Raw genomic sequence first — 286670 nt, 5'->3', positions numbered from 1 at the left:
GGCTGCCGCTCACAGGTCACCGGCTCAACTCTCACATTCACAGCGGCACATTTGTTACTGCTGAAACATTGGAGCATACTCTCACCTTTATAGATTATGATATATTATTCTTTTGATTCTATACTTTTAGGAAAATAGATCATCTGAAACAGAGTTTTAACCTGATTGCATACAGTAACAGGTGGATATAAATCTGCGCACGTTTGCGACCATTGCGTGCTGTCTGCGCGTGGGCGTCGTGCGTGGGCCGGTCCCGCTAGTGAACCGCCTGCGGCGCCCGTCGTTAAGGTGTCGGCCGGGCCCGCGGCCGCCAGCGGCGCTCCATAGCTCGCATGACACCATCGTATTCCGCCTCCCCTAGTCAGTCCTGAGTCAGAGTGGTTTCCTGGCTGAGTCACAGTCAACAGTCAGTGTTTCCATCGTCAATGCTAATTACTGTCGACAAAACTACCGACGATGATCCGCCACTTTGAAATACTCATCTATTTGTGTTGCTGCCATGCAGTTGCATTTTACGTGTCGGATGACCATATAACCAACACCACCTCGAGAAAGGGCACTGTCGGGCATGACAGGCCGACATGGCCAGGCCGTGCCGGGCGGGCGGACAGTGGTCGGCCGTCCCGCCTAATTGGGCGAGCCGACAGTAGCCAGCCGCCCAGCCCCACCGACGCCACTCGAGTTGCTCACCATGCACCACACTGTTCCTGGGCCGGCTGACAGGCCGTTCCCAGCCCCGCCAACCGATGTCGACAGCCCAGATTAGGTGCTAATGCGGCCTTGCTATTATTGGGTCGGCTGCTCTAATTGATTCACTTTAGTTTGTTTGCGGAAGGTGTAAGCGTGTCGGTCAACTTTAAGAAGGCTGACTTTTATAGACGTGCGACCGTGATTTGGAGGGGAAAACGACCGCTTGGTGCCATATTAGCTGTAATCTGTCTAAATAGAAACACATTGTGCAATTTTGTAGTCTGATGAGTGAAATGACCATGCTAAGTCATGTTCAGTACCTAATGCCGACACATCGGGTCAGATTCTCCAACCGGTGACCGGTCCAATGTTTTTACAGATGGCCAACGGATCTCAGCAGCGTCAGTTTGCCACCGCTGGCGGTCAAAGTGAGTACATTGAGCGCGGCTCCTCGGCCGACCCCGCCGCCCGCTGTCCTGTCCCGGCCCATCCTGCGGGCGTCGTCCCGGCGCGGGTGCGCGCTCCACGGCCCCGCGGCCCCGGCCCCGGCCAGCGACCGCCGCGGCCCCGGCTGGCGGGGCCGCGCGGCGCCCGGCCGCGGCTCCGGCAGCCCCGGCCGGCCGGTCCGCCGCCGCACCTGGCTGCCGCTCACCAGGACGGGTCGCAGCGCTGGCCTGGCCCACCGCCAGCAGCGGCACCGATCCCCGGCGCCGAGCAGACCGCTGGGAGGCCGGCAGCCGGACACCAGCCCGGTCCGCCGCAGCAGCACGGCGGCCAGCCCGGCCCTCAGCAGTCGCCGTCTCCTGGAGCGGCGCATCAGCTCGGAAACTCACCATCCTCTCAGCTGGCTCCGGACCCCGCCAGAACACAGCCCTCGCCTTCCCAGATCAACGCCAACCACCCCGCTGCGCCGCCCACCTCCCAGCCGGACCTCAATCAAAACAGCACCCAGCACTCCCACCCTCCGACCAGCTTGTTTCCGCAAAACGCTCAACAGGACAGCCCACCGGCGGCTCCGTTCCCGGCGGTGTCAGCGGCGCCGGGATTCCTATCGAACGGCCAGCCGCAGCACTGTCAGTCCACGACGGCTCCTCACGGCCCGCAGCCGCCGAGTTCTCACACAGTCGTGGGGCCCGGCGGCTCACCGCACGCGGCCGTCACGCTCGGCCAAAGCGGCACTGCCCCGCCTGCCGCTCCGCAGACGTCAACACCTAACCAGCCCAGAGCTCCAAGTCGATCGGAACAGTCACCTTCCCCTGGCGCCGCGAAAAAGCCCCAGATCAGCAAGGTGGAACGGACGTTGGACAGCTTCTTCGGGAAGACTGACAAGCTGCTAGCCAAGTTTGACAAGACGCTGACCGAGAAACTGCTGGACCCGTCGCACGTGTCGCCATCACCCCCGGTAACCAGTTCCGGTCCTGCCACTGCTGTCACTACAACCGCCGCAAAGTCACCGGCTTCACTTCAGCAGCAGCAGCAGCAACAACAGCAACAGCAGTTCCAGAATCAGCAGCAACAGCAACAACAGCTTCAGCAGCAGCAACAACAACGACAGCAGCAACAGATACAGGAGCTACAACAGCAGCTGCAGCAGCAGCAACAACAGCAGCAGCTCCAGAATCAGCAGCAGCAGCTTCAAAATCAGCAGCAGCTTCAAAGTCAGCAGCAGCAGCCGCAGCCGCAGCCGCAGCAGCAGCAGCAGCAGCAGCAGCAGCGACAGCCGTCTGACCGAGGCCTGTTGAGCAGTCTGCAGCTCAGTCTGAAGGGTAAGGTGTCGGAGGGTCTCGGTGGTCTGAAGCCGTCCGTCCAGCCCCCGGCGGCTCTCCGCAATCTGCACACGGACGTCAGTCAGTCCATCAGCCTGTCGGCGCAGGCTCTGCGCGCTGCCGAGGCGCGCACCGCCACCCCCGGGCGGGACCAAGTACAAATGGCCGGTCAGACCGCCGTATCGGCGGCCACATCCAGCCCGTCTTCCTTGTCGGCACAGCTGAGCAGTCAGCAGCAGGAGCAGCTGATGCAGCAGCAGCGCCTTCTGCAGCAGCAGCAGGAGGAGATCGCGCGCCTGCAGCAGCTGCAGAAGGAGCGCGAGCGCGAGCTGGAGTTGAAGGCCGAGCAGCAGAAGCAGGAGTACCAGCGCCAGCTGCAGCTCAGTCGGGATCAGCAGCAGGCTGCTCAGACGCAGGTCGCCGCACAGATTTCGACGGCGTCGTCCGGGACCAAAATTTATGTGCCAACGCCGCTGGTTGCGGTCGCCGCCAGTGGGAAGCAGCAGACTGCCGCCGACCCTCTATCGCTACTGAGGCCTTCCGTGAGCTCCAGCTCGAGCGCACCGCCCGCCGGAGAGACGATACCGCCTTCCACCTCCGCAGGCAAGGGTCCGCCCTCCTCCTCAGAGTTCGTCGGTAGCGACCCAGACTTCGAGAACCGCATGTCGCGTCGGAAGCGGTTCCTGCAGCACCTGGCGTCACTGGGAGCCGAGACGGACTCGCCGCCGAGTCCGGGCGAGTCACCGCTGCTGGCGCTCGAGTCGTGCTCCGATCGACTGGCCACACCGTCTCCCATGAGCAGTGTCGGTAGGATCGACGACGAGACGCCGTTCTCGGAGCGCGAGCGGCCCAGCTCGGCGCCAGAGATCAAGGCGCGCTCGCAGTTCTCCAGTCGGTTCGGTGTGCACATACCAGCCGGCTTCCTGGACATGGCTGAGGACGACCTGGAGCTGCGGCCGCCGGCGCCTTCCCCACTCGACCGGTTCCGGAACGGGCCGAGAGACATGTCACCGGCGCGGACCAAGGACGCGCAGCCAGACATACAGAGAGAAACATCACCAGCGCGGACCCGGGACCCGCTGCGGGATATACCCGCAGACTCGCCGCGGGAGGCGCCGCGAGCCGCGGTTAGGGACGGGCCGCGGGAGAACACGCGGGACGGCGCCCCTGTCCTGCCCACCTCCTTGAAATCTCCCCGGGCTCGGACCACCCTGCAGGCGTCCCCGATCCCGCACCCGCCGCCGGCGGTCACGCCGGCCCTGTCCCCGCCGCTGCCGGAGCGTGACCCGAGCCACGTGCTGCGCTACTGTGACGTCGAGAGTGACGAGGAGAGCGACGAGTCGTCGGGGCCGTGCTCGGTGGTGCTGGAGGCCAGCCCCGGCGCCGTCTACACCATTGAGGAGGATGAGGAGGAGGCGGGCACGCCCACCGCTGCCGACGGCGTCTCCCGGCGCAGAACCTCAGGTGAGCAGAGCCGGCCGCCGCCCCCCCCCCCCCCGCTGCCCCGCGACTATCGCGCCCAGCTACCACTGGCTGCTTATCGAGCCGTCCTATATGGGCCGCCGCCGCCTCTCTTTACGGACATTTTCCATAAAACTTTTACCATAGAAGCTTTCAGTGGCCATTCTGCAGTATGTGCACCGAAATGTAATACCCAGAGTTTTTCCAGACGTTCTTTCTATCCGCCTTTGCTTTAGTGGCGCTCTTTAGTGGCGTTTTGCAGTCACTCGGATGGCTTGAATGCGGAGCTAGCTTCTGTCAGTGAGGGTGCTGGTGGGCGTCGAAGCACCACCGGCCAGGGCGCGGCACGGCACCGGCTGGGCAGGGGACACCTCCGTCCTGCGTCCGACCCTCGCCGCCGTCGGGACTGCCCGCACCTCCCCACCTCCTGCCTGCCACCTCCACACCTCCTAAACTCCACAGCCGCGTCCCGTGTCCAGCGGCAGCACGATCCCTGTCAGACATCTGGCCGGACCTTGAATCGAACACTCGTCAGGATGTAACGCTGTTATGAGCGTAAGCTGGAGAATATGATCTGAGTTCGATTACAGCTGCATTGTTTTGAAAAAAAAACGACTTTTCAGCTTCCTTTAGAGGTACAATGCGAAAAATTAAATATGCGCAGTGCAAGTAAACATATCTTGTTAAATTAATGCCTATGTTGAAGGTTTCAACTATATATCAAACAGCTTTAGAAGATAAAAATACAAAAATGCCCTACCTCGAAAACGGAAGTACTACTTATCATCAACTGACGAGCTTTTATGGTGACAACAATAACAAAGGGACAGTACTTGTTCGAAGTATTGTAAAAATGCCGTTTAGAGTGTTCAGATTTCGCAATGGTTTGACCCACTTTAGCTGGATGACACAGTGAGCCTGAAATCTGCATTACTAATCGATACCAGCAGACTGGTCGTTTTAGGTCATTGCCAGATCGAACGGTCCACTGGAACGTTGCTGGTAGCAATTGTCCTTCAACCGGCAGCCATGTGCCCTACAATCGGCAGTTTGGCCATGGTGCTCAGTGCTCACCTAATACCGCTGTAGGGAAGCATTAGGAACCCATGCCGAACGGTGAACATACCGCACATACATACAACTGAAACTCTGCTGTTGAACAAGTGGGGCAGCCTACAACCGGTTCAACTAAAAGAAACAAAAATTAGGAGAAAGCTTTTCAATGTAGCAGTGGTGTTTTTCTTCGATTTATTTCTGTTTTAGTAGGCTGAATGTCACTTATAAATCTGTTCTTTGCGAGGTTTAGGTGCCGGTTTTAAATACATTTGCTTAGCGCCCACATATGTATTTGCATTTGCGATGCTGGTCAACAGAACGTAATATTTTAGTGCATCCGAGAGTGTGTTTACATGATTATCGTATGCAGAAATATCATCCTGAATTAATTTATATAAAATGCACCTACATCGCGGTCAGTTTAGCTGAATGGCTATAAGTAACGCATACACACCGCAGACACTTACACGAACCGAAAAGCATGCACAATGCACGCCCAAATGTGGTTACACATAAGTGTGCGTTAGTCTGTTTGTACGTGTCTTGCGGAATGCTGTGTAGCATGGGCGCGCTGACCGGCTATCCATACCAGTCTGTAGCATGAACGTATGGAAAAACTCTGGAGGCATCGCTAAACGGCGATGAATATCTGGCTAGTGCTGCGTGCAAACAAAATGTTCAGCTGTGGGACATAAAAACTCATCGACATAAATAGTGGGTGCATATGCTAAGCGGTATTTGAATGTCTAAGACAAAGCAGCATACCTACAAAATGCCTTTAATTGGTGGGAAAACACCGCTGTATGACTGTTTAGTTAGATTTTGGAGGAGACACCTTTGAGAATTAGAGATGACGACTAAGTGGAGTTTAACCCAAAACTGAGCAAGTCTACGTAACTTAAATCATTGTCCAGGGCTCCCATGTTCAGCAAAGTCTTTATCATACGAAACATTCATTCTAGACATGTCCAGCGTAATTGCGATGCATTGAAATATGTTGAGATTGGAGCGAGGAAGCTCCGGGACATTCCGTCGTCGCCGCCGGTGGTTATGACTCTGACCTGATTAAAATCGAGGATGAAGAGGCACTTTTTCGGGAATTATGGGGCTGTTTTAAAATGTGCCTCGCCGACCGGGATAGCTGCCGTTTCCGGTGTTAATATATACGGGGGCGTCGTGTAGGTGATGGAAGCCATGCTGGGCATCCCGACTCGCAACAGGCAGAAGGGCACATGAGCAGGCAGGCGACGCGGAGCAGACAACTGTGCCGGCCGGCGCGGGCCGGTCGTCGGCTCGGCAGCCGCTCCGGAGCGGCCGGGCTGATCAATACGAGGAGACCCCTGGCGGCGGCCGGCGCTGCCGCCGCCGCCCACCGCCCACCGCCGCCCACCGCCCACCGCCCACCGCCCGCTGCCCGCCGCCCGCCGCCCATGGCCCGCCCTTGGCCCGCGGTAGGTGAACGGGCCGGGCAGGGACGGGCTGCCAACACGCGCGGGGTCAACTGCCGGCCTCACACATCGGTCTGTTTACCGAACACAAATCGGACCAGTCACTGTTCAGTGACTGGTATATAATAAAGGCTTCAAAGCCTTTATTTTCACTTCATGAAATATGCATTTTTTTCCATGGAAAGCAACGCGCGGTGTACCTATGACCCTCGCATTTTTTTTTTCCGGTGTTCATGGATTTATGTTGTAAATGATGAAAACCGGGCCAAAAAACTTACACCTACTTTGTCATCACTCATTCAGTTGACTATTTCATTCCCCTAAAGATATTAGTACGGTTATTTACACCACCACTATTGTCCACTTCATTCAAGTCCGTTACTATCCTATTAAATAAATTTGATATATCGCTCTACGCTCCACTGGGCTACTTATAGAGGTTCTATATCCGTTGCTCTATTTAAGCCGAGGCTCTATAGTGGCGATATTGTGCATTAACTGCTTCTTTCAAAGTCGCGTGATCGATTCACTGGAGGCGCGGTCCCCGGGGGCCGGGCGGCGGCTGTCTTCTTTCACTGCGCGCCTCTCCGTGCAGCTGTATGCAGCGCCACGGTTCAATGAGGTAAGTTGATTGCATAGTTACCAGATTTAGCTGGCTCCGGCTGGCTCCGAGGCCGGCGATCGCTCCGGCCGGTCTGACTGACCCGTCCTGCCGATCCCGCCCGGTCCTTCCCGACCCGTCCCGCCCCTGGCCCAGCCGATGGCCGTAGTGACGTCTAAACAGACTCTAGCTCTGATCTAGCTCTCCGAGTGCCGGCGGCCGTTCAGTCCGAGTCACGCTGTAGTGATGTTTACCGAACAGTGCTGATGTGAGTCTGTCTGATGACCCCTCGATCGCTGACCTCCTGCCACGGCGGGGCCGCTTTCCAGGGGACCTATCCGAGCAGCTGTCGGTAGCTGGCGTCCAGAGGTCGCAGTTCACCACCCAGCGCTCTCTGGACGGCGGCTCCAGGACACTGGAACCGCTGCCCCTGTCCGCTCCAGGCAGCAACGGTGAGCGACATTGGCAATCACAACGGGTCGGTCTCAAATGTAAAGGCTGTCGGGCGTATAAGGCGTTTCGCCTTGTGCTCAACAGTTATGCATAACATGCGACTGTTAAAGTGCATACGAGTTTGTACAGCTGCCTAAAGGAATGAACTTTCACTAGCACTTTACATCTGTTTCCATTCAATTTCATTCCCATTTTTAACTGAAAGACTGATGTTCTTATAAGAAAGCAATTTGACATGTGAGGAACTGCTGAGATCTTCGAGGCTTTTTCCGTTGGCTTAAATATGAGTTTCACTAAGGCATAGAACGATGGCTCCTGGCTGATGGCGTGGGCAAAATGGATTTTTAACGTTGTCCAGGAAAGTTATTAGATAATCAGGTAAAGAGCTTATTAAACAATACATGTTATTTACAGATTTCATTTATGACATTGCGTCACTGTTGACTAGCGTGATGTGCAGTGGGTCTGCCAATTTACCATAATTATTAATTACCCACTCTCGTCTATCTAAATCAACGTTATTGTGGTGAATGCAATGCACACAATAGACACTCGGGACTGTGCTCTTCTGTCGCAGTCGATTCCCGACTGGTTATGAGTGGCCACTGACCACCGCTGTCACCTGCCGCTTCTTTGTTCTCCGTCAGGGACGGCCCCGCCAGCGTCCAGCGGTCCACTGAGCAGCGTCAGCTCGTCTCTGTCAACACAACATGGAACGACGGCGTCACATAACACCGATCCAGGGACACGGTGAGTAGAGGGTGGCAGCGGGGCGCAGACGGCGCGGGTACAAACGGCAACGGGGCTCAACCGGCGCCGAGACACATGACTCGGAGCCACAAAGGCACCGGGGCGCAACCAGAACCAGGGCGAGGTTGCTGGGGTAACACTGGCGGTGGGGCACTCGAGCGACACGAGCCACGGTGGGTGGGATGATACGGGCCCGCGTTGGCCGCAGCGTGTCAGGGCTCCGCCATACTGGGACGCGTCAGACGGCCGCCGAATGACCACCATAAAGGCCCAGTATCGGAGGGTCAGCGCGCGGCTCCTGCGGCCCCAACGAGGCCATCACCGGCCGGGCGGGACGGAGCCCACGAGATGACGCGCCGCGCCGGCACCGCGCCATTGAGATGTGGGACGCCGAGCGGTGTGCCGCCGCGATTGACGATTACATTTCTATGCTGAGAAAGGAGATATAGCTGCTGCATCGTAAGTGGACGGCGGCAAGCAATCTCAGCATAAGCTGCATTCATCAGACTGTCTCGAATTTCTGTCTTATGAACGTAAATATTTCATTTTGACTTTTTAGTCACGAATAATCATATGCATTATAATATGATAATTACAGTGTTTTATACCAGTCAAACATTTTATTTGCCCCCTATTCCATAAGTTTCATATTTACAGTTATGCTAACTTTTTAAAGCATTTCTAAGTAAGTTTTTATGCTATAACATTTTCTATCGGCGAAACGCTAAATTTGCACATAAAATGCATGCGAAGCTGAGACAATTTCTTGCTCATAAATGCATTTGTATTATAAGTTTACCTGTGCTAAGCGGATGATTGTAGTGTTCCTCCTTTACCTTTCAGTCGACGCCCTATAATCGACCCCCCCCCCCCCGTCAACCCGCCTCTTGACGGCGTTGCATTTAGACAGTGAACCACTCTGCGTGAAGTCGTGCGGCACAGTCTATCACTTCAGGCGCTCACTACTGGTGACACCTAGCGGCGAATTTATAAGTAGACTCATATATGTCTGTTGCAATGATGGGCCTTTGCGCACGGGGCACACCCATTGTCAGACGGTTCTGACACGTTCATGGGTATTGGGTGATAATGGTGATAATGGTGAGCGATGGAATTATTATTTTTTTTTTGCACGTAAGTTAAATTTATATTCACCAGCTGCGCATTTGCACTGGAAGCATAACTGGCCCACGACTATCGATCGAAAATAGATTTGTTAGTCACATAATTGTTGACCTATGAAACCTAGGTATCCACTATCAATGAACCTTCCGCGTTGGTATGCCTTTTTCAGAAATTTAAAATTTGAGCAATGATTGCAACATTATGACAGTACTGCTCTCAAAATGCAACTGGTCCTATATCAATATGTATTCTCATAATCAGCGTAAGTAATTGTTTCCGACACTGCCGTTGGTATCATTGGGGCCACCAACATGACTGAACTCCCCAGACTCTCAGGACTGTTCTATCTGCAGTCCTCATCCTTGAGACCACCTCTTGTCAACTGTGCCTTCCAGAGCCGCGAAGTGTCAGCATTCAGCGTGCCTTTAGCGGTAGCCCATAAGACAGGTCCCGAAAACCATGACGAGATGGTGTGCGGTACAGCATACCACTTCAGGCGTCCACTACTAGTGACATCTAGCGGCTAATCTCTAAGTAGAGATGCCTGTAACTGAGATGGCACTCGCCGCTGTATGGTTAGATAGCTACTCTGAATAACTTGCGCGAATCACAGACCTTTTTTTCGAAAATACATGGGTATATGGCATTTTAAGACATTTTACCTTGACCTTTTCATCTTTGGTTAGGTCTTTTCGATTTCATGCAACCATTGCACTTTGCAGGCCCACATGGGAAGAAAGGAGAGGTTGACCCATAGGTAGGTATTAAGCTTGTTTGGCCGCCTGCCGATGCTCCGCAGTGGCTGGGTCTGTCCCTTTGAGATGGAAATGTGCCGATGGGACAGGGCACCCAGCCACTCCAGTGGTCATGCCACCAGAAGGACTATCATTGGTTTGCCCTATACTGGTGTATAGGAGGCCGTTAGCATACACAAGCCCGTGTATGTAAATGTTTTGAACAGAGGTAAGGATGTGCTGGCTCTAAAGGTAGGCAGCAAGGATAATCATGACTGGCGCATGGGGGGGGGGTGTGTGAGTCATGCTCATTCGCGCATATGACTGGCGGTGGGGGACTCTACAGAGCCCCCTCCCGTTTTTCTGCAATATCTTCTAAACCGCTTGCCGTATCAACACGAAACTTGCAGTACCTTCAGCGGAATTAATTTGACACATTTTGATTAAATGTAAACTTTCTTCCTATTATAGATCGGCCGAAAATGACATCACTCTGACGTCATGTCGGCCGAGTTTGATGCAAAACATTGAACTAGGGTAATCGCTCTCCAAAGTTCAGTTTTTAAGCTAGATGCAATTTCTTTGCATGAGTCGACTGCGAATACACGTGGAGATAACAATCAAATTATCTCAGATTTTCAAAATTTTGAAAATTTCGGAAAATACAATAGACATTAAAATTTAAAAATATATTTTTTACTTTTTTCAAAAATTGTTTTACTTAACCCTATTAGTGGCAGGCTCCTGGCTACCCCATATTAGTGGCAGGGGGGGCTGTTTACGACCCCCCCTTGATATCTCGAGATCTAACCGGCCGATTTTCAAAATTCAAACGGCATTCGATTTGGCTCAACGAGATCTACATTTCTAAAAAAAAAAACAAATTAAAAAATGTCAATAGGGGGTAGAGGGGGGTAAAAACGGGCAAATTGCAGATACATTTTAGACTGTTTATCACGGCCAGGTTTCTGAACCAATCTTAACGCAACTTTTGCCGATCGATAGAGAATGAACCAGGAATTCACATGAATCCTAAAAATATGCATTTTCAAAAATCATAGGCGGATACAGATCATTGAGATTGGGGGTACACAAAAAGTATAGTAAATAAGGTTTTTGTTGGTACTGTTTCTAAAAAGGGTGGCAATGGTCTTGTTATGTTACAATTTTCTTATGAGAGAACGACTAAAATTGTATTGGTCATGCATAGGCGGTGTCAGGGCACCTATGTTGGGAGGTAAAAAATAACCCCCCTTTTTGGACACCTGGATCCGCCTATTATAGCAAAAACGTGTCAAAAGAGGATGCACAATAACTTTGTATATGTTATCACATGATACCTTTCATTCACTGTTCGTAAAACTGGTGCAGCATCGTGATCTTCGCCCAAATGACTCGCTTCACGAATAGGACCCCCCAATTCCCAGTGCTCTGGAGCCGCCCCTGGTAAAGTTATGAACTTGAAATTTTCAGGGAATGTGCCCAATTTAGTTTTAGGAAAAGTCAGAAAATTTCAGCATCGTAGCTTCAGCGGTTTCGGAGATATTCCCGAAAAACCTGAGGGGTGGATAAAAACAACCCCCCCCCTGCCACTAATAGGGTTAAAAAATGGAACATAGGTAGGGGAGAGTGGGGTAAGATGCCCAGGGTGGGAAAGACGCCCCACCCCCTCTAGCGGCGAAACAAAGAATCGGACCTGGAAATTTATGTTCTTAGCGTAAGGCGGAAGCCTGCCTTGTTAACTGCACACAAATTTGCGAAGCTCAGTTGGGCAACGGCTGGCTGATGATTGCATGTTTTTTATTTGCTGCTTTCAAAAAATATTTTGGTGTCAAAACATTGTAAATATCAAAGAAGGTAAATAATTTTTGCGTCCCTTGCTATAGTCGTGATACATTAGCATGCGTGTACTGTGTCCCAAACAGTTTGTTTCAGGGTGTAGTTTTATGGCTAACAAATTGTACTGATTTAATGTTACTTCGGTACCTTGGGGTAAGATGCCCCCTGTCCTGATGGGGAAAGACGCCCCCCTAAATCCGTAGGCTGTCCTTCAAACAGCCCGTCAAATCATTTATTACATTCTTGTGATGTAGACAAAAGCCGATCTGGGACTTTCCAGAGTCCAGTACGGTCGGGTGCTCCCCATGCCGGTCTCTTGGCCCACATAGCGACTATTTGGGCGGCATCTGACTCTGAGAGCCCTCACGACGGCCTCTGTGGGCCCCATTATTGGCTCCAGGGCCCCTCACGACATCCTTTGAGGGCTCCCACGTTGGCCCCACGGGCCGCGCTGGCATCGGAGGTCCCAACGATGGGCTCGAGGGCCCTCAAGCATCATGAAGACCTATAAGAGCCCCACAGTGGTCTCCGAACGCCACCACGGAGGCTTGTTTGGCCGCGCTGGACTATGATGGCCCTAACGATGACCTCTGAAGCCCCTTACGACTACTTTCAAGGGCCCTTATGATGACGTTTGGTGTCTACTGCAGGCTGGAATATCAAAGCGACTTTTTTGGCATTTTCATTTTCATACGGAAATTTCATACTGATTCGTTCAGGTGATTCACGTGCCCATTTATGTCATTTATAGTGCAGGGGGCATCTTTCCCAACGTCAGGGGGCGTCTTTCCCACCCTGTGGGGTAAGATGCCCCCTTTCACTTCTTCAGGAAAATGCTTAATAGCAAAAAAAGTTATAATATTTCAGGCACGAAAGTGTGATATTTATGGAGAAAAATGATGTCGGCTTCCGTTGAAACTCCAAGTTTTTGCTTTTCCATCGTCATTTTCGAATAATATATGACATAGCAAAACCCTGGGCATCTTTCCCCACTCTCCCCTATGTGATAGTACACCCACTGATAAACTACTGTAGAAAGTTGTAGGGCAATATTCTAAACAATGACTGAGTTATACGCGTTATAGCAAAATTTCACAAATGCAGATTTTTCGAATCCATTTTTTTCAATACGTTTTTGACATCATACAGTAATATAGGTACCTAAGTAACACAATCGTGTTTCTGAGCTCAAACTGCATCTGATAGACACCTTTTTGTTGAAAAATTTCAGTTTCAAAATTTGATGTTCTTTGACCTGAAAGTGACCTGACCTCAGCAAATTGCAGCTGAATAATGACCTCAAATGACTCAGACGATACTGTTTTCGAAAACTATGAGTGAAATGAACCATAGAACATGCGTCACGTGACCGATACATGATATGCGATTTCCGTGACCTAGGATGACCTGGCCTTGACCTGAAAATAAATCGAAGCAAAAGAACGGTACCCTCAGTGTATTTTAACCCTCGCCGGCACAGGGGGGGGGGGGGTTGATGCAACCCCCCTAAGGTTTTTCGCGAATAACTCGCGTAAAAAGCGGCCGATCGCGACGAAACTTTCAGTACCCTCGCATTGATCAATTTTACACCTACCCTGAAAATTTCATGATCCTGACCCCAATGACCTTTGACCTGTGACCTCTTTTCTGTGACCATGTTTGGCCGAAATCGCGGTTCGGCGCATGTCGGCTCGCATTAGCCGCGCGTTTGCAAGCTTTTCGTGGTTTCAAACGTTCAAACATGTTATTTGATGTTGCTCCCATGCATTAGGGTGGGTGTCAAGGTCACCTGAAGGTCAGGTCAGGTCATTGACCTTTGGTGACCTGGGGTGACCTCGGTTCACTTTTTCGAGTTTTACATGTTTTTAGGCTATTTTTTCGAGCTGAATTCGAATTTAGCAACCATTTGAACATTTACGAAGTAGTTTTGGTGCCTTCGTAACATGTTATGAAGCTGTCCGAGGCGGTTGACACGTATTACGAATACCCGTCACAGCCCCTACCGGTTGACCTGACCTGACCTGACCCGACCTGGTCTAAATGCTTAAAGACATCATCTCTGATCAAAACTAACACGATATTCGTGATCAGCACCCCGGAAAACCACACAGCAGCCACACTTTACGACTTTCTAACAGGTCCCGATTTTCCCGGTTTTCGGGTCATTGACCTGACCTGGAAGGTCACCCGATGACCTAGGACCTTAAAATTGGGTATCATCGGCTTCCTCTCGTGACGGGCAACACGTTCGTTTTTTTCGCGAAGCTCTAGCTCAATCAGGGGCCAAACGCGAGGGGGGGGGGGTCGTACCAACCCCCTTGTGCCGTCGAAGGACTCAAAATGGCCTGTGCCGGCGAGGGTTAAGGCACATATCAAGGAGTGCGTAAACCAAAAAGGAACCTGATCGGATTTGTAAGCCGGCTGCCAGAGCCTAAATGGTGAACTAGCCGAAATGCTGATAATTTTTACGTTGACCTGACCTGTGAAGTCATTGATGAAATCGAGGTCAATGAAAATAGGTTTCACGCGACAGTTTTTCCAGGGCTATCAGACGTCGTTTGAATTTGGACGATCGCCCCAGTAGTTTCGGAGATAGGAGGAGGCTCTCTAGAGCCCCCCCCCCCAGTCGCTCGTGTTATGGAAAATACCTCAGTCATGCGCGGGTTAATACAACATGTGTCACCAATCAAAGTGTTTACTTTAATGTGCAGCTACCTTGCAATTTTCAGCGGGATAACATTGCAGTATAGCCTACATACATATGTACATATGTACCTATTTATTTAGAAATACTTGTCAAGCTGGCATATCCCGAATATTCCCGTCCATCCAGAGTTTTGAACATCCTTCGAAAATATACAGTCGAATATTACCTACAGATCACCCTTCGGTAATGTTCCGCGCGGCATTCTCATGGTGGCAGAGAACCTAACGTGTAGTTCGGAAATTCAGCGCTAGGTGGCCAGTTGGTCGCCTCGTAGCGATCAATGCTGGGTAACGTGTGTCGGGTGATAAACGGCAATGCCAAAATTCGTCAACAAAAGCTGCAATTGTATAAGAATGCGTATGAAGCCATCACGTCAAAACAATTTTCAATTGTTTCCAATTTCTATGGTCTCAAATTTCAAATTTCACCCCTTCTCCCTTAAAATTAAACTTAAAAACTCCCAGCCAAAAGCTTTAAAGACGGTGGTCACGGCCAACCGCGTCACATGCATCTTCCAATATCGACACATGTGCAATAATAATAAGGGACGGACGGTATCCGCAAGCAGCTCGGTAAAGGGCAAACCTTCCAGGATTGACCTTTTGACCTGCTGCATGTGATTTGTCCCATCGAAGCCAGCTTCACGAGATGAGCTTAGTGCCATGGTGGCGCGGCGACACACCAATTGGTAGTCGAGTGAGCCAATGACTCTGCTCTTTCTCTCATCTCAAATAGTCTGACAAGTACAATTAGACCAAAAGGGACTAGCCAAGCTACAAGCATCCTAAAAGATATACTATGTTGTAGGCAACCTTGCTACTGGTTGGAGATTGAACGATTCGGCCCCTGCTAGTGTTTTCTGTTCCGTACAACAAAAACGGCTTGAGCTAGCGACATGAAATTTTGTGAATTTTCATAAACAATGAACATCCTTTGGGGTGTTGTACCAGGATTTGGTGTTTCTTTTTTGCTCAGAGGCATCTCCAGAATAAGTTTCTCGGGAACGTGTGGACCTCGATTCTCAGCGATATCGACGCTTTTTACATCCGTATAAATATTTGCCTGGCGTCATCTTCACGCTTGCTGAACTGTGTGCCCTCACTTTCGATGGAAAATTTGCGTAGACGGATGTCAGTAGAAGGAGGGTTGCGAGTTTAATTTGGGTAATAACAATTAACACTAGGGGTAAATAAGCGGTAATTTCAGTGTAAATTCTGAAGGTAGGTTTTGAATAAAACTGTCAGATTTTACAATGTTACACAATGACCTATATTGACATGAGATAATGCGTTTTCCGCATGTATGAAACATGTTCCAGGACAGATGTAGGTGAGGAAATTTGACGGAATTCATTCTCACCTTCTTAAAAGCGCTTTTGATTTTTGAAAACGTAACCATCGGAATACCTATGTGTGAAAGAGGCGTTCCTAAAGATCTATCCTTTGATCTGGACTCAGTCGACTCACAGAAACAGCAAAGTTATGTTAGTCCTATGCAATTAATAGAAAATGCTGTTTTTGACATTTCTTCCCTCCAATTCTCAAATTAACGGATTTTATGAATATCCAAAAATTGACACTGTAGTTTACTTTGAAAGCAAACGCATGCCGTTTGTCCCATCAAAGTCGGCCTTGCAGTTTTTGACTCCCGAGATGCCCACATTTCAAAAGGGGAGGGGTAGAAAGCTCACCAGTATGTTATAGGGTTAACCCGATCTCTAAGCTGTACCCTTTGCTGCCCGACTTAACTATTCGATGAAAGAGCCGGCTGTCGTATCCTGGACGATCCGCGCCGGATATGTCATGTGTCGGGGGAGATGGGACGGCGGCAGCGCTGCTCGGAATGCGTGAGTGGGATGAGGCTCGTCGGCGCCGGACGGGTGTGGCCATATCGATTCGGCGGTGGCAGCTGCAGGATCCGGCGGCGACTGGCAGGCTGGGCCGCAGCGCCGCCGCTCTGCCGGCCGGCCGGTCCAGACACATGGCTCTGGAGGCCGGACCGGGCGGCGGCGGCGGCGCGCTCCCCACCATCGATCCAGCCCAGAGTGTCGGTCGGACCGGGCCGACCCGGCGCTCCGGTCAGCCCGGACCGATGACCGGCCGGCTGTCTAGGAGCGTGGCTGCGTGTGGCCCGCGGTCGCAGCTGTTCCCAGACGGCCGCCCACCGGCGCCTGCTGTGACATGGCGGCGGCTCAGCTGTCGGACTCGGCGGCTGCGCGGCGCCGCCGGCGGTGGTGGGCCGCGGTGGGGGGCAGGGCGGAGGGGGGGGGGGGCGCATTGCAGCCGTCGGTGGCGGCGCCGACCGCCGTGCCGTCGGTCAGTCGATCACGACGCGCGCGCACGCCGGCCGTGTGGTGCGAGAGACGGCGACGCCGTCACCCGCTCGGCCAACATGAAGGCTCTCTTCTCCAAGCTGCTGTGAGTGCTGTGTGGAGAGTGTGAGCGGTGATCCAGCAGGCTGCGTGGGTGATTAGAAGTGGTGGATTCACTTTATAGCCATCCAGTGCGTTTGATTCCGGCGGCCATCGCGGGAGGAGCGGCAAGGAGTTCACCGATCGGCTAAGTTCAACTGGCCCATAGTTACACATCGGCCCAAGATTAACTACCCCGGGACTTACCATCGGCCAGCTTCCAGTCCAGTCCAGAGTTACTCATCGTTAAAGGCCCGCTAGCCCGGTGTGTCGACCTGTCGGTCTGCTGGCCTGTCGGACTGCCTACCCGTGTATTTCACTTCTTAACCCGGCCGGACCCGCGGGTTATTCCAACCACCTCAGTCGGGGGGAGGAATTTCGACCATGTCGAACTCCACGAATACAGAGGCTACGGAAACAAAAGCGGCTAATTCAGGAATTCAAACCAGTCATTGTAATTCAGCAAGTCTTGAAATCACGAGACTCAAAATGTATGCTTAGCGCAGTATGGATGCCAGATTCGTGATCAGTGGTTACGAATACACCTTAAATGACCTATTATGTGGCAAGGTCATCCAAAGACCATTCGAGGTCACATGAGGTCAACATAAAATTGACCGTTTCCAAACAAAATACACGTCATTCGACGCATCTTTACGGGACGAATCCGTTGCTACAACCACTGTCATATATCTAAGACCATTTTTGTTAAAGTTATTTGCGAAAAGCTAAAGCCCGGGATCCTTGAACTCAGGTTCAATTTTTTTGTGGCTACGTAGCGAGCGAAGCAAGCGGACTGCGGAGTCTTTCGTAGATTAACGGAAATTTCTAAGCATGAGCGACCGGCCGGCCGGACGCTTTTGCGAGGCTTATATCTCAGCAACCACTTGATCGATTTACATGCGGTAATTTTTGTAGGGTAGCTTCATTCCTTCTACCAAGTATTAGACTATTCACGATGCATATGGGTGACTCCTTATGCACGTGCCACGTGCAAAACAAAGAGGTGTCCGTTCTGTAACAATTGCAATATCCGTCGGTAACTAATGGGCCGATTACGCTGAAAGCTGGCATGTAGGTAGGCACCTACATACTAGGCAATGCATATCCAGGTGCCACAGTTGGGGTGCTGGTGTACGTGCACACGTGCAGGTGTCGATTCCAGATCTCGAGAACGGCTGAACCGATTGCGCTGACATTGGGTACATGGCTAGGGACCGGTTAGTAGGGTGCCGTGCAAAAGTCAGTTGGGACCCATTTTGCACGTGCGCACGTGCAGAGTGCCGCTTCCAGATCTCGAGAACGGCTGGGCCGATTGCGCTCAAATTTGGCACATCGCTAGAGACCGGTTAGTAAGGTGCAGTGCACAAGTTATTTGGAGGTACTCCCTCGTAATTTCGCACGTGCAAGGCCCACCCTCCTGCTCGCTCCGTTGGTCGCCCCAAAAGGCGCTCTACTGGTTTTATAGTTCACATGCTATACAACGTTCCTCGTAATTTGTCTTGATCCCTAGCAACCTATCATTTGCTGCTGTTTAAAATTTACGTCTGTGACAACGAACTTTGCCGTGCAAGCGCTTAGCAAAATAAGCCCATGTGACACCATCAGGAGGGGTAGGTTCAAAATTTCTATATTTCAAAAGATGTCAAGCTGATGGGCCAAAACTAATTTAAATTTTTCGCACTCTAGTTTACGTCTCAAGCGTTCGGGAGCTAATATCAGTCAAGGTGGGAGGTGGGCGAAAAACGTCCCCCTCGGGCCGTGATGACCAATTAAACTTATTCCACAAATATTTATACGAGGTGTTCTAAAAGTATTCAGTGCTTTTAAGACGGGTTATCTGTTTACCATGGTGAAGGCTTGATCTGCTTTGGTCAGATTATGTGCGAATAGCTCTTAATTGCTTCCAAGTAGTTAAGCCCGCGCCGAGCTGGTGCTCAGCGCCAACCGCGCCGAGCCGTAAGGCTGTTTGAAAAAAAAAACACGTCTACATAGCTCGGCTCCTGGACTACGTAGCGACACGGATTAAGCGGCATTCGAAAGAGCGTCAAAATCATGAAGAAGTTATTTCGGTCAATTTTTAGAACATGTCACTAGAGGTCATCGAAGGTAAAACCTTTCTTTTTAGCTTTTTGAATAAATCGGCACGTAACACGAAAATAAATAATGCTACAGCGCCGCGGAAAAGCGTGTTCGATACCCCTTTTCACGTTCTGTCTGTCAACGGTGTTCATATACCTATAAATCGCAGAAAACAAGACTTTCAACCTAGAGATTCAAAAGTTGCACCGTAGATACAAAAAGCATGGCAAACAAAGTAACATTCTCAAAATTTTCAAAAACAGAAATATTTCAAGACCTAGATATTTTCTAACTCAAATTTGAATTTCTTGAGATTCTTTTTTTAATTTGGAGAAGTCTCAAAAACCGGAATATCATAGAAGCCGTTACTGGCCTTACACCTGCCAAAAGCAACAAAATATCTCTAAAACTGCCAGAGATATAGCCATTTGAATGACCAAAAACATAGTGCCTGTTCTTATGACGTCACATTATTTTAGTATTTGTGCTTATATTCAGCTTAGCGTAATATGTATGATACTTAATTACTTATCCACCTCTTCTTGACCGAAAATGATCTTTTACGCGCTAAAAGTCACTTTTACGTAATAACTTTTTTCTTTGTAAACCGGTACAATTTGACCTTTGTTGACCTTCTTGTGACGTCATACGTCCCCAAGCTAAGTGGTCAAGGAGGTTTCTGTGGCTGCATATATGTATATGACATGCCTTCGTAAAGACTCGATTATTCACAATTCAGCATGCCATTCCCTACGATTCATGCAGTGTTTTCTGATTGGTCGAGGATGATTGCTCTTGTGACGTCACAGGTCACCATGCTTCTAGGTGACTATCTACATGTAAGGTCTATCACATAGTAGTAGTAGTAGTAGTAGTTTATTGACACAGTCTTAGGTACTAGATGGATAAAACCCAGAAGACAAGTGTCCATTAAAACAGATCATATACAAAACATATTAAAACCGTCAAACATTTCATACAGAGAACCAGCGTCCATTAACCCGCGCCCCGTAGGGCTACCGGCGGACCCTACCACCCGTAGGGGGGGGGGGGCCGTTTCGGCCCCCCCCTAAGATCTCGGAAAGTTACCGGCCGATTTTCAAAATTCAAACGGCGTTCGATAGCCCCACCCGGGAACTACCTTGTGACCAAATTTCATTGACCTAGGTCAAACCGATGACGTCACAGGTCAGGTCAAAGGTCAGATTTTCACCGTTCACAGGCAATTCAAGAAATGTGCTGTGAAAGCGAGTAAATTGGTAATTTATTGAAAACCATCGATGGTACATTGTTCGTCAAACACATACTTTGCTATCTGAGGTCACTGATACCAGGTCAGGTCACAGCGAGGTCAGGTCACCGGGGGTCACAATATGAATGTGTCGTGTGATACATGTTTTATGGTCCATTTTACATGACAAATGCGATTATGTGGGTTAGGCAGCCTTTGGGGCCAGCCTAGGTCACGTTTTTGTGAAGGTCAGGTCAAGGTCAGGTCAAATTAGGTCAAATTTCAAAGTTGATATTTTTGCATAAAATGGGTATCGATTCGATGCAGCTCGTCACGGGGAGTCTAATGGTGGTCTTCGTTTTGCTCTACGAGTTCTAGAATTGCCAAAAATTGAGTTTGAAAATTTGACGTCATCATTTTTGAACAGTTTTTTCGCTATAACTTGGCCAAAAAACGAGGTATCGATCTGAAATTTGGTATGTAGATAGAAGACGGTAGGCACTATCACATATATTCCGGTTTTTTCGAAACTCAAAAAACTTTTTGGATTTTTTGGCGAATATATCCAAAAAAATGCTTTTTTGATTTTTGGGGGTCAAAACTCAAAAATTTCAAAAATTCGAGATAGCAGCTTTGTAGCCCTGTCAATTCTACACCTTTTATGTCTTGATCATTTTTCTGTATCTTCAAAGCTGTAGTCCTGACAGGTCTTCTCGCGAAGGTCTTTTTTCGGTCGAAAATGACAGAACATGACGTCACTCTGACGTCATTTGTGGCCAACCTATCATAGCCTCTGGAGAAAATTTTTGGTCACAATGTGTAAAATTGATGCCCGGAGGGGTCCTGAAAGTTTGGTGGCGATATCTCTAGCCGTTTAGGAGATATCGACCGAAAAGGACAGGGAGGGGCCGTTTCGGCCCCCCCCCCCTACGGGGCGCGGGTTAAAACTATACCTAAACACCACGTTAAAATCCGTCGCGTCATACGTTCTCACATGCCAGCAAAACTCTCTGAGAGTATATGGCCAAATCCTTTGGACTACTTTTCATCAAGCTTGCCAAACTATCAAAGCTCAGCATTGTAAAATTTATCCTAAGTGGCTCAGTGATTGGGCAGTCTAAAAGTACATGCGCCTCTGTTTGCACACCGAGCCGACAGGAGCATAGCCTCTCTTCTGTTGGGATTCTAGCCCACCTCCCTGTCTCTATTCTAAGGCGGTGTGAGCATAGCCTTAGTCGTGTAAGTGCTGTACGAGCCCGTTCTGAAACATTGTTAGTATATATCGGGTGAACCGTAAAATCAGCATTAAAATCGATGTATGTTTTTCTCCTGGAAGATTCAGACCCTGTTATTTTCATGTGTATGTTTTGAAGGCTCCGCTCGCGAATGGACCCTGGTGTTTCTTTCATAATATTACCGATATATGAGCTCGCGGCTGTGTTTGCCTGCCTGTTCAGTTGCATGGCAAAGTGAGCTGGGCTGCCTATACAAAATCAGATCGGCTTGTGAGCTTCCTCAGAAAGGAAATTGGAATTTCTTGGACCACTGCTTTGCCGTCTGGGGAAGCTAACTCTGCATGTACTAAATCGTTGCAGGTTTGGCTTCTTACAGATAATAATTGCTTTTGAGCCGTTAATATTGGGGAGATCACTGCTTGGAGGTTGTTGCACAACCAGCTCTCGCAGCCATACAAAACTGTGCTGCTCAAAGCACTCTCAAAAACTAATCTTTTTACTGAAAACGGAGCTTCACTGTTTTTCTTTAAAAAGGAACCGAACTTGATCAAGTGACTCCGTTTCATGTCTATGTTTGTTTTCACTTGATCAGACAATCGGGCATTCATTATTTGAGAGCCTAAATACACGTACTTTTCCACATGTCCTATAACAATGTGATCGTAATAAAACGGAACATCATCGTTGCTATTTACTGTCATAAACTTTGATTTTTCGGGATGAATCTCCATATCGATATCCTTCGCTGCCCGAATCAAAAGCGATAGTTTTTTGTCTAAAGCTTTTCTGGACGTTGCTAGGACGACTGTGTCGTCCATGAATAATAGACAATGCAGGTTTTTTAAATACGTGTCGTTACCAAATTCTTTCAAAGCCCTGATGGTGCTGTTAATGTAAAAAGTAAACATAGAGCAGCTGTTTGCCGCTCCCTGTTTTACTCCCGTAGTTGATTTGAAGCAAACGTTTCCTAACACGTTCTTGGTGTCTGTTAAACTAATCGCAATAGCTCGGAGATACCTTTTGCCACAGCCGTGATCTACTAGTTTCTGAAGAAGGGTCTTTCGATTTACCTTGTCGTAGGCTTTTACATAGTCTATGTAGGCTATATACAGCACTTGCTTTGTTTTTCTTGCATATTCAATAAGTAGCCGTAGTGTAAACAACTGTTCAGCACAGCCCTTGCCTACACAGCCTCCCGCTTGTTCATCATCAGGTCTGAACCAGCTATTGAATCGGCTGTTAAGTACACTTTCATAGATTTTTACTAGAGCCCCTTGTATGCTAATACCACGGTAATTATTTGTATCACTCGGGCTGCCTTTTTTAAAAATCGTAAAAATCTTTGCATATGACCATTGATCGGGGTATTCACCTGAGAAAACTAAATTGAACAAAACCGTTAAAATATCCAACCATTCGCTTGATAGGAGTTTGAAAATCCCCGGAGGTACACCATCGATTCCTGCTGCTTTATTTCTATGCAATTTTCTAATCGCTGCATTGACCTCGGCCGGTGTGATTGGGTCGTCCAGAACGGGCACGTACATATTTGAATTTGGAATTTCCATGTCAGTATACCCGATGGGTGGGTTCAGTAGCTTCTCGAAATGTTGCCGAAAATCTTCATCGCTTGGTTTGTTCCTTTGGTCTCCTTTATACTCGAAATCTCCTTTCCAGTTAATTGAGGACCAAATTAACTTTGGATCATTCTTAGCGACTAATACCTGCCACCGCGCATGTGCATTGCTAATGGCTGTTGCTGGAGCACGATTGTCCACATGATTAGTCTGCCCCGCACGTTTACAAGCGTTGTACAGTACCTCGCTGAGTCTATTACTCAGTTCGCTAGCTGGGTTGTCCCCGCCAGCCAGCCCCGCTCCGTTCTGGTTCCACCAGGAAACCGGGTCCGGTAGGGCTGCTTTTACATCCTCTGAGCTTAAGGAATAAACATGCATGGGCCTATTTGCGATACTTTGTTCCGTACTGCTCTGGTACCTTCCCAGTAGCTTAGCTCTTTCTGAAATATAGTCTACGGGCAGTGCTGGACACTCGAGCGTGGCGATCAAAGCAGCGTGGTCACTCATAAACGGCGCATTTTGTGCTATATCAAAGTGCTGCATCAGCTGCAAAAGCTGTGACGAACAAAATAACCAATCCAGTTGAGAAATCCAAGTTTCTCCTAATCGCTGCATTGACCTCTATCCAGTTAATAGAAATTGCGAGAGGTGATTGAAATAATACATCATATCCGGACTCATTTTAGAAACCTAGATTTCTTGTTTATGACCAACTTCTCGTCATTATAAATTGGACTGATTTGACCTTGTTTGACCTCCCTCGGCTTCCTGTGACGGCACAGGTCAAATATCGAGGTCATCGATATCCTATCTTACGCATCTTGATAAGCTCTTTCGAATGCCGTTTGGATTTTTCCGATCCGGCTATTTGGTTCCGGAGATACGACGTGGCCCTTTCTTTGGGCCCCCCTCAACAGTACGTGGAACATGCCAGACCTCAAGGGGGCGCGGGTTAAGGTCTAAGATCAACAGTGACCTCAAAGGTTAGGTCGATGATCCTGTAAGACAGGTTAAGCTTTCTTTTCTGAGTTTCGGCAAACATGGTCTTTGAATAGTGGTAACAGTGGTGAAATGCGTCGATCAATTTACGAGTACATGAAGCTTTGTTTAGAAACGGTCGTGTTTTATACTGATCTCTTTGGACCTGAGATGACCTTGGATATGTTTGACTCAGAATGGGTCAAATATGATTTAATAGAGGACACTGATCACGAATTTGGCATCCGTTTCGTTCTTAAAAATTACACCGAGAGGCGCACGGTGAGTGAAATAATTGCGCCACGATAACTTAGATACTTGAATCCGTAAAATAACCCCAAGCAGGGGTAGCCTTGCTTAACCTTGACCTCGAGGAACCTCGAGGTAGTCAATTATCTACCATGGTGACTCAGTTTCATTGACATTGGTCCTAGGCATGACGTCACACGTCAGGTCAAATGCTTTTTTACCTTTTGAGAGTCCTCAAATTTGTATGTCGGTGCACTGAAAAGCCAATGAATATAATGATCTATCGATAAAAATCATAGAAAGCCACGCATTGCTATTTGACGTCATTGCTACAAGGATAAGTCACACAGGGTAGGCTACAAAAGAACACATTGCTACAAAAGCATGCTGGGGATGTGTAACACTAACACATGTTTTATGGCCAATTGTGTATTCCGAATTTATAATCAATGCTTCTTTGATCGTTAGGGACGGTTGAGACTTTAGTTGCAGGATTTGCATATAGCAAGATTTACTCTTTTCTAAAATTGATCTTTTGGCATAAAAAGGGTATCTAATAGTGATGTCAATTACAGAAAATTGGAATACCGATACCAAACCAAATACCAACCAAAACCGTGAGGATATACCGAAACCGAACCAACTTGGGAACGTGAGGGAAATACCAACTTTTTACCGATTTCTAAACATCTTATACATTAGTAAGGGTTCATAATGCCAATAAAATACCAAAAACATTTAGATTGAAATACCAAATACCAAGATGGTATCGGTTTGGTATCGGTATACCAAAAAGTTGGTATCCGATTGACATCTCCAGTATCTAATTGATGTGGTTCGTCACGAAGAATGCGATATTGGCCTTTGGTGCGTGCTTAAATGTCGAGAACGGCTACATAACTAGCTTTAAAATATGGTGTCATCAGTTTTTTGGACGATAAAATTTTTCACTATGCTCAAAGCTGTCGGCGTGAGAGTTATTCGCGCAGATTCTGTTCTGTGAGCAAAAAAATCCCGAACATGGCGTGACTGTTGGGTCATTTCCGGCAGAGGCCTATCCTATCACAGTCTTTGACTTGATTTCAGTCACCAATGCCATATGTAAAATTGATGGGCATAGAAGATTTGCTGACGATATCGCCAGCACTTTCGGAGATACCGAGGAAAGGAGACAGGGGCCGTTTCCCTCTCCCTCCGTACCTGCGGGCTGACAATAAGTTGAGCCGGAAAAGGTGAAGTTTTCTTTATTGGGGATTTTCAATGAGAACGAAACACGGGATTCGCGGCGTCACCCTAGCCGTAGATGTCCGATCGATTATTGGTAATATCTGCACAGACACGGGCGCCGACAGTGGGGGATGAGAACACTGACGTGGGAACGGACACCGACAAACGATCGTCTGGCCTGCTGACACGTTTTGTCGCTCTTCTCTTTTTCAGGCCGAATCCCGGTGGCCCCAATGATGGCATGGGATCATCCCCACTGGGTGGCGCTCAGGGGATGCAGCGTAACAACCCAAGGGTAAGTGACCACTGCTGGCCAGCCAGGCTCGTTTGCTAGCCTTTATGGAACAAACCGACAGTTGATGCAGTGTTCATGTAGAAAGGCTGGGAAGTGACATGCCATGTTAGTTTGTAGTATATGTATGATCTTTCACTGGCGGATTCAAGGGGATAATATGAGGCACGCGCCTAACACCACTGCCGAAGTTGATGCAAAGATATGGTTTACCTTGCACGTACTAAACTGGCCAGAGTTGTCCAGAAAAGGTTCAGTGAAAATCCCGAAACAGCTCATAGCGATGCTAAAGTTGATGATATGGGCACTGAAAAAAACTTTCGGGGAGTACCTACCTCCTTGCTGCGTTGAGTGGCAAATGCCTTTTTCTTTAGATCCATAACTGTAAGTTGAATTCATGGTGACTTGCACAAGATTACCTATTTTACAGGGTGTTTCACTAAAAGTGTCAAAAAGTAAATGCCTATTAAAGATATAATGCAAAGTACGTGGTTGCGCACGTGGCTTTGTTGCAAATTTTTGGACATTTATGCTTAAGCCATTTAAGTTATATTTTACACTCATACGGAGCGAGGGCAGGAGGCCAAAGTTACTAGTCGTTTTTTATCCTTATACAGAACAAGAACAGGTTCTGTTAACACCGCAACAGGAGCGGTGGATTACACTTACGTTTGGTGCTATCAGAAACATTGAAACCGTACGCCGACTTTTCAGGAAACGTTTCACTCTCTCACCTTGCTACGATCCAGATTATACAAGTTTCAAATGGCTCCCTGAGAGGTTTAAAAGGGTTCCTTTGATGCCGGTACCAGTCCAAAAAAGGCGGGTCGCCCCCACGTCTCGGCAGAAATCGTTGAAAAGGTCAGGGTCTTTTTTAGGACCTTTTAAGATAACAAGAAGCTTATTTCAGCATCATAAATAGCCAAGCCCTTACAAGTTATCAAAAACAACCACTGTAACGGCTGTAGCCACCAAGAACTGGCTGGAACAGAAGTTCTCGGGCCGAATAATCAGCTGCCTCACCACTCGCCCCTGGCCAGCGCGAAGACCCGATCTGTCACCGCTTTACTTCTGGTTTTGGTTAGTAGCTCTCGCAGAGCTGAGGAAGACTCAAGTCGCATCACTTCGGGAGCTGAAGAGCACAATGCAAGGCTTTGCCGACAGTCTGGACGCTGAAGATGAAACGGGCTGTGAGGCACCTCCGGATACGTGCCGAAACGGTGCATCAAAAGAAGGGGCGGATATGTGGAATAGGTTTGAGTGACGGTGATATCATTTTTATATATTCAAATGTCCAACAATCGCGAATGAAATGATGTGCAAATGTCCTTAGAAAACATTGTTATTATGTGCATTAGGACCTTTTACTTTTTGACACTTTTAGTGAAACACCCTGTTGATGTAAGTGCATCAACTGTTGAACTGCTTTTCCAGAAGCATTTTACATGATAATGGTGTAACAAATTATAACGCGGTATGATTCATGATAATTTTTTATGTATATACTGGTAGATTCACATGGTCTGGTTAAAAAAAAATTGCGGCATACCTAACTACATATGCTTTATGTACTTAATGATATGCATACGTGTATATCGTTCCATCTGTTCACTACTTATGACAACAGCGATGTTTATGCATTAGTTATAGACAAGGCCAAGCATGATTGTATCACCCTGCTTCATAGTAATGCACGATTGATTGTATGGGTGTTAGCACTTAGCAGTAGCTATTTGTCATACAAACGAGGTTTATATATACGAGCATTCAAATAATGCGGTACCAACCTAACGGAGGCCACCGGGGTCCAATCAACTGGTAAATTTATGTCGGTATCCAATTCATAGGTAAGAGATTGGATTTGCCAGATATGTCAAGTAAGATATTTTCCGACTAATAGAATACGTTTAAAGTTACCTAAAACTGATCTTGACTTGACATTTCATCTCACCTACTGGTCAATCTTTGGGCCGTGGAGAGCTCGATCTGGGAACCATATATAGAGCTGGGTAGGGGTGATGTGAGGCCTGCGGGAACCGATGAGACTCAGCTCAATTGAGAGCCGTGGAAATCTCAGCGCGGCGGTCAAGTGGAGCCTGGAGGGCTTGCCAGCTGTTGATTTGAGCGAACTGTGGCGAGGTCTGTGCAGTCTGTGGAGATCTCTATTCGGTGGTCTGAGGAACACCTCCGCCCGGCCCTCTGCGAGAATTCGGTCTGGTGATCTGAATGAGCTGTGGTCCGGCCCCGCGGTCTGGCGGAGCTGTTGGTCCGTGGTGAGAGGTGGAGGACTATTATATATTGTATTATACCTACATATTTCCGGTGCACTGCATCACGAGAGTTGGCACCGAGACTTAAGCCCTTTGACTTTTGTGCCTCCTCTTATTTTACTATATATTATGCGTTTAATTTGTATTACCAATAAACAGTTGGATGGATGGATGGATGGATTGGACTAGGCCCGATGGAATAATCGGCACCGTGGTTTGTGGGTGATCTCGTTCCGAGAAGTACGAAGAGCTCTGTCCATTGGAGACTCCGTCACTATGGTCTGATGAGGACGGGTCCGGCGGCTCGAGGGAGAGCTCTGTCTGGGAGCCCGTTGCTACGTGAACTGCGATCTGATGGCGCGGTGGAGAGCTCGACTCAGAGAAGCTCGGCTCGGTGAAGAGCTCGGCTCCGTGGAGAGCAGCTCCGGCCGGTGGAGAGGCCGGCCCTGCGGTCTGAGGGGCGGCCTCCGGCCGGCGGGGCACCGTTCGACTGCCAGCTATCGACCGACGTGGAGAGCGGACCGCGGCGGAGCGCGCCGCCCGGCTCTGCCCAGTGAGCGGCGGCCGGCGGCGCTGCGTGGGCCCGCCGACTCTGCTCTCCTCCTCTCACCAACCCACTCTCTCACACGTACTTCACATCGAGCCAACTCGCAGCCCCCGAGTCGTCCAGGATGCACTGACTTTCCTCCTGACCCCAGGTAGTTCCTATCTTCTCTTGAGATTGACTACTGCCAGCTCTCCGCCATTTTACTCCGTCTTTTTAAAAGTGCACGTTTCTCTCAGACTCCTATACCACCTATGTTTCCCATTTCCTCTTTTCAGTTTCTTAACCCTCGCCCGTAAACGGCGATCTGCCACCTTCGCCCATGCAGGGGGGGGGTTGGTGCGACCCCCCCCCTGGCGTTTGAAAACGGAGCGTCGTAGAGCTTAGCGGAAAAGACCAACGGATTGCTCTCGCCAAGATCTCGCGATTGGTGGTATATTTTTTGGTCCTAGGTCAACATTTGACCTACTTTTGACCGGTCAAAGGTCAAATTTTCGGAAAAATAGACTTTTTCAACTTTCCGCGGCGATTGCGGCAAAACGGTGGGAGATATCGACTTGAAACTTTCACTATCGTGTTCCTTGATCAATTCTCTATCGTTTGGTATGTATTTCGTTTCCCTAGCTCTAAAAATGGCGCGTTGGGAGCGCCGGAAGTCGGCAAGGTCACAGTCGGCGGCAGAAATTCGAAAAATCAAAATTTAAATTTTTGAAATCTGATTGTATTTTTTGATTTGGAAGGTCCATTTGCTCCCTATAGAAGCTAATATTGCTGCATATTCCCATTGAGGTGACAAGAATTAGCAAAATAGTGGTTCGGGCGCTTTTCAAAAATAGTACCGGACGCTGTTCCTCTTGTGACGTCATAGCTCCGTGACCTGACCTGACCCGGTCAAGTTTCTTATACCATATGATAGCCAATACTTGCCCCAACATGCATGGGAAGTTTCATCACGATCCATCAACCGATGTCCGTACCACCGGCAGGAAACCTCGGGCGTTGGCACTCAGTTTGTGAAAATCCGGCCGGAGGCTGTTCCCTTTGTGACGTCATAACTCCGTGACCTGACATGACCCGGTCAAATTTTTTTTATCAAAAGATGCGCAAGGTTTGCCCCATAAGGTACCCAAAATTTGGCGGCGCTGCGCGCCGCCGTTTTTGCACTATTTCCGAAAAACCTCAGGGGGGGGGTTGCACCAACCCCCCCCCTACATGGGCGAGGGTTAATGTGGTGTGAAGTCCTTCAACTCCTTGCAGTTGGCTTCTCCGTCCCTGGAGCTGCCCACACGCACCGGTCCCTGAAGCTACCCACGCACCTGTCCCTGACACCCTTTATCGGTCCCAGAAGCCTTCATCGGCCTGTGTAGTCATGCATATCATCAGTGGTTTCTGGTATCACCCGCTATTAATCCTCTTATGCATAGGGCCCTCAGCCCAATCACCATCCCATTCGTCCCTGAAGCGGTGAACCCATCGGTCCCTCGGCCTCAACCCTCCATCGGCTCCTGCAACTACTGGTCCCTCAGCCTCCAGTCGGTCCCTCGAGTTATTGGTCTCTCATGCCCTTCCGAACGGTCCCACAGCTCCTCTCTGCATCGGTCTTTGAAGCGGCGAAGCCACCGATACCTTAATCTTATATCGGTGCATAAAGCCACCGATTCCTCAGACCAATTGGTCAATGAAACCACTGGTCCCTGAGCTTCTCATCGCTCCCTTGAGTCATCGGTTGATGGATCCACTGGTTCCCGAAGTTACCAACCATTGATCCTTGGAGCCACTTACCACTGGTCCCTTTGTTCACCCACCACGGGTTCCTTTGCCCACCCACCACTGCGCCGGTCGTTTTGATCACTAACCACTGCGCCCGTCCCCAGGGCTCTCTCTAGTCTCTACCCTTCCTTTTGGCCACCCGCCGCCATCGGTCCCGGTACCCCTCCGCCGATCCCTTTGGAGATCCACCATCGAACCTTTTGGCCACCCACCACGGTCTCTTTTGGTCACCTACCGCCGGTCCCTTACGTCATCGGTATGTGGGACCCTATCGGGTCCTTCGACCGCCCACTTCCAGTCCTGGGCGCAAAACGACCCCAGCAGTCGGCGCGCCCTAAAGCTCCAATAAGCAAACCACTTCCAGCCCCTGGAATTCCCTCAACCCACCCCTTTGACCACCCACCATGTCGGTCCCTTTCACCATCCACCACCGGTCCCTTTCACCACCCACCACCGGTCCCTGGGACACCCTCCACTGGTCCCTGGGACACCCTCCACAGGTCCCTTTCACCACCCACCACCGGTCCCTTTCACCACCCACCACCGGTCCCTGGGACGCCCTCTACCTGTCCCTTTCACCACCCACCATCGGTCCTTTTGACCGCCCACCACCGGTCCCTTTCACCACCCACCACCGGTCCCTGGGACGCCCTCCGTGGCCGCCGCCGCGTATTGATCCGGGTGCGGTGCCGGGTCCGACTCGGCGGACGGCGCGGCGGACGGCCGTGCCCGGCGGCGGCGGCGGCGGCGGCGGCGGCGGCGCTCCATCTGCCGTGTTGTCACGCCGCTGCCTTGGCGACGCGACCCGGCCGGCCTGGCGTGACAGCCAGCACCGGCTGTCGTGTCCCACACGGCTACTACACACTACCGGGAACGTGTGACCGCGCCCGGGGAGGGGCGAATACATGCCGACGAACAGCCGGTGAACGGGGTCAGTGCAGGTTCTGGGCAGGGCGAGTCGGTGCGGTAGTGATGTTCGACAGGTCTTGGATGGGGAGGGGAGAATGTGCTTGGTCAACAATAGACTGGGCACTGGGCACTGGGCAGGGTCAGCAGTTACCATGATGGCACTATCAGTGGGCAGAGTAAACACTCGGTAGTCGCACGGTCGTGGTGCGCTGGACACTCATGGACAAGTGAGCGGGATTCGCAGTCAGCACGGCGGCATAGCCAGCCTGGGGCAATGAATGGTATTGGAGTAGATATTTGTTCCTCTCCTATTGATAAAACTCTCACCAATAAATGGCTTTAGCAGGCCTCCATAGTTACCTTTAACGTATGACGAAACGCTACTAAATCCTTAGAATTTCATTCACCAAAAAAAAGAAGAAGAAATAAACACTAAACAGCATATTTAGCTAGCTCATCACCTGTTAGATTTAGTGTGTGTTGTTTGTGTTCTTTGTTTTATCGTTCTTAGCGTCTATAGACTCCCGTCCAGGCTCAGTGGCTTCTTCATTGCATGTTTCGTGTTGGTGTCGCAGTCAACGCTTATTTAGGTATGTCCTTCCTCACTCGATACCTTTATTGATAGTGGCCCTATCTGCTGATTAGATCGGATAAAACTATGCCGTCCGTATGTATAGAGGCACACGCTGGGTGACACCCTGGTACTTCCGTCGCAGCATGTATGTGTTGCTACTGCACTATTCTATATCGATGTCGCATGGTCTGTTCCTCTCCGATTGCCTCCAGAAGCACCGCTGAAGATCGATGTTCAACTAGTTGTGACCACTGTCTCTAGTCGTAGCGATAGTTGCATGCCTCTCAGTGTGGTCTGCTTCCGCTCGACGTGGCCTCAGGACCGGTGGGCAGGTGACGACTGCTCTGGAGATCTCTGAGCAGCTGCAGCAGTCGGTGGGACGGGCCAGTCGACCAGTCGCGCCGTTCCCCTGACGTCGTGTATCGCCCCTTTCAGTTCGGCATGCCGGTCGGCGGCGGCCAGTTTGGTGCCGGCGGCGGGCCGCAACCGAGCCCATTCACTGCTCGGATGGCCAGTCCGGTACCACCCGTCCAGCACCACCAGCAGCAGCCGCAGCACCAGCAGCACCAGCAGCACCAGCAGCTGCAGCAGCAGCCGCGGCTGGCGCTGTCGGGCCAGCAGCCCTCCGCGTTTGCCTCCGTTCCGGCGCCGGCGACGGTCGGCGGTGGCTTGATGCGAGGCGCCACTGGCGTACCCAACCGGCCGGCGCTCACTACCGGGCACAACGGCTCTCTGGGACCAGGGGCAGGTCTGCGAGGCTACCCTGGCGAACCCCCGAGACAGCCGGGCGTCCGTGCGGCGGGCCCCGGCCAGGGTTACCCGCCGGTCAGCCAGCCCCCAGCCGCTCAGGGTTACCCGGGCAGCCAGAGTGGCTACCCGAACACCTCTGACGGCTACACGGCGGCCAACCACCAGGGCTACCCGGGTTCTCAGCAGGGGGCCGGCTACCCTCCGACGGACGGTGGGCAGTGGCCGGGCCAGGCCGGTGTCGACAGCGTGCCGGCTATGAACGGCCCCGTCCTGGCGCCGTCGAGCGCCGACGTGTCGCTCGTCAGCGCTGGCCAGGTGAGCGGACTCCAGCAAATCAGCGCGCCAGTGCAGTCCGTCGGAAGTGGGGGGACTGGGCTTGACTCGGGTCTCTGTAGGACTGGGCCCGGCCGGTGACTTCGCACGTATACGTCCCAGGCTATGTAGAGGCTCGAAATGAGGAAGATACATCTAATGCACTTTTGATGATAGATATTTGAGTATGATTTTATGACGAGAAGGCAAGGGCGGTAGCAGCGATAGGGATTACTTCCGATGACATATAAAACCACCGAAACATAAGAGCGTGCAGTGATGAAATCATGTGAAGTTAGCCTCCGGGAAATCATACAAATTGAAACAAAACTGTGATGAGTACCCCTGGCTGATAAACCTGTGACCGCTTGTCTGGTCCTGCTTATCTGAAATTAATAGAATAGTTAGGTATACTTTATAGACCTGTTACACTACATTTTAATGATGATATTTAATTGTACCTATGTATAAAAATTAAGTATTTTCAGGTGTAGGTATTATATCTTATCTTCACAGTAATGTTGGTTGATTTTACGGCATTTCAGCCAATGATGTACGGGATTCTATTTTAAATTGAGCGCTTATACACATTTTGACAATGAAAGTGTTGTTTTTTGACCTGCCATTTTCTTTTCTTCATGACTTCATTGCTGACACATTCTAAAACTATAATATTTAATTAGTTCCAAATGCCTATAAATAAGGGCCGGCATTTATATCTGGTGTTCAAGCTACACTATATGGGTACAAATATAAGAGAATTAGACTACAAAGAAAGTATAAATCTAATTAAATCAGAAAATAAGCAGCGATTATTGAATTCGGCCGCCATTTTACAGGGCCTTCAGCCGTCGTCCATGATCGACCAGACAATGTCGTCAGCAATCGGAGCTCCATTCTCACAACCGCAGCAGCAATACCAGCAGCAACTTCAGCAGCAACAACAGCTACAATCGCAGCAGCAGCAGCACCTCCAGCAACAGCAACAGCTCCAACAACAACAGCAACAACAACAGCAACAGCAACAGCAGCAGCAGCAGCAGTACCTTCAGCAGCAGCAGCACCAGCTGCAGCAGCAGCAACAGCAGCACCTCCAACAGCAGCAGCAGCCGCAGCAGCCGCAGGCGATGGGCACGTTTCAGCAGCAGCAGGCGGCGTCTCTGGGCCTGTCCAACGCCACTGGTGCCGTACCAAACAGCTCGTACCCGGGCCAGCTGCCGGCGGACCAGGTCCTCTCCGGCCCGATGGTCTCTGCTCAGATGGCGGCCGCGCAGACCATGCCCGGCCACATGATGACGGCCCAGCCGCTGCCCGGCCAGCTGGGCCCGGGTCAGCAGAGCGTCCCGACCTACCCGCCGGTGACGGGTCCGCACCAGCTGTACCAGCAGCCGCAGCAGCAGCAGCCGACCAGCATGGCCGGCGGCGTGCGTCCGACCGGCGGCCAGGGCTCCTCCATCAGCGGCATGCTGGCCGACTTCAGCAGGGCGCTGGGTGAGTACACGCTCAGCAGGGGAATAGCCATCGACCATACCAGCGCTGTAACTCACGCCGATATGCGCTTCGAAAGGACATCATAGCTACGCTTTGACGCCTTTTTTGCCAATTATATGGGGTTAGGTAATTAATATTTGTAAAACATCGTTGGTCAAATGGACCCCGTAGAAATTCCGCTGCTTCACCTAATCGAACGACATGTATGCGATGCGTCCTCTAGCGCTCGTTTATAATCATTTCCGCTTCATATTTACCTAAAATACTCATTAATTTCATCCATAGGACCCTTTTTTCTTTATGCACGTTCTCGATAGGCAGCGACGGCAGCGTGGTGTCTGTGCGACTCTGTCCGGTCCGTCGGCGTCTATTTGTCTATCTGTCTGTCTGTCTGTCTGTCTGTCTGTCTGTCTGACGAGTCGACAGGCGGTAACGAGCAACCTTGTTAGGGTCACTGGGAGCGCAACACGATCCGGCCCTCCGCGGGCTGCATCAATACGCGCGGCTGATTGAGCCAAATTACGCCCGTAGGCACCCCGCACCACCCCTTCGATATGTAAATGTTAACGCTATATCTTTTAAAGGTAGTGTGCCACCTTTGAAAGATTTCCCATCTTATTTTTCCTAGGATAAGAAGCTTCTGTTTTTACCTAATATCGCAAAAAAATCAAAAATGGGCCTGGAATAGTGCCTTTTTCGCCTAAAAGTTTTTCGGTTTTTAGATATGTATAACAACTGTAGTGGCCTCACCTGCAAACAGGCGTCGGGCAACAATCGCGAATGCGGCGCACTTGTGACAATAAGCAAAGGTCATTATAGTGTTACGACCATACGACGTACGGGAATGAGTTATCAGCTGTCTAATCGTAGACAACACAATGTCGAGCCTTGAAACTGTAAGCCCGTATTGGTATTGTTTCTTTTATTTGGCTGTCGAACATTATTTATGGTTTGAAATATGATTTTATGTAAAATAATTGATATGAAAAAGCCGTCTTATAAGTTATGACCCCATTTCACCACACGCAAGTGGCAGAAATGACAATGATCAGCTGACGCATTTTTCTTGGCCGAAGTCAGAGCGCGCGGCCCGACGCACCACGCGTATTGGGAAATTCCGACCTCGACGAGCATCAGAAGCCACCTAACAGGCGTGTTCGAAACCGCAGGAGATGATGATGAACGGGTTTATCGAAACTTGATTGGATGAGCATATCGGTAATAGCGATTTCAGTGTGTGCATTTATTGTTCATAGTGGTGTGAAATGTGGTTGGGGTACGACCGACAACCCGTCGGGGCGAATTTCGCACTGGGGTACTCAAAATTTGAAGAATTTAAGACGTTTCCATGAGTTTTGAAGGTATGGATAAGTTCTAAAAATCCGGTTCTCCTTATCTGGGCCATTAACTCCATACGGTCCAAGAAAGCTGGCACACTACCTTTAAAGCATTGCGTGCTAGTTTTCGAATAATTAAGAACACCATGAACTAATTGAATGTTTGACAAATTCAATGGGTCTATGGGTCAAGGTCTGCCCCACACCAAACGTAGACTATGGGTCACTTGACGGCGTTTCGGCTGTGTTATTGTCGTCTGTTGGCCAATGACGATCTTACGGCCTGAGCTGATGTTGTCTGGCTCACCTCTGACCGTATCTCACCTCTGACGCTATCCCACTGGGCTCTCCCTGCAGGTCTAGGCGGTCAGACGGACAAGTCTGTACCTCGCTCGACGGCTCCGGTCTCGGCCGCCGGCTACATGAGGCCCCAGGCGAGCTACGGCCGACCGCCAGTGTCGATGGCGGCACCGATGGCGGCGCCGGCGGACCCGGCGGCCGCCCTGGACCCGGCCTACGGCTACCCGTCCGGCCTGACCGCCGAGCAGGTCATGTACCACCAGCAGATGGCGGCGCACCACCAGGCGCAGCACCAGCGCAAACAGCGCCTGCTGCAGCACCAGCAACCGAACACGGCCGGCGCGGCACGACTCTACCAGGCCGTGCCGACCGCCTCGCTGCTGCCGGGGTCGACAGTCACAGGTGAGTCCGAGACAGTCTGAGACAGAGATAAACCGCCCGAGACAGACAGTGCCGACCGCCTCATTGCTGCCGGGGTCGACGGTTACATGTGAGTCGGAGACAGTCTGAGACAGAGATAAACCGCCCGAGACAGACAGTGCCGACCGCCTCGCTGCTGCCGGGGTCGACCGTCACAGGTGAGTCGGAGACAGTCTGAGGCAGAAACAAACGCCCCGAGACAGACAGTGCCGACCGCCTCCGTGCTGCCGGGATCGACAACCACAGGGGAGAAGTGCTCCGGACAGACCATTCGAGGTAGAGTGTCACAAACTGGGACGGTCTGATACATACAGTCTAAGACATAGAGCCTGAGACACACAGCAAGGCTGGCAATCGAGAGACAGTCCGGGAACTACAGTGCTGGTAGCAGCTAGACAGCTAGCGCCGTTTAGCGACAGTCTTCTAACCGAGCCAGACAATACTGGCGGCATACTTACTCTCAAGATAAGGGTCCATATCTCCAGTTGTTAAGGCACAATGCGCCGATACCTAAGCTCGCCCGATCCCTAGACCCTGTTTCCTCGTAATGGGCTAGCAAGAGACACTATTAGGGCTACAGACGCGTACGTTATCTTACATTTGCCCGTCAGGAGGACTCACAGGAACCAGCTTGAGCTTTTAGCCTTAACAATTAATTTACGGTCTTGGAGCCTCTTATGGTAGGAAAATGTATAACAGTGAACGTTTTTGTTTGGTGTTTGCAACGTTTTCAGGGGCATTCAATGAGCTAACTTTTGTTTGCTTTTATTCTCAAAGTATTCCGCTGCCACAACAAAAACTTTCTAGCACATTTAGAGCTCTGCAAATAGTTCAGCCGATCCCCAACGTAAACTTTCGTGACGTCGCTACAGTTCTAAATACAGCCCGGCCGTCATATGCTCGGGCTTAATTTACCGTGGCTGGGCCTTTAATAAACCGCATCATTTGTTCTCAGCGAGCGCTCAAATGAAGACGACCACGCCCATCGTGCTGGTGGCCAATCAAACGCCTGCTGTCATGGCAACGCAGATGACGTCTCACGTGGAGCCGATTGTGAGGTAATGAGGCCGGCGGCTGGCGGGGCGCCCTCCCCTCCCCCGCACCCACCTCCGCCCGCGGGACGGGGCAGCGGTCAGTGTTGGTGACGTCAGCCGAGAGATGTGTTGGTGATATGGGGCGCGGCTGAAGCCTTGTGCCCATAAAAATTCCAGGGTTTGTAAGTGCTGGCGACTTTTCAGTTTTTCATCTACCCACAAATTAATTATGCTCACTTTATGTGGATACCGTATGTGTCATCGTATTTGTGAGACTAATGATATACTGACAACACATTGTGCTTTGCTGAGATTCAGTGAGGAGTGTACCGTGACAAAGTTGACGTCTGACGACATCTATAGTAACAGAGTCGTGTTATTTGTTCCAGGCGACATCCAATCACCGGGGACCTAATTTATACCAGTCCGGTATTTATACAAGGTATGCGCCTGAGCCGAGCAATCACAACGTTTTTTAGGCGTGGTAACTTGCACGCAGTGTTTCTGATTATCTACTGTGATAGCTTGCGTACCTGTCTCAAAAATGACTCAGTGATTGCATGTTATGACGTCTTAGCTGGTGCCTTTCTTTCTAAACATGGCTGAGCAAATATGACGGATAAATGATGCTTCGTCTTAGCATTAGGTATCGGAATGTCATACCGTTCCTCGCATCCTCTCTGAGCACTCTATGTAAGTACTTCTTAGCTACCTCATCGCCTCTTCTAACTCTTCATTTACCTCCTCATACACTTCTTGACCTCTCTGATTCCGGTCTCACCCTCTAGGCACTCCTGTGGGCACTCCGGTCACCCCTGCCGGCACTCCCCGCGGCCTGCGCGATGACTCATCAGACACGATGAGCGAAACGGACAGCCAAAAGTCCCTGCGAATCCGTCGAAAGCTTCCATACCTGCCCATGGATCAGGAGGCTGCGCCGCTCCCCGTCGCCAGAAAACGCGACAAACACAAACTGCTCGGCAAAAGGTGAGTGTGATCGCTTCTCCTGTGGTCGAGAGCGACTCAGGTCTCCTGTATCTGCCCCGTGGCGCTGCCCAGAGACGTTCACGTCAACGATTACTTACAGTCGACCGAGTCTTTATAGTCTGGTATAATTAGCTACTGCGCTCTCACGCTAAAATTAGGCATGTTTCTGTCTTCAGAGAAAAGGTTCATTAGATTCTATATTCTATTGCAGTAGCGTGACACTTTCTATTTATAGATGTAGTGAAAAGGCTCATTGATGCCTACTGCTCAGCACAAGACGTATTGATTTCTTGTAACTCGTTAGTCTTTCGATAGCGAGTAAATTTTTTCATAAGTGTCCATGATAAGTGCTTATTACGAGCGAGCGAGCGCAGCGAGCGAAGTGAGTCTTTTCAATATAACGGAAAATCTCAGTATGAGCGGCCCGACCCGGCCCGGCCCGGCCCGGCCTGTAACGCTTTTGAGAGGCTTATATCTCAGCAACAGCTGGACCGATTGGCCTGCGGTCTTTTTTGTTGGGTAGCCCCATCCCTTCTACCCCGTAATTGACTACTTTTGATGCATCTCAGTGACCGTCGTGGCACGTGCCACGTGAAAAGTCAAGGGTGTTCAAGCTGTTTTGCAAAAGTAGTGATTTTGAGAGGCTCATATCTCAGCAGCCGCTTGGGCGATTGTCTTGCGGTAATTTTTGTAGGGTAGCAGCATCCCTTCTACCAAAAATAGGATACTCTCGATGCATGTGGGTCACCCCCAGTGCACGTGCAAAATACAATAATAAGAGGTGTCAAATTTGTTCCCATTTTAATAACTTGGTAATTACAGTGGGGCGATTTCGCTGAAACTTGGCATACAGGTAGGCACCCACCAGACAATGCATTCCCATGTGTTGCGGTTAAGGTGCTACTGCACGTGCGCACGTGCAGGGGGCGTTTCCAGATCTCGAGAACGGCTGGGTCGATTGCGCTCAAATTTGGTACACGGTTGGGGACCGGTTAGTACTTAGTAGGGTGCCGTGCAAAAGTCATTTTGGACCCCGTTTGCACGTGCGCACGTGCAGAATGCCGCTTCCAGATCTAAGGAACGGCTGGGCCGATTGCGTTCAAATTTGGTACACCACTAGCGACCGGTTAGAAGGGTGCTTTGCACAAGCCCGTTGGAAGTACCCTCTCGCCCTTCTGCACGTGCAGGGCTCACTATCTCGCTCGCTCGTTCTTCGCCCAAAAGGCGTTTTACTGGTACTTTGTTCGACCTGGCACGGCTCCCCTTCTTTAACGATATCTATAGAAGAGACTCAGCTGTGCTCGGGCTGAGGCGAGTTAACCCTGAGAAGTTGAGCATGCAACTCGGCGCTCTTCGTACTGACCAGCTAACTTTTCTTAATCGGTATCGTGGGAAGAATGTCTGGCCTGCAAAGTTAGCGCCGCGGAATGACGCCCTCACCCTGCTCGGCCAGGGGGCACGGCGGCCTGTACCGCCAGACGTCGCTGGACAGCGCGGACCTGCGGGAGCCCACCTCGCTCAACAGCCTGGCCATGGCGCGTCCGAGCACCAGCATGACGAACTTGGCGGCTGCCGCCAAGACGCCGCTGCCGGAGCTGCCGGCCCGACCCGGCTCGGCGCTGGGCATCATGAGCGAGACCAGTCGGCTGGCATCGCTGGGTGAGTGTAGGGAGTGGACAGGAGACCTCGGAATTCCGCGGATTCCTCAGACCTTCGGAATAGGGAACAGCTGTGGTGGCCCTGCCTGCAGCCTGGGGTCACCGTTCCCAGCTACCAGAAGAAGGTCAAAACGATCTCTGATATCTTTGGCTGTAAAAAAGAAGAAGAAGAAAAGCAGTCGACCATTTATCTGTGCCTACTTAGGTTATCATATTTATGCTAGCCATTCCATAAAACGAAGGATAAATCAAAGTGATTAAAAAAATATGTTATGCAGTTCGCCTTGCCTTGAGGTGTCCTGTTCCCTATTGTGCCTTGATTGGTATGTGTGTCCTCCCGCCTGGAGCAGAGGCGGCCCGGGAGAACCTGAACGCCAGCATCGCGTCCGTTCTGCCGCCGGACCTGCAGCACCTGGTCTACAGCCGGCCCGGCGTCTCGTCCTCCTTCTCCGAGACGTTCGCCAATCAGGTGAGACAATTGGATAAGCTTAGCTTATTGACCAAACATCCACGGACTCATTTATGGACACCGTCCAATGTCAAGAGCACGGGTATCGTATGGGTGCTCGTTTGTATTCCAATTCACCTTAAAATAACCCTTTATGAGCCCTTATGATAATTCCGACTTCATTTCGACTGCACCCGGATCCCTCCCCCGTGTGCACTGACATTTCCCATCCATGCCTCGTCTGTTCCACATCTGTACCCGTTCGTTCACTGCAGTAGGTCCCTCTGGTATTCCATTCGCGCTCTGTCCGTCTCTATCCTACCGCCACAGCTCGGTCCGCTGTGACCCATCCGTACCAGCACCCATTCGGTGCCGTTGCCGCATTTTATCACCGTCGCTACAGGCGTCGGCCAGCACCGGTATATCGGCCGCCGCCGCCGCCCGCCGACCCTCGTATCGACTGCTGAACGACGGGGCACCGGAATGGCGGCGCTGCGCCCGGGGTGAGAGGGGAGGGGTGGGGAGAGGGACAGTGGGCGGTGGCGACGGGGATGGAGAGGGAGGGGCAGTGGGCGGTGGCAACGGGGAAGAGGAGGCGCAGTGGGCGGTGGGCGGTGGTTGACGGCGCCCTTGGCGCAGTGGGTGGCGGCGACGGTGGCAGTGGGCGGCAGAGACCGCACTTTGGTAGACCGGACGAGTGGGTGGATGAGGCGAGACTGGCGATCTGAAGGTGATGCGAAAGGGCATCGGTCTCTGCCAGAGAGGTGACCACCCACCCCGCCCCGCTCTGTCTCAGCTGACGTACGCAAACAGCCTGAAGAACGAGCTGCGGACCGCCTCAGACGACAAGCGCCGCCTCCTGGAGGCCGAGCTGTCTGCGCTGAATGAGGAGCGTCGGCGCACACTGCGCCAGACCAACCTGTCACCAGCCACCCGCCAGAGGTGAGCGTCCTGACTTTATCGTTTGTTCGTCAACGAAGGTAGTCAGGCCATCAAACAAGCTCGACTGAATTTGGAACTTGTGATGGAAACAGACGGTTATGTGATGTCGGTTGTCGCGGAGGTCTTCCCTGTGAGACGGACCGAGCTGCTGCCCTTCCAGAATTGAGCAGCGGATGGGTCTGACGTCCTTCAGCCCGACGCTGCGCCGGCGCCGGTTTCCAGTCGGTCGCCGTCACCTCAGCGATCCGAAGCTGTTCAGCGCCAACGTCTCTCCAATCAGGGACGACGAGGATATGCTCATGGTAAGGAACGGCAGAACACCACTGAACATTGCTAGAAATAGTTAAGGATAACTGCAGTGTCTTTCCTTATGTACGAGTATAACAGCTCAAAAACAACTATTTTACAAGACGGTCTACACAGCCGTCTAGCTAGAATCCTAGCTACAACACAGTTTACTTCATTCAATACTTCAATTGCCGGATCGACACACATCCGAAGACTTAGGATAGGACATGATCAGTTTAACATTCGTGGCCGTGCTCGCCTCTCTTCTTCCCTTCCACCGCATTGATCACCTGTCGACTGCGTGTGACCCGTGTCCCCGCCGTCCCGCCGCAGAGCTACGGCGGTGTGCTGGGCTCACGGCTCAAGTCGCTCGAGTACGAGAGTCTGGACGGCGGTCGTCTGGACCGGAGCGGCGCCGGCGGCTGGGGTGACCCGTCCCAGCCGTATATCGGCTCGTACCCGTACGGCGGCGGTCTGCGCGATACGGCTATCAGCGCCTACCTGGGCGGCGAGGACGGTCTGGAGCGGCGGCTGGCCGGCGCCGGCGCCAGGTGAGAGCGTCTCAGCGCGCCCACTCCGCCGTCACCGCTTCTCTGTCTCTCGCTCTCGCTCTCTGGCTCTGTCTATCTCTCCCCACGTAGTCCTGAATGTCACGTGTTGCAGCGGCCGGCGATGGAGCCCGATCGCCGGCCCTAGTCTGTAGAGGAGTGTGTGTGCGTGTTTCGTGTAGCACTCCCTGCCGACTGCCCTTACTCACCGGTACGCGCTCTCCGCTCCCTTTAGCTCGTGTATTTCTTCGAAAAGTTTAGGTGTGTGAGGATGCGTCGGATGAGACGTGGAACGAGATTAATTAATGGCGTTGAGAAGCGTGTGTGTTTCTGTAGTGAGTGTTTTCACCCATGTTTCCTATATATAAGCAACATCTCCTGAATATTGGTTTGTCGCAGAAGATATAGAACTATCGTGCCTAATCCTCTCCCTTTCATTTCTATCAGATTTGCTTTTCGATCTGTGTTGGTAATAATTCGTAAGTTTAATCTGATTCATCTGTTTTTAATGCGTTGTGTTCATATGCCTCATTTGAAACACCTCCGCCGAGCTCTTTTCCATATCAGGCTTTATATAACGGCATCCGTTGATAATTTTCAAGCTCACAATGGCAAATGGAATTCCCGGTTTCATAGGGAAAAGTTAGCTGTCAATGATACACATTTGAGTCTTGTAAGGTGATGTGAGCACCGATTTAGTTCATGATTGTATCATGTTTGAGTTTTATCATGCTCGTATTTATCTTTCCTTGAGCTAAAGTTATCCGAGCTGATTCCATATCTTATCTGGCTTATATCGTCGGACCTTTGCTGTCGGACAACTGCAACTATAGGAGGAGCCTCTATAGTCTACCTCCTCACCATTCCTGCCCTGATCGCAATAACCGCCTAGCCGAGAGGCGGCGCCTGTGTCAGATCAGCCGCTCTCCTATACCCACTCAGCAGCTGTGCCCTCGGTAGCAGTTTGTTTTTCTGTCTCTCGCACAGGTCCAATGAGGGCAGAGGGGTTTGGGATGACGAGTTCACCATGTAAAGACTGTCTTCTGTTAAGGTACTCTCTCGGCGGTGTTTGACCGGTTTTGCCTGCTAGCTGCATCCCCCGGCTTGGCGCTGTTCCGGGCGCCGGGTCGGTCGGCCGGCCCCCCACCCCCGCTGTCGTGGTGCTTGCCTGCCTGCCTGCCGCCCCTGCTCGCGTCGGCGTCCCCTCTGCCGTGCTCGTGGAGTATGTGTATGGTTTGTCTGCGCTTACTGAGGTCATTGACCGCGCGAAGACGCTCAGGGGATTGACTAGAGAAGTTCGCCTGGAAGCTGCATCCATCGCCAGGCTGATGCAGCTCCTTTGTCTACTTTTTCCGCCTGTCCGATTTTTTGTAGTTTGGAATTTCATTATCAACTATGTAAATCGTAAACTGTCATGCGATGATTCCAAAATTATGTACGTTTTGATTATCGCTTGTATTGTGCATTTGGACAATGTCTGCGTCGTACGTTTCAAGTTCTACGACCGTTTAGGCTGTATATTATGAGCTAATGTACAATTAAGCGATTTTTGACAATGAACTATTCATGATATACTTTGACATATGCATTGCTGTAATGTATATTCTGCATTTGATTTATCATTAAGCTTATCTATAAGCATTTTATCATGTGAATCACTTGCCGAATGGAAGTGTGTCGTCCTAAATTTTCGATCATTTTATTTTCGGTGAAGTGAAAGCCATTGAAACTGTATACCGCTGTTTCCCATTTCTAGTGTGCATCGCTCGTTATGGTTGCTGAATCTAGGGCGCTTTGTTTGAGCAATTTTGGAAGTACTTCACCACATCGGTTGATTATATTTTAAGAGAAAGTTAATTCCATATGAATGTGGTGCAGAATATCTCAACTATAGTGTAGAGTGGTTTCACCTAACCGATTTGAGGAGGAAACCAGATCCACCGGGAAGCTGTTACCTGTTTCTAATGGCGACCAGTTGTGGCGGTGGTCTGGTCTGCTGGTCGGCCGCTGCGCCGGCTGCGCGTGTGTCAGACCTGCTGGGTCGCTCGGTGCGGTGACGCTGTCCGTATCTTTGGTCCGGTAGGTCGCTTCAGCGTCGGCTCAGTGACGGCGGCCTGCAGCCGTCCGATCTGTCGCGCGGCTACCCCGGCGGCGACTCCAGTCCGCGCCACCGGCTGTCGCGGCGCGCGCGCAAGCCCCGCTCGTGGCACCCGTCGCCGTACGGCAGCGATGACGAGGACGAGCTGATCGGCCGCGACGAGCGGCGCCACAAGATCAAACAGGAGATCTCGCGGCGCCGGCACCACATCGAGGAGAACTCGAGCCTGCACGACGAGCTGCTGCGGCTGGCGCGACTGCGGGAGAGCGCCGAGCTGAGCCTGAGCGACCGCTCCGAGCCGGCCGGCGCGCCGGGACGACCCTCCGGCGGCCACTCGGTGCTCAAATCCATTGACGAGATCATGCGCGACGAGGGCTACGGTCGGCGTGTGCCCGACCCGGGCCTGAGCTACTACAGCTCACCGCCGGCGCGCCGGCCCGACCTGGACGGCCGCGTGGGCCGCAAGTTCTCCAGCTCGGACGAGGAGCGCAGCATGAACCGTCTGGCAGCTACCTTCAACGCAAACGAACTGTACTATGACCCCATGCCCGAGTATTCGTCTTACAGCAAACAGAGAGTGGACGCTACGGGCGCACTTGGCATGGACTCTGCGGCCCGGTCGCGTCACACACAAAGAGCCGATGATCCCAGCGCGCGCAAATTATACAAAGGCAAGTATGACCGGAGGTGGCATTGATGTATCTAGTGTTGTGCGAGCAACGCTGTTTGGAATGGTTGTTGGACCTCCACCCTCTCTATCCTCGTCAGTCTTGAGCATTGGAGTTCGGTGTGATATGGTTTCTCTCTCACCGCTTAGCTTGTCTAGTGGCCTGGCCTGTGTATCCAACGCTTCAGGTGTTTTTTGGCTTCATTTGTTGTCGTGCCATACCTTTTTGAGGGCGGCCACACTGCTCGCGGCCTGTCCGTCACCCGCGCCTGCTTCTTTGTCACACGCCGTAACCGCAGCGTGCAACTGCTCTGTGAATGGCTGGCTTCACTCTGCAGCACCCGGCCCGCGAGCGGATGGGACTCGACTCGGCCGAATGTGACCCTATACCCACACGTCGGTTTGGTTTGTGCCTTACATGGGCTCCAGATTTGTACAGTATTGTATGGTGATTGGTTTTGTGGCATTCCTGTCATATCATGAACGAAAAGCAAGGAAGCACAAATCGCTGCCACTGAGCCGCACGCTTTTGCTTGTGTTGTACAGGTATCACTGTAAGTTATTGCTGCCATATGTGTTATAGTGACGGACGATGACAACGTACCTTTGTAGAATGATATAGGGTTCGTCTGTGCCCCTTTTTAACTGCTTGATTTGATCGACATGTTAAGGATTCGCGTCAGCAATTCACGTGTATATGATCTCAGATATCTGAGATTCTTGCGTACATATATTTGCCCGTATATGTATTTATGATTTGTATTGACGGGAACACACTCAATGGCTGGTCGTTTATTTTGACAGAAACTGTTTCGCCTTTTGCAATAGAATCGTTGGTAATTGCGCCCATGTTGCAACTTCCACACATGAATTTTAGCTAGTGGCTTGCGCTAAATAAATGAATTGTAAAATGTCCTGTAAAGTTTTTCTTCTTTGAATCAAAATTACTCACGATAGACGCACGAACGCTATCAACGCCGAAGAACAACGACCGCCGAATACCCTCGACTGTTAACACAGGGACTCCAGGGTGGGAAACAGCCTGCTACATATAAGAACAGGTACAGGGCCTGCTACACGATTTGACGTTATCGCAATGTCGACACTGAGCTCAAAACGATTGTCCGTACTGCAATTAAGCAAAGCTCTGGAATTAGTAGGCATACAAATATGCTTCTAGATGATATTTAAGAAAGTTTGTGTGCTGTCTTATCTATACCGATTATTCGTGACTCACGACTGTTATCAAAACGGCCACAGAACGTTTATATTTTCTTATGCACTTGCAAATATTACGCAACTATCACTACATAAAACGGATTGCATGGCTCTCAAGCAGCAGCACTGTATACTTAAACACATTCCAGTGGCAGAATTACATATATGCTATTTGGCTGTGGGAATTATTGGGCCCAAAAATAGTTACGACTTTGTTGACACTGCATCATGACGCACTGTGTAGACAAAACTATGTTTCATGTGCTCAAACTAAACGCATGTATGTATTTGATGTCACTGTGCCTAAAAGCTCATCCATGTTGCATCCTGGCAATCTGAAGAAAAGCAATTCAGCCATATAAGTTGAAGCATGATGCAATAGTTTAAAACGAGACATTCCGTGCCATATTTTAAAATGACTTTTAGGAGACTTCAAAGCACAATGAAATCATTACTTGAGTCGATACTTTTTGAATAGTGACCTTGTATGTATCTTGTCCATTCCATCAGAGCCGCTTTACTTGACCGTTTCCATCACGGAAACATTGAACAAACCATAGGCGGCGGAACGGGGAGGGCACCGGGGCACCGTGCCCCCCTTTGATTTTGGCATTTTAACATTAGCCCTATAGGCGTTGCATGGAAAGAATGGGACCAAAAGCCGGCAGTGCCCCCCCCCTTAATTGAAGGTGTTCCGCCGCTACTGGAACAAACGGCATTTAACCCTTGCCGGACCTACTGGCTTTCTGTAGGTATACGCTCCGGCCTAGGGGAGGGTTGGTGCAGCCCCCCCCCCCCCCCCCCCGCCGTTTCGCCGTAATGGAGCTAGAGCCTCGCGGAAAAAACGAGCGTGTGCGCCGTTACGAGGCGCAGCGATTGCCACCCGATTTTAAGGTCTCAGGTCAACCGGCAACCTTTGAGGTCAGGTCAAGTGGCTCATGTCACGGGTTCGGTTTGTGGGAAATAACTTTGCAAAAATGGCCACAGAGACGCGATTTTGGCATCATCGTGTTCGCCTTGCTCAGGCGCGTCGAATGGTTTACTTTTTGTTTAGGTGAGGTTAACTTTGGGTGTTGAACTTGGGTCAAGGTCAGGTCAGAGTCCCTCAGGTCACGAACCTGGTCGAATGAGGTCAGTTCACATATCATTCGATTAGGCAGATCTTTCTGAGTCCATTGGTGGTTTTTCGACTCTTTAGCTTAATTTGATCATCGTGAGTTCATGACGAAAAACTCTTACGACCTTAGTGACGCTATAAATGACGTCACGCAAGGTCAACAACGCAAAGGTGAAGCATCGGACCTTCCAAGGAGTACATGAAATCACGATTCCATGTTCTTGAGGATTGAGATACTCGTAGTTTAGATCATACCAGGCGCAAAAACAATAATTTCCATACTTCCCCATTGGCTTATAATGGTGATTGGTGAAGTCACGTGACCGACCTGACCTCATGTGACCTTTAAGAAAAATCCGAGGCCTACAAGTTGTGAGACCCCTGGAGGACACTACGTCCTGTAAGTTTCATCTCCCTGTGAAAATTCCTCTGGCACTGAGGTGAGGGCGTTGTCAAGTTGCGACATCTAAGGACCGTGCAGAGGCTCACTTATGACATCAAAGGTCAGTGACCTGATCTGACCTGAAAATGCGGTTGGTGTCAAAAGATACGGCTTGAATTAAAGGTCAGCTCTCTATCGCCCGAGTGTTTTGAGCTACCGCGAAAAAACTATGAGCCGGGAGCCCTCTCCCTCCCCTCGGACGAGATATGACGGTGACGTTTAAATTTATTGTGCAAGGATCTAGAAAAAACGACCCTATGATGTCATTAAGCAGACTCTTTTTACTCAAGAATATGTCAAAATGGATTGGGTAAGGTTTTAAAGTCTCGCACTGCTATCTCTAAGCGTTCGGGGACTATTACCGCAAAACGTTCATAGCTGGTTTGTAAATGAGACCTCATATTTGAGGTCAGGTCAACAAGTGGACTCCTCAATGTCAATGGTACATGTCAAGATTGGCATTTCTCTTAAAAAAAACGTTTTATGCAATGTCTTTTCACATGAGGATTTCAGGAGATAAATTTTAACCAGGATCCTGGTTTTCTTGTCAAGATGTGGCGAATAAACTTAAGTTTAACCTTAACAAGTCAACTTTATAATGTGACCTAAAGCTAAGATCAGACCTGACAGAAAAAGGTGAAACCGGAACATAGTCAAACTAACACTTGACCCTCGCCGGACCTATTAGTTTTCTACATGCGTCCCGATGGACGGAGTTCTACCCTTTTGCTCTTTCGCCCTCAGCTGAGCTAGAGCTTCGCGGATTAAAAAAAAAAACGATCGTATGCGTTATTACGAGACGCAGAGACTGGTACTCGATTTTAAAATCTCAGGTCAACCGGTGACCTCTGAGGTCAGATCAAATGACCCAAGGTACGGGTTCGGGTTACGCTAAATAACCTCTCGAAAATGGTTTCAGAGTCGCGATTTTGGCACCATCGTGCTTTCCATGCGCAGGCACATCAAATTTTTTTTTTTTTTTACTTCTTGTTTAGGTACGGTCAACTTAACCTGTTGACCTCGGGTCAAGGTCAGGTCAGAAGCTGGTCGGAGGAGATCAAAACGCATATCATTCGATTTGGCAGTTCTTGCTAAGTTCATTAGTGGCTTTTCCGACTCGCTAGCTTAAGATCAGGAGTTATTAACGAAAAACTCCTATGACCTTAGCGACGTCATAAATGACGTCACGCAAGGTCAATGATGAAAAAGTAAGACACAAAACTTTGCAAGGGGTGCATAAAATCATTATTCCATTGGCTCAAGGTAGTTTTAGATCATTCTCGGCTCCAAAATAGCAGCTTTCATTTTCTCCCTCCCCCATTGACCTATAATGGCAAGTTCACGCACGAGCGACCTAGATTTGGGTGACCCTTGGAAAAATCAGAGATATACCAGCTGTAAAGCCTTGAAAGGATACTAAGTTATGTATGTGTCATCTCCCTGGAAAGCTCCTCTGCCACTCGGAGCGTTACGAAGTTACATAATTTTAGGACTGCGCAAATGTTTACTTATGATGTAATATAAGGGCAGTGAACTGACCTGACCTGAAAATTCGATTGATGCCACAAGACCTGGCTCGAATTAAAGGTAAGGTGTGCCAACGTTCAGCTCTCTATCACGAGCGTGTTCCCAAGTAATCGCGAAAAAAAAAAACGTCAGAAGGCAGCACCGACCCTCCTCGGCCGGTTAGGGTTTAGAGTTAAAGTTTATCTTAAATCCATTGTTCAAGAAGAGCTTAAACGAGTGCTAGCCAAAATTCACCGATAAAAATTTCACTGATAAATTTTTAAAACAAAATTCACAGTTCTCATGCGCCACCAGTCATAAGCACTTTGCTTTACGTAGACCTGGAAACAGTAGCTTGGAATCCCGTGGAGTGCGACAGATATTGTGCTAAGTTTCAGTATATACCCATATATAGCTTTGACCAAAGTTTTACTAATATCTTTGAAAATCACTAAATCTGTGCTGGCTTTCAAATTTGCGCATAACTAGTCATCCAAATGGATTAGCCCCTTAGAATTCGAGTGCTGTAAACTTTAAAATTAAACATTTCCGAAAAAGGTATTTCTCGATGTTGCCAGTACCCAGATCGGTAATTGAGAGCCAGTGGCCTCAATTTGGCTATGTCAAATCAAAACCATGTGTGAGGGTGGGGTAGTTACCTTAATCCAATCACATGTATGTATCTAAGACTTTTTGTGAGCAACAGAACAGCAGCATATTCGACCGTTTATTGTAGATTACGTAGAGACTAGACCGGCAGTGTTTGTGTTAAGCGGAGAGACCTGCGTTGTTTCCAATATGTTGTGCCCTTACCTGATAGTGTACCGTCGCTCCCTCCGGTGTGGTCGTAGCTGCGTGGCTGTGCCCGGCCGGCCGTGCGGTCGCGCCGGGCCCCTGTATGTAGTGTCCGTCCGTAGCTGCCGTCTCGGCGGCGCGGTGCGCGGCGGCGGGCCCCCTGCCCCGTATACTGACAGCTGCTCTCACCCCCTGCGGCCCGGTAGAGCCCCGTGCTCACCAGCTAGACTCTAGTTACCATAGCCAGCCGGCGGCGGCCGTCTCCGTGCCGGACGACTATGGCGTCATGGGCGGGCACACGCGGCGCTCGCGGCCCGGCCAGCCGGCCGCCTCCGCCGCCGACCTGGCTCGGAACAAGAAAACACAAGTAAGAACGTAAGCTATTTTTCATATTATCGATGTTGTGGTCGTGCCGCATGCTAGCTCAGTTCAGCCCCCGGAAACGCCAGAGGGCTCTGTTCTCCGCTCGATGGATAGAGACTAAACAACTGATTGCTCTAATCTTCATTCATCTGCTCGCTACTCCGGTACCGATAATCTCAACTTAACAATAGAGTGATGATGCTTGATTAAAATCACCAGGGCCTGGTTTGGGGCACTGCGAGGATGGGACGGGCTGGGATGGGATCTCTGTTCCAGGGATATGGCGTGTTGCTTTGGGTGGAACGTCTGGTATAAAGTGTCAATGACTTCATCGTCACCTCGCAGCACTTAAAAATATAGGTTTGCACGGCACATGGAGTCGTTGCTTACTCGTCTGTGTATGCGGTCCCAGTCCAAAGTGATTGTGTAAGGTAAAGGTATATGCAAATACGTTTGGTGTGGTCCCGGCTGGTATTTGTAGGAAGTCCCCCTTCATGCCTTGTTACATGTTCGGCTCCCAGTCCTGACTTGTTTGTGGCCAGCCCCTGAGCTGCTCGGTATGTAAACGGTTCCAGTTCCAGTTGGGTGTATGTGTTACAATGTGTCCACGAAATCCGTGGGATGTAAGATGGTCCTGTCCCGCAGTCCCAGATTGTCGCACTTGACTGCAGTCCCGTTTGGTGTTTATGTCTGCGTCCACATATATGTACTCTGTTCAAATGGAATTCATGTCAAATTTCTGCCAATGTTTCATAGTAAATAACATGCTTCTACTCCCCAACTGAGTGCGCGATAGTGATAATTGTCAGCTGAAGAGGATATCGCAATAGTTATGAACTTCATCAACACTTCTGCATGACTTCTCGCAAAAGTACGACGAAATATTCTAAGGACGTCTAAGCGATCAACACCACCATTATTAGTGAAATTACATCAGCCCAAACATCGGTATGCATGGCGCCAGAGGGGCAACATGATGCAGTCAGGGCCCGACATTAGCATAGATCGTGACAGAGACCTTCTTATGATACAGCACTATGACTGAGATTTGATCGTTTTGTAACAGATTCTGCACACCAGATGAATATGCCACTCGAAGTAAAGCTCATTTCGATTGCGTGAGAATTGGGGCGTGTATGCCAAGAAGAAGTCATCTTCAGAAATTGTAATGGTTGTTGAAACGGCAATTCCAAAGTTAGTTCGTCGTCCCTACCTATGAAATGCCGGATTATTGACCGGGCCACTGTGTTAGCACCGCCGAAATACGGCATCTCGTAGTGGATATTGGGTCCGCTGTTTTTTTTTGTACCAAGATCTAACCGCGAAGAGCCAGCTGGACCATCTGGCTGCACTTGAAACAACGGCTGTGTCAACGAAAATGTATTTCCAAATACTTTTGAGCAAGTAGTTGTAAATGTGGCTTGGATGCGAAAAATAGCCGCCAAATTTATGTGTTATTATAGCATTCAGCCTTAGCATGTGGAGAGTGTTGCATGTTTTAGCGTTTTCCATAGCTTGTAACATAGTAGGTAGTAGGTAGGTACTGTAACTCGGGTAAAAACCGTACCTAGTCCATTATACGTAAAGATAGCTGACACTTTTGTGATAGTAAAGAAATTAGAGTGAGTCAATGATCTCGTATATGTTGCTGTCTGTTTAGATATTGCTGAATTGCTAATAGTGTGAAATGTAGTAATATGTTTAGGTGTGCATATTGTTAATTCCCGAATTTAAATGCCTCATTTATTGCGTTCATAACGGTACTAAATTCACCTTTTCCTGGCAACGTAAACTTGATTTGCATTATGTATGGACGGCCATCAGCTAGGCAATCACAAAGTATATTAAAAACATGCCTTTAGCCTTATCTAATGGGGAACATACGGTGCAGCGGCTGATCCCTCACAGCGTACCAATACCCTTTTCAAGATCAATTCAAATAATGCTGGATCGGTGTTTGGTGGACGCTGGTCAGCGAAATGTTTCCGCGAATAAGTACCGATGAATGTATTTTCAGTTTCCTACCATTTTGTGGTGTAGAGCCTGTAACATCTGTGTTTGACCAAGTGTTTTGGCCCTCAGATGGCCTCCAGATTGTATGTTTCTCACCGTGTCTGTCGCTGCTCTGTGTCCGTGGGCTTTGATATCTGTTCAGTAACCGTTGTCTCCTCAGACATCCGATCATCAGTACCACAAGGAAATCCAGAGCGACCAGTCTGCTATGAAACGTTTATTTGTCACAAGAGAAAAACATCGGTCAGGTACGATACTGGGGCTCTGTGAAGCTATGAGTGAAACACACTTTTCCATATGCTTAGAAGTTGTCACTATTTTCGCTTTGGTAACGTGCTGGGTGATTTTTTATTTGATTTTAAGTGTTCCCCGCAGTTCAGGTAATAAAGTGCATGCTGAAAAATACTAGCCTGGCTGACACAGCACCCACAATATTTAGGTAGATACTAACAAACCGAACTATGATGATATTGCATGTATGATATATATATATATATATATATATATATATATATATATATATATATATATATATATATATATATATATATATATATATATATATATATATATATTGAATCAGCTGATATTTATATGTAAATTGACTTCTAAAATGCTTACGTTCTAAATTCAACAGCCTTCTTGAAGTAAATACTGTTGCAGCATTTTTAAGTCATTATTTTTATGAGTTCAATTGATCAGAAAGCGATTTAGTAAATAAAATGCTGATAAATCTATGCAATAATTGGAAGAGGTGAAATGGGCTGCAATATTTAGTCTTGTTTTTGGCGAATTGATAGTCAGTAGGATTAGTAATGAGCACTGTGCAGAGTTACAGCTATGAGGATTCATTTTCATCAATCGCTCAAATAAATATTTTGGGTAGTAACACAACCAATTACTTTCAGTTTAACTATTCCGTTTCTATCATTAAAGGGACCCTCCCACCTTCAAAAAAGTTTATGAATTGGCATGAAAGTGATGTCGCTCGGTTCAGAAAGAGCGTAAACGAATATCTACCAAATTTCACCGAAAAATATTCACCGGTTTTCAAGATATTAGACTTTTACTTTTGTTTACTTTTTGGGATCTCCGCTGTTCCTAGCGACTTCATTTGAAAGTGCGGCATTTGTTGCGCGCAAAGCAGCATATACCACCGCGTGCTACAAAACGTTTTAGTCAAACATTTAAAAATCGTTAGATATCTGCGCTGACGTCACACATTCAGAGGGGTATTCCTCAGCATTAGCCCCTCTGAATCAAAATGCTGCAATTTTGAAATTCAATATTTCCGATTTAAGGCATTTCTCGATGTTGTGAGTGCCGAAACCGGTAATTGTGAGCCAGGGACCCCATTTTGGCTATCTCAACTCAAATCTAATGTTAAGGTGGGAGGGTCCCTTTAATGAACAAGATTAACATTTCTTATATAATTACGTTTGGTCGACGATGAACGAAATACATAGTTGTTAATCAAAATCACCTTAGGTCGGGCATGAATACGTGTTGAATAAAAAATGTAGTAATGCCATATAGTATGTATGTCTAAGGCATTACTTTGAAATATACATATTTCTAGTGTAAGCATATAGTTCGTATTAAGGGATGATACTATTTTTTAGTGCTGCTTTTTATGTTTAGCGCTTCAGGAATTATACTCGTACATATTGGGTCAACAGCTACCCTTTAAGATCTTTCGTCCCCATTTTCTTTAATCATACCAAGCAATGTTTAGGCCTTGCGACCAATTTTCACCGTTTGTTTTATATAATTGTTTTATTATCACTCGTATAGCTAAGCCCTTTCATCCTTTGGAATGTAGCGTCAAATACAAGGAGCCAACGGAGCAATAAGAAAATGGAAAAACACAGTGCAACACTCGTTTCAAATAGCGCGTTCAACAACAACAGCCGCCAGTCGTTCATCAAAGCATGAAACACATGCAAAACGGCCATGCACTTGCACAAAGTTCCACAATTGAGTACCCGCTGGCACGGCTGTCCGCTTCCGCGAGAAGATTTTAAGTTCAGCACCAAAGCACACTAAAGCTAAGCCACAACACGTGTCATAGACAGAACAGATGTATAAATGTTAGAACACTTAATGGGACGGTATCTGACATTTTCTAACCGGCAGGTGAGGGCGGTATTGGCATGAAGCTTGTTGGTGGAAAATTAACTCCAAGTGGCGAAACTGGAGCATTTGTTGGGAAAATATTTAAAGGGGGAGTGATGGACAATCTTGGACAGCTAAAAGAAGGTGAGCATTTAAGAGCTGAGACACGTTATGAATAAAGTCTGTTTAAAGCCTTCTGTATTTTCATTAAATAATATCCTTGAAAAATGCTTTAAAACAATGCGTTGACAACTTCTGGTAAACGTTTTGGAAGAGCGTTTTTACAGAACTCTTAGATCTTACCGTCAATCTCCCTCGTTAACTTGGTGATCTTTGGATTTCCTCAACGATAGGAAGGACAGTCTATCACTGTAAAAGAGACTCCCGAATCAATCTCCGTATCAATCATAGTTTCATTAACCCGCGCCCCGTAGGGTGGGGGGCCGAAACGGCCCCCCTGTCCTTTTCGGTCGATATCTCCTGAACGGCTGGAGATATCGCCACCAAACTTTCAGGACCCCTCCGGGCATCAATTTTACACATTGTGACCAAAACTTTTTCCAGAGGCTATGATAGGTTGGCCACAAATGACGTCAGAGTGACGTCATGTTCTGTCATTTTCGACCGTAAAAAGACCTTCGCGAGAAGACCTGTCAGGACTACAGCTTTGAAGATACAGAAAAATGATCAAGACATAAAAGGTGTAGAATTGACAGGGCTACAAAACTGCTATCTCGAATTTCTGAAATTTTTGAGTTTTGACCCCCAAAAATCAAAAAAGCATTTTTTTGGATATATTCGCCAAAAAATCCAAAAAGTTTTTGAGTTTCGAAAAAACCGGAATATATGTGATAGTGCCTACCGTCTTCTATCTACATACCAAATTTCAGATCGATACCTCGTTTTTTGGCCAAGTTATAGCGAAAAAGCTGTTCAAAAATGATGACGTCAAATTTTCAAACTCAATTTTTGGCAATTCTAGAACTCGTCTAGCAAAAAGAAGACCACCATTAGACTCCCCGTGACGAGCTGCATCGAATCAATACCCATTTTATGCAAAAATATCAACCTTGAAATTTGACCTAATTTGACCTGACCTTGACCTGACCTTCACAAAAACGTGACCTAGGCTGGCCCCAAAGGCTGCCTAACCCACATAATCGCATTTGTCATGTAAAATGGACCATAAAACATGTATCACACGACACATTCATATTGTGACCCCCGGTGACCTGACCTCGCTGTGACCTGACCTGGTATCAGTGACCTCAGATAGCAAAGTATGTGTTTGACGAACAATGTACCATCGATGGTTTTCAATAAATTACCAATTTACTCGCTTTCACAGCACATTTCTTGAATTGCCTGTGAACGGTGAAAATCTGACATTTGACCTGACCTGTGACGTCATCGGTTTGACCTAGGTCAATGAAATTTGGTCAAAAGGTAGTTCCCGGTTGGGGCTATCGAACGCCGTTTAAATTTTGAAAATCGGCTGGTAACTTTCCGAGATCTTAGGGGGGGGGGCCGAAACGCCCCCCCCCCCCCCCTACGGGTGGTAGGGTCCGCCGGTAGCCCTACGGGGTGCGGGTTAACGTTGAAATCTAAAAGTGCAAAAATCTTATGCTAGATCCAAAAAGATCCAAAGCTCCACACAGTCGCTCACATTCTTTGGATGGTAGTGATGAAAAAAGAGGTAGTATTTCGGCACCTCCTAACGTCTAACGGCAGGCCCTGGATGTTGAAGTTATTGCCGTTTAGGTGGCACACTGGGCCTCCCTGAAGTCGACGCTGCCTTTAGGACACTGCTGTAATGTCCTGTATATGATGTAAATTAAGTACGCTATACTATAGTGGCTTGGTTTAAATGCAATTGTTCGTCATTATTTAAACGTTTATACCACGCTCAAAGGATAGCATGTGCTGTGTTTTCGTAGCATCGTCTTACAGTGTGTTAATATTTTAGTTTTATAATTTCTGTGCTCAAAGTAGTGTTCAAAGTAGTCTTGGTAGGTGACCGCAAGACAGGCTAAAAACTGCCGAAATTATAGAAGATGGAGCATTGATAGTTCTGACTGACATTCAGCTGATTGCCACTGCAAATTACCACTGCAAAGGCCACTGAAGGAGTGAAAATAGCACAGCTTTTGAAACTGTCTAAACGATCTATTTTGCACCCCAAGCTTATACAAAACTGTTTATTTCAATGAATATTATAATAACTCAATGTCCCCAACAATTTGCACTTAAGTACACATGCGCTTCGCATTCTTGCAGCATTGAAAGAAATTCATTTAGTATTATACCCAACAGTTCTCTCTGAAAGGGCGACCTGTCTTACAGGATGAGCTAGGGTAGAATGTTACTAACTTGAGCCCGTATCCCGTAACCCGTATCACCGAAAGCGAAATTCATCGAAAACATAAGCATGTTCTTTCAATGCACCAGCTTAAGAGCAGCGCATCAGCTAATTCTTAGCACCGCATCACCACGAAGACATCGAGACGTTTGAAAACAATTAACCATGTTTTCTCACATGACTTTTCCAGAAATTCTTGGTTACAACACGTGAATTTGTATGCAGGTGATGAAATTGTTGAATGGAACGGCACTTGCCTGCGTGGTAAAACATATGAAGAAGTTCAAAAAATTCTCAGCGAATCGACTGAAGAGATCGAGATCCTAGCCGACTGTAACCCGCGGCGTCAGACGGAGCGCTCGCCGCCGGCGCGGTCTGGCGGCGGGGCCGGGAGCAGCGGCGACCGGGCGCCGGTCAACAGCAGTCCGCCGACCGGCTCGTGGGCCGACCCCGGCCGCCAGCAGCGCAGCCGGCGGTCGGCGGACGGCAGCAGCCGGCGCCGCCGCCCCCCGGCCAGTCGCGGCAACACCACCCACTCCGGCGAGCACAACGGTCCGCTGACCCACCACCGGACCGGCAACGGCAACGTGGCAGACGAGGAGGGTGAGTGGGTGGCCCGCGAGACTCGCTGCTCGCCGATAAAGAGATATTACCTGCTTGTATATGAATGATTCCCGAAGCGGGTGGTCAACATTGCAGTTTTTTTATATCATTTATGAATTCACTTTTACCTGTGTTGTCTAAATTTAGAGCTAACTTAGTAGTATGGCAATGTCATTATTGCCCGAATAGCTGAATCGGGGGATCTGACCGTCAATAGGACGACACGTTCTTGAGTGGCGAAAAAAAGCGCGATATAAGAAACTTATAACCATGGATTCAATGCCAAAAACGCAACCAGTTCATTCCCATCGGTGTTTCCTTGAATTGCTATTGCTGTGATCAGCAGAGCCATGTTCGACAGATCGGCGCGAGAACAACTCAAGCATCGATCCGATGGACAGTGTGAGCAACTGCGGTCGGCCGGCGGTGGGCGAATCCATCCAGCGACACCCAGCCCCCGACTCCGGCCGGCCTGGGTCCGGCACAGCCGCTGCCAAACGGCCCAGCATCATACGGGTGAGAGGAGCCGCGTCTTACCCTATGAGTGAGATCTACTGGTAGGCGGGTGATACAGACCGTTTGTGGACTGGATGAGGGGAGTTATAGGCGTCGTTGGGGTGAAAAATATCACACGGCATGCGGGACATTGCGTTCCGAGAACGAATGAAAGCTAGTTTATTCGGAAACGATGGAAACGATTCACTTATCTGCCAGCTGTGCCTACTTATTCGGCCAGCATCGTAAAAAGGCATCGCTTCTTTTTCAGCACCTGCCACCAAACATATCCCTTGGTCAGATCCAGCTCCAGATGTGTCACGACGTGGCGGCTCATATTCTCTACGTAAGCGTGTTGCGGGCCAAGAACCTGAAGACCCGAAGGCCGAACGGTGACACACGACCAGATCCGTTCGTTGAAGTTATCCTTCTGCCAGATAACAGGTCAGTTATCTTTTAATATCCATCTAAAGTATACGTTCTGCTTTGCTTGGCAGTTGGCTCTTCAAGTTATTTATCGCTGGATTTGTGCTCCGGGCCGCCTGGGCTGCTTAGCGAGTGAGCGCCTGGCGTGGTATGCTGTGCCGCAGCGCTGATCGGTAGTGCGGTACAGTCTACCAGCGCAGGCCCGCAGTGCCGAGCGGTAGTGCGGTACAGTCTACCAGTGCAGGCCCGGAGCGCAGCCGCGCCGCGCGCCTGCATGAGTGGGCTATGGGAGCCGCGGCGCAGCGACTACGCTTGTAGAGCTGAACATCATGCCAGAATATCTCTACACAGTGCAACCTGCACACTTGCACAGTCAACGCTATGAACTCCGTGGCTTTACGTGAAATAGAATTTCATAGATCATACGCATCTAACTCGACAGCAACAAGCGCTGTCGAAATCACATTAAGCTGATTCCGAAGATATCCTAGTTACATATGTTGCTTCTCGTTTAATTTACGCAATTCCATCACAAGCGTGTCTTGTGTCGTAGTGTGAACTGACGTCTTTTAGCTTCACCAGATCACCTTTCTCACCTAAGGCCCTGTCCCACCAGCACAACATCTGAGAATGTGCGCACGACGCGCCACTTTTCGTACGAGTCGGTGCCGGAGTGGAACCAGACGATGGTGTACCCCAAGGTGCAGCTGGACACGCTGCATCTCTCCAGCCTGCAGGTCTGCGTGTGGAACCACGACGCCTACAAGGGCAACGAGCACCTGGGACAGGTGTCCATCGATCTGGCAGGTAGGTACTTAAGACATGGTGCTGCCGGAGACGGATGCTTGCAGATGCGATGCACTTGTCCTTCCTATGCCTAAGCTGACGCCTTTTAATGCTGGAGGCGAGCCTCACACTATCCTTGTCAGCCCATCTTTCACGTTGGCATTGATTGCAGATCCGCACAGTGTGGACGAGCAGGCTCACTGGTACCAGCTGCAGCCGATAGATGGCAGTGGAGGTCGAAAGTCGGAGCGCCGCCGCTCGGACCGACACTTCCTACCCAGAAAGTCGCGGGCGAAGCGTCCTGATGTCCTGCCTATGGACACTGAGCAAGGAGGTGAGATATTGACACTAAAAAGTCAACATGTGAGTTGTAAAACACGCAACATTTGCCTATGATTAGTCATGGAGTTAGTTGGGAACATTAGTCCTGTTGAGCATGCGTCTATGACTGTTTTTCTTCTCTGTTTCAGCGACACAACGACAGACCAAGTACATCTTTGCCACCTCGGGTCTGTCTGCCACCTCTATGCTGCCGGGACGGTGTCATGACAACATGTGCTCTATCGTCTGACCCGGTCCCAGCAGCCACAATCGGCGGACCGCGGCTCTGCTACACCCGCACCATGGCTGAACGGAGCTCCATGGGCTCCGGGCCCCGGGTCAACAGCTCCCTAGATCAATCCGTTCAGTGCGATCATGGAACCACAGCTCTGCAGTCATATAACCAGAGCGGAACAGTCATATCACCTCTTGTGATGTATGCCCGACAGCGGCAGGATCGTGCAAATAAGCCAACAGCTATCAGTCCAGCTTAGCTGGCTCAGGAACCGCTCACCTCGCTCAGGTCAGCTCAGTCTCGTTAAACTCGACTCAGCTGACTCAGTTCACTCTGACTCAGTGAGTCCAGCTCAGCTCAGCTGACTCAGTCTGTCGCGGTGTAAGCCGTGTTCCTCGTAAGTCGTAACTACCGCGATATAGTGTTCCAGAGAATACCTGACAGAGGAAGACTCGGATGAGTCCGTATCAGAGTTCCTTGATTGGGGAAGTGCCGTTCCACATTCACGAAAAACAAATGTTATGGGTAGGTAGTAAATGGGCGGGCAAGCCCGCCCAGTTACCACGTACCAAGGATTAGGAAGCATGATGTAAGGATAATTATATGGGTATCAGCAATGTTTGATAACACATTGCAGCCAAGTAGTTTCCATAACTTGCCTCTGCCCGCTATCACTGAATAGTTTTGGAATGTAACATCGAAATTCATACCCTTTCCAAAAACTACGATAGATAGATATGTAACAAAAAAAATGTATTGGTAAATATACAAAAACAAGCAATTATCATGTCAAAATTTCATTTGTGATTGGCCTAAAATACCTTACATTATCAATATATCCAGCATACAAATGAATATTTAGCAAACCTTCAGCGTTATAAACAGGGTTGTATACGACTCAATCAATAGCAATCAATTCAATCACGACAAATTTGGGAAACCAATCAAATCAATCAAGTCAGAGCAGTTTTCGGGAATTGATTCAATCGACTCAAACGCGACAATGAAAGGAATCAATCAACTCAATCAAACGACTCAAACCAAGATATACATTAGGTTTTTTGCCCCACCAACTTGGAAAAGTGTCCATAGCAGTCTGGTGTACCTACCTACCTACCTACCTACAGAAGAAACAAAAATATTGTCATTTAAAATTATAAATTGCCATGCCATTCAAAGTTTCTATGTAATAAGGAAGGATACCTAGTGATGGACAGGTGGATCATGATATTGAGGTTCAATGGGTAGAATTGGAGCAGAAGTTTCATTTAATGGGTGCAAAATAACCCAGTAGTTGACTTCAACAAACGCCCCTTAACCCAAATCACCACCTTTCACCTAAAAGTTGTCAATTTAATTTTGGCCATATTCCAGCTAAGTCATCAGGCCATCTACCCCATGTAAAGCCCCCGTCTGTCTCTTATGTGAGTTATGCGGAGCTCTTCTGAATTGAACCCTGAACATAATGAACCTAGCTAGGTTACATGCCACACTGACACCATATTGATATGAAAGTGTTGAAAATGTGCTATAAATTTGACAACTTCATTAGGTATGCTTTATGAAGACAGCAGGAAATCAGGTAGGTACCTTCTTACCTGCCTAGATGTGTCACTGGCTACCAACAGTACCAACGAAGGTAGATAGGTTATATGTGAAGAATTCAAAACATTTTATTGCAATACAATTTGAAACTGTTAGGACTGGGGGATAGGGATGAGCATTAAAAATATATTTAAAAGGAAATGGAAAGGACAGGGACTCTGGAACCACAGGATAAGTTAAGGACAAAGGAAGAAGAACAAGGAAAATTAAACGCCGTTGGTGCGAGGCGACGGGTGCGACTGCGAAAAAACAAAGAAAACGTTTTGCCAAGAAGTATGCTAAGCTTTTATAAATCCTTATTCTACGTCTTTTGATTTTTTGGTAAGTTGACGTCATTGATTATCATGTAGTATGGATAGATCATCATAAAATAAATCGGTTGTACAACACCAATTTCGTTTTAATTATTATTTCATTTGAAATAAAACCACTTAATAATATTCGGTAAAATATTTTAAGGAAAATGAAATATATTAAATACATATGTTATGCCTAGGCTCTCAGGAGAAAAGGATCAACAAACGTTCTGCTGCAAATTAAACAATGCAGCAAATTAGCTATTAATGTAAACGTAATTAGCGAGACGAAAACGGCGCTTTTGTTTCAGTTATTTTTGTAGGGGTTTCAGATATTTATAGAGTTCAGTGGGTTGTTTCTGAGGAGATGTGGAGATGTGAATTAGTAATGAATCACACTTTATTAGTATATAGGGCTGTCGCCACGTGTCCTCTGGTATTTCACACGCCAACGACACTTATTTAGCCGGATGATAGACAAGGACTGTAGGAGAGCGATGGGTAGATCAGGATGGTGAGGAAGACGCCAGCCGCTGCCCGATTTCAGCCTCTCGATGGCGAGACCACTGTAATCGGACAGATCAACCGATACTCCGGCGCCTCGATGGCAAGGTTAGCCGGAGCCGACTTGTCGCACCCCTGTCTGAGCGGAGACCCCGCACCCGAGCCTCGATGGCAAGACCCGGGGAACGAGTTTAAGCTCAGTGACTCGATGGCGAGACACTGTGGCCGCCTCCCTCACACACCCCGTAAGAGGCCGTGTTATGAGTCCCGGATGAAAGGAAATGATCGGCTACTCGCACGCTATGAAGACTCGCTGCTGTTCACTGTCCCGTCCCCTTTTCCACTGGTCCAGCTCCTCTCCACACCAGTTAAGATATTTTCACTTGCTGTATTGTGCACCACCACCACACCACAGCCAGAGCACCACTTCCACCCACACAGCGAGCACTTCTCCGCCGAGCATCCAGAACGAACTCCCTCGAGCCCCGTGCGCCGACCCGAGGTCACCTCGCCGGCGCCCTGAGGGCAGGAGCCCAAGCAGCCAATCACCGGGCTGCCTGCTATGGGGTCAGCTCAGTGCCGGCATAGCCCCAGGCGCCACGTGGTCGGCCGGCCGCCGCATGGCCCGCTCGGTGGTCCGGGCGGCCCGGCCTGCAGCCGCCGGTGCTAACATCCCCCCGCACCGTGTTGCACTGCAGGGCAACACTCACGAAAGGTAACCGGCGTGCTGCCGCACACCTCGCGTTGCTAACACATATCACATATTTTATATTCCAACAAATGCGATGCTATTTCTTCAAACACCGGCAAAATACAACATGACACAGGAGAAAGAAAACACACTTCAACTTCGTTAAGCAACGATTAATGATGGGGATCAGTGGCATATCCCCACCGACGTACCAAGGCGACTGGCGACGTCGTCGCTGCTAGATGAATCGCTGCCGCCCAAGCAGAAACCGCCACATCCAAGGAAGCTACCGCCCGAGCTGGTGTAGCCGACGAGGTTGCCGCCACCCGTGCTGAGGCGGCCGAGGAGGCCACCGCCGCCTGCGCCGAGGCCGCTGCAGCGCTCGCGGAGGCTAATGCCTCCCACGCTGGAGATGGAGAGACGCTGGAGAGCCTCCAGACTCCAGAGGACCCTTGGTCCTACAGTGCTTGATAGCGATTTGTCAGGATCGTGTAAACCCCGCTGGTTTATCTCACGGTTGCGGAGATGCCGATGTGTTTTGTCTCTCCCAGCCCCTCGATGGCGAGGCCACTGGGAGCAGACGGAAGGGTCGATGGTTCGGCCTCTCGTTGGCGAGCTGACCTGGGCGTCATTTGACTCCGACGCCAGCACGCGTTGCAGGTCAGCTCGTAAATCTCTGCAAGTCTATTGGCCACGAAGGTCTTGAACCGTCGGGTTTCATAGCCAAGGTACTGCTGGATTGCCTTGCTGTCCGTCCAGCAGAAGATGTCATCCGGTGGCTGAGTGATCTCCCCGAGGACGGTAGCCACCAGACGCGCTCCAAGAACGGCTGCTTGCAGCTCCAGACGGACAATTGATGGTCGCTTCAGTGGAGCGACTCGGCATTTGCCGATCAGGAAGCGACAGTGGTGTAATCCATCGCTCGAAGTTGTCCTGAAGTATGCCACAGCGCCGAACGCACTCTCTGACGCATCGCAGAACACATAAAGTTGGCGTCGCAGCGTCCCTGGGCCGCTGGGGTTCACGCAGCGTTGCATCACGACTTCATTCAGCTTCTCTGCTTCACTCAGCCACTCCAACCATTGGCTCAGCTCAGGTTCGGGTAGTGGCTCGTCCCACTCCAGATGTTTCCACCAGAGTCGCTGCATCATCATCTTTGCTCTCACGGTAACAGGAGCAGCAATCCCCAGAGGGTCAAAGATTGTTGACACTTTGCTGAGCACACCACGCTTGGTTGCACTCACTTCTTTGGCTTGGAGACGAAACCCCAATGTGTCCTCGTCTTCCTCCCATGCGATGCCCAGCGTCTTTTCAGCGGTGTGCGAGCTCCTGAGACATAGGCTCGCAGAGGCGCTGGCTCTCTCCCTCTCTGGAACCCCTTCCAGCACTGCGGGGGAACTGCTTCTCCATTTCGTGAGGTGAAAACCTCCTCTCTCCAGTGCCTCCTTCACGTCAGCGTACAGCTGTTTGGCGGCGTCTTCCGTCATGCAAGAGAACAGGCAATCGTCCATGTATAACGACTTTGCCAGTTGCTCGGGACTTCTGCTGAGAACCTTGTCTGTCTCCGCTCCATGGTCCAGAAGTGCTTTTCTCAGCACGTAGTTGGCCGTTGCCGGTGATGACTTTGCGCCAAAGATGACCACCTCCATCTGATAGACGTCAGGCTTGCGGTGTCGCTCCATATCTCGCCATAGAAAGCTCGATGCAGGCTGGTCTTCTGTCCGGATCCTCACCTGATGATACATCTGTTTGATGTCCGCTGTCACAGCGACCAGACCTTCCCTGAAGCGCATGATCACCCCAGGAAGGCTTTGTAGTAGATCTGGACCTGTGATAAGCTTCGAGTTCAGTGATACGCCTTGGTATGTTGCCGCAGCGTCGAAGACGATTCTCAGCTTCCCTAGCTTGTTCGGGTTCACTACTGCGTGGTGTGGCAGATACCAACGCTTCTCCTTCGGTTCGTGCGCTTCTTCTGCTGAAAGCTTCCTTGCGTGACCATCCTTCACATATCCGTCGATGATGGCTTGGTACCTTGTAGCCAGTTCTGGCTGCTTGTCGAGTTTCCTCTCGATGGACTGAAGACGTCGGTACGCTTGGTTCCAGTTGTCCGGCAACATCGGTTCGTCTTGACCCCACAGAAGTCCAGCTTCATATCTGTCCCCCACCTTCCTGGTCTGCTGATCCAAGATTCGCATAGCTCTGAGATCTTCTTGAGATCGTGCATCAGAGCTGTTGATCATGGTGCCGAAGGCCTCGGTCGTCCACCAGTCTTGGACCAACTCTTGCAGACCCTCCAGAGCGTCTTCGGGAGCACGTTGACGCACGAACATGACTTGCCGCATTGTGCTTGGAATCAGGGTGGATATCGATCCCGTCAGGGTCCAGCCAAAGTCTGTCCGGATAGCGACGGGCATTCCGGGGCCTCCCACCCGGACCTCTCGCTGCAGCACAGCTTCCAGAATGTTGGCACCAAGTAGAAGCTCGACGTGTGCGCCGTTGTACTGCTGTAGGTCCAGGTCCTGCAAGTGCTTCCAGCTGCGAAGCTGCTTGCTACTCATGCTGGGTGGGGCCACGTTCAACCTTGGCACAGACCACACCTCGGGCACGACGATTCGATTTCTGCTGGTCGCTGTGCTCAGAGGACTGACTGTCAGCTGAACTCGAAGAGACGACTGTCTGGTACCGCTTCCTTCGATGTTCTGTAGCTGCAGATTCTCTCGGACTCCTGGAACCCCAATCTCTTCCAGGACATCTTCACAGCAGAGCGATGTCTGCGCTCCCGGGTCCAGCAGTGCTACTACGTCTCTCTCCCCGTTTGGGCCGTGAATCCGCACCGGCACCAACTGCAGCAGTGTGTCTGTCGTCTCTGTGAGAGCCGTGCCGACGATGCGACTTCCTTCTCGTGCCACTGTTTTTGGTTCTGTTTGGCTTTCTTCATTACAAGCGGCGCTTCTGTCCACATGTATGAGTCGGTGATGAGATGCATTACATCCATTCAAGTTGCATCGTCTTGCAGAGCGGCAATCCCTCATGAAGTGGCCCTTGTTCAGGCAGCCCCAACACAGCCGTTCCTTGCTCACTACGACCAGCCTCTCCTCCACCGTCTTCGACTTGAACTCCGTGCAATCCTGAAGCTTGTGCTGTTCCTTGCACAGGACACAGAACCAGCGACGTCGGTTGTTTTCCGTCTGGGAAGACGTGGCCGACGTAGTCAGAGTTGTTCGTCGTGCCGAGGTCTCCCGTGCACTCGCGGATGGCCTTTTTCTTTCTGGATCGCGGTTGTGGTTGGCCGAGTTTCTCAATATGGCAGTCTCTGTCTCCAGCCACTTGCTGAAGATCTCCAGATCGGGCTGCTTGGGATGCATCTGATGCACCTCTCGTCCCCACTGATAGGACAACTCCGCAGGAAGCTTCAATACCACTCGACGCAGGTTCTCGATAGCTCTCAGATCATTGTAGTGGTTCAGAGCGCGCAGCGTCAGCACAGTGTTGCTGACAGCTGAACTGAACCTCTCCACTGAGGCGATGTTGTTGATTGAAGGAGCTGGAGTTGCAAACATGGAGCTGAGATATGCTTGGCTGATGTCACCTTCTCGACCAAAACGCTCGTGCAGCCTTGCCAACGCCTGGTGATACATCTTGCCATCGAACAAGAATCCCTCGATGGCTTGATGGGCGACTCCATCTACTGCTTGTTGTAGATGCGCCATCCGCTCCGTGTCAGAGAGAGATGCCTGATCGTGAACCAGTGCTCTGAAGAGACTGATCCAGCGCGGCCACTCACTTGGTTCGCCTGTGAACCGCGGCAAATTAAGACGTGGAACACTGTTGGTAAAAGCTGACATTCCAAGAGGTGGATGCCCGTGCTTCTCCTGCCCTTTGCTGTTTGATGGCCAGTTGTCTGGGTTCAGAGATGAGCCATCCACCTCCACTTCCGGAGCAGCCTTAGGTCCTTGTGGTCTTGGACCAGGCACATTGTCGGGTACGCTCGTGCAATGCGGTGGTTCGGCGGCTTGATCTACCCCCGCACCTTCAGCAGATCCCTTTCTTCCTTTGGCAGCTGCTTCGTCGAAATCATGCCGACGATCCCAGTTCAATTCGTCTTCCGCAGCCTGATACATGCGCAGCTTCCGAGCTGCTCTGTCGCGGGCCTCTTCGGCTATTCTGAGCTGTAGCACCCTGTTCCGCTCCTCCAGAAGACGGCTTTCTTCCAGCTGAGCTCTGATGTCATGCAGCTTCCGATCAGCATCCTCCAGCTCCACAGCAGCCTCTCTGGATCGAACTGACACAGCGGTGCCTGCTGACGTGTGTGACTTGGCACGACTTCGAGTGTGACGGGAGGTGGCAGCTGATGACTTGGCTTCATCCAACTCTTGAAGGTACAGCTGGATCTTCCCCTGGATCAACAATTCCTCTTCTTCAAGGCGATCGGCATATTCTTGGGCTTCTTGGAGTTCGTCGTCTCCAAGTTTGCTTTCATAAGTCTGATGCACCTTTCTCAGGTCGGCGAAGGCTTCTTCCAGCCTCGTGCTGATGTGCTCAATACGATCGCGGGTCGCTTTTCTTGATAACTCGATCTCAACCGCTTTGCTGACCCTGGTCGCAGCAGCCCTCTTGCAACCACGCTGCCGGCGCAGATCAGCAAGCTCCTGCTCTCTGATATCCATAGAAGATCCACCAAGAGCGGAATCCATTCCTTTTTCGTCACGAGCCTCTTGCTTGTCTATGCCCATCCTCTCCCCTTGGGCTCACTAGTCGTGATCCGGCCCGCGGAGGACCAGAAATGTCGCCACGTGTCCTCTGGTATTTCACACGCCAACGACACTTATTTAGCCGGATGATAGACAAGGACTGTAGGAGAGCGATGGGTAGATCAGGATGGTGAGGAAGACGCCAGCCGCTGCCCGATTCCAGCCTCTCGATGGCGAGACCACTGTAATCGGACAGATCAACCGATACTCCGGCGCCTCGATGGCAAGGTTAGCCGGAGCCGACTTGTCGCACCCCTGTCTGAGCGGAGACCCCGCACCCGAGCCTCGATGGCAAGACCCGGGGAACGAGTTTAAGCTCAGTGACTCGATGGCGAGACACTGTGGCCGCCTCCCTCACACACCCCGTAAGAGGCCGTGTTATGAGTCCCGGATGAAAGGAAATGATCGGCTACTCGCACGCTATGAAGACTCGCTGCTGTTCACTGTCCCGTCCCCTTTTCCACTGGTCCAGCTCCACACCAGTTAAGATATTTTCACTTGCTGTATTGTGCACCACCACCACACCACAGCCAGAGCACCACTTCCACCCACACAGCGAGCACTTCTCCGCCGAGCATCCAGAACGAACTCCCTCGAGCCCCGTGCGCCGACCCGAGGTCACCTCGCCGGCGCCCTGAGGGCAGGAGCCCAAGCAGCCAATCACCGGGCTGCCTGCTATGGGGTCAGCTCAGTGCCGGCATAGCCCCAGGCGCCACGTGGTCGGCCGGCCGCCGCATGGCCCGCTCGGTGGTCCGGGCGGCCCGGCCTGCAGCCGCCGGTGCTAACAAGGGCCTTGCACTTTATCATCTGGATTAAAAAAAAGTTTCCTGCTGAGTGCAGAAAGGTAGGTAGGTGCATCGCCAGGTTCTATCACAGGATTGGAGCAGTTATTGCAGTTGAAAGTCAAAATTGGCTGTTCATGTTTAGGCCCTGTTCTTTATTTGGCCATCTACCCCATATTGCAGTTGTGATGACAAGCAGTTTTCAGTGTAGTTTTGTGATCTTTGATGTCATCAATTGGTGTCATTATTTTTCGTCAACTAAAACTTATTTCAACTTTCCATTCAATCGACTCAATCATACGAGTCACTCTAATTTTCGGGAATCAAATCAGTCAACCAGTCGCTAAAGTCAAACGAGTCAGTCAACCAGTCATCTCGAAAAGTCAATCGACTCAATCCAATCAACTCAAAATACGCGTTGAATCAAATCAATCAATTCAATCGACTTGATTGGTATACAACCCTGGTTATAAAGAAGCGTATTAATAACCTAAATGACAGTTTCACCAGCCACGAGAAACGTAAATTCCAACAACAAATTGTGATGAAGATAGCTGCAAGATGTGTCCATACTGCCACTCCTAACTCGTTTGTAGCCGATGTTCAGTGTAGCTAGCATTCAGCTGACTGAAGTCAGCTGATCGGTTTACGATAACTCCTCTTATTATCTCTTGTCCCGTCATGTACACGTACAGTGTGAATGTATACGCATTAACCAGCCGTTTGTGCTGCAGCTATTAGATAGACGTCTTCTGATATCCGATCTTCACTTCTCAATGTCTATAAAATCAAACATGGTTTACCAAGAAATGTTTTTTGACATTTTACGTTTTTGTGTTGCACAAATAGTGCTTAATCATGTACTGTCATTAGATGACGGTGGAATTGGTGCATTTAGTCATGTCGAAGGTGAAGTGTTCACGTATTTTAGTGATATGTATGTTCGGCGGCTCACTTCTGGTTAAGGTTGATCGTGCAGTACGGCCAATGTGATTTTAATCATATCGTCGCCCGAAAATGTGTCATACAATGTACATAACCATGGTGGATTACGAGCGTCTGTGGCGGGAGAGCCATTTCCCTTCGGCTATCCCAGCTCCATGTAGCGAGTGGTGTAACGTCTCGTGCTGCATGACACGCTGAGCCGTAACAAACGGCACCGATTTTCGTGTTAATTAATTACCTGTCGCGTGCTGACGTCTTACAGGTCTGTGCCGTATGTTATATCCGTTCACACGTCATGAAGCACTGTTGTTGGTTGTTTCGACTGCGGGCGTCTTTATCGATTATTTAGCAGTCTGTTTTCTACAGTTGGCTTCCGTGCAGAGGTGGCTGAGCACTGCGCGGTGCGCGGGCGGCCGGCGCCGCTCCCAGGCGGGCTGCCACCGGGCGTTGGCACGCCGCTGTCTGTGTAGTGTACCGTTCGCTAGGCCGGTAGATGTCTCTGTCAGTGCCTGGTGGTCAGCAAGTGCTTTCACGAACAATACACACATCATCATAACTGCGCCTCTGTTACCTGCGGAACTTCAGGTGTCACCTTACGTGGAAGCAGGCACTGGGTAAAGTGTTCACCAAATATCTCCTTGTTTTGGCTAAGTCAAAGTTAGTACAAGTCCATAATTCGCTCAAACCTAACTCATAGCTAACACATGGCGAGCTCCCTGTCATGCGGCTTCTGGGCGCATGACAGGGAGCACCAAAGCTTCCAAGAAGCCATTGACCTTGCTACGGAGCCCCAAAGCTGCTTAAGTGCGAGGCCCCCTAAGTCACCGTGAGGTCACCTCAACCTGGATCATCGAAGGATTCTTGAGCGCGTGGCAGGTTTCTTTGGGTTACAGAGAGGCCTCTAGAGTTACCAAGAGGTTCCTGAGCTACCGAGGGGCACTATCAGCACACGATTACCTCAAAAGAGCGTGGCAAAGCCTCCTGGGTAGTAAGTTCACTTCGCAAAAACCATTTGAGCCACGGACGTATGACCGGGTCACACAGATATCGAAGGACGCTCAGAACGTTTGACGAAAGGCTGGACTCCTACTAACGCTGTGACATCCCATGAACGGATACGAAACGCTCGCTCCATAAGACCTATCTTGTATTCACGGCCGTTTGGTGCTGTCAGGGTGCCTTATAGATATATAGCGGTGCAACTTATTGATCCGACTTGGTGCACAAAGCATAAAAATATAGGATGAAAAGGGAAAGAGAAAGCAGCAGGGCCTCCTTTAAGGATTTTTCACTGGGTGGGCAATTTTTTTTCGCCGCTCCCCTGCCTGAGGGCGGATCCAGCCACTTGTTTTGGGGTTCAACCAATTTCAAAACCTGTGCCGGGGGGTGAGGCGAAATAAGCTGTGCCATTATTGGAAACAAGATGATAGTTTGCAAAGATAACGTTTGTCGTGTGTTTTATTTTATCCCTCGCCGGCACAGGCCATTTTGCGTCCTTCGACGGCGCAAGGGGGGGGGGGCGAACCCCTCGTGTTAGGCCCCTAATTAAGCTAGAGCCTCGCGGAAAAAACATCGTGTAGGTCATCACGAGACGAAGCCAACGGTACCCAGTTTTAAGGTCATAGTTCAAATGGTGACCTCTGAGGTGAGGTCAGGTCGTCAATGAACCAAAAGTCGAGAAAATCAGGACCTGTTAGAACGTCGTAGTGTGGCTGCTATGGGTTTTTTCGGGGTGCTGATCACGAATATCATGCTATTTGTGACCACAGATGATATTGTAGCACGCTACATCTTGAACATTTAACGTAATATCTTTTCGCCACGGCTCGGTCCGGCAGTCCCTCTCCCTCGCAGTCCGGTCACAGGCCCCTCCATTCACTCACCCATCGCTGCTACCGGGTGACGCACAGCTGAGCGGAGCGCTGCTGCTGCGCTCCCCTCCCCTCTCATTATTCACCCCCCCCCCCCAGTCACCAGGCCCACCATCCCCACACATCACTTTTCTCCATCTCCCGCAACGAGCACTGTCCGTGGGAATAGCCGCAGTAGACACATCTGCGGGAAGACGATGCCGCCTACATCAGTACGAACCGTCGAGGCACAGCTGAGTCAACAAGCTACGTCAGGACCGCGGCCGGCGGCGGCGGCGAGCGAGCACGTTAAGGTACTCTGTCACTTGTCACGTACTCTGTCAGGTACCACAACAGCTGCACCGCGCTGAGTCCCACGGAGGGAATGGCAAAACCAGAAAGATCCTACGGCAAGCAAAAACGCTGTAGTTCCAGAGGTCTTCGCAATGGGCAGCCGTTAAACTCTCATTACGACGCTCGCCTATGGAGACAGCTACCGCAGGATGAGCGATCCGAGCCTCCTCAAATAACGCTGGATCAGTAAGATATGTCAACAGATCATGGAGCAGTGTCAAGGATGGATGCCGGCTGGAGCACACAGCCTCCTTTGTCGGGCACAGCAACCCAGGGTGAGTGAACCTGGCAAAACAGCCGGGTGACCGACCTCACAATGGCCTCATGAGGTAGTTCCAGAGATCTCCGCAGAGGAAGAAGGCGCTGACTTACGGCCACGCCCCGGTACGGTGGGCGGAGCAAGAGTGACGTCACAGGGGCGTTGGCGGCAGACGAAACGGAAGGAAACAAAAGTTTGAATAAAATGAAATTGAAGAATCAAAATTAAAACTCGAAAATCACAAACCTTTCGGGGATTGTTTTATGCCAGCGATTACTAAAATGATAAAGCACTCAACACGAAGACGATTCGACGGCCAAAAATTGCAGGCACAGAGGAGCAAGGTGACTAAACAGGACAGAGGGCGCCATCTTACGGCCCCACCCACCAGAAGAAGGCAGAGGAAGATGACGTCGCAAGGGCGTGGCAGTCACCCCTCCCCCCCCCCAACTATAAAAGGGTGCGCCACCCAACCAGAGGGGGAATCACAGTCGAGCAGCCGAGAGTCACAGTCTGCAGCTGGAGCCGGGGACGCCTTCTGGGAGCCGCCGTCAGTCCGGGGTCACCCGCGAGAAGCCTCTTCAGCTCGAGCGATCAGAACCGAGGACAGCCGCCGACGCTTGCGACCACACTGAGAAGCGGAAGCACAGAGAAACTCCAGAATGTGAGTGTTGTTGAAAAGTCTGCTCAATCCCGATCCTTGACCCCCCCCCCCTCTACCCAGCCTGCCGTGCCGTGACGACTGCCAAACATTTTCGGTTGCCATAAAATGCACTCTCAATTGGAATTGGAAAACTTAAATTACTTTGAACTTATTGGTCCAGACACCCTAGTAGCACGTTAGGATCTGAATTGTGAGGTCATGTCAGAGCCGCCAGTAAATACGTTATTGTCAGTTGGAGTACGGAATACATCGCGATTCGGTCGAGAACGGGATGCTAAAATTTGAATAAGCAGCTCAGTGTCTCGAACGCTGAAATTGATGACAGGATGCGTGACAGCGTTGAAATGTCTTTGTCTTTGGTTAAACTGGTTCGTTCGATTTATTATCGGCGGATGCGATTTGAGATTGGAACGTTTGTGAAATTGAGGGTTTAGATTCGTGCTGTACTCACTAAAAGTTGCATTGCGAAATCATTGGTAATATTGCTGTAGGAATTAATTGCGAAGTCGAAATCATTCGGTTATAGAACAGGTAAATACGGTTGAAAGAATGTAATGGTTTAAGGTGGCGACTGATTCATGCAATCGATCTATGAATATGGCTATGAGTTATGATTTTCGACAGATACGAATGCTTGAGCTTACGGCGGAATTTCTCTGTTACTTAGGTGCAGAGTTGAGAGTAGTGGTTTGAGGTCGACGGTTTTACACTTTGCAACTTTAGATGGTCCTTGTACTTTGCGTCATTGAAGTGGCGAAATGTCGAGTAAGAGGTAGATGTAGAATTGTTTGTGGTTAGGACTAATATGCGACTAATATAGGTACCGATCGTTGTGCTTTTGTAGAATAAATACTAGAAAAGACTATCTTTGTTGGGAAAGATTAAATGGGACAGGAATTTAATTCTTAACCACTTACGTTGAACGGAGCTGATGAAATGTCGAACAGGAAAATATTGCAGCGATATTTTACCAGATTCACACTCACTGACATATCCGGTGAATCTACCCGGCCAGAAGAGACAACACGTACGAGCACTGCACCGCGAGTGATGGCGCGCCCATCGCGGCGTGGCCTTGACTGACTGTCGACGCGACGCCAGCCGGCGGCCGTGGTATTCGTCGTTCCCGACGCGGGCGTTGAGCCGCCAGAGGGCGCGAGGAGCAGCCACAACAGGGGCAGTGGGTTAGCCGTAATTGGGGCGCGTGCGGTAGATGAAGGTCACGTATGGGAGCATGGTTAGTTGTGGAAAGTTGCAACGGGATAAGAACGTAAACAGTTAATGCATAATTTTAAATATGACATGCTATTTGATATTTAGGACTGCACTTCGTTTGATGTGCATTGTTTACTGCTAATAGGATGATTTAAATTATATTTTCTATGAAAGGCTAGGGACCCCTATGACAATATTCTGGCACTCTATAAAGATAATTTGTATAGGTAACTAGTAGCCCATCAGAAGCTATCGAACGAGTTTCAAGGAGTCATTTCCGTTGAGCATTCAGTAATTCACTATGATACGGTGGATCACAACCAGACGACAGATCGGTGCGTACTAATTGGTTCTAGATCATCTGATTAAATCAAGAGCGGTTCAAGGTCTGCTAGGAGTGTATACGAGAACTAGTGATTAGGTTCATGCGTGCAGCAGCAATTATGGACTTGAGATTACGATTAGGTTGGATCAATAATGCGTTTCTGTTATTCGCGTTCTTACGAGTTAGCGCCAATAATTACTCCACCAATATTGGCACAGGGCATTGTGAGGCGCAGACGGCTTGTTTGCCCGTCTCCTATGGCGTAATGTTTACCAGCATGACTGTATGAGACACAGATGCACTTCTCTAAACCCACGTCCAGACCGGAATAATAAGAGGGACACACCGTCACGTACGCAGGGCATATGCACGTTTTCCGCCAGTGGTACCGGCCACTGTTAATTTTCCCGCTTAGGTAACACTGGGTGAGAAGGCAGTGAGAGGTTTCTACGGCAGGGGGAAGGGGAAGATTGGCACAGTGTGCAGTGGAGAGTAAGTTATGCCAAAGGCAAGAAGCCGAGGGTCAGGGGTGAGTCACCCAAAAGTGCGGATAAGGCGAGCCGTAGTGTCCCGAATAAGTCCTCATACTTATTTTGTAAAGGTACCTTAATCGGTACTGGACAGCCTCAGGGGAGGGAAGAATGTACTCCAGGACACGTAAGGCCTTGAAGAGTAAATCCCATGGTTTAAGGAGAGTTCCTGAGGAGAGTTCCAGGATATGAACGGTGGTCCCTGGGTCGTGAACGGAGGTGTTACACGCGGACCGGAAGAGGGCATAGGTAATCTCTCCCGGATAGAGAGATAAGTCGGATGTAAACCGCGTATATGTGTACCATAAGTCTATCGGACGTGTAGTGGATCCCATAAATTAGCAGGGTGGATATTTGTGCAATTATTCTGGACGGCCCTGCGATAAGTATCTTAGTCGCCGGTTAGCGGAGCATGCATATGGATTTCGGAATGAGACATTTATCTCGCCGGGGAGACCCTGGTTTGTAAGACGCCTAACACTATCGGAGGGAATTTCGGGGGCTATCAATTAAATTTGGGTGAATACATGAAATGCAAACGTAATGCGAGCAAGGGTGTGAGAATGACGACGCATGAATCTTAGAATAAGGCCGATAGGAATTTGATAGAATTCGGTTACGGCAGTCGAACAAATGATTCTCGAGGGCAGTTAAAACTAGCAACGCTAATACGAATTAAGTGGGCAATTTTCTTAATGGGAAGGCCAGTATAGGAATGGGTGACTGGACAAATGATCACATTCAATTTATCAATGTAATTACCACCCATATGTTTGGCAGTGGTCATCGGGACTTCGAATGCCCTGTCCTTCACCTGCCCAACTGTGCCGCAAACCCAGCTGATCGGATCCCTCTATCCCAAATCCGAGCAGTGAAGAAGCATCTCGTGCATCATGGTCTATACAATGAACAGAATCATCAAGCCTCTAAATTAAAAAGCATCTTCCATCAGATGTATTTGTACGCAAGGTGGATCTATATCTACATCTCTCCCAGGTGGACGTCATCCCAAGATCTTTCTCAGGATCTCATCTTCATCTCTATCTGTATCCAGATCCCTATAAGGATACCTACATCTATCTCAGGATCTCATCACTATCTGGATCTCTCTATAGATCTATCTCGGGATCTCTTCAACGACTCTCAGGTTCCCCTGTATCACCAGCTCTACTACCGACAGCATTACAGCAGCGAATTATTCTCTCTGCTACAACCAGCTGAATGACAGAGGACCGCAGTATTTGATGAACCGCAAAGAAGATGCAGCTTTTTTTTATTCCTTCTTTTTTTCTTTCTTTTCTAAATCCCCTCGCTACAAATGGCGCCCAAAACGTGGGGATTTGATAATTCTCAAATTATGAAGCTGGTAGACTGGCACAAGCCGCCGAACCCGAAGTTGATGAATTGAAAGTCAACCGTATGGAGAAGAGGAAGAAGTTGAAGAATAGAGCAGGTGTTCGAAATACTGGCAGCAGTGGAAATGAACGTGCTGCAGGGGTCGATATGAAGAAAGAGGATGAGCTAAGGAAAGCTGTGTGAAGATGATGAAGCTTATGATGGTGGCTGATGACAGGAAAGTTGAAGAATTGAGCAGGTGTTCGAAATACTGACAGCAGTGGAAATGAACGTGCTGCAGGGGTCGACGTGAAGGAACTGATGAGAGGAAGCGGTCTTACGAATACTGAAAAGGACATAGAAGAAGTTGTTGAAGATAAGATAAGGAAATGAAGCTGTCTCATGAACAAAGGATCAGACTAATACAGAAGACAGGCCGAAGATGAAACTTGACAATTGTTTGCATCGGCATATCAATTCTTCTACGTTCTGCTGTACAACAAGTCCAAGTCACGGTCAGCTGCTGTATTGCAAAGGAGAGCTCGAACTTTCAAGAGTATTGAGGATAAAAGGACAGCAATATCAAAAGCAGAAGAGGAAGAACAGGCGGAATGCTCGTGTTGTACTGAATCAAAATCAAACACGGTCGTCTTCACAACACAGTCAAGGCGATGATCAAGTTGGTGAACGAGGAGAGGGTGCCAGGATGCTGCAAGACCAACTGCCAAACGATCCATTCAGATGGGCTGCTGCAGATCACCCACCTGGGCTGCTGCCAAGGCTGTCACCTGGTCCGCCGAAAGGTCGCTACCTGAGCTGCCACGGAGGATGCACTAACCACCCGTGCTACCACGAAGGCTGCCACCCGGGCTGCCGCGAAGGTTGTCACCTGGCCTGTCGCGGAGGTCGACACCTGGTCCGCCGCAGAGGTCACCAGAAGAGGTCACCTGGCCTGCCGCGGAGGTCGCCTACCCGGAATGCCAGGAAAGTCACCCACCTGAGCTGCCACGGAAGTCGCCTACCTGAGCTGCCGCGGAAGTCGCCTAGATGAGCTACCACGGAGCCTGTCACCGGGTCTGCCACGAAGGTCACCTACCTGGGCTGCCATGGAGGTCGCTCACCTGAGCTGCCACGGAGTCTGCCACCCGGTCGGCCACGGAGGTCGCGGCAGGGCCGGCCATGGAGGTCGCTTACCCGGACTGCCAAGGAGGTCATCCATCTGGGCTGCCACGTAGGCTGCCCACACGGGCCGCCGTGCAAGCTGCCCACCCGGGCTGCCATGGAGCCCGCCATCCGGGCTGCTGTGGAAGCTCCCACCCTGGTTGCCGTGGAGGCCGCCCCACCCAGGCTGCCATGGCAGGCTGCCACCCGGGCTGCCGTGAAGGCTGCCCACCCGGGCTGCCATGGAGGCTGCTACCCGAACTGCTGTGGAAGCTCCCCACCCTGGATGCCGTGGAGGCCGCCCCACCCAGGCTGCCATGGCAGGCTGCCACCCGGGCTCCCGTGAAGGCTGCCCACCCGGGCTGCCATGGAGCCCGCCATCCGGGCTGCTGTGGAAGCTCCCACCCTGGTTGCCGTGGAGGCCGCCCCACCCAGGCTGCCATGGCAGGCTGCCACCCGGGCTGCCGTGAAGGCTGCCCACCCGGGCTGCCATGGAGGCTGCTACCCGAACTGCTGTGGAAGCTCCCCACCCTGGATGCCGTGGAGGCCGCCCCACCCAGGCTGCCATGGCAGGCTGCCACCCGGGCTCCCGTGAAGGCTGCCCACCCGGGCTGCCATGGAGCCCGCCATCCGGGCTGCTGTGGAAGCTCCCACCCTGGTTGCCGTGGAGGCCGCCCCACCCAGGCTGCCATGGCAGGCTGCCACCCGGGCTGCCGTGAAGGCTGCCCACCCGGGCTGCCATGGAGGCTGCTACCCGAACTGCTGTGGAAGCTCCCCACCCTGGATGCCGTGGAGGCCGCCCCACCCAGGCTGCCATGGCAGGCTGCCACCCGGGCTCCCGTGAAGGCTGCCCACCCGGGCTGCCATGGAGCCCGCCATCCGGGCTGCTGTGGAAGCTCCCACCCTGGTTGCCGTGGAGGCCGCCCCACCCAGGCTGCCACCCGGGCTGCCGTGAAGGCTGCCCACCCGGGCTGCCATTGAGGCTGCTACCCGAACTGCTGTGGAGGCCGCCCACCTCGGCTGCCACAGAGATCTTCACCCTCCTGAGAAGCCGCTTACCGGACGGCCACCGACGACATCGGGCTAACCAAAGTGGTTGGTGCCCGTGACCCGGATCTGGTGAACGACAAACTGAGGTGGGGACGAGGAACAACAGGTGCGTGTGTGTACTGTACTAGGTATACGATGTCATGTTGTAGGCGTTGCTGAAGATCAGATGATTGTGTAGATTTAGATGAGTAAGGGGTGTGACTTTTTCGTATGAGTTGCGAGGACGCAACTAGGGTTGTTTGGACTGAAGATGTAGCACGCTACATCTTGAACATTTAACGTAATATCTTTTCGCCACGGCTCGGTCCGGCAGTCCCTCTCCCTCGCAGTCCGGTCACAGGCCCCTCCATTCACTCACCCATCGCTGCTACCGGGTGACGCACAGCTGAGCGGAGCGCTGCTGCTGCGCTCCCCTCCCCTCTCATTATTCACCCCCCCCCCCCCAGTCACCAGGCCCACCATCCCCACACATCACTTTTCTCCATCTCCCGCAACGAGCACTGTCCGTGGGAATAGCCGCAGTAGACACATCTGCGGGAAGACGATGCCGCCTACATCAGTACGAACCGTCGAGGCACAGCTGAGTCAACAAGCTACGTCAGGACCGCGGCCGGCGGCGGCGGCGAGCGAGCACGTTAAGGTACTCTGTCACTTGTCACGTACTCTGTCAGGTACCACAACAGCTGCACCGCGCTGAGTCCCACGGAGGGAATGGCAAAACCAGAAAGATCCTACGGCAAGCAAAAACGCTGTAGTTCCAGAGGTCTTCGCAATGGGCAGCCGTTAAACTCTCATTACGACGCTCGCCTATGGAGACAGCTACCGCAGGATGAGCGATCCGAGCCTCCTCAAATAACGCTGGATCAGTAAGATATGTCAACAGATCATGGAGCAGTGTCAAGGATGGATGCCGGCTGGAGCACACAGCCTCCTTTGTCGGGCACAGCAACCCAGGGTGAGTGAACCTGGCAAAACAGCCGGGTGACCGACCTCACAATGGCCTCATGAGGTAGTTCCAGAGATCTCCGCAGAGGAAGAAGGCGCTGACTTACGGCCACGCCCCGGTACGGTGGGCGGAGCAAGAGTGACGTCACAGGGGCGTTGGCGGCAGACGAAACGGAAGGAAACAAAAGTTTGAATAAAATGAAATTGAAGAATCAAAATTAAAACTCGAAAATCACAAACCTTTCGGGGATTGTTTTATGCCAGCGATTACTAAAATGATAAAGCACTCAACACGAAGACGATTCGACGGCCAAAAATTGCAGGCACAGAGGAGCAAGGTGACTAAACAGGACAGAGGGCGCCATCTTACGGCCCCACCCACCAGAAGAAGGCAGAGGAAGATGACGTCGCAAGGGCGTGGCAGTCACCCCTCCCCCCCCCCAACTATAAAAGGGTGCGCCACCCAACCAGAGGGGGAATCACAGTCGAGCAGCCGAGAGTCACAGTCTGCAGCTGGAGCCGGGGACGCCTTCTGGGAGCCGCCGTCAGTCCGGGGTCACCCGCGAGAAGCCTCTTCAGCTCGAGCGATCAGAACCGAGGACAGCCGCCGACGCTTGCGACCACACTGAGAAGCGGAAGCACAGAGAAACTCCAGAATGTGAGTGTTGTTGAAAAGTCTGCTCAATCCCGATCCTTGACCCCCCCCCCCTCTACCCAGCCTGCCGTGCCGTGACGACTGCCAAACATTTTCGGTTGCCATAAAATGCACTCTCAATTGGAATTGGAAAACTTAAATTACTTTGAACTTATTGGTCCAGACACCCTAGTAGCACGTTAGGATCTGAATTGTGAGGTCATGTCAGAGCCGCCAGTAAATACGTTATTGTCAGTTGGAGTACGGAATACATCGCGATTCGGTCGAGAACGGGATGCTAAAATTTGAATAAGCAGCTCAGTGTCTCGAACGCTGAAATTGATGACAGGATGCGTGACAGCGTTGAAATGTCTTTGTCTTTGGTTAAACTGGTTCGTTCGATTTATTATCGGCGGATGCGATTTGAGATTGGAACGTTTGTGAAATTGAGGGTTTAGATTCGTGCTGTACTCACTAAAAGTTGCATTGCGAAATCATTGGTAATATTGCTGTAGGAATTAATTGCGAAGTCGAAATCATTCGGTTATAGAACAGGTAAATACGGTTGAAAGAATGTAATGGTTTAAGGTGGCGACTGATTCATGCAATCGATCTATGAATATGGCTATGAGTTATGATTTTCGACAGATACGAATGCTTGAGCTTACGGCGGAATTTCTCTGTTACTTAGGTGCAGAGTTGAGAGTAGTGGTTTGAGGTCGACGGTTTTACACTTTGCAACTTTAGATGGTCCTTGTACTTTGCGTCATTGAAGTGGCGAAATGTCGAGTAAGAGGTAGATGTAGAATTGTTTGTGGTTAGGACTAATATGCGACTAATATAGGTACCGATCGTTGTGCTTTTGTAGAATAAATACTAGAAAAGACTATCTTTGTTGGGAAAGATTAAATGGGACAGGAATTTAATTCTTAACCACTTACGTTGAACGGAGCTGATGAAATGTCGAACAGGAAAATATTGCAGCGATATTTTACCAGATTCACACTCACTGACATATCCGGTGAATCTACCCGGCCAGAAGAGACAACACGTACGAGCACTGCACCGCGAGTGATGGCGCGCCCATCGCGGCGTGGCCTTGACTGACTGTCGACGCGACGCCAGCCGGCGGCCGTGGTATTCGTCGTTCCCGACGCGGGCGTTGAGCCGCCAGAGGGCGCGAGGAGCAGCCACAACAGGGGCAGTGGGTTAGCCGTAATTGGGGCGCGTGCGGTAGATGAAGGTCACGTATGGGAGCATGGTTAGTTGTGGAAAGTTGCAACGGGATAAGAACGTAAACAGTTAATGCATAATTTTAAATATGACATGCTATTTGATATTTAGGACTGCACTTCGTTTGATGTGCATTGTTTACTGCTAATAGGATGATTTAAATTATATTTTCTATGAAAGGCTAGGGACCCCTATGACAATATTCTGGCACTCTATAAAGATAATTTGTATAGGTAACTAGTAGCCCATCAGAAGCTATCGAACGAGTTTCAAGGAGTCATTTCCGTTGAGCATTCAGTAATTCACTATGATACGGTGGATCACAACCAGACGACAGATCGGTGCGTACTAATTGGTTCTAGATCATCTGATTAAATCAAGAGCGGTTCAAGGTCTGCTAGGAGTGTATACGAGAACTAGTGATTAGGTTCATGCGTGCAGCAGCAATTATGGACTTGAGATTACGATTAGGTTGGATCAATAATGCGTTTCTGTTATTCGCGTTCTTACGAGTTAGCGCCAATAATTACTCCACCAATATTGGCACAGGGCATTGTGAGGCGCAGACGGCTTGTTTGCCCGTCTCCTATGGCGTAATGTTTACCAGCATGACTGTATGAGACACAGATGCACTTCTCTAAACCCACGTCCAGACCGGAATAATAAGAGGGACACACCGTCACGTACGCAGGGCATATGCACGTTTTCCGCCAGTGGTACCGGCCACTGTTAATTTTCCCGCTTAGGTAACACTGGGTGAGAAGGCAGTGAGAGGTTTCTACGGCAGGGGGAAGGGGAAGATTGGCACAGTGTGCAGTGGAGAGTAAGTTATGCCAAAGGCAAGAAGCCGAGGGTCAGGGGTGAGTCACCCAAAAGTGCGGATAAGGCGAGCCGTAGTGTCCCGAATAAGTCCTCATACTTATTTTGTAAAGGTACCTTAATCGGTACTGGACAGCCTCAGGGGAGGGAAGAATGTACTCCAGGACACGTAAGGCCTTGAAGAGTAAATCCCATGGTTTAAGGAGAGTTCCTGAGGAGAGTTCCAGGATATGAACGGTGGTCCCTGGGTCGTGAACGGAGGTGTTACACGCGGACCGGAAGAGGGCATAGGTAATCTCTCCCGGATAGAGAGATAAGTCGGATGTAAACCGCGTATATGTGTACCATAAGTCTATCGGACGTGTAGTGGATCCCATAAATTAGCAGGGTGGATATTTGTGCAATTATTCTGGACGGCCCTGCGATAAGTATCTTAGTCGCCGGTTAGCGGAGCATGCATATGGATTTCGGAATGAGACATTTATCTCGCCGGGGAGACCCTGGTTTGTAAGACGCCTAACACTATCGGAGGGAATTTCGGGGGCTATCAATTAAATTTGGGTGAATACATGAAATGCAAACGTAATGCGAGCAAGGGTGTGAGAATGACGACGCATGAATCTTAGAATAAGGCCGATAGGAATTTGATAGAATTCGGTTACGGCAGTCGAACAAATGATTCTCGAGGGCAGTTAAAACTAGCAACGCTAATACGAATTAAGTGGGCAATTTTCTTAATGGGAAGGCCAGTATAGGAATGGGTGACTGGACAAATGATCACATTCAATTTATCAATGTAATTACCACCCATATGTTTGGCAGTGGTCATCGGGACTTCGAATGCCCTGTCCTTCACCTGCCCAACTGTGCCGCAAACCCAGCTGATCGGATCCCTCTATCCCAAATCCGAGCAGTGAAGAAGCATCTCGTGCATCATGGTCTATACAATGAACAGAATCATCAAGCCTCTAAATTAAAAAGCATCTTCCATCAGATGTATTTGTACGCAAGGTGGATCTATATCTACATCTCTCCCAGGTGGACGTCATCCCAAGATCTTTCTCAGGATCTCATCTTCATCTCTATCTGTATCCAGATCCCTATAAGGATACCTACATCTATCTCAGGATCTCATCACTATCTGGATCTCTCTATAGATCTATCTCGGGATCTCTTCAACGACTCTCAGGTTCCCCTGTATCACCAGCTCTACTACCGACAGCATTACAGCAGCGAATTATTCTCTCTGCTACAACCAGCTGAATGACAGAGGACCGCAGTATTTGATGAACCGCAAAGAAGATGCAGCTTTTTTTATTCCTTCTTTTTTTCTTTCTTTTCTAAATCCCCTCGCTACAATATCTTCATGCATTTAGGCCAGGTCGGGTCAGGTCAGTTCAGGTCAACCAGTAGGGGTCCTGCCGGGTATTCGTAGTACGTGTCAAAAGCCTCTGACAGCTTCGTAACATATTACGAAGGCACCAAAACTACTTCGTAAATGTTCAAATGGTTGCCTAATTCGAATTCAGCTCCAAAAACTAGCCGAGAAACATATAAAATTCGAAAAAGTGAACCGAGGTCATCAGAGGTCAATAACCTGACCTGACCTTCAGGTGACCTTGAGGCTTGACATCCAACCTAATGCATGAGACCAACATCATCACATGTTTGAAAGCCTGAAACCAAGAAAAGACTGCAAACGCGCGGTAATGCGAGCCGACATACGCCGAATCGCGATTCCGGCCAAAAATTGTCTCGAAAAGCAGGTCACAGGTCAAAGGTCATTTGGGTCAGGATCATGAAATTTTCAGGGTAGGTGTATGAATTGAATAACTCGAAGGTACTGCAAGTTTCGTCGCGATCGGCCGCTTTTTACGCGATTTATTTGCGAAAAAAGAAACATAGAGGGTTGCATCACCCCGCCCCCTGTGACGGCTAGGGTTATAGTTAGCGATGCTCGTGACGTCTATTCGTTCCATATTACATGTACATTGTACATATGCTGATCAAGACAGCCCATATTCAGCCCAGATTCGGGACACCTCCGATCAAGCTGAAACTCGCACACAATGTAGGCCATGACATGCCCAATCCACAGTCCAAGTCATTCGGCGGCACTCCCAGCCGTTTGACCTACAGAGGTCAGCAAAGGTCACGCGGCCCAAATTTGCACAGCAGATTGTGGCCCACCCAGTACAGCTAGAGCGCTCAAAATGGCACCAATCGACTCGCCTGCATCTAATCTTACTTCCCAAACACTCATTTGACCTCTCAAGGTCATGCGATGACCTAAGGTCATTTGTGGGCTATGTCGAAAATACACTTGCACATCTGTTTTTGAGTAGAGGGATTGACCGAATTCCAAATCAAAGCACATCATCGGGTAGCCCTTGGGCCGTAATAACTTTCCTTAAAAACCGCTTCTCGATAAAAGACCCCGTTTGACCTCGGCAGGTCAAAATGTACAAATAAACGAGACTCCATACGTCGCAGCCCGGATTCAGCCCAGATTCGGGACATCTCCGATCAAGCTGAAACTCGCATACAATGTAGGTTCTGACATGCCCAATCCACATTCCGAGTCATTCGGCGGCACTCCCAGCCGTTTGACCTACAGAGGTCAGCAAGGGTCACGTGGCCCAAATTTGCACAGCAGATTGTGGCCCACCCAGTAGAGCTAGAGCGCTACAAATGGCACCAATCGACTCGCCAGCATCTAATCATACTTTCCCAACACTCATTTGACCTCTCAAGGTCATGCGATGACCTAAGGTCATTTGTGGGCTATGTCGAAAATACATTTGCACAGCAGTTTTCGAGTAGAGGGATTGACCGAATTCCAAATCAAAGCACAATCTGGGTGGGCCACAATCTGCTGTGCAAATTTGGGCCATAGGCCGTAGTAACTTTCCTTAAAAACCGCTTCTCGATATGTGACCCCGTTTGACCTCGGCAGGTCAAAACGTACAAATAAACGACACTCCATACGTCGGTGCCATTTTTAGCGCTCTAGCTCTACTGGGTGGGCCACAATCTGCTGTGCAACCTTTGCTGACCTCTGTAGGTCAAACGGCTGGGAGTGCCACCGAATAACTCGGAATGTGGATTGGACATGTCATGGCCTACATTGTGTGCGAGTTTCAGCTTGATCGGAGATGTCCCGAATCTGGGCTGAATCCGGGCTGCGACGTATGGAGTGTCGTTTATTTGTACATTTTGACCTGCCGAGGTCAAACGGGGTCACATATCGAGAAGCGGTTTTGAAGGAAAGTTACTACGGCCCATGGGCCCATCAATGGGCCCATGGGCCAATGATGTGCTTTGATTTGGAATTCGGTCAATCCCTCTACTCGAAAACTGCTGTACAAGTGTATTTTTGACATAACCCACAAATGACCTTAGGTCATTGCATGACCTTGAGAGGTCAAATGAGTGTTGGGAAAGTAGGATGAGATGATGGCGAGTCGATTGGTGCCATGTTTAGCGCTCTAGCTGTACTGGGTGGGCCACAATCTGCTGTGCAAATTTGGGCCACGTGACCTTTGCTGACCTCTGTGGGTCAAACGGCTGGGAGTGCCGCCGAATGACTCGGAATGTGGATTGGGCATGTCAGGACCTATATCGTATGCGAGTTTCAGCTTGATCGGAGATGTCCCGAATCTGGGCTGAATCCGGGCTGCGACGTATGGAGTGTCGTTTATTTGTACATTTTGACCTGCGGAGGTCAAACGGAGTCACATATCGAGAAGCGGTTTTGAAGGAAAGTTACTACGGCCTATGGGCTACCCGATGATGTGCTTTGATTCGGAATTCGGTCAATCCCTCTACTCGAAAACTGCTGTGCAAATGTATTTTCGACATAGCCCACAAATGACCTTAGGTCATCGCATGACCTTGAGAGGTCAAATGACTGTTGGGAAAGTATGATTAGATGCTGGCGAGTCGATTGGTGCCATGTTTAGCGCTCTAGCTCTACTGGGTGGGCCACAATCTGCTGTGCAAATTTGGGCCACGTGACCTTTGCTGACCTCTGTAGGTCAAACAGCTGGGAGTGCCGCCTAATGACTCGGAATGTGGATTGGACATGTCATGACCTACATTGTATGCGAGTTTCAGCTTGATCGGAGGTGTCCCGAATCTGGGCTGAATATGGGCTGTCTTGACGGACATCATTGTACATGCCTATTCACTCACGAGACAATTACTTTTTTACAAATACCGATTAAAACCCAATGCCGTGAGAGGGATGCTACCTGGGCTTATAGATGCAACAGCGAGTTAGAGCTCCTAATTTACAAGCCTCACCGGTCGGACCTTTATTTTTACATTTGCTTCTGGGTGGGCAAATCGACACCACTGGGTGGGCAAATCGACGCCACTGGGTGGGCAATTGTGGTGACTGGGTGGGCATTTGCCCACCCAGTGGGTATGTTAGAGGAGGCCCTGAAAAGCAGGCCAATTATCTGCTAGAAGCATGAGAGAAAGCTGGACCATCCGATACACACTCCCTCTGAAGTAAAAATGTCAATATTACCTGATGTTAAGATGCTGCTGTCGGCATAGTGCAGTTAGCTATCTATGGCGAAACCAAACTGCTGGCATGACGTCGGCCATAAATGACGTCTTTATGACGTTATGGTAGGTCATATAGCTACCGTTCCATAACGTCAGTCGGTCGGTGGAGGAGAACCGACCCGCCGCGCCATCCGACAGCATACCTGGCACAGCGCTGCACCAGCCAGTAGTGCGGGACCGCCGGAACTGCTCTCCTGCCACAGCCCTGGCCTCACCCGGCGTACCGCGGTCACCCGGCCCCGGCTCCGGCGGCGGTCCCCCGGCTGTGAGCTGGCCGGCTCAGTGACGGTCCGGAGCGTGTCCGGCACGCGGAGCGCGCGGCCATCAAGGCTGACCCTGTGCCGGTGGTGCCGCGGCGGCCGGACACCGAGCGCCGAGCAGCGAACGCCGTCCCTGTCCGGCCACCCGCGTGGGACCGGCCACCTGTTTGAGACCGCCTCTCCGGCAGCCGAAAATGCGCCGAGGCCAAGCCGTCGCCGCCGCCGCAGTCGCCACCTGCACCATAAACAAATACAGGCAGGTGCCTAGAAGGCGCAAATGTTTGGCGTTGCCAGTGCCGATGTGCCGCGGGTGGCCGTGGCCGGTGTCCGTGATGGGGCGGCCGGCCGGCTATTTTTAGTTGCCGCGGTGCCGCTCGTGGCACCTGCGCGCGCTGCGGTACGGATGTGCGGGCCGGCCGCCAGATTCGTCACCGGACCGCGTCCGGTCAGAGCACGCACAGAGGCAGCCGAGAGCGCCACCTGCAGCCGGGATCGGCAGTCGCCGCCAGACGCCATAGCCGCTCGAGACATTGGCAAATACGGCACTGCAGTGACGCCAATCAATCGCGGCCGGCGAGCTGGTGCGCCGCCACGGCCGGCCGCCGACGCCGACGCGGCGCGGCGCGGCGCAGCCGACGGCGCCGTGACGTCGGTGGTGCTCAGTAGCCGACGGGCGCGTCAGGGCGGCGGAGTGCGCCGCGAGTAGCGAGTGGTCCCGGCCGTCCGACGAGCATGTAGGTCGAGTGCGTAGTGACACGTCGGTGACCGGTGACGACGCAGCGCGATGGCGTCCGTGGCAGCGTGGCTACCGTTCGCTCGGGCAGCGGCCATCGGATGGGTGCCGATTGCCAACAACCCGCTGCCAGCGCCGCCCATCCCCAAAGACAAGCGGCGCGCGGACGACGAGAAGCTGGTCATCAACGTGTCTGGCAGAAAGTTCGAGACGTGGCGCAACACGGTCGAGAAATACCCCGACACGCTGCTCGGATCAAATGAGCGAGACTTCTTCTACGATGAAGACACGAAGGAGTACTTTTTCGACCGGGATCCGGACATATTCCGGCACATCCTCAACTATTACCGCACCGGGAAGCTACACTACCCGAAACACGAGTGTCTCACGAGCTACGACGAGGAGCTCTCCTTCTTTGGCATTATTCCAGACGTGATCGGCGACTGCTGTTACGAGGACTACCGTGACAGGAAGCGCGAGAATGCTGAGCGTCTCCTAGACGACAAAATGTCGGAGAACGGGGACGGTAACCTCATCAAACTCACTAATTTGCGTGAAAAGATGTGGCGGGCGTTCGAGAACCCTCACACGTCTACTGCGGCGCTCGTGTTTTATTATGTGACCGGATTCTTTATCGCCGTGTCTGTGTTGGCCAACGTAGTAGAGACAGTCGAGTGCGGCAAACTGCCGGGCAAGAACGAGGTGCTGCCGTGCGGTGAGCGGTACGAGGTGATTTTCTTCTGCCTGGACACGGCGTGCGTGATGATCTTCACGGCCGAGTACCTGCTGCGACTGTTCGCCGCGCCCGATCGCTGCAAGTTCGTGCGCAGCGTGATGAGCATCATCGACGTGGTGGCCATCCTGCCCTACTACATCGGACTGGGCATCACCGATAACGACGACGTGTCGGGCGCGTTCGTCACGCTCCGGGTGTTCCGCGTCTGTCGGATCTTCAAATTCTCGCGTCATTCCCAGGGGCTGCGCATCCTCGGCTACACGCTCAAGTCGTGCGCCAAGGAGCTGGGCTTCCTGGTGTTCTCGCTCGCCATGGCCATCATCATTTTCGCCACCGTCATGTTCTACGCCGAGAAGAAGGTTAAGGGCTCGACGTTCACGTCCATTCCGGCGTCCTTCTGGTACACGATCGTCACAATGACCACTCTCGGGTGAGTACAATGCGTGGGCGCTGGCGCCTTCCCGCGGCTCCCACTTCGCTAAGTGGAGGCACATCCGAAAGCAGCAGCTCTTCTGTAGTTAATCCATTGCTGATCGCAGTCTGCTGGCAATGCCTATTTACGTAGGTTACATAACATACCTTATATCGTCCGTGCAGAAGTGGAATTCACCCGTCAATTTAGGCATTGCAAGCTTATTACAAGCCAGGCTTACAAGCAATTTTTAACTTGCTAAAATCATTGCCAGGGCATATATTCTAATTGATTTACTTTACTATATAATAAAAGACTAGACAAGCTGAAAGAAATTTAAGAAAAAATGGACATCAAGAACAGAAGAGGGATGTAGGAAGAGAGAGAGGGAGAGAGAGATAGAGAGATAGAGAGATAGAGAGGGAGAGAGATAGAGAGAGAGAGAGAGAGAGAGAGAGAGAGAGAGAGAGAGAGAGAGAGAGAGAGAGAGAGAGAGAGAGAGAGAGAGAGAGAGAGAGAGAGAGAGAGAGAGCGTGGGAGAGCGAGGAGATGAGGTACAGAGATGGAAGAGGAGGGGATGGTTGAGGCAGGGAGAAGAGCTCTGCTCTCGGAGACGTGCTCTGTCAGCACAGGATAAACAGTGTAGTCAGGCAGCAAACACTGGCAGCCGGCGGAGCGCGGCCCTCCGCTGGCGCAGGACGGCCTCCGGGGCCCAGCAGAGCCGCCACGGCCGCTCCAAGGACTGTATATTTAATCGCAGTTTAGTTGATACTAGATTCGCCATGTGATGTGAAACAGAAAGACAACATTTGTAGAGCAATAGACGACGGGAAACTCAACGTACCTACTAATCGCAATGAAACTGTTTAGTGTTACTTTTTCACGCATTCACCGGACAGGTTCTCTCGAATAGGTATGCCTAATTGAAAAAGGCTTGGTTTAGTATTTGCGAGCTATTGATGTTTCATGTTTGAAATTCTGCTTATAATCACTATAGCTGCTATTTGGCGTCAGCTGAATTGACTCAGAGGCGCTGTAATATATGGGCACTGGGCATTTAAGCACCGACAAAAAATATTTCGTAGGTGTTGTTAATTTGTAAAACAATGTCTTCTATTGAGTAATTCAGTAGGGAGATCTGATGAGTGATGGTCGTAATGGGCTACATTCAGGAATGGCTTGATTATTTGACATATAGTTACACAATGATAAAGCATAACGCCTCATTTTCAACGCATCCTCTCCATCATCTTTCCACATCTATATCTCCAAAACATTTGAAAAAAGCTTTTATCACATCATCGACTTCACGGACTGAGAACACCGACGCCAGACAACATGAGTCACGGACCACCAACCGTCTCTGTGTCACCGCGAACTTCGGACCACCAACCGACAGCGTCACCTCAGACCAGGGACCACCAACCGACAGCGTCACCTCAGACCAGGGACCACCAACCGACAGCGTCACCTCAGACCAGGGACCACCAACCGCGCAGTGTCACACGAGCTGGGCAGTTCCCCGCATCCCGCTGTCTCAGGGCACGCTGCTGCCATGTCCCCCTCTCCTTCCCCACCGTCACCAGGGGGCCGACCAGGCTGCTCCCCGGGCTAAGTGAAAAACAAATAGGCCCGCGTAATTTGGGCCAAATCAGTCTTGTTTACCATTGGGCTAATTCCAGGTTCATTACCGACCGCGTAGCGCGCGCTCAGTAATGCGGAAATGGGGGATGCTAGAGGGGGTTAGCGTCACGCATTAGATGTTATGGTATCGGTGGTCTTTTCATTGGGGCACAAGAGGATGAAAAACACGCAAATTTGGCTATAATAGCACTTGCGGCACTTGGAATACTTGCCTCAGAAAGGTTCGAGAAGCAGAACGAAAGCAGGTGTTAGCAATGGTGTTATTACCTATAATTTAAGTACGACGAAAATATGTCGGCTGAACATAATTTATAAACCCTTCTAATTTTTGTTCTGCAGTGGCCTGGTATTACTCGTATCATGGTCCTAATTCATTAGGATGCGTATGGACCGCGATGTATGCAATGCATGCCTTGGAACTTATGAAGTCCCTGCTCGATTATCAATATTTAATTCGTTGAATACATAATGAGGGGAAGGGTCGACCGGTTGGCCGGTTCCTTTCCTCAGGGCGGCACCAGTGTCAGGCCGGGAAGTCTTTTGCACCGTTCTCCGTTCCGGAAGATGAGTCAGATCGGTGTGGCCGTCTTTGGGAAACTGACTTCGAGTTCAACGTTATCTGCGCCATCCGTCAGAAATGTGGGGCGAGTAGCGAACCGGGGCTGTGGGCGCCGGCCGTGTGGATATTTGGGCGAGCTGTGGGCTGGACAGTTGGTATGTAGACCCAGGCGCTGGGCTGTGGTTGAGCCATGGACCGCGGACTGTTGTTAGGCGGTGGACGGACTACGGAGCCCTGCGTTATGTGGGCGGAAACCGGTCGATAGCGTCGGCCGCGCTGAGTTGAGCTGCTGTCTGTCGCCGGGGCTGACCCCGCTGTGCGCCGGTCGGCGGTGGAGGGCAGCTCTGCGCGGAGCGTCTCGGGTCGGGGCAGCGGGGCCGTGTTGAGCTGCCCGGCGGGATGTTGACGAGCGATCGGCACGCCACGAGCTCACCGGCTCGGCCTCATCGGAAGCCGCCGACGGGTCATCGATCCGCCGCGCCGCGGCCGGTCCGTCCACACTGAGGCCACGATATCGGGCGGCACCACACAGAGGTCACCGCATCGGCACTAGGAGCACAAAGAGGTCACCGTATCGGCACTATAACTTCTACACAGTGGTCACCGTATCAGCACTTCACTACATCGTATTGACACTACATTACACAGATGTCACTATATCGGCACTACACAGAAGTCACCGTACCGGCGCCACACTACACTACATAGAGAATTACACTATGCAGGTCACAGTATCGGCTTTACAGCACACAGGTCACCATATCGGCCCAGTCCACACAGAAAAGCCACATATCGCATCGGTTGACACTTCTCAGAAGTCTCCTCAATATGTCTGGCTATGCGTGACGACAACCAGCTGCATGAGAAGGCAGTTTTATCGTTTTATGCATTGTGAAGGTAATCTTACTCAGCAATATTTGGGAAGGAAATTTTGTCATGTTGATTGCTGACGTGGGACTTTGCGCGGCGCGCGCACTGTATTACTTGATAAGCACGCACCCCCAATACTTTTGAGAATGCTATCAAACTAAGAACGTTTGAAGCTGGCCTGGCGTCTTCATTTTCATTAGCGAACAGGCTGGCTCCCCTTCAGGTACTCACCCGAAAAGTCGCTAATTAGCTGCAATAGCGGCGCCTTCATGTGTTTTTCCTACACAACCAAACAGCAGGCAAGCCTGGCAAGAACAAGCACATAAATCGTCTGTTCGTTCCTGAATCCTCAAATCCCCGGACCACTTTGCCTCACTGTTGCTACATTTCCTCGCCAATCTCCCGGGATCTAGTCGCCGCCGTTCGGGCGCGACGACTCGGGTGGTAGAGCAGTGGTGACCTCTCCCTCCCCGGCCGGGTCGGGTCCGTTTGGCAGCGACTGCGGCCCGCAGCATGACGATGACACGCCCGCTGGCCGCGACACCGGCCGGCCGCCTCCTCCCAGCTGATATATTGCGCTGCAAAGTCGGCACGACTGCGGCCAGCCGTGCCGCCGATCACGGCATTCAGACGGCGGGCCACCATAGCGCGGCTGGTGGGACACCAACAGACGGCTGGCGGGACACTAGCCATAGACGGCTGGTGGGGGACTGTGGGAAACTCTACAGACAGCTGGCGGGAGCACTAGCCACATACGGCTGGTGGGACTCGGCGCGACAAACACAGACGGCTGCTGGAACTTGGAAGGCATGATCTTTCCGCGCGCACCCCTCGCCCGCATCTCTGACGGGTCAGTGGGTGACCTCCTCGCGTTGACCCCTGTTCACCGGGCGACGCCGACGTCGTCGACCACAGCGGCCGGGCTGGCGCCTTAATTACAGCTAATGACGGCCGCGGGCTATCGACCAGATGTGACACGGCCACGACCAGAGGGAGACGGATGGATGGCTGCACCGGCGGCCGCGGCGGGCTGTTACATCGGCAGGAAGACAGACCGGCTGCAGAGATGGCTAAGGAGAGACCATGCTACACCGGCGGCCGCGGCGAGCTACATCGGCAGGAAGACAGACCTGGCTAAGGAGAGACTGCCGCACCGGCACCCTGCGAGCTGCTACTGGCGGGGAGGCTGACCGGCTGCAGAGCTGGCTGAGGAGGCTGCTGCACCCGCGGACCGGCACCCGGTGAGCTGCCACACTGCACTGGGTTCAAAGACAGACGCGGAGAGCCACTGTAACGGTCCAGAGACAAACTGACAACCATACTGCTCAGAGAGCTGCCGTGCTGGCCAAGCGATCTGCTTCTCGGGCCCGTATACAAACTGACTTCCGCACTGTCCCAGACAACTGCCCTGTCGGTCCTGGAAGCTACCGAACCGGCAAGGAGGCCTCCGTACCGGCCAGGATGTTGACTGACAGCCATGTATTGGCAGAGAGCTCCTGTAATAGCGATGAAACTTACATTGAACGGGAGACTGTCGTAAATACTCCCTGCAACTGGTTCGATCGTCGAGCTGGTGTGAGCATTGTCTTATTCTGACGCGGATACTGCTACACCAATATATAGAGAGATGGGCTGCGTGCCGCCCCTTCCGATAGGAGAGGCGGACTGGCTGCGTATACCACTGCGGCACAGCGGGGAGACAGGATACATGCGAACCCGCCGCGGGGAGAGGGGTAGATTCGGCCGGGAAGGTCGAGGGATCGGGACGGAAATGGCGCAGAGCGAGAGTGGGGAACTGGTGTGACGGATGAATAGAGAGGGAATCCTCAGAAAATGATGTAAGATAGAGGAACGGCGTAACGAGAAGCGTAGAGGGAACGAAAGCGAGAGAGAGAGAGAGAGAGAGAGAGAGAGAGAGAGAGAGAGAGAGAGAGAGAGAGAGAGAGAGAGGGAGAGAGAGAGAGAGAGAGAGAGAGAGAGAGAGAGAGAGAGAGAGAGAGAGAGAGAGAGAGAGAGAGAGAGAGAGAGAGAGAGAGAGAGAGAGAGAGAGAGAGAGAGAGAGAGAGAGAGAGAGGAAGAAGAGGAGGAAGAGGGAGATATACGAAATGAAATAGGGACCGAACCATATTACCTGAAGTAAAACTTGACAGATGGAATATCGGCTAGATCCACCCCGATTGAGTTCATCTCAATGAACTGGAAGGAATCGGTCGGTCACAGGGGTCGCGTCGCAATGTCATCAGAAGAGGTCATACGCAGGATGGGCAGTGTCACGCTAAATACTCTTCTCGAAATAAGGTCGAATGTTTGGGGGTGTAAGATAGACTTGACGGAACACATCTGCATGCACAGCAGACTCATTCATTTAAGCGTACCTTAGGTTCGAAATAATTAAATACATTCTGACTGAATGTGCATAAAATAACGCAGAGAAACCCTAAATATGGCCATTACCAGGCAGAATATATACCCGCACGTCAAGTGTGACTTACATCGAGCAGAACTTTGGTCAAGATTCGTTGACTATCGAAGCGTGGCTGTCTTTTGACAGTCTCCGGCGCGTCGGCAGTGCCTGCGCCCTGCAGCAGCCAGCAGCGCTCGGCGCACTCACCGACCGGGCAGACGGCAGGATCGGTGGTCGGGGGACGCGTCCGTCGGCACGGCTGGGGAGCGCTGATAGTACAGCCGATCGGCCGGCTGACTGCAGCCAGCGATACACGGCCGGTCACAGCTTCTGGTGCAGGCTGGCCGCAGCTCCTGATGAAGGCCAGCTGCGTCTCCTGATGTAACTCCTGATACATGGCCAGCTACAACTCCTGATACAGGCTGGCAACAGTTTCCGATGTATGTACGACAGACTGCAGCTATTGATGCAGGCCAGATTGCTGCATTCTCTGATCCAGGCCTGCGGGCAGCAGCTTCCGACACACGACCTTGACATTTGATCAGGCCTCTAGTTGGTGCCTTCAAAGTCAGCTGCAGCCCCGTTATAAGACTGGCTGGCTGCAGCGATTGATACCAGGATAGCTGAAGTTCCCGATATAAGACTGGCCAGCTGCAGCTGGTCCCGGCTCACGCCGGCCGGCCGATCCTGTGACGTCACACGGCTGGCTGGCGGCCAGCCGCGGCTCTGAGTCGTCAGGGTCACGGGTCGACCGGCCAGCTGGAGCGCTGGTCCTTCCAGCTAACACGTCATTCTCCGCCCTGCCACACACGGCATACTGCAGGGCGGTGAGGAATTGAAGGATATAGGCTCAGATACGCGAGAGTCTGCCCATTACGCCATTATACGTCAATACCCATCGGCATCCTCTGTCACAAATGAGAAGCATCCTGCGGTGGGCCGAATTGGAACATTTTCTGCTGACAGCGTCTCGTTATTGGCAGACCAGCAGCGTCCCAAACTCGGCTAATGCCTTTATTGGTTATAACTTAAAACTGTATTGGTATTAATGAGATTTTCGTTCTAACTTGCAACCGACCAAAACGATTAATATACTTTGCAGATTTTCAAAGCCTCTGAGCACACTTACTAATAGCTCTAATGAACTCCTCTGAGGATCCATCCATTTTCATTCCACGCTGACACACGAGTCAACCAGAGCTGTGAAATCTTACTCTGATGTAGTTTCTTGTAGGATCCATGATGCAAGCTGTTTGTCATAGCGTAGTTTTAAAGTCTTATACATTCTGCTCGTCTCTGGCATACAGTCGTCCTCAAAATTATTCATACCCTTGTTAATTTATGACATATTTTGCTTTTTTGATGAAAAGAAAACATTTTGTCGAGCTTATTTATGATTTATATATGACCAACAGGGAAATAAATAACAGCAACATACAACTGACAAAATATTCAGTTTCAGGTCTGTTTTATTCATGAATCTTTGAAAACATTCATGTTCAAAAATATTCATACCCTTGGTTTTCAGAGTTCAGTGTCTTTCTTCAGTAGTCGATAGCATATCCTTTGTTCCTTATTACTGCTTCTAGTCGGTTCCTGTAGGTGATCACAAGCTTGCCACACGTTTCCTGTGGGATTTTGGCCCATTCTTCCCTGGCGAAAGCCTCCAGCTGGGTCAGGCTAGTCGGTTTCCTGGCCGTCACTCGGGTCTTCAAGTCCCGCCATAGATTCTCTATGGGATTCAGATCAGGACTCTGACTAGGCCACTCGAGGACGCTAATATCGTTGTCCTCGAACCATTCCTTGACTACTTAAGCCGTGTGTTTGGGATCATTGTCTTGCTGGAACTTCCAGTTGTTGCCGAGTTCCAGCTTCTCTGCAGATTCCTTCAGGTTTTCGTCCAGAATTTGGATATAGTCCTCCTTTCTCATGGTGCCCTGAATCCTGACGAGGTTTCCTGTGCCGCGGGAAGAGAAGCATCCCCACAACATGATGTTTCCGCCACCGTGCTTGACGGTTGGCACCGTGTTCTTGGGATTGTAGGCCTCTCCTTTACTCCTCCAAACATATGCAGCATCCATTTGCCCAAACAACTCCAACTTCGTCTCATCAGACCACAGGATGTTTGCCCAGAAGTTGGAATCTTGCTGCACATTGCCTCTAGCAAGGCTCGCCTGGCCTTTGCTAGAGGCAATATGCAGCAAGATTCCAACTTCTGGGCAAACATCCTGTGGTCTGATGAGACGAAGTTGGAGTTGTTTGGGCACATGGATGCTGCATATGTTTGGAGGAGTATAGGAGAGGCCTACAATCCCAAGAACACGGTGCCAACCGTCAAGCACGGTGGCGGAAACATCATGTTGTGGGGATGCTTCTCTTCCCGCGGCACAGGAAATCTCGTCAGGATCCAGGGCACCATGAGAAAGGAGGACTATATCCAAATTCTGGACGAAAACCTGAAGGAATCTGCAGAGAAGCTGGAACTCGGCAACAACTGGAAGTTCCAGCAAGACAATGATCCCAAACACACGGCTAAAGTAGTCAAGGAATGGTTCGAGGACAATGATATCAGCGTCCTCGAGTGGCCTAGTCAGAGTCCTGATCGGAATCCCATAGAGAATCTATGGCGGGACTTGAAGACCCGAGTGACGGCCAGGAAACCGACTAGCCTGACCCAGCTGGAGACTTTCGCCAGGGAAGAATGGGCCAAAATCCCACAGGAAACGTGTGGCAAGCTTGTGAGCACCTACAGGAACCGACTCGAAGCAGTAATAAGTAACAAAGGATATGCTATCGACTACTGAAGAAAGACACTGAACTCTGAAAACCAAGGGTATGAATATTTTTGAACATGAGTGTTTTCAAAGATTCATGAATAAAACAGACCTGAAACTGAATATTTTGTCAGTTGTATGTTGCTGTTATTCATTCCCCTGTTGGTCATATATAAATCATAAATAAGCTCGACAAAATGTTTTCTTTTCATCAAAAAAGCAAAATATGTCGTAAATGAACAAGGGTATGAATAATTTTGAGGACGACTGTATATCTTATCAAAGGGATGCCAGGCTAATGGCTTAGTAAGTGAAAAACGACATCCATAAACGTGACTAAAAATACCTAACAATGAACAAGGCCACTGACACTAACTACCGCATGAATAACATGGCTTCTCCGATCACTTTAGCCGTGCATCGACACCAAATTCTTGTGTCGAAGACCGAAGTACGTATTCGCAGACAGCTCTTCGGTGGGCTGGACGGGCTTCTTCAGGATTATCTCCTTCAGCCGGCTTCGGCATCGACCGTTCCTGACGAAAACGGCTAGCAGTCTTCAGCCCGGTTACCGGCAGTCACTGACCGTCACTGACCGTCACTGACCGTCACTGACCATCACGCAAAAGTATGCAAAAGTGGACCACATGGTATGCGTTCGCTACGCTATCGCAGTGAAAAGAAAATCAGTCTTATCAACCTCATCACACAATTTGTGCACTTCTTGACACATTGCATGGTTACTTTTCGGATTATTTTCTGGGATAATAATATCTAACTCAGAAGTTCATATATTTTGGATGATGCTGCTCACCCCTGGTCACTGGACAAAATAAAAACAATAACATATAATATGTAATTGTTTTTGTTTTGTCCAGTGACCAAGGGTGAGCAACATCATCCGAAGTATATGAACTTAGAGTTAGATATTATTATCCCGGAGAATAATCCGAAAAGCAACCATACATAGCTAATTTACTGGGAAAAAGTGACTAAAAAACAACACCTTTATTTACGTTACCTGTTATGAACATTTTCATGTCTTATCTGACATTGCAGATACGAAAGAATTAGTGGCCACAAAGAAGTAAACACCCGCAAACAACTGTTACAGATGAGAAGAGATGAACAGGACTTAAGATAAAAAATCGCCATACCTCGCGCAAAACACAACACTACCTGGAAATATCACACGTCATTTCCTGTGCCATATGAGCGCCGCTCTGTCGTTCCCGTGTGGTCGACTGATGCGGCGCGGCGCTATCAGATGGTCGCATGTCGTGCATGTGTCTGGCCGACACCGACGACGCGCGCCTGTCTGGGCATTGTCAGCCCGCTGTCGGACAGATAACGGCGACACGAGTCGCGCGCGAGCCCCGCCACGCATTATTATGGTTGTGTGCCGTTTTTTTGCATGTCCCGGCTGCGAGTTACCTAAGTGTGGAACTACAAGTCGATTCTCGGGCTCTGATTGGTGACTTTGGTCGGGGGATGACGCTTATAGCATGACGTCACTCGCGTACTTGGCCGGACCAACGGCGCGGCGCAGGCGCGCCGAGCCAACCCAGAGGCTCTCAAACTCAATTGTACAGATCCTGCGCATTGAAGGGCGAAACTTCGGCGAGTTCGCTTGAGTTTGGAAGCCCCTGCCAGAGAACTGGAGACGGCCGGATTATTTGCTGGACAGTGGGCAGCGCAAATGGCGATTGACGGTGCCAAAAAGATGATAGGGAAAAGGGGTTGAGACTTGAGCAGTGAATTATAAGCCTGTTGCATAGCTGAGTGGTAAATTGTGAAATACTTAAGGTTTGAAGAGATGCAGTGTAGTTTAGCCGACTCAGGGGCATTCTGCCGAGTTATGTAAGGCGGAAGGGTCGCAACTCGCAAGTCGTTTGTTTACATGATTGCCTGATTAAAATGTAAAGCGTACCTAATATTTAGTTGATAATACAGCGAGGTTGGGCATCTGCTCAATCCATTTCTTCTCTGCAATAGTGCATTCGCCACTGTAATTCATTGTAAGAGGCACTGGGCTGCGCCGCCTGTTAATTATTCCGAAACCACCAGTGAATTCATTTGCTGTCGTCACGGTCACTCACAACAATACGAATCGTTCAGTCGTGCGCTGGGGGTCCGCCAAGTTTGAGTGTGCTGCAGAATGCAGACTGGACCGCCGATAATATAACACTTCCGTCTCCCTGGGCGAGCGGCGCATTGGAGCCGAAGGAAACTGCTTCAGTTTTTTGTGGGGAAGATACCCATGTTTGAAAATTATGTTCTGGAATGATGCGATAAGGAAAAGGACGGTTTCTTGATTTGAGGGGCAGGGCTGTGGAGAAGAAGCAGATTTTCTCATTTGCTACCCGATGCAACGCGAAACGACGCAAATGTTGCACATTGGGCTTAATAAGTCTAATAAAAGATAAGGGACTTCGTGAATCATGCCTAACTGACCGCGACCCAGTTATTTGCCACTGCAGGTAGGTACTAGGTAGGTAGATACTCATTTGTAAACAGAGCGTTCCACCAACCCTCGCCAGAAATTCAATCAGCAGTTGCTTATCTTAAAACGTTTGAATGCACCTAACAACCTTTAGAAATGACGTCCTCCCTTTCAATGGTTCGTTCGAAGACCCAAAGCCAGAATCAGCCAAGCAATATCGGAATCCATTGCGCAGTGTGTCGACTGTCGGATGTGCCCATCCACATAGCATATAGCACACACTGCTAAATGCAGGTACGCTCACCTACACATTAGGTATTCGAAGGACTTGATAGCTCATACACATGGAAGAAACGCATGAAATGTGATTAATAGCTGCAGCAGAAGTTTGGCGTCCAATGCCTCTTCGCCAAGTTAAGACCATGCCAATCTCGGCCAGTCTGCCGCCGCGCCGGCACTGGCCGTGGTGTGACGTCATCCGGCCGGCTCGGCGCTGGGTAGTTCCACACTTAGGTAACTCGCGTCCCGGCTACCCGCCCCTCCGGCCGCCTCGGAATCTTTCATAATGTGCCATTGACTTCTATGCATTTCACGGGTCTTTAAAGAAGGCTTAGATATATTTTTTTTAATTGGTGAACGAAATTAGTGATTGTTGTGCACGCGTAGGATTAAAATTGCTGCTTTTTGAGTGATTAAACGTGCGAAAATACCTCCACTCGCATTTGTTAATGGTGTATTGGGTTTGATAGGCGATAAATATCCTCTGTTTTTGTAGCAAGCACCTGGCCGCAAACATTTCGACACGAACCGACCGTACCCTGGAGTTCTCAAATCTATTACAATCCACTTCCCTGAAGTTCCGTGTTTAATGAAGGCCTTAATAGAATGACAGTGAAATACACGTTAGGGTAATTGCTAGCCGGCAGAATGCTCCGTTCCTCGTATCCTGTCGTCAGCTGGCTGTTTGGAGGTCGTCCGGCCAGCGACTCGGCACTGTGCTGCCGAGGAAACGAGCACCACAGAACAGGGGAGACATTAGACATGGGAAAACGACACCGGCTGCAAATGAAACACGCGAGGCTAGTACACCGTTAAACTAATTTACCATAAGCCGGAGATATTCTTAGCTTGTCATGGCTTAGAAACACGGCCGGGGTCAGGCCCTTTATGCAATATGATTAGGAGCACGAAAGCTTACTGGCGAATATCTACACGTGAGTATACTCGCGCTACATAAATCTTATGTATAAACAGCTATTGAAATTTCTGCTCTATAACACATAAAGTGAAGTAACTCTTTACTGCTGTACGACATTATATGCTACGAAAATATTTCGCTATGGATATGATGCATAATGATTCAAATTAATTGACGCTAATGACAAACTGTTCGATCTTATTTCTTTTCAATGTCGCACGCATAGCTTGAAAAATGTTCACCTCAGCAACAGCCACGACCACATTTCAGTCTGTAGAATCGATAACGAATCGGCCAGCTGTGCCGTTACCGGGAAAGGTCAGCACAGGCTGGAGGGCGTGACAGCGGGGTCAGCAGTCAGAGAGACTGTCAGATGGGACTGCGGGAGGGCAGTCAGCACAGACTGGAGCGCGGGGCTGCGGGGAGGGCAGTCAGAGAGACTGTCAGGTGGGACTGCGGGAGGGGGTCAGCACAGACTGGAGGGCGGGACTGCGGTATGGGGTCAGCACAGTTTGGAGGGCGGGACTGCGGGAGGGGTCAGCACAGACTGGCGGGCGGGACTGCGCGAGGGGGGGGGGGGGTAGCACAGTCTGGAGGGCGGGACTGCGTTGAGTCAACACAGACTGCAAGGTGGGACTGCGGGGAGGGGGATGGCAGAGCGAACCGGGTGGCGGGGCTAGGAGGGTCAAAATGGATCTTACTGCTTGGCCGAGGAAGGTCAAAATGTGTCAAACGCGGCTGGGCTGGGAGGAATCAAAGTGGATCGAACGGCGAGGCTAAGAAGGGTAGGAATAGGCCGAACGGTGGCGCTGCGATGGGTCAAGATGGGTTGGATGGCAAGGCTGGACGTTAGAGGCCATCATCGCTCGTCTGGGCTGAGTGGTGGCAGCTGGCATGCATTATTTGGTTCGCCAGATAAGGTCGATCGCCAACAGGCAGCATGCAAAGCGCGCACGCCACCGACTCGATTCCACCAGCGAGCCGCGACCACACGACTGCGCAGCATCCCGACCTGGCTCCCGTGGACAGTCTACGATTTGCGAACCCGCTAGTAAGTGAAAAGAAATGATATCATTTGTGCATTGTGCATCAAACTCGCTTCAAAAGAAGCAAACTGACTACATATTACAGAAAATGCACAACAGAAGAAGCATTTTATTGCGATGATAAAATATTGTTAAAGTGCGCATTAAAAAAGCAGTGGGACAAAAACATCCAGCTCGAGTTATCTTTTGACGAAAACATGACACAGAGCGGCCATATGACGTCATTGGATAACTCATTTGGGTATCCACCTTCCTGTACTGTCCAGGCACAATGAAACGTTATATTATTCAGCATACCCAGCACCCGGGCTCGTGCATGCTGTATAATGCATGAACCCAAACAAACCCCTCATGGAGCTGCGCATACCTAAATGGAGCTCATGGTCACTGGGAAAGCATTGGTGTACGAAAACAGCTGCATGACATATCAATGAGGAACAAAGGAGGATACCTCTAAACACCATTATGCCCACTATTAGAACCCGAATGGCATGTTTAGTAGGTATTTGGCACACCATTTAACCTACAGGCGCGGGATTTCGTTTACATTGCAACCATCAGAAGCGTTAACATATAATCAAACACATCAGCATATCAATGCAGACTTAATTAGTTTTAATTAATTGAAGACTCAAAATGTGTTCGTTACCTCCGGTCCAATTTGACTTGCTACTGACATGTCCCAAAGGACGCGCTTTCTACGAAATATGCATACAGTGCGTGACGACCTGGTGAGACACTTGCATAGAGACTCGGCGACCACTAGACAGGTGACGTCGTGGCTTCATAGGTGCCAGACCAGTATGGCAGGCTCCCAAGCTATGCCGTTACCCAGCCCCCTCCCCCCGGAGCGAGTTTCGGGGACCGCACCACGTGCACAGTGACAGGCGACAGGCGCCCGTCTGGTGACAAAATCAGAGCCGGTCGTGCAAAGGATGGGACTGCGGCAGCATGGAGATGACCTGACACGACTGTCGGGGGTTATAGCGGCTGTACCAGGGGTACCAGCAGGGTCTGTAGGGGTACCGACCCTCCCCTGCGAGGAGTGCTGTGCGTGGTTGGTGTCGCGGCCGATAGATGCCGCTGGGGCGGCGGCGCACCTGCAGCGGCGTCGTGTCATCGATCGGGGTGTCGTCGGCGGGTGTCGTCCGCCGTCGTCGGCGAGCGTCGTCTGCCGCACTGATTACACGGTGGAGCCCCGCACCGGTCAGCCGGGTGGCCGCCCCACTACGCCCCACTCGGGCCCCACTCCGCCTCCGGCCACACTCCGCCCCACCAGGGCCACACTCCGCCTCCGGTCACACTCCGCCTCCGGTCACACTCCGCCTCCGGTCACACTCCGCCCCACTCGGGCCCCACTCCGCCCCACTCGGGCTTCACTCCGCCCCACTCGGGCTTCACTCCGCCCCACTCGGGCTACACTCCGCCCCACTCGGGCTTCACTCCGCCCCACTCGGGCTACACTCCGCCTCCAGTCACACTCCGCCCCACCAGGGCTACACTCGACACTCCTAGATCACTCCGCCCGATTCTGTCACGCTCTGCCTCATTCGATCAGCTCACACTCCTCCTCATTCTGCCTCCCGCCACACTCCGCCTCCAGCCTTACCATGCCCCACTCGATCGGGCTCACTCTCCCTCCAGCTGCACACTCCGCTTCACTCCAGCCGCACTCCGCCTCACTCCAGCCACACTTTGCACTTCAATCCAGCCTCACCCCGCCTCACTCGATTGTAGGTCTCTTCCCGACCCCGCCTCGCTCCGGCCACGGCATATTAACACAAATGACCTACGGATGGGCTCGAATGCAGAGGAAATGCTCAATTTACCCATGACGCCTGGCGTGGCTCGATCGAGGTCACTCCGAACTGCAGAGCAAAACATTTTTGCATTCATATTTTTTCCACATCATCATCATGATTAGTGGTTATCGCTCGAATTCTGAACGTCGGACAAAATATGTAATACTCAACAGCTATTTTCGGACATAGTATTTAATTTATGCATTTAATTGTTTCATTCTTAGTACAGGTTTCTGATTGCATGCCAAAGGGGCTGTCGATCGGTTATGAAGATGTAAGAAATACATAGTAGGGAAGACCAGGGAAAAGCGGCCACCCTAACGTTTCTTACGATGCCTACGCTTGATTGATAAATTTGAAAAGATTATTTCTATCCTATGTCATACCTATTAAATTGGCTTTTATTTAAACGTTGTTTCATTTCTAAAGCCGTTCACATATAGAAGATACCTATTGGCAAAACTTTAAACCTTTGGATATCGGCCACTCTGCCCCAGAACTCGGGGCAAAGCGGCCACCGGTGGTTTTCTTGCCCTAATATGAGATACAGGATACCTAGTTACCTCATGTAGGAATGAAGTTTTTGATGGTAAAAAGGTTTAAAAGATAATGGATGTTTATTTTGTCATCGTTCACCTTTAGGTAAAATACGAAAGAACTTTCATGAAAAAAACATTGGATCGCATTGTTTGGGTAGCTTATGTAACCGAAAAGTGGCGGAGATAAACGCATGACGATGCATTTCAATATCAAAAACGTTTGTTGTCCAAGTGGAAGCAATTTATGGAATTAGGAGCTATTCACTCTGCCCAGTCCCCTTTGCCCCGCTCCTACCATACGAGACAAAACGTCTTCCAGCTCTGTTATTAATGGGGAAAATGCATTAAAATTGCAGAAGATACATGCGATAACCACTCATTGCAGGAGTGAGAACACTGAAATAAAGTTCCAAGCAGTTATGGCATAAAAAGCATTTGAAAAGCGTAGAAATAGTGGGATAAAAAGAATTACATAACTGTGCATGAGAAAATATGCTTTTCGTCTGTCACGGAAAAAGGCGACGGGTCGGAAACTCCGGTCTGGCTCATTCGAACGACCGTAAAGAGAAGTATAATTGGCAACCATAAACTGGAGCTGAAGCCAGTTGTACTGGGCTAAAACGAAGGGTGGCCGCTTTGCCCCGGCTGGCCGCTTTGCCCCGGTCTCCTCTAATGTAGATTCTTAAATGCTCCTTTCAGCACTTCTCTTTGCATTGTGGAACCTGTTTGATCACGGTTTCCTCACTAACGCACCTCACTGGTATTAACTTTTCAAGTATAATGCCTAATCTGGAGTTTTAATCAATTCTGATGCCGACAGTTGCTATATACACCTAAACATTACAATTACAGGGTGTTTCACAATTACCGTTACAAGAGTTCCCACTCAATTTTGGTGCACTTAAAGGTGGTTTTTCTGAAAACACTATACACCATTGGAAACAGCACATAATTCTGGTCCTGGTTAAATGCATTTTGAATGCCCTTTGGACAGATAATGGGTGTAGCAGATGAAAGACTGATCCAAATGAGGTCCGAGTCTGCGATTATCTCGAATATCAGGATTAGAGCCTGTGTGATAAGCTTGTTGCTCGCGGACCTGTTTGAAGACGGCTGTACATGGCTGCGTGATGTAGTCAACAGGTATCTATTACGCACCTCCTGTATGACTTTCAAGTCTTCAACGCACAGGCTTCAATGGCAATGACGTCATTTCCTACCTCGTGTCAGAAAGGTGACTTGCGTGCCGGCCGGCGAGCCGACCTGGCGGCTGGGATGTGTGGGTGGATTAACGCGTGCCTCCTGTGGCCCGCTGCGATGCGGATCGGGGGCACTAGTGCATGAAACTCCACAACAGCTGTCGGTCGCCAGGGGGCACAGACCTTGACCCTCCTTGCAGTCTAGAGGTCATTCGAGTCCAGTACCTTCGCGCCGCCACACAAGTCCACTCAAGTCCGTTGGTCTTTGTGCCCGAGGGCGTAAAAATCAACAAAGAAACCTACACCGAGACCATCCTTGAACAGACGGTGAAGCCGTGGGCCAAGAAAACGTACGGAGACGAGGGCTGGACTTTTCAGCAGGACGGCGCAACAAGCCACACCGCGCGCGTCACCCAACAGTGGTGCGAAGACAACTGCCCAGGCTTCATCACCAAGGACCAGTGGCCCCCATCATCCCCAGATCTGAATCCGATGGATTACACGATGTGGTCCGTGCTCGAGAAGGAAGCCTGCTCCAAACCGCACAAGAAGATCGACGATCTCAAGCGATCTCTGATCAGCGCCTGGCAGAAGATCACCGACGCGGTTGTGCGTGCCGCAGGCCGTGACTTCAGGAGACGGTTGGCTGCCGCTGTGAAGGCTGGAGGCGGCCACTTCGAGTAGGACTTAAGGATGTTGGTCTCTGTGGTTTTGGGTGCATATGGTGCAATTTTGGCGGAAATAAAGTCATTATGCCCAGAGATATTGAGCTTTGATCTTGTAACGTTAATTGTGAAACACCCTGTACCTACTATAATGACCTTATAGGTCTATGTGAGTGGCCCTGGTTAACGCTTCAATTATATAATAAATGTGCTGCTGTGGGTAACGCGTCATAATCGCCTTCCGGGCTCAGCTCCTGCAGCCAATCTCACACCAACCAAATTTGTTATTTCTCTCAACATCAGCCGAGGGATTTGTCTTCGTTTTTAGTAATCGTTAATCATCACTAAAACAAGAGGAAGACGATAACTGAAGCTGTTATTTACCGGATGTGACAGCTGTTTGTCGTGTACCATTTCACAGCTTTAATTACTTAATATTTTGACAGTGGACATCTACTCAAATATTATCAGCTATAGCTCGATATAGGCAACGGTTTTTACAAATCTCGTAGATATTTTGTAGTTTCAGGACACCGCTTAGCTGGCGAAGAGCGAATATTATCTAAAATAGGTATTCATCAAGGCTGCTCGCTAATCAAATCCGGGTTAGCTGCGTTCTGCCTTAACTTCGAAACGTGCAGGTGGTTGCAGTCTGACCGGATTTTTCGCAAATCATACGCCTCAATAATTCCTATGCGTATAATCCACGCAAAACTTCTGCTAATGAAAACCGATTCGCAATGCAAGGGCTCTACATATCTGTGGATTTTCTTCCTGACTGGGCGATATTTTGCGGTAACCTCGCTCTAGTCTCACTGATCTACCGTAACATGAGCTTAAAATTTAAATAAATACTAGATGGCATGTTTTGCGCTATAACTTGATGTATTGATTAAATAGAATGCTTTGTTGCTGAGTCGATGCCTAACGGTACGCCAGCTCGTTAAAATGTAACATTCGCAGCCCTCTCGGCGGTTGCCGGCTGGCCGAATGCTACCTAGGGACGAATTCGGGCGAAAAATTTCGTCGCTGACCGGCCGCGAACCACCCGCCTATGGAATAGGAGACTGACATCTTATCCACTCGGCCACGCCGTCAGCGGACGAAAGGGGAGTATTAGACAAATATAAAGCACACGGTAATATTACTGCGCCGGTGCCGCGTTCAAGGCCGGCCGCCGCCGCTCAACCGGTAAAAAAATGCGTCGAAAACGGTATAATCATTGCTCTGTTTCTTAGAGCCCTTGATGACTTTTTGAAAATATTTTGGGTGGATATTGATCAGAAAAGAGTGTTCTTTCACTCTATGGTAAATTTATAGCCATAAGTCTTCGTTATCAAGGCATTATGACGGTGCAAAAACGACCATGCCTTTTACGCGTAAAACTTGCAATTTGTAAGCGTTTAATTATAAAGATTTGCAAGTGAATGGTCAAAAACATATGTATTCTGAAAAGGTCAGATCCTCTTTTAGTCCGTGAAATGCATCTCGTGTCATTCGAGTGCATCGTTTTCAAATGCCAACGTTTTTCCTGAAATGTGTAAAAAATGCCCGTTTTCTCGAGATTAGAGGCTATTTCTTTGCACGTGGTACATAACTAAGAAAAAAACTTGTTGCATACGATAGGCCCATCTCTTCTGTATCCATCAGTGAAAACCGCATGTCGCTGCGACTTACGGTTACCGAGATATAAGCTCGGGAAAGGAGCGCTGCAGGCCCGATTTTCGCCCGTTGGCGGTTTTCGCGGGCCACGTGTTAAGCCTATGGGAGCACCCTTTTGCACGTGCCGACGGCGCACCCCTAGGCCGATCACGCCCAAATTTTAATACAAAGGCCGCCCACGCCCACAGATTCGGCATGCCAAATTTCAAGTCGCTACGCTGCGCCGTTCTCGCGCAATCAGACATAATAGGCATGACACACGGATGGAGATCGTACAGACAACTTATAAATATAAGTCGCTGCCGTTCAGCGTCCGCCTCACGTTCCGCATCATCCATGGCAGCCCGCCGCTGTCGCTGCCGTTCGGCGTCCGCCTGCCGTTCTGCATCATCCATGGCAGCCCGCCGCTGTCGCTGCCGTTCGGCGTCCGCCTGCCGTTCTGCATCATCCATGGCGGCCCGCCGCTGTCGCTGCCGTTCAGCGTCCGCTTCTCTTTGTGCCTCATCGAAGGCCGCCCGTCGCTGTCTTTCCCGCTCGGCGTTACGGAGCGCCTCGGCCTCCCGCCTGGCCTGAGCCATCCGTTCACGCCGCCGGCGCTGGGCGGCGGCATTCGCCGCCCGAGCAGCACTGCCCCGATCATGACGCGGCATGGCTGTCTAAGTTAGCTGGGTAAAAGTGCAGACAGTCTATATTATGAATTATAACATGTCCGTCCATGCGTCATGCCTTATGTGTCTTATTGCGCCTGAAAGGCGCCGCGTATCGACGTGAAATTTGGCATGCCCAATCTGTGGGCGTGGGGGACCTCTGTATTAAAATTTGGGGGTAATCGGGCCAGGGGTGCGCCGTCAGCACGTGCAAAAGGGTGCTCCCATAGGCTTAACACGTGGCCCGCGAAAACCGCCAACGGGCGAAAATCGGGCCTGCAGCGCTCCTTTCCCGAGCTTATATCTCGGTAACCGTAAGTCGCAGCGACATGCGGTTTTCACTGATGGATACAGAAGAGATGGGTCTATCGTATGCAATAAGTTTTTTTCTTAGGTATGTACCACGTGCAAAGAAATAGCCTCTAATCTCGAGAAAACGGGCATTTTTTACACATTTCAGGAAAAACGTTGGCATTTGAAAACGATGCACTCGAATGACACGAGATGCATTTCACGGACTAAAAGAGGATCTGACCTTTTCAGAATACATATGTTTTTGACCATTCACATGCAAATCTTTATAATTAAACGCTTACAAATTGCAAGTTTTACGCGTAAAAGGCATGGTCGTCTTTGCACCGTCATAATGCCTTGATAGCGAAGACTTATGGCTATAAATTTACCATAGAGTGAGAGAACACTCTTTTCTGATCAATATCCACCCAAAATATTTTCAAAAAGTCATCAAGGGCTCTAAGAAACAGAGCAATGATTATACCGTTTTCGACGCATTTTTTACCGGTTGAGCGGCGGCGGCCGGCCTTGAACGCGGCACCGGCGCAGTAATATTACCGTGTGCTTTATATTTGTCTAATACTCGCCGTTTCATCCGCTGACGGTGCGGCCGAGTGTATAAGATGTCAGTATCCTATTCCGAAGGCGGATGGTTCGCGGCCGGTTAGCGACAAAGTTTTTCGCCCGAATTCGTCCCTAGGTAGCATTCGGCCAGCCGGCAACCGCCGAGAGGGCTGCGAATGTTACATTTTAACGAGCTGGCGTACCGTTAGGCATCGACTCAGCAACAAAGCATTCTTACTCTCAGATCAATATACCGAAAGCTGGCCATCTAGGGTATGAGTACTATGTAGTGTATAGGCAGAGTAGGTATGGGCAGGGTAGGGTATGGTTAGGTGACTGGTAGGATAGGGTAGAAGTTGGGTATGGGCCGGGTAGGGTATGGGCAGGGTAGGATAATGGCAGTGTTAGAGTATGGGCAGGGCAGGGTATGGGCAGGGCAGAGTATGGTTAGGTGATGGGTAGGATAGGATAGAAGTTGGGTATGGGCAGGATAGGGTATGGGCAGGATAGGGTATGGGCAGGTAGGGTATGGACAGGGTAGGGTATGGGTAAGGACCCAAATAATACAAGTAAAACGATTTGTAACCCAGCATAATGCATCCGTAAATCCAATTTAATCAAAACGTACAGTTATAGCGCAAAACATGCCGTCTAGTCTATATTATGATTTATAAGTTGTCTGTACGATCTCCATCCATCCGTGTGTCATGTCTTATGTGTCTTATTGCGCCTGAAAGGCGCCGCGTATCGGCGTGAAATTTGGCATGCCGAATCTCTGGGCGTGGGCGGCCTTTGTATTAAAATTTGGGGCCGATTGGTCCAGGGGTGCGCCTTCAGCACGTGCAAAAGGGCGCTCTCATAGGGATAGCATGGTGTCGGCGAGAGCGGCGGTCGGCCGAAAATCGGGCCGACACGGCTCGCTTTCCGGCTTGATATCTCGGCAATGGGTGGACGCAGCGAAAAGCGGTTGCCACCAATGGATAGAGGAGAGATGGGCCTAGCGTATTGATATGGTTTCATAGTGTAGCACGCGCCACGTGCAAGACGGCATCCCCGGTTGTGAAAAAATGACCGATTTCGTGCATTGTGACGGGAAAATCGATGCCGCTGGAAAACGGCTTGACGGAATGAAATCGGTGTGGTGCCATTTTGCAGGCAAATGTACGTGTAATCAGAGGATAGCAGATAAAAAGCGATGATCCGTACCATTTCCTTAATAATGAAACATTAATTGGAAAATTTATTTCGCGCGGAGCGCGATGTCCTTTACAACATCGAAACGTATTGAAAACGTTGATCAATCGCTATGAAACCTACATATTCGGAAAGAGCATTCTTTTCTGACCAATATCCACCCAAAATATTATCGAAAAGTCAATAAACTTGGGTGAAAATGACTCAAACATACGACCGTGTTTCGTTAACGTTACAGGTATTTTTCGACAAAATCCGATCGATGGCTTATGGCCGGCAGGCCATTCAAATTTTGTTAATAGCTTTCAAAGCATGGGCTGCAATGCACCGCCCGCAAAGGGGAGTTCCAAACACTGAAAATAAGCGCCTACCAGTAAACAGCACATTATGGTACTAGGAATAACTCAGCTACTACTGGGCCGATTGCGCTGAAACTTGGACTGTGGGTGGAGGGGACAATAACCTGGCGATGCATCGTCATTTCTGACAGGTAGGGTGGATCGATTGCACGTGCGCACGTGAGGGGTCCGCTTCTACATCTCAAGAACGGCTGGGCCGATTTCGCTCAAATTTTGTTCACTGTTGGGGACAATTTAGAAAGGTGGCTGGCACAAGTCATCTGGAGTCTCAGCTAGCGCGTGCGCACGTGCAGTGGGCCAGTTTGATATCTCAAGAACGGCTGGGCCAATTGCGCTCAAACTTGGTACGTTACTTTAATCGAGTATGAGAAGGGTAACTATGTGTTATTAGTAAGGTAGGGTATGGTTAGGTTAGGGTAGGGTAGGGTGGGTTTGAGTTCGATAAAGGCAAACCATGAGAAAGGCTCTAACAACCCGCAACCAGCACCAGCATACCATGCCGTACAAACAAATATCCAACTCCGACAAAATAAGACAAATAAAAATCAAAAGTTCCCACACCCAAACTAATGCCCCCTCAAACGCATCTATCAAAACGCACAGTTATAGCGCAAAACATGCCATCTAGTAGATGATGATTTTGGACACCTTATGAGTAATCAAGCTCACGGCAGGTAAAGTACCTACCCGAATGACTCGAATTACTCAAACAAATAACTCCGCGCAGTTTCAATGATCAGCGCAGATAATATGCACAAATAGGTGCAAAATTTCACTGAACTGATCGCCTCTCGAATAGTCAACCTAACAGCGAAACCTATTACTCGAGCTTGTGATCCATTTACTCCTGCTCTTGCTGAAATTGTTTACCACTATTGTTGCGTGTCCCGTTGCTATGCGACAAATCAAGGTCGTGGCTAAAATGGGAACGTAAATTTTGATCAAGTTTTGATAAATACATCTCTCACGCTATGCAAATAAAATATTAGCTTGAAGTGTACTTAAATATCTAAAATGCTATATAAGAAATCATGTGAATTGTAGAAACACTTTTGCTTTCTCTGTATCAAAATTTCAGTCATTTCCTCACCCAGATCTGATTTACCACGGTATTGGAGCTCCCGTAACCTCAGTCCGCTCTAGCGCAGTTGGCAGCGTAACTGTCTTCCAGGACAAAGGTCCCCGGTTCAGTTCCCGGGCGGGCGGGATGCTTTTCTATTTCGACGCAATCAATGAAAATTCCGTCGGAAACAGCGTGACGCTGGGGAAACACGGTCGTATGTTTGAGTCATTTTCACAAAAGTTTATTGACTTTTCGATAATATTTTGGGTGGATATTGGTCAGAAAAGAATGTTCTTTCCGAATATGTAGGTTTCATAGCGATTGATCAGCGTTTTCAATACGTTTTGATGTTGTAAAGGACATCGCGCTCCGCGCGAATCAAATTTTCAAATTAATTTTTCATTACTAAGGAAATGGTACGGATCATGACTTTTTATCTGCTATCCTCTGATTACACGTACATTTGCCTGCAAAATGGAACCACACCGATTTCATTCCGTCAAGCCGTTTTCCAGCGGCATCGATTTTCCCGTCACAATGCACGAAATCGGTCATTTTTTCGCAACCGCGGGTATTGCCTTGCACGTGTCGCGTGCTATGCTATAAATCCATATCAATACGCTAGGCCCATCTCTCCTCTATCCATTGGTGGCAACCGCTTCTCGCTGCAATCACCCGTTGCAGAGATATCAAGCCGGAAAGCGAGCCGTGTCGGCCCGATTTTCGGCCGACCGCCGCTCTCGCCGACACCATGCTATCCCTATGAGAGCGCCCTTTTGCACGTGCTGAAGGCGCACCCCTGGCCCGATTACCCCCAAATTTTAATACAAAGGCCGCCCACGTCCACAGATTCGGCATGCCAAATTTCACGCCGATACGCGGCGCCTTTCAGGCGCAATAAGACACATAAGTCATGACACATGGATGGATGGATGGATGGAGATTGGACGGACGACTTATAAATCATAATATAGACTAGATGGCATGTTTTGCGCTATAACTGTGCGTTTTGATAGATGCGTTTGAGGGGGCATTAGTTTGGGTGTGGGAACTTGTGATTGTTATTTGTCTTATTTTGTCGGAGTTGGATATTTGTTTGAACGGCATGGTATGCTGGTGCTGGTTGCGGGTTGTTAGAGCCTTTCTCGTGGTTTGCCTTTATCGAACTCAAACCCATCCTACCCTACCCTACCCTAACCTACCCATACCCTACCTTACTAATAACCTACACATAGTTACCCTTCTCATACTCGATTAAAGTAGCGTATCAAATTTGAGCGCAATCGGCCCAGCCGTTCTTGAGATATAAAAGCGGCCCGCTGCACGTGCGCACGCGCTAACTGAGACTCTAGATGACTTGTGCCAGCCACCCTTCTAAATTGTTCCTAACGGTGTACAAAATTTGAGCGAAATCGGCCCAGCCGTTCTTGAGATGTATAAGTGGACCCCTCACGTGCGCACGTGCAATCGATCCACCCTACCTGTCACACATGACCATGCATCGCCAGCTGAGTGCCCCCTCCACCCACAGTCCAAGTTTCAGCGCAATCGGCCCAGTAGCAGCTGAGTTATTCCTAGTACAAAAATGTGCTGTTTACTGGTAGGTGCTTATTTTCAGTGTTTGGAATTCCCCTTGGCGGGCGGTGCATTGCAGCCCATGCTTTGATAGCTATGGTCAAAAGTTGAATGACTTGCCGGCCATAAGCCATCGATCGGATTTTGTCGAAAAATACTGGTAACGTTAACAAAACACGGTCACATGCTTGAGTCATTTTCACAAAAGTTTATTGACTTTTCGATAATATTTTGGGTGGATATTGGTCAGAAAAGAATGCTCTTTCCGAATATGTAGGTTTCATAGCGATTGATCAGCGTTTTCAATACGTTTTGATGTTGTAAAGGACGTCGCGATCCGCGCGAATCAAATTTTCAAATTAATTTTTCATTATTAAGGAAATGGTACGGATCATCAGTTTTTGTTTGCTATTCTCTGATTACACATACATTTGTCTGCAAAATCATACAACACCGATTTCATTCCGTCAAGCCGTTTTCCAGCGGCATCGGTTTTCTTCCCACAATGCATGAAATCGGTCATTTTTTCACAACCGGGGGTGCTGTCTTGCACGTGGCGCGTGCTATACAATGAAACCATATCAATACGCTAGTTCCATCTCTCCTCTATCCAGTGGTGAAAACCGCTTCTCGCTGCGCCCACCCGTTGCCGACTTATACAGCCGGGAAGCAGGCGCCGCAGGCCGGTTTTCGTCCGATGTTCGTTTTGAGCGTTTCCTGTGTTAACCCTATGGCGCACGCGAGCGCGTGCTGACGGCGCACCCCTGGGCCAATCCGTCCCAAATTTTAATACAGAGGTCACATCAACCCACAGATTCGACATGCCAAATTTCACGCCGATACGCGGCGCCGTTCCGGCGCATTAAGACACATAAGGCATGACAGTCGTTCAGACAACTTATAATTCATAATATAGACTAGATGGCCATGTTTGCGCGATAACTGTATGGTATTCAATTGATTTTACGGGTTTTGTGGTGTGTACCAAGTTTGAGAGAAATTGGCCCAGCCGTTCTTGAGATAGGAAACTGTTCCTTTCCAGGTGTGCACGTGCATTAGCATCTAGCACCCTACATATGGTAATGTGTCGTTCGATATGTGCCCGTTGACAGTCCCAAAATTCAGCACAAGCGGCCCGGTAGCGGCTGAGTTATTGCAAGAATAAATTTGTTTTATTTACTGGCGACTTCCCCTGGCGAGAGGTGCCTTGCCTTCCGCTACCGTTTGTTGTCAAAGGTTCAATGGCCTGCCTGGGCCTGCCTGCCGAAGCCACCGATCCGATTTCGTCGGAAAATACGCGTAACGTTATCAAAACACGGTCGCATGCTTGAGTCATTTTTACAAAAGTTTATTGACTTTTCGATAATATTTTGGGTGGATATTGGTCAGAAAAGAATGCTCTTTCCGAATATGTAGGTTTCATAACGATTGATCATCGTTTTAAATACGTTTTGGTGTTGTAAAGGACATCCCGCTCCGTGAAAATCAAATTTTCAAATTTATTTTTCATTATTAAAGAAATGGCACGGATCGTCACTTTTTATTTGCTTTCCTATTATTACACGTACATTTGTCTGCAAAATGATACAACACCGATTTCATTCCGTCAAGCCGTTTTCCAGCGGCATCGGTTTTCTTCCCACAATGCACGAAATCGGTCATTTTTTTTTCACAACCGGGGGTGCTGTCCTGCACGTGGCGCGTGCTATACAATGAAACCATATCAGTACGCTAGGCCCATCTCTCCTCTATCCAGTGGTGAAAACCGCTTCTCGCTGCGCCCACCCGTTGCCGACTTATACAGCCGGGAAGCAGGCGCCGCAGGCCGGTTTTCGTCCGATGTTCGTTTTGACCGTTTCCTGTGTTAACCCTATGGCGCACGCGAGCGCATGCTGACGGCGCACCCCTGGGCCGATCACCCCCAAATTTTAATACAGAGGTCACATCAACCCACCGATTCGGCATGCCAAATTTCACGTCGATACGCGGCGCCTTTCAGGCGCATTAAGACACATAAGGCATGACAGTCGCAGGCACGCACGGACAACTTATAATTTATAATATAGACTAGATGGCATGTTTTGCGCTATAACTTTATGTTTTGATTAAATTGGTTTTACGGATGCATTATGCTGGGTTAAAAATCGTTTTATTGGTATTATTTGGGTCCTAACCCATACCCTACCTGCCCATACCCTACCTGCCCATACCCTATCCTGCCCATACCCAACTTCTATCCTATCCTACCCATCACCTAACCATACTCTGCCCTGCCCATACCCTGCCCTGCCCATACTCTAACACTGCCATTATCCTACCCTGCCCATACCCTACCCGGCCCATACCCAACTTCTACCCTATCCTACCAGTCACCTAACCATACCCTACCCTGCCCATACCTACTCTGCCCATACACTACTTAGTACTCATACCCTAGATGGCCAGCTTTCGGTATATTGATCTGAGAGTAAGAATGCTTTGTTGCTGAGTCGATGCCTAACGGTACGCCAGCTCGTTAAAATGTAACATTCGCAGCCCTCTCGGCGGTTGCCGGCTGGCCGAATGCTACCTAGGGACGAATTCGGGCGAAAAACTTTGCCGCTGACCGGCCGCGAACCATCCGCTTTCGGATTAGGAGACTGACATCTTATCCACTCGGCCGCGCCGTCAGCGGATGAAGGGCGAGAATTAGACAAATATAAAGCACACGGTAATATTACTGCGCCGGTGCCGCGTTCAAGGCCGGCCGCCGCCGCTCAACCGGTAAAAAATGCGTCGAAAACGGTATAATCATTGCTCTGTTTCTTAGAGCCCTTGATGACTTTTTGAAAATATTTTGGGTGGATATTGATCAGAAAAGAGTGTTCTTTCGATCTGGGGTAGATTTATAGCCATAAGTCGACGTTATCAATACATTATGACGGTGCAAAGGTGAGCATGAACGTAACACGTCAAACCCTCAATTTGTAAGCGTTTAATTATAAAGATGTGCGGGTGAATGGGCAAAAATATATATTTTCTGAACAGTTCAGATCCTCTTGTAGTCCGCGAAATGCATCCCGTGTCATTCCAATGCATCGTTTTCAACTGCCAACGTTTTTCCTGAAATGTGTAAAAAATGCCCGTTTTCTCGAGATTAGAGGCTATTTCTTTCCACGTGGTACATACCTAAGAAAAAAACTTATTGCATACGATAGACCCATCTCTTCTGTATCCAGCAGTGAAAACCGCATGTGGCTGCCACTTACGGTTGCCGAGATATAAGCTCGGGAAAGGAGCGCTGCAGGCCCGATTTTCGCCCGTTGGCGGTTTTCGCCGGCCACGTGTTAAGCCTATGGGAGCACCCTTTTGCACGTGCCGACGGCGCACCCCTGGGCCGATCACCCCCAAATTTTAATACAAAGGCCGCCCACGCCCACAGATTCGGCATGCCAAATTTCAAGTCGCTACGCCGCGCCGTTCTCGCGCAATTAGACATAATAGGCATGACACACGGATGGATGGATGGAGAACGCACGGACGACTTATAAATCATAATATAGATCATAAAAGAAAAACAGCGCGGGAAATAAAAAACACCCCCCCCCCCCCCAAAAAAAAAGATCATGGCACCAACTCCGCAAACGTGGGCTGGCTCTGTGTCGAACAGCTGTGGCTACCATTGCCTCTGTGCTGCAGGGCAGCTGTGTTCGCCGGTTGGTGCTTTCTCTGTGGTGGGCAGATTTAGTCACCATGTGCCTCTGTGGTGGGTATCGGCGTTGCCTCTGGTAGGCAGCTGTGGTCGCCGTTGCCTCTGTGGTGGACGGAGAGGGTCGGCGTTGCCTCTGTGGTGGTCGGTCGGCGCTGTCTCTGGCAGCTGTGGTCGGTACCGGGGAGGAGTGGTCGGCGTTGCCTCTGTGGTGGGCAGCTGTGGTCGATGCAGTCTCTGGTGCAGGCATCTATGGTCGGCGTTGCCTCTGGTGGGCAGATCTAAGTGTAGTCGGTGTTGTTTCTATGGTGGGCAGCTGCGGTGAGCAGATGAGACGGCGTTGCCTCTGTGGTGGTCAGAAGGGGTCGGCGTCTGCCTCTGGTGCCCGCGGCTGCTGTGGTCTGCGTTACCTCTGTGGTTGGCAGCTGTGGTCGGTTGTCTCTTGTGCGGGGCAGCTATAATGGTCGGTCTCTGTGCTGGGAAGCTGTGGTCGCCGTGGCCTCTGTGCCGGACAGCTGTGGTCGGAGCGGGGGAGGGCAGTCGGCCACCTGTGGCCAGCCGCTGCCACTGTGCTGTCGGCGCCGGCCGCGGCTACACACGCGCGGCGGCCACCCCTAGCACACCTGGGGCCGTGCAGCCTGTGAGTCGCACCTGTGAGCCCGCCCCGCGGCCACCAGCTGATCGGGGCACACACCTGAACTGCTTATCGGAGCGGCGATAAAGGCTATGGCCGATCCAACAGACTGTCAGCCCGCTCACCGGATAGTGGTGTCAGCGAACGGCTTGTCCAAACCGCCCAGAGGATATTGGCCCAATAGCAGTCACTAAACCGTAAACGAGCCCGGCCCCGAACCCGGCGCTACAACTGACACTACAACTGACCTGATGATGCCATAAATCTGCTTCTGTCAACATCGATTACTTACAGACTAGAACAGATACATCGGAAAGCTCGATATCTCGTATCTCACCGTTGCACTCGGTAGCCAATTCTTGCTGCTTTGTATATGATGCCACGTTTGTCCTGCCACCAACAGTGCAACTTTCTATGAATCCTTTCCTGGGTAGCGAGGCTGCCTTATCGCCACTCAAGTCTGGTGACTATGTAGATTAATCTGAGTTTGTTTGATGTTTCATGAAAACATCAAAATCTATATTCTTGTAGACATTCATGTTTGTCACTTTTTGTAAACATTTCAAACGAGATGTGTAGACAGCTGGCATATATTACCAGTAAAACGCCTTTTGGGCGAAGAACGAGCGAGCGAGATAGTGAGCCCTGCACGTGCGGAAGGGCGAGAGGGTGCTTCCAACGGGCTTGTGCAAAGCACCCTCCTAACCGGTCGCTAGCGGTGTGCCAAATTTGAACGCAATCGGCCCAGCCGTTCCTGAGATCTGGAAGCGGCATTCTGCACGTGCGCACGTGCAAACGAGGTCCAAAATGACTTTTGCACGGCACCCTACTAACTGGTCCCCAACCGTGTACCAAATTTGAGCGCAATCGGCCCAGCCGTTCTCGAGATCTGGAAACGCCCCCTGCACGTGCGCACGTGCAGTAGCACCCTAACGGCAACACATGGGAATGCATTGCCTGGTGGGTGCCTACCTGTATGCCAAGTTTCAGCGAAATCGCCCCAGTAATTACCGAGTTACTGAAATGGGAACAAATTTGGCACCTCTTATTGTTGTATTTTGCACGTGCACTGGGAGTGACCTACATACATCGAGAGTATCCTATTTTGGGTAGAAGGGATGCTGCTACCCTACAAAAATTACCGCAAGTCAATCGCCCAGGCGGCTGCTGAGATATGAGCCTCTCAAAATCACTACTTTTGCAAAACAGCTTGAACACCCTTGACTTTTCACGTGGCACGTGCCACGACGGTCACTGAGATGTATCAAAAGTAGTCAATTACGGGGTAGAAGGGATGGGGCTACCCAACAAAAAAGACCGCAGGCCAATCGGTCCAGCGTTTGCTGAGATATAAGCCTCTCAAAAGCGTTACAGGCCGGGCCGGGCCGGGCCGGGCCGGGCCGCTCATACTGAGATTTTTCCGTTATATTGAAAAGACTCACTTCGCTCGCTGCGCTCGCTCGCTCGTAACAACATGGCAAATTAGCAGTGAAGCAAAAAGACAAAAACTCGGTATGCAGATCTGACGGCGTGCGAACGTGCGATTCTTGCTCGATGCATGAGGTGACAGAATCGGTTGACAGTAGAGTGACGGGCAGGCAGATCGGTGTCCCTGCAGTCGTGCGGCCCTTTGTGTCGCGTGGCGAAATGAAGGTGCCTCTGTCAGCAGTGAGAACACCAGACCGACGGAACAATCAGCGCAGTGACACACCGACAGGACAGCGGCAGTGAGGTGCAGTGACTTCACAGAGAGTACGGCCAATCACTGCAGCAGTGACTTCACAGAGAGACGGGACAATCAGCGCAGTGACACACCGACAGGACAGCGGCAGTGAGGTGCAGTGACTTCAGTACGGACAATCAGTGCAGCATGCAGTGACTTCACAGAGAGACGGGACAATCAGTGCAACAGTGACTTCACAGAGAGACTAACGGTCAGTCAGTGCAGCAGTGACTTCACAGAGAGACGGGACAATCAGCGCATTAGTAACTTCACAAGTAGACTTAGCGCGGGGAGGCACCGACAGAACAGTTCGTGAGATGGTAGTGACTCCGTGGCGATGCGACGGGACAGTCTGTGCCAGGGGTGAAAAATTGTATCGTTTTGTCGTTGTCGACGACAACCGAGAAGACGATCTTATGGCGACCACGCGCAGCGCCTGAACTGATTTAGACCTCCCGCTTAGTGCGGTTAGAAGCGCGCAATCCATTCGTATCTGCCCACCCAACCCAATCGCCTCTCCCACGCAAACCATTCTCTGTCCCTCCCCATCAAATCGACTCGCAGTTCTCGAGTCCGTTACCACCCTACGCGGCGGCATCCGCCAGTGGAAAATTTCCTGGTAGCTACAGACATATTCCAACTCCCCGTAGCTATCTAGTATATACTGCGTCGTTCGACCATCGTTCGGACGGCCGACCGGCGACCCTCATAAGGGCGACCAATGACATACCAAGTGGTCGCCGTGGTTGTCCACTGGCAACACGTGTCTGGCAAATCTAGTACCTTGCAGGACTCGGCCGGCCCCTGCCCGCACCCTTCAGCGCCGCCCCCGGCCGGCGGTCAGTTAGCGTCCCCTCCAATCCGCCGGGGCTCCTTTTGTGACGTCATACCCACCCCCGGCGGCGCCTGGGGGTAGGTCCGCGGCGGGACCGCGCCAGTGCCGGTAATATGTTGATGCGGGGAGGGCACGCCATGTCATGCCCACGAGGATATGGTGTCTCGGGACTTCCGAGGTCGAGGAATAGGGATCGTCGGACATTTGAGCTTGACAGCTGAGCGCCCTGCGCTATCAAGAAGGAGAGGTATTAGAATGTATTCGCACGCAGGGTCCGTGGCGTCTGCACGACTTAAGTGCTTGTACTAACTTGAGCACGTTTTGTTGAAAGGTGAGTGGAAGTCGACCAGTGGCACCATCGAAGAGTCACTGAAAGGCGGGTCAAAAGGGCTATCGAATCTTTTCCGCGGCGCCGTAGCTCTATAATTGGTTCCCGAGTTGTGGGCCGGTGTTTCGAAGAAAAGGTTGAAAAAGGCAATATTTTCATTTAATGGCATCTGGTGACCTGACCTTTGACTTGATCTAACAAATGAATGACATATTTTCATCCTTATTTTGGACGTTCTTTCGAATGCCGTTTACTGCTTAACACTGCTTGACCCAGTGTTGTACCCCCCCCCCCCCCCAGCAGGGCATGGAAATCAAGGACCCTCAGCGGGGCGCGGGTTAGACATCTTTAGCCGACAACCAAATAAGCCCGTTTTCCTTCGGACGACAACCACCGAAACACTTTTTCAGCCCTGGTCTGTGCTAGAATGACACCGTCGGGACAGACAGTGCTATAATGATACCAACCAGGCAAGAGAGGCGACGCCGTTTGGCCAAGATCGGAAGAAATGTGAGTTCGAATGTGAACGAGGAAGGCAGGCATGTCAAGAGAAAGGGAAAACAGAGGAAGCGATAAGATAAAAAGAGGAGGGAGTGAGGTTTAGAAAGGAGAGGCATTGACTGGCTTATCGTTAGTATTGCACAACTGTTTTGCTGCGTTTGCACCAATCCGTCAGGAGAGATACGGCCAGGCCGGCTCTCCTCCCGTGCGTCCGTATAAGGGGGCGGGCTCGAACGGTAATGGTGCCGGAGCCGTCATTACGGTCACAGCTGCTGGAGCCGCAGCCGCAATCGGCAGCAGCCGCCGCCGGCTGCCCGCCTCATGAGGATGAATAGGCGGCACGTGCGCGCCCGGCCGGCCTGTTGCACGCGCTGCCCGGACGGCCCGCCCGCAGAGCTGCACCCGGCCACCCCGGCGCTCTTAGCGTGCTCAGCCACTATTGATTTGTTGTCATAGCAACGGTGCAAGAACTCGGTCGGATGCATGCGGCCGGCGCGTCGGCAGGGAGTTCGGAACGCTGACCGCCGCGGCACAGCACGATCAGCCCAGACCTGACATCACCGAATACAGAGAGTGGACCGTGCATGTTTAACGGTGTACTTCAGCCTGCTAGTCAGCACTCGTCTCCTGCAAAATGCAGTTTCAGACGGTTACGTGCATTTCAGTGGACTAGTGAGCTTTACCGTTATTAGGGGGCTGTCGATGATATGCCGCTATCGTGCATATAACTTATGAACTCAGTGATACAGAGTGTTTATGTAGTTGCTTTCAGTGTCAAAATGGTCCCAAGTAACGTAACGTCGAAATTACATTTGGAGTGATGTCAGACTAAATCACGGATGCAGCTTAAGGATGCAGCAACAGTAGCATGCGAAGCTGGTCAAACCAAGCGGATATAGTTTCAAAACTATCTGTACAAGAATAGCTGAAAAACATTGCTAACCTCATCCGTTAATACATAACGCAATTTGATTGTTGGAGCATCGGGCTTTCAATTGAAATATATACTCGCAGAGACTTTCAGTTTCCAATCCCCCCTCCATGAAGAGGATTCAATGACGGAAATGCTCTTAACAGTGCAGCCACTTCTGCCGAAGCGTGCACCGGTTTTTGCCGCAGACGTCTCGATGCCCGTCATTGGTTAGACGCGGCCACAAGCGCGTCTAACGAGGCTTCTGAGCGGGGTGGTGGTCAGCACGCGATCTGCTGACCGGCGCTGCGGTCGGTGCCGGCACGCGAGGCCGCGGCCCTGTATTTTGGCGCTGACATCTGACGCCAGCAGCCACCTGTTGACCAGTTGTAGACGACATATCTCAGCTCACCAGACGACATATATCAACTCAGCAGCCGTTCGTCTCAGCCATGCTGGTGTGTCGACGCAACTCAGCCCAACATCTTCCACAGACTCAGTACACGTCTCAGCCCAGCAGCTGACATGACCCAATAGCCGACACTGTCCAGGAGCCGACACGATCCAGCACCTGACCCTGCCGTAGCCAGTATCACAAAGTGCAGCTCTGCTTTCAACTTATAGGCTAGTCCTGCAGCCCACAAAGCTCAGCTCAGCCTTACGTTTACAAAACACAGTCCAGAAGTCGATGTTCAGCCCAGATGTCTCCTGCTGTGTTGTAGGTCAGCGGACTCCCTAACCTATCGGCCCGCCGTGTCGTGGGCTAGGGGCCCCGCCCCCTAACCTACCGGCCTGCCGTGTCGTGGGCTAGGGACCCCTAACCTACCGAACCGCCGTGTCGTGGTCTAGGGACCCCTAACCTACCACCGTGTCGTGGTCTAGGGACCCCTAACCTACCGGCCCGCCGTGTCGTGGGCTAGGGACCCCTAACCTACCACCGTGTCGTGGTCTAGGGACCCCTAACCTACCGGCCTGCCGTGTCGTAGGCTATAGGGACCCCTAACCTATCGGCCCGCCGTGTCGTGTTCTATAGGGACCCCTAACCTACCGGCCCGCCGTGTCGTGGGCTATAGGGACCCCTAACCTGCCGACCCGCCGTGTCGTGGGCTAGGGACCCCTAACCTACCGCCGTATCGTGGGCTAGGGACCCCTAACCTACCGGCCCGCCGTGTCGTGGGCTAGGGACCTAATCTACCGCCGTGTCGTGGCTAGGGACCCCTAACCTATCGGTCCGCCGTGTCGTGGGATAGGGACCCCTAACCTACCGCCGTGTCGTGGGCTAGGGACCCCTAACCTACCGGCCCGCCGTGTCGTGGGCTAGGGACCCCTAACCTACCGGCCCGCCGTGTCGTGGTCTAGGGACCCCTAACCTACCGGCCCGCCGTGTCGTGGTCTAGGGACCCCTAACCTACCGGCCCGCCGTGTCGTGGTCTAGGGACCCCTAACTTATCGGCCCGCCGTGTCGTGGTCTAGGGACCCCTAACCTACCGACCCGCCGTGTCGTGGGCATAGGGACCCCTAACATACCGGCCCGCCGTGTCGTGGGCTAGGGACCCCTAACCTATCGGCCCGCCGTGTCGTGGGATAGGGACCCTAACCTTCCGCCGTGTCGTGGTCTAGGGACCCCTAACCTACCGACCCGCCGTGTCGTGGTCTAGGGACCCCTAACCTACCGACCCGCCGTGTCGTGGCCGGAGGACGTTGAGTGGCTCAGATGTCGGTCGTTATCACTGTGTTTGACTGGGCCACCCCACCGTCCCCCCACCAGTTAGGCCATCAATCACTGATTTAGTAGTCAACTGCATTAAACTTCCCGTCATCGATGTGTTTTCCTCGGTAAAAGCCGTTTTTGAAGCAGAACTACATTGTGAGAGCCCTTGACTAGCAGGCTCAAAATGAATACCTTCCACAAAATGGACGTGGCCTACGTTTATGCGAACGAAACTGCATACTTTCATCAAACATATACTTTTCACGTTTCATCGGCTGTAGCTGGTTTTCGGGTAGATATTGGGAGGACGGCAATGCAAACATGAGTCTCTCTCCCTCTCTCTCTCTCTCACTCTCACTCTCCCTCTCTCTCTAGTCTCTATCTTTATCTCATTCCCCGTCTATATCTTTCTCTCATATGCGCTGTTCTAAGTATAACGTGATAATTTCATCGGTATAATCGAAAATATAACACAAAAGATATTCATCAATCACCATTAATGCTGCAGCAAACCATTTTGTTTGCACAAGCAGAGAGGTAGCTCAAGTAAAATTCATAGCACGCTCAGTGCTGACCGTAGCCAACGGCCAACGATAAGGCAAAAAAGGCCAGGTTATGTAATGCATTAATGCACGGTTACGGAGGCATGTCTTTCTGACTGTGTGTCGTGTATGTATGGCCATCTGTCTGTCTGTCTGTCTGTCTGTCTGTCTGTCTGTCTGTCTGTCTGTCTGTCTGTCTGTCTGTCTGTCTGACTGTCTGTCTGACTGTCTGTCTGTCTGTCTGTCTGTCTGTCTGTCTGTCTGTCTGTCTGTCTGTCTGTCTGTCTGTCTGTCTGTCTGTCTGTCTGTCTGTCTGTCTGTCTGTCTGTCTGTCTGTCTGTCTGTCTGTCTGTCAGCCCGCCTGTCTGCCCGCCTGTCTGTCAGTCTGTCTGTCTGTCTGGCCGAGCCCGTCGACGCGCGCCGACCTGCCTCACGCACAGAATGGCGCGCGCACAGTGCAGTTGCGCTACCCAATTAGCCCGGTACAAAGGGTGCCGAGGAGAGCTGGTGGCGCGGGTGATTTGGCACCGGCAGTGGCCGCCCGCTGGCCACCGGCCACGTCGCCAAATTACCGCCGCCTGCTGCAGATGACTGCGAGACCGAGACCCGCAGCGGGCGTGGAGAGAGACTTAGACGGGAACGGAGAGATGAAGATACCCAGAGACCGGGACCCGCGCTTGGACCGGAAAGAGACGGAGAGACGGAGAGAGCGAGAGACTCATACAGGGCACGGAGAGAGACGGATACATATGTAGAGACATAGACTCACGCCGGGCACGGAGAGACGGAGACGAAACCAGAGAGGTTGAGAGACGAAGCGACGGAGAGCCGGAGAGACGGAAACAGGAAGACGGAGAGGCCGAGACCCGCACCGGGGTCCGGAGAGAGACGGGGAGGCGAAGAGACGGAGAGACTGATAGACAGATAGATGGAGAGATGGAAACGGTGAGGAGAACTCAGAGAAGACGAGAACGGATAAGAGAGACGAGAAAGGCGAATGCGGAGAAATGGAGAGACGGTGACGATGACACCATGTGGGACGGGTAGCAGACGAGTATGGAGACGGGAGAAGAGAAAGGAGAGGAACAGATGAGAGCGACTAGTGATTAGTAAAGTGTATCTGCGAAACATCAACGAGCACGTATGTAGAGTTATGAATTGAGACCTCCCCTGACCAGTGACAGACCTTTATCGTCTGAGGCTTTTCAATCGGCCGTGGCATGTATGTCCTCAGTGTCGGTTTCAGTATCGATGTCAGAGCCGGTGTCAGTGTCGGTGTCAGGTCACTGCCGGTGTCGCAAGAGGCGTTTTTCGCCGACTGTCCCAGCGCGCGGATGACGTCAGCGCTTCTGGTGGCCGTGTGACGTAAATCGATGACGTCACTTGGTGATGCATTGCCGGGGTGCGCTATAAAACTGTCGTTTGCCAAGGACATCCTGCACTGCAGCATGATCGATAGGCAACTCTCGTACTCTTGGCAGGACTGACGTGAACTAGCAACGTCTGCTAGCATAACAATCATTTTGGTCTTATGGAGCGATTGTATCGTTACAGCCTACCTACATATGATTATTATTTTAAATATTATGCTAGTATTATCAACTAATCAATAAAATGATCTACCAAGCTTCATTAGAGCAGCGGAGCACCCTCCCTATCCTCTACCGCTCTGCCTAGAGAGCAGCTCTCTGAGGCGGCGCCCATAGATTACCAATAATGGTCTATTGGACCGGGAGATAAATTGAGTGTTTCCCGGGCAGTGTGCGATAATGTCACTGCTGTGAACTGCGGCATACCGTTAGAAGATGAGGTTCATTTCGCCGGTGGCCGGGAAACTATAAAGCGGGCGTCACGGTGGCGGTGGGGCGACGAGGCACTGGTGGGCTCCTCTGACCCATCGGTCCCCCAGTCACCGACGGTGGGGAAAAGACCTTCGTGCGAACTTGTTTCCGTCGTTTGACAAATCATATATAAGTATAGGTAGATCTGCTGACCATTTCATTTTTTACTTACCTTTAAATATAGTTATAGAATGAATAACTATTGGCTAACGCATGGTCAGGTGTAGACCCCGGTTGGCCTGTATTGATGGTCGCAGGTGAATGTCATCGCCCCATTCTGCGGTCTGAGAGCGGCGCGCGGCGGCGGGCCACAGACGGTATGCTCGCTGGTCCGCTCTGTCGGCCGGGTCGGCGCGTCCTGATGGTGGCCACCTGGGCTCTCCCACGGTACGTGTTACCTGGAACTCGCCGGGGCAGGCACATTGGCATTATACGGGCGGGGAGCACGACAAACATCGAATCCGAATGGATATTCTACATGTGAGACTGATGCAAGGACCACCGCTACTGAGCAGAGTTCTAGCTCAACTCTGTTCAACTCAGTTCAAGCTTCTTAGTTCTATGCAACATATCATAACGGTGACACACGGGCTATGGAGGAACTAATTTTATAATACAAACATCGTTTGCCGCCATAAAGCACAATGGTTTAGCTGGCATTTTTATGCTTTTTTATGTGCTATCGGAATGAATTAGTGGAGCTAAGCAAAACTGCCATCATCTTCATTGCATGGGCCCTCATCTCGCGATTCCGTCTTTTTTAGTCTTCGCAGATCAGCAAAATGTCGCCTGGAATACCATTCGCTCGTATCATCAAGGCACCTTATTAAACAGCTTTGACCATAACTAATTGCAGACAAATCATGACAGTAAGGCATAATGTTCCATGGGCATAGCTAAGGGCATAGGAAATTTGAAGTCCCTGCAAACAAACGTTATTTGGAGCAGTGTCATAGCCAAACTCAATAATTCCCGCAGCGAAACTTAGCACATAAAACTTCGCCGATCGCCGGTTGAGCAAAGATAACGTCAAGACCTTCGTATACGGTCCTGCGCTGAAACCCAAAAATCCTACATCACTTTGACACTTCTGTCGCGATTATGTATCGTTCATGCCCTTCACTGCATGTTTTGACTTTACCGTAAGAATGATAATATATTTAACAGCTTCCCCAGAGTCTTGACGTTAGGACATAAGCTTCAAGGGTTAATTTTGTTTGTGCAAGAGATGTGGACCTTGGGATGCCTAAAAGCATAGATTTATGGTTTTAGATTTGAGAAATAGTAAGCATATTTCTCAAGTATAAAAATGCACTATAAAACCTAAAGCTTTGATTGCAAGACCATACTGGGAAACACACTATCGCGTTGTTCTTTCTTTTTATGTCTATAACGGTTGCCAAAGGTGCTGCGTAGATTTTCGAACATTTCGATTCTAGTTACCTATTAGTTATATCAGATGTGATGCCTTTCGCCATCTTATTTACAGCAACCGGCGCGGCGCAGTGGGATATATCCCTCGCCCGGCGAGGGGGGGTTGATGCAACCCCCTAAGGTTTTTCGCAAATAACGTAAAAACGCGCCGCCAAATTTGGCATACTCTCTGGGGCAGCTTTTTCGCACCTATCCTGAAAATTTGAAGTCCCAGTCTTTTCAGGTCAGGTCACCAGGTCACAAAAACCGGTACAAGGTCAGGGTAAAATTGGACTAGCTTAGCGGCAACTGAATTCCAGAGTTCACATAAATTGACAATAAAGTATATCATTCGATGCGCACAGGCGTCCTGAGTTCACTGGTGCTTTTATTTTCGTTCTATCTTTACTAGATAAAAAGTTGTAAGCGAAAAACGTTTGACATGTTTTAGCAAAATTTTTGCACTCATACCCCAAACCCCCCTAAATATTGACTTAGAGTCACCAAACTTTCACAGGGGCGAGATCTCCTATGGACCCACCTACCCTGTAAATTTGGTGCTTCTAAGTGCCATAGGAGCCAATCGCCAGGGGGGGGGGGTCGAACAACCCCCCTCACCGTCCGTGTTATGGAAAGGGCCCTCGCCTGGCGAGGGATATGTCTCATTTAGCGCGTATATGTACTGCAGCCGCCAGTCGCCACTTTGACCTGGAGGACAGTGACCTTTGATCAGTAGCGGCGGAACACCTTCAATTAAAGGGGGGGGGGGGCACTGCCGACTTTTGGTCCCATTCTTTCCATGCAACGCCCATAGGGCTAGTGTTAAAATGCCAAAATCAAAGGGGTGCACGGTGCCCCAGTGCCCTTCCCGTTCCGCCGCCTATGCCTTTGATGAATGCCAAGTCCTCAGGTAAGCGCAACCTGGTCCCGCGCTCCGATTGGCCACCTTCTCAGGATACCAGCTGGCGATCGCGTGTGTTTTTTACACGGACAGGCCCTCTTCAATTAGGAGGCGTCACCGGCCGGGCTCGCCTATCCACAGCTGGTGCCAGCAGTGACGTCAGCAGACAGCGGCCGTGACGTCACGCACACGGCGAGCACGTGCGTGACCGGTCCCGTCAGGGGCAGGTCGGGGGCGGGGCCGGCTGGCTGGGAAGTCGGCTCTCTCATGTGCCGGCAGGGTCTCGTCGGGGACGGACATTGAGAGATCGGCCGGCCGAGAGACTTCTATGCATTAGCGAACCACCGAACCCGCCGTGCAGTCACTGGTAAATCTATGAAGGAGACATTTGGGGCATTATCCTCCCCCAATGTCTGAAAATAACAAAATTGGTCGTTTTCTTCACTTGGGAGAAAACTGGACAGTTTTTAGAGTTCAAAGTGCAAGTAAAATAACTTGATGCTGAACAAATGACCAATCATTGCCCATTGCTTACTTGTAACAACTTTTAGGAAAAATTCAATTTAGTCTACCAAACGTATTATGAGGAAGCAAGGCCCGATTTTTTGGAAAAGTACACGCTTTAAAGAGCATGCCCCGAAGAGCGGATGTCCCAAACCACCTTTCCTACTGGATTCGCCAATAAGTGTCGCGGCCTTTGAAGCTCGGCGCGGTGGTGCACCAGCCACGCGGCCCGCTCCGAATCAAACGCACTGCCAACGCAGCGGTCTCGGACTCTCGGCAGCGTCAGTTACGTGATGTTCCGCTTGACAAACAGCCTCGAGTCGGACGCTTTAATTTGGCCGTCACGCGCTGTCTCTGGGTATTTCGCCGGACGATCTGCTCACCGTAGCAGCCGCTCGGGTACACCCCAACCACCGCCCTCCCCCAGGTTCGTGATTATAAGATGCAGTGAGCACTGAAAATCTGCTCTCCAAACGATCAGTCAGATTGCACTTGTGAATGACGTCATCAGTTGGCAAATAATGCTCGGCGCTAATTACGGCTAGGCTCGCTGATTACGTCACGGAAGATAAAGTGACATTGACGTGCTCCTGGGTTCGCCCGCTGCAGGCCTGAGTGCTTTCGTCACTGCTGTAGGTAGTCGCAGGATCCAGGGATGTTTAGATACGGTGCGGCGCGAGCAAACATAATTAACAAACCTTTTAGCATGCTCATTCCTTTTGTTTATTTCACATGTCAAATAAGCGCAGTGGGCTAAGGGGAAAAGCAATCATATGTTCTTTGTTTTCAAAACCTGTCAGACGTGACTTAAAAACAAAAACATCAGTTAACTGCTCGCAATAATGTGCGCTTGAGTTGCATGAGGCAGATATGCTACCGATAGTTTTGTCTTTTGTCAATTGCCAAGCTTGACCTTCATCAAAATTGGTCTTTTTAAAGCTTTCTTCGCAAATGGCAGGTAGCCAATTTCATGCGTTTTGTGCGACTTCCTTCAGAAATACCTATGGATTCAAAGGATTTGGAAAAAATCGCCATGTTGTGCAATCATTAAAGGTAGTGTGCCACCTTTGAAAGATTTCCCATTTTATTTTTCCTAGGATAAGAAGCTTTTGTTTTTACCTAATATCGCAAAAAAAATCAAAAATGGGCCTGGAATAGTGCCTTTTTCGCCTAAAAGTTTATCGGTTTTTCGATATGTATAACAACTGTAGTGGGCTGAACTGCAAACAGGCGTCGGCAACAATCGCCAATGCGGCGCACATGTGACAATAAGCAAAGGTCATTATAGAGTTACGACGTACGGGAATGAGTTATCAGCTGTCTAATTGTAGACAACACAATGTCGAGCCTTAACCCTCGCCCGCACATGGGGGGGGGGGGGTGGTTGCCACCCCCCCAGGTAGTCTTTCTGCTCTGCACTCAACATTTTTAAAGCTAGAAGGCTAATTTTTCGTATAGCTGCTCCTCTATCCTTTCTTGATGTCCACTGAAAATTTCAAGTTTCTGTGATTTTTGGTTTCGGAGATATGACCTTGTTTTTCAGGTCATGTCATGACCCAAATGGCCAATTCTCAACATCTTGCGCTTGCCATGGGCCTTGTGAGCTTTTGACACCCTGATTTCGGCCTTTTTTGCCAGTCTTACCTCCCACCTATCATGGAACATGTTGTTCGACGACGTACAGGGGTCAAGGTCAGGGTCAAGGTCAACCTAGGTCATCTAAGATAATTGCGTTTTAGGGAAGCTGAATTTACTTTTTGTGAAGTTTTTTGACTGAATTTTTGGTAAAAGCTTCTCAGATCATGATTTCATGTAATATGGACCCAAAAACAATCGGTGCACACATCAGTATACACACAGACACACACAGACATACAAACACATATAATTGACCTTGACCTAACTTGACCTGAAATGACCTCAGCAGCAAAATTCTGGTCGGGTAGTGTGACAAGAGGTTCTAGCTGGCTTGGCACCAGAAAACAGCATCGTTATCGGTATTTGATAAGCAGCACACTTGATATCCAACGGTGACCCAAAACAGCAATATTTTTTAGTTTGACCTGACCTGGAAGGTCAATGACTGACCGGAGAAGGTAAAACTGGGTATCATTGGATTCGTCTCTTCCCAAAGAATCTTTTTGGTCTTTACTGCTAAGCTCTATCTCCAACAGGAACGAAATGGCGCGGGGGGTGGCAACCACCCCCCCATGTGCGTTCTAGGATGGGAAAATGGCATGTGCGGGCGAGGGTTAACCCTCGCCCGTAAACGGCGATCTGCCACCTTCGCCCATGCAGGGGGGGGGGGGGGGTTGGTGCGACCCCCCCTTGGCGTTTGAAAACGGAGCGTCGTAGAGCCTAGCGGAAAAGACCAACGGATTGCTCTCGCCGAGATCTCGCGATTGGTGGTATATTTTTTGGTCCTAGGTCAACATTTGACCTACTTTTGACCGGTCAAAGGTCAAATTTTCGGAAAAATAGACTTTTTTCAACTTTCCGCGGCGATTGCGGCAAAACGGTCGGAGATATCGACTTGAAACCTTCACTATCGTGTTCCTTGATCAATTCTCTATCGTTTGGTATGTATTTCGTTTCCCTAGCTCTAAAAATGGCGCGTTGGGAGCGCCGGAAGTCGGCAAGGTCACAGTCGGCGGCAGAAATTCGAAAAACCAAAATTTAAATTTTTGAAATCTGATTGTATTTTTGGATTTGGGAGGTCCATTTGCTCCATATAGAAGCTAATATTGCTGCATATTCCCATTGAGGTGACAAGAATTAGCAAAATAGTGGTTCGGGCGCTTTTCAAAAATAGTACCGGACGCTGTTCCTCTTGTGACGTCATAGCTCCGTGACCTGACCTGACCCGGTCAAGTTTCTTATACCATATGATAGCCAATACTTGCCCCAACATTCATGGGAAGTTTCATCACGATCCATCAACCGATGTCCGTACCACCGGCAGGAAACCTCGGATGTTGCCACTCAGTTTGTGAAAATCCGGCCGGAGGCTGTTCCCTTTGTGACGTCATAACTCCGTGACCTGACATGACCCGGTCAAATTTTTTTTATCAAAAGATGCGCAAGGTTTGCCCCATAAGGTACCCAAAATTTGGCGGCGCTGCGCGCCGCCGTTTTTGCACTATTTCCGAAAAGCCTCGGGGGGGGGGGGGGTGCACCAACCCCCCCCTACATGGGCGAGGGTTAAACTGTAAGCCTGTATTGGTATTGTTTCTTTTATTTGGCTGTCGAACATTATTTATGGTTTGAAATATGATTTTATGTAAAATAATTGATATGAAAAAGCCGTCTCTTAAGTTATGACCCCATTTCACCACACGCAAGTGGCAGAAATGACAATGATCAGCTGACGCATTTTTCTTGGCCGAAGTCAGAGCGCGCGGCCCGACGCACCACCACCGCACCACAAAGTATGAGCAGAAGCCGCGCCCAAAGCCAGGGCCCCGGTAACGTGAGGTAGCCGAGTCGGGGCAGCGTGCGCTGACCCAAGCCGGGGCTGCAGCTTTGGGCGCGGTCTACCGCATCCCCGCGGGCAGCCCCGGGTTATCACATGACACCGGGAGGACGCGCGGCCCCGGCTTGGGTCAGCGCACGCTGCCCCGACTCGGCTACCTCACGTTACCGGGGCCCTGGCTTTGGGCGCGGTCTACCGCACCACCTAACAGGCGTGTTCGAAACCGCAGGAGATGATGATGAACGGGTTTATCGAAACTTGATTGGATGAGCATATCGGTAATAGCGATTTCCAGAGGTGAAAAAAACCCTGCTACTCGCCTGCGTGCGTAGGTGACAGCCAATAGGCATAACGAGACAGATTCGAGCATTTCAGTTGATGCATTTAAAATAGATAACTAGTCCGTTTCCGCTAAAATCAGAGCTGTTTTCCCATAGACGGCCACTATGGACCACGGCACAAAAATTTAACAGCGTCGTCTCTTTGTAGACAGCTGGGGCTGAAAAATCCCGGCGGTGTGACAGCCGGTGCGTTGTGAAGCGCCATAGACAACGCAGGAAAAACGGCGACAGCGCGACAGCTCGTCCCCGCTCGTCGCCGGTTGAACGGTGGCGGGGACCGGGGCGGCCGGCGCGGCCTTGGCCGCCGCCGGAGTAGGGAAGGACCGGGCGACTGGGACGGGGGACGTCACATCTGGGCCACAACTGGGGTGAGGTCCATGACCATCGGTCCCAGAAACTTGGTGTTGGTAGGAGCGTTGATAATTGGTTCTGACTACTGAAGCAAAGGCAAGTGAATCAGTGACAACTGGCAATCCTTTCGTGAGTTCTGAATTCTGATCGAACTGGATCAGGAAGCCAGGATGAGCTAGGACGTCGATCAGACCTATAAGGTAAGTTGGGTGGTAGTGATTTATTTTTGTTGTGTTGTGTCACTGAAATGTGGTGATGCGTTGTCCAAAATCTGAAAGGTCCGAAGTTTGAAAGGTCCCAGAGTCCAAAATTTGAAAGGTCAGTTTTTTCACATTCTAGTCTCAGTTTCATTTTTTTAGGCCTAAAAAGGTGATGAGAAAACGCCAAAAAAAGTACATTCTATTTCAAGATTACTTGTAAAAAATTGGTGACAGCTAGACATCGCGTAGGTGACAGCTTTTGAGTTTTATTCACCTCTGGCGATTTCAGTGTGTGCATTTATTGTTCATAGTGGTGTGAAATGTGGTTGGGGTACGACCGACAACCCGTCGGGGCGAATTTCGCACTGGGGTACTCAAAATTTGAAGAATTTAAGACGTTTCCATGAGTTTTGAAGGTATGGATAAGTTCTAAAAATCCGGTTCTCCTTATCTGGGCCATTAACTCCATACGGTCCAGGAAAGCTGGCACACTACCTTTAACTTCATTTTATAACACCTTTGGTAGCTTACAAGCCTTTTGCGTATGTTCCTTACTCAATGAGGCCTATTAAATGTCCGTCTGTGACGTCAATGGCCACTAATGGCTTTAATGACTGCGATTTGGTGACGTCCCGTAACTCCCTGTTTTGGTCCTGACCTGTCGTAACCTCACTCTCCTCCAATGTTACATTAGTTGGTTTACTTAGATTGGTAGCGCCGTCAGACGCTCTCCTGCGGCCAGGTCGATACGAGACCAGTTATTTCTCTCCAGCCAGCCAGGAAGCAGCATAATATTTTCGCGGAGAAGGCAGGAATCTGACAAAATGTGAGCGATAAGTGTCAACTCTGGACGTAAATTGGTCGACAGCGAAAGGAACGGCGGGGGTCGAGCTCGATCCTCGTGTGGGGCTGCCGTGGCCCGGGGCTGAGTGTATGAGAGCGTGGCGGGCGGCGCTGACCGAGAGCGGCGCTGACGGCGGGCCGGTCGCGCGCCGACAGAATACACCTGAGCACGCAGCGGGACCGGACGCCGCGGTGGGACAGCAACACATCAGGCTGACATAAACGGTGATCAGCAGCGACCACAGGGGCTCAAAGACATCGGACATGAGACAGCAAAACACATATCGACATGGATCTTGACGCGCGGCATGCGGCCAGCAGCTCAGCTCCACTGCAACTTTAGTGTGGGTTTTATTGCACCGTATCTGTGGTTCCCTTGTTTCACATGCTGTTAGTTCCGTGGTTTCTCTTGTGTGGATTATGTGCTCCACCCGTGCATGCGCTGGTGAGGCGGGTCCTGGTGCTCCATTCTGTCAATGAAATCTGCGAGACTGCGGCGCCTATTCATCCTTCAAGCTCTAACCACTGCTTTGGTCCCACCGACACACACCTATCCCGCTGCTGATGGCGTATAGGACACGCTACTCCAACTGCGTCCGTCGCGCGCGCATAAAACCGCCGGTCCCATGACACGCCGCTTTGGAGGAGCGCCAGGGCGGGCGGCCGTGCCGGCCGTAGCCGCGGCCGCCGTAGCGCCACGCCGCGCCGCAGTAACGAGTGTTCAGATGGATGGTCCGCTTGAGTAATCGGCCGTGGCCCACCATCGTGATTACCTTCAGTGCTGAGGAGCCGAAAACACACGCCAACGGCCCGTCAGGATACGGGTAAAAGATTGGATAGGGTATACTCAGACGCGGTTGTTATCATGCTGATGTGAGCATGTGTTACATATAAATGCCATTTATATAACTTGTATTATTTCATTGTGAAACTTATTGATGCTAAAAAGAGATGCAATGACATAACGTATCCTCGTCTGAAACATCATGAAAAGTCATAATAATGTTTTATGCAAAAATGAGCGCTCAACTTGGAAATTGTGATTGAGGTGAAACACATTTTTGGTGCTAAAAAGTGCGTTTTTTGGCGCACATTTTTGGTGTGGCTAAAAAGAAAGCGGACTGCCCGTCTCGTATGATGATACAATGGTGAAAATCAGAATTGGCATTTGAAGTTAGTTGATTCAACAATGGGCATTTAGCAGTATTCTGCCATAGCACTGCTTTACAAAACCACCACAAAGTTTTCAATCGCAACACATCAGGCTGTGTGCGGAACATGTAAAAATAGGTAATCGTCTGTGCGAACATTTCTCGGGGCGGGGCCGCATCCATGGCGCGCTGTTTTGGCGCGGGGCTGACAGGCCAAATAGCCCTCGGTTGTAAACAGTCGTCCGTCCCTCCTCCTCGGAGACAATGCACGTCAGCGAGGTTTATTGAAGTGTCTGGCTTTATGTGTTGTTGTGACAGTCACGGATGTCGGCCGAAATCGCAGTCCGTAGTAATGGGCGACGAGGCCGTGTCAGGTCTGTTATCCTCACAGTCTCTCCTACTTCCGTGTTGAACAATGCCCGTACCATTACAGCTGACCCCATAAGCTAGCTTTTATCGTCGAGCTGCTCACGAGTCCATAAAATTTCTCGAAAGAACGGTATGTTTTGTTCAGAAGTGACTTGCACATTTTCTCAACATCAATAGAATTGCAAATTGCATGTTGTCTTGACTTCTGACTGGACTCCGTAGGAATCTGATGAGTGTTCTCATCAGTCCACCTCTGTGTCGGCAGGTACGGTGACATGGTGCCCAGCACGGCCATGGGGAAGCTGGTGGGCGGCGTGTGCTCCCTCAGCGGCGTGCTCGTCATCGCTCTGCCCGTGCCCGTCATCGTCTCCAACTTCAGCCGGATCTACCACCAGAGCCAGCGCGCCGACAAACGCAAGGCGCAAAAGGTTAGTGCTGCTTACCGCCTGAGTTAATGTTCTGTGTCTTGTAGACTTGAACCCGTGTTGGTCTTGGCTGTATTGGCTTCCAGAGAGTAGTACCATGATGTACAAACGTTGCTGTTATTTCTGATATCTGTGACTGCAATCCGCGCCCCAGTCCCATATCGTGAGGTAGGTATGTAAATCTGTGGTCTCAGCTTCATATCTGCAATGTCATTTGTGCTCGCTATAGTTTCGCTGGTTTTACCATTCAAGACCGCATACCGCAACTGCCACCGGCACCGCAACCGCCGTCATCATCAGCACCGCAGCCGCCGTCATCACCGCCACCGCAATCGCTGCCACACCTCCACCGCAACCGCTGCCACACCGCCGCCACCTTAGCCTCCACTACGACCGCCATCGCCACCGCTACCGCTTAGGCAGCTGAAAATTAATCAACCTTGTTTGTCGGGTGTAATTCGATTAGAAGGAGAATACACACCGTCGCCCGGAGCCGACGAATCGATCCCCGCTGAGCTCCGCGAGTTCTTACGCTGTAGAGCCAACATTATCGGTGGCACATTAGTTTGGTCAGCGCCAGTGCAAAATATAGTAATTTAAAATGTTGGAATAAAACGACAGAGTCTAAGCGGTGTCATCCAGATAAATAACGAGCATGTTCTATAAAAATATAACATTGTTCAGCTTCAGTCAGCAAGGCCATTATCTGAAAAAGCTAACGATATAACTATAGTTATGCATGCGGAGAAGCCAAGCCACCCTTAACTGTGTTATGATCGTATGTACAAATGACCATTGGTCTGTAAATTGCAGTCCGACTTAGTCCACTACGACAGACAATATTTGTCGTGAAGCGCTTTTATGCAGGTCCATCACTAGTCACTACTCACTATAGTGGGTCCACCCGAGACGAGAGAGGCCCGGTGGCTCACAAATCGGTAGGGTGCGGTAGGATCACGTCAACAGACGGCTGCGTGCCTAGCGTTTGCTTTGATGTTGTGTGTCTTGTAGACTTGAACCAGTCCCGACCGGCGCTAAGTAGGTCCATCCCGAGCGGGAGGGCGCCGGAGGACCGGTGCAGAGCTAAGAGCACGCCGGTGGTCCTGTCGAGAAGGTTTCAGTGGCCATCTAACCAGCTACTGACTCCTGTTTGTCTTCCTACACTGCAGTGTTGTACTGATGTGTCCCGCTTTGACCCGAAATCACAATTCTTTGTCCCGACGGAGGAATAAATGTCATCTAACTATGACGTCACGGTTACAACTTGGGCTATTTCCGAGGCAACACTGGCACCAGGCCCATTGGAAAGAGTTTATGCATAGCCACGTCCATTTTGAAAGGTCATTTGGCCGCGGTAACTGCGGGAGCTCGGGTGACTGTTTGGGTGTGCCCTCAGGCTATCTGACCACATGTTAGGACCGTATATCATAGGAGACAGGTCACCACATGCAAGGGCGTTGTTTGTGTTACAGAAAGCACGATTGGCAAGGATCAAGCTGGCCAAGGCTTCTTCTGGCGTGGCGTTCGCCAACAAGAAGAAGGCCTCGGAGGCTCGGCTGGCGGCGCAAGAGGCCGGCCTCGAGATCGAGGGGCACAAGGAGGACGACATCTTCGAGATGCAGCACCACCACTTGTTACGCTGCCTCGAGAAGACCACGGTAAGTTAATCTGACGCTGCAGTGCCAACCGACGCAACATACCCCCAATGGTTAGAGGCTGCAACGGTTAACTCGATGCTAACTACATATACGTGATATTCATAGCGAACAGTTTAGTCCTTAGGCTTCCACTTTCCAGTAATTAATTTGGCGTTTTCAAATTAGCCATGTATTACAACAGTGCTTTGCCGTGTTGCAATGGTGAAACTCTCATATCCATAAAACTAGCATGCACATATGCACTGTCACTGTAACGGTTAAATGGTGCGTCATTAAAGCCTGACTCGCTTCCAACTGGCCTCACATATGCTGAACATGTGCTGATAACGTGCAGAACGGCTGTATTTAGTTATGGCGTGCATGTCTTCACTCGGTTTGATAGCGGGCTGGACGGGTCTAAACATGGCCGCCCATTGGGGGCACTTTGAATATCATAAGCACTGTTTGCTGCCTGAGGTGCTCGCATGTGTGGTTCAACGGGAAGCGGTCAGATTCGTCCGCCGTGATGACAATTTACGGCTGTTTGCCCACTGTTCGGGTGCACGCATCGATCGCCCCCGAGCACGGTGCTTTCAGAACTATTTTCAACTCATCAAAAGACCAACACCGTTATGGATTCCACGGTGTGGGTTCTATTTTCAGCCCGCCAGGCTTGAGGCTCTTATATACGGTACACTAAGCAAAACGGACATCAAGCCCCCATGCGGTTGCATTGAAGCCATCTTGCGCCTCTGGCGGAGCTTTCATATTTGCTTCGGTATGGCATTCCGTGGGATGATCTCTGAGACGGGCGTTTCTCAGGCTCAGCACACAGCACAGGACGAACCGTCACCCTGCACCGAAGCGCAGTTGACTGGGGCTTAGATCTTAGAAAAGTCGTAAAACTTAGTCCAAAAATACCGCTCTTGTGCCAAACAATTCCATAGTTTCTTAAGAGGTGATCTGCCTACGAACCGTTCAGTTCCAACGAGCATTACCAAACTCAGGGCAGCGTGAGCGGTATAGATCGACGCTTTGAACTTTGTCCTATGTTGTCATTGGGCCGGCTTTGAAGTGCTGCGTTGCAGGCTCCACAGGTTGTTTAGAAGCCCGCCGGTAATCTGTGATGATGCTCCCGCCGAGCTGGGGATAGGCGCTTTAGCCGCCCACCACCTGTGGCATCGAGCCCCGCTTCAGAGAGAGTCCATCCCGGACCTATGGTGGGTGATAGTTAATGGACCCCGTCCTCCCCCATGGCGACTGATAGTTAATGGACTCGATCCCGGACCTATGGTGGCTGATAGTTAATGGACACCATCCCGGACCTATGGTGGCTACTGGCTACCGCCCGCGCTCGGCCTTTGGTAGCTGCCGCCTGCCTCTATTGCCTTTTCAATCATCTCAACCCACAAAGATCGGCCAGACCTCCCCAACTGAGAGTCTAGGACCCGTCAGGCGTCAGTTCGAACTCCGACCTTCTCGGCAAACCAGAGAGGCTGCAGCGTGCAGCGCCGTCGGCCGGTCAATGTCCGGCCGCGGTCTATCTCTATCCGCGGCGCACTTGAGGCGTGCGTGGTGCCCCCCCCCCCCCCCCCTCCAGGTCGGCCGCTCACCTCAGGAGACGGTGCGCTGAGCACGTACTGAGCACGTACTGACCGGCCGTCAGCCCGGGGTCAGCGCGCTGACCGGATCAGTGCCCCTCCGCTGCACACGTGCAGGGCATGGCAACCGTCCACCATACCACGGCCCCACGACTATTCTCGGTACTTGCCGGCCAATGGCAATCAGGCTAGCGTGTTCGCGTGATTACGCTCAATTATCTCCCTATAGACATTGTGAGAGTCGGTCCCCAACAGCTGTGCTGTGTCAAGTTAATTGTGATTGGTGTACGTACAGCGTTTTTTCGTTGTCCTGTTACGGTGATCGATGGGAATGTACGAGGTATAAACTTTCGACGTGGCGAGATAAGAGATAAGATGTCGTACAGAATTTGAAGTTGTGGGAGATATGATGTGCTAGTCCGTTTCGTTGATTTAATTTAACATAGTTTATCTGCAACTTAAAGATTTTCCATTAGAATTTCGTGACAAAGAACAAAACATGGAACATTTTTATCATTCATCTTTTCGAGCTCATACACCTAATGCAGTGGCCAAACCATTTCAAGTGTCATTTTACCGAATCTCGATAAGAAATCCATTGATGATGAAAAAAACACTATTATCCCGCGCCCGGCTGGGGGTCCTGGATTTCCACGCCCTGCTGGGGGGGGGGTGTTTGAACACCCCCCCTCGTAACTCGGCTCCTGGGCCACGTAGCGATACGCGGAAGGCGGCGTTCGAAAGAGCGTAAAAAATAATGACGAAATCACTTCGGTCAATTTTTTGGTCAGGTCAAAGGTCAGGTCACCAGAGGTCATTGAAGGCAAAATTTCGCCGATTTCCAGGTCGAATGTCGAAAATTTCCAAGAAGCCAACGCATAACTCGGGAACCAATAGAGCTACAGCGCCGCGGAAAAGTGCATTCGATAGCCCTATAAACGCCCTTTCTGAGTAATTCTCTCAGATTTGACCTAACGTCAACGGTTTTGCCTGCAGGGGGCAAAAACTGCAAAAATAGCAGATTTTTTCGGAAACAGTTTTTCAGCAATAACTTTTGACCCAAGCCTTGTACGAGCTTACTTTTACCGGCATCGTGTTCCTCTCGTCAAGGCGCATCGAATGAACTATAACTTGACCTTGAAAGGTCAACTTGAAAATTTGACCTCAGGTCAAGGTCATGACCTGACCGGAAAGGGTCATGTTGCATATCAGTCGATCCGTATCGTCGAGCTGAACACATCTAAGGCATTTTCATCGCTCCAGCATGCCTCTATCAAAAGTTATTAGCGAAAAACTGTTAGATACCATTCGTGACCTAAGATGACCTCAGGGCACAAACAAGGGTCGAGGACACCATTTTCATGTTCAGTGTGTCTAAACCACTTGTAATTCGGTGTTTGGGAGTGTTTATAATGTCTTTCGTCCAAAAGAGGCGTATTTCAATTTTCTCCCATTGACTTATAATGGGGAGGTCGCAAAATTGACCTGACCTTAGGTCATCGATATCAAAATTCTGAGATATACATTTTGTACATGCTATTGCTCTTAGCAATCGCTGAAAGTTTCAAAGCGATCGGTTACTCGGTGTAGCTATGACAGACATTGAAACTTTTTATGAGGTGAGGTCACTTCAAGTGACCTGGTGACCTGACCTTGAATGACCTTAGTCTGAAATTTTCACAACATGTGTAGAATCGATGTATGATAAGGTGTACCAAAAACGGCGGCGCTCCGCGCCGCCGTTTTTGAGATATTCGCGAAAAACCACAAGGGGGGGTGTTCAAACACCCCCCCCCCCAGCAGGGCGCGGGTTATAATTTTGCGTCCACCTCCATCACGCTCTGAAGAACATCAAAAGCCGTTCACTCTCTTCGTCCTCTGTTTTCCAAGCGGACGGGAGTTGTCGTTAATCTTATGAATCTGTACCCTTTTCTGAAACCTGACCATCATTGATATGATATTCGAGGTAAAAACGTTCAAACAAGTGTGCTGGTGGAGCACTGACCTTAACTGCGTGTTGTTTTACGTAAGTGTGGGAAGTAGCTCCAGACTAATACCATAAATTTGCAAAATAATACGCCGTCAGTTACATTACCGTGGCGTCCTTCCCTGAGCTTGTTTTATATGATCGTTCCCAGCCTGATAATCAGCGATATTATTAGACCACTGACCTAGCCACCGGTCTGATCCTACCGCTGACCCGACCTGCATTGGTCTGACCGGACCGTTTCCCTGACCAGCGCGAGCGGTGGTCTAAGCCGTCGATGCCGTCGCGTCGGCCGCGGTACTGGCGCCGACGAGACTGGTGCCCGCACAGATCGATGACCGTCCCGAGCAGTGTCTATTTATAGCCGCCACCCACCACGCTTTCGGACATAGAACACGGAAAAAGCCGGAAGACCTGTGTTCACGGAAGTTGATGCTGTTCGCGCCACTCTGAATGGTCCACCGGATATGCGCAGGCTATGTTTGGTCTACATGTTAAGCAAAAGGTCATAACTTTTACTACTCCTTTCCTCTCTTCTCCCAAACGATGTCATTGTCATTCAGCGAGCAAGAAAACAAACAAAAGCTCCAGATAGAAAAGAACAAACATCAACGATTTCTATGAAATATTGAGCTGTTGAGCAAAAACATACGAAGCGACGCCAAACGAATGCAGTGAGCTGAATCTAAAATATTTAAAATATTTATGTATGGTTTTATGCATGGTTCAGGGGCTTCGGAAACGGATCAGAGTCAGATACACATAACGTAACGTAACCATCCACGAAACACCAGCAATCATACTGTAAGTACATAAGTACTGGATCGAAGTAAAATGATAACTATCCCATTTTTATGCTAAATACACCATTTGTCAGCCGAATTCTTTTAATTTACAATTGTAGGAAATGGTTGAATATCTCTCGCAACGTTAACCCTATTAGTGGCAGGGGGGGGGGGGTTGTTTTTATCCACCCCTCAGGTTTTTCGGGAATATCTCCGAAACCGCTGAAGCTACGATGCTGAAATTTTCTGACTTTTCCTAAAACTAAATTGGGCACATTCCCTGAAAATTTCAAGTTCATAACTTTACCAGGGGCGGCTCCAGAGCACTGGGAATTGGGGGTCCTATTCGTGAAGCGAGTCATTTGGGCGAAGATCACGATGCTGCACCAGTTTTACGAACAGTGAATGAAAGGTATCATGTGATAACATATACAAAGTTATTGTGCATCCTCTATTGAAACGTTTTTGCTATAATAGGCGGATCCAGGCGTCCAAAAAGGGGGGTTATTTTTTACCTCCCAACATAGGTGCCCTGACACCGCCTATGCATGACCAATACAATTTTAGTCGTTCTCTCATAAGAAAATTGTAACATAACAAGACCATTGCCACCCTTTTTAGAAACAGTACCAACAAAAACCTTATTTACTATACTTTTTGTGTACCCCCAATCTCAATGATCTGTATCCGCCTATGATTTTTGAAAATGCATATTTTTAGAATCCATGTGAATTCCTGGTTCATTCTCTATCGATCGGCAAAAGTTGCGTTAAGATTGGTTCAGAAACATGGCCGTGATAAACAGTCTAAAATGTATCTGCAATTTGCCCGTTTTTACCCCCCTCTACCCCCCTATTGACATTTTTAATTTTTTTTTTTAGAAATGTAGATCTCGTTGAGCCAAATCGAATGCCGTTTGAATTTTGAAAATCGGCCGGTTAGATCTCGAGATATCAAGGGGGGGTCGTAAACAGCCCCCCCTGCCACTAATATGGGGTAGCCAGGAGCCTGCCACTAATAGGGTTAAATGACATTTTAGTCATCATTTGATCGCACGAAAATGTGAGCATTGATGAACATAGGGAACACAGGGCTAATCGCAATCTTACATTATTTCTTAGTTGAAATGTTGAAATTTATGAACTAAAAATGCATATTACTGAAGATAAATGCTATAAATATGCTTACATACGGCAAATCTTTCCGCCCCACCCTGTATATTAGATAACGCTGCGTACATACGAAGCCATGCCTACGGGAAACTACCTTGTGACCCAATTTCATTGACCGAGCTGTCAAACCGATGACGTCACAGGTCAGGTCAAAGGCCGAATTCTCACCGTTTACAGTCATTCCAAGAAATGTTTGTAAAATCGAGTAGAATGCATGTCATTGAAAATCATCGATGGGGAATTAATTGTTCGTCAAACACATATTTTGCTACTTGAGGTCACTGATACCAGGTCAGGTCACAGAGGTCAGGTCACTGAGGGTCACAATATGAAAATTTTATGTGATGCATGTTTTATGGTCCATTTTACATAGCAAATGCAATTATGTGGGTCAGGCAGCTTAGGTTATCTTCTGATAAAAGTCAGGTCAAATCAGGGACGTATCCAAGGGGGGGGGGCGACGGGGGCGGTCGCCCTTCCCCCCCTGGGCCCTGCCGGGCCCCAAAAGCGGGCCCGGTAGGGCCCGCTAGGCAGCCCGTGAGCGGGCCCGAAGGGCCCGCTTTTGGGCCAAACCAGGGACAGTTTTGGGCCGGCAGGGCCAAACAGTGGAAGGGCCTGTTCAGAAGAATTTGTTCGAGCCTTCAGGCTTGAGGAAGGGCCCCTATGGCCCTGCCGCCTGCCGGGCCCCAAACGGGTCCCTTACCGGGCGCGAAGGTCCCGCTTTTGAGCTAATTGGCCCTGGAGAGGTTATGAAAAGCGGATCCGAAAACTCCTCTTCCAGGCCCAGTCACAGGGACTGTCCGGGCCCTAGAAGTGGAAGGGCCCGCTGGGAAAGTCTTGCCCAGGCTTTCGGGTCCAAAAAGGGCCCCATGAGGCCTTGCCGGTGCTCCCTGGCCGGGCCCCAAAAGCGGATCGGGTCAAGCCAATGACAATCCGGGGCCCGGGAGGTCTCCGAAAGCGGAAGGGCCCGCTTAGAAGGCCTTGGACCAGGCTTTTGAGCTTGAGTAATGGGTCCTCGGCCTCGACAATGTATCAAGAAAGCGGGCCCAGATATTCGCTTCCGGCTCAGTCTCAGGAACAGCTTTTCCTGGCCGGGCCCCAGAAACGGAAGGGCCCGCTGAGAAGGCCTTGCTCAGGCCATCGGGCCCGAGGAACAGGCAACAGCCGATGATGGGCCCCTGTCGACTGACCTCGTGGGGATGCTCCGGTTTACAGTTCTCCAAAGAAAATGAGCTCCAACAATACATAACTAAACTAAGCTAAACTACTATTTATTATAAGCAAGCATTCTGTACAGAAGGTATCATTTCCAATTCGCATGTTTTTTTAACCTTGTTTCTTCCTTCATTTGAAGCGCAATTGGCAGCTTTTTAATGCATGCTTCTGCAACGTGCAGACGAATGTGACGAAAACTTAACAAACATCCGGAACGTTTGTGAACGGCAAATGGCCTTACCTTCAGTGCCTGGTTGTAATCCCCCCCCCCCACCCGCACGTCTGCCTGTCTCGCCCCTCTTGGGCTGTGTGTGTCGTGAGCGGGGTCGTTACGTGCGATTTGTGGCCCCCGCCCTACCCCATCCGGGCTAACCCGTGCCCGGCCCCCCAGCATCTGCTGTGCAGTGGGTGGGCCGGGCCGCCATATGGGGGCCGCCGGACCGTCCCGCGAACCGCCGCGCGCCGGTGGTGGCCCGCGGGACTGGCCGGTGGTCAGGGGGCGCCGCTTCGCGTAGATAGCCGCACTGAGGTGCGAGGCGGCGCGGGCGGGGGCCAGCGACTCCGTCCGGTGAGTCCGAGTCCGTGCATCGTCCACGGCAAGTGGTGTGACTGTTGGTTTGGTAACGTGTGGTTGCTTGGTCGCTTGTTGCTTGGTCTGTGACGCTGTTATTTACCGAGCATGTATGTGCCTTTTGTTCAACCGGAAATGCCATTGGTGGCAAAATGTGAGATGAGACTGATAGGAGGCATAGAGGTGTCAATTAGGATCGATCACAAGTGTACGTACATTATCAGGGGTGTAATTTTCCCAAAAAGATTGTGGGTGCCCAGCTGTAGGGGCGCCAGGACGCTTAGGGGACGTAGGGGCGCCAGAAGGTTACAAGGGCGCCGAGAGATCATGACAAGGGCGCCATTCTCCCAGAAGGGCGTCAAGTGATTAAAAATGCTATATTACCCAGGGGCGCAGAGAGGTCAGAAGGGCGCCGCACCGTCAGTAATGCTAAGTTGGTGGGGACGTAGGGGCGCCAGACGGTTACGAGGGCGCCGTGAGACCATGCAAAGGGCAAGGTCTCACGGTCTCTCATAAAATAGGGCATGGTCTCTCATAAAATTCTCCTAGAAGGGCGCCGAGTGATTGAAAACGCTATGTGGTCCATGGGCGCTGAGAGGCCAGAAGGGTGTCGAACAGTCAGTAGTGCTAAGTTGGCGGGGACATAGGGGCGCCAGACGGTTACGAGGGCGCCGTGAGACCATGAAAAGGGGCGCCATTCTCATAGAAAGGCGCCGAGTGATTGAAAACGCTATGTGGTCCAGGGGCGCTGAGAGGCCAGAAGGGTGTCGAACAGTCAGTAGTGCTAAGTTGGCGGGGACATAGGGGCGCCAGACGGTTACGAGGGCGCTTTGAGACCATGAAAAGGGGCGCCATTCTCATAGAAAGGCGCCGAGTGATTGAAAACGCTATGTGGTCCAGGGGCGCTGAGAGGCCAGAAGGGCGCCGAACAGTCGAGGGATGCACGGTGGACAGAGACATAAGGGCGCGAGACGGTCAGGAGGGCGCCGTTAGACCATGAGAAGGGTGCAGTGCTGTCAAAAGGGCGCCATTCTCCCAGAAGGGCGCCGAGTGATTAAAAACGCTATACTATCCAGGAACGCGAGGCGGTCAGGAGGACGCCGTTAGAGCATGCGAAGGGCGCCGTGCTCTCGAAAGGGCGCTTGTGACATAAGACTTGTGGGTGCATTTTCATCATTGTGGGGGCATATTTCAGGATTGTGGGTGCATCTGCCCCCACAAGGAGATGTAAAATTACACCCCTGTACATTATCATGCTTGCTGAAGGCTGATGCTGCTTCCAATGTCATGAATAAACGCAACCGGTGAAAAAGTCAGTGGGGTGTAAAGAGGTAATATTAGCACGAGTCACGATTAATAACTAACTGTTCATAATGTTCAGAACGTCGAACTTCAACGGAAGTGAGCTGCAAAAACGAACTTCTACGGAAGTTAACTGCAAACATTTTATCAAGGTAAAAAAAAAAACGCAAGACAATGCATTTTCATTTACAACAGGTCGAATTCTATCGTAAATTTACTGTTTTTCGGCATTCTTGATTTTTTTTCACACCAGGATAGGCAGTCGCTGTGGGGCCCCTTTTAGCTGACCTCCGGGCCCTTCTCAGCTGTCGCCCCCCCGTAGTAAAGTAATCTTGGCCCCCCCCCCTGAGCGAAATCCTGGATACGTGCCTGGGTCAAATTAGGTCAAATTTCAAACCTAATATTTTTGCATAAAATGAATATCGTTTTGCTCGTTATGTGGAGTGTAATGGTGATCTTTTTTTTTGTGCTACGTGGTCAGAATTGCTAAGAATTGAGTTCAAAAATTTGACGTCATTAATTTTGAACAGCTTTTTTGCTATAACTTGGTTAAAAAGGAGGTATATCGATATAGAATTTGGTATGTAGATAGAATAGGTGAAGGAATACCATATGTATTCCGTTTTTCGAAATTCCCCCCCAAAAAAAAAATTGGGATATTTTCACTATTTTATTTTGAAAATCATTTTTTTTTGGGCCAAAATCACAAAACTTTGAAAATCTGAGATAGCAGCTGCGTAGCGCCGTCCCTTTTCTACACGACCACATAAAGAACTTTGAAATTGCTTGTTAACTGTAGCTTTTGTGAGCGTTTCAAGATTTCATGTTTTTTACTCATTTTTGCTCGAACATGACCTCAGTTTGACCTCAATAACTCCTGACTTAGGGTGATCTATGACTTGAAATTGTGTATGAAGGTGTCAAATTGATGTCTTAAAGGGTGCTGAAAATTTGGTGTCGCTGCGCGCCGCCGTTTTCTTGCTATTTAAGAAAAACACAGGGGGCCATATTGCCTCCCTCTCCCAACGGGGCGAGGGATGTTAAACGTTAGTTAAGCTAATTAACATTAAAACATTAAGAATTAGCTCGTAAGCATGCCCATGCTCGTATTACAAATACATGGGCTGTTGGAGTGTATATCGGTAAGCCAGGTTTGCGGAACGCTCCGACGTCGGTGAGCCACGATCACCCGGCCTGTCCGTCTGTTAGCCAGGGTTCCGTCCCGCTCCTTATAGCATCTGTCTGTGACCTGGGGTCGCGGGCCGCCCCTAGTAGCTGTCTATGAGCCAGGATCTCAGACCACTCTCGGGGTCTGTCGGTGAGCCGGGGTCTCGGCTCGGACGTGAGTCAGGGTTTCGAACCACTCCCGTGGTCTGTCTGTTAGCCAGGGTCTCGTCTCTCTCAAGGTGTCTGTTTGCGCGTTGGGGTCGTGGGCCGCTCCTGTAGTCTGTGAGCCAGGGTCGCCGAGTGCTGCGGGGCAGCCACAGAGCGATCGATGCAGAGGCTGGCGCGCCTGCTCGAGGCTCGCAACTCACAGTTTTCTCTGGAGTGGGCCGGGCCGACCCGGCGCGCGGCGGTCGGACTCGCAGCTGCCGCCGCGACGGCTTATTAAATTTCGGCAGCCAAGGCCCCGGGTAGCAGCTGGCGCCGCTGGAGAGCGGCCCGTGCGTGCCACCGAGCCGGCCGGTCCTATCGGGGCCGTGCCGCGTCGGCACCGGCAGCCGACACAATGCGGGACCGGTGACCGGAGGCCGGCAGTGCGGCTCGCTGGACACCGAGCTGCAGCAGGGACAGGGGAGGACGGGACAATCCAGAGATCAGAGACCGGCCTTTTCGCAGAAATCCGAACAGGGAATCGTGTCCGTGCCACGAACATTTCCAAGGAAGTGATATTAAGGCAGACAGGAAGAGAAGTGAACAGGACAGCACGTTGGCTCAATTAAACCGGCTGGCTCAATTAAATAGCTGAATTAAATCAATCCTGAGTCAAAGTGTCTGACCACTTTGAAACGAGCCCTGCCAGTGACAGGTGCCGGTGCCCGCCCTCGCGAAGGTGAACCCGAACTGCAGTTTTAATTCGTAAAATATTCATTGGTGGCAGTTTCATGCATGGATTATTTTCGTAAGAGAATTATAAGTAGAGAGTTAGAACCATTGAGAACGCTGTTTAATTAAGGAACCTCAGTTTCAAAATCCTCCAAATAACAGACCTGCCGGTGACTAAGAGAATTAACTAAATGCAGCTTCTGCAACATGTGGCGCCACTGAGCCGTATGAGAAGTGGCGGCGCTGTTTGACCATCGCGCACTTCTTCGGCAGGACCGCAAGTTCGTCACGGACGTGCCGTTCAACGGACAGCCTCAGCGGCCGGCCGGCGCCAGCGCTGACCGGTCTCGGTCGCCCTCGCCCAGCCACCACCTGCTGCCCTCCTGCTGCCGGCCACAGCGCAACCGGCGAGCCAAGAAAGACGCCAAACAGGTGAGATGACACCCAAGCTCCAGTCACCGTACAGCCAAAACACGGGCGAGGCTTTGAACATCAGCTCAAAGCATCGCTATGTGCGTCCCGCTTATTTATTGTCATACGTCCCGCTAATTTATTGTCTCCAGATGGTGTGTAAAATTTACTACTTTGTCTGCGCTGTCTCGTGATGTCCGATTTTCTGTCCTGTAATGATTTTCGGAGCATCTTCCTGCTTTCCCAGCGTTCAAGTCTCGGAAGTTCTGTTTTGCTTCAGTCAGCATTTCAGGATTCGCCCGTCCTCCGTTTATTGATTTGCTTGGTCAGCTAACAGGGGTCTGTCCATTCGTCTAGCCGCTAATTTCGTTGGCCGGTCCTCCCGTAAGGAACTTTTAGAGCTTAGTATCCCGCTTAGTCCGTCCATTGAGACATCACAGGCTATATTTTCTTTTGTTTTATCTCAAGCGAACCACTTGTATTATCCAGACGAGCATAACTTCAACTCACTGGCAATTACTTCCCTTTCTTTTTTTTCGTATCCTCTCCTCCCCTCTTTTCTTCTTCATTTTCTTCGTTCCTCTTTTCTTCTCTGCTCTGCTCTTTTCTTATATCTCTCTTTCTTTGTGTCTCTTGCTCTCGTCTCCCTCCCTGCCTAGTCTCCAGCAGCATCAGCCACAGATACTGAATGTCATCTCTTCCTTTCAGAACTTGTACCACAACGTGGAGAACGGCCACGAGGAGGAGCTGCGGGAGATCCAGATCGGTCACCTGGAGAAGAACACGCCCACCGGCCAGCAGCGGGTGCAGCTGAACGCGCCTCCGTCTCCGGCCGCGCCGCTGGCCACCATCTCCCAGTCTGCGGGCTCCGAGCGGGACGGGGCCGACTCCGGGGACACCACCGCACCAGCCGCCACCTGCATGCGCATCTCGACACTGTAGGAGGGCAGAGGCACCACGTAGCCGACAGCTGGAGCCAGGCCGAGGCGCGACGCCTCAGTGCCAAGAGAGAACCTAGAGCGTGAGGGCGGACGTGCGGAAGCTGAGGGTCGCCGTATTTTGGTGAGGCGGTACGAGCACTGTGTGCTCAAACCGTTCCCGCTTAGGGCCGGAGCAGACGAGTCCGATCGAAAGTCTGCGACCGTATAGCCGCCGTAAGATCGGAGCCCAATGAAGACAGGATGAGGACGAAGTAGTGGATACGGCCAGAACGTTCAGTGCGATGGGCGCCTGCCGTCATCCACTGCCTCGGTCGGGTGTGAGTGGCAGGTCCTACGGTATTATGGAATGGGATGATGGTCCTGATCCTGTGAGTGACCTGCGAGTGAGTTACAGGCCCTCTGTGAGAGCTGGAACGGGCTGGAACGGAATCCTGGTGCCATGGCGGAGTAAGGGAGGGAGGGAGGCGAGGCCGGCAGAGAGGCTCCCTGCATATGCCCTAAGCTGTTCGGGAAGCGATCGAGACACCGGGCGTCTTCCAGGGGCCCGACGACCGATACGCTACACCCCGGGGGCATGCCGCCGCTGAGATTACCGGCTCGAGCTGTGATTCTATATTTCTCAAGCGTGTCTCTTTGACGACTGTTTCCAGAGTATAGTGTAGTGTGGTGGCGCCGTTGGCCTTCTTTCCCGTTGTTCCTGGCCAGCCAGTCTGAGTGGCGGCACGCCGGTGTCCGCTGTGAGAATGGTCTCCTCATGTTGCCCTGGTGTACACCATAGCCAACACTCCGGTGATCCCGCGCGTGCATGAAGAACGAGTTATTTTATATGTTTACGGTGGTGGATAGGTCCTAGCGGTTATAGGTTGTTGTTAGTATCGGCCCCAACCCGCCGAGCGCGGCGTCCCTGGCTGAGAACTCTCGCATGTGTACATACATACATCCGAGGGTGCGAGCTGGCCGCTGCGACCGCACCCCGGGCCACCGTGTGCACGTTTTCCTATACCAGCCGGCGCCGCGGCCAGCCAGGGTGTTCGGGCGTGTCCGTCCGGCCCGCCGGGACCCTCGAGCTCGGCTCGCAGGGCGCTCCCTTTTGATACCGGCCGGCAGCGGCTCGCCCACACCTCAGGATTTGCGTGCGTCTCGCTCTGTGGAGCTGTGTAAGTCATTCCATTGTTATCCGCGTGTCCCTCCCTGACCTGACCGAGGCTCGGGTGGCACGTGCACGGTGAGACCGCAGGCGGCACTGCGCGTCCGGCGATAAGAAATACGGATACTCATCTCAATCGTACCACCCGTCTGCACTGCAGCAGTTTGCCTATCAGCCGGGTGGCGGCGGTTCGGCCGTTAATTGCTCTGCAGCAGTTCGTTTGACGGCCGAGCTGCAGCAGGAAACTCCCCTATGGTTTGTGGCAGTTCGGTAGCAGTCTGTCTGCCAGTTTGCCGCGCTGCCGAGTGTCCCGGTGTCAGTAGTTAAATCCCGAGAGTTGGCCGGTGACAGGCTCCTTCTGAGCCACTAATTGGGTTGCTCCAGCCACATAAAGGGCAGCTTTGGTACTTGAAGCATGCTGTTTCCCGTCAGCTCCAATGACCTTCAGCACTTATGATGAGCAGCGTAAACGCTGCAACGGTTCAGACTAGAGACGTCAATCGGATACCAACTTTTTGGTATACCGATACCAAACCGATACCAACTTGGTATTTGGTATTTCAATCGTAATGTGTTTGGTATTTTGTTGGTATCATAAGCCCTCACTAATGTATAAGAGGCTAAGAAATCGGTAAAAAGTTGGTTTTCCCTCAGTTTCCCAAGTTGGTTTGGTTTCGGTATTTTCCCGTGGTTTTGGTTGGTATTTGGTTTGGTATCGGTATTCCGATTTTCCGTAATTGACATTACTAGTTCAGACTGACGACGTAACCAAACCATAGCAGCATACACAATTATTACAAACTACATACGATTTTAGCGGTGGAAGGTGACTTTCAGTTTCGTTCAGCCCAGGCTGCCGTGGGAATAAAACTTCATGCAGTCACTTGTCAATATTTGGTCCCACTCTGTAATGCGCTGCTACGTTCAGCGGCCGATAAGGTATAATACGGTCTGGAAGTGGCGCCGAACCGCTATTCCTCTGCGAAGGGCCGTCGAACGTCCTCGCACGACCACCGTCGCTCGAAGCAGGACGATCGGCCGTCCGTCGTCGCACCCGGCCCGTGCCAGGACGCGCCAAACGACCCACCGAATGGAACCGTCCGCTATTGCAGCTTGTCGCTCCACCGATAAACTTAATGGGATGGCGCGCGGTCGGGGTGAAAGGGCTCCGCACGACGCCCCTGGGACACTGATCTAGTGGGCGGCCGGGCCCTACGGCCAAACGAGCGACGAGTGCTCACCGCTACAGGACGGCCCACACCTCCTTGTCTCTCCTCATCTCTTCCCTATTGCTGTCCTTTGGACTATCGCGGACCCGTATAGTGAAATGTATGGAGGCGCCCCACATGTGTCGAAGGAAATGACTTCTTTTTGTGACGTCTATATATTATGTTATGTAGTACGAATTTTGACGATTGGCTTGTACTGATTAGGTCACAAATCATTTCGCGACATGCTGATCGCCTCTGACTTGTTCGAGACAATAGAAAACAGTGAAGCTGGCATTTTTCCCAAGACGGTGTACTTTATGCCGATTCGTATCTTTCTCTATTTACCAACATTTTCCTTTAGGAGTCCTTGCGGTGATCTGCGCCAGTACCATCCTCGGAGGCCCGTGGATGGAAACCTCTCAGCCATCCGACCCGCACTGTTCCCTCGAGATACTCCGACGGAATGCTCTCAACCCTTGTACGTCCGAGGAGGTTGGCACGAACCCATCAACTTAAATCGACATGCCAGATCGATTGTGGCGCCCATTTCTGTTATTGTCCCGTTCCAAGGTTAAAATAAAACATCCCTCGAATGCAGGTGAACCATATGTAGAACCACGAAAACCTACATTAACGCCATGGGCTCTAGTCTCCAATCAAGTACCTACGTCATACGGCTCGGGCGCAAAGAACAAATGTCAACCCTAGACGTTTTGATCAAGCTGCATTCAAAACTTTTACTATTTCATGTCACTGTTTTTCCCATTCGATTCCCTTCGTTTCGTAGCTGCCCAGGCTGCCGGTGTAGGGGAGGGAAGGGGAGGGATGCTGAGTTGTCGCCCCTCCGAGTGGTCCTGGAGTCCGACCGTCCCCGTCGCGTTCAGCTGAGACATCTCTCGGATGCACGCGACAGGTCTCGCATTGCGCTGCACGGCGTTACTTATGCTTACTGTCTTATGTGTACATTTTCTCTATCAAAATAAACAAATCCAAAGACATTGTGTTTTTGATGCATTGCATGGATATCTGAGTTCAATGGAGCGGCTTACATTATTGTTTTCAATTCAAGTATCTTTTTTAACGTCTACAGCTGCGATCACGAAGGACGGTCGTTATAGGTACTGCATCATTCGTTTTAACTTGAGCTCGCGAACAACTATACCTACGTTTAAATGCTCTTCATTAGTAATTTAAAAGGTACCAGAGAGATGGAACCTGTGGCGGGTTCAGCTCAGCGATACGGATCAGCTGATATGCAAAGTGACCTTTTCCGGTCAGGCAATGGCCTCGATAGGTCAAATTTTCAAGGTGATCTTGAAAGCTAAATTTACATAGGTATCTAAACCTAGAGTTTATTTTACGACTGACGTGGCATCGGCAAAAGAAACACGATGCTGAATGAAACGTACCTAATGTTGCGCCACAAGCTTCGTAACCCAAACCTCGCGAAAATCTAGAAAACTTTCAATAGAACCGTCCTGTTTATTATGGTTACAGATAGGAAGGCCAACTAATTACTATGACTCGGGCCAGAGAGTAAACGACAGTCTTTTGGCCTGATTGGAGCCTGGAGGCCTTCCTTCCCTCCTCTATCGTTAGTGTTAGTACCACGATAGGTACTCGTGCTGTTAGTTTTTCAGTATCTCATACACTAGTCAGCATTATTCCGAATATCGCTCCAAAGGACTCAGCTACAGAGTCTCAGTCAGCTGCAGGGCCAGCCAGTCGCCTCTGTCCGCGTCGCCCGCAGCCCGAGCGGCCAGCCGTTCAAGAGGTCCGGCTCGAGCAGCTGAAGGGTCATCCGGGACGGCACGTCGGCTCGGCACGTCGCACGCGTTGAACGGAGGGAGGGAGGGGGAGGTGGACAGCCACGAGCGGAGAGGTCACCGCACCAGGATGTCGCAGTCACTTGCTCTTCGTACTCGTATAAGGGGAAATGGAAAATCCTGCTGACTGATAACCACTGCGTAACCATTATCATTGTGCCATCCTCGAAGACAAAAGGCTGGGGTTATGTCGTACGTCTGACCTCACGTTTAGCCTGTAAATAAAGAGCTTGAAGAAACCAAAGCGACAATGCTAGGTAGCAGGCATACTCTTTACGAAGGCCTTTATTTCGACGTCGATGGGTCGACTTGGGACTTAGCGTTTTGACCTATGCCAGCTATCCTACAGATCCAAGGCCAAGGTGCCTTCCATTCCAAAGTTGACCTTCCAAAGTCACTGTGGTCACTTAAGTTCACCATATTCGAAACGTTAGAAATATAGTTTCGGACCGCCAAGTCCGGCTGAAGTCCGGCCCCCTGCCACGGCGTGCTATACGGCCGGGTCCGGCTGCCTCGTATAGCTCAGAGCTTACTGTGACTGAAGTACGGTTGAGGCACGGTACGGCTGATCCAAATAAGTCCGGCTGTGGTGCGGGCGAGATCTGGGATCGTGTGTCAGCTCCAGTAGAGCTCCAGCCTCCAGACCTTGCCCGTACTTCGGCCGGAGAAAGGTATATAAAAACACTGGCCGGAGTAAGTGCCAGAGCTAGCCAGAGTAAAGCCAGATACGACCCAGCCCAGCCAGCAAATTTGGTCTAGAGCTTCGCGAGCGCGACCCCTTGAGACCACCAAGTTCACTCGAGATCACCATGTTCGATAATGTTCGAAAATTGTATAGGCGAGTCGGCTGGAGGATTTTTTTTTTTCGAACGTCACGGTAGTGGCTGCGTTGCAAGATGTCGCTAGTGCCACGATTTACATGGCGATGGCCTCAGTCGCCGCCGTCGCGTCGCCACCAGGGCATATTTTAACAGTGGCGCGGGAACTTCTTCCAGACTGGGGGGGGGGGGGGGCTGAACCATAATAGAGATCAACCTAGGGTACCCCCAAATCTAGTTTTCTCACCGGTTTTAGGCCACTTATTTTTCAGACCTTGGCCTTTTCAACGAAAAAAAAGAGAAAATATTTGCAAAAAAGTGAGGTATTCCGTCTCAGCTGAGTGAAGAAACTACCGTTTTGGCAACCTGGAATAAAGGTTTTTAATCTGCCAAATGAGTTGCCGAGCCAGTGAAAGAGGTGGATTTTTCACTTACATGCTTTCTTCCCTTTGTGACCCACAACCCCTAATTTGGGGAGGACAAGCTGCCCAACGGTTCCTAGCCTCATGAAAAGTTGTTGTGGGGCGCCGCCCCCACGGCCGTAGAATTGTGGGGGCAAGTTTCCCCCACTGTCCCCTTCCCCGGTTCCCGCACCTATGTATGAATCTATGAAATTATGTTGGTAGATTTCCGATTTTGATTCCTCCAGCTGGGGGGGGGGGGGGGCTCAAATACATTACGAGCCCCCCAGGCCCCAGCCGAAAAGTTGGAGGGGCTCAGCCCCCGCTAGCCCCCCCCCCCCCCCGGTTCCCGCGCCACTGTATGTTAACACACTGACTGCAGCCCCCTGCCTTTGGGACGTAGTCCTCGCGAAATTTGGACCACTGCGTCCCACAATTGCGAATTTCGATACTGGCCAATAGCAATTACAACAGCCCGCTCCCAATATCCCGCTTGTTAGGTTATCAATTCATGGGTGTAGGAGCGCCAAAAATATTGGTGAAGGATGCCACCTGAACCTTATGAAAAGGGACAGGACCGTGCCAACCAACACGCACAGTGCAAGCGGGGGGGGGGGGGGCGAATTTCGCCAACCCCTTGTTTTTCGCAGATATCTTACGCCCTTGTCATCCCATTAACGTCAAATTTTCAATGCCTGCCTAAAACTGAATTGTGCATCTTGCCATGACAGCAAGATGTAGGTAAATCAGGGCCTCGGCTAAGGAATTTTGACTACTGGGGCAAATGGTCAAAGTGTGTTAACCCGCGCCCTGCTGGGAGGGGGGGGGGGGAGGTTTTTGAACACCCCCTGCGGTTTTTCGTGGATATCTGAAAAACGGCGGCACCTTATCATCTATCAATTTTATACATTTTGTGAAAATTTCAGACCAGGGTCCTTCAAGGTCAGGTCACCAGGTCGCTACATGTGACCTCACCTCATAAACACATCATAAAATGTTTCAATGTATGCCATAGCTACACAGCTACACCAAGTGACGGATCGCTTTGAAGCTTTCAGCAATTGATAATTGCAACAGTATGTACAAAATTCGGAATTTTCATATCGGTGACCTAAGGTCGGGTCAATTTTGCGACCTCTCTAGGTATTATAAGTCAATGGGAGAAAATTCAAAACCGTCTTTTTCGGACAAAAGTCATTCTAAACACTCTCAAACACTAAATTACAAGTAACTTTGACACACTGAACATGAAAACGGCACCCGTGACCCCTGTTTATGCCCCTAAGGTCATCTCAGGTCACGAATGGTATCTAACAGTTTTTTGCGACTAACTTTTGAAAGAGGCATGCTAGAGCGATGAAAACGCCTTATATATATGTTCAGCTCGACGATACAGATCCACTAATATGCAACATGACAATGTCCGGTCAAATCATGACCTTGACCAGAGGTCAAATTTTTAAGTTGAACTTTCAATGTCAAATTATAGTTCATTCGATGCGTCTTGACAAGAGGAACACGATGTCGGTAAAAGAATGCTCGTGCAAGGCTTGAGTCAAAAGTTATTGCAGAAAAACTGTTCCCGAAAAATCGTCTATTTTGGCAGTTTTTGCCCCCTGCAGGCAAAACCGTTGACGTTAGGTCAAATCTGAGAGAATTACTCAGAAAGGGCGTTAATAGGGCTATCGAATACGCTTTTCCGTGGCGCTGTAGCTCTATTGGTTCCCGAGCTATGCGTTGGCAGTGGCTTCTTGGAAATTGTCGACATTCGACCTGGAAATCGGCGAAATTTTGCCTTCAATGACCTCTGGTGACCTGACCTTTTACCTGACCAAAAAAGCGACCGAAGTGATGTCCTCATTATTTTTGGCGCTCTTTCGAACGCCGCCTTCCGCGTATCGCTACGTGGTCCAGGAGCCGAGTTAGAAGGGGGGTGTTCAAACACCCCCCCCCCCCCCAGCAGGGCGTGGAAATCCAGGACCCCCAGCCGGGCGCGGGTTAAAAAACAGACATTTGATCAACCGTCGAATCCAGTAGTTCTAAGCATAGGTAGGTGAAGCAAGATTACTTTACTCAGGTGAAGACGTGCATAAAGTTGCATTATATTCACATTCAGATTCGCGTGCACATTCGCGGACCCCTCAGATTTGGCTCAAAATTTCACAGCTTATAGATTTTGAGCTCCTGATTGCGAAAATCATGTTTTTATTTCACGCCGTCAAGTGGTTCTCAAAATATTCACATTTGTATTACTGCTAACATATTCTGGACCGTAACCCTTATTGGAAAAATCGGACCCCTCCAAATTTTTCAAAAACTCCTGAGTTGATGTAAACAAAAGCGCTGATCTCAAAAAACTAATTTGTACTTAACGCCGTCCAATAGTTTTCTCAGGATGAGCATCTAAAGTTCAAGGTCGTTCAAGGTCATGTACCTTTTCTCACCTTTTGACGCTATTTGACACGTGACAGCTTTATATTTATGATGGACATTCGCACTTCCTCCTACAAAGACAATATACTGAAATCCAAGGGGCGTTGCTGTACCAAAATGTAAAAAAGCGTCAAAACCTCTTTCATACAGCTAACAGTTAAATACAAGGGATATTCGAATTTGCCACACATAAAGCAAATTTGTCGGACATGGTCGGACCCCTCCGATATCGTTCAAAATCTCAGGAATGAAGCTCCTTGACCTCCTGAACATGAAAATGGTACTTCCTTTGAACGCCGTCAAGAACTTTTCCAGATATACGCATCCATGCACATTCAAATTACATAGGTGTTGCATATGGACGTTCGGCGGACCCCTCCGATTCCGTTCAAAATCTCAGGAATGATGCTCCTTGACCTCCTGAACATGAAAATGGCACTCCCTTTGAACGCCGTCAAGAACTTTTCCAGATATACGCATCCACGCACATTCAAATTGCATAGGTGTTGCATATGCACGTTCGGCGGACCCCTCCGATTTCGTTCAAAATCTCAGGAATGATGCTCCTTGACCTCCTGAACATGAAAATAGTACTCCCTTTGAACGCCGTCAAGAACTTTTCTCCATGCACATTCAAATTGCATAGGTGATGCATATGCACGTTCGGCGGACCCCTCCGATTTCGTTCAAAATCTCAGGAATGATGCTCCTTGACCTCCTGAACATGAAAATGGTACTCCCTTTGAACGCCGTCAATAACTTTTCCAGATATACGCATCCATGCACATTCAAATTGGCATAGGTGTTGCATATGCACGTTCGGCGGACCCCTCCGATTCCGTTCAAAATCTCAGGAATGATGCTCCTTGACCTCCTGAACACGAAAATGGCACTCCCTTTGAACGCCGTCAAGAACTTTTCCAGATATACGCATCCATGCACATTCAAATTGCATAGGTGTTGCATATGCACGTTCGGCGGACCCCTCCGATTTCGTTCAAAATCTCAGGAATGATGCTCCTTGACCTCCTGAACATGAGAATAGTACTCCCTTTGAACGCCGTCAAGAACTTTTCCAGATATGCGCATCCATGCACATTCAAATTGCATAGGTGATGCATATGCACGTTCGGCGGACCCCTCCGATTTCGTTCAAAATCTCAGGAATGATGCTCCTTGATCTCCTGAACATGAAAATGATACTCCCTTTGAACGCCGTCAAGAACTTTTCCAGATATGCGCATCAATGCACATTCAAATTGCATAGGTGTTGCATATGCACGTTCGGCGGACCCCTCCGATTTCGTTCAAAATCTCAGGAATCATGCTCCTTGACCTCCTAAACATGAAAATGGTACTCCCTTTGAACGCCGTCAAGAACTTTTCCAGATATACGCATCCATGCACATTCAAATTGCATAGGTGATGCATATGCACGTTCGGCGGACCCCTCCGATTTCGTTCAAAATCTCAGGAATGATGCTCCTTGACCTCCTGAACATGAAAATAGTACTCCCTTTGAACGCCGTCAAGAACTTTTCTAGGTATACGCATCCAAGCACATTCAAATTGCAATTTGAATGTGCATGAATGCGTATATCTGGAAAAGTTCTTGACGGCGTTGAAAGGGAGTACCATTTTCATGTTCAGGAGGTCAAGGAGCATCATTCCTGAGATTTTGAACGAAATCGGAGGGGTCCGCCGAACGTGCATATGCAACACCTATGCAATTTGAATGTGCATTGATGCGCATATCTGGAAAAGTTCTTGACGGCGTTCAAAGGAAGTACCATTTTCATGTTCAGGAGGTCAAGGAGCATCATTCCTGAGATTTTGAACGAAATCGGAGGGGTCCGCCGAACGTGCATATGCATCACCTATGCAATTTGAATGTGCATGGATGCGTATATCTGGAAAAGTTCTTGACGGCGTTCAAAGGGAGTACCATTTTCATGTTCAGGAGGTCAAGGAGCATCATTCCTGAGATTTTGAACGAAATCGGAGGGGTCCGCCGAACGTGCATATGCAACACCTATGCAATTTGAATGTGCATTGATGCGCATATCTGGAAAAGTTCTTGACGGCGTTCAAAGGGAGTACCATTTTCATGTTCAGGAGATCAAGGAGCATCATTCCTGAGATTTTGAACGAAATCGGAGGGGTCCGCCGAACGTGCATATGCATCACATATGCAATTTGAATGTGCATGGATGCGTATATCTGGAAAAGTTCTTGACGGCGTTCAAAGGGAGTACCATTTTCATGTTCAGGAGGTCAAGGAGCATCATTCCTGAGATTTTGAACGAAATCGGAGGGGTCCACCGAACGTGCATATGCAAAACCTATGCAATTTGAATGTGCATAGATGCGTATATCTGGAAAAGTTCTTGACGGCGTTCAAAGGGAGTACCATTTTCATGTTCAGGAGGTCAAGGAGCATCATTCCTGAGATTTTGAACGAAATCGGAGGGGTCCGCCGAACGTGCATATGCAACACCTATGCCAATTTGAATGTTGTCGCGGAGGCGCGATAGGAGAGAGAGACTGAGCGGGCCGAGACTTGTATTCCAACTGTGGTTCTGATTCTGATTCGCCAGTGCCTGTGCGTTATATGCAGGGTGGTTGCACAATGAAGGACCGGTCCGCCGACCCGCCGGGTCGGTGGACGGTGCCGACACGTGGGGAAAGTGACGGCTGTTTCTATGTAACAAAGCTTGAACGTGTACTCTCTTTATCATGATATAGAAGAAGGGAATCGGTCCCACATTATCTTCCCTCCCCCAGGGAAGCGTAGGGAACCGAAGCGATCATAACAAAGAGAGGAAACGTTTAGCTGACGGAGAAAGAAAGTTCCATATGAGCGTATCACAAAATGGTATGAACAGATAAGTAAGTTTCGTGACAATTACACCTACTACCGGGCGATCCTTCCGCACTCTTGGCGGGGACCGTCCCTGGGCATCTCCATGGCCCTCGGCATCTCTGGCCGAATATCAATACAATATAATTTCAGTGAATTGACCACGATTAACGTATTTGAATGTTCATACCGTTGAGAGCAGGCTCTTTTTACGTTTACTAGTGTCAAAATGACACGGCAAAGTGCAGGCAAAAATTAAATGCACTTGCAATTTCTCCGTAAATTTTGGGGTGAGCAACCACAATGAAGCACAACAAACGACAGAACACTGACGAAAACGGATAATGAAACAGTACGGTTTTTGAAACACATCGAAGTTAAAACAAAGAGAGTACACGTTCAAGCTTTGTTACATAGAAATAGCCGTCACTTTCCCCACGTGTCGGCACCGTCCACCGACCCGGCGGGTCGGCGGACCGGTCCTTCATTGTGCAACCACCCTGCATATAACGCACAGGCACTGGCGAATCAGAATCAGAACCACAGTTGGAATACAAGTCTCGGCCCGCTCAGTCTCTCTCTACTTCCGCGCCTCCGCGACAATGGTGGCAGCGGCGGTCGAGGGGACTTGTGCCCCTCACCACGGACCCCAGCCTCTACATCTGCACTGACATCGCAGACTGGTTAGTCCGTGCTCCGTGACAGTGTATCGCCCCTACGTCACGTCATCGACTAGGGAGCTGACCATCCTGGACTCGTCATCGTCCGACATCACCGTCTCCAGTGAGTAGCTCTGCCCGGCAATACCATCTGCCCTGCGGCAACGTCATCAGCTGCCCTGGACTACTACGGAGCCCGCCGACAGCGCACGGCTCAACAGCCCGCGCCGTCCTCCTCAGCATCATCGAGTGATGGACACCACCTCGCTGAAGGACTCAAGATCGGAGGAGAGAAGAGAAGAGAAAAAAAACTTCAACGCTAAATTCAAGACAATTGGCACCGAAATCAAGAAAATTCACCCATTATGAACTTTTGCTGTATTTTCGTCAAAAAGTGACAGTGAAATTGTGCTGTGAAATTTGTGTCAACTTCGTTGTGTTTCAAAAACCGTACTGTTTCATTATCCGTTTTCGTCAGTGTTCTGTCGTTTGTTGCGCTTCATTGTGGTTGCTCACCCCAAAATTCACGGAGAAATTGCAAGTGCGTTTAATTTTTGCCTGCACTTTGTCGTGTCATTTTGACACTAGTAAACGTAGAAAGAGCATATTCTGAAGTCGGTATGAACATTCAAATACGTTAATCGTGGTCAATTCACTGAAATTATATTGTATTGATATTCGGCCAGAGATGCCGAGGGCCATGGAGATGCCCAGGGACGGTCCCCGCCAAGAGTGCGGAGGGATCGCCCGGTAGTAGGTGTAATTGTCACGAAACTTACTTATCTGTTCATACCATTTTGTGATACGCTCATATGGAAATTTCTTTCTCCGTCAGCTAAACGTTTCCTCTCTTTGTTATGATCGCTTCGGTTCCCTACGCTTCCCTGGGGGAGGGAAGATAATGTGGGACCGATTCCCTTCTTCCATATCATGATAAAGAGAGTACACGTTCAAGCTTTGTTACATAGAAATAGCCGTCACTTTCCCCACGTGTCGGCACCGTCCACCGACCCGGCGGGTCGGCGGACCGGTCCTTCATTGTGCAACCACCCTGCATATAACGCACAGGCACTGGCGAATCAGAATCAGAACCACAGTTGGAATACAAGTCTCGGCCCGCTCAGTCTCTCTCTACTTCCGCGCCTCCGCGACAATGTGCATGGATGCGTATATCTGGAAAAGTTCTTGACGGCGTTCAAAGGGAGTACCATTTTCATGTTCAGGAGGTCAAGGAGCATCATTCCTGAGATTTTGAACGAAATCGGAGGGGTCCGCCGAACGTGCATATGCAACACCTATGCAATTTGAATGTGCATTGATGCGCATATCTGGAAAAGTTCTTGACGGCGTTCAAAGGGAGTACCATTTTCATGTTCAGGAGATCAAGGAGCATCATTCCTGAGATTTTGAACGAAATCAGAGGGGTCCGCCGAACGTGCATATGCATCACCTATGCAATTTGAATGTGCATCGATGCGTATATCTGGAAAAGTTCTTGACGGCGTTCAAAGGGAGTACCATTTTCATGTTCAGGAGATCAAGGAGCATCATTCCTGAGATTTTGAACGAAATCGGAGGGGTCCGCCGAACGTGCATATGCATCACCTATGCAATTTGAATGTGCATGGATGCGTATATCTGGAAAAGTTCTTGACGGCGTTCAAAGGGAGTACTATTTTCATGTTCAGGAGGTCAAGGAGCATCATTCCTGAGATTTTGAACGGAATCGGAGGGGTCCGCCGAACGTGCATATGCAACACCTATGCAATTTGAATGTGCATGGATGCGTATATCTGGAAAAGTTCTTGACGGCGTTCAAAGGGAGTGCCATTTTCATGTTCAGGAGGTCAAGGAGCATAATTCCTGAGATTTTGAACAAAATTGGAGGGGTCCGCCGAACGTCCGTATGCAACACCTATGTAATTTGAATGTGCATGGATGCGTATATCTGGAAAAGTACTTGACGGCGTTCAAAGGGAGTACCATTTTCATGTTCAGGAGGTCAAGGAGCATCATTCCTGAGATTTTAAACGAAATCGGAGGGGTCCGCCGAACGTCCGTATGCAACACCTATGTAATTTGAATGTGCATGGATGCGTATATCTGGAAAAGTTCTTGACGGCGTTCAAAGAGAGTACCATTTTCATGTTCAGGAGGTCAAGGAGCATCATTCCTGAGATTTTGAACGAAATCGGAGGGGTCCACCGAACGTGCATATGCAACACCTATGCAATTTGAATGTGCATTGATGCGCATATCTGGAAAAGTTCTTGGACGGCTTTCAAAGGGAGTACCATTTTCATGTTCAGGAGATCAAGGAGCATCATTCCTGAGATTTTGAACGAAATCGGAGGTGTCCGCCGAACGTGCATATGCATCACCTATGCAATTTGAATGTGCATGGATGCGTATATCACGAAAAGTTCTTGACGGCGTTCAAAGGGAGTACTATTTTCATGTTCAGGAGGTCAAGGAGCATCATTCCTGAGATTTTGAACGAAATCGGAGGGGTCCGCCGAACGTGCATATGCAACACCTAAGCAATTTGAATGTGCATGAATGCGTATATCTGGAAAAGTTCTTGACGGCGTTGAAAGGGAGTACCATTTTCATGTTCAGGAGGTCAAGGAGCATCATTCCTGAGATTTTGAACGAAATCGGAGGGGTCCACCGAACGTGCATATGCAACACCTATGCAATTTGAATGTGCATAGATGCGTATATCTGGAAAAGTTCTTGACGGCGTTCAAAGGGAGTACCATTTTCATGTTCAGGAGGTCAAGGAGCATCATTCCTGAGATTTTGAACGAAATCGGAGGGGTCCGCCGAACGTGCATATGCAACACCTATGCAATTTGAATGTGCATAGATGCGTATATCTGGAAAAGTTCTTGACTGCGTTCAAAGGGAGTACCATTTTAATGTTCAGGAGGTCAAGGAGCATCATTCCTGAGATTTTGAACGAAATCGGAGGGGTCCGCCGAACGTGCATATACAACACCTATGCAATTTGAATGTGCATTGATGCGCATATCTGGAAAAGTTCTTGACGGCGTTCAAAGGGAGTACCATTTTCATGTTCAGGAGATCAAGGAGCATCATTCCTGAGATTTTGAACGAAATCGGAGGGGTCCGCCGAACGTGCATATGCATCACATATGCAATTTGAATGTGCATGGATGCGTATATCTGGAAAAGTTCTTGACTGCGTTCAAAGGGAGTACCATTTTCATGTTCAGGAGATCAAGGAGCATCATTCCTGAGATTTTGAACGAAATCGGAGGGGTCCGCTGAACGTGCATATGCATCACCTATGCAATTTGAATGTGCATGGATGCGTATATCACGAAAAGTTCTTGACGGCGTTCAAAGGGAGTACCATTTTCATGTTCAGGAGATCAAGGAGCATCATTCCTGAGATTTTGAACGAAATCGGAGGGGTCCGCCGAACGTGCATATGCATCACCTATGCAATTTGAATGTGCATGGATGCGTATATCTGGAAAAGTTCTTGACGGCGTTCAAAGGGAGTACTATTTTCATGTTCAGGAGGTCAAGGAGCATCATTCCTGAGATTTTGAACGGAATCGGAGGGGTCCGCCGAACGTGCATATGCAACACCTATGCAATTTGAATGTGCATGGATGCGTATATCTGGAAAAGTTCTTGACGGCGTTCAAAGGGAGTGCCATTTTCATGTTCAGGAGGTCAAGGAGCATCATTCCTGAGATTTTGAACAAAATCGGAGGGGTCCGCCGAACGTCCGTATGCAACACCTATGCAATTTGAATGTGCATAGATGCGTATATCTGGAAAAGTTCTTGACGGCGTTCAAAGGGAGTACCATTTTCATGTTCAGGACGTCAAGGAGCATCATTCCTGAGATTTTGAACGATATCGGAGGGGTCCGACCATGTCCGACAAATTTGCTTTATGTGTTGCAAATTCGAATATCCCTTGTATTTAACTGTTAGCTGTATGAAAGAGGTTTTGACGCTTTTTTTACATTTTGGTACAGCAACGCCCCTTGGATTTCAGTATATTGTTTTTGTAGGAGGTAGTGCGAATGTCCATCATAAATATAAAGCTGTCACGTGTTAAATAGCGCCAAAAGGTGAGAAAAGGTACATGACCTTGAACGACCTTGAACTTAAGATGCTCATCCTGAGAAAACTGTGCGACGGCGTTAAGTACAAATTAGTTTTTTGGGATCAGCGCTTATGTTTACATCAACTCAGGAGTTTTTGAAAAATTTGGAGGGGTCCGGTTTTTCCAATAAGGGTTACGGTCCAGAATATGTTAGCAGTAATACAAATGTGAATAATTTGAGAACCACTTGACGACGTGAAATAAAAACATGATTTTCGCAATCAGGAGCTCAAAATCTATAAGCTGTGCAATTTTGAGCCAAATCTGAGGGGTCCGCGAATGTGCACGCGAATCTGAATGTGAATATAATGCAACTTTATGCACGTGAGGTGAAGACCCTCCCTTGCATTGTCCAAGATTGGTGAAGGATCCTTCACCAATCTGAAACTTTGGTGAAAGGTATCCTTCACCAAAGAGATACGTTGCTACACCTATGGATATTGATATAGTTAGATAGAGAGGTTAGATAGAGGTTAGATATTGACCCGAGGAATCGATTGCGACCATTATTTTGGCGATCAGACGAAGCCTTGGGGCACTTTTGACGCGCCCCGTCCTTTAAGGGACGATTAAGGGATGAGGGATAGGAGCCACATGTCTGGAACCTTCGACTGAGGTTAGATATTGACCCGAGGAATCGATTGCGACCATTATTTTGGCGATCAGACGAAGCCTTGGGGTACTTTTGACGCGCCCCGTCCTTTAAGGGACGATTAAGGGTTGAAGGAAGGGAGCTAGGGCAAAATAAATGTCATATTCGTGTTCCCCGTCCCCCAATTGACCTGATGGCAGTTTTTGAAGCGATTCTGAATCCGACGCTGTATTCGTTGCTGTTGCTGACGCTAACTTCACGGACATTGATTAGTGCCTCTGACAGAAATGGCGCAGGAGTTTCAATTTCAGCGCTTGCGAGTTTCGCTGCAAAAGCTTTGGGATTTCAATTTGTTATTTGTTTGGGATTTGGATTATCAGGCGGGTAATGTGTTGAATTTTTCCATTTTTAGCCCTATTGCTAGGTCGACCCTAGAGCTTTCTGCGTCAAATAACTCTTAAATTATCTGGAAAATGGTTATTTTTTCCCATGACCGGTGGGCGGTGACCCTGAAATGAAGATTGGTTCTTTTTCTTTTGTGATTTTTTTCCAAGCCCAGGGTGCAAAGAGGGATTTGACTCAAGACATTTCATTTTCTTGATGATTTAGTGTCATATTTGCTGTGTGTAGCCAGTATCTTTGTTTTATTTGTGTTCAGACTTTGTACCATGGAAGTGAGAAGTCACAATATGAAGTGAACTGCCATTTTATATTCTGCGAATGTGCTGCAAATGATGTCAATACCTAGGCTTGAAATATTTGACTTATAGTAACATTTACACATGTTTTGATGGGGTATTTTCATGCTGTTTCAGAATCCAGAACCATGGTGGATGCCCAAGACAAAGAATCAGCACCAAAAGAAAGTGCACCAGAAGTTGATTTGTACAGGGACACACCAATTAGACTATTAGGTGAGTGCAAGGTGATAAATACTGTTTTGCTGTGATAACTTTGTATCTCTTAACCATGTGGTGATCTAGTAGAACCAAAAAGAGGCTGGGCTGGGCTTGTAATGCCCAACCCGACCCCAGCTCTATTGCCCCACCCTTAGCTTGACTTTGGGCCGTGACAATCTGAGGAACATTATTGTTCCAAAGTTTTGAGATAACATCATAAGCAAAAATGAGGATTGGCCATCTGCTAAGTCATGTTGGTGCCTCCTTGAAAGTGTGATCAAAAGCAGTTGTCATGGTCAATAATTGATATTCATGGATGTTTTATTTAGACCTAGCTGACATAATGGCTTTTACACAAAATCACCTAAAATATCACCAAGGAAATGAAATTGTCAGCTATTTTTGTCCATCTTGACTAGCCCAGTCCATACTTATACTCCTGAGTCCCTGATCCTGGTAGTGGAAGCACAGCTAAAATGTCACATTACAAAACAAGCCTGGGTATTCCAGCCCATCCAGGGATCCGAGCACAATATCGGACCCTGGAACTGGGACCTGCAGTGTGCATGTGCAAACTTTGACCCCAGCTGTCTCATAGCTCACTTGTCTAACTGGCCGATAGCAGCATATAACCTTAAACGCAATCGATTGACCATTGTTTAAATTAGCGGGCTTGGTGGTGCGCACGAAGATACCTGTAAGAAACGCATAACGTATGCTATAGGCAGAGCTGGGCATTGCGCAACTTAGGTCCGCAACTCCGCAACTCCGCAACTAGCGGACTACCCTCATGAGAGCGGAGTTACGGATCGGCTACCGAGCCCCAAAAAGTTGCGGAGTTGCGAGTTGCGGAAGCGAAAAATTCTAAAGCGCAACCGCTACCGGGGCCACCACCGAGATACGGGATTGAAGCGAGATACAGGTTCCAGGACAAGTTCATTGTGTTTATCTCGTCAAGACTAATCAATTGATATGCAACATGACCTATTTGGGTCAGGTCGTGACCTTGAACTGAAGTCAAATTTTAAATTTGACCTTTCGAGGTCATCTTGTATATCATTGATGGCATCGAAACGACGCGCCTTGGTGGAGAAATGCTATGGGGATTAGATTATTGACCTAGCTAAATTATGTTAGAAGTTATGGCCGATAAAAGCCGTTTTCACGAGTTAGAGCGTCTGAAGCTGAAATTCATCAAAATTCGGGAAAATTGGGAACATTTTCACTTTGATGACCTCTGGTGACCTTCAAAAGGATGCAATGCTATGTCCTATCACTCCTATCAGACATAGCACTGCACTTCAGGACGAAAACTGATAAAACATAGGTACCTAATAGAGATGGGTAGCGGAGTTGCGGAGTTGCGGAGTTGCGAGTTGCGGTTTCAAGATCTGAAAAATAGTTTCGGAGTTGCGATTGCGCTTTGGGTACCTCTGGTTGCGGAAGGTAGCGGTAGCGGTTTCCAAATTTCGGTAGCGATGCCCACCTCTGGCTATAGGTACCTATGTAGGTAGTTATATGCATAGGCGGAATTTTGTGCCGAGCTGGGAGGGCCCGAGCTCTCCAAATTCGACGCCGGCTTGGCTTTGGAGCCGCCACAGACCGCGTGTCGTGGCTCTTAGTTCCCACTCCTTCGCCGCACGTTGGGGCGGACCGCACCAAACGCAATCACCGCGGAGACGCGTGTATTCGGCACTCTCCGCGCCAGCCGCCCTGTGGCCGGTTAACATCGGGTCGCGGCTGAGGCGGACCAAGTTCAGCGGGACGGGAGGGCACTACACTTCCCCTCCCCATCAACAATACGGGATGGGAGGACACTACACTTCCCCTCCTTATCAACGAAACAAGTTGGCTCGCAACATGCATCGGCCAAGCAAAACAAGATTACTTCAAATCACACATTACACGGCACGCTCAGAAACAGGCTTCACATATCGCATGCTGCATGTGTTCCGCTCGTCTGTGTGCTGATATATAGCGGAACTGACTCACGAAAATCCTCCATCGCGCCAAACGCGAATTTGTGTCATCCTGATTACGCAATATTTGAAGAACACTTTTACAGTCACAGACCCACGTGAACTCAGAATCAGCCAAATATTTGAAAAAAAAACTTTGTTAAACCAATGATAAAACTGAACACCTCTAATTCGAAGATAGTCCACTTTCTCTGAGCTAAGCGACCGGCCACCGCGCGGCAAACGGGAGGCCGAGCCGCGGCGCTCGCCTCAGGCAGGTGGCGCGCCGGGGCCCAGGTCACACCGAGACGAGGTCAAATCACCGCCTTAGGCACCCTGAACCGTCAAGTTCTCTGCCCAGTGCACACCACGCGAACGACAGCATTCGTCATCGGTCAGAGAAGAGATAGACTCCTCTCTCTTCAGCTCGTCGACCGCTGTTTCGAACGATTTAGCACACTGTCGTGACAGCAAAACTCTCTCCTCTGATGACAAACCCACCAGGAAATGCCGGTAAAGGGCAGCCTGATGGGATGGGACGCAAATCTTCTTCACCATTCCCGACTCGTCGAAAAACTCGGGCCATGCCGCACGGACGAGTTGCTGAATCAGTACAGAGTAGTCAAGTACTGGCATACTACCCTTTCGGGCGGTACTTAGCTGCGCAGCTGCGGTCTCCGGTCGCTTGTCGCCAAACGTTTTCTGCAGCAGGGTCGGGACGTCCGTCTGGCCATGATCCGCTTCCAGTACTTGGAGAGCCAGACCACGGCAGGACGCGTGTATTCGGCACTTTCCGCGCCAGCCGCCCTGTGGCCGGTCAACATCGGGTCGCGGCTGACGTCACACAACCAGAATAGGCGGACCAAGTTCAGCGGGACGGGAGGGCACTACACTTCCCCTCCCCATCAACAATACGGGATGGGAGGGCACTACACCGCGGAGGTCAAGGTCACCGCTATGGGCGGCGGCGGATTTGCTGCGCCCGGGCCCTACCAGCTTGAGCTCCGCACAAAGTTCCACCCGTGCGTATATGTGTGCAAAGGTGGATTCTAAGTGACTCCTGCGGTGCACTTACAAAGACGGCCCTAATTAGCGCATTTTCTACGAGAACGGCAGACGCTTTTCATGCTTTGAGAACATTATTATCTCGCTGTTCCTATCTCAATTAAGATTTTACCAAGATACCTTGTTTATAGCTTGAACGAGAATCACTCTTTATGGGATATATCACAATTAAGATAATGACTTTCTCCTGTGGATGAATACTAAAGCGAGCATTACCACCAGTATAACGCCTTTTGGGGCGACTAACGGAGCGAGCGAGAGGGTGAGCCTTGCACGTGCGAAATTGCGAGGGGGTACCTCCAACTGAGTTGTGCACGGCACCCTACTAACCGGTCTCTAGCGATGTGCCAAATTTGAGCACAATCGGCCCAGCCGTTCTCGAGATCTGGAGGCGGCACCCTGCACGTGCGCACGTGCAAAATGGGTCCCAACTGACTTTTGCACGGCACCCTACTAACCGGTCCCTAACCATGTACCAAATTTGAGCGCCATCGCACAGTGGGGATTTTTTCCGATCTAGCACCTATTTATTCGTAGAGGGCAAACCATAGGTAGAATTGTAGCGAGATTGTGCACAGATGTTGGCTGGTGTGTCCTGGTGAGAATTTTACCTGTAAATGTGTATAATCAACATAGTATAGGGGGTTCAATTGGACCCCCCGCTCAGCCGTTTGGCCCCTGATCAAGCTAGAGCTTCGCGGAAAAGTCAAGCGTGCTGCCTATGACGAAATTAGGCCGAATATATCTAATTTCAAAGTCCAAGGTCATAAGCTGACTTTCCAAGTCAGTTTAATGACCCAACTAAAGTTGGGAAATCGAGACCTCTTGAAACTTCGCAAAGTTAGGGTGTTACGGGGTATTTTGGGGTGCTGATCACGAATTTCATGTTAGTTTTGATCACAGACGATGTCTTTATGCATTTAGGCCAGGTCGGGTCAGGTCACGTTAGATCAATTAGTAGGCGTCCTGCCGGCCATCCATAGAAGTGTCACCTACTACTGATAGCTTCGTAACATGGAACGAAGGCACTAGAACTACTTCGTAAATATTCAAATGGCTGCTAAAATCGAAATCAGCACCAAAAACTACCCTAGAAACAAGTAAAACTCGAAAAAGTGAACCAAGGTCATCAAAAGGTCAATGACCTTGACTTGACCTTCACGTGACCTTGACTCCCACCATTATGCATGGCACCAACATCATTTCACATATTTGAACGTTTAAAACCACAAAAAGACTGGAAACCGCGGATAATGTGAGCTGGCATACGCCGAATCGCGATTCCGGCCAAACATGGTCTCGAGAAATATGCCACAGGTCAAAGGTCAGTTGGGTCAGAGTCATGAAATTTTTAGGTTAGATGTAAAATTGATGATCTCGAGGGTACCGAAAGTTTCGGCGCGATCGGCCGCTTTTTGCGCGAGTAATTTGCGGAAAACCATGGGGTTTTATCCGACCCCTTCCCCCTCCCCCTCCCCACAAGTGCGATGGTTAATAAGGTTACGGTATGTATAATTTACGCTTGTCATCCTATTCCTAATGAATGTGTCTCAGAAAATATGCATCATATAAATCACGAAGTAAAATTATTCGCCTATGTCCGGAACATACCTATATCGTGCTGTTTGCCCTAGCGCTCCTCGAGTGGGGTGTTAAGATACTCTAATGTGAATATTCCGTGTTCAGGCAAGTTTCGGCAGCCAAACTAGGCGTTGTCTTGTGCAGAAGAAAGTGGCGAATTCGATAGGATATATTTCGGAGTGGAAAAGTGTGGAGAACATTGTTGATTTCCTACATTTATTTAGAATACCATTCCTTAAATATGGTGTCTGTAAGGGTTTTTTGTAAAGGGCATTTTTGTGACCTTAGTAAGGTTGTGGCATACTTTCTGTTTGCCATTCCATTCCTAATAAAAGTGCCTTTCAGACGATATGCAACTTTAAGACCTCGCAAGATTAAAACCAACAGGACAGGACAATGAAATTGAGCTATACTTTCGGGCCTTGCTGAGCCCATTGAGTAATCACGCATGAGTGTGAACTTTGGGCGCATTTTTCCTAGTTTTGCTGTGGACATACAGATAAAACAATGCCATATATGAAAAATTCAGACATTTCTTAGCCCTACTGACACAAAAAATAAACAAAAATCCAAAAAATATTTTTTGAATTAATAGGCGCTAGATCGGAAAAATCCCCACTGTGCATCGGTCCAGCCGTTCTCGAGATCTGGAATCGACCCCTGCACGTGCGCACGTGCAGCAGCACCTCAACTCTGGCACATGGATATGCATTGCATAGTGGGTGCCTACCTACATGCCAACTTTCAGCGCAATCGGCCAAGTAGTTACCGAGATATTGCAACAATTGCAAAAGTGACACCTCTTCGTTTTGCACGTGGCACGTGCATAAGGGGTCACCCACATGCATCGGCAATAGTCCAATACTTGGTAGAAGGAATGAAGCTACCCTACAAAAATTACCGCATGACATAAGAAAGACTACGCTCGCTTCGCTCGCTCCGTGACAAATAAATCCAGATCTACGAGAAAAACCATATTGTATGAAATTGATTAGCATTGTATAGGCAAGCTTGTACTTTGGATCAGACTTGAGTTTTTTACACAAGTCAAATGTGTATGTTTATTTTATTATCTAATATTCTAGCGTTATTATTTTTCAACCTTCCCTGCAATATGCATTGTCTCTTAAAAACATTCAATACGGAGCGAGCGAAGCGAGCGTAGTCTTTCCTTAGCCGCGTTCCCACTACGACCGTTCAACATCGTAAATTGCAACAACGGGAGGAAACGGACGAGATCGTTGATCTAGAGACTTTTCTAAAAAAGTTGAACACTTCCCTAGATCTGGTATACGGGGCAAGATGGGGAAACATCGTGAGACAACGGCAAACGGCTTGGACAAAGCCAGTTGAGAGGAGCGATGATGAAGGAGGGATCGGCACAGTAAGCTATTGTAAAAAAATCAGAATATAAGTATTTGACGTGTTAAAAGATCCCATGCAACTGAATTAATGATAAAATTAGAAAACCTTTTAAATTTATTTGCGTGTTTTATTAGGTACGCGAGCATTGAAAAATATTTCAACAATGCCAGCGAAAAGCATTCCCAGCTGTGATAACGACAATCTATTGACTTTTGAAGAGAAAATGTGTGCAGTTGATATAACTCATTGTGGTTTTGCTGTGAATGGAAGCTGTAACCGATAAATTGCAAGTTTCGATGATTTCTTAACAGCTAGTTTATTATCGCAATCCTCGATAAAACATTTAGCAATTTGAAGCAGGCTGCAATGCAGCTGAATTTGCCAACACAGGTTCAGCGATTTAGGTATACGAGTACCTACAAGTATACGAAGCCGGCATTCAGCTTACAGCAGTGTCACCTCATGTCACCATCGTCATGTGACTACACCATCCCGTCAGGCGATGCTAGAATTGTATAAATACAATTACCAGTAAAACGCCTTTTGGGCGAAGAACGAGCGAGCGAGAGAGTGAGCCCTGCACGTGCAGAAGGGCGAGAGGGTACTTCCAACGGGCTTGTGCAAAGCACCCTTCTAACCGGTCGCTAGCGGTGTACCAAATTTGAACGCAATCGGCCCAGCCGTTCCTGAGATCTGGAAGCGGCACTCTGCACGTGCGCACGTGCAAACGGGGTCCAAAATGACTTTTGCACGGCACCCTACTAAACGGTCCCCAACCGTGTACCAAATTTGAGCGCAATCGGCCCAGCCGTTCTCGAGATCTGGAAACGCCCCCTGCACGTGCGCACGTGCAGTAGCACCCTAACCGCAACACATGGGAATGCATTGCCTGGTAGGTGCCTACCTGTATGCCAAGTTTCAGCGAAATCGCCCCAGTAATTAACGAGTTACTGAAATGGCAACAAATTTGGCACCTCTTATTGTTGTATTTTGCACGTGCAGTGGGGGTCACTCACATAGATGAAGAGTATCCGACCTTTGGTAGAAGGGATGCAGCTACCCTATAAAAATGACCGCAAGACAATCGCTCAAGCCGCTGCTGAGATATGGGCCTCTCAAAATCATTACGTTTGCAAAACTGCTTAAACACCCTTGACTTTTCACGTGGCACGTGCCACGGCGGTCACTGAGATGTATCAAAAGTAGTCAATTACGGGGTAGAAGGGATGGGGCTACCCAACAAAAAAGACCGCAGGCCATTCGGTCCAGCGGTTGCTGAGATATAAGCCTCTCAAAAGCGTTACAGGCCGGGCCGGGCCGGGCCGCTCATACTGAGATTTTCCCGTTATATTGAAAAGACTTCGCTTCGCTCGCTGCGCTCGCTCGCTCGTAATAATACCATGTGCATATAACAAGGACCAGAGTCCAGACAGCCCAATAACAATCACATGTTTCGCATGTGGTCGTCCCAATCACATGGCGCGGTCCACATGGCCTTAACCCGCGCACCGACGGGGGTCTGCGCCAACTTCGCACCGACGGGGGGGGGGGGCGGAACCGCCCCCCCCCCTGAGATCTCGAGAACGAAGCAAGATAGCGACAAGCGGTAAACGGCATCGGATACGCACGGCCAAGATCTACAATTTTTACTAAGGTCATTTTCAGGTCAGATCAAAGATGACGTCACAGGGGTCGAAAAAGTCAAAATGGCGGCGCTAGATATGGAGAGAGTTTTTCTCGAATAACTTTCGAATTAGTCAAGATAGGAACAAACTAAGGACATCATCGTGATCCTCTCGTCAATCCGCATCGAATGATATATATGTTGACCTCGAAAGGTCAAGGTCAAAGGTTGACCTCAGGTCACGTGACCTCGAGGTCATCATGTATATCATTCGATGCGTCTTGACGAGCTGAACACAATGAGACCATCCACGCGTCTGTATCTTGTTCCTGTACGGAGTCATTGGCCAAAAACCTTTGGTGACCTTTGATGACGTCACATGACCTCACAGCTGCCCAACAGCAAAACAGACCTCAAGGTAGTGAAGGTTGATCGTATATGAAGTCATGTATGGTATATGGGGCCATTCCGACCCGTTTTAGTGGTAAAAACAGGGAGTTGATTTTTCCCCCATTGACTTATAATGGGGAGGTCGCGAAATTGACCTGACCTTAGGTCACCGATATCAAAATTCCGAGATATACAAATTGTAGCTACTAATGACCTAATAATATCCTGCGACTTTCAAAGGCCTCCGACATCTACTATAGCTCTGGCACGGTGACAAAGTTGCAAAAAAGTGACTTGAGGTTGGGTCATTCAAAGTGACCTGGTGACCTGACCTTAAAAGTAAGGAGGTTCAAACTTGCACACCATGTGTAAAATTGATGAGGTTATAGTCATACCAAATTTCGCGGCGCTACGCGACGCGGTTTTCCCGCTATTCGCGAAAAACCTCAGGGGGGCGGATATCCGCCCCCCCCCCCGTCGGTGCGAGGGTTAATCCAGCAGACACTGTGATTGTTTGAGCCTCGGATGAGGCCCTCGGTGAAGATCCGACGGCGGAAGCTGTGTGTGTTGAACGAGGAGTCGCCGGCCGCTTGAGATCATAAATGAGCGACGACGCCGGTGGCCATGATTGTCGGAAGTTTCAGAAGAGGCCTTTAGTTTCAGAAGAGCGCGCTGATGGTAGGTAAATGAATAAATTGCACTAGACCTACGTTAAACCTGCCGAAAAGTTACGTTATTCATCGCCACTTAGCGCTCGACTACATCTATGTATATAATTAGAGCTATGTAGCTTTTATCCGCAAAAAAATGCACCACCTTTCATGCCTTGCTGCTTGTCTTCTCACTTTGAATATCAAGAAACTTCCCAAAAAGGGCTTCCTGTTCTATGCACTGCCTAAAAATGCTTATTAGTGTCATTTAACATCTGCACAAACCTTTAAGAACGTTCAAAAAGTTCAACACTGTTCAACTTTTTGGCGACCTCACCAACCGACCAACATGGGGAGCAAACTTTCAAAACCTTACAAATGCCTCCACCCGAAAACACGTGTCAAATACCCGGTTCCCACCACCACCGGCAGAGATCGTAAAAATGCATGCTGTGGTTTTGCCGATCTTGCCAGTTTTCTCCCGTTATTTTACTTTACGATGTTGAACGGTCGTAGTGGGAACGCGGCTAAGGAAAGACTACGCTCGCTTCGCTCGCTCCGTATTGAATGTTTTTAAGAGACAATGCATATTGCAGGGAAGGTTGAAAAATAATAACGCTAGAATATTAGATAATAAAATAAACATACACATTTGACTTGTGTAAAAAACTCAAGTCTGATCCAAAGTACAAGCTTGCCTATACAATGCTAATCAATTTCATACAATATGGTTTTTCTCGTAGATCTGGATTTATTTGTTACGGAGCGAGCGAAGCGAGCGTAGTCTTTCTTATGTTTCTCGTAGATTACTCGTAACGGAATTTCTGAGTAACTATGAGCGGCCGGCCGCGCGGACGCTTTTGCGAGGCTTGTATCTCAGCGACCACTTGACCGATTTAGATGCGGTACTTTTTGTAGGGTAGCTTCATTCCTTCTACCAAGTATTGGACTATTTCCAATGCATGTGGGTGACCCTTTATGCACGTGCCACGTGCAAAACGAAGAGGTGTCAGTTTTGTGACAATTGCAATATCTCGGTAACTACTGGGCCGATTGCGCTGAAACTTGGCATGTAGGTAGGCACCCACTAGGCAATACGTATCCATGTGCCACAGTTGGGGTGCTGCTGCACGTGCGCACGTGCAGGGGTCGATTCCAGATCTCGAGAACGGCTGGACCGATTGCGCTGAAATTTGGTACGGGGCTAGTTACCGGTTAGTAGGGTTCCGTGCAAAAGTCAGTTGGGAGCCATTCTTGCACGTGCGCACGTGCAGGGTGCCGCTTCCAGATTTTGAGAACGGCTGGGCCGATTACGCTCAAATTTGGCACATCGCTAGAAACCGGTTAGTAGGATGCAGTCAGCAGTGCACAAGTTAGTTGGAGGTAGCCCCTCGCAACTTCGCACGTGCAAGGCCCACCCTCTCGCTCGCTCCGTTGATCCCCCCAAAAGGCGTTTTACTGGTGTGGATATATTCGTGTTCCGTGGCTCATCGGTCTATGAGCCAATGTTCCCAATCCCAGGAAAAGCACCCTTTATAGTTAATTAGAAAATGGATTACAAGCTTAATGTCCATATAGTGATGCCGGGGGCCTGGCCCGGGCTATCAATGTAGTTATATTTTTGTGCGGACATGGTCACTAATATTCTGTCGGCGTATTATTCCTCGTCCTGTGTGTTGCGCATACCGCCCTGGCTGCGCTGTATTCCTACATCCGTAGACGGCAGTTGGCAGCGTGCGCCACCACCTTCCCACAGGCGTCCTCCGCTATCTCCTCTGGCGCTACCGCGGTCAGCAGCGTGACGTCCTGCGCGGCGTCCGCCGCCCGCCCTTTGCTAGCATTACTCTCGGCAGTGGTGACGGCTGAGAGCTGGCCAAGACAGCCTGTGAGAGCTCCAGGCATGTCTGCGGGTCGTCTAACTGATCAGGCAAGTATAGACCCAGGATTCGGCCCGCATGGTTGTAGCGGAGATACTCATCGGACTGGAATAGCCCGTTTTGCCATTGCTGGCGACTTCCTTCTCCTAGTATAAGGGTCATGTAGCCAAGGAATCGTTAAAAAGTCACATTGTCATGAAATCTAAACGAAATCATGCCAATTCATTTCTGATATTTTTTTTAAAGGATGACTGACTCCATGATGTAACATTAATTATTGCCTATTAAGCAGGTGCAATTTCCAATCGGCAGGCTCTGGTCTCGAGGGGCACAGCTCCAGCCAGTCCGCTGATGACCAGTTAGATAGGTCCTGCTGGCAGTTTTATTAAAATTCGCGGTGAAGGAGACCTTGAGCTACTAGGTTTCGCTCCTTAGGGGATATTGTCTTTGTTTTGCGTCCTCCTTATTTTTCCTTTTTGATGTCCCCGATACCATGCCAAGTTGAATTGATGTTTAATTCATGATGGCTCATGCGTGCCAAGAGCTGATTCCACGTGTCTTAATAAAAGTAAATTATTTATGCAGTTGTAGTGGGTTTGGGGCTCGAGACTCGGGTACTGTCCCGGATCTAATTGGATATTCGGGATCGGGTCGAAATAAGCGTTTGAAAATAGTTTATAGAATGCCTGTCCCCTATAGGTACGTACAGGTGGTTGTGGCTGATGGCCAAAACAGTCATTTAACGTAACGTAAAGCTTTTTCAGCACGCATATAATTCCGCTACTCCTTCCTGAATATCTATACCTCTTAGTTATAGAAATCAATGTTTAGAGTGGTGTTTACTGTTACTCAATGCGACGGATGTTCCTAATATGGCACATGTTCAATGTTCATCTGCAGGCTATGCCAATGAAGTTGGCGAAGCATTCAGAGTGTGGGTATCACCATTCTGGGTGAGAGCATCCTATGGATTGTCCAGTGCCTATGTCTTGGCAGACACCTTTGATAAAGGAATTAAAGCAGCCAAGGTAAGTGATGTTTGGAATTGTGTGTTTGCTTGTCACAATTTACACCGCCAAGATATTGTGAATGGTTTTCATCCTACCTTTTTATAAATACGGTATTTGGATCTCTCAGTCAATTCTGTGGTGCTTTGTGCGCGGTGTGCGGTGTTGAGATGTCCTAGATTGCTATGTTGGCTGCTACCAGTGCCACCTAACAGTCGCCCGCCGCCCGCTCCGGCAGCGTCCTCTGGCGTCGGAGGCGGACCGGCGCACACACGTGCTGCACGTGTCGGTGGACACGCTGCTCTGGCAGGCGCTGGCCTCCGTCATCGTGCCCGGCTTCACCATCAACCGGGTGTGCGCGGCCACCTTCTGGGCTCTGGGGCGCGGCTCGCGGCTGCCGCTGGCCGCCCGCAAGCGGCTCACCACGGCCGCCGGCCTGGCGGTGATACCGCTGATCGTGCGGCCCATCGACGTCCTGGTGGACGCCACGCTTGACCGCACCTACCGCAAGGTGGCCCACGTGGAGCCCGACGAGCGCAGCCGGGGACACTGACGGCCCGGCCGCGCCGTCCGGCGGGGCGATAGCGTAGATATGTTATTAGGTTCCTTCTGCGATCGATGCTGATAGAGTTGGTGATTTTGGAATCATGTAGATGAAGATTTAGATAGTTCCTTTGGTTTATTGCTTTACCCTAGTTTGTTAGTGTTGAAAACAAAGCACATGGAACACATGAGATGTGAAAGGAGTCATGCGATGGGGTTGTTGTACAGCTTTGGTAGCTCTTTAAATACTGCATGAACGATTTGACATGGTTAATTACTGACCATTGCACAAAATGCATTCGACACTTTTTGGGGTTCTTGGGGACTGGCCAGCTCATCGAGCTTTTTTCATCATTTCCCCCCCCCCCCCATAATCTGTTTTATAGCCTGGTACGTAAGGTGTGTACCTCAGCCAGACGCAGGTTATGATAAAGCAATGTTACGTGCTTGGAGTCTGCTCAATAGTACCCCATAGCAATAGCTGTATGACCAGGGTAAAACAACTGTGATGTCCAGAGTATTACAACCTACCGAAGGGTCTCGCATCATCTGACTATTCAGTGGCTTTAAGTCAACTATGTAACTTGATTATGTCCATTTTTAATGCACATGCGATCATAAGCAGTTATGCCATTGCCTAATGTGGATGGCAGGTCATTTTCCCATTGTAAGAACTTAACTGCCATTGCTACGCTCCCGTCATGCCTAATGGTAGGTAACCCACGGGGAAAGTGAACCATACACTCTGTAACTCTGTTACATTGCCTTTATTATTATTCATTATCTTATTATTAGGTATTACATTTTCGAAATATTGTTTACTCACAGGCCACTAATGTGGACATGATACCCATCCAATGGGTTGATGTTTCCGCTACATTCTGAAGCGTATGGCGTGCCTGCAAACGTATGCTATAGTATATGCTCTAGCTACACCACCATCATTTTCTGACTCCGAGACCCGCAGGCCGCAGTATGCTGCATTCTTACGTAAAAGTCATAGTTGAAGATTATGCATTCGTCTTCCTGCCTGGTGAAACGATCTGTTTCTTCAGTTATTGATTGTACGCTGCATGAGGTAATATCCGCTACGTGACTGACTTGTTGACTTAGCGACGCTGTTTACATCTGACGTTTTTATATTGACTTTATTGCTGTAATTTTCTGACCTCAGCCGACGAGCAATAAAATAGTTATATTGCTCCGTATTCGTATGATAAATGGGTATTAACCCGCGCGGGGCTGGGGTCTCCAGCCGAACGCGCGGGGCTGGGGGGGGGGGGGGTAAATTTTACCCCCCCCCCCTGTTATCTCCCGAACTAATGGTCCGATTTGGAAAATTCAAACGCCAATCGAAAGCTCTCATCACGAACTACTAAAAACATGTACTTAATTTAAAGTTTGAGGTCAAGGTCAAGGTCAGGTCAAGGGTACAAATTGCAAGTTTCTACAGTATCGGCCTTGCACCGTAGTTGCCGAAGAATGGAGTCATGGACTGAGACTGATCGCCCAAAACGTGTTCTTAGGCAACCAAGACAATATTAGTTGCATACAATATCATTCAGAGGTCAAGGTCAAGGTCAGGTCAGGTCAGGTCAGGTCACCAAAAAACAAAATATAGAAAAGGGCATGTGCGACACATGTTTTATGGGTCATTTTACTCATAGAATTCAATAGGCACACTCAATAAGTGATATGGACCACCTCTGGATGAATTTCAGGTCGAGGTCAGGTCAAGGTCAGGTCAAGTGAGGTCAAATTTTGAAGTTGGTTGTTAAGGCCTAAAAAGGTGTCTATCTGATGCAGTTTTTCACGACGAATCGAATGGTGCTATTTTTGTTTCCGTACGAGGTCTAGAACTTCCAAAAAAGTCATTTTTTTCAAAAATTTTGTGTGTCGTGACGTCATAAAATTTTGAATAACTCCCACATTTTTGAACCGATTCTTCTTCTAAAACTTGGTATGTAGGTGCACATAGACCACTTCTCTGACATATATTCCGGTTTTTTCGATAGACTCAAAATTTTGGATTTTATAATGATTTTCCCAAAAAAATCAGTTTTTGAAAAAAATTTAGGCCAAAATCCAAAATTTTCAAAAAACCGAGATAGCCATTTGATAGACAATGTAAAATAACGTATAACCTTTTTTGTTACGTCTTGATTCCTTTAAAAATGAAGATGTTAGCGGCGTTTGAACTTTTGCCGTTTTTGAGGCGAAAATGGCGAACATGACGTCACTAAAACGTCAATATCTCAAAAATTTTCCGACGGATTTCGCTCAAATTTTCAGGGAAGGTGTCAAATTGATGTAAGAAAAGGTACTGAAAGTTTGGCGGCGCTGCGCGCCGCCGTTTTTGAGATATCGCAAAAATTCGCGAGGGGGGGTAAAATTTACCCCCCCAGCCCCGCGCGGGTTAATACACACCACTGGCGGTGTTTTCGCAGAGTCCGTTTGTTGCTCGCGTGCTTCCGACTGTTAAAAGGCGTAAACGCTTGGTGGTTAGAGACACTGGTCAATGATCATCGAGTTAGCAGTGGCCGTCACGTTATTGCTCAGCACTGTCAATGGCGGCCGCCCATCTTTACTTTTGTTCGCTGTTACGTGCCGAGTCTGAACGCTGTTGTCTGTTGCGTGCCGGTCCCGTTTGCCCATTGTTGTCCGTTTTTGTGGTTGCGATTAACTGTCCCTGTTGTTCATCTGATGATTCCCCGTTGTTGAGTGTAAGTTGTTCTGACGTCTGTGCTCAGTGGAACACCCCGGAGTGAAACAACACTATATACCCCGGAGTGAAACAACAGTGCTATTTGACGAGGCATGCAGGTTTTTATGGCAATAAACGATGCCTTACTTTGTGGATTGTCGTTTGGCGAGTGTACTTCCCTGACTCGACAAGGTTGTTAGACGTTCATGTAGTACGTTCTTTTAAACTCGGCGAATATTTATTTACTTATTATTTATTCATTTATTTTTGCATCGAGTGAATATTAGACTAATATTTACAGGTGGTACAAATGGACATCCAACATCTGGGATTTCACCCCAGTATGCATCTAATAACGCCGCGCTTTTCACACCTCGCTCATGCTAACCGCTCATAGCGCACCGCTACCCGCTAGAACGGACCACCACCACTTTCTTTAGCGCAACACCACCAGTCAGCTGCAGATTAGCATGCTGCTAATCGGATTACCTCACGCAGTCAGACTGTGCAGAATGCACAGTTGGTTGTTGGTGCCTCATGACCAGCATTAGCGTTGCAGGAACAGTTGCATCGTTCGCTCTGCGGTCCTCCTCGAGAGCAGTGGCGCCGCCTGGATTATTCAGCTCGTGGAGTGGCTAGGACGGATCCCGTCAGCGGCGCTGCCCAGATTGGCCTCAGCAACTAACGCCACCTAGATCCGCCCGATGCCATTCAGTGTTCACAGCTCGTCACGCTCGGCCCGGGCAGGCCGCACGCGGCGGGTACCAGTCGTCCTCCATCCCTCCTCGAGCGCCAGGCCGTGCCAGAACTGCATCCTCTCGCTGAAGGCGCGCGCGCCGGGGGCCGGCCGCAGAGAGAGTCGCATGTGGTTGTCGCGCGCGGCGCTGTAGGGCTCCCACTCGGGCATCGGGATCAGGTCGGTGGTGGGCCGGCCCGTCTTCGCGAAGTTGGCCCAGATGTTTGTGAGCGCTCGCCCGAACTGGCGGTCCACCGGGTCCACGGGGAACGTCTCCCCAGTGAACAGGAAGCGGATGTCGTCAAAGTGACAAGTGCCTGGAAATGATTATCATGGAGTGAGTCACTGTGAGCCGACCTACTCGCATTTATGGGAGTTTAAATACTTTGAGATGAAATAAGAGGCATCGATAACATTATCGTGGAAACCGGTCGTAGTCTAAGCGAACTTCTTAAATGTACAAAATAACCACATTCAAATGCAATTGTTTTTACCTGACCTCGAAATGACCGAGCTGGCCGTGGTTTTATGGATCAAATGACCATCACAAACAAACTTCTATAGAATAGACATCGCATTGCATCACACAACCCAAAAGTAGATGTGAGGCACGCTGACCTTTATAAACCCCATTTTTATGACCAAACTGAGCATGCCATAAATGTCATAATTGCCCAATGCCCATGTGGTTCCCTTCGGTACAGCATTTCCAACAATAAGAGTCCGATAAAACATCTAAAGGAAACGATCTTCAGAACTACACTTTTATAGTTTATGATGCATGGCAAAGAGCTGGGTACCCTATAATTGTCTCTTTAATGAAATCTGGCATCGGCATGTTGGCGTGTGATAGATGATATGTTGATGTTTGAGCTAAAGCACAAAGTTGTTGAGCTATTTTTTTTTAGAATTTAAACAATCCACCGTTGCCTATCTAGCTCAGTCCGCCTATCCTAGTCACCCCTCTGCCTTATCAAATTGCATGAGGTCGTATTTATGACAGTGCTCATGTTTACGACGTTCTTCGCTGCACCAAGTGCGACTGTGACTGCCGGTTAATCTCCCTCACCCCAGGTCAGGTGGTGCAGCTCCTTGTTGCCCATCTTTCCCGCCACGATTGCTGGCGTAGCGATGCTGGGAGGCTGTTCGATGACGTACTTGTAAACGGGCGCCAGGCCGACCTCGGCGTGGGCCTTCACGGCCGCGTCCACTCCCGTCACAAAGTAGCGGTCCCCCTCCACCTGAGGGCGAGTTCCGTCAGAGGAGAGACCTTCCACGTAGAGGCCAGGTCAGCTGCTGTCAGAACTCTGGGTACCTGATCATACACTACTGACTACACCACAAAGCTCTGCTCCGTACACTGGCGTACACTTGTACAGAGATGTTCATGATTGATGACACTCATTGCTCACCTTGTTGAACTGGTGGATGCTGGTGAGCCCTGGCTCTTGGTCTCCGAAGTAGAACTCTTTAATCTGACGATAGATGTCGCCCGGGTCGGCAGCCGTGCTCTCCATTCCCAGCCAGATGGGACCCGCCTCGTCCGGCTTGTTCCGCAGCTCCTCCAGCGCGGTGGCGTTCATCAGATGGACTGGGAACGCAGGCAGAACACGATCTAGGTTATCACTCCGTTCAGGCATTGAATAGTCCAGCCAGCGCAGCACAGTCATGGCAAGGTCTCGTAGAACGGTGCATATAGCTGATGGCCCACCCACTGGCGGATCCAGACAGGCGGTCTTGGACGCTGCCTCCAAAAAGTTTCTTCTCCAAAGTCCGAAAACTCATCGGATTTCGATTACTTACCTACGCACTGCCGTGCAGATTAAAACAATCTTTTCCTAATACAAGTTATTTAGTTTTCCTTTTATTCTCGAAAAAATGCACATTTTTGACGATTTCTGGCGCTGAAGGGGGAGGGAGATACCATTAGACCTCCCCCTGGATCCGCCAGTGGGCCCGCCAGGCCCATTTTCTCGCTCCATTTTGTCATTTTCCATCCTTAGGAGAGACAGTATATTCTCCCCCTCGTCTCTTATCCCTGATCCGGGCTGAACAGTCACCTTCATCCGACATGAGTAACTCCTCAGGAGAAGCTTCACATGGGGTTGGGTGACTTTTTGCGAGGCTGGTCGGCCCGTCCATGACTGACGGGCTCAGCCCCGGCGGAGCACCAGGGTGGCCGCCCAGACCAATGTTTTCCCCTATTTCCTATTATCTTTCCGTCCCTGAAAGGTCTTGTGAGATCGAAAGTTCCTAACCATACACACACACAAAAAAAAAAACATGAGGAACTTTTTGGCGTCCATTGGGTTTGAAAGAGCTGTACCGTAACAGCTCTCTCTTTGTGCTCCGTCGCCCATCCCAACTCGACGTTTTACACAATGACACAATGGGCCAGGTGCCTACAGCTTAAATCGCATATTGTTTTACTATCTTAAAACTTGAGCTCGCCCCGCCGCGTGGTTTGAAGAATCAGCTCGGCCGTCGTCTGTCGAGCCAGTCGTCAAAGCTAGCTATAGCTTGTCAGCTGCCTGTCGATTGTCGACAAAGCCGACTGATTCGCTCAACTGTCATGTCCGCAGCAGTTGGTTCGGAAATTGCTGCGGAGAAGCCGCCTGTCAGTGACCCATCCCGGCTCCTGACGAGTCTGCCAATTCACTGGGTTCTGCGCCTCAACCCTACCACGTTTCCATTTGAAAGGTCCGCATCAATAATATCAATAATTCCGTCGGTCATTGTTCACCGTTCCGGTCAATTTGTGACGGCGCCGGCCGGCTCCGGCAGTCGGTGTTGCCATGATGAGTTCTGTAAGTGAGCCCATATATCTGGCGCTGGGGCGGCGATGGCGGCGCCGGGTGATCTGGGCCGACGCGCCGGGACGGTCCCAGGACGGCGATCCCCGCGGTGGCGAGCCACATCGAGACAAAGCGCTTCATCCAGCCGGACTCGGCCGAGACCGTGTCCGGCCTGACCGATACAAGGCACCCGGATCTCATGAAATGTCAGACAATGCAATAAATAATGGAACAAATGTGACGAGAAGTGAGACAGGCAGGGAGCTTTATCACTGTTTGAGGAAAGCTCAATATACATTTTCAAGAAATATTGGATTGAAAGAAAGATTAATGCCAAAAAGGCATGGGCATGAGTCAAAATTGATGTGGAAATGATTAATAATATGCCGAAAAAATACATTATTTCGTTTAGTATTGCAAAGAGAAATAAAATAGACGAGCTTTCGACAACATTGCAATTATCAGGTCTGCCTGGCAATGTTGTCGAAAGCTAGTCTATTTTTATTTCTCTCTAGTACCCTAAAATATTTTTTTTACAATTTTTGTCATGTTATTGATCATTTTCACATCAATTTTGAATAGCATGTCGATGTCTTCACTCAGGCCAACCATCCAAACCAGTAAAAAAGCATGGACCCATAATCCTCTCGCCTCCTGCTCCTGCACCAATGCTCGTAACCGCAATGCCACTTTATGTAAGTGTCTGCTTCCATCGACCCAGCCGCGGTGCCGATGGCGGAACCGCGCCGCGGACCGCGACATAAATCTCGTCATAGCTGGACCAAAGACCAGGCTATAGATCTCACCCCACGAGCACGTGTCCCACCGGCAGAGGGAGCAGCCGCCTCTGATGGCAGAGGGATCTCACCGCGGAGCCGGTGGAATCGCATTATGGCAGCTCCTGCGGCGCCCCTCGGTCATCCGTTCCGGAGATAAATCGTAGTACTCCGCACGTCTATCGACCAGGGACGACACTCATGAGGGCCTACTATCGTGGAGGACGGGTGGGGCGGGACCGGCCGGAGGCGGGAGCTCAGAGATTGAGGGCAAGGGGGAGCGCAGTCGTTTCTGGAACCTAATGGTGTGGGAAATGGTGTCAATGAGGTTACTGCCCGGGTGGTACTGCGTAGACTATGTATAGCTAGAAAATATCGTGAGGTGGCTACTTTTTTTCTTTCTTTAGAAAATAAGAATAAATCAAATGCCACCCCGCCGTCCGTGTACTCACAGCTGGCGAATGTGCCGCCCTCGTCGCGGTTGACGCCCGTGATCCAGGGCACGGGGCTGAACTCTCCGGCGTCGATCAGCGCGCGCGGGTCGGCCGGCAGGAAGGCGCCCTCCACGCCCGGCTCCACATTCGGCCGGAATGTAAACGTGCCGGGGTAGAGGGACCACAGCTGGACGGAGCGCCGGGCGGGAGACGGCGTCAGTGTTCCACATCGCACAGTGCACATCATGGCACAATAACGGGCAGGGCAGTGGCAAACTCAGTTCCAAATCACTGGTTGATATTGAAAGTGTTGTGACCTCAGACCTGACCAAACAACCCACACCGGACACTTTGAGATATCACGGATAGAGTGAGCGCAAGTTCCAAGAAAGCTGAGTGAGCACTGAGCATCGTAATAAAAACTGGGTCTCCACCACGAAAGCCTGAGTTCGGACTGAGTGTGCCGCTTCTCACCTTGAACGTCCTGTCGGCGGACAGGATCAGGTCCTTGGCGGGCACCTCCCTGAGGCAGTTGACCAGGTCGACGGTGCTGCTGGTGCCGCCGCAGCCCACGGCGGCGGCCAGCCGCTCGGCCAGGTCCCGCTGCGCCACCCCGCTCGCCCAGAACACCAGAGCCGTGGACGACTGCGAGATGGCCCTATGGAATAGACCTGCCGAGACGAGATGGTAATTTTGGCGATCGTCATAGGAGCAATTGATTTACACAAGAGCGGAATAATCAAGACGATGTAAAAGCTCCCGGCTGGCCAGAGTCGCTCACTTAAGCGACTGAACATCCCATGTCTGAATGGTCTCGGCTCTATGAGCTACTTCGAGGTATCATTTGTGGGAAAGACGGCGTTTCTCTTAGCACCATAGTAGCAATGATCATGGTTCCATTGCCACAAGCAGCGCTTCCTATTCGGACCGCCCCTCTTTGGAGGTTTGAATTGGCCATCCTTGCGCCCAGTTTCTGGTCGAGCGGAGATGAGCCGTGCCTGACTGCAGTTAGCTCGGGTCGTGTGTCCGTTCCGTTTAGCAGTGAACTGAGTCTGACCGGGGTGACGGGGCGCGAGTATCTCCCCGCGGAGACGGCAGAGACAAAGGAGACAGGCCGGTGATCGATGCGGCCGCTCGCGGTGACGGCTGGAATCCGCCGCTGGTGGTCGGCGCGTCGGAGCGCTCCCCGGGCGCCGGCGTTTCCGGCTGGCCGCGCGGACTGCGGCGCGCCGGACATCCAGCTAACAAGGCGGCCCACCTTCGCCGTCAGCCCAATCGGCCGCCGGCAGCTCCTCTCGCCGCTAACAGAAATAGGCCTCACATTCCAAAGAAATAATCTCAAATAGTCTTAGCAGAATGTGCGCTCAAACTGTCGATAAAGGAACTTGTAGACGACTGGAAATTAAATCTGGTCTGACATTTAGCGTGAACTTTCGGTCGTAAACCGCGAACGATCTGATTCTGGGACATGTCTTACATCGCTAATTCGTTTGAACTTCATGAATTATTTATTAAATTTTGACCATGGCTACTGTCAGCGTCGTTAACCACTAATGAGTAATGTTATTCACAGCCTTTAAGCTGATGCGGCCAGCCTACAAAATAAAAATGATAAATGTTATAAATATTGCTTTTGATAAAAATGAAATTATCATGTTATATACGTATGACAGGTGTGCTGGCCGGTATAATAACACAGGTAAATAACATATGTAACATAAAAACATAAAATAGCATAAGCAATAAACCAATTAACTGTCATACCTGTCAGTGCTGTGGTGTTACTGCATGTGCGCACGTGCAGTCCCACGCAGTTTCTCCCGTGACCATTGTCAATACCTTGCCTGTTTTTAGTTCCTGATTGCATTATCTATTTCGAAGGTAGCGAAGGTAATTTGAATAAACTTGCCAACAAAGCGGTCTTCCGTTCCGCCGTGAGCGGAAATAATAAGCTAAAAACGGATAGGACGGGAACAAATTGATTGAAAATAATTGAAGCGTGTAGGACATAGGCTATCTACTTTAACAGCAGGCTCCAATATTGGCCAGGAAATCGTGTTAAATCTCGTCTTTTCACTGAATGGAAGTCTTGTTCCGGAGAAATGAAGTAGAAAATGATCATCAGCCTTTGTTTGAAATCGCTCACTCTCGATTAGGCTGGTGGCGCACTATTCTGAAATCACTTTGTCGTCAGATTACATCAGATCTTGGATACGGGATACCGTACCGTTCTTTTTATTTTAGAATGAAGGCATGTAGATACTTTTTGCAGGAGATGGCACTTTTTGTGAAAGGCATGATGAATACAAGTTAACTGAAGCTCTAAGAGAGGAATGTCGGGCTAATATAAGTCGCGTTTTCAGTGCGCTCCACCCACCTCTGGAGAGAGGAGAGATGATCTGGTAGTGCACGGACGCTCCGCCGGCGCTCTCCCCGAAGATGGTGACCCGGTCGGGGTCTCCGCCGAACGCCGCGATGTTATCGTGCACCCACTGGAGGGCCATCTGCTGGTCGTACAGGCCGTAGTTTCCCCAGGAGGAGGAGTCCTCTGTGCTGAGGAAACCTGTCCAACGGAATATGGGTCACACAACAGGCCGCCAAAGGCAAGTTCCCAATATACCCAGCCGCATGTGTCACACATCATGGATATCATATGTTTTCCTTACTATTTCATATCTAGGCGCCGTCCTCGTCAATATCCTGACCATTGCTCAGCAGGGTCCCAAAGGGCACCATTCGCACTGTTCTAGCACTCACCCCAGCCTCCCAGGAGGCAGCTAGTCCGGTCTGTTCTATGCCCACTCCCCGACGGTCCCAGAAGGCGCCTTCCTCTCTTACCGAACCCATATCCACAGGGGTCCCACAAATGTGATAAATTCATGGTTTCCGGTCGGTCGGTAGTGCTCCACTCATCCAAACGGCGACGGTTATATTCCGAGGCCATCAACCGGCACTCCCAGACAATATGTGCCTTGGTGCCGTCACCTAGCACTCCCAGAGGCTCTCACCCAGCACTCCCAGAGGCTGTCACCCAGCACTCCAAGGGGCTCTCACCCAGCACTCCAAGAGATTCTCACCTAGCACTCCCAGGCGATAGTTGAGCGTGACCAGCACCACGTTCTCGTCCATGAAAAATCCCGGCCCGTAGTCGTCGGGGTCGCCGGAGTCGAAGAGGAACGCGCCGCCATGAATCCAAACCATGACGTCCAGCGGCTCAGTAGTGTCGGATGGCAACTGCAACGCAACGGCCGGAGAATCAGCATGGCAGTGTTGCCTTCAGTCGGGCGAAGAACCTGCATCCTGCATGTATTTTGCCGTGCTGTGAGACGTTATCTTTGCACTGGCATTGGGACTTGAGTACCATTTTTTATTAGAGAAACCCATGACTTAAATCACATGTAAGCATTGGAAGAGGATATGGGTCGGTGTCAGTGACTTTGTCGGTGAGCTCATTTCAGTAGCTATTCGCTATATTTCATTGTCTGTGTAATTTCAATAGCAGGAGTTATTCCTAATCACATTCGAATTTCCCCTTTCAAGCTACGAGTATACTATTTCTCCGACTCGAATAATGACTTCCTGACTCCAAATGACGGAGCTGTTTGATATGCAGCTAACCCTGCGCCCCTGCGGCGGGATCGTTTCAAGAGACCGCAGATAAATTGTATGAATAATAGACCCCATCATTCAGCCATTATGGAGTCCTCGCCTCAGCCCTGAAAGTGGATAACACCCTTGTGTCTGCTCCCAGAACTCAGAAGCCCCATCACGATCCACGGGCACAAGGACACCCAGGGGTCCGTGTCCTTTTTCGTTGCCATCACTCAGATGCAACTTCTGGCATGTCATTGGGGCTTGAGCCCTTTACTGATGCGCAATCACGGCTCATAATTGCACGTCAACTGATGAATGCCTATAGCCATGGTTGGGCATTAGCTGTATACTGTATAGGTCATTTCTTACCTTTGGCGTGTAGACGTTGAGGAACAGACAGTCCTCGTCGCCCTCGTACTGAACGAAGGACTGCGGACACACATTGCCCGTGGTGGTGGCGTCGAGAGTTCCTGACCACGGCTCGGCCGGCTCTGTGCGCTGTAACACGGGTCAGGGGACGGTCAGTGCGGTCCGCAGTGGCACAGCATGCAGCGTGCTACGTAGTCAACACTAAGACGGTTTCCTATTGCTTATTGTTGTTTAATTAACCCTCGCCCCGTTGGGGGGGGGGCATTTTGGCCCCCCCCCCCCTGTGGTTTTTCCTGAATAGCAATAAAACGGCGGCGCGCAGCGCCGCCAAATTTTCAGTACCTTCCCGGGCATTAATTTGACACCTTCACACCAAATTTCAAGTCTTAGGTGACCTTAGGTCATGAGTTATTGAGGTCAAACTGAGGTCATGTTCGAGCAAAAATGAGCAAAAAACATGCAATCTTGAAACGCTCACCAAATCTACAGTTATCAAGCAATTTCAAAGTTCTTTATATGGTCTAGTAGACAAAAAGCGGCGCTACAAAACTGCCATCTCGGATTTTCAAAATTTTGGGTTTTTGACCCCAAAAAATTCAAAAAATTGATTTTTTTGGGAAAAACTAAAAAATAATCCAAAATTTTTCCGAATTTCGAAAAAAAACCGGAATATATGTGATAGTCCCTGCGCTTTTCTATATACATACCAAATTTCAGATCGATATCTCGTTTTTTTGGCCAAGTTATAGCGAAAAAACTGTTCAAAAATGATGACGTCAAATTTTTGAACTCAATTTTTTAGCGATTCTAGACCACGTACGGCAAAACAAAGACCACCATTGAACTCCCCGTGACGAGCCGCATCGATTCGATACCTATTTTATGCAAAAATATTAACTTTGAAATTTGACCTTATTTGCCTGACCTTGACCTGACCTTAACCTGACCTTGACCAAAACGTGACCTAAGCTGTCCCCAAAGACTGCCTGACCCACATAATCGCATTCGTCATGTAAAATGGACCATAAAACACGTATCACACGACACTTTCATATTGTGACCCCCCGTGACCTGACCTCTGTGACCTGACCTGGTATCAGTGACCTCAGATAGCAAAATATGTGTTTGAAGAACATTTCCCCATCGATGATTTTCAATGAAATGCACTTTACTCGATTTTACAACGCATTTCTTGAAATGCCTGTATACGGTGAAAATTGGACCTTTGACCTGACCTGTGACGTCATCGGTTTGACCTAGGTCAATAAAATTGGGTCACAAGGTAGTTCCCTGATAGGGCTATCCAACACCGTTTGCCGCTTGTCGCTAGGTTGCGTGGTTCTCGAGATCTTAGGGGGGGGGGCCAAAATGCCCCCCTTCCCCCAACGGGGCGCGTTGCTCGGCAGAGCCCAACGGGGCGCGGGTTAAAAGGTGTTACATATATTATGCAGACCTTTCCGTTAAAGTGGGCGCTCGCGCTGGCATGTTTGATGCGGGAATCATGATCTGGCTGATGAAAGATCTGGCTGGAGGCATGAAGGCTTTGAGAAAATTGGAATATCGCCCCCATTACGATTATTTACATCTTCAAGAAGAAAATATTGGCGATATTATTTAAGAAAACCTGCACAAAACGAGTCCCCCCGGGGAGCCGGTCGGCGCGGTGACAGGTCGTCTTTAGACGGTGCGCCGTATGAAGAGTCCGCCCGGTGCCGGCCGGAGCCGGATCGCGCGGAGGCATCACCACTCTGCCGGAGAGCGGTGCCAATCGGCGGCAGACGGATCGATGTCGGGCCGAACAGACACCGCCCTATCAATTAGCTGGGCCCACAATCAGCGACCGACGGACTCCGGATGGAGGTGGACACCGGCCGTCCCTCAGACACACGCACACAGACAAACACACTCATCTTCCACCCTGCTTCCACATACACACACACAGGCACACGCACATGCACACATAAGGAAATAAACAAACACATCCATGCTCTTTCGATAGGATGATTATGCGATCTACGTAACACAACAAAACGAGCGATCAAGAATGCACGCTGAATTAACTCTCTTTCGAGAATCTATACAATGTCATATAAAAAGTTCGATCGCCTAAGGGAATGGAAACTTAGAACTCATCAGTCTTATAGCAACAGCCTCTATTTGGAATGTTTAGAAAAGCCGGAAAGTAAAGTAGCTGTAACCTCTTCTTACCCTGTAGTCAAGCGAAAAGAGCTTCGACGTCTATTTTATGAGACTAATTTGCAAATGTCCGTGAAGTTGGCGACGTCGCCAGCGACTTTTCCAGCGACGAGCACCGATTTTAGCCAAAACCTCGTCCAAGGTCAATTGGACCATGAGGATCACGAAAATCGAACCCATTCACCCCTAAACCTTGACCTTCAAGGTCAAATTCAAGGTCAAAGGACGGGGAACTGAAAAAGTGCCACTAAATATTGTCCGATTTTCAAAATTTTGGCACCAAAATGTAGCGCGTGCTAAGTTCTAGCCGCACATCGAAAACCATTTTCATCAAGGTCACACTTCAAGGTCAAATTCAAGGTCAAAGGACGGGGAACTGAAAAAGTGCCACTAAATATTGTCCGATATTCAAAATTTTGGCACCAAAATGTAGCGCGTGCAAAGTTCTAGCCGCACATCGAAAACCATTTTCATCAAGGTCAAACTTCAAGGTCAAATTCAAGGTCAAAGAACGGGGAACTTTAAAAATGCTACGTCACCAGCGACTTTTCCAGCGACGAGCACCGATTTTAGCCAAAACCTCGTCCAAGGTCAATTGGACCATGAGGATCACGAAAATCGAACCCATTCACCCATAAACCTTGACCTTCAAGGTCAAATTCAAGGTCAAAGGACGGGGAACTGAAAAAGTGCCACTAAATATTGTCCGATTTTCAAAATTTTGGCACCAAAATGTAGCACGTGCAAAGTTCTAGCCGCACATCGAAAACCATTTTCATCAAGGTCAAACTTCAAGGTCAAATTCAAGGTCAAAGGACGGGGAACTGAAAAAGTGCCACTAAATATTGTCCGATTTTCAAAATTTTGGCACCAAAATGTAGCGCGTGCAAAGTTCTAGCCGCACATCGAAAACCATTTTCATCAAGGTCAAACTTCAAGGTCAAATTCAAGGTCAAAGGACGGGGAACTGAAAAAGTGCCACTAGATATTGTCTGATCTTCAAAATTTTGGCACCAAAATGTAGCGCGTGCAAAGTTCTAGCCGCACATCGAAAACCATTTTCATCAAGGTCAAACTTCAAGGTCAAATTCAAGGTCAAAGGACGGGGAACTGAAAAAGTGCCACTAAATATTGTCCGATTTTCAAAATTTTTGCACCAAAATGTAGCGCGTGCAAAGTTCTAGCCGCACATCGAAAACCATTTTCATCAAGGTCAAACTTCAAGGTCAAATTCAAGGTCAAAGGACGGGGAACTGAAAAAGTGCCACTAAATATTGTCCGATCTTCAAAATTTTGGCACCAAAATGTAGCGCGTGCAAAGTTCTAGCCGCACATCGAAAACCATTTTCATTAAGGTCAAACTTCAAGGTCGAATTCAAGGTCAAAGAACGGGGAACTTTAAAAATGCTACGTCACCAGCGACTTTTCCAGCGACGAGCACCGATTTTAGCCAAAACCTCGTCCAAGGTCAATTGGACCATGAGAATCACGAAAATCGAACCCATTCACCCCTAAACCTTGACCTTCAAGGTCAAATTCAAGGTCAAAGGACGGGGAACTCAAAAAGTGCCACTAAATATTGTCCGATTTTCAAAATTTTGGCACCAAAATGTAGCGCGTGCAAAATTCTAGCCGCACATTGAAAACCATTTTCATCAAGGTCAAACTTCAAGGTCAAATTCAAGGTCAAAGGACGGGGAACTGAAAAAGTGCCACTAAATATTGTCCGATTTTCAAAATTTTGGCACCAAAATGTAGCGCGTGCAAAGTTCTAGCCGCACATCGAAAACCATTTTCATCAAGGTCAAACTTCAAGGTCAAATTCAAGGTCAAAGGACGGGGAACTGAAAAAGTGCCACTAAATATTGTCCGATATTCAAAATTTTGGCACCAAAATGTAGCGCGTGCAAAGTTCTAGCCGCACATCGAAAACCATTTTCATCAAGGTCAAACTTCAAGGTCAAATTCAAGGTCAAAGGACGGGGAACTGAAAAAGTGCCACTAAATATTGTCCGATTTTCAAAATTTTGGCACCAAAATGTAGCGCGTGCAAAGTTCTAGCCGCACATCGAAAACCATTTTCATCAAGGTCAAACTTCAAGGTCAAATTCAAGGTCAAAGGACGGGGAACTGAAAAAGTGCCACTAAATATTGTCCGATATTCAAAATTTTGGCACCAAAATGTAGCGCGTGCAAAGTTGTAGCCGCACATCGAAAACCATTTTCATCAAGGTCAAACTTCAAGGTCAAATTCAAGGTCAAAGGACGGGGAACTGAAAAAGTGCCACTAGATATTTTCCGATCTTCAAAATTTTGGCACCAAAATGTAGCGCGTGCAAAGTTCTAGCCGCACATCGAAAACCATTTTCATCAAGGTCAAACTTCAAGGTCAAATTCAAGGTCAAAGGACGGGGAACTGAAAAAGTGCCACTAAATATTGTCCGATCTTCAAAATTTTGGCACTAAAATGTAGCGCGTGCAAAGTTCTAGCCGCACATCGAAAACCATTTTCATCAAGGTCAAACTTCAAGGTCAAATTCAAGGTCAAAGGACGGGGAACTGAAAAAGTGCCACTAAATATTGTCCGATTTTCAAAATTTTGGCACCAAAATGTAGCGCGTGCAAAGTTCTAGCCGCACATCGAAAACCATTTTCATCAAGGTCAAACTTCAAGGTCAAATTCAAGGTCAAAGGACGGGGAACTGAAAAGGTGCCACTAAATATTGTCCGATCTTCAAAATTTTGGCACCAAAATGTAGCGCGTGCAAAGTTCTAGCCGCACATCGAAAACCATTTTCATCAAGGTCAAACTTCACGGTCAAATTCAAGGTCAAAGAACGGGGAACTTTAAAAATGCTACGTCACCAGCGACTTTTCCAGCGACGAGCACCGATTTTAGGCAAAACCTCGTTCAAGGTCAATTGGACCATGAGGATCACGAAAATCGAACCCATTCACCCCTAAACCTTGACCTTCAAGGTCAAATTCAAGGTTAAAGGACGGGGAACTGAAAAAGTGCCACTAAATATTGTCCGATATTCAAAATTTTGGCACCAAAATGTAGCGCGTGCAAAGTTCTAGCCGCACATCGAAAACCATTTTCATCAAGGTCAAACTTCAAGGTCAAATTCAAGGTCAAAGGACGGGGAACTGAAAAAGTGCCACTAGATATTGTCCGATCTTCAAAATTTTGGCACCAAAATGTAGCGCGTGCAAAGTTCTAGCCGCACATCGAAAACCATTTTCATCAAGGTCAAACTTCAAGGTCAAATTCAAGGTCAAAGGACGGGGAACTGAAAAAGTGCCACTAAATATTGTCCGATCTTCAAAATTTTGGCACCAAAATGTAGCGCGTGCAAAGTTTTAGCCGCATATCGAAAACCATTTTCATCAAGGTCAAACTTCAAGGTCAAATTCAAGGTCAAAGGACAGGGAACTGAAAATTTTTGAGCTTGAATTTGACCTTGAAGTTTGACCTTGATGAAAATGGTTTTCGATGTGCGGCTAGAACTTTGCACGCGCTACATTTTGGTGCCAAAATTTTGAAAATCGGACAATATTTAGTGGCACTTTTTCAGTTCCCCGTCCTTTGACCTTGAATTTGACTTTGAAGTTTGACCTTGATGAAAATGGTTTTCGATGTGCGGCTAGAACTTTGCACGCGCTACATTTTGGTGCCAAAATTTTGAAAATCGGACAATATTCAGTGGCACTTTTTCAGTTCCCCGTCCTTTGACCTTGAATTTGACCTTGAAGTTTGACCTTGATGAAAATGGTTTTCGATGTGCGGCTAGAACTTTGCACGCGCTACATTTTGGTGCCAAAATTTTGAAAATCGGACAATATTTAGTGGCACTTTTTCAGTTCCCCGTCCTTTGACCTTGTATTTGACCTTGAAGTTTGACCTTGATGAAAATGGTTTTCGATGTGCGGCTAGAACTTTGCACGCGTTACATTTTGGTGCCAAAATTTTGAAGATCGGACAATATTTAGTGGCACTTTTTCAGTTCCCCGTCCTTTAACCTTGAATTTGACCTTGAACTTTGACCTTGATGAAAATGGTTTTCGTTGTGCGGCTAGAACTTTGCACGCGTTACATTTTGGTGCCAAAATTTTGAAGATCAGACAATATCTAGTGGCACTTTTTCAGTTCCCCGTCCTTTGATCTTGAATTTGACCTTGAAGTTTGACCTTGATGAAAATGGTTTTCGATGTGCGGCTAGAACTTTGCACGCGCTACATTTTGGTGCCAAAATTTTGAAGATCGGACAATATCCAGTGGCACTTTTTCAGTTCCCCGTCCTTTGACCTTGAATTTGACCTTGAAGTTTGACCTTGATGAAAATGGTTTTCGATGTGCGGCTAGAACTTTGCACGCGCTACATTTTGGTGCCAAAATTTTGAAAATCGGACAATATTTAGTGGTACTTTTTCAGTTCCCCGTCCTTTGACCTTGAATTTGACCTTGAAGTTTGACCTTGATGAAAATGGTTTTCGATGTGCGGCTAGAACTTTGCACGCGCTACATTTTGGTGCCAAAATTTTGAAGATCGGACAATATCTAGTGGCACTTTTTCAGTTCCCCGTCCTTTGACCTTGAATTTGACCTTGAAGTTTGACCTTGATGAAAATGGTTTTCGATGTGCGGCTAGAACTTTGCACGCGCTACATTTTGGTGCCAAAATTTTGAAAATCAGACAATATTTAGTGGCACTTTTTCAGTTCCCCGTCATTTGACCTTGAATTTGACCTTGAAGTTTGACTTTGATGAAAATGGTTTTCGATGTGCGGCTAGAACTTTGCACGCGCTACATTTTGGTGCCAAAATTTTGAAAATCGGACGATATTTAGTGGCACTTTTACAGTTCCCCGTCCTTTGACCTTGAATTTGACCTTGAAGGTCAAGGTTTAGGGGTGAATGGGTTCGATTTTCGTGATCCCCATGGTCCAATTGATCTTAGACGAAGTTTTGGCTAAAATCGGTGCTCGTCGCTGGAAAAGTCGCTGGTGACGTAGCATTTTTAAAGTTCCCCGTTCTTTGACCTTGAATTTGACCTTGAAGTTTGACCTTGATGAAAATAGTTTTCGATGTGCGGCTAGAACTTTGCACGCGCTACATTTTGGTGCCAAAATTTTGAAGATCGGACAATATTTAGTGGCACTTTTTCAGTTCCCCGTCCTTTGACCTTGAATTTGACCTTGAAGTTTGACCTTGATAAAAATGGTTTTCGATGTGCGGCTAGAACTTTGCACGCGCTACATTTTGGTGCCAAAATTTTGAAGATCGGACAATATTTAGTGGCTCTTTTCAGTTCCCCGTCCTTTGACCTGAATTTGACCTTGAAGTTTGACCTTGATGAAAATGGTTTTCGATGTGCGGCTAGAACTTTGCACGCGCTACATTTTGGTGCCAAAATTTTGAAGATCGGACAATATTTAGTGGCTCTTTTCAGTTCCCCGTCCTTTGACCTTGAATTTGACCTTGAAGTTTGACCTTGATGAAAATGGTTTTCGATGTGCGGCTAGAACTTTGCACGCGCTACATTTTGGTGCCAAAATTTTGAAGATCGGACAATATCTAGTGGCACTTTTTCAGTTCCCCGTCCTTTGACCTTGAATTTGACCTTGAAGTTTGACCTTGATGAAAATGGTTTTCGATGTGCGGCTAGAACTTTGCACGCGCTACATTTTGGTGCCAAAATTTTGAAAATCGGACAATATCTAGTGGCACTTTTTCAGTTCCCCGTCCTTTGACCTTGAATTTGACCTTGAAGTTTGACCTTGATAAAATGGTTTTCGATGTGCGGCTAGAACTTTGCACGCACTACATTTTGGTGCCAAAATTTTGAAGATCGGACAATATTTAGTGGCACTTTTTCAGTTCCCCGTCCTTTGACCTTGAATTTGACCTTGAAGTTTGACCTTGATGAAAATGGTTTTCGATGTGCGGCTAGAACTTTGCACGCGCTACATTTTGGTGCCAAAATTTTGAAAATCGGACAATATTTAGTGGCACTTTTTCAGTTCCCCGTCCTTTGACCTTGAATTTGACCTTGAAGTTTGACCTTGATGAAAATGGTTTTCGATGTGCGGCTAGAACTTTGCACGTGCTACATTTTGGTGCCAAAATTTTGAAAATCGGACAATATTTAGTGGCACTTTTTCAGTTCCCCGTCCTTTGACCTTGAATTTGACCTTGAAGGTCAAGGTTTATGGGTGAATGGGTTCGATTTTCGTGATCCTCATGGTCCAATTGACCTTGGACGAGGTTTTGGCTAAAATCGGTGCTCGTCGCTGGAAAAGTCGCTGGTGACGTAGCATTTTTAAAGTTCCCCGTTCTTTGACCTTGAATTTGACCTTGAAGTTTGACCTTGATGAAAATGGTTTTCGATGTGCGGCTAGAACTTTGCACGCGCTACATTTTGGTGCCAAAATTTTGAAGATCCGACAATATCTAGTTGCACTTTTTCAGTTCCCCGTCCTTTGACCTTGAATTTGACCTTGAAGTTTGACCTTGATGAAAATGGGTTTCGATGTGCGGCTAGAACTTTGCACGCGCTACATTTTGGTGCCAAAATTTTGAAAATCGGACAATATCTAGTAGCACTTTTTCAGTTCCCCGTCCTTTGACCTTGAATTTGACCTTGAAGTTTGACCTTGATGAAAATGGTTTTCGATGTGCGGCTAGAACTTTGCACGCGCTACATTTTGGTGCCAAAATTTTGAAAATCGGACAATATTTAGTGGCACTTTTTCAGTTCCCCGTCCTTTGACCTTGAATTTGACCTTGAAGTTTGACCTTGATAAAAATGGTTTTCGATGTGCGGCTAGAACTTTGCACGCGCTACATTTTGGTGCCAAGATTTTGAAGATCGGACAATATCTAGTGGCACTTTTTCAGTTCCCCGTCATTTGACCTTTAATTTGACCTTGAAGTTTGACCTTGATGAAAATGGTTTTCGATGTGCGGCTAGACCTTTGCACGCGCTACATTTTGGTGCCAAAATTTTGAAGATCGGACAATATCTAGTGGCACTTTTTCAGTTCCCCGTCATTTGACCTTGAATTTGACCTTGAAGTTTGACCTTGATGAAAATGGTTTTCGATGTGCGGCTAGAACTTTGCACGCGCTACATTTTGGTGCCAAAATTTTGAAGATCGGACAATATCTAGTGGCACTTTTTCAGTTCCCCGTCCTTTGACCTTGAATTTGACCTTGAAGTTTGACCTTGATGAAAATGGTTTTCGATGTGCGGCTAGAACTTTGCATGCGCTACATTTTGGTGCCAAAATTTTGAAGATCGGACAATATTTAGTGGCACTTTTTCAGTTCCCCGTCCTTTGACCTTGAATTTGACCTTGAAGGTCAAGGTTTAGGGGTGAATGGGTTCGATTTTCGTGATCCTCATGGTCCAATTGACCTTGGACGAGGTTTTGGCTAAAATCGGTGCTCGTCGCTGGAAAAGTCGCTGGCGACGTCGCCAACTTCACGGACATAATTTGCAATGCATCGGGAGAGTGAGACAGTCACTCTTTGAAAATTCAACGATCGGCACCCTGAATGAACTCATGAATAGAATACAGCTCTCAGTAAGTCAGTAGAAATAAATGTCACATAATGAGCTTAATCACAGTCAGAGCAGCTAGGCCAATTTACTGCCAGATTTACTCTGAGCGCTACTGGCATATTCAACAGTTGATGAAGCCAAATTGTTTCGCATCATGAAATTCTGTGGCATTCTGCCTGAGTCAAGTAAATGATGCATCGTGTTTAGAGAAATTAAAACAAAAACTGACTTCCTTTTTTCAATGATAAAACTGCGGTGACTTCAAGCATGGAAATAGCTCACAATAGGTACATATTTTTAATGTTCTCTTTGCTGCTTTGCACCCTTCCTCCATCCCTCCCACCCCCCCCCCCCCCCCCACACACAACAAAAATACCGGAACTATAGTTCGTTTTTCTTAAGTTTGCCCTTCACTGTAAACGTCTTTTTGAACATAGCACGAGAATTGCTAGCTGAATTACTGAGAAAACTGGTTGGCGCACATTGATTTGACCAGATTTCACAGACGATCAATTTCATCAAATATATTTACTATTTCACAGACTCGTAGCTCGTATTTGCCAATACCTACAGCCCCACAGGGATAGACGACTTTTCAGGAATTATGTCTGAACTAATAAATAAATTGCACGGCGCTTAACATAACGTTAAATCGTCGGTGTTCAAAACTTATTTTTGAAAATATTATTCATATCTACAATACAATGTGCGTTAACCAGTTTTCTCAGTAATTCAGCTAGCGATTCTCGTGCTTTGTTCAAAAAGACGTTTACAGTGAAGGGCAAACTTAAGAAAAACGAACTATAACTATTAACGCCTTTCTGCTGAGTCTGCTGAGAGGCTGTTGACAAGTATCCGATCACGGACCAGTAACACTTAATCACAAACTTTCGGGCCGCATTTTTCAAAAATTGAAATCCTTTGCAATTTTCTTGAGTTTATTGACCGGCATGCCGGTCAATAAAAAAACCGCAATTTTTTAAAAGGCATCGCAGTTAGAAGCACAATCACTGGGTAGTGTGGCCGACTTTTTGCTTCAGTTTGGATTGACGAGAAATTCGGGAAACGAGCTTAGCTTTTAACAGGAACAATAGATACTCTTTAATGCGTCCTAGATGTTCACTCATCCATTCGAACTTTTAAACAAACTTGTATTTACCTCAAAACATCAGCAAGAGACGTACCTTGAACCGTAGGACTCCCACAGGTGGCTTGGCGTACGGAATGCCCTGGAACGAGTAGAAGGTCTCGCCGGCGAGGCTGGTGTCGATCTGGCCAACCATGCGGCCCTGTGCGACAGTCACGTCCGGCGGTGTGGCCTCCAGGGGCAGCGCGGCAGCCGCCAGCAGCAACAGACGTCCTGTCAGCTCCATGGTACTGCTGATAGGAAATCCCCGCGGCCTCAGAGCGCGCAGACAGCCGGTCACGGAGCGCCGTGCGACTGCTGAGGAGGTACCGTGCGACTGCTGAGGAGGCCAGGGACTGACTGGGAGCTCCCGGCCCAACTCCGAGTTCTCCCCTGACGCCGGGCGCTGCGACACGAGCGGGTTCAAGGCTGGCTGTCTCTGGCACGTCGGAGACCTCGCCTCATCATATACAGCAGGGACCGCCTATCACAGCTGCTGCCGCAGGCCAAATTACCCTCATCACGCACATGTGCACTGTATCGGGAGCCGAGCGTGCTCATTATCACAGTACCTGTTTTGTCCCGTCTATGAGTCAACAGCAAAGTGGAACAATGACGTTCCTTCGAGCTTTATTAGTCATTCATGCATGTCGTCTTCTTCCGTCCATTTTCAAGCGCTAGTGTAATTGGCATCTGCATTCTGGAAGGATAGAAGAGAATGTGGATCCTCTAGAGCATGGCCATGGATGCAAATGAGAGAGGGAGAGAAAGGGCGGGGAGAAAGAGAAAGAGAGGAGAGAGAGAAACAGAGGATGAGAGAAAGAGAGAGAGGAGGAGAAAGAGAATGAGAAGGAGAGAAAGAGAGAGAAAGAGAGAGAGAGAGAGAGAGAGAGAGAGAGAGAGAGAGAGAGAGAGGAGATAGAGAGGGAGAGAGAGAGAGGGGAGAAAAAGAGAGGAGTTGCGAACTTTGCATTGGGCATGTATTTTGATTTGCTCGCCCCTTATCCTTTTTGTACAAGACCACTTGTAGGCACTTACGAGTACATTGAGTCTGATAAGCTGGTAGAATCTATGAAGTCAGAGGCTCAATATCGCAAACATTACAATAGCTTTAAGGTGATTTGGAATTATTGCTGATCCTAGTTAGTGGCGCTAATGCATCCAGAATCAAGAATGATTTGTCAAGGCTGAGAAGCGTGAAGTGCCGTACCTCACCAACCTGTTACCCAATGCTTGGTCTATAGCAGGAAGGTAATTGAGCGTGACAAGAGCCATACTTGGATGTTAGTCTTAGCATTACGGTGGACGTCGAGCGTAAAAGTCGACGATAGCGACATCACGCAATCGACTGCTTGAAGAGGACTGTGCGGCAAGCCTTTATAAAGGACGAGTGACAGTTAAAGGCAGAGTTTATGCATGACAAGCATTGGGGTTACAAATCAAAGCACACTCTTACGGTGCACTCATCTAATTTTCATTTAAATGTTATTGTACAGTGCCCTTATTGCAGTCATTTCGTCCCTCCGGTCTGTCATTAGTATGCATGAGTCAGTCACTTAGTCATCAAATGTCGAAATATCTATTTTTTCCTACCTAATATTTTTATTTTTGGCCGATCTGTAAATTCTAGTGCGGTGCGAATGCGTAGGAAGTGCGTGGAACGGCTCAAGATATTCAAATTTAGTTCGGTAATTATTTTTCTGAATTACAACTGTTTTAAGATTTAGTAAGTAGCCTTAATGATAGTGCAAGGCATATGATATGTGCATATGATTGATCCACGAGGTTATATCTCAATTTTATAACTTGTCTTGCGTCTTGTTAACTGTTTTTCTATTTCGAAGCACTTTGATGAGTTCTTTTGACAACCAATGAGGCGGAAGATATCTTAGTGCAGATGACTGTACCGAATTGTGTATTCGATCGATAAATGTTCTAAACGGTACTTACAGCTTATACCTGCATGTTGTCGGTACATGTTGTCGGTACTATCTGGGTGCGTATTCAGTCGACACATTCAACAACAGCAGTATCTTTCAACTACACCAATGCAACACGGAAAACGGCAAACATTAATTGACAACTCAATCTGAACATCGACCCGATGTTTGGTTTACCTGAAACGTAACCAAATACGATGTCCCCACCTGTCAGCAACCGATCGATACCTCGCACAGAGCTGCCCTCTCCATATAACAGCCAACGGCACACGCACGCATACTGTTCGCACAGTTCACACATCTTTCGCTCAGTATCGCTCAGCACCCGCTGTCCGACAGTCCGACCCCGGGGCGCCCGACCAGCGCGGTCAGGTCACCACGAGACACTCCATGTGGAGAGACGGCTAGTTATTGACACCACCTGCCCTGCCAGATACACCATAGGACATAATAATTCCACGGGTCTCACAACACAGGGCCAACCATTGACCCCTCACCGCTGCACGGGAACAGTCTGTTGTGTTGGTCTGTCATACCCATACCCACTTGGGAACTCGCACCAACACCGATACATACATGGAGCTGGCGTCTGTGGGGCCGACCGCCGCTCCAACGTGACATTTCATTGGCTTCTGAGCATTAGTGGCGACGTCTGCAGCTATCGCTGCAGCAACAGTTTTTTTAATGAGCGCAGAACACCATTTCACCGATGGCTTTTTGTCAACATCCTTCTGAGCATCTAATAGGCACCGAAGCGGGCATAAAGAGAAACGACAAATATGTCACAAAATTTTCATTGATGCTAGAATAATTATGTACTTACATACAATAGAGAAGACACACTAGTAAAAAATCAAATGCATTTGAGAACACGCCTCTAGAATGGTCGTAAAGAGTCCTTCGCGGGTTTGTTACAACATTTAAACATATTTTCAAAATTAATTTATAAAAAGCACATAGCGTCACTTTGTGAGTTCGCTTTTCAGTACCATATCAGCGTCTTATTAGCCAATGGCTCTGTAAAGGGTCAACCCTGGCCATTTAGTAATACGGCCAGCAGACCGTCCGTTCTTCCTGAACCACCAGACCCGCTACAGAGTACCGAGCCCTAGCGAGACCACAATCGAACCGATTAGTCTCAGACCAGTGGTCTGGTCCAGATCGAGCCTATAGGACAGCAGGCAGATCAGCCGTCCGACCCGGACCAAACTCACAGGGGTAGCGGTCCTGAACCGGCCCAGTCGGACCTGCAGAGAGCCAGGTGACCGGTCAGGTCGGTGTCAGACTTGGAGCCGGGCCGGGTTCGGAGCAGTGACCTGTCAGGTCAGAGTCATGGCTCGACGGTCACGGTCGTTGTCCCGCCGGCCAGCGCGCTGGCTCCCAGCTCTGCCCCGGTCGGTCCCAGCAGGCTATCTGTTGTCGTCCAGCGCACTGGCCGCTGTCGTCGTCTGGTTGAACGAGGGCTTCAGACCTCGGTAGATCTCCTCGTTTTCTTTTCGGACTGCAACACAAACAGAGATTATGTCACAATTAATAAGATGGTTCCCGTCGTAAACTTTATTGCTTAGTTGCTGGCAGCTGGCAATCGGGACATCCTTGTCCGCATATTTTTTACATTAATGCTGGTGACATTTTTGGCACTTGGGATACCCTGATTTATCGGGCCCTGTGGCCCCGAAATCTTATTCGGGACCTTAAATGAGGCTGCGCTCTCGGGACATGCCTCCGGACCAACCGATCTATTTAAAGGCAGACCAGGCCCGTGTTCCTGCAGCCCGGGCGCTGGTTGGTACAAGGTTGATCCCCGTGGCCGAGAGTTTGCTGAGGGAGAGCAAACACTCCCCAGCTGCTGGTATCTCCTGGGTATGGCCCGTTCCGGCAAACAAAAAACAAAAACTGCCAGGCATCCGTTTCGATCCAAACATTTTATGCCCCCAGTTTAACACATAGATGTGTTAAACTATTAACACATTTATCAGATCTGATAAATGGTCAACTAGATGATCAAACCTTTACACGCAATGAAGGCGCATGTTTCGATTACCTATTAAAATCCCGAGAGATAGTAGCCGTTTTTACGACGGCCATCTGGTACACATTTGGTGCACATCTGGTACAGATTAGGTGCAGATCTGGTCAAATCAGGTTCAGTGTATCTCTTAGCAGCTACTCAGCTAGGGTTGCACTAATTGCTTATATGCCTGCTTTGTCATATTATCAGAGAGCATCATCGATTAAAACACTGAAATAAATTCATAAAATGAAGATATTTGCTGTAAAAGAAATTAGGTGCAGATTTGGTCAAATCAGGTGCATTCGCCGGATAGCCCGTCGTGAAAACTGCTAGGAAAACTCCTAGTATTCCAGCATATTTCATAACGCGAGTGACTTGTGCAGTGGAGGGCTTAATATGGAAATACACTGGGGAAGTCCCTCGAAACTTAAACAATAATGAAGAGAGTGGGTAAATATTTAACCAGCGCCTCTACCATACTCTGAAAAGAAACAAACCGAGCTGATAAAGTTTCCGGTGTTAATACACCGAACAGAAGCGTTGTGATGTTAGTGAGGCGTTTCTGGCATAATTCTGTCGTCAATTTATAGGACATCATCACCATAATCCGATTATTATTCCAAACACATATCCGGTAGCGGCAACAGTGAGGTCATCGGGGACAACTGTCTGCTGGGCGGCCCCCTGAGAGAACACCCCCCGCTCTGCATGGTTGAGACTAGCGAGCCTGATTTGAACGTGCCTAGTGTCGAGCGAGGATGGTTCCATTACAAAGTTCGGACTGTGACATAAATAGGTGTGTCATAAAATGTTATGAAAACGTCTCGGTATCCCAAAGTACAAAAACATCTAGTATCTAATGCACATGATGTCAGTAGGCCTATGTTTCTGTGACAAGAAGACGATGCCGAAGCATTTATGCCTATTTTTTTGTATGAACTTTTCACAATAAGTCTTTCTTTCATTTTCCTTGTCTTATTTTTCCTTCCCTGCTTTCTGTTATCGACGATATAGATGACAAGGAACCCGTATACTGAGTTATACGTTTTACGGCAGAAATGCTGCCCGCAGGTCCTGCTCGTGGTTGCGGTACTCCCGTCTGTTCCATCCGTGTCACCCTCGGGGGTCAGGTTGCGGCCTTACCGTCAATTCCATCCGTTTCGCCCTCGGAGGAGGTCAGGTAGAGCATCACGAAGATGAGTCCCACGGACATGGAGACGATGATGAAGGCGCCGGCCATCACGGCCATGACGATCTGCCGGCGCCGGCGCTCCTTGGGCTCCAGCTCGCTGGATGGCAGCAGGCCCGGCTGGCTGCCGTGCAGTCGCCGCGAGCTGCCGCCGCACGAGCCGGACCGAGAGGCCGGCCGGGACGAGGGGCGCCGCGAGTGGCGCCGGCCCGACTTCCGACCGGTGGTCGACACAGAGAGCTCCGAGGCCTGCCGAGAGACGCGCCGGCCGGCCGGCAGTTCCGAGTGACGGCGGCACAGAGCGGCACTGGCGCCGGCCGGCCGCGGCACCAGCTCACTGCTGCGCCGCGCCACGCGGTGCCGGGAGCGGCGCCGCTGCTCGACGGGCTCCCGGTCGTTGAGGTACAGACTGAGCCGGTAGTGCAGCGCGTCCATGTGGAGCGCGTCCGCGGCGCTGTGCCGTCGCTCCGGGACGGGTCCGCCGTCCTCTTCGATCACATCCAAACCGATGTCTACCTCGCAGCGGGTCAGGCGTCCACTCAGAGCGGGCTCGGCTGGCGGGGCGACCACGGCGCGGCCCGCTGATGACTCCGTGTCGGAGGCGGTCGCGCCCCCGTCGGCGAGAGCACCGACATCGGACGGAATGGCCGTCGATGGCTCCGACGAGACGGACATGAGTGGCACGCGTCCAACCGGCCGGCCGGCTGTCAGTGGTCGCACGCTGAGATCGCCAGCGGTGGTCAGCAGGCGCCCGAGCAGTGGAACCAGCACACTCGCATACACGCACATACGCACGGTGATGGCCGGAGCTGTCAAGAATGTCGCTGATTGGTGTCACAGACGAGAGTCACGGACGATATCCACGGACGGGATCTAGTCGAATCCACAGGCGGGAGCCACAGGCGATGCCAGAGACGGATGCCGAATGGATGCCGAGTGGTCCAAGCTCAACGGGCTTCCATCTCGCAGCTCAGCCAATGATTAACTGCTCTTGTGACTGGGTGGCGGCCAAGAACAGCACTCGGGAAGCCACTGCACGCCCGCCTAAATTGGACCGCCTGGTTTGGCTGACAGTCACGCGCTCGCCGTAACTTTTCTTGTACGTCAGCCTCAAGTGCCTCCCGAGTCCGAAAGCTGGTCGTCAATCCGAGTTGATGAGGTGCGCGGTGCTGGACGACTGTTGCCGACGGCGAGCGAGATCGAATTGCCGTCACGATTCAATGATGTCAGGATTGATGTCTTCAGTAAGCACGCTGTTGTGGTTTTGCTGCTCTTGTGATGATCCAATCCATCATTGGTATAGTTTTACCAGATCCAGCTGGTGGTCTTGTTTGTCCGCTGTTATTTACCGACTGTGTGGGTCGGAGCTAAGTTGATATGTTCTCGGCTCTGTCTTGAGATTGAATGCCGTCCTGACACGGCACCGTCTGCCTGCTGACGCTGCTCTGTCAGACAGTCTGGCTGACCAAGTGACGGTGTTCTGCACGTTCAGCGGCTCCGTCCACCGCCGGCGCCCTACTGAGGCTCATCGCGCCGCTCTCGGGGCCGGCCGTTCGGCCGAGCGCTATTTCGGAGCCGGCGCGCACTGTTTATACCCGCCGACCGGCTACAAAGTCGCCTTCTGTGTCTGGATCGCAGCCCACATCGGCGCCGCTGGCAGCGCCAAATCCTGGGCCGCCCTGCATCCGACGACCTGCTCTGACCTGGATCGGTGACAGCGCGCCCCGGCGCCCCCGGCGACCCCGGCCGGCCCTGGCCGACTTTAAACGACGACATCAAGCTGACAATTGGATGTCTCCGGGAAGCCCTTCCCGTGTTTCCGAGCCCATCTCCGGACAGCCGAGCTCCAAACGCCGCCGCGACACGCATCGTCGGCGGAGACGAGCGGACGCCGCCGGCGGGGCTGATAGCTCACGGCGGGGGAGGCGCCGCGCCTGTCACAAACGCGCTGAGTGGGCTGCGTGTCTGGCCGAGAGCCAGCTCAGAGATGATCGAGGGGTGAGGCTGGTGGGCGCGGCCACGCGTGGTGTGTGGGTAGGTGGACGAACTGACTGACACCCGCACAGGACACAGGACAGCACAGCACAGCTGCCACTATACGACTCACCGGGGACACCAGGACTAAAATGCATCGGGCACCACTGAGGCGCTTCGACAATTAGGGTCCACCTGCCTGGGTGAACATCACACACGCATAAATATCGACTTTCGCTCAGCACAAATACTCATCCCCGACAATACTGACATTTACATAGGATAGGACTCCACAAAGCTTCGATTCCTAACGAACAACGGACTGGACAATGGGACATGGGTAAAGTGAATGGAACCGCATACAACCCACACAATCTGGTATACCAACTCATGGAGTAGTCATGCCAGCAGCCATCCAGATAACGACTGCAAGTCATAGTTCATTGGGTAGCCCTGATCAGTTCACAGCTGGGGATGTCAGGTACGACAGACAATAGACAGAAGGCACGAACAGCCCACAGTCACAGGCCTCCTCACACGAAACCACAGCCCACAGCCAGGCCCCCTCACACGGAACCACAGCCCACAGACGGGCTTCCACACGGAAACAGCCCACTCTGAAGGTACCGTATCGCGCGTCTCACAGCCAGCACACTCCGGTGCATCCCTCTACCGTCCTCAGCTTCAGTGCACCGCTCTACCGTCTTCAGCTACGACGGCGGCGGGCCGCGTCTTTCTACTGATGACTACGAGCCGACCAGGGGTGACGAGCGGCCGTTAGATGACGGAGAGCCTTACGCCGCCGACGAACGTCTCAATGCCGAGCGGCGGCAGACAGAGTGTCGGCAGCGGCGGCAGGCGGAGCGGGCCGGCGCACCGGTACAGACAGAGAGAGGTGGCCGCCACCATCACCATCAGCCGCCCGGCGCGGTGCAGCTCGGAGGGGTAGCTGAGCACGGCCGGCGCTACGGCCGACTGGTCCACGGACACCGACCCGCCGCCTCGCGCCGGCTGCTCCGCCACTCCCGGCTCCGGCTCCGGTAGCTGCTCCGGCTCCGGGGAGCACGAGGGCGTCAGCTCGCTGCGCGCCCGCCGGCGGCGCGGGTCGCTGGCCTCGACCGCCGCCGTCCAGACGGCCCGCTGCTTCTGGAGGGCCGGCCCGTCATCGTGCGGAGCCGGCGCCCGTCTCAGATCGGCCTCCATGACACTTGTTTGTCGAACTTGTTGCCGCTGATGCGAAAAGTCGCAAAACGTCTGTAGTTCCCGTCAACGGGAACTATTTACTACTTGCCGCAGTACAGCTGTTTCTCACTCACTCCGTCAGTCAATGTTTACGTGTCGCTCTACGTGGGTTTCACCGTTCAGTAGCGATTTCAGCACCGCACAACAAGCTGGCTGTCTCACACACGTATGACCGCTGACCACTGAGCTCTCACCGCTCACCACTGAGCTCTCACCGCTTCTCACTGCTCACCGGCGACCGTCGAGAGCGCGCGGGCCGGCCGGACTGTCGGTGAGAGTCAGGTGACGGCCGGCCTGCCTGGACCACCGCCAGACCGGTTAGCGCACAGTGCCGCCGGGCGCCGCCCTCTCCTCTGCGGCCGCTCCAAGGGCACGCCTGCGACCGGGCCGACCGTTCACGGCCGTGCGTAAACAGTACGTCGCGTCGGCACGGCGGACTATCGCGGCACTGTGGGGGCGGATCAGCCCGCCGCGCAGTGCACGGTGACGTCAGAGGACTGTACTGATGACGTCAATGGAGTGATGTCAGCGGTGATGTCACGTGTTTGCGACGTCCGGTGAAAGTATGCGGGCTGGCATGACGGCAGTCTTGTGACGGTCCGCTGCTGATATGAGATTCGGAGGCGATCCGATGATATGAAGTTGCTGCTGAACAATAGGTGACGTGGGGTCTGACAGGACCGGTGCTGCTTCTTTGATTAGCTTTATACATTGACGGGTAGGCTACATTGTGAAGGACGTGTGAGAGCTTCAGCACTAACCGATAGGAAGCGGGTTGGGTCAGAACGGGGTGCTGCGTGCACACCTACTTCAGCCAGCGGTAATTGGCCGGCTATTCAGCACGTGGCCACGGTGATGTAGCCAGCATTGGTGCATTGGCCGTCACTCCGCTGTACCAGAAATCCTACATCGTTATACCGCCCCTTGGTTGTCGTGTGTTCCTATCGGTATATACGCGTACCTATGTCCTTCATACCGGCCTGGCCATTAGTGCTGTCTGCGCACATCATTGACCCACACCGGGGAAGGACGCCCTCAACTGATATCCTATCGGCGTCAGCTATTCAGTTACTCAATGGAGCATCTCAGAGACATTCAGATAAGCCCAAACATCCCTCGACCAGAATAGATAAGGCTCATCATTTCAAAGGAAACCCACAAAAGCGACTGCTATGATTGAAGCTCGGATCAGGAGGGAAAATATTGAGGTTCGAGGGCCGATATTCCAGTCTGATGGTGCATAGATAACTGAGCCTGAATGTTCTGATTGAACAGCGTTATACCTCAAGCACGAAGTAAACCTTATTTGCAATACCACTCTGACCGTACTATGTAAATAAACATGCTCACTATTCATTTCAGTAAGGGTACTTTTAGGTACTGTAAATTTGACATGTATACTTAATTACAACGTTTTTAGACGACCATTTTTTCTGCTAATTTTTCATAACTTCGGTGATTATGGTTGATTTATTGTAAAAGTAATGATGGTTTTTTTAAATCAAGCTGAGGAGTCTAAAGCACACGGAAAAGACGACACATCCGGTGAAAACTTTTCAATAGAGTGCCGCTATTTGACGGGGTAGTGCGAAATGAATTGATGAATATAAAGCATGGCCACATTTTTATGAAAACGACCTTTTCAAATCGGGAACCAAACGATCTCGGTTTTTATTTCTGTTTCTGAGCAAGTGTTCAGCACCCTGTTGGTATACCTTTAAGTACCTAGATGTGCTTGCCTTTTTCAACAAAACATAACATGTCAAAATCTGTTCAATGTTCATAATGTAGGTACGTAGTACGCACATTGAAGCATATAAAGGTATAACTTCATATGTGGGATATGGGAGGGAGGAAGGGAGGGTGCCGACTGCCGATGTGTCTTGCGTGCCTGTGTTGGGGGTAATAGTGTGTCGCTTGGGACGGGGCGGGGCGGGAGGGGGCGGGCTATGGTGGGGTCGGGTGGGAGGGGGCGATAGAGAGGGAGGGAGGGGAGTCTTTCCGTGGCTGTCGGTGCCTGGCAGGCCAACAATGAGTCGCCCACCGGCGCGACGCGGCGCCAATCCATTGGGTGTCAGGACGACCCGGCTTCCCGGACACGGTCACAAATGGGACGGCTGACCGCCTACCGGTGGGTAAGGTCACAAATGGGACGCCCGACCGCCTACCGGTGGGTACGGTCACCAGTGGGACGGCCGACCGCCCACCGGTGAGTACGGTCACCAATGGGACGTTCGGCAGTGGTGCGGTCACAGTGGTGCGGTCACAGCGGTGTGGTGCGGTTACAGTGGTGCGGTCACAGTAGTCGTAGATCACAGTAGTACGGTAGCAACGAAGTCACAGAAAATAATCAATACTAAATTGAGGATGAATTCGGAATGCGTTTAGGACACGAATTCATGATATAGGCTCCCTATCGATGGATATAGGTACGTACGCCTAGTTTTGGAGCTTTTTCCAATCTCCGTCACCTCTTAAACTGGGAGAGGGGACAGTTTGTTGCTGAGGTCATAAAGGAAAGATGGATGAAAATGAGATGCTCTGGTCGGGTGACCGTATATTCCGTTCCTCCACCGTCCCCTCACAATGAATCTCACCCTGTCGCGCTTCATCCGCCACCGCATTTATTGTTATGCCAGCCGGGCGGCAGCATGCGCTTAGATACAACGGTACTTTAGGGCGTGAAGCAGCGAACAATGTTTTGCTGGGCTCATGAACTGCATGTGAAGTGCTGTTGTTTGGCCTTAAGACATTTAGTAAAGCGCTGTGCTATTGGTGTTGGCTAGAGTGTTCAGTTGAGGAACTGATTTCTTGGCAGCATCAAGATACGATAGACTTTGTGTGCCCAACTTTTGCAATTTATTTTATCTTAACGGCAGTTCAGTGCAGCTGGCCTCCAGACAGTGCTGCCAAAGCCCATTTACAGCACTTGGTAAGATTGAGCACAGGAGTGTGACTGGGGTGGCGACAATTGTATTGGAGTGGAGCTGGGGTGGCAGCGATACTGCAGTGGACGGCTGTGGCCCGATATCCCGACACGGAGCTCGACTTCTCCCATCCTCGACACGATAACGAGGATTGAACGGCTTATTCTGGGTGGTGAGAGCCGTGAGGAGAGCTCAGTGCGTGGGTCGTGGGAGCTGGGGATAGCTGGGGACTGGACCTTTGTTGACGCGTGTCGTCTCTAACGGCTAAATTCTCGGAGAGCAGCGAATGAGGTGGCGCGGGGAGTCAGCTCAGGATCGGCGCGTGCCGTTTTCGAAACAAGCTAATGAAGGAGCAAAGAATGGGTGACCGACCGGCGCACTACCGTCTCGGCAGCCGCAGCCTCTAATGCGTGGGTCTCGACTGGCCTTGGTCGGTCGTGTGCGGGTGTCGACCTCGATCTGGCCGAGTCCGGAGCAGCGCTATAGCCGGACACAGCCGCGATCGATGTGACAACTGCCGAGATTGTAGCGCCGCCAACGCTACATAAGGCGGAGGACGGCCGGGAGAGGCCGGCTAACTGCCGCTGACGGCTCCCGCGGCCTCTGGCGGCCCCCCGCGGCCGTGCCGCACCGGCCAATCAGGGCCGCTGCTGAATGCAGGTCACCCAGGCTCAGAGGTCCTGCCGCTGGAGTCTGGTTTTAGACGGCTGTGTGAATGCAGCCTGCGGCAGTGTAGGCGTGACCCAACCGATGCGTTGATTAAACTCGCGCCGGAAAGCACCCTGACCCCCTCTCTCCCTCTCGCTCTCTCTCTCTCTCTCTCTCTCTCTCTCTCTCTCTCTCTCTCTCTCTCTCTCTCTCTCTCTCTCTCTCTCTCTCTCTCTCTCTCTCTCTCTCTCTCTCTCTCTCTCTCTCTCTCTCTCTCTCTCACTCTCTCTCTCTCTCTCTCTCTCTCTCTCTCTCTCTCTCTCTCTCTCTCTCTCTCTTTTCTCTCTCTTCCCTTATCACACAAATATAAGTCGATTCAGAGTGAGAATGGAGTTACGATTGGAATAGCTATACATAGTATGTCCTAAAAAGTCGCATAAATAACAAATGATTTAAATCGTTGGTAGCTTATGAATTGGCGATCTAGCTTAAAAAAGAATTTGAGGAATTCTAGCGTCTGGAAGGTGTATCAATAGCAGCTAAGAATATTCTTATTTTACTATCATTTCTGTGGAACTTGGCTTCCATGATGTCCATAAATAAACTAAAGCGAATTCGGTGCTGCAGAAGACTGGTCCTCCATCAGGGCCAGCCGTGAGCCACCGAGGCCCACCTGAGGCGGCCGTCTGGTCTGAGTACATAGTTGACCTTTGTCAGAGCACCCTCGACCGGTTAAAGTCGCCGTGAATTTCTGCTAAAGCTCGCCGGCCTGCTGGCGCCTGGGGCCGCGGAACAGCTCCGTCAGGTCACCCGTCTCTCAGTTACGGCCCCAGTGCGGTTAGACGTCCCAGCTCGAAATGTCACTCAGAGGCTTCAGCGAATAGCGTGCCCTGTCTTGAAGGACATCTGTTTCGAGCCGGACCGACCGACGACTTGTGTGACAAATAATGGCACCAGCTGTCAGCACAAATCTGCACATTGTATTGTGGTGATGATTATTCTGGATTCATCCTTTGATGCTATGATTATACTAAAATCTTTGTTTAATTCACAAGGTCATAAAGTTTCTACGTTTCTCGGTTTCTTCTCCGCAAAATTTAGGATTCCGGTGTTACGTCTAAGATGGTGCAGAACAACTGTTCAGAACAAACACAATTTATAACTTAAGCCAGCCGAAAATGGATGGAGGCTTTCTAAGCACAGAAGACTTTTAATTTGGGCAAAATAAGGCTTAGAAATCAGCATTCTTACCGGCCTATATGCGTACATATCATATAAAGGTAAGCATATAATGATTAAACAAAACGTAAAAATAAGCGCATCGCTTTCGCCCGCCAAGTAGCATCTCGCTCAGGTCCAGCAACTCTGCTGAAAATACACCCATTTAACCTAATTCCTTTCGTCCTTTTCATTTGTAAGAACTTTTTCTCTTCTCTTGCAATGGGATGTTCTCGGGAGTCACCTGCCAGCACCATGGGGAGTGGGGTGCGGGGTGAGGCTCATGAAGCAGAGTGGTGTGAAGCAGCCACCTGCCTCAAACAGCCGAAGGGCGCCACTCACCCACGTCGTCGATGTTGGGCGCCATTTTGAGCGTGACGCCGACCATAACGACGGCGGCGGCCAGCAGCAGCAGTCCGGTGATGATGACGGCCCAGCGCAGCCGCTGGTCGGGCCGCTTCTCGCCGCGCCGGGCCAGCGCGGCGCGCGTACACAGCACCTGCGCCAGCACGGGCAGCATGGGCGCGGCCATCTCGGCGCCGGCGGAGCCCAGATCCACCAGCGACGCCGAACAGGAGAGCCCCGAGCGCGACACCACGGACGAGGCCGCCGAGCGACGCGGGCCAAAGTCCTCGGGGATCTCACAGGTGGACTGGCGGCCCAGACCGGAGCGGCGGCTGCCCAGAGGAGAGCGGTAGCTGCCCAGCGGCGACCGGCAGCTGCCTAGTGGCGAACGGCAGCTACCCACTGGCGAGCGACAGCTTCCCACTGGCGACCGGCAGTGGTGCAGCGGCGCGGGACTCCCCGGCACGTACTCCTCGTCACTGGCCACGGCGACGGTGCTCTGTCGGAGGAGCGGCGCGCGGCCCGTCTGCGGCCGGCAGTCGAGGCTGTGCGCCTGGCGCGGTAGCCGGCGCCGCTCGCGGTGACGGCTCCTGTCGCCGCTGCGGCTGCGGCTGCTGCTGCGACCGGCCGGGTGCCGGTGCCGGTGCCGCGGCCGGGAGCCGCACGGCGCTGCCGGGTCGCGCGCACAGCCCTGCAGGTGGCTGGTGCTGCGCGTCGGCCGCTCGGACCAGCTGGCGGTGGCCTGGTGCACGCAGCACGCGCTGCGCGACTGCAGCCGCAGCGTGTCGTCGTCCAGGTGCCGCTGCTGGTAGGGCGAGGAGCCGCCGCTGCGGCAGCGGCCGGCGCTGCTGCTGCGCCGCTCCAGCAGCGCCAGGTCGGCGGGCGGCTCCCGCTGCCGGTGCCGGGCGGGCGTCCACGGCTCTGACGGCTCGGCCATGGCCGGCGCTGGTCACCACGTCCGACTGACGGCACCAGGTGCACCAGGTGGTCTGCGGCGGCCGACGGCGGCGGCGGCGGCGGCGGCGGCGCCACGAGCCCAGCATCGATCTACCGGAGCTGCCGAACGCCGGGCCCGCGCGCACCCGTCGTCGGGCCGGACCGTGCCGCCCGGGCAGCGCCGACCAATTACCGCTCATTGACGCACAGTCCCTCCCCCTCCCTCTCCGATGGTCCGGTGGGTAGGCCCAGATAACGTCTTCGTTAGACCTTTCCTAGACGTTCCTCAGGTTTCCAGCGAGTGTCGCGAGCTGGAAATTTCCGGCCGCCACTTAACCGAGCGAGCCTGTGCCGACAGGCGGCACCAACCAGCGTTCAATATAAATGTAGCGTTTGGGACCAGCTTATACCAGGGATGCAGTAGGCACACTGAACAATTGCAAAATCCTTCTCCTAACACAGGCGGATGCCTCATAACGAGGACATTTGAGGAACGAATATTTAAATAAACAATCATTTCGAAAGCACTTTAGTCACCTTAAGCTTCTGTCAGGGCTGCCGGGCCGTTCGTAGCGACGGTAACAACCAGGTAGGTTGGTAAGGCTGACTTCGCACTGTGCTCCTGACTACATAAACAACATAAAATATGGCGCAGAAAGAATTGCGCGCCGGACGCTTGAACTGTCTGTGGGGTTTTACATGTCGTCTCACAAATCACAACCGCTTGCTATCTTAGTAGTTCAATCTCGGCTGCAATTGAGCGCTTATTGTGAGCGTGCGATCGGTTCACGTAAATTTGCTGCATCTGGCGGCTTGTGTTCAGTTTAATATAATTTACCATTATGAACATCTAGTCATGTAACTTTGAGAGAGAGGGAGAGAGAGAGAGAGAGAGAGAGGGGAGAGAGAGAGAAAGAGGGAGAAAGAGAGAGAAGAGAGAGAGTGAGAGAGAGAGTGTGTGTGAGAGAGAGTGAGAGAGAGAGAGAGAGAAAGAAAGAAAGAAAGAAAGAAAGAGAGAGAAGAGAGAGAGTAAGAGAGAGAGAGAGAGAGAGAGAGAGAGAGAGAGAGAGAGAGAGAGAGAGAGAGAGAGAGAGAGAGAGAGAGAGAGAGAGAGAGAGAGAGAGAAAGAAAGAGAGGAGAGGAGAGGAGAGGGTAGAAGTCCGTTCAGCGGACATGAAGCGTTCGGCCAATCCCGTACAATGCCGGTCTCTCCCGGACTATATCGATCATGTTAGCGGATGATCAGGGCGTCGGAGACAATATTGGCTCAGCGAGATTGGTGCGTCGGTGATTTCTGGACGCGCTAGGATCTCTGCCGTACATCGTCAGCATATCTTGGCCACCGTCGTCTGGACTATAGGGGCCTCAGATCGAAGCGATTTGGAAGCTGCGACTCTTACCGAACCTGCTGAAATCTGCACAATTACCCGGCGTTCCGGAACAGAGCGGAGACACAAAGAACTTCCGTGGCGTGTTCAGCGCTGCTGTAGCAAACCGGTATTCCCCGAGGGCTGTCTGCATCCAACTTCTCCTTCGGGCGATTTCACTGAGCCTATGATGTTAAATTAAAATGCGAGAGTGGTGTTTGTTGCTTGACCAGACCAGCTGTCAGGAATTGTAATAATCTCCTATCAATTATTTCCATGCTAAACAACGCAAGGAATAGGCAAAAAATAATGCATTTCTATTTAGTACCCTAAGATTTAAGAAAAGCAGTGGCGGATCCAAGGGGGGGGGGGGTCACATGGGCCATGGCCCCCCCTTGAGGCCCGGGGGCCCAAAGACCTGCCAGGGGCACCACCGGCCTATCAGGGGTATCACAGTCCTGACAGGGGCACCACAGAACCGCCAGGGGCACCACAGGCCTAGCAGGGACACCACGGGCCTGGTGCCCCTGGGCCCTGACAGGACTGTAACGCCCCTGACAAGCCTGAAGTGTCCCCGGCAGGCACGTTGTGCCCCTGACAGGCCTGAGGCGCCCCTGCAAGGCCGGTGGTGCCCCTGGCAGGCCTGTGGTGTCCATGGCAGGCCTGTGGTGCCCTTGCTAGGCCTCTGGTGCCCCTGACAGGCTTGTAATGCCCCTGGAAGGACTGTGGTGCCCCATGGGCCCTGACAAGCCTGAGGTGCCCCTGACAGGCCAGTGGAGCCCTTGCTAGGCCTGTGGTGCCCCTGGCAGGCCTCTGGTGCCCCTGACAGGCTTGCGGTGCCCTTGGAAGGACTGTGGTGTCCCTGGGCCCTAACAAGCCTAAGGTGCCCCTGACAGGCCCGTGGTGCCCTTGTTAGGCCTGTGGTGCCCCTGGCAGGCCTCTGGTGCCCTTGCTAGGCCGCTGGTGCCCCTGGCAGGCCTCGGGTGCCCTTGCTAAGCCGCTGGTACCACTGCGCCCGGAGAGGACTGGTGCCCCTGAAAAGTCTGAAGTGCCCCTCGGCAGGCCCGTGGTGCCCCTGACAGGCCCAAGGTGCCCCTGCGAGGCCGGTGGTGCCCCTGGCAGACCTCTGGTGCCCCTGGCAGGTCTGTGGTGCCCCTGGCAGGTCTGTGGCGCCCCTGGCAGACCTGTGTTGACTGGTGCCCCTGCTAGGTCGCTGGTGCCCCTCACAGACCTGTGGTGCCCCTGGGCCTTGACAAGCCTGAGATGCCTGGCTATGACAGGCTCGTGGTGCCCCTGATAGACCAGTGGTGCCCTTGCTAGGCCTGTAGTGCCCCTGGCAGGCCTCTGGTGCCCCTGCTACCCCTGCGCCCGGAGAGGACTATGGTGCCCCTGAAAAGCCTGAAGTGCCTCTCGACAGGCCCGTGGTGCCCCTGGGCCCTGACAGGCCCAAGTTACCCCTGCGAGGTCGGTGGTGCTCCTGGCAGGCCTCTGGTGCCCCTGGCAGGTCTGTGGTGCCCCTGGCAGGCCTGTGTTGACTGGTGCCCCTGCTAGGCCGCTGGTGCCCCTCACAGGCCTGCGGTGCCCCTGGAAGGACTGTGGTGCCCCTGCCCCTAGGGGTGCTCATGGGCCCAACAGGCCCGTTGTGCCTTGACAGGCCTGTCGTGTATACTTGCTAGACCTGTGGTGCCCCTGCTTCATGGCAGGCCTGTGGTGCCCCTACAAGGCCGTAGGTGCCCCTGACAGGTTTGTGGTGTCCCTGGAAGGACTTTGGTGCCCCTGACAAGCCTGAAGTGTCAAGGACAGACCCTTTAGACGCCAGGGTCAAGTTCGTCGGACTGACAACGATTTGCTTACCTGATAACGTTCCTGGTAAGTACTCACTACTCAGCGTCCACAACATATATACACATAGCACATTCATATATACTTGCTTACAATTGGTAAATGTGGTTGTGGCTAAGAGTTAAGATACTGACTAAAAATAAAAAAATAAAAATAAAAAAACTGAAAATGGGGGCACCACCAAAATGAAGTGGACGAAATCCGTTGAGTTTTTAATTTTGGGTATAGGTAGGGGCACCACTTCGATTCATGACCCTCCCCTTGGAGTTTTCCTGGATCCGCCCCTGAAGAAAAGAAAACGTTTTAAACTTAAAAGGTGTAGCTATTAAGTGTATAGTATGTATAAAGTGTATATAAATAAAGTATGTATGTGTTAAGTGTAAAGTGTATAAGGTAAAGTGTAAAGTGTATAAGGTAAAGTGTAAAGTGTATAAAGCATAAAAGTGTATAGTGTTTCGAAGCAGGTGGCGTTGTTTGCTCCTTGACGACTGACGATATGCAATGTAATCGGAGCTTGTCAATCTCGTAAACATCAGTATAATTACTGGCGTCTAATATTCAAAGCTATGGGCACATCCTAACTTCATGCTATTGAAATCACCAGCACCATTTAGCTGCGAATGTGTCCCTGCTCACTGTACTTCAATTGAACTTCACTCAATCGAGACTACCGTTCTCAATAGCCAGGCTCATTTCACCTCCATGCACACTTCACTCCACTCTCCGGCGGGGTGACAGGGTCCGGCCTAGAAATGACAGAGGTCGGAGGGGAAAGAGTGTCGTACTAGGGGTCAGTGGAGGGAGCCGAGTCGTACTGGGCCGTGGGGAGCTGTGGGCCGACACGATGTATAGTGGGGGCGGCACCGGATGTCGACCACTTAGCCCAGTGTGATGAGTGTTATGGGGCGGCACCTCAGTCCCGTGTGATGAGTGTATCCGCTGACCGGAGTGTTGGCTGCAGTGTGTCCTCGTTGGCTGTCGTGATGGCGGTATAGTGCACCTTTTCTCTGGCCGGTCCGGTGAACTGTCTGTGGTGATGAGTGATAACTGATAGCTGTAGTGATGAGAGAGTAGCATCTCGGTTGGAGTGGTGTGATGGTGCGTTTATGTGGTGCTGGCTGCGGTGATGAGAGTAGTGCGCCACCTCGTTACCGGCTGAGTGGTCGGCGCGCCGCACCGCTCTCCCAAATGAGCGCCGCCCAGTGCTGTGTTTGTCGCCTGTCATTGCCGCCCGGAGTCGACGCCGAGCTCACGTCAACACGGCAAACCGAGGACAGAGGACTGAGCGCTCTGCTTGGCAGCAGGAGGCAAGAGAAGGCTCGGAGCGTTGGGAGCTGCTGAGACAAAAGCAATCAAACAGAATCAAAATCAATGGCATACCCAACTGGTCAATGCTTCGAGTTCGGTCAATACCGATTGAGAGGCCACAGCAGCAGGATAAGAGACGTAAAAATATGTTGCTGCCATGTTCAGTGCTTAGTTTGACAAAACATGAAAATAACACAAAGCAAGCGAATGCAAATGATCATACTTAATTTCGTACTCCATCTACGCTGGAATACGAAAACATCATCTCACGCAAATGATCATACATAATTACCGTTAGCACTTCTGTTTACAAAGTCAGTGCTTCAATTCCTTTTGAAAAGTATACAAAATATCCGCGCTAAACCAAGTTCAGAAATGTGTATGCTTGAACGTCCCAACGGGCGACCACTTGAGTGTAAGCGCGAAACACTTTCAAGTTTCAAGCTGGCCGAGCAATAATTTAGACGAAAACATATCGCGGACACCCATTTCGCAAATGAAATCTAGGCTAGGTAGAGAGCGCACTCAAAGTTTGACACAGAACTCTGGGAACAAGTTTAATTGCAAACGAAACTTGCACGCAAACCCCTAGCTGGCTGCACTGAGTGGCACAAACCAACCTGCTTGTCAGAAAAGAAAAACTACATTAAGAAAACATATCAACTTGTTTTTAACCCTCGTCCTGGCAGGGCGACCACCCCCCTAAGGTTTTTCGAAGATAGCGTAAAAACGGGCGCCGCCAAATTTGACACAGCTTATATGGGCAACCTTTTTACATATGACCTTAAAATTTCAGGTCCAAGTGACCTTGGGTCAGGTCACCAGGTCAGAAAAAACCGGTACAAGGTCATGATCAAATTTCAATTTTCTTTTACACCTGTCCAACTCACAGTTTTGGACTGATTTCCTTCAAACTTTCAGGATGTGCTAAGTTCACCGAGTTGTATAACGTAAAGTTCGGGTTTTTTGAGGTCACTGACCTGAGGTCAGTTAGAGGTCATTACGTCATAATGTTAAGCCTATGGGAAAATACTAAATTGGGAAAATACTGGAGATATCCGCTTCGTTCCATCACTTTTGTGCTTTGAAACCACAGTACGTAACAGCAGGTCACTTGGTGCTTCTTTGTTTGGTGTGCTTATCCATGGGTCAGGTCAAATGAGGTCAACTGAGGTCAAATGACGTTTTTGCCAATAACTTGGGACATAATGACGCTAGAGCTAAAAAAAAATGGTGTCATTGTGTTCCGTGTGATCAGCCGAATCGAATTATATGCGATATGATGCAATTTGGTTAACTTGAACTTAATCATTTAATTAAAGTTTACTTAATAATTAAGAAAAAGTTTAAGTACACTTAAAAGCTAAAAAGTATACCATTCGACGCGCCTTGACGTACTGAGTTCACTGGTGCTTTTCTTTTTACTCTATCTTAATTAGATCAAAAGTTATAAGCGAAAAACTTTTGACCTGTTTTTAGCGAAATTTTTATATTTATACCCCCAAAACCCCCTATATATTGACCTAGAGCAACAAAATTTGCACAGGGGCGAGAACTCCAGGGGGCCCACTTACCTACCAAATTTGGTGTTTCTAGGTGTCATAGGAGCCAATCGCGAGGGGGGAGTCGCATCGACCCCCCCCCCCTGCCAGGCCGTGTTATGAAAAATGCCCTGCCAGGGCGAGCGTTAAACATTATGTTGAGATGCTTGAATTATCGATTCCTTCCCTACACCGGATAATATGGGCTGCCGTTCCCTAAGCACTGGCGGTATTTTCCAGGCACTCGCCAATTTGCTATAGTAGCGTTCTAAGCTCATCTGGGAGTCACGCCACACACGCTCGTTATTATGGCTCGGACGCTATAGGTCTCCGCACCTCAGGATAGGGGAGAGGGAGGGAGCGCGCTCTCGCCAGCATAGAGCGGCGCCAAGCAGGCTGTCCCACCGGTCAATCCTTATCTCAACAGGTCTATGTCACGGCACTTGGCGTGGGAGAGTTACATATGTAGATTGGAAATATACCTAAAACGGAGAATATGTGCGATTAAAAACAACAACATAAGACTAATAGAAAAAATACGCAATTCAGATAAGACAGTTGAGTAAAACGTTGTATGATTCAATGCTTCGAATCGATTTTATCATTTCAATGCCGCCTGTAGTGCTATTTATAAACATCTGGGCGACACTAAGGACAGCGGATAGGACCACCTTGGAGCAACAGAGAAAGAGGGCGGAGGGAGAAGCCCTGGCCTGAGCCCGCCGCGTGGACCGCCACCGCGTCGGGGACCCTTCATCATCGGTGCCACAATCAATGTCCGGTGGGGGGTGAGCGTGGGCGGTCGGTGGCGGTCGGACCTCTGCCAAACTGAGCCGGGTCGCTGTCCTCAGGAGCGTGCAGACTCACATCGACGCCGTCACAGCGGCCAGACCTTGACAGAGTGTCGCCTGCGTCGATTTGCCAATGGTTGTATCTGCATAGACTATAGAGCCACTGACTTGGAAAATGATGTGCTTCCTTAGTGTTTTATATGTCTATACGTACTGTCAACATTATCCAACAAAACATGAGTTAGTTACTGGTTGAAATTTTAAAGTTAAAAATTAAAAAAGACAGTTTAAAGATTTCAACTACCTATACTAGTTGAAAGTATAGGCACACATCAGGCCAATCGTTCGATAGTCTTTGCGAAGGGATTTTGTAGAGAATAAATTGCGATGATGTAAACAGTGATCAGCTGCAATTCTTCATGAGCTGGTGATGGCGCAAACAAAAAATGCCTGAATCGATACTTTAGAAGGTCCACATCATAATGTTCCGTGAGACGTGATTTCAGGCGTACCTTTAGGAAATGTGCAGCCTCGCTATACTCCGGAGGCCGTGATAACTTCTGGGAATAATTATTCATTCGTCGCCTCCATTAGGAATCGGACACTTTGGTAAGCTGCAACACGATATGTGCACTATTCTCTTGTTGCCTACTGGTGTAGCACTAACGAGCTATCTCGCATGCATAAGCAATGCATAGTTCTAACGATGACTATAACGTGCTTTCTGTTATATCTGCACTCTGCAGTAAAGCTTTAATATCGGTGAGAGTGATACCGTTGTTTTAGGACACTAACTGATTGCTAGGCGAATGTTTCATTTGTGCCTAGCATCAATTGTTTATACTTTATCGTTATGAGCGGTCTAGCACAATCCACCTGAAACGCCTTTATTGGGGAGATCTCTGAGCTTCTCAGACGTTTAGGAAACGGCCATCGTTGTGAGGGACTGAGGAAGCTATCGTATCCTATTTCCCTCCGCCGTAGCCAAGCACTCAACAATTAACCCACGAGCCGCTGGGGGAGGGACATATAGTTGCCCCCCGCCCCCTTTACGTTTTGTAGAATATCTCCGAAGCCTGATGGGCTACGAACGTGAAACTTGGCATAGTCTCAAATGAATACCTCGGCAATGTTTGAGGAAAGTTTGGTGGTTGTAGCGTTTAAGATGACGTCACATGAGTAAAGTCATAAAGGTTTGTCATTTTCCGATATGGACCGTTTCTGATGTCGCTGAGCATGAAACTCAACTGTAAATGAACTAGACAGCACCTGCTGTCATCCTAAAACATCTAAGTAGACCTCCAACTAGTTTCTGACCAATAATCAGTCCTTGATGTTCCATCTCATATATCGGATATATCGTGAGGAAACTGAGAGTCGCAAATCTATAATTTGGCTTCTGACGTCACTGTGACGTCACTTCAAATGGGATCGACACCAAATTTTGACATAACTTTGACTAGGTATTCAGGAAGATGTGTGCAAAGTGTCGCTTCTCTATCTCTTTGCGTTGCGACGATATCGTCGCAGAAGTAAAGAAGGGCAACTACATATATGCCCCCCCCCCCCCCAGCGGCCGGCGGGTGGCGCGGAGGCCCAGCGGCCGCCGGGTTAAATGCCTACGCACGGATTGCAGTCAAGAGTCAAGACATGTACCAAAGTTTCAGATATCCTTTTCGTCTGAATTCTTGAGTAATTAGTAATGAAATTGACAGGGTTAATATGTAAAAACGCCACCACGGCAGTCTCCGCGGGCCCGCGAACCGCCTGGGTGGCACGCTGTGCCGCCGGATGGGCGTGCACTGCGGAACAGTATAACTACCAGTCGCCGGCGCCCGGTCTGGCAATGCATGCTGAAGTGGGCAATACGCTATTCAATATTCATCCGTCTGAATGTAAGAGGCATACAAATTGTTGTGAATGAAGATGTTGTTTACTTATGTACCTACATTGTCGAATATTTATCATGGTGCAAGTTGTTATATGCCCTTATATTATATAAAATCACTGATGCATTATTCTAAATATGATAATGAAAGTTTGTTTATCTTGTATCTTCTAAGAATGTTAGGGAAACCGTTTAAATCAGCATTTCTATGTTAGAAAATAATTTCCATGCCATTTGGATACCAGCTTGGTCAACATTCTGTCAACTAACGGCCTGTCCAAGACCGCTGACCCAACGTGAATTCAAATCCGTGTTGCTGGTATTTTAAGGCTGTGGAGTGTGGATGTACTTGTAGTCTTATATAAAGGCATTTAAAGTCGGAACTCGAAGTATGTGGGCGGAAAGTTTGCAAAGTAGACATGTGCGAGTTCCGGATCCATTTTTAAGTTTGTCAACTTGGCACCGCTGATGGCGATAGCCGTGGGTGGATTCCGCTACAACGACGCTGAGTTTTAGGCTTAGGTGGCAATCACCTTAAGTGTAGATTCTGGGCGGTCGTCGTGCGAGGTTTAACGCTTTGCATTATGCCTAATTCGTTGAGTGCAATAAGTAATGACCAAAGATTAGCAAAACAAAATAGCAAACTTATGTTGCAACGTCATCATGGAGATGTTGCAGCGTAGGTTTCGCCCAAGTCATGACACAGTATCATGACTAGTAAACAAACATTGCCATGAACATGTATGAGTTCGCCTATATTCGATGACTGATGGCTGTCGGCGGTGATGTTTGGTATCCGCGGCCCGCCGCGCCCGCCGCCGACAATGGAGCTGGCCACTATCAGGCCGGGCTATTGTGCCGGTTGGCCGGGCGCGGCCGGCCACCGGCGACACTCACCACTGATGTATGGCCGCCGGCGCCCGCTCCCACAATGGCCGGGCGCCGCGCCGCCCTCGGCTCGCGGCCGCATTATACGCCGCGGCAACAGTGACCAATGGCTCGTGAGATCGGCGCGGTCATTGTGCGCCCGTTCGGCAAACCCTGTCTATCCCTGCGGACCAGCATTTGTGCTCTCCGGGCGGGAACGGTCACCGCTCGGCCGGATGCGCACAGCGCCCTCGGTGACCTGTTCGAGACCGTCACTAGTGACCAGCGACACGAGCCGACACCATCGTAACGTGGAACACTCTGGGTCTCAGCAGCACGCGGCCTCAATTTATAATGATTAAACTCGACTGGCGATAAGTTAAGAGTCATCCCTTTCCTGGGAGCCTGCTCGCCGGCCAAAAAGTGGTGACCACCACTGTCAGGTTCCCTTTAGTTACTTGGTTGGATAAGACAAGCGATATTAATTAATTCAGAGACATATTTTTACGCTTCATGACATTTGTTCTTATTGCGGCATACGCACTGCGCATACACAATAACCTGTCCCTTCTGAAGGGATGCCCCTCCTTACAATGGACGGGCATGTAGCAGGTGCTATGCATCCGGTCAGTCCGACTGAGGGAGTTTTGCCGATCCATGAACAATATCCCGTGATTTAGTAGGCAAAGTTATTAGCAAAGGCAGCTAATGAAGCGAAGTTCCGGCCGGCACCACTGCGCTGACACCATGGCGCGGGGCCGGGGAGCTGGGCGGTGATCACGGCCGGCAGTCGGCGCCGCGCTGGCTCGGTACTCACTGAGCTCGTCGATGCGTGACGACATGGTGAGGCTGAAGCCGATCAGGGCCACCGCCGTCACCAGGATGAGCAGTCCGACGCCGGCCACCAGTCGGCGGGCGCGCCTCTTGGCGGCCGCCGCGCCGGCCAGGCCCACCGACTCGTCGGCGAACCGCGAGAGCCGCCGCGTGCGGTCATCGAGCAGCGAGCAGCGCCGGCTGGGCAGCGGCTGGGCCAGCCGCTCGGCCAGCGCGTGCAGCGAGGCGCCCGAGCCGAGCTCTGAGGAACCACGCGAGCCGTAGCCGCACGAGGTGCTGGCCGTCCAGACGCTGTCGGCCTGCGCGGAGGCGCGCCGCATCGGCTCGGCGTGCCGTGGCGGTGCCACCAGGTAGGCGGGCGCCGAGGGCCGCCGCCGCTCGAACTCGGCACTGCCCGTCCGCTGCGGCCCCGGCGTGCTGTGACCGAGCGCCGAGCGACGGGATGACTCGTAGACTATGCGTGGTACGACGGGTCGGTGCGCCGCCGGAGGTGACGGAGGGGTATTTCGGCCCCCGTCCTTTCCTGCCACACACCGGTCACTGTCGGAGACAGCCTGTCGGACAGGGGCACCAAAGGTCAGCTAGCAGGTCACATCTGGACACTGCAGGAGGATACAGCCTGTCAGACAGAACATCGCTGGTCAAAAGACAGGACGCCCCTGGGAACCGAAGGAGGACCCACCCTGTCGGATGGGAATGCCGTGATACAGACTCACTGCCAAACACTGTACGTCTGTAACCTCTTCTCTTGTAACCTTCTTCTCGGTGGACATTCGGTGACTTGGCAGCGGTAGTTACTGGTCAGTAACCGGCAGATTCCGCCATTTTATCGCACCGAGCGACCAGCAAGTCTACGAATAGATGGATTCATCTGAATAGACCAAGCGGAGCATTGGACAGCTCTGAGCTGACAGCACAAATTTTAAAGGATATGTCGCATAAGACATGAAAATGACAGGATGCCTAGAAAGTATCCGTCTACACGCCATCATAATCCCTTGTGCTAATGGATAGAGTATAAATGCAGTCGAATTATAGCCAATCTGATGGAAAGCCTTTGACTGTAATCCTTCCAAGACGATGCGTTACTGGTGAACGTCAAGATGGTGCACCGCCCACTGCTGCCTTCCTGACGTCACTGGCATGGCATCAGCATAGACGCGAGCTAGTCTGTCCTGTCGGCTTGCGGTCCCTAGCCGGCAATGTTAGTACGTGGAAGTTTGTCCCATCAAAACACCAGTTTTCTTGTTTACGTGCTTCCAATGCTGTCGTATGTTGACTCGTAATCCGTATCTGAAGTTTTGTTTAGCTTACCTGCGTAAATTATTTTCAAAAAATGTCTATGCACATTGCACAGCCTAAATTTTGTGCGATAAAAAATGATCGAGTTTTAAACAAATTCAAAATCATTAAAATAAAGCTGTTAGTGCGACTATATAGTGAGTGGCAGTTCAAATGAAAAAAATGGTACCATCGTGTTAGAAAAATTAGGTACATTCAACCATGTTACAAATATTGTCAATTGACTATGGCAGATATATTGGCATAGGAGTGCAATCTATTGTCGCAAAACATACTTTCTGTCTTCAGGCATGATGATACCCAGATTATGTTTTCTTTTTAAAACTTTTGAGATATTTAACGGGATTTCTCGCTCTATATTTGGACACATGAAATGGGGTGATTGGCACGATACCCTACACATTTTCAACACTCGATTTTGGGTTAAGTCGTCGTTATCGGGCCACTTTGTGGTGTCATTAATGCTGTGTAATGGCCCTAGCTGTGTGGCCGTGTACCATTCGCCGCGGTCCGGTTCTTGTCAGCGGCTCTGGCCGTGGCGGCAGACAGTTTCCGGCGGCTTTGAAGCCGCCTCCTGACGAGGGCTGGCGACGTGGGTGGTCGGCACGTGTCGATGTCAGCTGTCGGCTGCAGCAGAAGTGGTCAACCACTTGACTTAGTTTGAATCGTCCGCGATTTTATCGATAAACGTAACCTTCTGAACTCCCAGCACTATCATGAGTACCTCATTAAATTTCCGAATTATATCGTCGTTTGCTTGGATTCGTCGATATTGGAAACTTATCCAACATAACACCTGAAGTCGTAGATTTGAATTGCCATAAAAAATGCTTCATTTCTTGTTTACGCGCTTTCGAATGTCACCTATCGCTACAACTCCAATGAGCTGAGATGAACAGGAAGGGATTAAAAAGCTACCGGCATTTGTTAGCTTGTGCTGATCATATTGCGGCATAGTTCAGGCTGGGTGCAGGCTGGAATCACTGAATTATTTCATGCCCTATTGGCTACAAAAAACAGTCACATTTTGCGCTGTTGACAGTGTCACGCCGCTGTTGATTTGTGAGTTTATGGCAGCCTCGCAGGGCCGTGGCCCATGTCGGTGGCGGCACGACCACCTGTCTGTGCCGATCACCGTCCGTTCAGCGGCGGGGACAAATCGCCGCGCCCGCCCCGCAGACGGCTATCGACCCGCACATCGGCCACCGTCAGATGCACGCGCTCGGGAAGGGGTGCTTTATGTTCAGCGCTCACCGACCGAGCCACCAATATCCTGTTCAGATACGAAACCCTAGTGCTTTTGTAGACATGTTTGTATGACGGTAGCAATATCACTACATGCGGTGGCTCCCTGTGGTACGTCGCCGAGAGAGTCGCGAGTTTAACGCAAGAGATCGCGTTAGTCGTCCGTCAATATGCGTCTCATTTATATTGCTAGTCACATTAAATGCCACCACGTCTTTTTTCTATCAATGTTTTGTTTTCAACTGAGTATCTGTGTAAGAGTCACATCATTCATCAACCAAATAACTTATCATAAAACTAAATCATAGTTGGAATACACTGTAAAAAAAGTTTAGCACCCATGTCAAAAACCAGCTCCCTGTACCAGCTTATTTTAACCCGCGCCCTGCTGGGGGTCCTGGATTTCCACGCCCTGCTGGGGGGGGGGGGGTGTTTGAACACCCCCCCTTGTAACTCGGCTCCTGGGCCACGTAGCGATACGCGGAAGGCGGCGTTCGAAAGAGCGTAAAAAATAATGACGAAATCATTTCGGTCAATTTTTTGGTCAGGTCAAAGGTCAGGTCACCAGAGGTCATTGAAGGCAAAATTTCGCCGATTTCCAGGTCGAATGTCGAAAATTTCCAAGAAGCCAACGCATAACTCGGGAACCAATAGAGCTACAGCGCCGCGGAAAAGCGCATTCGATAGTCCTATTAACGCCCTTTCTGAGTAATTCTCTCAGATTTGACCTAACGTCAACGGTTTTGCCTGCAGGGGGCAAAAACTGCAAAAATAGCCGATTTTTTTTAAAACAGTTTTTCTGCAATAACTTTTGACCCAAGCCTTGTACGAGCTTACTTTTACCGGCATCGTGTTCCTCTCGTCAAGACGCATCAAATGAACTATAACTTGACCTTGAAAGGTCAACTTGAAAATTTGACCTCAGGTCAAGGTCATGACCTGACCGGAAAGGGTCATGTTGCATATCAGTCGATCCGTATCGTCGAGCTGAACACATCTAAGGCGTTTTCATCGCTCTAGCATGCCTCTATCAAAAGTTATTTGCGAAAAACTGTTAGATACCATTCGTGACCTAAGATGACCTCAGGGCATAAACAAGGGTCACGGACACCATTTTTAAGTTCAGTGTGTCTAAACCACTTGTAATTCGGTGTTTGGGAGTGTTTATAATGTCTTTCATCCAAAAGAGGCGCATTTCAATTTTCTCCCATTGACTTATAATGGGAAGGTCGCAAAATTGACCTGACCTTAGGTCATCGATATCAAAATTCTGAGATATACATTTTGTACATGCTATTGCTCTTAGCAATCGCTGAAAGTTTCAAAGCGATCGGTCACTCGGTGTAGCTATGACAGACATTGAAACTTTTATGAGGTGAGGTCACTTCAAGTGACCTGGTGACCTGACCTTGAATGACCTTGGTCTGAAATTTTCACAACATGTGTAGAATTGATGTATGATAAGGTGTACCAAAAACGGCGGCGCTCCGCGCCGCCGTTTTTGAGATATTCGCGAAAAACCACAAGGGGGGGGTGTTCAAACACCCCCCCAGCAGGGCGCGGGTTAAGCACCTGAATGGTTGCACCCATTTACACCCTAAATGGTTGCACCCATTTAGGGTGCTTGGCCGGTATACAGGGAGCTACTTTTCGACACCGATGCTAAGCTTTAGAAACCACTTTAGCCTGCTTAAAAGAAATTGCTCAACTTTTTTACAGTGTAGCCTTTTGAAAGATTGTTGTAGCTTGTAGCTGTATTTTTGTTATCAAAGTTGAGGCTGAAATGTGAAAGGTTTTCCTAAGCACGGGCGTAGGAACGTCATAAAAAGTGGGTGGGCCACCCTGTCAAGGGGCCTCCTTTTCCACGGGGCCTCCTATTTTCAGGGGCCTCCAACTTTTGCCTCGTCCTGCTGGCTGCTTTTAAGTATGACCTCCAAATCTAGCTTCTGAGATCGGGCAGATGTACCCAGGGGCGTAACCGCTTAAGCGAACAGTGCGGAAAGTCTGCACCATTTTTAAAACTTATTCCCCCTCCGATTTTTTTAGAATCTATTTGCCGCAAACGGCGCATGACCCCTGAAAACCCTTACACAAATGTCTTCCTCGTTTCCCAAGTGCCCCCATTAGCTTCATAGGCGCCCTCTTTGGCATATAAGCGCCCTATGTATCGTCATTAGAGACATCCCTATATGTCCCACAGTCGCCCCGTTGTCGCATACAATGTGCGCTTATCATAGGCGTCTCTCTTTTATGGACACTTGAAGGCGCCTCTCTTTGCCATGCCGGCGCCCCTGTTTCTTATGAATGCACCCCCATGGCATTGATCAATTGCAGTCGCAGACCTCTATTGCATGTGGACGCCCATATATGTAGGCGTCAGAGGTGCCCCTCTTTCGCATTGAGGCGCCCCTATGGGCTTCATAGGCGCCCCTCTATTGCACGTAGGTGACCTACTGTCTCAGAACCGCTCCCCTTTGGCATGCAGACGCCCATCGCTGTGGTTATTAGAGACGGCATGGTGCACCCAGACGCAGATGGGGCTCTCGGAGTCGACAGTGTGGGACCTTCAGTCGCTGATGGGTGCCCGCCAGATGTGGATCCTCGGAGACGCCGGTATGGGGCCCTCAGAGATGCCGGTATGTGGCCCTTAGAGACACCGGTGTGGAACCCTCAGATACTTCAGTGTGAAGCCCTTACAATTGCTGGTGTGGAGCTATGAATGCGCTGGCTTAAATCCCTCAGAGGCCGGTACATGGACATTAGAGCTCAGTGACAGCTTGTGTGGTGCCTTCAGTGGCCTTGTGGTCTGTGGAGCCGTTAGACATCAACATGGTGCTCTCAGGAGCCGGTGAGTCCTCAGAGTCACCGGTGTGGGGCCTTCAGAGCTCCGAGATACTGGTGTGGGGCCCTCAGAGGTGTCGGTGTGGGTCCTTCAGATGTACCTCTACCTATAGAGCCTTGAGATGCACTTGCACAGGTGTGGTGGCCCACAGAGGCGCCGGTGTGGGGCCCCCAGAGCCACCGATATAGGGCCCTAAGAGACACTACATAGTATGACCCTCAAAGGCGCCGCTGTGTGGCGCTCATAAACACTGGTGTGGAGCCATCACAGGCGGGTGGAACCGTTAGAGGCCGGAAAGGGCCCTAAGATGCCTGCAAGGAGCCTTCAGAAGCCGGCGTGGCACCCTTATGGGGATAAGCGTGTCTACTTAGGAGCCCTTGAGGTGCTCTCATGAGCTCTGTCAGGCCCTACCGAGCCGAAATATGGCCACGGCCAGTTGCCGCCGCATGGCTCTTCGGACTATCATTCTCAGGGGCCTCAACTGCCTAGTTTGAATAGAAGGGCCTCTCAGACCATCAGTCTCATGGACCTCCTCTGGCTAATATAAATAGAAGGGCCTGTTAGACCATCAATCCTAGGGGCCTCCTCTGGTTAGTATAAATAGAAGAGCCTCTCAGACCATTAATCTCAGGGGGCTCTTGTGGACAGTTATAAATAAAAGGGCCTCTCAGACCATCAGTCTCGGGGGCCTCCCTAGAAAAGTGTAAATGTGGATAGAGGGCCCCCTCAGATTCATTAGGAGTGGACCTCTCTGACTATCAGTCTCAGGGGCCTCTTGTGGCCAGTATGAATGAGCCTCTCAGACCATCGGTCTCAGGGGCCTCTTCTGACTAGTGTGGATAGAGGGCCCTCCCAGACTACCGGTTTCAGGGGCCTCCAGAGGCCAGTTATATGAACAGAAGGGCCTCACAGCCATCAGCCTCGGGGGCCTCTTCTGACTGGTGTGAATATGAGGGCCTCTCATGCCATCAGTCTCAGGGGCCTCCTCTGCCTAGTGTGAATATAAGGGCTTCCCAGGCCATCAGGCTTAGGGGACTCTTCTGACTGGTGCCGGATTGAGGGACCTCCCAGACCGAAAGTTTTGGGGGTCTCCTGTGGCCAGTATGAATCGAAGGGCCTCTCAGTCCATCAGTCTCATGGGCCTCTTCTGCCTGGTGTGATTATAAGGGCCTCTCAGGTCATCAGTCTCAGGGGCCTCCTCTGACTATAGTGTAGATGGATAGGCCTCCCAGACCATCAGTCTCAGGGGCCTCTTCTGACTATTGAGGATAGAGGGGCCTCCTCTGACTAGTGAGGGTAGGGGGCCTCGGCTAGACCGCCAGTGTCAGGGGCCTATTCTGACTAGTGTGGATGGAGGGGCCTCCCAGACCACCAGTCTCAGACCTCTGACTAGTGTGGATAGAGGGGCCTCCCAGACCGCCAGTGTCAGGGGCCTCCCCAGACCAGTGTGGATACTGGGGCCTCCTCAGATCCATTAGGGCCTCTCAGGCCATCAGTCTCAGGGGCTTCGACTGACAAGTATGAACAGAGGGCCTCCTTGGATCCATCACGGTCCCTTGGAGTCCGTGCGTGGGGATTCGTGGAACTTATTTTTACCGAGTTTGTTTATTCTGGAAGGTGACGACGTCCTCTCAAATCGAGACGAGGGGCCTCGAGTAAAAAGTGGGTGGGCCAAAACACATGGTTGGCCCCCCCACCTCGAAAAGTGGGTGGGCACTTGCCCACCTGGCCCCCCCTGTTCCTACGCCTATGTTCCTAAGTGCTGTTCCCACATCGTCACAGGTATAGGTCCAACATTTTTATTGTTGTTTTACAAAACACATCGGCTTAAAACTTTCATCCCTTTTCTCCAAGTTACGATAGTGACAGCAGTACTCATAAAACATCAGCGAAGAATATGGAAGACGCTTTACCTCCACTTTTTCGTCGTCCTCAGAAACGCGGAACTTAACTAAAGAGCAATTATCTTCCCTGAGCTGAGAGCTTCTTCTAATACAACAGCATTACCCTCTTTCTACGATTTTCTCTCATATTTCAAATTGCTGGGAGTGGTTGTCTAATGGAGAAAATCTGAGCGCATATAGTTGCAGTCTGAACTCTGAGCTAAAGGTATAAGTTCCAATTTATCGGACTGCGCGCACAAGCCGGGTTGTGCCAGTGTAAATAGCCGTTTTCACAACGGGCTATCCGGCGAATGCACCTGATTTGACCAAATCTGCACCTAATTTCTTTTAGGTACAGCAAATATCTTCATTTTATGAATTTATTTCAGTGTTTTAATCGATGATGCTCTCTGATAATATGACAAAGCAGGCATATAAGCAATTAGTGTAACCCTAGCTGATAGCTGCTAAGAGACACACTGAACCTGATTTGACCAAATCTGCACCTAATCTGTACCAGATGTGCACTAAATGTGTACCAGATGGCCGTCGTGCAAACGGCTAATATGTACTATAACTAGTGTGCCGCCTTCTGTTACATGTTTAGGCAATACGTAGGGCCAAGACAAAAAAAGGTTAAGTATTTGAGATTCAGAGACAGTGTTTTAACCTTCCAAGGGCTGAGGCTGCCCGTTACGCTACCAATTTGAACCAGTGCGCGACGATCCCTGTCTGTGATTACAGAAGCCAGTTTATAGTTTCCATTATGCGTGACCTTGCGGCGCGAGCAGAACCATAACAGGAAAGACATAAAAACAGACATTGGTATATGATGAAAACAAGATTTCAAAGTGGGCTCTACCTAATACCGGCGGAACAGCTGGGCCGTTGACTCGACGTTAGGTTTATGTATATTGCAGGGTGAGCCCGCGACACATTCGCTGGAAATTCGCGTTCGGTTCATATCATCACACGCAGTCAGTGTTTAGTATAGCACTGCAATAACAAATAGTCGGACACGGTGATAGGCTGGCTGCTTGGCTCTAGACTCATGTGTGCGAGCTTGGTTCAGCTCAGATGAGGAAAGTATAGTGTAGCAGTAAGCAAATTTGTTAAAAAGCGTGAACAAATAAAATACATTCTAAAAAATTACAGGCCAGGCGCGATGCACAGATTTATGAGCGGTACCTACTTACCAGTCGAATGGTGGACCAAAGTTAGCGTTGCAGAAGGCCGTAGGCACTTGGGCTGTACTTTTAATGCGGTTGCACGTGCATTCCCAAAAGAGCCCACGAGCTTTCACCACTGGTTTCTACTTCGAGCTCTATCTGTCATTATTTTCGAGTTAACATTTAAGCGTTTGAATTGTAGATTTTCTCTTACCTTATCGTTTATAGCAAATGTTCACCAATTAAAAAAACATTTGATTCCTAATTGGTCCCACAATCCACATGCATGTAAAATCAACACGCATCAACTATTCTCCTGAAGTTGCATTGAGAAGTCCCGGCCAAACTTTCAGGCAGGCCTGAAACTCCACTGAGTCGCGAATCGAACGAGTTCCACAGGCATCAAGTGTTATTGGGACGGCTTTGATTTGTAGCGGGCGCGGCCGACTGACCTTTGGCAAAGAAGTGTGGCCCATTGACCTTTGTGGCGAATGCCGAACGGCGCCCCAGGCGATCGCAGGGTGTCGCTTTGACGAGATCACTCGCGTGGCCGGCGACGACGGGTCGGTCACGCAACAAACAACGAACAGGGTGGCAGAGCGCGGCGCCACCGGCGGGTTGCGGGAAGTGCTTACATTTAGTTCCGACCCGGCCGAGCTCTTCCCACAGCGACACGATAGCGAACTTACCTCCAGCAGGCACCGACCGGAGCCAACACTGTCTCGGAGAGTCATCACGCTCGGTGTGCGCTTCTCTTCCGCTGAAACTGCGCTCCTAGATTCCATCAATGGCTGCAGGCTTGATTGAATTGTCGCACATTTCACTGTTTCAGCGTCCCGGCGAAGTCCTTTCTCGCACAGTTTCTTGTCGCGAACTGTTAACTTCGTTTTAGCGGCGCACTCGGTTCGGGTGCTGCCCGACGACGGAGAGAGGAGAGGAGAGAGGAGAGGAGAGAGGAGGAGGAGAGAGGGCCATCGACGACTGTAGCAGGGCGCGCAGCACGGCACCCGTCGTCACCACGCGGCCGGTCCTCAGTGGGTCTTCATCTCGAGACACTTCAATCCGGGAGGCAATCGATCAGTGACAGCTCGGCGGGCCGGCCGGGGCCAAATTGGCCCCTCCGTGAGCCGGAACTCTCGACGAGCCGAGTGCCTGCGGGGCCGGTGGTGTGTCGCTCGCCCAGCGGACTGCCCGGAGGCGAGAGACGGAGTGGGCGGGCGGTCCAGGCGGCGGCGGCCGGTCGGCGCGCGCGACACGAGCGCGCCGAGCCGACTGGCCGTCCCCGCTCCCCGCTCCCCGCCCCCCGCCAACGCTCCCCCTTCCTCCCCAGTGCTGCAGAAACGATGGGCCATCTCCAGCGTCATGCAATAACAGCCTAGTAACAGTTGGGGCATTCCACGTCAAATCAAACACCGAAATCCGTCATCCCCTTAGATTTTTCTGAAAATTTGTAGGCAGACTGGGCATGGTTCAAAACTGAGTTACGTATAATATTTTCGAAATTTGATAAAGTATCGCTGAGATATAGGTCATCGAATATAGCCAAAAATGCCACACATCAATTTTTTAAATGTCTATAACTCTGGTTCCTTTTCTGGTATCAAAATGATATTAACCGGGTCTTGTAGGCAATTGATAAGGCTTTGATTTTTAATTATAAAATTAAATTGAAGTGACCTTGAAATGCATTTGACCTTGAATTAAAACAGAAAAATTTAAATAGCAAAAAACACGTCACCTTCGATTCGGGTAATTTTTACATATTATGTCCGTCACAATGTTCCTAACCATCTGTGAAAAAATTGGAGTGGGCCATTCATAACTATCGCGGCAAACGCCGTTTTCATGCATCAACATCACGCAACCGCGCGTGACCTTGAAAGACAGAGTCAAGACATGCTTGCTTGTGTACACTTTCTGAAATGAATGATTGCTGATTAGTGATATCTCAAACTCTGCGAGAATGGAAATACATAGTCATCGTAGTCAAGCATTCAAGTTCCATAGTAAAAGTGTCTCAGGCAAACGGTATTTTGCGGTGAATTTTGAGCCGTATTGAAATGCATCATGAAGCCAAAAATTCAACGAAAACATTATCACGCAACGATATCTTCACGTCTTTTTATCTTCACTATACGAAAGAATATACATTTTTGAATATGTATGGGGAATTTCTAGTTAATCCAATAATAAATATGGCAGTTAGAGACCTGCTAAGAGTAACATGTCGCCGGCTGAGGCGGGATCGGCCTACGCGGGAAACGCAACAATCACAATATTTGTTTACACGTTAATATTTCAATTGTTTACCAATAGATTTTCAAAATTCTTACACCATAAGATTGCCTGTACATTTCTTAGTCTTCTCACAAAATTTGACGCGAATCGAACGTAATCAGCGGTAAGGAGCGCGATGTAAAGACGGAACCGTTCCGTTCCGTCCCGGCACAGTCTACAATTCAGGCGGCGGCTAGCGGTCGGCGCCGGCTGCCGAGTCGCCGCGTCGCCGCGGCGACAGGATGTTCACTTTACACCGCTATTACTAGACCAGTTGTGAACCGATTTTCTTCTTGCTTGCACGATGAGATGTGCAATTCAATTTTGGACAGGAAGCTATAATTAATTTCGCATTAATACTATGAGATATTGGCGAAAAACAGGAGGGGTGGGGCGAAATTCACTCTTCCCCCTCCACTGCGCGTGCTAAAATACGTTTGCATATGTGCCATTTTCTTCAAAGCTTATGAATGGCCCACTCTAATTTTCTCACAGGCTGTTAAGAATATGGTAGGCAATAAAATATATGAAAATTAGCCAAATCGAAGGTGACGTGTTTTTTGCTATTTCAATTTTTGTGCTTAAGAACAGAGTTAAGCAAATTTCAAGGTCATATATTTAAGTAGGTGCAATTCTAAACAAATGCTTAAGAAATTACCTAAACAGTACGGTTTATTTCATTCAAATCAAACAAGTACAACCAAAGTTATGGTCGTTCAAAAATATAAAGATGCAGCATTTTGTAAAAATTCGATGCCCTATATTTAGAAGACCTGTGGTCAGAATGTTCAAAAAACATCAATGTAATGTTCGGGGCGACACAGGAACTCGCTCACAAATTTATAATGAAATCGCTGATGGTAAGGTGCAAAACAGCCGATTTTTGTTCGATTTGACGTGGAATGCCCCAGTTGTAATCCCTTAACTCTCACTTATAGCCGCCACTAGCAGCTGTGATGATTGGATGGAACCATTCGATTTGGAACCCCATTTTCGTAAGCGGTTTGCAAAAGAAAAAAATGTAGAAAGCATCAAAGGATTCAAACAATTTCCCAAAAATGTCACGAACCTTATCCCTAGAGACCGGTGGACGATGACCTCTTTCTCGTTTATCTTCCTCCGTCTTCGGCAGAACCAGGACCGCCCATCCTCATCCTGGATCAAACCTCCCTTTTTGTGGGCTGCTAGTCATCCGACCCAGGCAACTGACGGGGACAGATCCAATTGCAACATAGACAGCATCCGCTGTGACCGCTTACACTGGCCTGTACTGCTGGGGACGGTTTCTGCCACTGTGGCACAATACAATAGTCGGCGAGGCTGGAAGTTGGAATGGCCTAACACATAAAAAAAAACATTTTCCTTTGTGTCAGAATCTTGTTGGTCTATAGATAGCCTGACACTGCATGGGTAGGATATATGCTATGTGGTAGGTGCGAAAAGGTCCGGCTGAAATCAAGGAAGGTAGATACCTAACGCATTTATCTCTAAAACCATTCGAGAAGTCACAACATGTCAGAGACGGCAAACCCCTTCCTCTCCCCGCCCGGGGTGGGCTTATCATTCATGAAGGACGCGTCCTCTATCGCAGCATGAAAATCAAGCGCTCTACGATCCGCGGTCAAAAGTAGGTACGTATAGGTCAGGTCAAGGTAAAGTCATGAGGTCAAATTTTGTGTTATTTTGGTTCTTAGTCCAAAAAAAGGCATTTATCAGATGCAGGTTCTCCATAACGAATCGAATCGCGCTATACTTGTCTTCTGTTCAAAGTCTAAAAAAACATTTTTGAAGATTATGGAACGTTCACAGGGAGATGAAGCTTACAGAACGTAGTATCCTCCATGGAGATATATCACAACTTGTATATCTGGAATTTTTCCTAAAGGTCGCATGAGATCAGGTCGGTCACGTGACCTCACCATTAGGTATATTAGGCGGTATAAATAGGTAAGTCAATGGGGGAATATAGAAAATGTTATTTTGGCGACGGGAATGATCTAAAGCTATATCAAGCACAAGGAATTGTGATTTCATGCACTCCTTGCAAGGTCCGATGCTTCACTTTTGCACTAGTCACTAGTGTCATGAGAGCTTTTTCGTTAATAACTCCCGACCAAATTGAGCTAGCGAGTCGCGAAAGCCACCAATGGACTCGGGAAGACCTGCCGAATCTAATGATATGCGACATGACCTCATTTGGCCAGCTTTGTGACCTGGGGTCTCTGACCTGACCTTGGCCCGAGGTCAACACCTCAAGTTGACCTCACCCGAACAAAAAGTATACCATTCGACGCGCCTCAGCGAGGTGAACACGATTATGCCAAAATTGTGGCGCTGTGACCGTTTTTTTGCGAAGTTATTTATCAAATTATCGGTGGAGCCAACAAATAACTAAATGCACTTACTTTTATTCTTTTATAACTAAATGCACTTACTTTTATAAAATAAAAGTAAGTGCATTTAGTTATTTGTTGGCTCCACCGATAACCTCATAACACAAATATGTCCCTAAATAGGTAATCAGCAGTTATTTATCAAAAACCGCACCCATATCTTGGGCCACTTGACCTAATCTCGGAGGTCACCGGTTGGCCTGAGACCTGGTCACAGGTCAACCTGGTCACCGGTTGACTTCGGGGTTGTGACAGGGGGTGATGCAACCCCCTAAGGTTTTTCGCAAAGCGGCCGATCGCGACGAAACTTTCAGTTCCCTCGCATTGATCAATTTTACACCTACCCTAAAAATTTCATGACCCTGACCCAAATGACCTTTGACCTGTGGCCTACTTTCCAAGATCATGTTTGGCCGGAATCGCGATTTGGCGTATGTCGGCTCGCATTAGCGGCGCGTTTGCAAGCTTTTCGTGGTTTCAAACGTTCAGACATGTGATTTGATGTTGCTCCCGTGAATTAGGGTGGATGTCAAGGTCACCTGAAGGTCAGGTCAGGTCATTGACCTTTTGTGACCTCGGTTCACTTTTTCGAGCTTTGCATGTTTCTAGGCTGGTTTTTGGAGCTGAATTCGAATTAAGCAACCATTTGAACATAAACGAAGTAGTTTTGGTGCCTTCGTAACATGGTACACTCGGGGGCAGATTGATGTTCCACAACTCTTTATCCACCGGGCGCCTATGGCTCAGCATTGGCAGCAGCCGCCTGGTAACGGTAGACTGTGCCGCTTCACTTACTTGTCAAGCGGCACAGCCTACCCACACCGTATGGCACCGGTCTGGGTCGGTGGCTGGAAGGTGATGTGGGCCGCCTGTGACGTCAGCGCAGCGGTGAGGGCCGAGCCCGGAGGCATGGCTCGGGTCGGCGCGGCGCGGCGCGGCGGCTGGCGAGGGCTGGGGAGTGAGGCGGGGTGGAAGCATGGACCATCGCGCGGCTGGGCGAGCGTAGTTAACTTTCGCGTCTCCATTTGCCAATTATTCTACCCATCAACTGCGCTAAAACATTTGTTAAAATGCCCTATGCCCAAGACAGCGCCTATCATTTACTTGCCATGCGTATTACGAAGCACTTAAGCGTGGCAATGGGACAGCCGATAGAACTTGTCACCCGTGCATCGAGGTGCGGAGCTATATTTTGCATAACATGTTAGTATTGAGGCCTTGATTGAGCAGATTGGTGTCTATTGTTTCGCACGGCAATCGTCTAGAGACGTGGGAACTAGGGGTATGGGTATAGTGCGGCAGCTAACGCCCCAATTTAAAGCGATTATTACTGTTCCTCTTATATGAGGTCGCAGCCACCAATAGCAAACCGTTCCAACCAGGAGCCAAAAAGTCGGACACTCAGGAGGGTTCGAACTTCGAACCGGGCTTCCCCCACCGGTCAGCTCACGATACGAGCGTTCATCCACTGAGCTACCGGGAATGGTCCCCGTCAGCACAAAACAAAATGGCATTCACCCTCTGACCGCCAATGACAGTTTTGTGACATTTGATCGCGTTTGACCGCGGCGGGTAGTCGGTGGTCTCCGTAGCTCAGTGGATGCACGCAATAGCGTCGTAGGGTGACCGGTTGGAGAAGCCCGGTTCGAACCGTCCCAGGTGCGCAACTTATTTGCTCCTAGTTGGAACGGTTTGCTATTGGATCACACATTAGAGGAACAGTAAAATTTGCTTTAAAGGAAAAGTGCCACCTTCTTGAAATATGAAGATATCGTTGGTTTTTATTTTGACATTATTATTTTCCATTTTCTTTTCAAAACCGGTGCCAGAAGTGCATAATTCGCAAAAAAGTATTTCAAACTATTTAGCATATTGGTACTATGTTTATACTCTCTACCGCAGCTACTGTATGATGTCATAGCAATGACGTCACACTCAAGCCAATCAGCCTTGAGGAGGATAGACTCGTCGGACTGTAGCGGTTGTAAACCGTCTCCCCGTGTGTCTGCCCGTGGCGCTAGTTATCTGTCGGAGGTAAGGGTGAAAGATGCATATAATGGCCATGGAACGCTATTTTAGGATTATTGGTGAATAGCAAGAATATAGTTTTGGTGGTTTGAAATTGTTTGTCCTCAGTGATTGGCTTGATTCTCATTTTGCGGCATAAGTGGCTGTTTGGTTACATTTTTCCAGATTGTGTAACTATTTTGTTCCTCCAAAGAAGGTCATCTTCTTCTCATGCATATAATTTTGTTCAAGAATATTTATTTCAAAAAGATTTCCTTTACCCCTGCTTATCATATATGGGTATAAGTAAGACTGGCGTCCCAGGAAGATGCCAGATTGGGACGACAGAGATACATAGACCAATACAAATCTGACCTAACCTGACCTAATATTACCTACAACCTACAAACCTAGAACCTACCTACTCTACAAACCTACAAACCTACAACGGTACTAGTTCAGTTGTCCCAATCTGGCATCTTCCTGGGACGCCAGGCTTACATATACCCATGGAGCTGCCTGCGGCATTACACTGACCTATATAGTTGAATATTTACTGTTGCCGATACTATCAAATTCTAACTGCTGTGTAACTATTGATCATCATATCCATGTTTTTTTCAGTTACCACTGACCTTTATTTCTATGCCACTGACATGCCCAAAGCAAGAAAAACAAAGGCACAAAGGCGGCTGTTTGGTAGTGAACAAAGCTGCCGGTAAGTGGCATCAAAGGATAGGATGTGTTGTTATTTCTGAGAGGTTTGATATCACAAAGCTTAAGAGATAAATTAGAATGTAATATGGAGCTTTCAGCATTGCATCTTCCCGGATACTGATAATTCATTTGCCTATTTTGATTCTAAAGTCCATTTTCAACACAAAAAAAGTTAAAATTATAAGATCTCAAGTAATTTGAAATATATACTTTGATAATGTCTTTCACATCACTATCAATGAAATAGCGCAGGGTGACTAATTATCAAATGTTCCTGCATGATCTTCATAATGAGCATTGAACAATTGTCAAGGTATAATATAATGCTTGCTTGTTAAAGTGTTACAAAGAACTTGTCAGAAAAAAACAACTTGTAGAATTGTGTCTTTCCATATCATTCTACAGGGAAGCCTTGGCTGCCGCTGAAGAGGATGCAACCGGCAGGATGACAGTAATTGACAGACTACTTGCAGATATGCAAATGCCAGATGCTGTAATGCTAGTCCATGTCTCTGTTTCCTTTCTTAGATTATATTGCCTGTCATCCTTTTTTACGTGTCTGCCCAGACAGGACAAAATAGATGCTTGTGCTAGTTGATGTTTATTTCTTTCATGCTCTTTCTTTCATTTCTTAGACCTGTGCAGACGTTAGCAGCAACGTCAACGTACGTCAGCAAACCTGCGTGCGTTTCTCAGTCTCTCATTGGTCAACAGCACAGCCCTTTCTTAGTCCTATTCCTTTAACACAGTAGCCACCTACTAGTGGGCTGTTAGGGAAGCTGTTTTGGCAGCAGCGACCAAACAGGGCCCTGCTTTTCTTCCTTGCATCAGCTTGTTTCAAACTATTGTGTAGGGTACCAGAACATGCTTACAAGTTTTTACGCATGGCCATTGGCTTTGATGTCCTGTATTATTGATTGGATAACTTAACCAATGGTTTTGTGTTGAACTGCTTCTTCAAGTCGTCTGCAATATATGCTTCACTTCAGGTACATACATGTGTATTGTAAGCTCGTATGTTAAACATCGGTATGCCATATGCAACTTAATTTGGTAAGTTATGCCATATGCAATGGCGGATCCAGCCAGCCATTGGGGGGAGGGGGAAACCAGTTGGGACAAGGACGATTTCAACGTTAAAAAAGTTGTTGAGCGGGGGAGGTAATATCTTTTACTTGTTTCCTTTCGTTTCACTACTTTACAGACATGGAATCTGGTCCTCAGTTAATTGTATGGCTATAATCACATTTTCCTTTCCAACAGAGGATCCTCCAGAGGCTGACAGAGGAGGGCAGGGTAGAAGATACCCTTCGGAGCATCCTCCAACAGTACCCGTCCTTGGCAGCCCAGGTGGAGGCGGGCCTACAGGGCGAAACTCCAGCCGATCCACCGACAGGCCGACAGCCAGAGACAGCCCTCGCTTGGTGCATCTGCGGAAGTTATGTTACCTTGTAACTTGATGCTGTGCAACCGATTCATTATTTGGGAGAATGAATTAAGGCAACTGGTTCTGAAATCTGAAACAAGGCAATGTAGTGCAAATGTTCATGCAATGTTGACTGTTAACGTTCGCCAAAAAGAAAATAATGTGTAATGAGCGCAAAATTACAGTAAAAAAAAATTGGAAAAATTATAACCATACTTATAATTGATGACTGATGTACCATTACAGGTGTGCCGACATGCCCACTGCAGAAGAGCGGCGCTGCTGTGGTGACGAACGCTGCCTCACGGAAGATCCAGTGAGTTAGGCACATCAGTTTTAATATCGTCAGCATACCAGTAGTGCATTGCAATTTGTGTGAAAACCGCTGTAATTTTTTGTGCATGTTACGTGCATGAACGGCATTTTTTCGATCTGTTGCCTTTGCGGTGCCCCAAAACACAAATATTTACCATTTTGTCTAACATTTTTTTTTTAGAAGGATGCAGGTAGGGTAGCCGATGCCCGACACCAGACAACCGTTTCGGAAACAATATTTATATGATCCATTTAACCAAACTTTCTTCATTTCAGCAAGTAAAACTGGTGGCTCTCACAGAGGCTACCGTTGCCGCGGCGATGATTTATCATTCTGAGACGAGGGGCATTCCCATCAGACGTGTGGAGGAGGACCCCGAGCCTGGGGCGCTGAATCGGGCCCGCCGCCATCAGGCGTACAGACAGTTCACCATGTGGCGGTAACGCATACCATTCCCTTGCAGACCTCAGTCACTGGAATTAGAAAAAAAAACATAACCTTGGCCTCGATCCGTATACTGGTGTACAGCAATTAAAATAGAGCACAATTGTTACTATCTCCACGCTTGGTAGAGTTCTTTGGTGTTGCTGTTTCTAAAGGGGTCGAAAAGGTGGTTCGATATATCATCTGACAGGTGTATCGCTGTTACGTTACCAAACTTGCTTAACCATTGTAAACACCGGTGCCCGCCGCTTAACGATACGTTACTGCTTACAATGTGCTCCCTAAGTGGCGATTTGCGTTTACTCTCAGGTGGGGCCGACTCGGCACGGGGCAGCGCCGTGTCGTTCCGGCCTGCGTGGTGACGGCCATCCGAACCAAGTGGCCGGACCTGCACGGCCGCTACGTCGGATTCAAGCAGCTCGAGGACATCCTGTGAGCAGGGGCATGCCGCCCGCGCGCTGGCAGCGGATGTCGCCAGTGGGGGAGCCGCGCAGACGCTCCAGGACCGGATAACTCGTTTGATTTAATTGTACAAGGCCGTAAATATAACGATGTTTTGTATATCGTTGCAATTTCCCACAACTTTCAACACACTAAGCCAGACAATACTGCCGATGACGTCACAGGAGTTATCGCGCGCCAGTCACATACGCGGAGTCCTCGGTGGAAAGTGCAACTTCGGAACGAGGGACACGGTCCGGTACGCCGGTCGGGTATCTCCCCACCGGAGTGTATCCGATATCTTCCGCGCACTCACAGCGTGCTGTCACTACCACTCAACGTCGTACCGAGTCCGGCTCCAGCACAGCACTGCCATCACGAGATCAATTTAACAACCGACCGTCCAACTCTGAATTGGAGTGACAATTGTCTACTCCAATTCTATGGTAATAACATCAACACTCGCACGACCTAACAATAGCAATCCGGCATCCATAACAATATACTATCAATCAACCAATAAATCAACCACCAAATCAGACAAGTCGTTATGCTGGGACCCGCACCGGCTCGCTCAAGGACTGTAGCGCTGAGGTCCCCTCCGCTTACGGGCAGTCCTCGTCGTCCGTGGACCCGCGCCTGCCGTCTCAGCTGCGTCGGTGACTGCGTCGATTGCCGCGTCGATAGCCGCGTCGATTGCCGCATCAGCATCGGTTGCCGCGTCGGCATCGGTTGCCGCGTCGGCGACGATGGCCGCGTCGATGGCGATGGCCGCGTCGATGGCAGCGTCGGTGGCCGCGTCGATGGCGGCGTCGGTGGCCGCGTCGATGGCGGCGTCGGTGGCCGCGTCGGTTGTTGTTGCCTCGGCCACGATGGTGGAAGATCCTTGAATAGATAAAAAGTGCATGGCAATTAAGACGTGTGGCTTGTACCTATTACGAGTGAGCGCGAGTGCGTAGCGAGTTCTTACGAGTATATGGGGAAAAGTCAGTATGAGCGGCCGACCATGGATGGAGCTTTTCCAGGGAAGTTGGTGGGGCAACAAGTCGTCAAACTCACAGTATCCGATTATGAAGTTGAATAAAATGTCACACTGAATCAATTCCTATCATTACAGATATAATGTTTTTGCATTAAACAGACATTCCAAACTCTTCAATGCGAACAAGATTAATTTGGAAAGCAACAAAGTCTTAGAAATCAGCTAAAGATGATGGGGCAAAACGCTTATTGGTGGGGCGAAATACCACGTTGGTGGGGCAGCCGCCCCACCGACTGTATAGGAAGCTCCGCCCCTGCGGCCGACCGGATGTGGTCACGCTCTTGAGAAGTTTATTTTTATTTTTATTTTTGGAACGGGTCATCCAATCGACAAGCGGTTTTCGACGCTGGGTAACCCCATTTCTTCTGCCGTGAATTGGACTATTGCTGTCTAAATGTGTATCACTGTCATTGCTGTAGCAAGTGGCGCGTGCTGAGCAAGGGGGTGTCACAAATGTTCGCATGCTCTTATTCGGAAACGGCTGGGCAATTCTGTTCAAATTTAGTGTTGGTAGCGCTTATTTGTTACAACCTTTTGAATAGTAACGGATGGGAGAAACCAGCGCGTGCGCACCCCATCTGTTTCTCAAGAATGGCTTGACCGATTCCGTTCAAATTTCGTGAGTGGGTAGAAGCTTATTAGGCTATTAGCTACATTACCCATTAGACAAGCCAGGTGTGAGTGCATCAGTTGCACGTGGGCACGTGCGCAATCCTTCTCTGTATCTCCGGAACGGCTCCACCGAATGTTCAAATTTGGTGGTTGGGTACGCCCATGTGTACGTGCACACCTGTTTTTGGTGCTCGTTCGTTTATCGCCGAACACGGCGCTATACTGGTTTTCAAATAAGATTGAACACTGCAATTAATACTAGTGAAAATGACATTAAAGTGTACATTACTGAAGTCTTTCAATAGCCTGTAAAAGAAAATAATGTAAAAGTTATTTTCCACTTACCGCTGAACCTACTCCGGGAAGCCCATGCGGCCAGTAGAGCTCCCTTCTCCTCGTCCACGCGGGGTCCTCGGTGGACGTACGGGTGCCTCCGCCGAGGGTCGCCCGGGCTCATCACGCCACTGGTCATCAGCACGTCTCTCCGTCGCCGGACTGCCGCCTCCAGGAGCGGCCGCACGTGACGGTCGGACTTCTGCTCCTTGATCGGCCGGATGTGGAAAGCGTCGCTGACACGACTGTACACCATCACAGTCCTGGGATGAGAATACGCAAAATAATGTAACATTTTTCACCTTTATATTAGGTAAATGTGACAAGCAACTCAATTTATCTAATACTTATTCATGACAACTCCATGCCATTGAACATTGGTGAAATTGGCAGCACATATTACATATGCACCTTCTTAACCCTATTAGTGGCAGGCTCCTGGCTACCCCCTATTAGTGGCAGGGGGGGGGGCTGTTTACGACCCCCCCTTGATATCTCGAGATCTAACGGGCCGATTTTCAAAATTCAAACGGCATTCGATTTCGCTCAACGTGATCTACATTTCTAAAAAAATAAAAATTAAAAAATGTCAATAGGGGGGGGGGTAGAGGGGGGTAAAAACGGGCAAATTGCAGATACATTTTAGACTGTTTATCACGGCCAGGTTTCTGAACCAATCTTAACGCAACTTTTGCCGATCGATAGAGAATGAACCAGGAATTCACATGGATCCTAAAATATGCATTTTCAAAAATCATAGGCGGATACAGATCATTGAGATTGGGGGTACACAAAAAGTATAGTAAATAAGGTTTTTGTTGGTACTGTTTCTAAAAAGGGTGGTAATGGTCTTGTTATGTTATAATTTTCTTATGAGAGAACGACTAAAATTGTATTGGTAATGCATAGGCGGTGTCCAGGGCATATTTTAACATACTGACTGCGTCCCATTTTGGGACGCAGCCCCCTGCCTTTGGGACGTAGCACTCGCGAAATTTGGACCACTGCGTCCCACACTGAAATGTCACGGTTTCAGCGGAAAAGTGCAAGCAATAATAATTAGCATGCCTCGGTCTTTTACTATGCAACAGACTCCATAAGAGCCCCACACCGGCTTTTTAGTGTCCCTTGTCGGCCTTTGAGTGCCCTTTGCCGGCTTCTCAGGGCCTATTGGCGACCTCTGAGGGCTACTTGCCGGCCTCTGAGGGCCCTTACCGGCCTACAGGGACCAGCAGCTCTAAGGGTTCCACACACGCCTGCGATGACCCCCTAAACCAGTGGTTGAAGGCCCCCACAACGGCGCCTGCGAGGGCCCTCACCGGCGGCTGTGAATGCCCCACACCGGTGCCTAGCTGAGGGCCCAACACTGCCACCTCTGAGTGCAACCGGCACCCCTGAATGAGGTCCCGAAACCAGTGCTTCTTAAGACCATATATCGGCGGCTCTGGGGGCTCAACGCCGGAGCCGCATCGGACGGCCACTCACCGGTGACTTTCGAGGGCCCCACACCGACGACTCTGAGGGCCCCACTGGCGTCTGAGTGTACCTTGCTGGTCTCTAAGGACTCCACAGGGCTCCCGAAGGCACCGCAGACTTCTTGAGAGCCCCTTGTCGGTCTCTGAGAGCCCCTGTCGGCCTGTAAAGGGTTCGAGCCAGCAGCTCTAAGGGTCCCACACCGGACTGTGACAACCCCACACTGCAGTGTCTCTGAGGGCCCACAACGGCAACTGTGGTCCAGGACCCTCACCGGCGCCTCTGAGGGCCCACAGCGGCACCTCTGGGGGCCCGCACCAATGCCTCTGAGAGCATCACACCGGTACCTGTGAGGGCCCACACCAGTGCCTCCAAAGGCTTCATAACCGGCGGCCCTGAGGGCCCTACGCGGGTGATTTTGAGGGGCGTACCGAAGGCACCACACAATCCCTTAGTCTCGCTGAGCTTCTATCCCAATTCCATACCGGCTTCTATCCCAATTCCGGCTCAACTAATTATCAGCCCCCCTCCCCCCTCCATGGGTCAGCAGCGCCGCGCCGGTGTCGGGGGCCAGCGCCATCGGGGCGGCAGTCGGCCACGCGCACTCAGTGGTTACTGGTTAGCGCTTAGCGCCGGCGGCTAGCGCACGCCCGGTGTGCTATCGGCCGTGAGCCGCTCCAAAACGGCTGCAGTAACTGGTCGATATAGGTAGTAAGCAGATGCAGAGATGCAGGTGGATAAGGTATGTGCCCTTTCCGATCGAAGCATGTGCCCTATGCCACCTTTGGGACGCAGTAAAAAATCCTTAAAATATGCCCTGGCGGTGTCAGGGCACCTATGTTGGGAGGTAAAACATAACCCCCCTTTTTGGACGCCTGGATCCGCCTATTATAGCAAAAACGTGTCAAAAGAGGATGCACAATAACTGTATATGTTATCACATGATACCTTTCATTCACTGTTCGTAAAACTGGTGCAGCATCGTGATCTTCGCCCAAATGACTCGCTTCACGAATAGGACCCCCCAATTCCCAGTGCTCTGGAGCCGCCCCTGGTAAAGTTATGAACTTGAAATTTTCAGGGAATGTGCCCAATTTAGTTTTAGGAAAAGTCAGAAAATTTCAGCATCGTAGCTTCAGCGGTTTCGGAGATATTCCAGAAAAACCTGAGGGGTGGATAAAAACAACCCCCCCTGCCACTAATAGGGTTAAGAGCGAGCGCCGAGCGCGGAAAGATGTTCGTGAAAAGTCACTGGATTTTAGAACGCGAGTCTGTGCAAAGAAAAAATGTCTCACTTTGGATTTCCTGTCGCATCTCTTGCGAAGTCACGGTCCTTGTTGGCTGAGTAGTCCAGCACAGCCAGCTGCTTACGCATGGTGTACGTAGGTGGGCTGGAAAGAAACAAAAGATTAGCCTAAATATTGTGCTTTCTCTAAGAGCCTTGAATTAGGTAACAGAGTAAAGGTTAGTACCAGTACGCTTTTTATGGCAATGAACGAGCGAGCGAAAGAGAGGTGGCAATGTGAGGCTCTCACGTGGACTTACTTTGGATTAAAGGAAATAGTTCACTTCTAACATGGGGTTTAATTGAACTGTACCTTGCGGCCCCCGGTCAACAGAGATGGTAGCCCAAATTTAGAACATTGGTCGTCTAAAGTTGCGGAACAACGATTAAGGTAAATGGAAAACGTGGGTTGAATGTGTGGATTGAAAAAGAGGGTGAATTAATCGTAATACGTTTCCCCCGTGCACATCAATAACTTGCTACTTACGCAAAGTACACCAGTTTCGGCGTGTACTTTAGCGTCGCCGCGTGGAAAACCTCCAGTGACCCAGTGTGCCTGACATCGGGGAAAAAAACATTTCGTTAATAACAATCTCCGCAGGAAATCACTTCTCGAGTCACACAGATCACACAGGTCACGATTAAGAGGCCGTAGGACGTGTTCTGACCCCTAATTGAAGTGAGCAGCAGCAAAGTCAGCGGAGGACACCTGTCCCTGTCAAAGTCCCCGTTCCCGCTGCTTGCCTATGAGAAGTGTCCAATGAATATGCAAGCTACGCGTCTGAATTATGATAGCGTGACATGTATAAATAACTACACATTAATACGTACCGGAATGTGCAGACGTAGTCCGCGAGGTCCAAGACGCGTCTGCTGGAGACGATATCCCGGAGAGCGCGGTGAGCTGATGAATCCGGCTCCAGCCAGGGCGGGTCATGGCGTTCGGTGTCAGGTAGCGGATCGTGGTGGCATCGGTTCAGACCCGATGGCACCGCATGGACATTCACCACATGATTGTTGATCATCACCCACAATTTCTGCAATCAAATACATAGTTAAACCAATAGATGCAATCGAACATATCTCAAACAAACTAAAAGTTTGGGTTAAAATAGTATAAGTGTATGCCTGTAGAATCAGTTTGAAAATTTTAAAGCACTCGCCCAGTCCATATTAACCTAAACCCAAACCTATTATCTTACGTTACCGTGATGCTAGGTTCATGAGAGTATACAATTGCAACACTTCTTCTTGGACCTGGATTGGAAGAGAACAAAACTAACGTGAAACTTTGCCGGTGATCCCTCACTCATCTGGCAGCACCACCAGAAGTGATTCTTCACTTGAGGGACCCACGGCAGCAAAGCCCGGTTTTTCGGGACGCTGGCTTGCTGGCGAACTTTCTTTGCGACGTTCTTTGCCGCATGCCAAACGTCATACGAATATTGTATGCCCGGGCGAGCTCTCCCTAAAATGACACATATGTACATGTTTAATGATAATGAATTTGAATGGAAATACTTACCCGTAAAACGCCTTTTGGGCGAAGAACGAGCGAGCGATAGAGTGAGCCCTGCACGTGCGGAAGGGTGAGAGGGTACTTTCAACTGGCTTAGGCACGGCAACTGGCAACTGGCTTAGGCAAAAAGTTGCAAATGTGTACCGTAGAACGTATTAAGCATCTTGGGCACAGTTACGGTATGTTCGCTTCGCCGGCATTTACCCAGGTGGGACTATCTCTTTAAGAAAATACTATGACTTACCGACTACCTTCTTCACCCCAGCATGTTGGTCTGAGACAAACTCCTTCACTGGAAGGTCAGCAAGCTGCTCCAGACACCTCCGGGCGCCCTCCGGTTCCAGTCTGGGACTGCTTAGTCCCACCTCCTGGCGGCAGAGTGTAGCCTGCAAGGGACAGATGAGCAACATGTCATTCTGTGTTATGCGCTTTTTATGGAGTCAAAATATCAATAGCAATGCTGGATTACTTTCACACAAAAAAAGTTGTGCGAGAAACCACCTACCTCCTACAGTATCAAAGATAAAGAAACAAGTATATGACATAGAAATACCCAAAAGTGTTTGATGATGGCGTATTATAAACGAAGAAACCTGACCTGCGCTAGGATGTGTCCAGTTGTGTGATCCATCACGGTGTAAGTCCCGTAAGCGGCACTGAATCCCGGGCTGTCGTTTTGACAGTCGCCTAAGGCAGCAAAAGGATAGGTGTGTCAGCAGGGGAACTGCAATAGCACGGAAATCCGGTGACGTCACAAAACGTAAGGTCCTATGCAAATGTACTATGACCCTTATGATTTACAATTGACTACTTTGAATACAGATATTCTTTCGATCACGCAAATGAGGCTCCTTAGACTTTGCTAGAGGATAATTCTGAGACTCTGGCCTCAACTTGGCTATCTCAACTTCAATCTAATGTTAAGATGGGATAGTCCCTTTAAGCTACTGACCAAGCAAATTTATCTTTATTTTCAACAGTTCAACGCATAACGAAAGTTGCATCAAAATATTACACATATCACATACCTGACAACACCAGTCCGTCTGGTGACGAGTCCAGGGCCGCTTGACGGTTGGCTTCCAGCACGTCCTTGAAGGCCTCCTGCACCACAGGCTGAAGAACGGTTCTCGAGATGCGTTGGAAGGCGGACTTGCTCAGCCCGCCTACGTTGGCGTACTTCAGAAGCTTCTCGACCTTATCGTAGTGGTTTCCACTTGCAACGATGGCTGTGGCCCACACCGTATCCAACGAATGAACCTGGCCAGTCCGTTCTGTCGACCACCATGACCTTGCCTCAGAGCCGCAGATTTGGCAAACCTGTGAAAGAAAAACACGGAAAAATGTCATTTTTCCCATCGGGTGAACAGGTCACGCTGGCGTATATTGTGATCCTACCGTCTGCCGCAGTAGCGTGCCCCATCCCCTCATCCGTAACGCAGCGGAGGGTCTAATTCAGATTTTTGGGCAAGGCAAAACGTCGAAATGTTTCATTTCAATTCATGCACTGTCATAGGCGTTATTATCAGTATTGATGACTTTTATGGAGCCAAAATTAGCATATTCGGATATGCTACCTAGTGATACTGAGCCGAGCGAATAATATGCACTAGAAAGTTGAAAAGAAATAAGGAATAACCGAGTTAAAGCATGCAAGTTTTCATCTCTACCAAATTCAATCAAATGGGTACATTGCTGGTTGGAAATTGCACTCAGTAAGATATGATGTTCTCACCCAGCAGATCCTGAAAGAGAGCGAAATCCTCTTCACGAATGGTGCACATTCCGTGCCGCATTTTCGACACTGGACGACGATATCGCGCACCAGGGTCATCAGTTCTGGCTCGGAGATGAAGGCGCTCATCGTCGACCATTGTCTGGGACTGTCATCGGTGGCCTGCTGCTCTGGCTGCTGCTCCACGTCCTCCGTCTCGTCCGCTACGTCCTCCGGCTCCACCAGAGTGACATCACAATCAGCCGTTTCGTTGACGTCAGGAAGTGTGGCGTCCCTGCAAACGTTTTTTTGTTTATTTTACGGCAAATAGACAACGCAAGGACACTTTCCACTTTAACTTTCCACTAACACTTTAACTGTCCAGGCGGTGGGGGGTGGGGATTTTTTTGCTCCCCTCTTTAGTTTTTTTTTTTCGATATCTCCAAAACCGCTGCGCCGATCGTCACCAAACTTTCAGTAGGTACCCTCCCGGGAGTAGCCATTCCACATTGTGACCATTTTTTCCAAAGGCTATGATAGGTTGGGCACAATATGAAATATGAAACAAACAAATTAGAGAAACAAAGACTATGATTAGCATTCGAGTAATGACTTACATGACTTCCTCTTCCATGAGTAGATCTACGTGAAAATACTGAGCCTGCCGTGACGTGGTGGTACTGCTGGGCGTGGCAGTATCCATGGCCGGCGTCCAAGTCATGTCAGCTTGCTGTAGCCCAGCAGGTTGCCTGAAACAGAAACCGGATACACTGTAGTGCAATTGAAGCGAACAAAAGTGCTGCAATACGTCCCGGCGTCGATCAGGGCACGCCTTCCCACGTCGAACAGCCCCGTGATACTACAGAGCCGCCGGGTGGGTGGGGGTGGGGTGCGAATTCCCAGCGATTCTCCGCTCCGGATTGGAGTGGGTCACCAGCCCAGGCTCCTGAACAGGTACCACGTCTGGCAGACAAGGCGTCACGGCGCGTTCGCACAGAGACCGCCCTGCCTCTGCCATGAGCGGGTCCCTCAGGATGTATACGGCCAGCTAGTGACGACGCGCGCTCGCTAGAGCAACTTCAAGTGGGACTCGGGAGTCGGAGGTGGCTGGCCGCACAGCGCACAGTGCACAGTTTGCACACCGCACACACATACAGTACTTAACTAAAATATTTATTGTTTACTGAAATAACAACGCTAACCTGGGCGTAGACGTGACCAGCTGTGGTTGATGATGCTCCGAAGCTGAAGTAGCAGCACCTGCAGCTGCTGCACCTGATGTAGCAGCCGAGGTCGATTGGTGGCATCTGCAGATGCAGCACGGTCCAGGAGCAATGGATGGTTGCTGCTGCTCGCTTCCTCCCTGAGAAAATATAATAACTTAGTCCTGACCATCAGCTGATCAAATGTTTGATACTGAAGAAACCTGCTCACTGAACACAATTTGTTTGCTATACAATGCCTAACTGGAGATCAAGAAAGAAAATCGAACAAGGGATAACACCCATTTGTTCAAGCTCAGGCACGACAGCTAGCCCTGCTAGTCCTTAACTTAATAAAGAATCCATATCTATGAAAATTGGGCCAGTAAAGACATCCACTTATTTGGAAACCACATGGACGGCAGCGGGCTACTATATACTACTACTATGTAGTACGCTAAATAAAAGAGCGCAATCACTTAGCTCTATTCATATAGAGTCAACCATGACTTGTTAATATTAGGTATCTGTTTGGCTCATCACATTTAGTAGTCATTTGTTTTGTGGGTATAATTGTGGTTTTCCCTTTCAGTTATTCAAATAAAAGGGAAATAAACGGGTTGAGGTGGATGAAATGTGTGGTCTGGAGAGAGTAGATTTTCTAGCCAAAATCTGCTCTAGGGAAAGGTTTATGCCAGTGTGGCGATTTCTTGTTTATGTTGCATGACTTTGGGAAATATAAGGCCAAGGTGAGAAAGTGTTACGGGGAGTAGTCCCTGACGAAAAACCGACGCAACACTAGTGACGCCCGACGGAGATTCAGGTCTAAGAGCAGCTTTTACATAAACCAACGATTCCCCCCGCCCATATCACCCAGTCCCAGCGTAAAACGCGTCAGACCCTAGCGAGGCGACGCTTCCACTGTGTCAACCGACCGAGGGATTGTGAGAAATAGTTTTGGTGAGTATTTTCTATCCGACCAGTGGCTTCTATCCGAACAGTGGAAGCTGGACAGCCACGGCTGACTGTTGTTCTGTTGGCGGGCCAGCGCCGCCTCCCACCGGCCACCATACGATGACGGCCGCCGGAGACCGAGCACCGGTACCACCGGACAAAAAGTGGAATCGGCAAGGCCGGGCTAGCGACTGTCTGCAGATCGGCAGAGAAGAGCTGAGCTGCACCTACGCTGCAGGGCAACTACCGACTGCAGTGGCTTTACCTGTTTTTGTGTGACCAGCGAGGAATAAAACGGGCGCGAGACGGAGCAGCGAGACACTCCTCACACAGTCCACACCACGTTCGACAACACCCACTCTGCAACACTCCACTCAACATGCACAAGTAAGTACCTACGTAAGAATGACTCAGACCGGACGGTCTGCCCCAGCCAGCTCTCTTGGAGCTGTGCTGTGGGGACAAGGTGACGTGACGTCTTCTAGGAAGTCCGTTTAACTTGCCGAACTATTCGGTATATGGTTGAACTGTTTGTTTTGTCTTTCGGCTAACCATTCGGTTATCTCTTTCGGCCTTTTTTTTGGTGACCGTTGACCGCCGTTGTCCGGTCTCACTGCGCTGTTTGTGTTTCAGCCTGCCCGCCATCATGACGCTGACCAGGGAGCCGATTGGCTCGGCTTGGCGGCAGCAGGCTGTTCTTTCGGCACTCTTCCGGCCTCTCCAATATCGGCACACTCGAGTGCGATAGCAACTCGAGTGGGACTGATTTTCGGTCTTCTTTCGACACTCTTCCGTCTTCTTCGATATCAGCCTGTGCTAATGCAACGGCTATTCGTGCAGGACTGATTTTCGGCCTTGTCTCGTTTAATGACTCGATCGCTTCCTTTTGACATTTTGGTTTCGACCTCATCTTTTGGCTCATTTCAATATATCTACTTTTAACTCATGTTCACGTCTGTATGGTGGATGGTGTTGGGAACGAAGGAGGGAAAGGAACCAGAAACACACACATATCGATCGCGTTTTCATCAGTAATACCCCTAGACAGCACATAGAGTAAAAGATTGAAGAATATAATCCCCTAGACAACAGATAAATAATCAGGATGCAATGTAGGCTATACAAAGGGACCAACTTAAATCACATTGGGGGCTCGTCCGGGATTTCAAACTCTGTTCTGCTCGAACAGGACCCTGATTGTATATGCCGTTGATTCATTGCATGTTCTTGCTTGTAAAGTTTTCGTTGGTGTAACTTGCTGCTCGTGGTTCGTAAACTTTCCGTTTCACCGTGTTCGTGAATTGACTGGTCACAATTTGTGTATTTCCAGTTGCCTTTATTTGATGGTGAATGGCTCGAGTTTCAGACGCTACTAGATTCGTCAGGCCAATTGTTGGTCCGCATGCTGCATGGACAACCTACATTGGACGCACCGTCGAGGTCGCCATCTCTTGAAGTTCATTTGATTCAGGTTAGTCTTGCTTGCTTCTGTGGGTCTACTTACTTTGCCTTCTGGCGATACGCTATTCGGTCGTATGCCTCGTAAATTAATTCGTTCGCATCGTTGGCATGACAGCAAATGGCTACCTAACTTCATAGGAGGTATAAATGAATGTCCTGATATGCGCCATTGATTACATCCATTCGATTCCTTAGACTTGAAAATATGTTTGGATGATACAGGACTTGGTATTCTTGAACTTTATTAAGAAGTTGCCCGTATAAGGTGCTCATATAATGCCGACTTGGTGTTCTTGAGCTGGTCCATAGGTTTGATCTGATAACTTCGACTTGGTGTTATTGAGATTTGTCTTGACCTTTAATGCTCAGATGTTACTGACTTGGCTTTAGGGAGCCAACACTGACTTCGTTGTCATGACACGTTCTGATGATACCGACTTGGTGTCATTGAACTTTGGGGTAGTTGCCATAGGACGTCAGTGACCAGGTGCATGGCAGCACAGTGGTCAGCTAGCGTGTTCGGGGCAATAACCATCCACAGATAAAACATCGCGAGTTCGATCATCTGATCGCCAAACCGGATATGCGATTTGATCAGTGTTTTCAAGATCGCGGAAGTATCCCATGATCAAGGTTTCCGGAGTTCAGAGGTCCGCTGACATAACCTTACATGGCCCTGACACATTCCGAAGTGTCATTGTGACTGAGTGGATTGATGCCTCGCTGACATGATTAGTTATTCTTTTGTGGTTTTACTTGTTGTTTGGGTTTAATTGTTGTTTCATGGAGTTGTTTCATGGCTGAGTTGTTGACAAGGTTCAGTGGAATAAGATCGGTTCAATGTTTCACAGTTTGAGATGTCATTTATTTGTGAGAGTACAACGTCGTTTACATCTATTCAGTTATTACACAGGAATTTCAACATTTCAGAGCATGTGGCAGGTTTCCGGCAAGTCGAATTCGGGTGAAGTAATTCTCTCTGTGTTAGACACTTTGCCCTAGTTGATAGGTAAATTTCGTATTAATTAGTCATTAATGGTTAACATTGGATGGCAATATACTTTTAACTTTGCTTCGGTTCAAACAGACAGTCATCTCATCAGTCAGTTGAGGGTTGTGATTTGTGAAGATAATCCCAGTCAACATTGGTGATACTCCCGTCCAGTTGGGAAGTATTTGACAGAATGGTAAACGCATTTGTTATTTGGCGGGTGATGTGCTGGGCCAGAAATGTGGTTTCCGTTTATTGAGTAGGTCGTGCCGTCTGCCTACGTCCCTGAGAGAAGGGCGAGTGCTAGGTAGGACGTGCAGCCTACAGACGTCTCTTGGAGGAGGACGTCACCGGACCGTCTGCTCGCGTGGAGCAGGACGGCAGTCGCTGCCCGGACGCGTAGGAGCTGAGGAGAACTGGTGATAGGGCCTGCCCCACCTATCTACCAGAGTGAGTAGCATGGCAGAGGGTGGTCCTCTGGGGGTCCATGCCCACCGAACATACACCGGCCGGGTATGGGTGGAATTCTCGGTCAGCTTACGCTCTAGGCATAAGGGCTGGGCGTGCAGTGACGGGAGCAGCAGGTCACTGGCACAAGCGACAATCCATGCTGAGGAGGTGTTCCTAGTATGTGAAAAACGGAACCATTTGAGCGTGTAAGGCGGCAAACCCCACCGCAAATACACTGCTACCGGAGTATAAAGAGTCGAACACTCCGGCGACTACAAGAGAGAGGCCAGCAGCAAACCCGACTAACAGCTTATATGTTTCAGAAGGTGACGTCGATAGGAAAGGTGTCTTATTGGGTGATGACGACTCGATTGCTCGACTTTGTTACACAGGTGCTGCAGGTACAGCAAACCTGACCAGTAGCTTTATTGTTTCAGAAGATGACATCGATAGGAAAGGTGTCTTAGGATGATGACTCGGTTGCTTTGCTTCATTTGCACAGGTGTTGCAGAAGCAGCAAACCGATCGACAGTTTACTTGTTTCAGAAGTTGACTGCAGCGTCGATAAGAAAGGTGACTCGTTTGCTGTGCTTCGTTGCACAGATGTTGCAGAAACAGCAAACCCGACAAACGGCTGATATGTGAGTACACTTCAGGTGACTGCAGAGGGAAAGACAGTGGTTAAGGGGGAAAGTGGTTTTCGTCTCGTTTTATCTCCATTCCATGGCAGGAGGTAAGACGACTCGAATCCTTGCTTAGTTGCACTTCGCAAGTCATAGCAAGTGCAGAACTCTTCAGGAGCCCAGTCCATGGCTCATCTTAAAGGTGGAAGATATACTTATACGCTTCATGTCCTTATTCATCGAAAATGAATTCGTGGGTCTTGCGGTCGAGATACCGTGGCAAAGACAAATAACAATTCGGCCCAACAGCAGTCACAACGTGAGCTGACTGAAGCCGAAAGGTTTCGATTTCAGCGCAGGTACGAGGTACGAGACGTCCCGAGAAGTTCTGGCCGGTAGAGCTAAACCGAGTAGCACCGCAACGGTAAAGTAAAAATCAATGAAATGCTGGCTTGGTTGCATTGTCTCGAATTAGCGAATAACAAGTATGTTAACGGCATGTTAACGGTTTTAAGCAAGGTTCTGGAGTAACATCAACTGTGCAAACTGACCACGCCGTTTCCTGTGTAACGTGAAGCCTATGCAGTTAAGATCTGCAATCCTAGATAACTCGTTCAGCACTCGTTTGAATTATTGACAATCCTAAGTCTGAACGATGAGCCCACGTCTTGTTTCATGAAAGGTGTACCTACCAGCTGTTGTGGCTAACTTTCGTTGTATTGTCTGCAACAGACACCACACCGAGTGGAGGTCCTGATGGATTTAGCCGACCCTGTATGGAGCGCCACCGACTCGTGAGTGACCAGCGACGGTGATGTCGGGTCACGAACAAAGTAAGGACAACCTTTGAGATCGAAAGATCAAAAGCCAACGGGCATGTGCTCACTTGTTAAAGTAAAGCAGATGAGTTTGCTACAATCTACTTCAGAGTATGCATGAAGGTCGTGACAAGGGTCAGTTGGTGCTTGAGGTACAAGTTATGGTGGAGCAACAATCCTGTGCATTGCCTTGAATCTAGATCCAGCGACAATCAATGGATCTGTGCAGACCAAAGATGCGCGGGCATAGAACCGGCATAGTCATAGGACAAATTGCTCGTGTGATACGATGCTTGCGTCGTCTGGTGCCTCTCAATGTCCTCAAGTCATTGGCGCCAGCAGCAGAGCGAGTCCTACACAGGTATCTGAGATACCAGAAGGTCTACAGGCACAACGAACCTCTCGGCATGACAGATTGACTTCAACCCTAACACCTCACCCGAGCCCTTAGGTCCCACGTCTCGATGCTGACTGCTGCCAGAAGTCTGAGCCGCATCCTTCTGTTATGACAGAGGCAAACGATCACTCGCCCTTTGACTGTAACTTATCTTCCTCCATGCGTGGCAATTCAGAGCAGACGGATGGACACATCACGCTAACGCTCGGGAATTTTAAAGTCCAAGCCCGCATTGGGAATTGTTAACATGAGTACCTTTCATATTACATGGCGTGTTCCTCTGCTAATCCTTTTCGGTTAACCCCGATATTCCTTATCCTTGAAACTGTCACAGGTCAGTAGCAAGAAGATGTGGTTCCCAGAATAGCATAAATGTAAATATGCTTTGGTTGCTTTACCAGTATTTGGCATCAAGCAGCAGTACCAATTTGCAGTGCTTGGGTTATTGAAGCCATACGATCTGATGAAGTTATGATCAATTAAGATTCAAGCTACTTAGTACTTTGTATTTTGTACTAAAGTCATATTTTTAGGAAGATACAAAACGGTTTAAGACAGAGGGTTTGTCGCATTTGACTTATCAACGAGTCAAACTCAATTTAGACTGTGAACCATCTAACTATTACGTATGTGTACCCGTTCATCCCCAAAGGTTACAGTTCTTCGTTCGCTATAAAAATGGAAGGGATGTGAGAAATAGTTTTGGTGAGTATTTTCTATCCGACCAGTGGCTTCTATCCGAACAGTGGAAGCTGGACAGCCACGGCTGACTGTTGTTCTGTTGGCGGGCCAGCGCCGCCTCCCACCGGCCACCATACGATGACGGCCGCCGGAGACCGAGCACCGGTACCACCGGACAAAAAGTGGAATCGGCAAGGCCGGGCTAGCGACTGTCTGCAGATCGGCAGAGAAGAGCTGAGCTGCACCTACGCTGCAGGGCAACTACCGACTGCAGTGGCTTTACCTGTTTTTGTGTGACCAGCGAGGAATAAAACGGGCGCGAGACGGAGCAGCGAGACACTCCTCACACAGTCCACACCACGTTCGACAACACCCACTCTGCAACACTCCACTCAACATGCACAAGTAAGTACCTACGTAAGAATGACTCAGACCGGACGGTCTGCCCCAGCCAGCTCTCTTGGAGCTGTGCTGTGGGGACAAGGTGACGTGACGTCTTCTAGGAAGTCCGTTTAACTTGCCGAACTATTCGGTATATGGTTGAACTGTTTGTTTTGTCTTTCGGCTAACCATTCGGTTATCTCTTTCGGCCTTTTTTTTGGTGACCGTTGACCGCCGTTGTCCGGTCTCACTGCGCTGTTTGTGTTTCAGCCTGCCCGCCATCATGACGCTGACCAGGGAGCCGATTGGCTCGGCTTGGCGGCAGCAGGCTGTTCTTTCGGCACTCTTCCGGCCTCTCCAATATCGGCACACTCGAGTGCGATAGCAACTCGAGTGGGACTGATTTTCGGTCTTCTTTCGACACTCTTCCGTCTTCTTCGATATCAGCCTGTGCTAATGCAACGGCTATTCGTGCAGGACTGATTTTCGGCCTTGTCTCGTTTAATGACTCGATCGCTTCCTTTTGACATTTTGGTTTCGACCTCATCTTTTGGCTCATTTCAATATATCTACTTTTAACTCATGTTCACGTCTGTATGGTGGATGGTGTTGGGAACGAAGGAGGGAAAGGAACCAGAAACACACACATATCGATCGCGTTTTCATCAGTAATACCCCTAGACAGCACATAGAGTAAAAGATTGAAGAATATAATCCCCTAGACAACAGATAAATAATCAGGATGCAATGTAGGCTATACAAAGGGACCAACTTAAATCACATTGGGGGCTCGATGTGATTTAAGTTGGTCCCTTTGTATAGCCTACATTGCATCCTGATTATTTATCTGTTGTCTAGGGGATTATATTCTTCAATCTTTTACTCTATGTGCTGTCTAGGGGTATTACTGATGAAAACGCGATCGATATGTGTGTGTTTCTGGTTCCTTTCCCTCCTTCGTTCCCAACACCATCCACCATACAGACGTGAACATGAGTTAAAAGTAGATATATTGAAATGAGCCAAAAGATGAGGTCGAAACCAAAATGTCAAAAGGAAGCGATCGAGTCATTAAACGAGACAAGGCCGAAAATCAGTCCTGCACGAATAGCCGTTGCATTAGCACAGGCTGATATCGAAGAAGACGGAAGAGTGTCGAAAGAAGACCGAAAATCAGTCCCACTCGAGTTGCTATCGCACTCGAGTGTGCCGATATTGGAGAGGCCGGAAGAGTGCCGAAAGAACAGCCTGCTGCCGCCAAGCCGAGCCAATCGGCTCCCTGGTCAGCGTCATGATGGCGGGCAGGCTGAAACACAAACAGCGCAGTGAGACCGGACAACGGCGGTCAACGGTCACCAAAAAAAAGGCCGAAAGAGATAACCGAATGGTTAGCCGAAAGACAAAACAAACAGTTCAACCATATACCGAATAGTTCGGCAAGTTAAACGGACTTCCTAGAAGACGTCACGTCACCTTGTCCCCACAGCACAGCTCCAAGAGAGCTGGCTGGGGCAGACCGTCCGGTCTGAGTCATTCTTACGTAGGTACTTACTTGTGCATGTTGAGTGGAGTGTTGCAGAGTGGGTGTTGTCGAACGTGGTGTGGACTGTGTGAGGAGTGTCTCGCTGCTCCGTCTCGCGCCCGTTTTATTCCTCGCTGGTCACACAAAAACAGGTAAAGCCACTGCAGTCGGTAGTTGCCCTGCAGCGTAGGTGCAGCTCAGCTCTTCTCTGCCGATCTGCAGACAGTCGCTAGCCCGGCCTTGCCGATTCCACTTTTTGTCCGGTGGTACCGGTGCTCGGTCTCCGGCGGCCGTCATCGTATGGTGGCCGGTGGGAGGCGGCGCTGGCCCGCCAACAGAACAACAGTCAGCCGTGGCTGTCCAGCTTCCACTGTTCGGATAGAAGCCACTGGTCGGATAGAAAATACTCACCAAAACTATTTCTCACAGGATCGAGCAGGAGCAAGCCATCAGCCCAAGAGGCCAAGAGGGCTAAAGAACCATGGCTGGCTAGTGTCTGACCGCCCCCGAGTGCATACCAAGTTAAGTTAGTGTATTATGCGTAAAATAAAAGATGCTTTGGATCTTACCTGAGTGATGTCCATTTCTTGATCAGTTTCATCTGTGGGTGGCCGAGCAGCGACAGCAACGCAAGGCGTAGACGGAATCTGTAAAAAGTCAGCACGCCATTATCACATGTTTTAATAACACTTACCTATAGGGATGTAACATAAAATGCAGGTCAAAACAATAACATACGAACATAGATATTCGGTTAGGTCGAAATGGCTAAAAAATATCAAAATAAGGGAAAGGTGCTAAGGCTGTAAAACTGTAAGGGCACGGTATAAGGAGTAATTTTTTTGCAAAAATATCACAAATAAGGACTCAGTACTAAAGCTGGATGGCTGTAAGGGCTGGGTACAAGGAATAACTGTAAAAAAACAATAATATTTAATGTCTTTTGATAATTTTTTGAGTCAATATAGCAGGCATTATCATCACTTCCAAAAATTAACCTACATTCTGATCCGGCACAGCAGTATTCTTCAGACGCAGTCGCAGATGTTGTTGATCGTGCTCAGCATGGTATGCAGCTCTTGTGAAGTGGTTTTCACACACCCCATCATTTGGTCTTGGCTCCCTGCTCATGCCACAGACCCTCATCCACTTTTCCCGGTGCTGCTTTTTTTGCGGGAACCTGAAAGTAAAAAAGGGTCAACACGTGCTTAGTCCATGCAACACATACTCTGTGCATCAAGCTGAGTAGCTCCACTGGTGAGTTTCCTTTTCTTGTCAGTGCATAATAAGTGAAAGAAAACTGTGTAGGCAAGAGATGAACAAAACCCCCATGAAAAGGTAGGTGTAACCACAACCAGTAAATGGGCTTTGAGGGGCTGAATAAATGTGTCCAAGTCCTACCTTTCAGCCAGACTGGAAAACATCCATACACTATGGCGGACGCCCATGAGACCCTCATGCACCAAAATTTGAAGCAAGCAATTTTGAACTGAAATTCCAGTGCATGATTTGCACTGAAAGTTGGGTGCCTGTTTGCACCAAAATTAAGCCACTTTTACATAAAGTACATGTGCACATCTACCGACCAAGGCTATATCAACCAGACAGAATGTTCCGTGGCCTCGGACGATCTCCTCTGTCTGAGCGTCTGAATTAGTTGATGTTCCCATGAAAACTAAATAACATAACATGTGTGACACACTGTAGCATCGTGTGATGAAACAAGGCCCAGACCAGAAGTTCTGACTCTCTTCAAGTCCAGACCCGCCAGTGCCCGCAGGGCAAGTCTGCTGCTAGATTGACCAGCGTGTCAAAAAATGGTAGTAGTAAAGCAGGCGTCACACTTCTTTTTGCAACCAAGGAAAGGCGCCGTAGGTTAGGTTGTAGGTTGTAGGTTTTAGGTGATAAGTTTTAGGTTGTATCTTGTAGATTTTAGGTTGTAGGTAAGTTTAGGTCAGGTTTGGTTAGGTTTGATTAGGTCTGGTTTGGTATAATTCTATTGGAAAGCATCTCTGGGACCCTGTTTCACCAGCGATAGCAGCAGGCTACTATCATGTTTCGCGAGCTGATGTAATGTGATGACGCCATACTCAGGACATAATGGGCAGTTCTGGCGCACGATTGCCACGATATTGAGTGACGTTATCATTCTAAAAGTTGCCGCGATATTGAGTGACGTTATCATTCTAAAAGTAAGAGTTGACACAGTCAATACCTATAGCAAATATATTAAAAAATATATTTGTTGGATATATGTTTCAAAAAAGGTGAGTTTAAGGAAAGTTTAGACCAAAACTTTGAATATTTAGTTGATGACGTCAAACAATATTGCGGCAATCATGCGCCAGAAATGCCCCTTACATCAAGAGTATGATGTCATCACATTACGTCAGCTCGCAAACCGTGATAGCAGCGTTCTGCTATCACGTCTGCTGCTGCTATCACAGAACATGAAAATGGCACCCGTCACCTGTGACCCCTTTTTATGGCCCAGAGGTCATCTCAGGTCACCAATGGTATAGCAGCGTGCTGCTATCACCGGTGAAACAGGGCCTGGGTATAGCGCCTCTCCTTGATTGCAAAAAGGGAGTGTGACGACTCCTTTACCACTACCCCAAAAAATTGGTGACAGCCAGTTGCATAAAAATTCTGCCGTCACCCACCATGCACTGAAAAATTCAGCTGCCACCATGCGCTGAATTTGGCACATGCAATGCCGGACATATACTGAAATTTTCAGCGCAATCCCGCCACTATGCCGGATACATTTGGCATAATTTGTATTTTTCCAGTCTGGCCTTTCAGTTGTGAAAGCCTGAACAGTTGAATAGAGTTTAAGATGATAAAGATGATGATAAAGGAGCCATTGCAATAAATAAGAATTTAGGTACTTACTTGTGCACAGTCACATGCGCACCAGTTCCGACCCGACGAAGGTCGTTTGCTCCGCAGAGCACACACTTCTTCATCGTTGTTGTAGGCACAGTGTATACAAATATAGATTCAAGGTATTTGTTCGAACAAAAAATAAGGTCCCGATATCGGATCGGAGATGCAGGATATCAATATAAAAGATGGTATATACGGCCTCGTACAAGATTGAGATAGGTAAAATGGCTAACAAACGAGATGTCATCTGTTCAGGGCATAGCATAGGTTTACTTTCATAGACCTCATGAAAGTAGATCATGAAACTCATCGCCAATCAGCGCGATGGATTTCAAGATTCGATTGCGGATGTTCATCCGCCGGCCGATTGCCAGAACAGACAACGAAAAATAATGCAACTGCTCATGGTCTACTCGCTAGTACAGGGATCCGTGCCTGATCAGTACTGCTGCAAGCTGATTGGTTAAAAACCAAAGCCTCGCCGCGGGTGGCTGTATTGTCGGATAAGAACGCATTCCTGGGATAAGAACGCATTCCTGGCATATTTTCTTTAAAAATTGCCGATAACTACGAATGGAGGCCGAAATCGGCCGTAAGGAGGTAAGCAGGGAGGTTTTCGGACACGGGCTACAAGATGGCTATCTCAGTTTCAATCCCCATGTTAAAGGTGGCCCTTTTCCTTTAAAATTGGGTATCATCGGCTTCCTCTCATGACGGGCAACACGCTCGCTTTTTTTCGCGAAGCTCTAGCTCGATCCGGGGCCAAAACACGAGGGAGGGGTCGTACCACCCCCGCTCCCCCCCTTGTGCCGTCGAAGGACGCAAATTGGCCTGTGCCGGCGAGGGTTAAAATCGGGTAGATCGACCGCTGTGTCTCGTAACAGCGCACATGCTCGTTTTTGCGAGGCTCTAGCTCAATAAGCGGTGAAACAGCGAGGGCCAGGTCGTATCCCCCTCATTATTTAATCAACCAAAAAACATTTTGAACATTAAAGTTTTGAGCACTAGAGTCCACCCGTTCACAAAGTCAGACAGAACCCTGTTACTTTGATGACGTCATTTACAGTTTGAGGGAAATCTATCCGAGTGTGAGTCTGAATATATTGAGACCTTGAAAACAGCTGATCTTTGGCGCGCATTGCAAATGCGAGCTGTTTGCGCGCGCGGGAGAGACGTCGCGGTCGAAAGGTCAGTTGGTTGAAAGGATTTTACCATTTTGAATTACCTATAAAATATAATGACAGAAAGTTTATGTGTTGAAATTAATGTGGTTTTCATTTGCAGTTATGATAACATGGCACTAACCTCAGTAGCATGATAATAATGAAAATTGACATGGAGAGGTAGAGGTCGGGGCGCATCCTCATCATAGTCTGGCGTCTGCCATCAGTCATCGATGGTGCTTTGCATTTTTGCCTGAGAACCACTTATTTCTAGTTACCTTATTCTGCCTTATTCTAGTTGATATTTCTCAATGATAGTGTGATTTGTGTATATTTCATGCCTACTATTGTCTATTTGGACAGAAGACAGCAATTGGACAGACTTGTGACAACACATGTTATAGTGCCTTCATTTTTTTAAAAAAAAAGTTTCCAATGAGTATAACATTATATACCCGTTCCAGGATTGGTGATCTTTATCTAAATTCCGAAGTCGCCTTCCTCTCTGGTACCACTTTGGATTTGCCAAGAAGATTAAGGCTGACCCCAAGGAAATAGGTATAGGTGGCGTCATGAGAAATTACATGCAGGCGTGCTGATGTTACGGTGTAAAGTGTAAACACTTGCAGGAGTTAAAATTTGAAAGAGCATTTATGAAATAATATTTGACATAAATAATATTTTTCATTGAAGTGTTCCAGAATCTTATGAAAGAAGCCCAAAACCATTATAACTTGAGGCTTCCTCAGAACATGTGCACTATTCACACGATAATGTCACCAAACCAGAACATGTTACAGGTATTATAGTGACTGCGAACTGGGCTGACCGACTGACTGACTAATTTGAATTGGTCAGTGCATGGCCCAAGGGTTGGTTATCATGTTTAAATCAACTTGGCTTAGTAGCTTAGGATCATTAAACATCCCTCGCATAGTGAAAAATGGACTACCAACATGGCTAGAGAAAAGTCAAACAAAATTTTGTTTAAGTTTCAAAACAAGACCATAAATTCAAACATTGATTAGGCACATGTAAGTTATTAGATGTGTATATAGGTGCATATCAATCAAAAAGTTATTTAAGCATGGTCTAAAGTTTTCAGCTTCATAAAGGTTAAATGAAAAGTTGCATTTTTTTGCACTCCTTATGAGTTTGATCATGTGTGATCAACAAGAATGATTGCTGGTGTCATTTTTATTAACTAAATTACCCATAGGTTTAGGCTTGGTAGGTATTTGGTTTAGGAAAACCATAACATATTTTATTCCCACTTGGCCAAGGGAAGTAGTATCATGACCCTTCAATATTGTTTTTATGCTTTTCAATTCCAAAACATGCTAGGGAGCAGCTTGGTATCATGTGTGAATATGTGGGAAATCATTCAGTTTTTCACCATGAGGGAAAAGGGTAGGTAACCATTTGCTAGTATGTGTTGTGATGACCAATCCCAATTTTACACTGTTGAACATGACAGGGCTTACAGAGCTTCACAGATCAGCATACAGATTAGGTATGGAAGTTGTATGATTTATCTCATCTCAGTTTCCCATTGTGTCCCCAGTGTGTTGAAGAATGGTTTCTCATAACAACAATGAGAAATTGTACCTCCAGTGAAAGTTCTGGCCATAACTATAATTGAATTTTATGTAAACCAATACTAACATTTACCTGTAACTGTTGCCTGTTAGTTTTACTATTTTTTAGAGCCTGCATAATAAACATTTTGATGTGAATAACTGCATTTGACATTTGACCAGAAACTGTCACGCTATTGTTTGGCATTGACTGGTAACTATTAATTAATTCCTTTGATGCACCTGTCTATGTTAGGTATGGCAAATGATGCAGGGTAAATTGTTCCATAAATAGGTCCATCAGATGTTGTCTCACTCAGAGCTTGAAGCTGTCATGGAAGATTGATATTAAGACATCTTCAACAGTTTACCCATCACTTCTTCGTTTCAGGACAACCTGAGATTGCTCACTTGCTCACAAACTCCTTGAACAATATGAACACATCAGATGCGGGCAGGTATGTCAATATGCTTTTTATTTTTATTTTATCCATGCTCATATGTATCCTTTTAAAAAAGAATATCAGGAAGCTTTTATATGAGTAGGCTAGGTGTCTAATAACACTGGCATTCAGAAAGAGTGCTCCAGATAGTTTGCAATCAACCTTTTCAATCGGAAAATCGCCGGCTGTGATATTTTTTTTTTTGCATGAAAGCACCCTATGATTTCGCCAGCCACGCGAAAATAACTGCTGATGCGAAAACATGGGTTTTTTTGGCATAGTCTGTGTAACATGCAGAGGGCTTGAAGAAATAAAGGTACCGGCAGTCGGCGATTTTTATCTCCGTTTAACTGATCTTAGAGCTCGAAATCAACGATGGAATTAAGTTTTACACTGCAGACCGTCTGACCATCTTGTGTGTATGTGTGTCTGGGTCTGGTTGTTTCTGTGGTTCGGACCGGCTGTCTGCTGTATCTGGCTGTGGGTCTGACCGCCTGTCTGTGTGTCTGACCGCCTGCTTGTGCGTCTGACCGCCTGTCTGTGTGTCTGACCGCCTGCTTGTGCGTCTGACCGCCTGTCTGTGTGTCTGACCGCCTGTCTGTGTGTCTGGCTGTTGGTCTGACCGCCCGTGTGTAGCTGGTTGTGCGTCTGACCGCCCGTCTGTCTGGGGGTGTTGCCGACTGTGTGTCTGACCGCCTCCCGCCGGCCCGGTCCGCCGCCCAGCTGCGCGGACGGCTCGGTCAGCCGAAAGCGTCGCTCGGCCAGCAGCCACTCGTGCGGCCGGTGGCGCGTCGACACAGAGTCGCTGACGGAGGACATTCTGGACGACGTCGGCCTGTCTCTGATGGACGACAGCAGCGGCTTACCGACGCCGCCGGACAGCCAGAACGGCGCCACGCCAGCCCTGGTAAGCCAACAGAACAGATACAGGCTTACAGATACAGCTACCGACTCCGCCGGACAGCCAGAACGGCGCCACACCAGCCCTGGTAAGAAAACAGATAGGTACAAACTTACACATGCAGCTACAGGTCGATCGACTCCGCCGGACAGCCAGAACGGCGCCACGCCAGCCCTGGTAAGGAAACAGATAGGTACAAACTTACACTTGCAGCTACAGGCCGGTCGACTCCGCCGGACAGCCGGAACGGCGCCAACTCACCCCGGTAATTATCGAATCGCCATTCGCTGAAAATGGTTCGCTCAAACGACACTCGCTAAAGTCGCTCGCACCGCACCGCAACTATCGCGCCGTAATCACACCGCCATAATAACTGGCTGAAAACCTTCGCACCTGCTGTTGCTGTTGTCCTATAGCGAGTGGCTCCTGTTCTGAGAGTTGCTGTTTCTGTTGCGTGTACCGACAGAAGCCGGCCACCGCCCCGGGTCCAGCTGTCGACCCCTACTCGGTGATGGATGATGGCTATGTCCCAGAGGGGTTCCTCGTCTACAAACGGCGGCGCACCGGATCGTTCCGTCTTCACGGTATGAACTAGGGCTATATATGAAGTTGTGTCAGTCATAGCACCCAGCCATGATCAAACTTAATCGTTTTTCGTGGCACACCATCAATAGTTTTATTATATTCTTAGCATTGATTCGTTCATAATATGTGGCCATGTGCCTTGGCTCCCTGTAACCTGGCTGCTCCGTGGTCCATTTGAACTGAACTTGTACATACGTTATTAAATGTTTTTTGTTGTGGGCGCAGTGTATCAGTTTAGGACCATGCTCGCAGGCTTACAATATTCTCCGACTCGCATTTAGTACCGCTACTTAGGATATGGAGTGTTTTTGTTTACTTTATTAGTAATCTCATTATTTGTCTGGCCCGGTCTCCGAGACACCTCCTGTTGCCACTTATGTAGTTTCAATGGTTCCAGGTGAAGCTCGTTGCCACCCTTCCCAGCCCAATGTGGCCACGGCCTGTGTTACCTATAAATGCACCGTGACACAATAAGGTCAGTGTGCCAGAGAGACCCGCATCACCTTGACCCAATGACCTCGGTGCGGCAGACCCGTTCTGTCGGCAGTCGGACGAGATCATCCTGAAGATATTCGGCTTCCTCTCCAAGTCGATGCTGGTGCGGTGCGCGCGAGTGTGTCGCCGGTGGCGCCAGCTGGCGTTCGACGAGACGCTGTGGCGGCGGATGGACGCGGCTGGACGGACGATACCGGCCGGCGGACTGGGCCGGCTCGTGCAGCGCGGAGTGCGCCTGCTGCGGCTCACCAGGGCAGAGGTACGCCGCGGCGCATTGTGTAGCAGAAGGTGGCATGGCACTGAATAGGAATAGAGTGCTGGCTTACAATGAATGTCTATAAGTATATCCCTTATTTGATAAAGGCAGATCTAAGATATTTTGAGTGGACGGATGAACTTTGAGACGACGCTATTGAGACCAAATTGCGCAGATACTGATCAATGCCGTCCAATTGGAAAATTCCGGGAATGGATAGATGTTAAGATCCCATATGGCTGCCCAATATCCGTGCCTCTGACTTCAATTGATACCGACTGCTTTCACCAGCCGCGCTGTGCCCCTTTCAGTACCGGGGCAACCCGAGCTCTCGCCGGGAGACGGGATTCATTCCACTGAGTGAGCCGATTGACTGACGCGAATTGGTGCACCTTTCGCTGTGCGCTTAAAGGCTGAAGGTTGTCCTTTTCTCATACATGTGTTTCTCGTCGGTTAGCTAACTGCGGCATCTGTTACAGGTATCGGCGCCGATATTTGCAGCAGACACGTCTCCTGGTTTCTCTGCCAAGCTCATGTTTCTGGATCTCAGTATGGCTGTAGTACCGCCCGAAGGTAAGTCTACCATCCGCCCTCATCCATCGTCTCCTCTCATGGTATACGCCAACTGTCATTTGATGGCCAATGAGAAACGTTTGTATGAACGTCGCTCATGAGCGTCGATTGCGCGCTCCTTGTTGTTTTGAATTCCACAAAACCATTGATAGCAACTTTAAAACGAAAAAAAAATAATCGCCCATCTTCAAAGTGACGAAATCGCTGCAGGTTGCGAGCTATGACCGCTGAAAGATGTGCATCCATGGTGACTGAAAATCATCACCTAGGCGATGCTAGGGCAGCGTAATTCTTTGTAAGTGCTCTTATGTATTTAGCACGTGACAGTGACTGCTTGCTCTCTGGCTTGCTCTGTGATTGATTCGAAATATCTTCGATAAAAGCGAGGCGATAAAAGATACAAATCAATTTAAAAATGTGATATAAGATACTTGAAGCGAGAAGCAACTGCACGATCTTCATTTGATTAGTGTAATCCAAACGTTTGGTTTCCTGTTAAGGAAAGTTGAACCGTTATTGTTACGTCGTGGGTTTTTCCTCAGATGTTTTGACAGCAGTGTTTAAAAAATGTTTTGCAAAAACTTGCTCATACCGTTGCATGTATGCTTCCTTGTTCATGCCACATTGGCTTCGCTGAAAAATCGAGTACCAAATCCAGGCGCATCTGAAATTCTTCCTGAAACGAGGGAATTCATTAAAAAATTGGAGCAGGCTACCTCCGTACAGGACATAAAAAAGTTGCAAGAAGAGGATGATACATTTGCAGTTCATGACTTCGGCGAAAGCTTACCGCAGGAGAAAACCCAACCGAAGAAAGCGGCGCAACAATCATGCCAGCCACCATCCAAAGATAATGCGGGATCATCCTCGACTGATGCAAATAACGATGTGCCAACGGATGACAAATCAACATCGGGTGGAGCATCTGATGCGGCTTCGAATGAACCTTCCCCTGAACCGGACGGCGGTAATGGCGCTGAGAAAGCTGCCGTGCAGGAAGCAGTCGTGTCAGATGCCGACCTGACCGAGACGGACGATGGCAGTAGCGACGAGGCTGACGAGACGCTGGAGCTGATCGATTTCGGCAAGTCCAGCGATGTGGCCGAGCGAGCTGGGTCCGCCGGCTACGATCAGGTGCGCGTGGACCGCAGCTCGCTGGCCTCGTCCGTCGAACGCCAGCTGCAGGAGCCGACCACCGAGCGGCCGGCCCCGTCAGGTACCAAGGGAGGCAAACAGAAACGGAAGAAGAAGTACACCGAGCCGCCGGCGCCGACCGCCGAGGAACTGGAGGCCACCTACAAGTACGAGGTGCTGGCGCCACCCGACAACAGTCCCGTCAAACTGGACTTCCCGGCCAGTCCGCAGTCGCAGGGCGAGGAGCACCTGTCGAAGCACGTACCGCTGACCCTCTATTGTGACACGTGCATGGCCATCGCCTACCAAGTGCATCTGTCGTTCGCCAAGTTCCACAGCCAGGTGACACGCCGGCCGCCGACCGAGAGCGAGATCTACCACCTCGTGTCGGAGGCGTGTGAGCATCAGCGCTTCCGCGAGTACGGCATGCTGGAGGTGCACGGCCACCGGCACATCAGCGGGCCCGGCTGTAACCAGCTGGAGGCCGAGGGCGGCGTCAAACACTCGCGCGGACCCTGGCCCAGACGACTGGCTGACCGCTGCGAGGAGGTTACCGAAGACATTGGCGAAATCAACATGCACAACGCCTGGCTGGAGGAGCAGCGGGACCCGGAACGCTTCAAGATGTACATGTGTTTCGGCGATCCGCCGCGTAACTACTGTCAGAAGTACGGCCATATGGACGCTGCGGCGGAGGCGGCGGCACGCGAGCGCAGCAGGAAGCCGGAGGACACGGAGACGCCGATCGAGACGGCCAACCGACTGGCGCGCGAGGCCGAGGAGGCGGAGAAGAAGCGACTCGCCGAGCTGGACGACAGCGAGCAGAAGGACGAGCTCTGAACTCTCAGCTCCGTGGCAGTTATTTACGACTATCGCTGTATCATGGACGAGGCGCGACACTAGAATGGACGGCATTTTATCGTTCAGCCGAGTGCAGCGAGTCGAGCTTCGAAGATGCATCAGGCAGGAATATGAGTAGTTTCTTTTTAGGACTTTGCAGGATAGCGGGAAGTGTTATTGAACACGGCGAGGCGATGTCGGGCTGGGATTGAGAAACTGTGTGTTTGTTGATGGTATAACACGAGTGAATTTCCAGTTAAATCCCACGAATAATAATCCCTGCTTTTCCGGGATGAGGATATCGGGTTTAGCGCGGAGGAAAGATTTATTTTGTTGCTTCGCTGCCTGTCTTATAGCTTCCAGCTGTTTCGGCGCAAAGTGAAAAGGATGAGACATATGCGGCATTCCACTTTGAAGCGGACGTTTGTAAATATAATATAATCTACCGGATCATTTTTTGTGTTTTTTTATGCTTCTTTTCGTGACATTTCCGTCGTGACATTTCCGTCCGTTCCGAGAACACTCATACTTCTAGAAGATGGCCCATAATTATTTGCTGGTGTCCTTTTTTGAATGTCAATTCATCCGCAATAGTTTCCAAATTTGAACATCTCCGATTATTTTCATTCGTTAAAATAAACCTTCGCTGCATGTGTGCTGAATGCGCATGCCATTTGATTTGGTCAGTTTTCAGTACTTCCCTCAACTTTAGCAACTTCACTAACTTTCATTGCTAACTTCAGTAGTCACTTTGATCTGGCTGGAATTGGAACTAACTTTTGGAGTATTGGGTTAAAGCCTTTAGATGTTAACATCTCACTGAGGAAAAGTTGAAATCTGCGTTTGGAAATTGGAAGAGAACACTATGCAATGCACTCACCGTGAGGCGAAAATTTCAGACTGTTTGCTTGCATTTTAACATATCATGTGCGAACTACGGCATTCGCGTAGGTTCGCCGAACATTCGAACATTCGCCGGCCCAGCTGATTTGGCTGTGCCCGTCGGCCTAACCACAGTGTCCGCAGCTGGTGCCGCCTTGCTGAGCTGTGTCGTCTCACGTCTGTGTCTCACCGTTCCGCCAGGCATCGAGCAGCTGCTGGCCGCTTGCCGCTCCTTGCAGAAGCTCAGCCTGGAGCGATGTGACGTCACTGACCGGGCGTGCGCCGCGATCGGCGCCAACCGGGGTCTGACGGCGCTCAACCTGGCGCTGGCCACGGGACTGACAGATGTCGGCCTGGGCAGCATCCTGGCCTCCTGTACTAGGTAAGTATCATCCCTGACTGACAGTATACTAGGGTAGCATTCTGACCTATAGGTACCAAGTGAGTCGCACCCACTCGGGCTGTGCGACTGCCGACTCCCCTCCCTGACGGCGCGTACCTCCTTGACGGTAGCACTACCAAGCTATAGCGGGCGCTACACGGCTGACTTACAGCGACATTGAACGAGTTGCTTTCATTCTGCTGATCACAGCAGGGCTGAGACGATATCCGCTTATTGGCTTTTTGAGGTACTTTTGGCTATTTGAACAGAATCTGACGAATACCGCTTGCTGTGTTGGTGCAGTTCGTCATAGCAGAATCCCTGCTGGAAGATTATATCTGTTGCGCCCGTGTAAGTAGTCTGGACTGAACGTGCTGGCACTTAATGTCTGTTCTACCTGTTGTCTGATTGAATCCCTGCTGATGGAATCCGTATTTTCGCAGGTTGTCTGAACTGAATCTCGGCTGGACGGATCTGAGCGGGGCCGCGCTCAGCAAGCTGGCCGCCACTGCACCCCTATCACTCACCAAACTCAACCTCACCGGCTGCAAGGACGAGCTCACCGACGCACGTACGTACGCCGGCCTCTCTTTTTGAACATCCAGTCTGTGAATCTGCCTTCGCTGATCTCCGTCGAAGTGTAAGTCGGTATATATTACTGTGTTTGTCGGCTTAAGCCACCATGTCCGCTGGTATTCGCTGTCCGCCGCATTTTTTACCCACTGACTGTTCGCCACGGATATGTAGCTGCTTCTGCGGCGAATCGGTAGCCGTCTGCTCGTCGGGGTAACCCCTGCGATCTGCCTAGCTGACACAATCGTCAGCTGCAGATCTAGCCACTAGTCAGCAGTCACTGTTGTGTCCATCCGTCTAACCGCTGTCGATCTGCCTGTCTAACCCACTGACTGTCCGCCTCAGATGTACAAGTCTCGCAGGTTTTAGCGGTAGGTTTTGCACCTAGAAAATTTAGTGTACTTGAGGCTATATCTTCGTCGTCTTAAGCTTTTAAGTGTTGAAGATGCGATCGACTTGTTGGTTCACAAGCCGACCATGATCGTGTAAAATGGCTTCATCGTAGATCGATTAGTTTCTCAGATATAACCGAAAATGTAAAAGTGCAAAACCTACCGGTTTATCTCGCGAGAGCCGTATAGTCGACTACAGAATGATGTTCCACTCCTCAGAAGCTATCAGTTGACCGGAGCGTTAAGTTGGGCCGTTTATCACGCAATTAAGCGTGTCGATTGTGAGCATTGGGACAAAACTATAATTTGTGAACTCAGCCCGTGTGATGCGGCACAGCCTACCACTCCAGGCAAATAATTGCCTGTGAAAAGTGGAACATCATTCTGTAGTCGACTATACAGCAGCTACCACGGCGGATCGGCAGGCGGCAGCTGTCTGTGTCTATTGGTCTAACTGCTGTGCCCTCTACAGACGTACAGCAGCTACTACGGCGGATCGGCAGCCGACTGCGCGTGCTGGATCTCAGTGACGCCACCGCCATCGGCGCCGGCTCGTTCGACGCCATGATGGAGCACCTTCCGGCCGTGGAGAGTCTGGGTCTGAGTCGCTGCTACAACATCCCGGCCGTCAACTGCGTGTGAGTTCCTCAACGGGCCAAGAGGGTGCTTTCCCACGGGGCATGGGGCGATGATGCTGGCGACGGGCGGCACAATCATGCTTAACAATATAAAAATGTGCCTATGAAAATATTCGCCGTCCCTCTGTATTGGGTATCGTGCGTCTTTGTATCTACATAACTACGTGTCCACACTCCGCATGTTGGTGTTTGTGTGGTTAGCTGCGCTTGACCAGCCCGCACGACCTAGCCCCAATGACCTCAAGCCGTTGCATACCCGACCCTCCTCGGGCTCTGTAGCGCCATCTGACCATGCCCTCTCCTCTGCAGTCAACTGGGTCGGCTACAGACCCTGCGCACCATGGAGATGTACAACTGCTTCAACGAGTCGGGCGTAGAGACGTTGCGCCGCGCGCTGCCGCAGCTCCAGATCAACACGAGGCCGTTCAGTGAGGTGGCGCGCCCCACGGTCGGCATACGACGCACATCCATCTGGGAACGGTCCGTGCGAGACTGAGCGGTCCGTGTAGGGCTGAATGGCTTCACGAGCGCTATGCGTCATCGTTTATCGGACCACCGAGGCCGATCTCTGGCATGGGTTGTCTACAGGGTTGAGTTCGGATCGGCAGCCAGCAGGAGGCATGGAAAAGGGGTGCAGCTTTAGTGAGACTGGAGAGACCGGTTGCAGCAAGATGGTGGACAGGGAGACTAGCAGCAGGTTTGGAGCAAGATGGGCACCAACAGGACATATAAAGAGGGGGATCGGCTGCAATGATAATGAACAGAAGCTGCAGGCGAGAGGTGTGGAGAAGGGGAGGTCAACTACAGCGGATATGGAGCGGAAGAACATGTGAAAGACGCGACTGGCAGGTCGGTCGTCTCATCCCATCCATCCACTGACTGTTCAGGACAGAACGGGCTCATATTTTCGAATGAGGAGAGAGCATGCAATGGTAATAGGACAATTTGTACCGGAGTGTATCTGGCTGGCTCATTGCTGTCCTCTAGGAATCAGGTGCGTGGTGTGCATGTCTGCGGTGCCCTATGGCACACATTCCTAGTGGAGGAATGTTCGACATTTTCAGCAGATTGTGTGTGAACGGGCGCGCCAGTACCCGGTGTGTGCAATGCACTTTGGAGCATAATTTCACGAGCGGGTCCTCTCCGGGGCTCGCATGGGCGTGTTTTTGACGTGGTCAACATGTTTTACCTGTGACCACGATGGGTTTCTTCCGTTTGAGGGTGTGTCACGTTCCTTTCCGTTCTTTGTTCGTATTGTGTTTTCTATTGGTCTTGTACTTGCCAAGCTGAACTGGTCCGATTGCGCCCGGTCGTGGGGTGTCGGTAAAGTTCCGCTGTGATACCGGTCCCGGCGGCGGGTCCGGTGTACCTACTGTGATGTAATGTATCCGGGGCCCCGGCTGTGCACGGAGCCCCCCGACCAGCTACCGTCCTCTGCCCAGACGTGGAATACACGGATGGAAGTAATAGTGTGTGTTACTGCCACGGCTGGTAACAGTCACTGCGTGTTCTTATCTGACTACTCAAATACTTACGTAATCAGCGGGTTTTTAAACGGTTTGCTCTGAGGAGACTAGAGGTCAAGTTACACTTTTGGTTTGCTACATAATACGTTTCGTGCTCTCACCACCAAAACAAGCTGTGAAATGAGCGGCAGGGGCCTGCCGCGTCACATATTTATCATCAGCTAACGTCGATATCTCACTGAAATTGCATATGCCACATTTACCTCCACGCAACGCACGGCTTTGTAAGAGAAAACATCACAAAATACCCAGTGCAATAAGACTTTCAAAACACCCACTCCCCGCACCGGTGCTACGATCCGCCCTGACCATAGATCACCTTGCCCCGGATCTTTTTGGGGTTGAGTCCAAACGCTTCCAAGCGTGCGTCTGACATGGAGAGCACCATGGCAGCCTGGGAGCCGGCCTCGGCCTGGGCCGCGCGTCGTCGTTTGCCCCCGGCCGCGTGGCGTCGCTTCTTGGGAGCGGGCCCCTCCGAAGTACCGGCCGGCTCGTCCGAGCGAGTCTTCCCCGGCCGCTGCTCAGCGGCGTCATCCGCTGTCTCCTCGGGGTGCTTCCTCTTCTTTTTCTTCTTCTTTCCTCCCTCAGGTGGGTTCTCTGACGCTGCTTGTTCACCATTAACAGCGGAGTGATCCAATGTGCCGTTCTCGTTTGTCGTTTCTTCGGTCGCAGCCAGCTTTTCTTTCCGCTTCTTTTTCTTTTTCTTCTTCCCCTGCTCCTGCGGTTCCGACTCGGCGGCGTCCGGCGCCGTTTCGACACCGTTCTCCAGGGCAGCAGACTCGGCCCCCTCCTCTTCCTCCCCGCCCTCCCCGTGAGTACCGCCGTTCTGCTCCTCCGCCTCCCTCTCCTTCTCCTTCCTCTTCCGCTTCTTCTTTTTCTTCTTCTGAGGTTCATAGTTCTCCGGGTCTTCCTCTGGCTCGCCTTCCCTATTGGAAACAAAACGGAGACGGACGTAGTCAGTAATGGAGAAAGGACGCCCAAACCGCGCAAGGGAAGACTGACGGCACAGAAACACCTAGGGTACGATTTGGAGTCCAGCCGACAAGACGTGTACGGGACCGCCCGGAAAGACGCACTCGCCTAACTGAACTGGTGAGAGACGGACAATGGTTCGGGTCAAACGAGACGGGTACAGACGCGGTGCAGACTGTCGACACTCAAAACTTAGCACCTGTTGAGGCGTGCAAGGTCGCCTCTTTCAGTCAGCTGCCATATCACGACGTCTGGGGCAGATAACAAAGGTTTCACCAGCTAGTCGGTCACGACGGATGATAGTCAGACGTCCACCTTTCAATTACTGCCTAGTGCCTTAGTGAAATCGACTCACTTTTTATAGAGGCTCTGCAATATCTTCTGCTTGTAGAATGCATTGGAGGCTTTGGCTTTGTACTTTTTGACGTCGTGCTGCTCCTCCTCGGGTCGCAGGTACTGAGACATCCGTTTCACCGACACCCATCGGTTCAGGTCCCGCTCATCGGCCATCAGGATCTGTCAACAGAAGCGCCGTGCTGAACGTGCTGCACTAGTACGATTAGACTGGAGCAGAGTGGATTAGACTGGCATTGACTGGCCCCACCCGGCGGCAGTATTCGTCAGTGACAATGGAAATATGGCGTGGCACAGGCCCACTCCCAGAGGCGGATCCAGCTCAGAGTTTTTTTTTGGGGGGGGGGGGGGGGGGCAAACCATAACAATTTATCGATTCTTTCCATGCATCGTCCATTATAGGCGTAATGTTAAAATTATGCCGTTTGGGAGGGGCAAATGCCCATTTTGCCCTCCCCCCTGCATCCGCCACTGCCCACTCCAATAGATACCCAGACCAGTGCGCGTTCGGCCGTAGTCTGCCCAAAAGCCGTCGTGGTCGCTTTCTCCCGCACTGAACTCACCTCGGTCGTATCCAGGCCGAAGTCGTTGGCCGGCACCTCGCGGTACTTGAACGGGTGCGGGTTGGCCTGCGCGTCTAGCTGATAGTACTGGTCCACGTACTCCGCCAGCCGCTGGCCGGCCGCCGGCTCGAAGCGGGGCTTTTTCCGCCTGAGCAGCTCGGCGAGCCGGCCGCGTCTCTTCTTCCGGCCGCGGCCGGTGGTGAGCTCGGCCGGCGGCCGGCGCACCGCCGACGGCGTGTAGTCGCAGTCCATCTGAGCGGCGGGTCACGGCGGGTCAACACAGGTTACATGGGGTCAACACAGGTCATGCGGGTCAGTATAAGTCATACCGGATTGAAGCAGGCAAAACTGGGTGAAAAAGGTCCAGACACAAACGGCCAGTTTTCTGTGGTCATATTGTTCTCAGTCATAATGCGCGACACTTCGAATCGGTCGTGACTCGAATGGCATAGGGGCGTGAAAATAGTTAGTAGTTCAGTTAGGGGATCGAACTTTTCAATTACCCGAGGTAATCCTGCAATACCCCTTAACTACATATGCTACTGCGCCAGATTGAATTCGAAGTAGCTGGCGACAGTTGCTCCATATATCGTTCGGCGATGCTGCCAAGTGATGAAACTCACCACAAAGTCTGGCTGCTCGCAGGCGGGAGTGTGGTCGCTCTGGCTGCGGCCGGGCTCGGCCCACTGTCCGCTCTCCTCCTCCTCTCCTTCCCCCGCGTCTTCTTCCCCCGGCGCCCAGTTGTCCCAGTCCTCTGCGGGCACAGAGGGCGCTCGTGTCACCAGCGCGGTAAACGGGCCGAGGGCGGGTGGGGAGAAACCGTAGCTGCGACCATACACTTGGAATAAACGCCTGTGGGTCTCAATAGTATTTTTTTCATTGATAAATGTTGCACTTCACTTGCTGAGGCTTGCGGTCTTTCATATCTCGTAACGATAACAGTGGGACAGAGCGCCCATGAACTGCCAGTCATCTGCAGCTCGGTAATGAGCGCCGAGCTACAACTGGCCGCTTACCGTCGTCAGAGAAGACGGGCTTTTCCTCGTCGTTGTCGGCGTCGTAGTAGTAGTCGTCGCCGAACATCTCGCCCATTTTCCGGTCGTGCGCGTCCGGGTCGAAATCGGCGTCCAAGTCGGCCACCTACCGGACAGGAGGGGTAGCGTAGAGCAGTGGTCAGCGAGGGAAGTGTGTCGCAGAATCTTGCGTAGAATGGCCAGCTATAACAGAGTGTCGCTCCAAATTTGACTTTTTATAGGCGCGTGGATGAAAGCTTATATTAATATCATTCAGGGAACTACTATTCCTTGAGAAATGCATTGGATTGCTCTTAGCGAAGTCGACAGCCCTAACTTGCGAGCAGGGCACTGATCACCCCGAAAACAGGCCGACCCTTCATAACAGCGTAATTATGGTCAACAGCGAGCCTTCATCAGCGACCCAGTTACATGCCCACAAACCCTAAAAGTTGTCTATCGTATCGTAAGGTGTAGCTACCTCAAATGGCAAATCAGTGTTGCCAACAGCCTCCTTGAGTGTTTCTAACTTCTCCATAATTTCTTTCCTCTTCAACGTCTTCAGACGTTTGAGTTCTTCTTCCTTCTTTTTCTTTTCCTCTTCTTGTCTCTTCCTTTTCTCCTCTCTGTTCAATTTTCGTCGTTCATCCTTTTTCCTCAACGAATTCTTGATTGTTCTCGGATACCTTTTTATCTGAAATCACACAGAAATATGATCAGACTCTTAGCCAAGCACCACGCACAAGCACCGTTCAATGTTTCGAGCGATGATGAAATTTCGTCCAAAACGAGGCTAGAAAGTGGAACAGCATTCATTACAAGGAATACTGATGTTTTTATTTCCAGTATCACCAAAGATGACGTCCAAGCTGGAAACATAAAAAAACATCATCGAAAAAAGATCGAACATCTCAAATAAAATACTAAGAGCAAATTGGAAGCCGAGATGACCATCTCATCGCAATCAATGAATCAATACAACATTTTACTTACAAATTCCTGGTCTGGCTCCTCGAAGCGGAAGTTGAATTTGTGCTCGAACGCCTCCTGTTTTCCGACGGTGCGCTCGTCCTCTGAGAGGTCCCCCTCCGAGTCGTGCACTACCTCCTCGTAGCTGGGCACGTACGAGTCATCCCCCTCCTCCAGGTACCTGCGGCAGATCCACGGAGCTAGTTCACATCTTACTCACACATACGGGCACAGAGTGTGTCATAGACCATATTTGCACACAACCATTTCACAATAAACACAGTACCGGCTGATAATCTGAAAAAACCTTCGAATTATGAAAAAGTATCCACTTACCGCTTACTCAGGATGTAGTCACGCAAGAACGCCTCATCTTTGGAGATTTTCGGGTTGGACCAGGCATCTTTCAGTCCCTTTAGGCGGCCTTCGACCGCTTTGTCTCCGGCAGTGTCCTTTTGTCCCTTCAGCCAGATCTTGTACTCCTCATCTTCGTGTTCCTGCACGCATCAAGCGAACATCGAAAGGTCATTACACTTTCCTCTGTCAAATTTTGAACGGAATATTTCACAAAATGACACTGCATAGAATCTGTTTTCCGTTTCACACAACTCAAGTTTCACGACCAGCATGATTTTGGCCTTTTCTTAAGTGACTGTAGTCTAACAAGATGGCTTTTCCTTTTGTCCAGCGTCCCGTCCCACCTGTTCGGCGGCCGTCTTCTCCCTCTTCTTGAGCAGACTGCCGGAGAAGGGGTCGCCGCCTTCCTCGCCGTCCGAGTCGCTGTCCACCAGGGCGCGGAACCCGGCGCGCAGCTCCTCCTGCTCCTCGGCGTACGAGGGCTGCTCAGGCGGCCCGGCTGCGGAGCCTGAGCGCGGAAATACAGGGTCAGAGGACGGTGGACAGACGTCACCGGTTGGAGGACAGGCACACAGCGTCACCGGCCAAACACGCACGGTTCCGTGCGTCATTGCAGGGCGCACAGGGTCATACCGAGTCAAAGAACGGTCATGTGGCAGGGCACCAGTGAAAAACAACACAGGGTAACGGAATGAACGAGCTATGTTTTCAGAAACGTGTACACTGTACAGTCTAGCAGAACATGATGTCCTGGAATTACCATAAACGTGCAATACCCGGCGCGAGACGTTCGGCACACTCATCTGAAGTGGCTCTAAATGATACACAACCCCACACATTTATTGTGTATACAAGCACAATAAAGGTGGATAATTGTCTCTATCAGCGAAGGCATTACTGTCGATTGGAATATCAGTGGAAGAAAAGCCATGGTGGCCGCTGCTGTTGTATGTCAGCACCCAAAGGAAATGACAGAAAAGTCTCTCTGGGCGACCCATCTGTTTGGTTTTCCTGTTTGAACTTCGATTACATTGGTTGTTTATTGGAGCTTTAGGGCACGCCGACTGCAAAGGTCATTTTGCGTCCATACCGATTACATTCCACTTACCATTTTCATTTTGTACTTCTCCACTGTTCAACAACATTTCTCTTTCATAATCTCTGAGAAACATTGGCTTTTCTTTGCGCTTCTTTTTGCTTGTTGATGCACCATTTTCTTCATTCTTCTCATTAAAAAACCTTTTGCCAGGGTCATAGATTTCTGGATCATTTTGTTTCAGCTTTGAAAGAGTTTCAAAGAACTGCTTCTCCATGTTTGGGGTAAGTTCCTGAAAATGAAAATGAGACCATTTTGTTAGGTAGGCAGTTAACTTAGTAAATTTCAAGATTCTGTTACACATGCTAGCACAAATATATAAAAACAATTAGCAAACAAACTGTACTGATAAGTGGTAACACAAAAACAACTTGAAAATATACATATCAATGATTATCAGTTTAATTACCATGCAAGATACTGCAAAAAAAACACCTGCCAAATAATATACAAAGTAAGTACTGCAAAATCAAATATTGTCATTAAATTAGGCACGAAACAAGCTACAAAATGTTGGGACATCATCCTTGCTCCAATGCTTGGCCCTACCCTCAACCAGTCTAGCATGTGAATAATAAAAAATGTGCTCTATTCATGCTACACAATATCCTATTCAGTAACTCAGCCCCCATAAAATGATAGGCACACATTAAATGCATCCATACCTCAGCTTCTTCGTCTTCTGATGACGATGAGGTCTCATCGGCTCCTTTGGCTGCATCCAGTGAGACATCTTTGCCATACTTTGCTTGCACTGAAAAACAAGGTATGTCTTAGGTTAAAATGTCACAAATAGTAGGTCATACACTCACATATTAACTGCGTTTTAACACAAAAGCTTTTAGCTTTCAACTTCCTATTGTAAAGCACCTACAATGGGCACTCACATCCATTACCTGCCTATGCCCATTAGGGATAGTAGTTAACCCATGTCACACTTGTTTTTTGCAAACAAAAACTTGTCGGAAACTTGCTTTTGGCACTTGAGGTTAGGTTGTAGGTAGTATTTTCAAGGCTGTAGCTTTTAGGTTGTAGGTAAGGTTAGTTCATATTTGGTTAGCTTTGATTTGGTTTGCTTAGAAAGTATCTCTTGGTATAGTGCCTCTCCCTGGTTGCAAAAAACAAGTGTGCTGCCTGTGTTATGACTACCCTAATTAGGTACCTACCTGTGAACAATTTGTAGGTACTAGGTTCGAAGCTACATAGGTAGTTATAACATAACTGATAATACCTAATGATAATTAAACATAAATCAATATAATTTCCTTAAATTGAGCTGCCTGCCTAAATAACACCTTTGAGGTATTTTACAAAATGGTAATGTCTGTATGGTATCAGTGAACCTTCATTTTTAATGAGAATGGAAACAATTATATCATGTATGGACTGAGGCAATTATCGCACACTGGCATAAAATTATTAGGAAGATGTGAAGATTTGTAATGCGACTTAACCTAGGATGAATGCTCTATTAAATTCTGGAACAATATTTTTTTCTATATTTAATCGAATATTCAATATTTTATATCAAATAGCTGTCGGCACGGGTGCTGTCGACGATACTGACGCGGACCTGACGCATCTATATCAAATCATAAACGAGACACTGAAAAGAAATAACTCACGCTTCTGGTATTCTTCTTTTTCTCTCCAACTGTTGTATTTCTCAGCGTATTTGTTACTGACAGAAAACTCCGCTTCAGAGTCAGAAGACCCATCATCGAACAATGCCTGCGCCATTTTTGAGTTCCAAACGCACGTTGTCCCAAATATTTCAAGGATTCCATAATTCAGTTTCAAATTCAGAGGGGTGTTCACGGGCACCGCACACTGCTGCGTGCGGTGTGTGCGGTGCGTCCAGCAGGCGTGGGGGTAGGGGATGGGTAGGCGGCTCTGACGTCACGGCTGCGTGCGGTGGACGGTCCGCTGTGGCCAGTCCCGACCGGCCACAGCGATCGCTGTGTGCGGTGACGGAAGGCTGACGTAGGGACGCAGTGGGCGGAGCTTGGAGGCTGTGTGCGGTCCTACCGCACACAGGGCCCGTGAACAGCCCTCAGAGGACAGTGTGTTTCGTGCTGGTCTTATGACGTCACAACAATTGCATGCATATTGATATGGCAGAGAATCAGAATGGATGGTGAAAATGCATTGGAGTCATAGGCGGCGGAACGGGGAGAGCACCGGGGCACCGTGTCCCCCTTTGATTTCGGCATTTTAGCATTAGCCCTATGGGCGTTGCATGGAAAGAATGGGATTAAAAGTCGGCAGTGCCCCGCCTTAACCCGCGCCCTGCTGGGGGTCCTGGATTTCCACGCCCTGCTGGGGGGGGGGTGTTTGAACACCCCCCCCCTTGTAACTCGGCTCCTGGGCCACGTAGCGATACGCGGAAGGCGGCGTTCGAAAGAGCGTGAAAAATAATGACGAAATCACTTCGGTCAATTTTTTGGTCAGGTCAAAGGTCAGGTCACCATAGGTCATTGAAGGCAAAATTTCGCCGATTTCCAGGTCAAATGTCGAAAATTTCCAAGAAGCCAACGCATAACTCGGGAACCAATAGAGCTACAGCGCCGCGGAAAAGCGCATTCGATAGCCCTATTAACGCCCTTTCTGAGTAATTCTCTCAGATTTGACCTAACGTCAACGGTTTTGCCTGCAGGGGGCAAAAACTGCAAAAATAGCCGATTTTTTCGAAAATAGTTTTTCTGCAATAACTTTTGACCCAAGCATTGTACGAGCTTACTTTTACCGGCATCGTGTTCCTCTCGTCAAGACGCATCGAATGAACTATAACTTGACCTTGAAAGGTCAACTTGAAAATTTGACCTCAGGTCAAGGTCATGACCTGACCGGAAAGGGTCATGTTGCATATCAGTCGATCCGTATCGTCGAGCTGAACACATCTAAGGCGTTTTCATCCCTCTAGCATGCCTCTATCAAAAGTTATTTGCGAAAAACTGTTAGATACCATTCGTGACCTAAGATGACCTCAGGGCATAAACAAGGGTCACGGACACCATTTTCAATCTCAGTGTGTCTAAACTACTTGTAATTCGGTGTTTGGGAGTGTTTATAACGTCTTTCATCCAAAAGAGGCGCATTTCAATTTTCTCCCATTGACTTATAATGGGGAGGTCGCAAAATTGACCTGACCTTAGGTCATCGATATCAAAATTCTGAGATATACATTTTTTACATGCTATTGCTCTTAGCAATCGCTGAAAGTTTCAAAGCGATCGGTCACTCGGTGTAGCTATGACAGACATTGAAAGTTTTTATGAGGTGAGGTCACTTCAAGTGACCTGGTGACCTGACCTTGAATGACCTTGGTCTGAAATTTTCACAACATGTGTAGAATTGATGTATGATAAGGTGTACCAAAAACGGCGGCGCTCCGCGCCGCCGTTTTTGAGATATTAGCGAAAAACCACAAGGGGGGGTGTTCAAACACCCCCCCCCCAGCAGGGCGCGGGTTAAAGGAAAAGGGCCACCTTTAACATGGGGATTGAAACTGAGATAGCCATCTTGTAGCCCTTGTCCGAAAACCTATCTGTCTATCCCCTTACGGCCGATTTCGGCCTCCATTCGTAGTTATCGGCAATTTTAAAAGAAAATACGCCAGGAATGCGTCCTTATCCCAGGAATGCGTTCTTATCCGACAATACAGCCACCCGCGGCAAGGCTTTGGTTTTTTACCAATCAGCTCCTTAACCAATCAGCTTATCTGACACAATCCGACGAGTCTGTCTTCTGAACGCTGATTGGCTTGAGTGTGACGTCATCGCTATGCCATCATACAGTAGGTGCCGTAGAGAGTATCAACATAGTAGGGGAGAGTGGGGTGGGTTGTATCAGTTTTTACTCCGAGACCCATAACCTCGTAACTATCCGTGATAAACTCATTATTTCCATACTATCTCCTTCCTTGATTCTTCTGCTTTTTCGTGCCAAGCAACTTTTCCGTTACCTCTACCAGTTTTTCTTCTACGGTCTGCCGAATAGAACAATGTTTTTGATACAACTTGCCCCATGGCTTGGGTGAGTTGTATCACATGGTGGGGTAATTTGTATCACTATTTCACGTTTCAGGGTGTGTGCTTTCTACTGGCTTTGAACATAACAACAACATTAAATGGGGTTAATACAATGTATGTGCTCAAAGGCTTTACTTTTATTAGGCCAAACTTAGGTCAATGCAATCCGAACGAAACATCGAAACGTCAAACAAACGAAACATCAACAGACTAGACGCAAAAGTGGCCCGTTAAGAGCAAAGAAGCCAACACACTGTGCCGAAATGGAACGAGTATTGACTAGCTATCTACAAACGCGAGCCAGGGCTTAGCTTTCGCGATCAAAAGCAACATACCCATACATACATGCATACA

General features: G+C 49.6%; 9 protein-coding genes and 3 long non-coding RNA genes across 15 annotated transcripts in view; 7 read left to right on the top strand and 5 right to left on the bottom strand.

Annotated features, from left to right (window-relative positions):
- LOC122365984 (histone-lysine N-methyltransferase 2D-like) overlaps positions 1–46171 on the top strand; it is a 65400-nt gene extending 19229 nt beyond the window's left edge. The window contains exons 6-24 of the mRNA XM_043337699.1: positions 1070–1238; positions 1380–2092; positions 2315–3920; positions 7352–7474; positions 8123–8225; positions 25833–25914; positions 32414–33043; positions 33880–34055; positions 34101–34531; positions 36226–36570; positions 37544–37646; positions 38012–38064; positions 38411–38609; positions 40063–40268; positions 40618–40736; positions 41512–41657; positions 41818–41959; positions 42279–42496; positions 44577–46171. Coding sequence (XP_043193634.1) covers positions 1070–1238; positions 1380–2092; positions 2315–3920; positions 7352–7474; positions 8123–8225; positions 25833–25914; positions 32414–33043; positions 33880–34055; positions 34101–34531; positions 36226–36570; positions 37544–37646; positions 38012–38064; positions 38411–38609; positions 40063–40268; positions 40618–40736; positions 41512–41657; positions 41818–41959; positions 42279–42496; positions 44577–45288 — 6276 coding nt within the window. The 3' untranslated portion in view covers positions 45289–46171. The remainder of the gene's footprint in view (positions 1–1069; positions 1239–1379; positions 2093–2314; positions 3921–7351; positions 7475–8122; positions 8226–25832; positions 25915–32413; positions 33044–33879; positions 34056–34100; positions 34532–36225; positions 36571–37543; positions 37647–38011; positions 38065–38410; positions 38610–40062; positions 40269–40617; positions 40737–41511; positions 41658–41817; positions 41960–42278; positions 42497–44576) is intronic.
- Positions 46172–50546: 4375 nt separating this feature from the next.
- On the top strand, positions 50547–60928 carry LOC122365993 (regulating synaptic membrane exocytosis protein 2-like). 2 transcript variants are annotated; one of them, XM_043337706.1, is made up of 9 exons: positions 50547–50703; positions 52873–52960; positions 54849–54971; positions 57412–57789; positions 58151–58305; positions 58556–58728; positions 59327–59517; positions 59669–59830; positions 59967–60928. In XM_043337706.1, exons 1-9 carry the CDS (start codon positions 50623–50625, stop codon positions 60065–60067), a joined length of 1452 nt encoding a protein of 483 aa, XP_043193641.1. In that variant the 5' UTR covers positions 50547–50622; the 3' UTR covers positions 60068–60928. The 2 variants fall into 2 exon arrangements, with proteins under 2 accessions (XP_043193641.1, XP_043193642.1); XM_043337707.1 differs by having other exon boundaries at positions 50563–50711.
- A 26474-nt stretch (positions 60929–87402) lies between these two features.
- LOC122365997 (potassium voltage-gated channel protein Shal-like) lies at positions 87403–152920 on the top strand. Its single transcript, XM_043337710.1, has 5 exons — positions 87403–88734; positions 135741–135903; positions 137373–137558; positions 148490–148648; positions 149336–152920. Exons 1-5 carry the CDS (start codon positions 87620–87622, stop codon positions 149567–149569), a joined length of 1857 nt encoding a protein of 618 aa, XP_043193645.1. The 5' UTR covers positions 87403–87619; the 3' UTR covers positions 149570–152920.
- Positions 152921–166026: 13106 nt separating this feature from the next.
- On the top strand, positions 166027–179465 carry LOC122365995 (mitochondrial fission process protein 1-like). Its single transcript, XM_043337709.1, has 4 exons — positions 166027–166048; positions 166480–166578; positions 177974–178101; positions 178319–179465. The coding sequence occupies exons 2-4, from the start codon at positions 166491–166493 to the stop codon at positions 178631–178633; spliced, it is 531 nt and encodes a 176-aa protein (XP_043193644.1). The 5' UTR covers positions 166027–166048; positions 166480–166490; the 3' UTR covers positions 178634–179465.
- A 2097-nt stretch (positions 179466–181562) lies between these two features.
- Positions 181563–201587, bottom strand: LOC122365994 (juvenile hormone esterase-like). Its single transcript, XM_043337708.1, has 9 exons — positions 200980–201587; positions 190032–190160; positions 189146–189302; positions 188446–188631; positions 186543–186739; positions 186087–186255; positions 183476–183654; positions 183133–183304; positions 181563–182380 (listed from the first exon to the last, which is right to left on the bottom strand). Exons 1-9 carry the CDS (start codon positions 201166–201168, stop codon positions 182046–182048), a joined length of 1713 nt encoding a protein of 570 aa, XP_043193643.1. The 5' UTR covers positions 201169–201587; the 3' UTR covers positions 181563–182045.
- Positions 201588–202819: 1232 nt separating this feature from the next.
- LOC122365992 (serine/arginine repetitive matrix protein 2-like) lies at positions 202820–215699 on the bottom strand. 2 transcript variants are annotated; one of them, XM_043337704.1, is made up of 2 exons: positions 214416–215699; positions 202820–204362 (listed from the first exon to the last, which is right to left on the bottom strand). In XM_043337704.1, the coding sequence occupies exons 1-2, from the start codon at positions 215353–215355 to the stop codon at positions 204271–204273; spliced, it is 1032 nt and encodes a 343-aa protein (XP_043193639.1). In that variant the 5' UTR covers positions 215356–215699; the 3' UTR covers positions 202820–204270. The 2 variants fall into 2 exon arrangements, with proteins under 2 accessions (XP_043193639.1, XP_043193640.1); XM_043337705.1 differs by lacking the exon at positions 214416–215699 and adding an exon at positions 206019–209242.
- A 25839-nt stretch (positions 215700–241538) lies between these two features.
- On the top strand, positions 241539–244054 carry LOC122365991. Its single transcript, XR_006253821.1, has 4 exons — positions 241539–241628; positions 242033–242078; positions 242891–243369; positions 243645–244054. It is a non-coding gene; the product is annotated as an uncharacterized LOC122365991 (long non-coding RNA).
- Positions 244055–244357: 303 nt separating this feature from the next.
- Positions 244358–264847, bottom strand: LOC122365988. The gene is made up of 15 exons (XM_043337703.1): positions 264608–264847; positions 262715–262892; positions 262282–262359; positions 253435–253595; positions 252850–252981; positions 252254–252527; positions 251547–251838; positions 251117–251205; positions 250763–250904; positions 250283–250467; positions 249831–250036; positions 249487–249555; positions 249010–249105; positions 246254–246504; positions 244358–245139 (listed from the first exon to the last, which is right to left on the bottom strand). Exons 1-15 carry the CDS (start codon positions 264679–264681, stop codon positions 244829–244831), a joined length of 2538 nt encoding a protein of 845 aa, XP_043193638.1. The 5' UTR covers positions 264682–264847; the 3' UTR covers positions 244358–244828.
- LOC122365989 lies at positions 254386–260773 on the top strand. The gene is made up of 2 exons (XR_006253819.1): positions 254386–254775; positions 255022–260773. It is a non-coding gene; the product is annotated as an uncharacterized LOC122365989 (long non-coding RNA).
- On the bottom strand, positions 261184–262131 carry LOC122365990. Its single transcript, XR_006253820.1, has 2 exons — positions 261743–262131; positions 261184–261496 (listed from the first exon to the last, which is right to left on the bottom strand). It is a non-coding gene; the product is annotated as an uncharacterized LOC122365990 (long non-coding RNA).
- Positions 264848–265728: 881 nt separating the features above from the next.
- LOC122365983 (S-phase kinase-associated protein 2-like) lies at positions 265729–276902 on the top strand. Its single transcript, XM_043337698.1, has 10 exons — positions 265729–265789; positions 267733–267799; positions 268508–268691; positions 269152–269269; positions 269801–270024; positions 270501–270594; positions 273652–273832; positions 274276–274403; positions 275270–275435; positions 275745–276902. Exons 2-10 carry the CDS (start codon positions 267777–267779, stop codon positions 275929–275931), a joined length of 1305 nt encoding a protein of 434 aa, XP_043193633.1. The 5' UTR covers positions 265729–265789; positions 267733–267776; the 3' UTR covers positions 275932–276902.
- A 175-nt stretch (positions 276903–277077) lies between these two features.
- On the bottom strand, positions 277078–284065 carry LOC122365982 (protein KRI1 homolog). 2 transcript variants are annotated; one of them, XM_043337696.1, is made up of 12 exons: positions 283911–284065; positions 282951–283039; positions 282294–282517; positions 281534–281693; positions 281169–281329; positions 280857–281013; positions 280345–280557; positions 279867–279990; positions 279474–279604; positions 278851–279102; positions 278289–278449; positions 277078–277887 (listed from the first exon to the last, which is right to left on the bottom strand). In XM_043337696.1, the coding sequence occupies exons 1-12, from the start codon at positions 284023–284025 to the stop codon at positions 277254–277256; spliced, it is 2421 nt and encodes an 806-aa protein (XP_043193631.1). In that variant the 5' UTR covers positions 284026–284065; the 3' UTR covers positions 277078–277253. The 2 variants fall into 2 exon arrangements, with proteins under 2 accessions (XP_043193631.1, XP_043193632.1); XM_043337697.1 differs by having other exon boundaries at positions 281534–281697; positions 282298–282517.
- Between the last annotated feature and the right edge of the window lie 2605 nt (positions 284066–286670).

Source organism: Amphibalanus amphitrite, unplaced genomic scaffold, assembly GCF_019059575.1.
Source record: "Amphibalanus amphitrite isolate SeventyFive unplaced genomic scaffold, NRLGWU_Aamphi_draft 000776F_arrow, whole genome shotgun sequence".
Taxonomy (NCBI): Eukaryota; Metazoa; Arthropoda; class Thecostraca; order Balanomorpha; family Balanidae; genus Amphibalanus; species Amphibalanus amphitrite.
The sequence above is the reverse complement of the archived record's forward strand: the minus strand, read 5'-3'. Positions and strand labels throughout refer to the sequence as shown.

What these genes read in the sequence shown, in the direction of transcription:
- LOC122365982 (XM_043337696.1), bottom strand. Translation starts at nt 284,025, where the DNA reads ATGGCGCAGGCATTGTTCGATGATGGGTCTTCTGACTCTGAAGCGGAG. An exon ending in GCCCGTCTTCTCTGACGACG is followed by an intron (nt 279,605 to 279,866) that starts GTAAGCGGCCAG and finishes CTGTGCCCGCAG; the next exon opens with AGGACTGGGACAACTGGGCG. An exon ending in TCGGCCTGGATACGACCGAG is followed by an intron (nt 278,450 to 278,850) that starts GTGAGTTCAGTG and finishes TTCTGTTGACAG; the next exon opens with ATCCTGATGGCCGATGAGCG.
- LOC122365988 (XM_043337703.1), bottom strand. Translation starts at nt 264,681, where the DNA reads ATGAAGAAGTGTGTGCTCTGCGGAGCAAACGACCTTCGTCGGGTCGGA. An exon ending in CTCATGGAAGAGGAAGTCAT is followed by an intron (nt 252,528 to 252,849) that starts GTAAGTCATTAC and finishes AAACGTTTGCAG; the next exon opens with GGACGCCACACTTCCTGACG. An exon ending in TTCCCGGAGTAGGTTCAGCG is followed by an intron (nt 245,140 to 246,253) that starts GTAAGTGGAAAA and finishes TATCTATTCAAG; the next exon opens with GATCTTCCACCATCGTGGCC.
- LOC122365995 (XM_043337709.1), top strand. Translation starts at nt 166,491, where the DNA reads ATGGTGGATGCCCAAGACAAAGAATCAGCACCAAAAGAAAGTGCACCA. An exon ending in CACACCAATTAGACTATTAG is followed by an intron (nt 166,579 to 177,973) that starts GTGAGTGCAAGG and finishes GTTCATCTGCAG; the next exon opens with GCTATGCCAATGAAGTTGGC. An exon ending in AAGGAATTAAAGCAGCCAAG is followed by an intron (nt 178,102 to 178,318) that starts GTAAGTGATGTT and finishes CCGCTCCGGCAG; the next exon opens with CGTCCTCTGGCGTCGGAGGC.
- LOC122365993 (XM_043337706.1), top strand. Translation starts at nt 50,623, where the DNA reads ATGGGCGGGCACACGCGGCGCTCGCGGCCCGGCCAGCCGGCCGCCTCC. An exon ending in AAGAGAAAAACATCGGTCAG is followed by an intron (nt 52,961 to 54,848) that starts GTACGATACTGG and finishes TCTAACCGGCAG; the next exon opens with GTGAGGGCGGTATTGGCATG. An exon ending in ATCCTTCTGCCAGATAACAG is followed by an intron (nt 58,729 to 59,326) that starts GTCAGTTATCTT and finishes CTGTCCCACCAG; the next exon opens with CACAACATCTGAGAATGTGC.
- LOC122365994 (XM_043337708.1), bottom strand. Translation starts at nt 201,168, where the DNA reads ATGGAGCTGACAGGACGTCTGTTGCTGCTGGCGGCTGCCGCGCTGCCC. An exon ending in CCGCCGACAGGACGTTCAAG is followed by an intron (nt 186,256 to 186,542) that starts GTGAGAAGCGGC and finishes CGCTCCGTCCAG; the next exon opens with CTGTGGTCCCTCTACCCCGG. An exon ending in GCATCCACCAGTTCAACAAG is followed by an intron (nt 183,305 to 183,475) that starts GTGAGCAATGAG and finishes ACTCGCCCTCAG; the next exon opens with GTGGAGGGGGACCGCTACTT.
- LOC122365983 (XM_043337698.1), top strand. Translation starts at nt 267,777, where the DNA reads ATGAACACATCAGATGCGGGCAG. An exon ending in ACGGCGCCACGCCAGCCCTG is followed by an intron (nt 268,692 to 269,151) that starts GTAAGCCAACAG and finishes GTGTACCGACAG; the next exon opens with AAGCCGGCCACCGCCCCGGG. An exon ending in GGCTGTAGTACCGCCCGAAG is followed by an intron (nt 270,595 to 273,651) that starts GTAAGTCTACCA and finishes CCGTTCCGCCAG; the next exon opens with GCATCGAGCAGCTGCTGGCC.
- LOC122365997 (XM_043337710.1), top strand. Translation starts at nt 87,620, where the DNA reads ATGGCGTCCGTGGCAGCGTGGCTACCGTTCGCTCGGGCAGCGGCCATC. An exon ending in GTCACAATGACCACTCTCGG is followed by an intron (nt 88,735 to 135,740) that starts GTGAGTACAATG and finishes CTGTGTCGGCAG; the next exon opens with GTACGGTGACATGGTGCCCA. An exon ending in GCTGCCTCGAGAAGACCACG is followed by an intron (nt 137,559 to 148,489) that starts GTAAGTTAATCT and finishes CTTCTTCGGCAG; the next exon opens with GACCGCAAGTTCGTCACGGA.
- LOC122365992 (XM_043337704.1), bottom strand. Translation starts at nt 215,355, where the DNA reads ATGGCCGAGCCGTCAGAGCCGTGGACGCCCGCCCGGCACCGGCAGCGG. An exon ending in GCCCAACATCGACGACGTGG is followed by an intron (nt 204,363 to 214,415) that starts GTGAGTGGCGCC and finishes TTTGTGTTGCAG; the next exon opens with TCCGAAAAGAAAACGAGGAG.